We start from the raw sequence: 281,310 nt of genomic DNA, 5'->3' as shown, positions 1-281,310 counted from the left end.
TATCAATTTGACTTTTCTTAATCACAACACGCCATACACTGTTATGATATCTGTATTTCATTGTGTCATTTTATCATTATTATTCATTTATTTATTATTATTATTTGTAATAAAAATAAGGATATTTATGTTAAACCATGTTATTTTTATCAAAATGCAGACATTACATTTTCACAGATGATTGTACATAGGTAATACATGAACAATAACGTCTTTGTAAACTAAACAAAACCTGCGAAACCGTACTTTAAAGGTGTAATACCACTTAGCCACCTTGTGTTAACCTGTGTTTAAGCTTTAGTAACCATGTTACATGTTATTTTCTGAAGTGAACTCCTGTAAACATAAATATCTCAAATCGAAACTACAGACACAAAAATTTCAAAAGGTCAAAGAAGTATACTCATCGAAAGAAAAAACAAAATGATCCCTTACATAAAAAAGCAAATTGGAATAATGGAATGACAAATCGTCTTTGGACTTTTGGCCGTTTGTGCTTCCGTCGTTCATTCCATTCACGGGGCTAATAATTCAAGGTAAGGTATAAAAAAAAAAGACTCACCTAAGAAATACAACTGGTGGTACAGGATCTGCCTACCTTTCAGATCACCTGAGAACATACCATGTTTTGGTTGGGTTTGTGTGGCCAAGTCATAAGTTTTCTTAGTTTTGTTTTATAATCTGTTTGGTCGTTTTTCGGTTTTTTGTTTTTTTTGCCATGACATATGATTTGACTTCCGAGTTAACTATTCCTCTGGTGTCCTTTTTCAAGAGGAAAAGAATATGGGTGATGAAGATAAGTGTTAATATTTCATGAGCAAGGATTTTACCCCTCCCATTTTTTCCCAAGTTCAACTTGTTCCTTTTTAATATATCCTCTTTTCTGTTCCATTTTTTTGCTATTAAGAATAGAAATTACAGATCTTAAGGAGGGAGGCGAATAAAATGAAGAAGGTTAAATAAACCAAATTATGACAATGTTAGTGCTTCCAAAACTGCACAAAACACCTTACAAATATAGATTTATTTCGTCTTCAAGTCATTGTTCCACTACTAATTTATCTAATCTACTTACTTGTTCACTTGGTACAATCAAAAACCTGGTAATAAATTGTTCAAATAAGGCCTTTGAAAATAGTAGAACTTATACTTTTGGAGTGTTAATATATGTTAGAAGTACTTGATAAATTATATGCTTATTTATTGGTGATTTCGATCCTCGATTTCATTCAGATGTCCTGTTCGTTGATCTTAAAATTTTCCTTAGCTGGTACATTAATAATTAAGTTCCATAACAGTTTTCAATTTCTTTTTATCTATTGTTCTATATTGACTATCCATCTTGCAATAGTGTGCTTTGAATCTGTAATGGTTGTTCTTTCTATTTCCTTATATATTTTACATTTATGTAAATCTTTATGGCACGAAAATAACAAAGATTCAAATTCCCATGGGAATCTAATTAGGGAGTAATAAACAATTCGAAAGACCTGCTTAAAGTTTGTTCTTTTGGCACGAAACTGCACATTTGGTTAAAAAAAAAATTCTTTCCCATTCTCAAATTTCCATCATCTGAAGATAAAATGTGTATTTCACTGACTCTGCTAGCTGATGAGGCCTTCCTAATGTACCTGACTAATTGTGTTTTAAGTCAAAACATTTTAATCAACAGAATCAGTAGGTAAGAAAGTTTGTTAGTCAGAATGGATTGATATCAAATGTTCACTTTACCAAAGACGACAGTTCAGAATCTTTCAAAACCTCCATTATATTATTATGAGTCATAAAAGAGAAGCGAAAGATACCAGAGGAACATTCAAACTCATAGATCGGAAATAAAATGGCAAGGCCATGGCTAAAAAGAAAGAAAAAAAACCAAGACACAATGGCTGTTGCAAACAACTCTTTGTGGTCCACATCTGCTAAAATATATCATTCACCGCAATAAGGTTGGTGATACAATTCGTCATTCTTACAGGACTTGGAGGTACATCTGCTGACATATTTACCTTCCTGGATTTTAAACTGCATTAATCAACAAATCCTTTTTTTTAAACCATCAAGTGCTCCATAAGGTTCTTATTTACATAACTTAATGTATACCTATTTGCTTGTTGATGTGGCTTTTCAAAGTTGTATTCTCTGTAACAAATAAATAATTTTACTTTCTGTCTAGTTATTTGATGAGATCATGGTATTGCGTTTGATTCCACAAAAGTGGTTTGCTTCAGGTGCTTTAACCCCCTATTTTCTTCGGAGATGCATGCATAAATTGACAAATATGACAGTTGCTAAACATTGGAGCCTTTGGTTCATACAAACTAACGTTTTATTTTTGTCAGTTTTATGGCTTCCTCTTTTGGAATTTTCCTTGAAATTCGGAACTTGCCTTTATAGTTTCTTTTATAATAATGGCAAAATTTTAGCCATATTTCTAAATTATGACATATTTTCTTTTAATTTTAATAATCTCCTGATCCTCACTTGGCTTTGCTTCGAATCATCTGTGATAATTATCCTCTGATCTGATGGTTCCTGTAAAGGCGTTTCTCGTCATTTAATAGAGTTAAATGAATAAATAAAGTCGAAGTCTAATTATTTGGCATCCACAGCTGAATTGGGTGTATGTGTAAATTTGCCATGGTTATATAAAGTAAGTGCATGAAGCCATCAGATTGTAGAAGTTTTGCTATTAACACTTCTTGTGTTTGGAAACCTTCCTATAGCATTTTTCACCTTGAAATGACGTTAAACTACTTATTGAGTTATCGGATTAAGTTTGCAGATTCGTTGCAGTCCTCCATATTTATTCAAAAGTTTGAAACTGCTGTAACACCGCAATAGAAACAGGCTAAATAAAATCCAATGTTATAAATCGTGTTTCTATGTATGAATAACTGACTCGTTATTACCATATCTGTGATTGCACGTTTCCTTCATTTTTAATAGAGCATGAGTTCAACCCGTAGCTTCTTGTAAAGTGTCTCATATCCTTTGATCTTGTTGTTGTGAACGCGCCTATAACTTGGGACGTAAATCAACAGTTTGTTCAAAATTTTCTGAACTTAGTTATGTACTCGTATGGAGCAGAATTCATTCAGAACCTTCTAAATGACAAAACGAAAAAGCACCTTAAGTTGCGAACATTCTTTACTTTTACTTTTAGATATATTGATGATGTCCTATCACTGAATAACCAATATTCAAGCCATTACTTGCATCTCATATATCCCAGTGAACTTGAAATCAAGGATACTACTGATACAAGAAGGACTGCTTTAAACATTGATCACTTACTCAATATTTACACAGATGGGCGACTTCACACTATTAAGGTGGTATGGGTGTCTTCCTCCGTCTTCCTCCATCTTGGATTGTAAAAAACAGAGAACCAGAGGCCCATATTTTTTATCAAGCTAGCACAATTTGATACAGGAATGCAGATAGTTCATGTGAACTTTCATTTAAAAGAACCAACTTATAAGAATATAACTTATCAATATCAACATTTTTGCAAATGTTGATTATTTTGGGGTTTTAAACAAAATTAAGTGAATATGCATTTTAAGGGGAGGTAACTCTAAAACAGTGCATTTTCTGACGGATTCTTCATGGAATTTTCATATTTTATATTTTAGCTGGAAAAAACGTACGGTGACCCTATCTTTTCTTTTGATATTCTCAAAGCATTGTCTGAAAGCTATATTTTCCTCAAGTATTTAACAATTCTATCATTTTGTTTAGTTTCTAATTACAAAACGGTGCTTTTTCCTGAATATTCCATACAAAATGTGTCATTTTGTCACGTCCTGTAGATTGAGAAAATTCGCGGTGACCTATCATTTTTATTATATTTTTCAACATATATCAATAGATACTACATTTTGGCAAATTATGAACAAATTCTATCATTTTTATTTTAGACCCCATACCACCTTAAGCTGTTTTTGTGTACTGTCCGCAATTAATTTTAGTTTTTCGTTGTTATTCTGTAGTAAGTATGCACTTTAGTATTATTTATTTACGTATTTCTTTGTCTTGGGTGTTCTTGCATTTATTTGTACTCTAATGTTGGCATTTTCACGGTATATTTAACATAGCCATAAAGCGGGAGGTTTTGGCTACCCACACATCCAGTTTCAACCCACAATTTTTCTTAAAATGTCCTTTAACAAGTCAGGAATTTGGCAGTTCTTATCTAATAGTCCTTTTCTATGTATGACTTCCGAGTTAACTATTCCTCTGGTGTCCTTTTTCAAGAGGAAAAGAATATGGGTGATGAAGATAAGTGTTAATATTTCATGAGCAAGGATTTTACCCCTCCCAATGTGTTTCCCTTCGTTTTAGTTTGTACCCGGATTTCTTTTCTCTCAGTCGAATTACTAGTATGACTTTTGAACAGCAGTATACTATTGTTTCCTTTATTTATGTTTTACTTCATATAAGCTGTGTGCTTGCTTTAAATACCTGCAAACGTTTTTAGGTCGATACTTTATGTTTTTGTCTTTTGCAAAATTTGTCTGATAATACGGTATATATTTTCCAATTTTCGAAGGCTGTACGATGGCCTACAGTCAGTTGAGAGGACCGTGAGGTGACCTTTACTATGACAGTCCCATTTGTGAAGACCGTACGGTGACCTAAACGCATTACACATTTTTGCTAAGGGGCCAGATGAAGCCCGCCTTTCGGGATCGGGATTTCCCCGCTGTGATGAAGATCCAATGGTGGCTGTTTTTGACCTTTGGTTGGGTAGTTGTCTCATTTACACATTTCCCGTTTCCATTCTCAATTTTATGTGGGTATGTCGTACAATTAAATGTAATCTTTTACATCCTAGTCTTATGGGGAGCGTTGTCAAATCGGCAATACACCCTACAGCAAGCTATAAAGGGTCCCCAAAACGACTACTGTAAAATCATGCAAATAGGAAAACCAAGGAGGTTATAAAAATTAGATAATATATAACCTCCTTGGGAAAACCAACGGTCTATAAATCCATATAAAAAAACGAGAAACACATATGAACCACATCAACAAACGACAACTACTGAACATCAGATTTCTGACTTAGGACAGATTCAAACAAATGCAGCTGGTTTTAAATGTTTAAATTGACTACAGTAAAATGAAATAAAAAGGATGAAAACACCAAAGGTGCTTTTAAAACTCATATATCGAAGCTAAAGTGATGACGCCATGGTTAACAACCAACAACGACGAAAAGACAAACAAGTCCTCAAACAATGCATATATAATTAAATAAAGAGTATGCAACTTGAACCCAATTAAAACAGAGGATAATCTCATGAGCTCCAGAAGGATAAACATATGCATATGATCCACTAGTGGTCCCATCATGTTGATCAGGATAGTACAAATTCGGTGTAATCGAATAAAACTATCATTTGCTACTTTTATGTAAATTTAATATATCATTGTTCATCCTGAGGTCTTGATCTTGGATAGAAAGTAGAACGATTGTATTTGCTACTGACAATAAAATTTCATCTTTTTGTATACCATGTATATATACAGAATATTTTTTGTACACTATACAAACTTGATTATAAACGTTTTTCATTTGTGAATCACAAATGAGTATGATGATGATAAATCGACGTCTGGTGTAAAATAAAAGTGCTGGTATTTATGATGCATTTGATTTTAGTGTTTTGTTTGAAGCAATATGTGACCAGCCACGACATATCCAGGCTTATGGAGGTAAAACGTCATTGTGAGAAAATCGCCGTTAACTATATGTGACTAGCCATTTCCAGGCTTAGTTGGGTACATTGTCTAAAATTTGATTTTTGTATATTTATCTAAAATATTCCGAAACAAAACTCTCTGTCATGTTATTATGACATATTTGTTGTAATATCAATGAAACGAGTCATTTCGAATACCGGTATGAAAATGAGACTGTTCCATGACGACTTTTATTTATTGAAGCCACTAATTTATAAAACACAAAATTATTGTATTTATCGGCTTTTAGTGATGTTGAATAGCGTATTTGAATAAAATTTCAAAGACTTAAATTTACTGCAATGCAAACAATTCTTAGCTCTATTTTAGAACATATAATTTAAACTTGTTGAAATGAAGTTAGTTTGAAATTTGTCAAAGTAAGCTTTAAGAATTCCTTTTTTTTTTAATTTAGATTTATTATGCATGTCTCTATACATAGTGAGCGACGCGTAACAGTTTATAAGTAGGTGTTCTCATATATTAATTTGATACGGTGCATTTATTCTGGATATATTTCAGACTTCATTTATGAAAGAAACACTTTAGAGCAGAGCAGTATTTGTTTGTTTGTAGCTCTATTTTAGAACATTTAATTTAAACTTGTTGAAATGAAGTTAGTTTAAAATTTATCAAAGTAAGCTTTAAGAATTCCTTTTTTTAATTTAGATTTATTATGCATGTCTCTATACATAGTAAGCGACGCGTAACAGTTTATAAGTAGGTGTTCTCTTATATGCATTTGATACGGTGCATTTATTATGGATATATTTCAGACTTCATTTATGAAAGGAAATCTATAAAGCAGAAATTTGATTTTTTTTGTATCAATTTAAAATGTAGATTCAAATATTTTTCACTTCACACGATAAAGTAAAACTTCTTCAAAACTTATATATGATGTATAGTTCGGCGTCCGCAAACAAGAAGCCAACGAAAGTGTTTATCTTTTCTTCACACATACGTATTTCATTGAATCTCGATATTTATCATGTTTATAATTTTTCTAACAATGACGTTCTACCTCCATAAGCCTGCAAATGTCATGGCGGGTCACATATACATAATAATATTAATGATTTTACAAAGTTTAAGCAAAAATAAATTAATAATAATTTCAATCGCTTTAAGTCTTTTGTTATGACTGCCAATAAAAATGTAACACACAAATTTATAAAGCTCGATTAATTCACAATTTAAACAATTTAATGCTTTATTTTATTTATTAAATTCTTATCCGTGAGTCATCATTTCGATATCACAAAACTTACAAACAAATTAAAAGTTAAAAACAGTAAAGCAGTGTTCCGTTTCGTGATTTTATACGTCCACTGTATCGTCTACAGACATGTATTCATTCTCACCTGGCGATTTTACACGGTATTTCACAAAACGCTTGATTTTTTCTCTATTTAAAAACACACAAACAGAGATTGCTAACACAATCAATACTAATAGTGTAACCAAAACTCCTATCACAATATGTTCAGTTGGTGAACTATCATTTACTGAAAAACATTTAAATTCGTTAGATTGAACTGAAACAATAGTCCTATTCAGTAGATTTCCGTTGTGACATTTCAGTTCGTTTTTACTTGCTACACTAACATTCGTGCGTAATAACCAATTTCTGAATTCTAGTAAGCCACAATCACAGTCGAATTCATTTCCATTGAAATTGACAGTCAGCATGGTCTGGTTAGAATGTTTTCCGCTTTGTATAAAGTCAAGGGAATATAACAATCCATTGTGACTATGATAATCGTCAATAGTTATGATACTATTCCAAGATAAATCAATGTACTCCAGGCGAGGGAGGCAAGTTTTATGATACAACGTTATCTTGGGTAGGAAGTTGTAAGAAAGGTCCAGTCGTTTTAATGCCGGAAAAGCACATACAACGTTTGCTGAATTTTTATCGAATATTGAAAATTCATTATGATCTAAAGATAGTTCTTCTAGTGCTTGAAGACTATTATTTGAGAAAACAGTTTGGAGATCAGCTATGTTTATAAAGTCACTATTGTCTAAGAATGCATGCGACATGTCAATTTTCTTTATCTTCGTCATATTTTGAAAAATATTCACTTCAATTGTTGACACATTCCAATGATTATGAGAAAGCGCCAACTCCTCCAAATTTGGTACACAGTCAGAAAACGGCTGAGTGATTCGAGTTATTCCATTTCTTGTAAGGTCAAGCTTAATCAAGGAATCAAAACGTTTGTCTCCAACACACAAGTTTCTTATATCTAACTCTGGAATATCTCCTTTTGTGATATAAACTTGTTCTAGATCTGCTGTAATCGATTGATGAAATTTTTCACTGTTAAGGTCATTTGTAGTAAAATTATGGCACGTAAGAATTTTGGCCGTGCATATACATTTCTCATGACACAAATCCACCGCTTGAAAACTGCATGATAAGGTAATAACAAATATCAAAATTCCATACATTTTGTTGAATAAATGGAGTCTCTACAAGTTGTGCATTCGGAAACAAACATAAACATGCATCATCACTTAAAATCTCAGCCGTACACATACCACTACGCAGGTAGCTGAGTACATTGTATGTACACTTACCGTGTTCAACAGCACACCTAAAATAGTTTTACTGAAATGTAAGGTGAACTAAAAATATTGATCGTTATGTAACGACTCATGCGTTAAATATATATCCGTAAACATAGTGTTGTATGGTTTGTTCACGTTTCCCGTGGGCATTTGGAAAGTAAGAAATCTGCAGAATATCAAAACTAATCAATGCAAGAGTGAAAGGAAAAATGGATTTGTTGGACTAAAATCAATAATAGTGCATCAGAACAATGTCACTTCAAATACTGTAAATTATGGTAATTGGCAAAGCAACGACAAGTGCATATTAAAAAATAAAATTACCTCATAAAAGATCATAGAACGGTTTAACAAATGTGCGTGTTTCTTAAATTTATAAATCGGCGTAAAATATTACTTTTGTTCCTTTTATTAAATAATTGCAATACAAATATTTTTATCTTGTTTATATGATAATGAATTTTTTATCCTTTCATGTTCTTATCTACTATCTTTATTACAGAGAGTGACGTCTGTACATCAAACACCATTTCAATAATAAGGGCCCTGTTAACTAGTCAACAGATACCATATATAGTAATCACTCAGCGGACCCAGAAATTTTCATAAGTGGGGGCCCACTGACTGACCTAAAAGGGGGCCCGCATCAGTCACGCTTCAGTGATTCCCTATATAAGCAACCAAATTTTTTTTCCTAAAAAGGGGGACCGGGCCCCCTGACCCCCCCCCCCCCTAAATCCGCCTATGTGTTTTGTGTTATTAATAAAACAAAATATGATTAAAAAAAAATCACGGGTTTTTTTTATAATATAAAAAATCAGTAAACGATATAAACTGTCTTTTTCTGTGGGAATTTCAGCAACCAAAAAATGACACGTACGTTTTTAATTGACTCTGAAAGGATAATTGGAGGGGCGGGGAATTTACCGCACAAACTTTTGAAAAAAAATATTTACCGCATGATAAACTTTTGAAAAAAATATCGCATAGTCGGCTACGAAAAGCTCTGAAATGACCAACTAAAACAAGAAATCTAATAGATCCTAATAGAGCCTAATTCAAGTACAAAATAATAAACGAAAATACAAATTTTATTATCAATAAAAGCAATATTCAGAGATCTAATCACACCTCTAATAATCACATGAATTGCTGTGTATGCAACAGTCACTATGCATATCACAGCAATGTGCCGGACTTTGTGTTAACTGTCTTGGACCAAATAGTCGGCAAATAATTACAAACTGTGTTCAGTCTATAGAAGGTGCGATACGATAAAAACTTTTCTTATATCAATGAGCGATATTGTCTTATATCAACGAGTTGCATTGTGGGAAATTTCAGACGAATTTTAGCATTTGTACGAAGAAAGGCAGATTTCTCGGTATAAACTAATGACTCTTTTCTTAAAACAGGGTATCTTTTAACACGACATACGTCTGGTGTATTATTTCATGAGTTATTTTATGTAATAACAAGCAAGGTGTATTTAAGCGAGAAAATTGAATTATTGAATAAATGAAACATAAATGCACGATTTATCATTTGTAAATGTACACATTCTATAAATATCATGTAGCAAATTCAATGGAATGCAATTGAGATGAATTCAATTGTTTGCTACGCCAAAATCACCTATAAGTCAACGATACTGCTATATTTTAAAATATCAATGCGATATTTGTCTTATATCAAAGCGTTGATTTTTTAATATCAAAAATTTATGAATGCGATACTTTTCTAATATAACTGCTATAGTTTTCTAATATAAAATGAATACGATGACACGTCACAATGCATGTCAAGAAAACTGCAAACATAAGTCACAAACTTTGATCATGACCGGTTTAATGTTTTAGGATCAATATCACTAAAATTTCGTAACTGTAACAAAATTAACGCTTACATGAACTTAACATTTCAAAAATGATTCTTGATCCTATTGATATTTGAAAGTGTTAATAATCTGTTCAGTCTATTGTTTTCAATCACATCGTTTAACCGGCTTACTAACATGTTTAACCCCCGCAACATTACTATACCGCACGCGACGAGTTGCGGAGGGTATAATGTTTTTGACCCGTCCGTCCGTCCGTCCGTCAGTCCTGTTTCTTGTCATCGCAACTCCTCTCAAACCACACAACAGAATTTCACGAAACCTTTTCTGATGATAAGGACATACTATGTAGTTGTGCATATCGACTGGAAATTGCGATTCAATTTATTTTCTAGGAGTTACGCCCCTTTGAACTTATTTGCTTCAATGTACTTCTGCAACAGTTTGTCATCTCAACTCCTCTGAAACCACACAACAGAATTTCATGAAATTTTGTAGATAATAAGGACATGCTATTTAGATGTGCATATTGGCAGAAAATTAATTTTTCTTATACGATTTTTTTTTCTTGCACTTATTTAATTTCTCCAATGATAGTGTGGGGACGTGGGGTATGTGAGCGTGCTCACTAAGGTTCTTTAAGTTATGTATGTGCCTGTCCGAAGTCAGGAGCCTGTTGTCGTTTGTTTATGTGTAACATATTTGTTTTTCGTTAATTGTTTTGTTGTTGTTTAAATAAGGCCGTTAGTTTTTCTCGTTTGAATTGTTTTACATTGTCTTATCGGGCATTTTATAGCTGACTATGCGGTATGGGCTTTGCTCATTGTTGAAGGCCATACGGTGACCTATAGTTGTTAATGTCTGTGTTATTTTGGTCACTTGTGTACAGTTGTCTTTTTGGCAATCATACCACATCTTATTTTTTATAATTCTATTTGAAGTTATGATCCAATGGCGGAATTTAAATGCGGTTGCCAATACGTCTACATACTATTAGATTATAATATACTGGTCACACTGCTATAGCCTATCCACCTTGGTAATATCGAAACATGGAAAAAGATATTGAGAAGGAAAACAGTTCTTTTTTGGATATCAAAGACTTTTCCCGTTGGTAAATCGATATCTCTATGAACATAATCAGCTCGCCGCGTGGACGCTCTTTTAAATCGCGATGACCGTGAGGGTATTCCGATGTATTGTTGCCACAGATATTTGACTTCCGTTTTTGTCTAGTAACCGATCGTAAAAATACGTGTACTTTTCTTAATGCAAAAAAAAATCCGTACCACTTGTTATAAATTCATTTCTTCAATGAGTACTAAAACAAATGTTTATAACACAAATAAATAAGATGTAAAAATCTTTTGACGTAATAAATGTGTATATATCTTTTCTATATTCATACATTTACTAGATCGTTCAGTTGGAGGACTGGAAAGCAGTTATTTATAAAGGGAAATTTTAAACATTTATAGATATGAGAAGATGGTGCATGAGTTCGAGTGAGACAACTTTCCATGAAAGTAATTATTTGTTTAGGGTAAACCATTATAGATCAAAGTAGGTCCTTAAATACGGAGACATGGCCCACAGCAAACACCACGTTATATAGGAACAAAACATTACTAGTGTTAAACCAATCAAACAGGAAAACCAACGGTCTAATTTGTAAAAAAAAAGGAGATTCAAAAGTACAGGTCAGATTTTGTCGAATCAATCTGAACGAGGACAGTATGATTCATCTTTGTCACAAGTTAGTTTCATTGTTATCCAATGAAAGTCTTCCATACGTGCGTTGCGAGCATATCGGATATATATTATTTCGGTGCGTTCATTATGAAATTTTCCAAATGTTATCTATGTGAACAATCATTTTGATAGTTAGCTATTTGATTACGGCATTGTTTATTAAACTCTTTTTGATTAGTTTTGCTTCCAAAACTTATTGAGAAATTTGTAAGACGTTACCAAAAACAATTTGAATTTAAGCAATGCTCTTAAAACTGCTAATTTACATACAATACTACTAAGAAGTAAAATCACAAAAAATACTGAACTCCGATCCGAGGAAAATTCAAAACAGAAAGTACCTTATTAAATGGTAAAATCAAATGATAAAACACACCAAACGAATAAATAAAAACTGTCATATTTCTGATTCATTACTGGCATTTTCATGTTTTGAAAATGGTGGATTGAACCTGGTTTTATAGCGCTTAACCTCTCATGTGTATGACAGTCCAATCACATTCTGTCATATTTACAACTATGCGTGAACAAAACAGGCATAATAGGTAAAGCAGTCAAATTATGGGTACAACAGTCAAATATTTATACTAATCGGTACTAATATTGATATAACAAAAACACCGCTATGATATTTGAAAAATATCGCATTGATATTTTAAAAGCATCACATTGTTTATCTATGTATATAAGAAAAACACAGCACTTCAAATTTTACACGGACATAAACTTTAGCTTCTAACTAACTTCTGAATGTATATTTAGACTCAATTGTTATTTATATTTGAACAATAAGTTTTAAAGTTAGTATTTTCTTAATTTTTCGTTGCCGAAAACAACATTTTCCGCATGGAATGTCTGCATATTTACAGTTTGATATTAGACAATATCGCTCATTGATATAAGTTTTTATCGATACGCTTCTTCCATAGACTGGTGTTGTTCAAAACGAACCAAATAAAAGTTGAAACAATTTTGAACTGTGGAAACCCGTGGAAATTCATATTTCACAGGTCTTTCGTCATATCATATTGATATAGGTTGTTTTTTCAGGGGTGGGGTGGGGTGGGGTGGGTCAAATCATAAACTGAAATACTTTTGAAAAATAAGTTTCATAAGTTAAATCGTTCTGAAACAGTACATTTTTTCTCCTCCGAGATGAATTGAATTACTTGTGAAGCTATATACCTGCATTATTTACAACTCCCACTACCAGTTTCAGAGGGCGTATGATATCTCTCTTTGATTTTAAAATATGAAAAATATATTTCACACAAGATCTTGAGAAAATCGCCTTGCTACGTTTAGTTCGCTTTTAAAGCTTTTTAAAACCTGGATCTGACACTGAATGAAAAAAATGGAAATAATTAAAAATTAAGGACAGAGAATAATAGCTTGAAAATATAGCAGATATGAGGTACATTCTACCAAGTTATACTTATTCTATATACCTTTTAAACACATCACTAGTCTAATGAAAAAGTTAAAGGTTCAATCTGAAATCAGATACAAAACTTAAAAATCGAATTGCCCAAAGTCACTTGTTTACAGAGTTTGGATATTTGTTTTCATCTTTCTGCACTGAATAATTATTCAATTTTCAGTTTTCTATTTGTAAACTGAATACTGAACATTACTAAACTTGTTTTACCTTGTTTTTTCAACAATACATCCACTTTGCTAGAATTTGCGTATATTTTAAAAGATACTTCATGAAAAAATGTCCATCGACAAATATTACATATGAATAAACTATCACTTCCTTGTAATTGTTGGTGAAGCAGTTTTTGTTTTCTTCATACAGGGTATGACCCAAGACCTCCTGTATACTTACTCATTGTCAAGAAGATTGTGGTATCACAGAATCAGCTAATGGACCACAGAAAACATTCGGTGGCTTCTGTTAATTTTTTGTTTTTTTATTAAAATAGAATATTTTCATTTTAAATTATCAGTAAAATCAACCTTACATTCGGTGCATTTGGAGGGGAAAATGTTTTTTTTTTTAATCATGAACAAAACACCAGAAAGCAGCGCTCGATTCTCTCAGTCTCACGTCAAGTTGCACCGATTGTTAGATTGAATTTACGTCATTTCTCTCCTCTTAATTTGCCGACTGCCATCATTTCGTTCGGCAGAGAAGGCAATCTGTCGAAAAAATTTACACATCGTAGTCAAACATCGGTAATATGAAAATAAGCAAATATGATATTCTGCAAGCAAAAAATAATGGACTGATCATGTTTTACTATAGGACCGCAAACACTTAAACAAAGTCATTATAAGCACGTTTTTCTAGTTGGAACAAACGAATAAATTTTACCTTTGATTATCATACTGATAATAGTCCCAGATATTTCTATGAACTTCAGATGTCTTCATATGGTCCAACTACAACATTGTATGGACAAAGGAAGATAACTCCAATTTTAAATATTATTTGTACAATGCCATGTTGCTATTTTCAGAGCATTACAAGTACGTAAGATAAGACATAAATTTAGTGACTTGTAAGAAGACAAGACGAAAAGAATGTTAAGTTAAATGAACTGGTTTTTTTTATCTCAAAAGTAGTGTTAAAGTGTGGAAAATTGATAACAATCAAGCCATTCCTAATTTGTTTTCGAATGCATGAATGAAATGTTTATAAAATAATATACCGCTAGGCAAGTACAATGAAATAAAATGCTGCAGGGTGCAGCTTGATCGTAACAACCGTAGAGGGTGGACAATGAACAGTTGGGTAAAAGTTTGGACACAACATTCAATACAAATAAGGTGTGGTAAGAGTGACAAGGAGACAATTCAAAAAGTATTACAACTTAAGAAAAGGCATATCAAATAACCCCAAGAATTCATATTTTTTGTAAAAATGTGTTGACCAATTTTAAAGTGCACACTTAGATTCTTCATATCAAAGAACCCCAATAAAATCATTCAAAGTTTAATTTGGGCCATTTGGACCTCAATGTGGAGGATCCAGGATGGTTTAAGAATCTAATAAATGTTTTAAACTTTATCTCTATCTTCAGACTGTATTTAATGTTAACTGGAAGAAAAACTAAGTTCATTTTATATGTAATATATGGGAAAATAAGATTTTTTTACAACTAACTTCCATCTAGATACTAGCTCTTGATCAGAAATGAGCTTCTGTTCGAGTTTTGTGAAAAATCCAGGATGTTAAGGAAAGTTAAAAAAAAAATTTTTTTAAACTAAAATGAATAGTTGTGAACATGCAGTTCAGTGAAGACGACTATGACGACACAATGTATGATTGCTATGTCTTGCAGCAAAAGTCACAGACTCGACAAAAAGTATAACTTTCCCAATTCATTATCAGTTAGGACAATAACCCTGAAACTAAATCCCAACCTTCTGCTTTTGGAATGGAGCATGGTTCCATACGTATTCATTTAATACCTCATATCCAACTATAGCAGTCATCACGTGACTTTTGTGACGTCACACATCACCCGTATCAAGCCCAAGTAAATTGTATAGAAATGCATAGGGGCTATCTGGAATCGATGAAATACATTACTTTAAGTTCATGATACTAAAAGTGTGGGTCTTTGTAGTAATTCCTCATATATTTAGAAATATAAATATTCCTTTTGGAATAGTTTAAATTTTGATCTTCTCCCTTCCAAATGCTTTTGAAAAATTGTCTTGTTGCCTCGATAGTTCACACTGTTAAATCATACAACTACGATAAATATTGGATTTTCTGTCGTCTTTAACCTTAAATTGATATTTAAACAAAACAGATGGAATAATTGTGGGTCTTTGTGCTTATTATAATATTCATAAATATTTGAAATATCGTATATAGAATAGTTTAATTTTCTATTATGTCCCTTCCAAATTGATTTGAAAATAAGCTATTTTCAGAAAATCTGCTATTATTTTTCAAGATGGCGACCAAATTGACAGCGTGGGGCGACATGGTAAAAATATTATTTGTACGATTTTAACTATGAAAATTAAATTACTGTTGGATGCTCGCGTTTTCATTCATTGTCTTACCTTAAAGCAGCATGTAATCGAACATTGGTTCCTTTTTATCAAGCTTAAACATGCTGTTGTTATTTTTATAAAATTTTGAAAAATGGCGAACAAATAATTTTCAAACGTAGAGGATGTTCGACACTTATTTTGTTAATGCACATAATTCAATTTATTTTCTCTGTTTATATTGCAATTAAATATGACACGTTATTGCCGGTAACTATAAGAATAGCCATAGCAAGATTGAGGAGATATTAATTAAGCCATAACATCAACGTGATCAAAGAAAACAAACATGGCACCTAATTTACGATGTAAGTTTTGACAATACCCATGTAGATGCATGTTTTGACAATACCTATGCCGGTTAGTGTTGTCCGATTATCAATGAAATGTTTTGCAATATTATTTTATGTTCATAAACGAAGACATCGAATGGATATAAACCGAGGTGAACTAAATATATTTTTCAATTTTCTTTAAATAATTCATCAGGTTACCAGTATAAAAATCCTAATTGAACCAGTCACATGCAGAGTTATCGAACGTGATTATGACTGTCATAGTTGCATATGATACTCTAGTTATGGTGTGGAAACAAAACAATCCTTGATTTTTAGATCAAAGGCACAGGGACTTGTTTCTATCCATAGGAAGGTCGACTATCCATATAAATAGAAGCTGGATAGTCGACCATCCTATGGATAGAAACAAGTGCCTGTGATCAAAGGGCCTAGTGAGCTTTTCTCATCACTAGGCGCCCTCGCCCGCTGTCGGCAGCGGTCGTCGTCCGTTGTCATTTACTTTTACAAAAATCTTTTCCTCTGAAACTTCTGGGCCAAATTTAACCAAACTTGGCCACAATTATCATTGAGGTATATCGTTTAAATAATGTGTCCGATGACCCGGCGAACCAACCAAAATGGCCGCCATGTCTAAAAATAGAACATAGGGGTAAAATTTAGATTTTGGCTTATACCTCTGAAATCAAAGTATTTGAAATCTGATATGGGGGTAAATTTGTGTATCAAATCAAAAACTATCTGCCCTGAAATTTTCAGATGAATCAGACAACTGGGTGTTTTTTGCTGCCACTGAATTGGTAATTTTAAGGAAATTTTGCTGTTTGTGGTCATTATGTTGAATATTATTATAGATAGAGATAAATTGTAAACAGCAATAATGTTCAGCAAAGAAAGATCTACAAATAAGTCAACATGACCAAAATGGTAAGTTAACCCCTTAAGGAGTTGTTGTTCTTTATAGTCATTTTTTAACAATGTTTCCTATTTTTTGTAATCTCTTTACAAAAATCTTCTCCTCTGAAACTACTGGGCCAAATTTAACCAAACTTGGCCACAATCATCATTTGGATATCTAGTTTAAAAATGTGTGTGCTGACCAGGCCAACCAACCAAGATGGCCTTCATGGTTAAACATAGAACATAGGGGTAAGGTAGATTTTGCCTTATAACTCTGAAACCAAAGCATTTAGTGCAAATCTGACAGAAAACATTTGTTTAATAAAGTCAACATCTATCTGCCCTGAAACTTTCAGAAGAATCGGACAACTGGTTGTTGGGTTGTTGCCCCTAAATTGGTAGCTTTTAATGAAATTTTGCAGATTTTGGTTATTATCTTGAATATTATTATAGATAGAGATAAACTGTAAACATCAATAGCGTTCAGCAAAGTAAAATCTACAAATAAGTCAGCATGACCAAAATGGTCAGTTGACCCTTCAGGAGTTATTGCCCTTCATAGTCAATTTTTAAGAGTTTTAATAAATATTGTAAATTTCAAAAAAATATATTCCTCTGTAACTAATGGGCCAAGTTCATTAAAGATACAGATAATTGTAAGTAGCAAAATTTTTCAGTTAAGTGAGATCTACATCACCAAAACACAATTTTGTCATGAATCTATCCGTGTCCATTGTTTAATATGCACATAGACCATGGTGAGCCACACAGTTAAGAGCCTCTAGTTTCAATTACTAAGAAGATATGGGCCATATCCCTTTAAATCAATTCCGACCTTCCTTTAGGGTATTGAACACCTTGGTATCATTTTTAAGGAGATCCATACAGTGATAAACCTGTATTTGTCCTCAATCAAGAAAAAGGATAGTTTTTTTATCCAGAATTCCTAAACAGTTGACAATAACCCCAAAAATCAATCACAACCTTCCTTTTTTGTAAATAATATGGAAACTTATGGTACATTTTCATAGAGATTCATACCCTTATACTCAAGTAATGTCTCCAGCTGACAAAGAGGACCACAACATCATACCATAATATGACCACAAACTTTAAAGGTTGTACAAAAATATCACAATTTGATATCAACAAATAAGTTACCTATACCGGGTATGTATTTTGTTTTCATTTGAGAACGAAGTGTTGGATGATATAATAGGACTTCCAGATAATTAAAAGTGTGGTATAGACCTACTAACTTTGACTTGATTTGTTGAGACAAGATGCAAGATTTCCAATGCAAAAATTACCTGCTTACTAAGATTATGAATTTTATACTTTTTTTCCATTTTAGCTGACTATAAGCAATGTGCCTGTCTGAAGTCAGCCTGTAATTCAGTTGTTGTAGGTTCATGTTGGTCATATTCATTTTTTGTAAATTATTTTATTATAAATTAGGTCATTTGTTTTTCTCATTTGAACTGTTTCATATATACTTACATAATTTACAAAATGTGTGTAGCTCTAGATCTTTGAGTGTGTTAGTCTAGAAATTTAACCATAAATTACCAGTATATATACCAATCCAACTTATCAATGTGTAGTTAATAATGTTAAATGTCTTAACATAAAAAATAAACTGATGATGTGAAGAAAAAAACTTTATTCGTAAAATATAAAATATAAACTGGAAGAAATATTTATAAGCATGCATAAATATGAAACAATAACATTGTTTTTCTTTTTAACAATCATTTTTCTATTTAAACAATGATTTAATCACATTACTTTGTTGTCAATCTTAACATATCATGTATAATGCATAAGGCAGTTTTCAAAGAGATGTAACACTTAAACAAAATGTACTATAATTGACTATGTGATTATTCAGGGAAAATACTAAGATAGAATCATCCCCCCTCCCCCTTCTAAATCTTACAGAATTAACATTTTATTTCGTTGTGATTTCTGGCTATTTTCTCTTATTTTGCTAGAAGTTTTCACAAAAAGGAAAAAAGGAAATCATGTGCCCTCTTCCATTAATTCTGACAGAAAATCGTTGCTAAGCATAGTAAAGAATAAGTCTTGAATTTCCAATAGTATGTTTTCATAATTATGGAATCAACTTGGAGCTCAATATTATTTTTTTTTAGAACACAACCATAATTTTTTATCATATCATGATTCTAGTACAGATGACTCAAAATAAAAGATACTGTTATGGAATGTAAATTTCTATGATAAATGTAAACTATTTTATTATTTTCATGGTGGTCAATATTCTGTTTTGGTCAAAAATACTAAAATAAAATGCTGATTTATAGACAAATTTAAAGGCACAACCTATTTGAACAACCAATAACAATTAGAGAATGTTTAAAGGCACAACCTGGCTAAAAAACTTTTAACAATATATACATGTATATATACACATTACTATCTAAAATGAGCTATAAAAATATCTTGGGAATAAACATCATAAACTAAATATAATTATAACAATACACATGTATATAAATGGAATAAATGGAAAAATTCAAATTCAAATTTTACAAATAAAATCACTGAAAGAAAAATTAATTATTTCAAATGCCACTATAAATATTACGAAAGCAAATTTACAAATCCAACATTGTTTGGTTGATGTTTAGAGGAATTGTATATAACGCAAGTTTATATATATATAGAGTTTTATTAGATATATATCATGTATATCTCCGTGAGAGAGCAACTCAATAGCGCACATAAATTAACCAAGACATCTTCTTAAGATATTCACAACTGTATAAAAACAAAACCATGAAACCTTTGAATTAATCCAAATTACAAACATTACAAAGTAAAACGTCAGAAAAAAAAATTTGGACCAGCACAGTCATAATAAGATTTTGATTATATAATGACTTCAATAAGATGACTTACATGACTTACATTGTAAGTGGTCCCCCCTCACACTTTATGATTTATTGTCCTGTGGTACTTGACAGAAAACAATCTCACCGGCAACCTTACTGTATCTCCTAATTTTCATTTTGTCAAAATAAAAAAAGACAAATAATTCAATTATATAAATATATCTATGGAATTATAACAAAACGCAACTACATATTAATGTACCTGTACTCTACTGTGATATACATTAGCATTATGGTGTATGTAGTACTAGTCTTGACTTAAGCACCATTCTGAAAGACATGTAGATTGAACCAGCAGATTCAAATTAAATGTTACAACCATGACATCAGAATTATTTTTCAACTGGAATGAAAAATTTACATGGAATTTATATTACATCTAACAGGTACTTTTACTTAGATGCCTCATGAGATAATTTGTGATAGTATTCATGAAATTAATCTCACTTTTAAATGTGTGTATTCGTAAATGAAAAATCAAACAACTCTACTCCCTTTTACAAAGGAAAAAAATATCTTTTTAATGTGTTTGGGCTATAGGCTTACATATGTATGTATAAAAAGGAGTGAAAAGCCTCAGAAATTGCACTTCTTAATTGTCACATTTAATCATTTCATAAAGGTTAACATTGTGTTATTAAAAAGTTAAGGCAAAGGTGACTTATCTGCTTAAAATAATTATAAGAACACTTACAATGACTTATTGTTAAATGAACCACAATTAAAAAAGAAAGATAATGGGGGAAAAACAGTTGAGCTTCAAAACTACAAGCTAGTACATTGTATAATGTCTCTGTACTTTATAAATCAAATACTCTGAATAGACTAAAATGTACATATATCATGTATATGATGAATGACAATAAAATGCAACAAAAAAATAATTTGATAAGTCAAATATTAATAATCTGCCGATTTTCTTCCCAACAAGATGATTTTATCTACCTGTGTACATGCTGATCCCCATCCCTTTAAGATAATTTATTCACAGGGAGCAATTAATTTAGACTAAGAGCGTGTGAAAAGGCCCTCAAACATTTCCAATATAATACAAATAATCAAATTGTCCTCTTTTGCAAAATTTGTCTTTTACCACGTGCACATGGCAACACGGTGGCAAATTCATTAACTTTATAAATTTTGATATTTTGTTGTATCATAGTTTTATGAAATTGTTTGCAATTGATATCTCTATGAAGAGAGGGTGATCTCTTGCCCCTTAAGTAATCTACCAATGATAACATACTGATGTAGCAGAAGGGACCAAAAGTATATACTAGTAATCATACAATGCTGTTACATTTTTGTGTCATTCACATATTATATATGATATTATTGAATACAATTTAAAATATATTGAACATGTACTTGTCATTGGCTGAAAGTTTCAGATCATTATAAATGGAATATATTATATAAAATCATTTAGTTAATCAGATCAACAATAAACCTTCTTACAAAAAATCCATATACATCATATACATGTGAAAATCATAATGTATACATGTATTATATATCTAAAAATTGAAGAAAACCCCAAATACATGTCAATATACATGTATGTATGGCACACTTAATCTCTTCAGTATGTTCATGTACATAAAACAAACTTGTAATGAAGTTTTTGAAATTACATCATGTAAAAAAACTAAAATTTCTTGTACAACAGTAATAGGTAAATCAGCTGCTAAACATTTCAAATCTCACATGTATATATACAATTATGTAGTTATATAAACAAAGTTTATACTATAAATGTATTAAAAAATTATTTAACCTACACTATACAGGTACCATTATCATGATCAGGTGATTATATTATACAAAATGTATCACTGTGATCAAATTTCTGATAAAAATAAGATTTCAATCTCCATTTAAACTACCAACACAATGACAGTGTTTTAAAAGTGCACTGGAGCGTATGAAATATTCACATTTGGAGAAAATTATATTTATTTACCCAAACTTAGTTCAGATCTGACAGATCAAACAAATTTATCTAAAGAGGTCAACCTTGCTTGTACATTACACATGAACATGTTATAAAAGATCTAAAAATAAAAATATTCTGTTGAAGTCGATGTACAATGTACTGTACATGATGTAACTTATTATGTTTTATCAATGTACAAATAATACATGTAATAAGCATACACGTATGCAAAAAATGCTGCTTTTTTAAATAAGTCAATGTAAGTTCATGAATAAAGTGAATATATACATGTACAACAATGGGTTACTATCAAATTACATTTGTCTGGCCTTTAACAATTGGGTTAATATTTGTTAAGTTGTAAATCATTTTGTTTTGTAAATTGACAAATCTTATTACATTTTCAAAAATAAAAAACATATGTTGTTAAATCTAACCTTGGCTGGCATATATATATACAATGTACACTATGAACCTCAGCAACCTCAGTGTCACTTTAACCAGGTTGATTCAAATTCTAAATACTGAGTAAATCAATCTGCACTTGTTAACCACAGAGCCAAACATAATCATTACAGTGGCGGATCCAGCCATTTAAAAAAAGGGGGCCCAACCCAGTACAAAGGGGGTTCCAACTATATGTTCATATTCAAATGCATTGATCAGCCAAAAAAAAGGGGGGTTCCAGGTTTTTAGAAACAAAATTTCTCCCAAAAAACAAACCGGGTTAATTTGAACTCAAAAGTTAAAGTCAAATCTTTGGCTATGGCATGTATGGCATTATCATTCACTTAAAAAAAATATCAACATGTACAATTATAAATAATATGTATTCTTCCTCCTTGTACTGGAATTGAAAAGACTCTGGTGACGAAGTGTGGAATATTCCAGTACTGTGGCGCTATGTACATGCAAATGGAGATTGAAAACTGTGTAAAATGTACATTTATTACAATTTCTCATTGTACATGTTGTACATGCAGGATATTCACTAGAAATATATATACTAGTAAATATTCAGTATACAAAATGTACATTATAGTAAATCTATAACTGTACAATTAACTAAGGTACATGTACTGTCTGTGTATAAATTGTAAATTGATTACATGTATGTATTTGTGGCATAAAAACTAAAGTATTAACATGTACATGATGTATTTGTGTACATAACATAAACTCATAGTACATGACTACAGCACATGTACATAACATGTACAATGTATTAAATGTAAACCTTTCTAACAATTTAGCAAAAAAGGGTACATGTACATTGTAGGTCATACTTAACAGGTTTCAGGAAAAAATAACCTACATTTATATTTTATAATTTTGTAAATAATGTAGTTTTTTAAACTTCCATGTCTGTTGCATTTTCATTATTCACTGATGAATAATTACCTAACAAATGGCTCTTGGCCATAGATGGTCTCTTCAATGAGGTTACAAAATGTTTAATTGTATCTCTCTTGATGTAAGCAATTACACTCAGGAATATAGCAAGCAAGACGAACATTGTGACCAAAACGCCAACAGCTGCATTACTAGTAGATCTGTTACCGCTGTCCCCAGACAAACACGCAAATTCAGCTGACGGCACTGATACTATGGATCTGTTAAAGTGCAAACCGTCATGACATATCAGGCTGTTTTTCTTAAAAACATGGACTTCTGTTCTCTTTAGCCAGTCATGGAAATCTTGCATCTGGCAATTACAGTCAAATTCATTTCCAAAGAAATTGACAGAAAGATTTGATGCTTTCTGAATTTGATCTAGTGAAAAAAGAAGCCCATTATGATTAGAATATGCTTCGAATGTACTTATACTATTATAAGATAAATCAAGGTATTCCAGATGTGTCAAACATCTTTTATGATAAAAGGTCAAGCTCGGAATTATGTTGTGAGCAAGATTTAATCTCTTCAGCGATGTAAATGTACACATTGTATTAGCAGTATCTGCATCATAAACCGATAATTTATTGTTGTCAAGTGCTAATACTTCAAGTTTGGTAAATGGACTTTCCAAGAACACAAGCCGAAGATGTTTGATATGAACTTGACTGTCAATCTCGTCATGCAAAGCATCACTTAAATTCAACTTTTTCAAATTTTGGACATTTGTAAATGTCCTTGTGTGCACTGTAGAAACATTCCACTGATTATTTGCAAGGTTCAATTCTTCCAAATTTTTCATACAGTGGAGTGTTTGTCCATTTATTTTCTTTATCCCATTGTTTTGTAAATCTAACTTTTTCAAAGCATCCAGATGATAACTAGAATCGTCAGCACATGATCCAACAAGATTTCTTGGCAATTCGGGAATGTCTCCATCTGTTATATGAATTTTTTCAAGTTCAGTTGTAATAGAGTTTGCAAATTCATCACTCTCAATATCATCTTGATTAAAACCTTTACAAGTGAGAATTTTTGGGTTACAAATGCATTTTTGGTGACATTTCTCGCAATTTGTTTGCTGTACAATAAGACATAAAATAACGACAATAACACTTGCTTTCATGACTCACTTTCGGGCGTGTAAACTTTCATAAACTTTTCAAAGTTTTTTTTGAGTACGCAATAAAGTTTATTTCCTTGAATAACACTTACTTGTCACAATATTTACGGGTAAAATTCTATAAAAAAATCTTTTTACAACAGTCACTCGTTTAAAATTTCTTTTGTTGTTTATGTCACCTTTCAATCACCTGTCTAGACCGGTGTAGACCGAAATAAAAATCCAATTAAGATACCGCCCGGTAAATTCACCCTTCTATTATAAAAAAAAGGTTGTTCGGTATCTCACATTCTATGTCTGTTTTAAAGAAGTTTCGCTTTTTTTGTGCATTTACCATGCTTACCAATCTGTTTCAAATCTTATCGGTCTCCTGTAATCTATACAAATGTCCCCCTTTTTCTTATTTTTTTTCAAAGAATTTAAAATTTCAATATTATAAGTGTGGATATAGCATTTAGAAACTAATACGACGCAAATAAACATCATACAAATGAATTTGAAGTCCTCCTTAAAAGATTTTATAGAACTGTGAGAGCCATCAGTATTATGAAAACCCCTATGGACATTTTAATGCATGTGTTGGCAGCCGGTATGATCTTTAATGTTATATGAGATATATTTAATTTTATATAAGATATCTCATAAAGTTTATATGATATCTTATATACTTTATAAGATATTTTCTAAAGTTTATAAGATATCATAAATAAAGTATTTGAGATATCTTATAAACAATTTTTTATATAAGATATCTTATATAGTTTATAAGATATCATCTTATATAGTATATATATAGTTTATAGATATCTTATATAGTTTATAAGATATCTCATATAGTTTATAAGATATCTTATATAGTTCATAAGATATCTTATAAAGTTTATCAGATATCTTGAAGTAAGAATAAATAGCAAATCGGCTTGCCATAGATGTGTATGCCGACTGAAATAGTTGAGGAAAAGAAAGGACATCTAATAAGAACTTGTTACAGCAGAGTATGGCAAGCCGTTTTGCTATTTATTCTTATTTGAAGATATATCATAAACTTTATAAGATATCTTATATAGTTTATAAGATATCTTATATAGTTTATAAGATATCTTATATAGTTTACAAGATATCTCATATAGTTTATAAGATATCTTATATAGTTTATAAGATATCTTATATAGTTTATAAGATATCTTATATAGTTTATAAGATATCTCATATAATTTATCAGATATCTTATATAATTGTCTTTAAAAGATATTTCATAAACTATATAAGATATCTTATAAACTATATAAGATATCTTATAAACTTTATAAGATATCTTATAAATTATATAAGATATCTTATGTAAAATTTGATTATAAGATATCTTATGTAAAATTTGATTATAAGATATCTCATATACTTTAGGAGATATCTTATAAAGGATATAAGATATCTTATAAACTATATAAGATATCACATATAAACTTTAGGAGATATCTTATATAATATATGAGATACCTTATTAAAATGAAATTATATAAGATATCTTATATCTTTTAGGAGATATCTTATATAGTATACGAGATATCTTATATAGTTTATAAGATATCTCCTAAAGTTTATAAGATATCTCATAAAGTTTATAAGATATCTTATAAACTATATAAGATATTTTATAAATTATATAAGATATCTTATATAAAATTTGTTTATAAGATATCTCATATACTTTATAAGATATCCCATATACTTTATAAGATATCTTATAAACTTTAGGAGATATCTTATAAAGTATATAAGCTATCTTATAAAGTATATAAGCTATCTTATAAAGTATATAAGCTATCTTATAAAGTATATAAGATATCTTATTAACTATATAAGATATCTTATAAACTTTAGGAGATATCTTATATAATATATGAGATATCTTATAAAAATGAAATTATATAAGATATCTTATATATTAAAGGAGATATCTTATATATATCTATAATACTAAAATTACGAGGTCCAATTTGTCAGCCGTCATCACGTAAAAACGATGAATCAAAGAATTCAACTTTATATAAAACTAATATAGTACAATAGGGTTGATTGAAAATTACACCACCCCGGGCCCATTTGTTTCCCACGTAATTAATTTTGCCGATAATTAAGAAGTTCCGAATCGAATCCGACACCGATACCAATAGTATATTCACCTGTTACCTATTACCTTATCTGTTCGTTCCGCATCTGACAGGCGCACCACCAAACTGTGTATTTAGAATTTTGCTGTATACTGTTGAGTAAATAATACTCCATTCCAGGCCCTTTTGTTTTCCAAATTATTAATATTACCAATAATTGATAGGTTCCAGGTCGACGGGTTCAAACATAAAGATTTTGAAAGCAGAGAAAACTGTGCATCTTATAATCGGCATGACTTTATCAGATGACAATACCAATACTAAAATAAGGCTTGCGCATAGTTATATACTTTAATGCAGTCACGGACCCGGGATATCACGGGTGTGTTCTAGTATTATATAAGATATCTTATATATAATAGGAGATATCTTGAAATTCGAATAAATAGTAAAACGGCTTGCCATAGAAGAGACACATACATGTAATAATCTCAGATCCGGACATCCTGGCATTTACATTTTCAGGGGGTGATGCCAACACGAATCCTCTAAATTTTTCATCTATTTGAAGGTGATTACTGATTATTTATACTGCCGATTATTTTTTAACTAGCGGTTATTGTATGTTAAAAGTCAAAATGGAGATACAATATAGTGTCTTTAACAATATTAAAAGAGTAAAATTACTATATTCAACTGGTAACTATAAATATCAATTAAATTAATTCAGTTGCATTAAAGTCTATGGAAAATCTAGGGGATTCTACTCCGCATCTGTTCTGTTCTGTTCTGTACAGGTATTCACCTCCGTTTAATCGGAGCACTCCACTTATCGGATGAGCAATTTAATTTACACACCGAGATTGCGGATATCTTTATATTTACATTAAAATATGTACGACTAAAAGAAATATTTTAAAAGTCTTAAAATATTACGACGATAATAAGTTAAAAATATTATGTACACATCACAATTGCGGTAATAAGAATCAACACGATATCACGGTAAAAATGTATGCAGCTAATGTTCACCACTTGTATCACAATAAAAATGTACACAGCACAAGTTGCACATACTATATCACGATAAGAAATGTACACATAACTATTGCGGCAATAGCGTTCACCACTATATTATGATAAAAATGTTATTTACAGCTTATTTAATAAAACTATAAGTGCCCTGCCAAGGCTATCATTAAAAAGTATAAATCACGCACTTCTTGATAGACTGATACAAGTTAGCTTGGCATCCCATGCAGACTGTACAGACTATATTGGATATTGCTCTTGATTTGAAGATATTATAGAGTGTACTAGTTAGCTTGGCATCCCATGCAGACAGTGCACACCATATATTTACGATTTCGATGTTATATTACTTGAAAACTTTAATAGTTAAAATCTAGAACATTTTAGTAAGACTTATTTGCTATTTCAGTATTTAAATATATACTTTAGATTTATAAAAGTTAAAATCTAAAATAATTAGAACCTTCATACATTTCTTTTACTTGATGTCACATAAAAGTTTTGTTCGCTTTATATGTAACTGGTAGCAAAGATCTTGTGTTTGCCTTTCTATATCCAGTAGCTTGTCCATTGGCTGATTATTCAGTATATTTGTCTTAGAACAGTCCAGTATAATTTCTATCAGTATTTCATCATTACTGACGTCGATTGTACCACCCCCTTCTATCTCTCTTAGCTTGTTGACTAGCTTCGCCATGCATTTTTGTCGTACATCACCGAGCCTAGTACATTCCAGGAGAAAATGTTCAAGGGTTTCATCATTGCCCTTACATAGCTTACAGTCAGGCAGTACTATATTTTTACTGAATTTTGCTTTTATACTTTGAAGCATGTAGGTACCAGTTACTAGCTTACATTTCAATTCCGCTTTTTTGATGTCATATTGATTATTTCGAACACATTTCCAAATGTTATGCGGATTATTTACCGGATTATTTTGCAACGATAAATGTTTGAGTGTTGGTTTTGTATTACATTCTTCTGTCCAAATTGAAGACCAGTAATCATTTATGGCTTTTTGAAGTTGTTTTTTCCAAATATATTTTGATGGAGGATTTTTCATAATTTCTTCTGCTGTTGGGAGTTGATATTTTTGTAAAATTTTGCTTATACGACAGATGAAGGAATTGTCAAATTCTGTGCTGATTTCTAGTTCCCATTCTAGGAGTTGATGTTCTATTGAGCCATCTAGGCGAGAAATTGAAAGAAATAAGGCTAGCATGTTTTTGTCCAGTACCGATTCAATGGGTTCAGCTCCTATTAATATATATACTGCTGCAGATGCTGTCCTATCTGGTAGACATTGAAATTGTTTGAACATTTTCCTCTGTAACTTTTCTAGTTCAGATACATCCTTTTTCATGCATATTTGTACTTCGAGTCTATAAAGATAACGGGGGACAACATATGTTTTCCAGATCTTTTTGAGTACCAGCGGTGACATTCCTGTTCTGGCATGTAGGCCAGAACCTAGCAAGGCATATATAGTTTGCCGGCCAGTTTTTAGCCTTTCGTCCAAGTTGACTTTGCCATTTGTTGCCCTGGTGATACCTAGATGCTTCAGCTTTTCTACTCTTTTTATTTCTTTTCCATTGAAGCTGTATTAATGCGTTTGTTGCTTTAATCCTTTAGATACGCACATTATCTCTGATTTGTCTGGATTAATTTTAACCATTTCTCTTTTAGTGTGGAAGTCTATAATATTGAGCATTGCCTGTAAATCTGACCGCTCACCCAGTAAGGCAATATCGTCCGCACATGTAGGAGAGCCTACTTGTATGTTGCCTATTTTTGAGCCTAGATTACTACTGGATATTGCATTGAGAATGGTATTATTGTATCGCTTGTATAGCAGAGATGATAATTTTGCTCCTTGACGAACCCCTTGCATGATATTAATACTTTCTGATGTTTCATTATTCCACTTGATTTTGAGAGACAGATCTTGATAGATGTTCCGTAGTAGGATCCACATATCTCCCTCAATTCCATCATGATAAAGCTTATTTAACATGATCTCATGACTCAGGGTGTCAAATGCCTTTTCTGCATCCAGTGCAACAAGTTCTAATAATATTTGAAGAAGACGATATATTAGAATAGTTTCAGTTGTAATAAAAGCTGCAAAGATATGGCGCACGGAAAGGGTCAAAAGTAAAAAGAGCAGCATAAGCTATATTTTATAGCTGATGCTGCTTTGTAGCATAAGCTATATTTTGTAGCATAAGCTATATTTAATAGCTTATGCTGCTTTGTAGCATAAGCTATACTTGACGTACCAAAAGGGTCAATATATATTTATCTGGTTATGCTGCATTTTAATCGCATATGCTATATAACAAACACTGACTATGCTATATTTTCAAATTGTAGCATATGCTGTACTATTTCAAACACATCAATAAAGGGTCAAAACTCGAAAGTAGCATAGGCTGTATAATTTATATTGATCGGACTGTTTATCTCACTGTTGGAAGGCGTGTTTAACGAATCTAGTGAATTGTCAGCACTTAGGTTTCCGCCCTTTTTTTTATCAATACTTCGATCTAGAAATATAACACGTTCATTTGAAAATAAAAACACAACTTTTTAAATGATCAAGTCGGAGTTTATTCTGAGACTACTATAACACATGTTATAGTAGTCTCAGGTTTATTGAACAAACAAAAATATTTTTTTTTATTACATTTTATTATGATATACTACATATGTTTTGCATGTATATTAGTGGATTTTATAAAACTGACTTCTGGTAATTTTAAAACAAGGTGATTGGAAACGTGGCACACATGAACAATTATTTTCTTATATCATCTCTGTCTCAGGTGATGTATTAATCATGTACCCAGCAGAGCCTTCTCGCTAACAAATATTCACATGAACGTCCTTGCCGCGGTAATAACGTACCTTCAGTATCACTTAGTAAATGTTCAGATCAATAAGTCTACGTATAGTATTGAATGCTTCTTGTAAATAATTTCATAGAGTTGCACATGTATTAGTATTTTCTGCGCTTCTTACAAAATGTCCTTCGGTCAACCCTATGAATTTAAAAAAAGAAATATTCAATTCTTGAATTAAATTTTCAAGGCCTGATAGGATTCTAATAAAATTATCAAGACATTGTCCAAATAATCCTTTCAAACTTTTGGCTAAGGCCGAGACACGAACAGATATGCCAGTTACACAAAAAGTACGTACATGTATGCAGCAGGAAAATTTGATGTAGCTTTAAAGTGGGACTCAGTTCATAATTTTATGAATCATTTTTTAAAAGTTTTTATAAATATTCACTGGCTATAGTACTGCTCTTAATAAGCTACCGGTATAAATAAGAACATTTTGGGGACTAGTCTTCAGCTGCCGACGCCGAGTTCTTAATTTGAACAAAAAATATAAAAAAAGAGTCTTAATGGGATATTCCTTAATTCTAGAAAAAAAAATGCAACAAGGAAACTTAATTTCTATGTTGAAATGATACCAAAATCTACGTTCTTTCATACATAATTCTATAGTTTTTGGAAATATTCAGAGCTCTGTGTAACATCCAAAGACAAACAAAGAACGCACACACAAAAAAAAAAACAGAACAGAAGGCACTTATTCCTTGAAAATCGACACAAGCAATAAAACAGAATTTCAGCTTTAGAGCGAGAACAAGAGTCATAATTTTATATTACACAATTTTGAAGTTTTTAGCCGGACAGAATCTAGAAACATTGGGAACAAATAATACATCTCATAAGTGAAAAAGTTCGTGTATGTTTTGTTATAATAAAACACCCATGCAACCACGCATCTCATATTGCAATTTCACTTTAAAAGTAGTTAGATTGTTTATTTAATTTATTATGGTCACTTGTGTTTCTAATTTTACGTATTGCTTTTCCTTTAATAAATTCTCTGAATACATGCTGTGAGTGACAGCTATATCTGTGCAGAAACAGATAAAAATTGGTTTCTTTAAATGTATTTCAAGGTCAAGCATGCCATGTGTTGTAAATCGCTGACCTTTGATTACATCAACATCTAAGAACGACATTTTATCAATTGAGATTTCATAGGTGGATATAAATAAGGGATTATAATTATTTGCTAGACGAAACGAATATATAATTTCATCTTGGGTTGTAGATCTGATTAACTTTCATTACTTTGCTACTGCAAAAATGTTAACAAAACAACTACGCAAAAATTACTCCAAATACAGTACTTATCTGTACTTCTACAAGGAGGGTTAACATTTAAGATCATTTAAAAAGAGAGGCAAACGGTACTTAAGGAACAATCAAATTCAAAAGTCGAAAACAAACCGATAAAGCTATGATGAAAAACTAAAAACGACGAGAAGACAAACAGCTGAGCAGCCAACATATCACAGCATAAAAAACAATAAACTCAGCAACACGAAAACTGGAATGATCTCAGATACACCTGAAGGAATTGAGATCCTGCATTTTGGACACCAAGGATTTTATTTTAGAATATGAAAGTAATTGTGCAATCACAATCATTTTTAGAAAGCCAGTAACAGTTTGTTTATATGAACATCAAGATTATTTTTTCATTCGTTTAATGGGTTATTTTCTTTTTGAGAGTCCGTATTTTCATTAGGTCCAGACTTATTTGTAGGAAAAAATGTTAATGTTTTAACACAGGGAGAAAATTTCGCACCCTAGGCGGGCTACATCTGTCCCTTTAAAGAAAATGTGTACTAATTCATTGAAGAGGCCCCTGACTTGGGAAAGGCACAAATATGCAGCGGGGTCAAATGTTTACCAAAATTTTCTTTCACACGATCTTTTTGACGAAAACAAAAAAATGAGACGAAAGTCAAATGATTTTTATTTGATCTCTTGATGGATATATGTCAACACAAAAGTTATCACTCCAAGGGATTGAAATTTCAAATTTTGATCAAATTTTGAGGAAATGTGTGACACCTTTACACCATTTTTTTTTAGCAAAACATGTAGGTTGATGCCACGAAGACGTCAAAAATACATTCTAGCTTTAACCTTTTAACTTCTGGATATCAAATCTTTACAATATACTGATTACACACATAATATATAACACAAACAGTAGGCTTAACTTGTAAGAAAGGAAAGAAAAGGGGCTGGTTAAATGTTACGTATTTTTTCCCCTAACTAGTACCAATCTAGGGACAAATCTCATTCGATGATGTCATTTTCAAGAAAAGAGCAACGAAAACTACCACAACATATCAGCTTTCTAGTCATTTTTGAGGACGTTTTAATAAACAGTTGGGGTCTTCTTTGTTGAACTCCTGCAAGTCTTTCATTTTGCCCATACAGCCGTGTCAACCTCTATCTCACCACCTACAATGTAGATTCATTGGCGCACGTTGCTGTCGACGACTTGTTGTTCGTCTTCTACGCTCTCTTCAATGTCCATCACATCTATTAACCTGTCATTCTAGAGGACTAACTACCTTGCCTACAAATCCAACTGCTTCGTTTCGATGTAGATATCTTTTTTTTTCAGCAATTAAAGCTGTATAATAATCATATTTGATGATTTTAACTCCGCCATTATATTGGTTGCTAGGCAACAGAATAAACGAGCTAGACCCAAAATTCAACTATTTTCAGAAGGTCTATGGTATAGACTTACAACATGACAAATTAAATGAAATTTGGGGGTGGGGCCAAAAATGGCCCTTATAGCCCCTAGTCCTTTATCTGATATTCTGTATCCAAATACTAATTGTTTAACTGATATCTTATTTTTAAAATTGAGTTGTGCAAGAAGATGTAGATATCTTAAATATGACAGACCTGGCTTCTGTAAACTACTGAATCTAACCAAATGAATTAAAAAGAGAATGTGTCCATGGGACACAAATAATGCCCCGCTAGCATATGATATAGACGTTACGCGCGATGTTCGTACATGTAAGCGTAACATAACGTAGCGAATATTTCGTAACGTTCAAACCAAAACTTCGACTGAAACGTTGGTTTTAAGCATGTGCGACATTCTTGTAAGACTCCTATAAAACGACGGTGCTTTTTGATTACTTATCGAATATTGATGTACTTTAGATTTTTGAAAAATTAAGAAAAATAACATTTTCAAAAATAATAAAATTCGACCATTATAAGAGCTCAGATAAGCAAACAATTGACAGGCGACTGTTGGAATGACTAATTTTGAGAGCTTTGTTTGGGAGACTTTTAAGCAGCATCCTGTTTATTTCTTTCAAATAGTTATCCATGCAATTTACACATTAACAATCTGTTTGAAATATTACAATCTACCATTGCAAACTTTCCACAGGTGCTATCCAGCACTTTGTTTTATCTGTCAATGCATTTGAATGAAGACATGTACACACCAATTCAATTTGTTAATACACATTTCCAGTCTAGCTTTCAATACATTTGTAACGACCTTTAACCCCACCAGAGACATGTGTATATATGTCTCTGACCCAAATGACAATTTGCGTCTGTGTCCATACTTGTTACCTATGTAAATAAATGTAAACACGCCAAGTTTACTTTATAATAAACATATATTTAAATTCTTTCGAAAGACAACGTTCACATCCGTGTTAGAGTTGCCTTTCATTAGATGTTGGTTGTAAAAAAAACCAAAAAAAACCCGGGTGATATATAGAGACGAAACCGGGTGATTGGAAATAAACAACAATGACGAAACCGGTGTATTTTAATTTGACATGACCCATTTCTTTCGTTCCATACACAGAAATACAAGTATTGAGATGCTCACAATGACCAGTTTTGCATTATCCGTGTCAGTATCTATCTTCCCGTACCTTTCATTCCGTACAATGTGAATAATTTAACGAGAAATTAAACAATTTCGAGGCAAGGTTCACTCAATTCGTCATTTTGACATGCATTTTTACTTATTTCTTCGTTAATATAGAACAGTTGTAGAAAATATTGCATATCACAATAGTAAATAGTTGTATATGTATATATATTCTTCGATATCATAAAAAAAATAATAAAATAAGGAGATACCTAGCTTTCTTCTGTCTATTAATGTTCCGTCATTGTGCCGGATGTTAGATACCATCGAGTCCGAACAAATTTTGCCGGTGTGGTTTAGACACAGTGTATTCTTCATGAAATTTTACTTTCCGTTCGGTATAATTTAACAATCTTTTTTTTTTCATAAATAGGACAAACACTTTTGTTTACGTTTATGGTTCCAATATAAAAAAAAACCTTTTCGAGAACCCCCCGGAAAATGTCGGAAATATATTTTACACTGTTCGCCAGACTCAGTTGAAATGTAGAAGTAGGTGTACTCAAATAGTTAAAACTTTGTTATCTATTTTTTCAACAGCAACACACAAAAAATGATAAACAAATTCCAAGTTAATTGTTTTTCTTTTATGCAATTATTAAAATAGAGATCTTGGGAATCATTCAGTATGGACGGGTTTTTCTTCGCAGTGTCGATAGTTATCCCTTAATAGCATGGGTGGGACTGGTATGCTCTCAACATGAGATTTAACCTCTGTTCCGAGACTGGTACTACTTTCATGAAATTGTAATATTTAATGCATTGACGACGCAGTAGTCGATACAGCAATTTTCAAACTGGGGTTCCAACCCAAGATAAAACGGGGGCGACCATATGTCCCTATTCAAAACCAATGATCGGTAAGAAAAGGGGTGTTCCGGACCAGCCCGTAATCTCTCACTGCGACGTTGTTCATCTTACACAAAGTTTATACGCAAATATATGCAACTGATTGTTAGGGATAAAAAATGCAAAAGTGTAGCAGGCAAGAAGAAATTGTTAAAAAAAATCACAATCTGATTAAGCCGGCAAGGCAACAGTTGCGGATACAAACTTGTAATCGTGCATAACAAAAACGACATCAATATTACTATTTTAAATGAAACATTTTGTACAATATCCTCTGAACAATATGTTTGTTGGTCTTCGTAAACTAACCATTGCATTAAATGTACCCTGTTTCGCGGGGAAAGTCAATTACTCCTGGCTGCACCTTTGGTCAAATATTTAGCTTTGTGCGGTCCTGGTGGTAAATCCAGCAAAGTGCTTCAGACACATGAAATTGTAAGGTGTTGTTTAAATCTCTTTTTTAAATTTTTTTAGAAGACACCATTTGCTATTTTGTATATGTATTGTTGGTTTGTTTTTGTATTTTGAGATGACCCTTTGTTTTTGTCACCAGTAATCGCAAGTCTGAAGTGTAATCCTAGGTATAGACCTAGTTTCCGCAAATGTCTATTTGGCCCTGATGCATGTTTACATTTTTTGTTGATAATGAATTTGACAATATAATTATAAAAAAAAGTGTGGTATGATTGCCAGTGAGACAACTCTCCAAAATAGACAAAAATGACACAGAAATTAACAACTATGGGTCACCGTAAGCATCTTACTATGCCATAACATTTTTTATGGCAGTGACAATATACAGCTACATTCAGTTTGATGAATCGATGCACTGTGCTACCATCTTGTTGTTCTAATTCACAATTCTTTCCTCCTTTACAACAGCTATGAGAGAACTGAGGAATGTTGAAAATCAGTTTACCAATTATCATGGTCAATTTGTATCAATTTAAAACTGTCTGAACATCGGAAGATATTGTTTATCCTTAACAGGTGAATCTTGTCACCATAAATCCTTCGAAAATGCTGACAAATACTAACATTAAATATCGATCACGAATTCTTTGGCCCATTACAAAAAAATGTGTCTCCTTCACGTTATATACTATTAAAAATACCAAATTTCTAAATATTTTTATAAAACGTAGTGTTCTTTTGTAGTGCAATATTTTTTCGATACAATTTGACATTGAATCTAGCTGAGTATTTGCATAATATTGAACTGTCAAAATTATGTAAACTTGTTGTCTGTCCAAAAAGTGAAAACAATACCTTTTCCGTCGGATTTCCTATGATTAGTTTTGAAAAATTTCAAAAGTCTCTAGAATTTCAACTTAACAATGTTAGAGCTAGATTTGATAATTAACTTCCTCCCCGGCCGGGGATGTATAATGTATATCAAGTCTGAAATAAAGACTGGCAAAACTTTTTGGGACATATTAGCAAATCGATATCATAATTTTGCGAAAAAATATACAATGGACAATATACATCCTATTTTTGCGAAATAAGAAAACACGTAGCTCAAATTACGGAAATTGCGTCGTGTTCTAGCTTCTATTATTTGTTTATATTGTAAGGATACAAAGTGAATGTGTTCAACTTGTTTTTTTTTCAATTACTTTTATTTATATCATAGTAATACATGACTTCGAACAGTTTAATATTTAATCGTTTCTTAGAAATTCTTATATACATGTACTCGAATAGAATAAGCGCCTACTGTACTAAACCTTAAAACGAACGCGCATTTCGCTGATCTGTGCTATAATACAGACATGTAAACATTTTTCTGATGATGAATTCAGTATAAAATGAACAGTACATCAATCTCATTATTATTGTATTTTTTATCATACAATAGACAATTCATAACTAGTGGACGTTCAAATGCATTGTTTTTCGTACCCGTATCTTTATCTTGGTTGTTTGCCTGAAATTTAATCTCGTTCATCCAGCTTTAAATCTTATACCAAAAAAAAAAAGAAAAGATTAAAAGTGCCACTTCAATATAAATGTCGAACTATTTTTATGGTTTTACTACTTTCAAATAAATTTAGGAATCGATTGCCAAAAAAACAAACTAAAAAAAAATGATGAGAATTTCATTATGACAAAATAAGTAATAAGTCGTGTATTGTGATGTCCACACTTGAATGAAATAAGCTTCTTTATTTTTCAATCCATCCCAAAATATCTTCTTGTACAACAGTTTGACCTCCGAAACCATGTCTCAGATTTTCCCTATAGCATTTCATTCTCTCATAAACCTTCAATGAAGATGTCAACCTCAGTTTATATATAGAGATCACTAAATTTAATTTGGTTATAACGTACATTTGTTCTATTGATGCTTTTTGGATCTGAGACTATATGTTGAAGATAACTGTTCAAGGAACAACATGTGTAAGATCAGGCATATAGGGGCACACTTCTAGTAATGTAGCTAATTTCATTTAGAATTGCATCTTAATGTTAAAAATTAATGTGTCAAAATTGAATAAATAAGAACTGTCCTCCTTGTACCCCATTTAATTCAATATCATTCACACATAAACCATGTGGATACTTCAGGATTGGCCTTTCATCATAAATCAGTTAGGTTTTGACCAATAAGAAAGAATTTTGTTTCAGCAATATACAAATAAAACGCACACACCTACGCATCAAAAGACATCTGGTGGGAGATGTTATATCATGACTGACCTTGCTGTAAGTCACGATTGCCGAGTACTGACATTTTCAAACCTCCGCTTATAATGACAAACAGTTACAATGAATAATACCATCTGGATAATATCAAAAGTTTAATTACACATTGCATTTACAATATGGATTTTATACCTTTTAGTACATAAAATAATAATTATGCATGTGTACATTAAAAATGATCAGTTGGTCAGTTTAGATTACATTCATGGGGGATTTCTAGAAATATAATTTTATACAATGACAATATGGGGTTTTACTCCAAGTATATTTTCATTTTTTTTTTGCAGTTTGAAAATGAAATATTTAATTCTTTCAATAAGAATCCATATCAGTTACGTACAGTATCCTGAAAGAAATTCTAGTATAAACCTCAGCAACATTAATTGTTCACAGAAGTAACAAAAACTGATGAGAATTAAATTATGATAAAATGTAGTTGCCTTTGCAATGTGCTACCTTAAATTTCATGTAAATATTCTGAATTTATCATTAACTCTCTGAACTCGACCATCAATAAATTAAATCATAATGCTCTTTAACTTTAACACACCCTTAACAAAATGTGGTTCTGTGTGTGTTGGCTTTATCATAATTTATGAAAAGTCTTCAAAGTTGAAGAGTGATTGACAGTAAATATATAATAGAATCATTTGTGATTGACAGTTACCCCACCTTATACCCATATGGCACAATACAGCTTATGCTACATTTACTTTTGACCCTTTAGGGACTGTTATAACTTAAATGTAAATAATGTACATGTTTCAATAATTATAGCATAATCTGTATTTCCTTTTGACCCTTATGGTACGTCAACTGGACGCTTAAGCTGCATATGCTGTTTATTACAGCATAGGCCGCATTTAATATAGCATATGCTGTATTAATTATAGCATATGCTGTATAAATTACAGCATATGCTACATATTATAGCCTAAGCGACATTAATTACAGCATAGGGTACATAAATTATAGCTTAAGCTGTAGTTTATATAGCATATGCTGTATTTATTGTAGCATATGCGAAATAATTTACTTTTGACCCTTTCCGTACGCCATACAAAGAGGCTTGATGCGCCCTCTGTAAACCCTCTCTGTAATGGATTTTGTGATGGTAGTAGCTCATATTCTAGCCTTCCTTTAACGATTGATTCAAAGATTTTAGAAAAGATACTTGTTACAACAATTCCCCTGTAATTTCCAGGTACGGTTTTATCCTTCTTCTTTTTAAGAACAGGTGTTAATAAACCATTTTTTAGATTTTTTGGAACATCCAAATCGGAGAAAATATCATTGATTATGCTTGCGATTTCTTCTGATAATTCATCTACAGCATATTTGTAATGTTCAGAACATATACCATTTTCGTCTGATGTTTTGCCAGTGCTAAGGTTCTTAATTGCACTTTTAACTTCTTCAGGTGTTGCTTGTTTAATTTTTTTTTTTGGAATGTTGATTTTCAAAAATGATGTCATTTTGCAATTTAGCCAAGTGGAAGCGTTCCAGGTCAAAGATATTTTTGTCATGATTTGGTGTTCCGAGTTTTTCGAAATGTATTGTCCATGCTTTTAGAATACTTTCTCCTTCAAATTTCTCATTTCCAATGTAAAGAACGTCAGTATTTGATGAATGATTAGATCGTTGTTGCTTTATTAATTTATGGAATGTTTTGCTGTCTTTTTCTGAAGCTTGCATGATTTCATTTATGAACTTTTCCTTCTTTGATGCATGTGCCTGTCTCTGTAGTTGTCTCAGATGACGTTTTTTGTTTTTGAGATCCAGCTTTTCTTGATCTGCATCCTGATTTTTGTTGGTTTTATCTATCCAGTTCCTATGTGCAGACTTTGCTTCTTTAGATGCTTGGCTAATTTTGCTATTCCATATGCCTTTCCCAACAGATTTTAGTTTTTTCAGCTTCCTGTAGCTCGGAATAGATTTTGTACCAGCTTTATGAAGTGTTAATTCCAATTTTGGTATACGTGATTCTACGGTACCCGAGAATTTCTTTTCTCCAGATGTATTGTCTAGACTACTTTCAATAGTTGACTTGTAGAGGCTTTTGTCGCATTTTCTCCAGTTTGGCCTTGTATATATTTTGACAGGTCGTAGAGAACATCTTTTAACCTTTAGAGCCATATTTGCAGTGACTAGAGTATGATCAGAGGTATTTGTAGGATGCCTCATAGCTATTTTCACATTTGGATTTGATTGCTGTATAATTCTTTCATCAAACAAGAAATAGTCAATTTGTGAGGTATATTTGCCATTGTGATGAAAAAAGGTTGGCTTTATTGGATAACCATCTGGTATATGGAGATTGTTTATGTTTTTGAATTCTCCAAAGACGGTGTCCCGTTTCCTATTGTCACGATGTAAAGACGCATTCATATCACCACATAAAATTATCTGGTATGTTTCTCTATACTTATCCATAATTTCGGAGATTTGATCTAGTGTATCTTTATATTCAATGTCCCCACTACTCTGTGCGGATGGCATATAGGTATTAATTAAGCATGTTGCAATTGGACTGCTGTTTATTGTTATCACTTGAATACGAGAATTCCCATCCGGCATTATATTAACTGTGTTGTTTACATAGTATTTACCTACCAAAACGTAGGAACCAATCATATCATATATTACAAAAAAGTCTGGTGCTGTACGTCCCATTGGTTGCTTGAATCATGTGATATAGCTACTGCTGCAGAGCATCTTTGTCGGCCATTGTTACTTCACCAAGGGGTCACAACAATTCTATAGTTGATTTTATTTAATTATTAGAATATTTTTAGCAGGATTATGAGTAATTTAGTGAAAGTAAGTTAGCTTGCCAACTGAATGCAGCAAAAAGTGCTTTAACAGTGTGTCTTGCGGGTTTTCAACTCCATAACATCGACCCTCCCCCTTTAAAAAAAACATCGAGGCCCAACCGAAGATGTGCGTACACTACTCGAGCTAGTCATACCTATTACAAAAGTAATTACTAATTATTAACCTTTGGAGGTTTCATATATACCCAGGTTTAATAAGGTCCCACGCTCCGCACGTGCATTCATATATGAGAAACTAAAGTTACAAAAAAGTCGTTCTGGGCATAAACGAAAGCATACACTGCATGACTGGATAACTTTAATCTTAGTCTTGAGTTGTGTATTTGACAAGAACTTGGGAACACTTCATTAAAAAAAAAAAACAATGGAAATTTTTTACAAATTAGGATTGGGGGGGGGGGGGGGGGATTACTGAAAAAAGGAGAATAACATAGATTCGGTAAGAGCTAAAAATTAATGAGCTTTCACAGTACAAGATGAATAATCTGCTACAACATATGCAGTAAACAATTGTTGAAAATGTTTAAACATATTAAACTGAATATGATTTTTCAATTTGCAAAGAAATCCAGAATTTATCCTTCTAGCTAGTCCAGATTAAAAAATTCTTTCATACATTGGCAAAATATAACTTGACAACTTGTTACACTGACCGCTAACTTCACAAACTATTGGTTCAAACATCTTCAGGATTGTTATTCTGCAGAATAGTCTAGAAATAACTAATGTTCTGTAAGTACCAATTCTCGATACATTAGAATGGTTTAATGGTTGTATTTATTTACATGTATAAACAAGGCCATTGCCGCCAATGTGTGTTTTTTTAGACCCAACTTTAATATCATATATGTTTTACGCAAGCATGACAGGTGACAAAAAGTTTGTTTTTTTTAGTTTGTAAATAATTTATAAAAAAACATTTTTTTATTATTAGGCCAAAAAATATATATATTATGTCTGTTAAGGTTACATGCTTTAAAAAAATTTAGGGTAGGTAAGTCGGTATTTCCATATTATTTTATATTTTCATTTTATTTTTTGTGACATGATTTTGAGTGTGTTGTTTTGTCTTGTCGTGGTTCGAGTTGATCCTGGGCCGAGTTATCCCGTAATTTTGTAAATTTGGATTATTTCCCTTTGTTATTGGATGTAAAAAAATTAGAGGAAAATGTTTACTTGGCAAGGCAGGGAAATACCTCCTAAGCAGTTGTCACACACAAATGCTTTTAAAAGAAATAAATAGATATAGATAGGTGTAAGAAGATATGGTATGAGTGCCAATGAGACAACTTTCCATCAAAGTCACAATTTGTAAAGGTAAACAATTACAGATCAAAGGTAAAGGTTTCGACACAGAGACCTGGCTAACACTGAACAGCAAGCTATAAAGACATTCAAACTTGGAAACCTAATTATAAAAAAACAGAATCACTACTAAACCACATCAACAAACGACAACCAACCAACTAACATCAGGTTCCTGATTTGGAAAATAGAGTTTAAAAAAACATGACACGACCCTCCACTTCTCCCTATGGTGTATATAAAAAAAAAGATGTGTTATGATTGCCATAAATGAGACACCTTCCACAAGAGACATAGAAATTAACAACTATAGGTTCTTGTATGGCTTTCAACAATGAGCAAGCCCATACCGTATATTCAGCTATAAAAGGATCAGAAATGACAAATGTAAAACAATTTAAACGAGAAAACAAACAGTCTAATTTATGTTTAAAAAAATGTTGAATGAAAAGAAAATATGTAACCCATTAACAAACGACAACCACTGAATTACCGGCTCCTGCCTTGGTACTGGCACATACATAGTTACATACATAACATACATTTTGTCTCTATTTTTGGCTTTTATTCTGAAGTGCGGTTATCCTCTCGAAGTTATTGTCTTATATTTTATTAAACTAATACACAATGCTTACACATCTATGTTCGGCATCACATATGTACTAAATACTACTATCGACATATTGTCATTTTTTTTAAAGTTTACATATTTTTACTGAAATTTTCTGAAGAAAATTTTAATGTCAATGAATGTTATGTTTATACTAAATTTCCAATGGGGTCCTGCCTAAATTCTAGTAATTCCTAACCCTTTGCTTAGGAGAAACAATTAACTGTGGTTTTCAAAGTTTTCTTAAAGTTTCATCAAGATCTAATGGGTTCTTTCTTGAATTCCTATCAGTTGAACAATAAAATGATGTACAGGTGCGTGTGCAGAGGAACATTTTCTGTATTTCATCTAAAAAAACTTGTGCTTCTGTTTGATTAATTTTAATTTTATCTAAAGATCAGTTACTTGCATGTGTCCATGTATAATCAGTAATCAATTAAACCCAAGTGCTTTCTAAAAATATTATGAGTCACACCTTACTAAGGCTTCATTCTAGTTCTTTATTTAGTAGATAGTGAAAAATGTCAGCAGCTTGGCTATGATAAGTTATTATGTGGCATATAACAAATGCTTATTACCTTTTGGGGCGTAAGCTGAAATTATACACAGTAACATGTAGTAAGAAAATTTTCATTTTTAAATTTATTATTTGTTTATTTGATAGGAAACTTTTGGAGTACGCTCAACCAGACCAGAATTAGCATGTCCATCATCTTCAGTTTTGCAACAGTTGGAAGACAGAGGTAATTCATGAATAACATAAATTGTAGAAATATATGTCATGTATGTGCAGTATTTTTAATTGTTTTTTTTTTTATATTGATAGCATTACTATATATTTATTAAACTTGAAACAAAAAGATAAACAATACATTTTCTGAGTAAAATCAGCACAAAAACTTAGCTAACTGACATGTCAATGTTCTACATGATATAAGGTTAACAAACATATCATCTTTCATTTATTTAAAATGGTTTTATTATTGCAAAAATCTTTACATTTTTAAATGAAATTCATGTTGCTTCTAGGTAAAAAATCTATTGTTAAAATGAATAAGTAAACCGTATAAATCAAAATTCATTGTAGAATGGAAAGTCAGCTTAAAGAAGAATCTAGAAATTGCCTCAAGAGCTGTGTATCTAGAAGGAAAATGTTCTGAATCTTTGGCCGCTGCTGACTTCACTTCACCAGAAACACCGTTTTTATTTCAGTTAGAGAAAACCATGTTAGATCTGTCATCACCCTCCCTTACTGATGGAGAGTTTTACTGCTCCTTCTTTAAGCTTGATGATGTTTACTACTGTAGATTTTTTGAAAGTGGAGTTCTTCAGGGATATTTCTTATCTGAGGGTATGCTTCATTATTGTTCATATCTACATGTACCATGTAAATTCATACACAGTGATCTACACAATCATGACAATTGTCCTTAGTTTTTTCCCATTGAGTTTTTTTTACTTTTTTCCATTGTTTTCATATTTGTAATATGTCTATGTTATAACATAATTTGAGTAAGGTGTGCAATTAATCTAAAAAAAATAAGGAATTAAACATTCCTTAAAGTATAAACTATTTTATATCATATGATTAATCATGGTTCTTAGCCATACAACTCATGATTATCATGTTTTTCAGGTATTTATATTTTTGAAGGAAACTCATTTATATCAGTTCTAGAGCAGTTTTCACTATCAACATTATACAATTAAATGCCTCTAAAAATGTTAACACATCATGCAGTTTTATAACAGGTCCTGTTAACATACCATGATTGTGAATAAGGAAATCTAGAAAAAAAAGTTAATGGTGAATAAAACTTTATATGAATATCTTTTTTTTTTTACAAATTCTGCATAGTGTTAAGATAAATTTGTCGAATCAGTAATATTTAGCATTATTTCAATTTGTGAAAAAATATATTTATTCATTGTTGTAACATTTACAGAAATAAGTTTCTTATTTTTTGTCACTAGGAATGTCTCAGCTTAAGAATTATTTTGAGGAACATCGTTTGGATATGACAAAACTGGTTTGGTTGCAAGTTTCCACTCAAGATGATATAAAGCAGTACCACAGAAGATACACCCTTAAGTTAGAAAGAAAAAGAAGTCATCATTCTTTAAGCAAGTTTACTATTTTAAAATATACACTGAATAAAGACAACTGCATTGGTCATAATTCCATGTTCAGCCTCAAATTGATAAGCTTCATAGATGGTACCAAACTATGGAGAAAGATGAAACATAGAAGACAATTTATGATAAATAAAAAAATAAAGCCATAAGCAAGTAAAACATAAACAGACATACATAATTATATATGAACAGCATATAAAAAACTTCGAGCTTTTTATAATACAAATGATATGATTTATAAGCTGCTTCCAATAATTTATTTTTTCTATTTTTAAAGAGGATTGTGATTTAAGTTATTAAGAATATTCTGCATATGCATGCTCCAATTTGAATTTTGTAAAATGGGAGCTTCAGCAGTTTAGTGATTTAATGTGATAATTATCCTGTCAACATTGAGGTTGTAAGTTTGAACCCAGCAAGGTATGTTCAACCTGGACCTACATGTTAAAGCTAATTAGGGCGAGTCAACAACAGCAATCAATCGTCTGATAAGAGATATTTCTCTAGTGTATTTTTTCTAGATAATATTCTCATTCAAAAACACTATTCTGTCCTCAACAGCAGTTACACCGTAATTTTATAATGCTAGTTTCAAAGAATGAGATTATTGTTTATTATTGTAGGTAATCCTGGTTCAGATACTGGAAGACGATACGTCAACCTTCTTGAAAGAAATAAAACCAGTATTCTTAATTCCCACAGAAAGTTGATGGCAAAGGCGCAAACCTCAACAGAATCCTGCCAGTTACTAGGAACAGTGGTAAATGTTATCAAACATGACTCGCACAAAGAAAACAATACTCAAAAAGCCAGGTATAATTGAGATCTTCAGAATTGAAACTTGTATCAATTAATGTTCTTAGTTTTTCTCTAAGGAATACTTGTTAAAATTAGATATAAATTTATCTTTTTATTCAGTTTGCAATTTTCAACTATGTATTTATTTATTTTATTGCAGGAGTAATTGAAGAAAAATATTATTGGTTTAAAAGTTTAGTGTGTAAATGAAAAAAAAATAAATGACACTTTGAATCTATATACATGATATACTTACCATACTTTTGTTATGCCCCTGCTTTAGGGTGAAAGAAGCATTGTGTGTTACCTTTTACAGTCCATCCATCCATCCCAATTTTTATTTCTGCTCTCTCTAACTTAAGTTTTACTCATCCAATTCTTGTGATACTCATACACAATGATAAGAACCACAGCATGCAGACAATAGCAAAATATGAGAAGGTGTATTTTTGTCCTCAAACATTCTATTTTACTAATTATGTAATTTAAGCTGTTTTTTCTCCTATTGTGGAATAGCTTTTAACATTGTTTATTAATATGTTTAATTGTTCTGAAAAATATAATGCAAGTTTAAGAAAAATGAACATCAAAAATTGAAAAAGAAATGTAAATACATTTTTAGCTCACCTGGCCCGAAGGGTTGCTGCCCCTGAATTGGTAATTTTAAGGAAATTTTGCTGTTTTTGGTTATTATCTTGAATATTATTATAGATAGAGATAAACTGTAAACAGCAATAATGTACAGCAAAGTAAGACCTAAAAAAAAGTCAACATGACCAAAATGGTCAATTGACCCCTAAGGAGTTATTGCCCTTTATATAGTCATTTTTTTTTAACAGTTTTCAAAAAATTTGTAAAATTTTACTAACATTTTCCACTGTAACTACTGGGTCAAGTTCATTATAGATAGAGATAATTGTAAGCAGCAAGAATGTTCAGTAAAGTAAGATCTACAAACACATCACCATCACCAAACCACAATTTTGTCTTGAATCCATCTGTGTCCTTTGTTTAGTATTCACATAGACCAAGGTGAGCGACACAGGCTCTTTAGAGCCTCTAGTTGTTTATCAGATAAGAAAAAAATATATAATGTATTTGTTTTTGATATATATATATGCTATTAAAGGAGAATCTTTGAGACCAGTTTAACATGTTAAAAAAAAGATACTTTACAGTTATATTATTTCATATATTAAATATTATATCTGTAAAATATTATATTTTCAGTTGTCTGAAATTTTAACCTAAAACATATCTACCGTAATATGATTGAAACTAAATATTTCTTTTGTAGATTTCTCGAAGCCTCAGGAGTCTTTCATCCTATTCTCCATATATGGGAAAATACCATACATAACTACCGTTCTAAAGGAGTCCCTGTTGAGAATCCAGAATTTAAATTTATTTTTGATCCACCATCCAGCTCAAAATACACATTATATGACCAGTGCAAAATTATTTCCTGCCTACCAAATGACCACTATTGGAATGAGGGAACCCATGCTCATGTTGGCTATGGTAGAATGTTATCTATCCGCGATTCCACTGAGAAATATAAGCCTGCTTCTCTTCGTAATCTAATACTTTACCATCACAGAGAATCCAACTACTCTGCTATTTTTAGATTAGTTGACAAATTTCGTAACCCAGAGTCTTCCCCAGCAAATTCACGCCAGAACATCAATGACGACAACATCAACATTGGGGAAAATATGCAAAATTCTACTCAGAGACAAGTAAGACCTAAACGCAAAGCTTTAAATGAAGAGGATATTTTAAGAAACCTTCGAACTGTTAATCCTCTCTTTACAACACACAACAGGGCTTCAGACAATTCCTTGTATGAAAAGTATAAAACAGCACAAACTGAAACTGGAGGTTTATTTTGGCGTGTTCACGAATCAGATATCGATGTCCTCTGTTTGAATGACGTCAACATGACCACTGGATGTTTAATGGAGTCATCTTTTGTTCACATGACAAGGAGAAATGTTGGGAATGTCAACGTATACCATTGCACATGTACACTCTTTGCAACTTTATTACAGCTCGCAACATTAGATGAACAGCCTGACACAGAAATAGATTCTATTAACATCAAATGCTGCCATATAAGGTATTTCAAAGAAATTATTGAACCTGATTATCCCATCTACTTCAGCACAGAAGTTTTTACATCACCAACAAAATCTCAGAAAAGTATAATGTTATCTTTGGCTGCTTTACAAAAGCCTGTAATTTTACTTCTGTCTTCTCTTCGAACAAAAAAATTTTCAGTTGTACCAAACAGTAGTCAAGATTGTAAGTTTGTGAATGTTTCCAGAAACCGTGTATCATGCCAGTCCGGTGAATGTAGTGCCATTTACAGTTTTTCTACTCGTAAAGTCATATACTTGTGCGAAACAAGTAATGTTTGTCCTCATCTGCAGGCAATGAAAGACCACAAAAATTTATGGATGAATGGTAATGATATTGAAGAAGACATTGAAGATGAAGATGAGGAAGCATTTATTGATAATGAGGAAGATGAGAATGATTTGGAGGATACTTTTCAACCAGAAACTACTCAAACAAAGAGGGTAAGTTAAAAACTACAATCATTAAACCAAAGCAGATATCTAATTAATAGACAAGAATAACACCGTTCACTCAAACTTTTAATCAAATTGAATTTGCCAACGTTGGAAATAACATGCAATTACCAACTAAATGCCTACAACACAAACATTTCCTTGATGGACCAAAAATCGTTTTTAAATTAACATAAATACAATAACTGATACAATTGCCCATAAAGTATGATTTTACCTAACTAAAAAGTTTAATCTAAAAAAATATGGAAGAAACAATTCACGTCATGATGTCAGTTTTTTCATATAGTACTACATACTTTATTTTGTCTGTTATGTTATATTTATTAAATATGTTCACATTTTGTTTTTAGACAAATTTTTTTAATCCGGCAACAGGACTTTGGGATTTCCCAAGTTTGAGTGAGCACAGACCCAAGGAGGAAGATGATCCAGCCTTACAACGAGCAATTATAAAAAGATTAGCTGTATTTGATGGTGCAGAAGGAGTTGTTCGAGACACTAAAGGGTATTTGACCGGAAACAATCCACTTGTACTCTTTCCTCCTGTATTAGAAGACGGATGTCTTTGTGGGGTAATTTTTTTCTCTATTAATTTCTACTACAAAATTCTGCCCTGAATGGCACAAATTCTATAAGTGCAAAATATAACAAAATTGGAAAACAAAGAATGATGGGTTTTCATCCATGACAAAAAAAAAACAGTACACATCAAAGAAACTCAAAAAAGCAAAGAAACAGTGCTATTATTGCTGTTCTTTATCTGAAAGGACCAGTGAGGCCTTCAACACAAACAAACAAAAAATAAAAAAAATAAAATCACCTCAATGCAAGTTGAAGATGGCCCCTAGCACTGGCTTGAAAGGAATTCTTTAAAAAAATGATTAGTTGTAACACAACTTAATCAGTCCTGGTCAAAAAAGGACATACTGGAAGGTAGTACATATTTAAAACAAAATAGTTTCTACAGAGAAGGGTAAAACTTATGTAGAATAAGTTTATGTAATTAAGGTATCAGATGAAAGGTGAAGGATTGGTGATCCTTGTAGAACATACAATTTACTGATAATTTTGAATGATACAAAAATATATGAATGAGTTCTAAAATTAAGGGCATGTATAGCCTGTTTCTCAAATATAAAGTGCCTGGTTTGGTGTATCCGAAATTCTGATATCCAGTGCAGTATGCCTGATTTGTAATTGTTATAAAGACAGACTAGATGTACACTATTGTTTAAGAGTATCTTAACTATCTCAGCTTCTATGGCAAAATATTTACATGTTATTTAGATTTTAGAATGAAATATCTCGCCAAATTATTTAAAAGGTAATGAGTTGCATTGTAAAAATTAGTAAATAACAGTTATTAGATTGAACCTTTGCCAGTTTTAAATAAAAAAATCTAAAATGTCAGATTGCATGGATATCTCAACATTTTATATTTTTTTATTTTTCTGCTTAGTGTTTTCATGTCTAATAAAATGCTTTTAATTAAAGGCCGGCTACTCTGATGATGACCATCCAAATGGGGTATTGACCGAGGTGAAGTACAGGACAGTGGTGTTTTTGACAAACGGACCAGCTAGATTTGAAGTGAGAATGTTTTACTAAGTCTTGAGCCATTTTGAATTTAAGAACTATGTGTGCTTTCATTTATTTTTAATTATAAACCAGTTTAATGAAATTAAAAAGACTTTAAATTTTTTTAGATACTACAATTTTCAATGTAATTTTTATAATTTGCCTATTTAATTGTTTTTCTTAATATCATTCATATCATTGATGAGACAAACAATTACTAGTGCAGATCCAGTGAGGTTATTCATTTCTCAATTTTTAAATTCCAGTGTGGGCCCTATACAAAGTAATTAAAAATTGTTTATTTTTTTTAAAGTGTTATATAAATGAATGTGTAGTGTTCAGTCCTACAAAAGTTTATTTAAAAAAAAAAGTTTATCCAACAAAAGGCTCCTGCCAATCGATTCCAAGAAATATTTTATATGACCCTTACCTGTATAAATTAAATACTATTTCTTTTATGCAATTATTAGTATGAACATAGTTAAATCAAAAGTTATGATACTTTATTTTAAACAGTATATTTCCTATTCAACTGATGTAGAAATAATATACAGATACTTGAATTCCGTGATGAATCAGAAACAGATAAAATCTATATTTTGGCTTAAAGTATTTAATAGAAAAATGCAATTTGCTTTTCCTTCTTTTTTTAGGTATTTGGTAGGAATTGCTTGGCAGCAAATGCAGAGTGCCAAGTTCAATATGGTGGATCTTCAGACAGCCTCCATTTTCTTTCAAAGGAAACTGCTGCAGGAGATGAGATTGGCTGGGATTTTGTAGATCATGCATTGAACACTCATGTCACTTTCAGTGCATATTGCAAAATCATGAGCAAAAAATACAGGAGAAATTTTCTTAATTCAGCTAAATTTATGTCCCCTCAAACATTCATTGCTTGGTGGTTTTCATGGAGTAGTAAATTCAAGACTGATTTCAGAAATCCTTGTTCTATCTGCAAATACAACCCAAAATTCTTAGCATGTGATGGCACTAAAATTGGTATTAGCTTTAAAAATGCAGATACAGATCCAATAGAAAAACCAACTTCAACAGAAAAAATTGACCCATGTCACAGAAGAAATGATCGTTGTTTCTTGAATTTCAATAGCGAAGAACAACCGGATGCTATAATAAGAAAATGCAGAGATCACCTTGCATACACATCAAAAAAAGCACTTGGACAATTAAATCAGACATTAGAATTTGAAGAAGAACTCATTAGAAATACACTCCTTATTGAAACAGTTTCTGGTCAGTGTTCAAACATCATGCGCAAATTTGTATGTAATGAGTATCCTGAGTCTGTACAGAAGAAATTAGCAGTTATATTCAAGTTTTTGTCAACAAATCATTCTTTGTCATCATTGATTCCTTTTCGCTACACAGATCTTTTGGATTCTATTTTGTTGGAATTGAGAACATCTACACAAAACCACAGAATAAATTTGATATCTGATTTTTCTCCAGAAATTCGTGATACTTTATATGCTGCTTTACCTTATGAACAGTCATTTTCTGATGTTATTTCTTTATTTCAGTATCTTGTCCTAAGAATCCAACGTATAAGAGAAAAGAATAAAGATCCAGCTCCTGCTGTCCGTCAGCCGTCTACGTACAATCCTGAAAGATATGGTGCAGCTTACTACTTTACACCCAGTGGAGAGAAGCTTAGAGACATTCCAATTTATACCATGAATGAAAATGCACATTCAAAGAATTATGATGACCCACCTACTAGGTCTGATGAGCAGTGTAATAAGATATACCCCGAGGTCTCCAGACGTGGTACTACATACTTATTTCTTTGGTTTGACCCTAAGCACTATGGTCATTGTTATGGTTTTCATATCATTCCAGGATCTGAAGGGAGGAAAGACCCTTTCTCTTCTGCCTATTCATACTTAGAACATGCTCCAGAAGAGGTATTTTATGATTTTTCATGTCAGTTTGAGGAGTACTGTCTGAACAGGGAACCTGGTTTCTGGGAGAATACCCGATTTTGGCACGATTTATTTCATGGCTACAGTCACAAATGTCCTTTCTGCTACAAATCCCAAAGAATTTGTCCATTGCAGGGCTTGAACACGGAAATATGCGAGCAGTTCAACTCATTCATTCAGAAAATCAAATATTCTGCCAGATCTATGTCATTGGGAAAATTTTGCTTTTACCTTCAATACATGATTCATCAGTGGTGTGAAATGAAACGCTCGTCATTTGAACAGAGATGTGATATAGCAGCTGCATATTTAGCCTGAATTGACAACAACAAAACAATATTAGATACACCTAATCTGGTCATTTATACAAGTTAGTTTTTTCTTTGAATTCCGACAATATAAAAATAATGAGAATTGGTATGATTGCCAATGAAAAAGCTATCAACCAAAGTCCAAGAGCTGTGCATGTTAGCAATTATATTCCACCATATGGCCTTCAACAATAAAGAAGAAAAAAAAATAAAGTACATTCTATGGTGTGAACAAAAAATATATGGTACAGTATGTGCATTTTCATTCATGGCATATTGGTTTGTAAGCAGTGAGGATAAACAAAAGGTTAAGTAGAAAAGTATATTGTCATAACAAAGAATTATTTTCAAATAAATATGAGAGAAAAAAAAAAATGGGGATGATTCTTCAAATATAATGTGACAAAGATCTGTATTGATTTTGAGAACAGTTTGTTAAATAAATGTCATTTTTTTTTTCAATATGATGCTTCCAAATAAATTCTGAATTTCAATTTTTTTCTGACAGAAATTTGAATACAGAGCAGTATGTGGTAACAGTCAATAAGGGACACCTAACAATCCCCCAAAAACTGAGAGAAAAAATAAAGTATGCTTAATCTCTTCATGATTGCATCATGGTTAACGAAGAAAATTGTTCTTGGTTTGATCTAAACCTGTGTTTTGATGTGAATTAAATAATTTCCATTTTAAATGTATACTGGCTCTGTTGTTTGTTTGTTCTTTTTCAGGTCAGAAGAACCAGAGAACTATCAATGAATTCTTAAAGGTATATAAATTGAACTATTCATCAAAGTCTTTTCAAATGTGTACAGATTTAGAGTATATAACTATAAATAGAAAGGCAAGAACTATTTATGAATGCTGTATTGTGAATGGCTTTCATCTATCTTGGACTTGTCAAGACCATCATGTCTTAACATTGATTTTATAGATTAAAGATGTACAAACTGTATACAAAATTACCTTTCAACATGAAATCCTTATTTAAGATATCTGTACTTTCCTAGAATATACATGGTTTACGTACCTGTACTCTAATTTATGAATGAACTTTTACACTAATTACCTGTTTAGTTGTACATCTATTTAATGATATATAGTATACCCTATAAGCTCAAATCTATTATAAGGCACAAATGAATACAATATATAAAGTGTTGCAGATAGCCCAGCAAGCATAGTGGACAACAGAATTTATTAGATAATTACATCCATGTGTCCTAATATATATATATATATAACCATATGAAAAAAGCAAAAACCACAATTACTCCTGATGACAAAAACCAAAAAATATACTATTAGGTACAACTTATCTAGAAAAAGTAAACCTTGTACTAGCAAGAGCTATAATATGATTGACATGAATGTAAACTGAATAACTGAATAAATCGATCATAAACGACCTTGCCTGTCAGGTACAACCAAACAAACCCAATAGTGGAATAAACTGGAAACATGGATCCGACCTCATGCATAAAGTCATCTGACAAGACATACTTAGACGTGTATTGTTTTTGAAAAATATATAAATGCATACATGTACCAAAAGTATATTCATAATATGAATGGAACTTGAATGTTGCCCTGCAGCGGATTAGAAAGTGATCATCTATTGGAAAAAATTTCCCACTATAAAGTTAGTCACATGTGCTATACCTAGTGACGTTAACTTATAAAACTACTACGCTAGTACGGTATATACAATTATATCTCCCTATACTACGAAATGTGAGAAATTTATACTAATAAAGGCATAAATTTAAAAAAAAAAAAAAAAAAAAAGGAGTTGCATAGCTATTTTGACTGCTTCTAAACAAAAATATATCAATCAATGTGTACATTCATTTAATGAAAACATCTTATTTAAAAAAAAGTTGTGCTCATAAATTCAGTAAATTGTTGAATGTTTTCTTAATGTTTTGTTTGTTTATTCTTTTATCAGGATGTGGTCAAGAAGATGAAAGAAGCTGTTGTCTGTCAAGGAGATATTATGTTTTTAAATTAACTGACAATTTCATTGTTGTTATTGTCATTAATTGGCACAAATGACTTGCAGTTCTATTTATTATTACTTGTTCATATACTATGTTGTAAATAAGAACAATTTTAATTATCATTTTTGAGTCTGCAAATTTAATGTATCAGACTCATGACTGTAATCGTACATTTCTATGATCTGAAATGAATTATTTTTTTGATGAATTTGTACTTTATCATCCTCTGAAAGATTTAGATTATTTGTATAAAAAAAAAGTTATAAACCAGTTACCATTGCCAGGTATCCGCTTCCAGGAATACGAATTGGCTGTACTATCAAGCTGCAAAGTGTTATTAAATATCTATGTTTGAGGTTTATGCCTAATTTAAAAAAAAAGGAAATGTGGTATGATTGCCAATGTACGGAGCCGTATTCTTAGATGGCCTCTATATTGGAATTTTATTACAGATTGATTTGGAGTTCAAGTGGTTGTGAGCGTGCAATCCTTCCCTTAACCTGACAACATTTGACTTTGATGTTACAACTAAATAGCAGTTGAACATTGTATGACCCCTTGTATTGGCATAAAACCCAGAAAACAACTTACAAATGAAAAAAGAGTAGCAATGTAGGAGGAAGACAAAGGCACTGAAAACTAGTTCAAAACAGAAAACACGTACCGATGATATTTTTCATAAAGCATTTATAAATAGACGTCACCTGGGTTTTTGGCAGTTAAATAACATTGTCCTCTTTCATTATTCACACTAGCGGCATGATGAGCCCAGTACAGTTTTTTTTTATAACAGCATATTTATATAAATGTTGTTTTCTTATTTTATTTAAAAGAAAATACAATAAAAAGAACCAAGGTATGGAATTTTCTTGATGTGCAGTAACATTTGTAAGCCTATAAATTGATGTATACATATTTCATACTCCAATAAACTTTATTTATGCTTATCGTTTTTATTGTATCTTTGGCAGTATAACTGTCTAATAGTGTTGCCAATTAAGAATGAGATTTGGTATGAGACAAAAAGGTGTGGTAGTTTGGTCAGTAAATATTATTTACCAGTCTCGCATATTTTAAAACAAACAATAAACCAGAGCAGTCAAAGGTTGATGTCAAGTAATAGGTAAATGGAAGAAAAGAAGATAAATAGTTCTACTGAGGTACATGTAAAAAGTATGTTCACAAGATTTTTCAACGGACTCGAAAGATGTGGGACAGAATTCAAAATGATTTGAAGAACACTGGTGATGGTTGTACTAAACAAACTGCTTCTGTGCATTACACGATATATTTACATATTGCATATATATATATATCTATTTACTGATGATGTTTTCCCTTTGAGCGCTTCATAGACATCAAATGAAAAGTAAATCAACTGATGACTGATTCAACTTTTTTTCTTTTAAAATGCTGTTTGCAGGTGTAAATTGTGTATGATGGCCAAGAAAGTACTTGAATTCAGACGTTTTAATTGCTATATGAGATACAGTTATTCAATTGGTATAAACCCTACATATATAACGTTCAAATACCATTGAGACCCAGTTATTCGATGTGTATCCATAAAACCCGTTATACATCAATGAGACACCAAAATGCAATGGGTATAAACCCTAAATAACGTACATTTACCAATGAGACACATTTATTCTATAGGTATAAACCCTATATAACGGTCATACACCAATGAGTCACAGTTATTCGATGGGTATAAACCCTATATATCGTTCATATACCAATGAGACAGATCTATTCTATAGGTATAAACCCTATATAACGGTCATACACCAATGAGACACAGTTATTCGATGGGTATAAACCGTATATAACGGTCATACACCAATGAGACACAGTTATTCGATGATAATAAACCCTTTAAATCTTTCATCCATGAATGAGACGCATTTATTCGATGGGTATCGACCCTATTAATCATTCAGACACCAATGAGACACAGTTATTCGATGGGTATAAACCCTATATAACGATCATACACCAATGAGACACATTTATTATATAGGTATAAAACCTATATATATTGTTCATATATCAACGAGACACATTTATTCAATGGGTATAAACCCTGTATATCTTGCATACACCAATGAGACACAGTTATTCGATGATAATAAACCCTTTAAATCTTTCATCCATGAATGAGACGCATTTATTCGATGGGTATCGACCCTATTAATCATTCAGACACCAATGAGACACAGTTATTCGATGGGTATAAACCCTATATAACGATCATACACCAATGAGACACATTTATTATATAGGTATAAAACCTATATATATTGTTCATATATCAACGAGACACATTTATTCAATGGGTATAAACCCTGTATATCTTGCATACACCAATGAGACACAGTTATTCGATGATAATAAACCCTTTAAATCTTTCATCCATGAATGAGACGCATTTATTCGATGGGTATCGACCCTATAAATCATTCAGACACCAATGAGACACAGTTATTCGATGGGTATAAACCCTATAAAACGATCATACACCAATGAGACACATTTATTATATAGGTATAAAACCTATATATATTGTTCATATACCAGCGAGACACATTTATTCAATGGGTATAAACCCTGTATATCTTGCATACACCAATGAGACACATCTATTCGATGGGTATTAACCCTATATAACGGTCATACACCAATGAGTCACAGTTATTCGATGGGTATAAACCCTTTATACCAATAAGAAACAGTTATCCGAAGGGTATAAACCCTTTAAAACTTTCATACATGAATGAGACACATTTATTCGATGGGTATCAACCCTATATATTGTTCATACACCAATGAGACACAGTTATTCGATGGATATATACCCTAAATAACGTACATTTACCAATGAGACACATTTATTCGATGGGTATAAACCCTATAAAACGATCATACACCAATGAGACACATTTATTATATAGGTATAAAACCTATATATATTGTTCATATACCAGCGAGACACATTTATTCAATGGGTATAAACCCTGTATATCTTGCATACACCAATGAGACACATCTATTCGATGGGTATTAACCCTATATAACGGTCATACACCAATGAGTCACAGTTATTCGATGGGTATAAACCCTTTATACCAATAAGAAACAGTTATCCGAAGGGTATAAACCCTTTAAAACTTTCATACATGAATGAGACACATTTATTCGATGGGTATCAACCCTATATATTGTTCATACACCAATGAGACACAGTTATTCGATGGATATATACCCTAAATAACGTACATTTACCAATGAGACACATTTATTCGATGGGTATATACCCTATAAAACGTTTATACATCAATGAGACACTTATTCAATGGGTATAAAACCCTATATATAACGTACAAAAACCAATGAGACACAGTTATTCGACGGGTATAAACCTATATAACGTACATAAACCAATGAGACACATTTATTTGATGTGTTTATACCCTATCAAACTTTCATACACCAATGAGACTGTTATTCGATGGGTATAAACCCTATATATAACGTACAAAAACCAATGAGACAGTTATTCGATGGGTATAAACCCTACATAACGTACATACACCAATGAAACACATTTATTTGATGTGTTTATACCCTATCAAACTTTCATACACCAATGAGACTGTTATTCGATGGGTATAAACCCTATAAAACTTTCATACATCAAAGAGACAGTTATTCAATGGGTATATACCCTAAGCAACGTCCATTCACCAATGATACACATTTATTCGATGTGTTTGAACCCTACAAAACTTTCATACACCAATAAGACAGTTTTTCGATGGGTGTATATCCTATAAAACGATTATTCATCAATGAGACATGGTCATTTGATGGATATGTTCCATATAAAACGTTAATACACCAATAAGACATCAACGACCCAGACCTACCATGCACTCCACCACATACATAGCCCGCAAGAATAGAATCCTAAGAGGCAATGTAAGCAGACATCTTGGCAGAACGGTCTGATAATCTGTACTAGCCACAACATGGCAGTCAGAGTATGATGAAAGCCAAATGACACAGACCCAAATCTGTAAATAGGTATATCAGTCCGCAATATCCAGAGAGGATAGCTGGACATTAAAACACACATACCATCAAGACAGTTATTATATAGGTATAAACCCTATATACCAATCAGACACAGTTATTCATTGGGTATAAAGCCTATACAAGGTTGATATACCAATGAGACACAGATATTCGATGGGTATAAACCCAATATAACATTCATACAACAATGAGACAACCTTTTCTCCACTATTTCTTCGTCTGTGGAATCCTTTCAGATTTTACCCCAACACTGTTTTGTATATATGAAGGGTGATGGCATATTTTTTGTTTTGAAAGGGAAGCAACTCCTTACTTTCCCCATAAGGTAACGAACCCTATATTTTTTAGGACAACCTATATCAAATATACCTAGTTTTATGTACCGGTAGTCTATAGGGGTAAGATAAAATGTTCATACACCAGTGAGACAGAGTTATTTGATTGGTATAAACTCTATACATCGTTTAAACACCAATGAGTTACAGATACAGTAATTTTTTTAGCCCTTTATAGCTGGTTGCCAAGGCTCCATGTTGAAGGCCATACCTTGACCTATAATGGTTTACTTTTATAAATTGTTATTTAGATGGAAAGTGGTCTCATTGGCATTTATACCACATCTTCCTAAATCTATTAAAAGGGTATAAACAATTCATAGGAATAAAAAAGAGAAAACATTTTAAGCTTATGACAAAGTTCAACCTTACAATGACAGCAAACATCCTTGTTTAAAGCTTCAATTTAAATGCACATATACCATGACTATGTCTTGTAACGGAAGTTTTCATATACTAAAATCTATATAATTGAATATGAATGAATAAGTTTATTTGGAAAAATAAATTTACATGCCATTGCAATCAAAACATATATTACATATATGACACAATAATAAATAGCAGAAAACAACATGAATGATACAATGTTAAGTAATAATTTGACATCTTGTTTTCCATGCTGAATTAAGATAATTACATAATTTCATAGTCAAGTGTTTTAACAATTATATTTTCAATTATAATATAATGAAAACATAAGTCATATATGTTATCAATTATTGAGTTCCAAACAAGTTTTTTTGTGATAAATTAGAGCATCATTTTTAGCTATTAAGGATTAATATTTTAATTTTATAGCCAAGAGTTTTAACAATTATATTTTCAATAATAATATAATGAAAAAATATATCAAAGATATGTTATCAATTACTGAGTTCAAAAAAAGTTTTGTGAGATAAATATGAACATCATTTTTAGGATTAATATTTGCAAATAAACTAGAGGCTCTATGTAGGACACAGATGAATTCATGACAAAATTGTGTTTTGGTGATGTGTTTATAGATCTTACTTTACTGAACATTTTTGCTGCTGACTATATCTATAATGAACTTGTCCCAGGAGTTAACTCATTTTGTAATAATTGACAAAATTGATGAAAATTGTTAAAAATTGACAATAAAGGGAAATACAAAAAAGTCATAGGATCAAAATGGTCAATTACCCCCTTAAGGAGTTATTGCCCTTTATTGTCAATTTTTAACAATTTTCATAAATTTTGTCAAGGGGACAATTGACCATTTTGGTCATGTTGACTTTTTTGTAGATCTTACTTTGCTGAACATTATTGCTGTTTACAGTTTATCTCTATCTATAATAATATTCAAGATAATAACCAAAAACGGAAAAATTTCCTTAAAATTACCAATTCAGGGGCAGCAACCCAACAAAGGGTTGTCTGCTTCATCTGAAAATTTCTTAGCAGATAGATCTTAATCTGATAAACAATTTTACCCCTTTTCAGATTTGCTCTACATGCTTTGGTTTCAGAAATACAAGTTAAAATCTACATTTTACCCCTATGTTCTATCTTTAGCAGTGGCGGCCATCCGTTTGGTTTGTCCTGTCACCAGACACATTTTTGAAACTAGATAACCCAATGATGGTTGTGCCTAAGTTTGGTTAAATTTTGCCCAGTAGTTTTAGAGGGAAAGATTTTTATTAAAGTTAATGACGACAGACTACAAGTGATGAGAAAAGCTCAATTGGCCCTTTAGGCCAGGTGAGCTAAAAAGTTGATATAAGAGATTATATGTCATAAATTTTTTTTAAATATATGGGTTGCCACTTTAAATATAGATTTAGTCAACAGGTTTTGCAACAAATATCTACAGATAAACGTTTTTTGAAGAAGAAAAAAATGAAAATGGATGTCACAATGATATGCAGTGATCAACATGGAATGATATAAAGTTGTCAACATGAGATGATTGACAGTGGTCAGCTGGTTTATGTCTCGTGAGAACCAGTTCAGCCATAAGCTTGTTTACTTCTTCTTTTTAACATAGAACTTGTATATAAACCTAAAATTAATAAGAACAAAATGTTAAATCATTTGAATCAGTTTGAAAACTTTTTCACTATAATTCAATCTATATACCAATTTCACATTTCAACATGTATTCCTCTTGATCTTCATGAATGATACTAGAAGTTTACAGGTCAACAGAATTTTCTTATATTGAAATTTCATCTGAAATCAGTACTCTGTGGACCATGACAATGCCCTTTTAAGGTGGTACATAACACAACAGGGAGATAACTCTGTTAAATCTGCTGAATGTTTAAATCACTTTTTATTGTTGTTAAATATTAAGCTTTTGAATGATCAAATTTTATGTGTGTCAAACTGCTGTAAATCTATTGAGTTTTTTCCAATAAATTGTGTGGTTCACGTTTTTTTTAAATTTTTATATTTTGGTCAAAGGTTCAAAGTAAACATTTTGTCAAAATTTAAAGAAAATCAAACAAGCCAAATCAATTTTAGCCAAGGGCTTTGGTACCACCTTAATATAATATTTCATCACCAGTAGAACTGTAAAACAAAAAGTGTGGCATACTGTTCAAAGAAGAAATCATGTTTTGGCTATTTACAACAAAAACAAAAAACGTAATATTTGTATAACTTGTGTTTCTTCTCATTTTAGTGTTCATTTGTAGTGATCTGAGTCAGCATTATTTAATATATGTTTGTTCTTTCACTTACATCGAAATCCATATCCAGGTCTTTAACCTGCAAATTTGTGTAGTATTCAATGCTGAAATAAAAAAAAATATTATAAGTATGCAATATTAAATAAATTGAAGCTACCACAATGCAAAATACTGTTCCAATAGTCTAAGACTTATCTCTAAATGGTGTACATAAAAATAAACTTACATTCATCAAAAATATAGAAAAAACTTATAGAAATATTTTGGTAAAATTTCCATAGAAATGAAGTACTTAGAAATATTTTGGTAAAATTTCCATAGAAATGAAGTACTAAGTATTGAAAATTTTATATTTGGGTAAATTAGACTGGATAAAGGGAGAGTTTTTTAACGAGAGCTAGGTAGTTTTAATCTTTTCTGTTAAAACTCTCCTTTTTGCAGGCAATCACATCAACATGGTAAATCATCCTGCAAGCTAAAGGTTGCTGCAGTGACACCCATGCATTTATCATGAACCAACTGTTCACAAATGGTACATTCCACCTAGCCTGGGGTTATAACCTTGTGATTGCTGTCCATAAAACAGCATAACTGAAGGCCAAAATAGCGCACAATCCGCAATACTGATTCCATAAGGTCCCAATGAGCAGACATCTGGAACCTCATTGTAGATAGAGTTGACTATGTTTGTACCTGTTATTTGTACAATAGTTAGCTGATTGCAGGATGAAGTGAGGCCTACACCTTTTATATCTTACATATGTCTTGGCTTGGTAGGCATCAAAACCAAGTGTAAAGATGATAGTCTAGCTGAGAATGTTAATGGTGGCACGATCAGCTGCTGTACTGCTGGTATTTTTTGCAGTGCTGTTGTATTGGACATGAAAACAATGGGAAACAACAATGGGAAACAGCTGAAACAAAAATAACAAAGCTATAGTTAATATACATAGGTAGCAAAATTAAAAACAGAATACTTGGTCTACTATTTCATGCATTGATCATCAAAAAAAGTTGACCAGTAATCATATACAGAACAGAACTATAACTATTTGCTTTAAGGAAATATGTGCATTTTTTATTCATTATTTTGTACATAAATCAAGCTGTAAGTTTTCTTGTTTGAATGGTTTTAGATTTGTTATTTTGGAGCTTTTATAGCCCATTATGCAATATGGACTGTACTTAATGTTGAAGATTGGGCTGGGACCTGTAGTTGTTAAATAATGTGTGTTAAATAAATGTGTAATTTTGTCTTTTGTGGAGTGTAATCTCATTGGAAATCATACTACATTTCCTCATTTTCATATTAATATAATTTTTAAACATTTAAATCATAAAAATTATTTTGAGAAACTTTATACTTACTTCGGGTCCCTGTATGGATATTGAATAGTCGAGACCAGCTCTTTTCTGCATCCATACTCTACTTCCTCTGCTGTTGAGGCTGTAATCACCTGCTGCAGGGTAGATTTAACCCACAGGTCAGTTTTCTCTTTGAATTCTTCTACAATCTTAAGAGAAATATTACAATAATACCATTAGAATAAATATACCTTTCTATAGGCAAAAAAAAGAATTAACATTGCCAAGCATAGATAACCCCTTAATGGTAACCTGTGATTTACATAATTTTTTTATGCATATCCTTTTGGTTTACATTTGTATACTTATGTGCTACTCTTTTATCATACTACATTATAGTGAAATTGATTGAAACACCAGATTGTGATCATATGAATGGTTTGTGAATTGCAATTATAAATATTTTTAAATAAACAGGTCTTAATTATCCTGTCTTAAAGTCTTAAATCTAATAGTTATGTATGTTTTGTGTATTTATTTATGATATATTGTATTTGCATATATATTATATTTGTACTGATGAGCATCATTTGCTCAAAGTAAAAAAGAATTGAAAATTGAATAATCAATCTAAATTTTGTTTTGACAATCAATTAAAAAAGTTTCTTTCATTTAAATAAAGAGTAATAATAATGGTGCTTTATACCTTGATTAAAGTACAACTCAATCTAAAATTTGTAATCATTTATCTTCCATGCAATTACTTTGTACACAAAAAGAGTCAACAATGAATCTTTTGAAGGGAAAGGAAAAATAAAAAAAATATATATTGTATTCTTACATATTTTGGAAATGATACCATATTATCCACCATTTCAACACTTCAGCCAGCTTCAGTACCACAGCCGTATCTTCATTTCTATAGAGGATAATGGACACTGCATTATAAATGCAACTTTCATTTGCTGTGAACTGGTAAGCTGTTCATTCCCCTATGGAAAGTGGTATACAGTCTTTTTACCTAAAAAAACCCAAAAAAAAACATCTCTAATATTACCCGATTTCCAAAGAATATTAACTATAAACAAAGTAAAATAAACAAGGATGTAGTTCTAATCTTAATGCATGATTTAATGTAGGCTATAAAAAAATTATTTTAAAATCTGCAGTTACATGTATGTTATCAACTCAAATTATATGCCTACTAGATGAAGGGATGGATGCACAGACGAACAAATGAACAGACAGATGAACGAACAGACGGATGGAAGGACGCACAGACCAGAAAACATAATGCCCCTCTACTATCGTAGGTGGGACATAAAAACATTTCAGACATGTTTCCTTTAATATATTTGTAATTTATGATGTCATCCTGAACATGCATGAATTTTTTCAATCAATCAATCATTTTGTTTTGTGTTAATGGTATTTTTTTTGCATGTACCCAACATTTATGTTTTAACTGGCCAATTTACAGCTTCTTTTTTCTGTACAGTGAACTTAACTTAAAGATGAAGGCCATGACAGTAGCCTCTATGTGTTTTTTGTTTAAAATAAACTTCAAATGTGCATTCTAAAATATTCAATGTTATTTTTTACCTCTTCCATGAAAATTGAGTGTATATTTTCTCTTTTCTTTTATTTTATAAAATATCCTTCAATCTTAAAATGTTTTCAGTGCATCTACTTTTATATAAAAAGAACACACATATTTGGTAATAAAAACAAAAACATAATAAAAAATTTGTAAGGGTTCCGCGGAACCCAGTGTCTAGCCTACTTTTGCTGTAAATTGCAAGCTCAACAAAATTGAGGGAAAAAATCAATAAAAATATTCCGATTGATACTATCTTTTGATTGTAAGAAGCTTCTGTCCAAGTTTGGTAAAAATCCAGGATAGTTTATGAATCTAATAAATGTTTTAAAAACTTTAACTGCAGACTGGATGTAATGTTAACTGGAAGAAAAACTAAGTCCATTTATAAGTAAAATACAGATACACAGCAGGGCTTCCAAAACGGTCATATATTCCGGTCATTTGTATAATGTCCGGTAAAAGACCGGCTGGGAAAAGCATGAAACGGTCATATACTTTTTAGTTTTCAAGGCTTTTTCGGTCCATTTTAATATAATTCACGATCTTTTTGACCCAACATATTGCCTTTAACAGCCATACATTTCCGGTCATAAAAGTGACATGTTGATTAATTACTATCAAAACAACCCTTACTTCAATACTTTCTAATTTTAATCACGGCTAATTAGTTGTTGGACAGCTGAAAACTACCTGTTCAGGTGACAGGTAAACTAATTTTAGTACCAGACATCGTATAAATTAATCTGTCCATTCACAATTACTTTCGTACATTTCAGCGGTTTGTATCTAATTGATTTAGTCCAAAAGATCAAATTTATAATAAATTCATTTAAAAACTTGATTTCTTGAAACATTTAAAAAGGTTTTACATGAAAAAATCGTCAGAACTACGTTGTATGAACAAGAACACGTGTGCGCATGTGCAGAGGTGGGAAATTCAATTATGCATCCTACATTTCTTCAAAATTCTAAAACTATCATTGATACCTGTACCTAATGTTCATTTCAAGTATTTTGTTGAAGAAATAACGTGGAAAGAGCTTCTTTGCTCAGTCGTGCTATGAAACGTACACGGATTTTACGTATCCGTTTATGGTCCATGTTTTACCATTGTCAAGTCAACATCCGGTTTTGAAAAATGTGACTTTAAAAACGAAAATAAAGTTCTTGACAACGTCATTATGCACAATTAAAGAGTCTAATGCAGATATGAGCACGCTGATGTGCACACTTTGAATGATGCAATGCCAATTTTAACAGTTTATGTCAGAACATCAAATTCATATCAAAGTAAAGTTTAATAACGTTTTTAATCTAATGTCAATCATTGAGATGGCCATCTGATTACCATAATTGCCTTTTGTGACTTAGTCTTGGGGATTAAAATTCGGATCAGATATAAAATGTCCGGCTGGCTCAGAAAAATTTTGGAAGCCCTGATACACAGGTACAAAATATTAACAAAATTTCCTTCTAGATACTAGCTTTTGATCATAAACAAGCTTCTGTCCAAGTTTGGTACAAATAAAATTAAAAATAGTATAAGAAAGTTATCAAAATTTTTAAAAATTTAACCACAGAGTGAATGTGTTGCTGGCAGAAAATCTAAGTCAATTTAAAGTAGAATACGGAAAAAATGGATTTATCGTTTTACAAAATTTACTTTTGGATACTATCTTATGATCATAAACAAGCTTCTGTCCAAGTTTGGTACAAACCAAGGATAGTTTAAGAAAGTTATTAAAATTTAAAAAACTTTAACCACAGAGTGAATGTAATGTTTTCCCGCAGAAAAACTAAGTCCATTTATAAGTAAAATACGGAAAAAATGGAATTTCATTTTCACAAAATTTACTTCTGGATACTATCTTATGATCATAAACAAGCTTCTGTCCAAGTTTGGTAGAAATCCAGTTTGGTTTAAGAAAGTTATTAAAATTTCAAAAACTTTAACCACAGAGTGAATATTTGTGGACGCCGCCGCCGACAACGACGACGGAATGTAGGATCGCTTAGTCTCGCTTTTTCGACTAAAGTCGAAGGCTCGACAAAAATAATACTTAATATCTCCTGTTGCTGTAACAGTTAAAGACTTCTTTAAAAATAATTTGACAGTTCATTAGATTTTCTGTATCATGTTGTTAACCAAGCTTTAAACAATTAGGTATGCTCTGAGTAGTTATCAATTATTAAATAAACTTATTCTAAAAGGATAAAAATTTAACACTTAAGGAGGCTCGCGGGTACAAAAATTTATACGTGAAAAGGATATACATTATAATTTCTTATTATTGTCATTTGATGAACTTTGGTCAACCACATTCAAAATTGTATGTGAGCAAATCAGTATGTTTTAACACGTCGTGTGTCATATAGCGTAACAACAATTCAGATCAAAATTTTAAATTGGTGTTTGGTACCGACTACTTACATTTAAGATGACATTAGGGAACCAATCTGTTTAGAAATACTCCTTTATTGTGATACAATATATACCTTCTGAATAAACATTCGGCTATATGATGAGGTAACAGCTTCACAACATCATCTTAGGGTATTACCAAATTCCCTTCAAGATCACGATCTATCCTTCCATCTAACTGTAAACCCCAAAAATAAAAAAAATTAATTAAAGTATGACCAGGTTAACTTTAAAGATAATCAAGGGGTCGTCATCACGAAATTTCTATGAAATTGGGTTTGAATTATTAAACTATGATCTCATCTGAAATATTCAATAAAACCGATCATGTTTCGCTAAGAAATGTAACGACTGTACTTGGTTAGGAGAAAAAATAAAATTTTATTTTTTACACTATTAGTTATAACTTTATGATATGGTACAAAATTTAATAAAAATAAATTGATAAGGTTTGGCCCCAGATGACTTTTAAAATATCTATTTCATTGAAAAAGCTCCAAATAATCTCCCTTTGATGCAAAAATGCATTTTTTGGCAATAAAACTGAAATATCTTTTTTTTAACTCATCGGTGACCTATATTTTTTATTATTGTTTTCAAATAAGCTGTACACAAACCAAATAATTTAAAAATTTAAGAGATTTATGTAATTAAGTTCTTTTTTTATTTCGATATTACCTCTATTTCTCCTATTAGTACAACAGAAAAAAAGGACAAATCCAGTGTAATTCATTGGTTGTCTTCTGATATCATATTTGTATATTGTTTTGTACAGGAATTTTATGTTTATCATTTGTCATTTCAGGGACTTTCATGGCTGGATAAGGGTATGGATGTTGCTCATTGTTGGATATAGAAAAGTGAACTATAGTTGTTAACTACTATATCATTTGGTCTCTTTTAAATATATACAATGAATAACTTTAATTATTTGTGAAAAAATAAAAGTTCCTTAACCTAAACAGACATAAAAAACAACCTGTATTGAATTATCTTCATATCGAACATGTGTTTACCCCTCTGGTTCTTGCCCTTTCTCCTGTCCTGTCTTGAAAAATTATGCCCCCTTGTTCTTTATCGGTCTCCTGCATTTCCTTGTCCCCTTCTCATATTTTCTAAGGCTCTATTGGATCATGGTTGACAGTTTCTACACATTCTTCTTCAGTACCATTTATATACTAAAAGATATTCAATAGCAATTTGCATTACGACTGATTGATGTGACTACAAAAGTTGATGGTGTAAAAGATGAGTAAAATAATGAGTATTATTTGTAACACTGTCTATCAAAAGATTATGCCCATGGAATAGACCAATTCTGAAAGAACAATTAAACCCAAAGAGCCTGTATCTTAAAAAGAAATATGTAAATATCATAAATATAGGCAAAACTTTACAAAGGATTAAATACCAAAGGGAAAAGATATGGGTCATTATGCTGATGTTTTCTAGGCCAAAGGCTTTCAATCCTAGAATGTATATAAACTGCAACCAAGTGCAAAAAATGTCATGAAAACAGGCAAGCCAATAAGCTGCATCATATCCTCCTTTATCAAGGTTAAATAGAAAGTTATTACATCCTATCAGTAAGTCATGTAAGTTATAATGGTAAACCATTAAAAATGTGCTATCTAAAAATGTTTACAAGTTACAAGGATATAACAATGAAAACCATACATTATTAATATTAAAAAAAGGAAAATACATAAAAATAAATTGTGTCATACTAGATAGAGAAGTGATTGGTTTAGCTGATTTGGATATCAGCGATCTCATGATGCCAACATGCAAATCATAGACGTTAGTTTCCAGCACAGAAGAGTATGGTATTGATACAATATTATTGTCTGCAGCCTGATCTGGAGTTTTGTCTGCCTCTGAAAAACAAGCACTGTATCAGTATCATAAAAATATGGTTTAACAGCTCTAATTACAATATGCCACTTGGTTTTCCCTTCAACTAAAAAGACTCAACTCACCAAACATTAATATTAATGCATCTATTTGCGGATAGTTGTCTCATTGGCAATCATACCACATCTTCTTTTTTATATATTCTGTAGGTTTACCATTAAACTGAATGCCAAAAATTATATCTTTGTACGTCTTTGTCACATGCTAATTTTGAACAAACATAAACTTCATCAGTACTGAACCTGAATAAAATAGAAAAACATATATATCTATTCAATATATCAACATTTGCTGTTTAAATCTATCTCAGTTTAATAAGTTAAAACTCGAAAAGCAAAGAAACTCTTAAGTACAAATGTATTTAAATGTAAAATTTAAATAAAGAAAGTTGAATTTATAAATAACACAGGTCTACTGAAATTATTACATTTAAAAATTGACCATATATATGTCTATTTCATTTATCATATTTTAACTCTAAAATAGATCTTTCTAACAAGTGGATGTTTGTTTGTTTTTAATGAGATTTTTGCAGAGAAAGTCTCAATAATCTATCAATATTTTATCAGGGTTGATTACTTTTACTATGGTTAATAAGTCCATTTAATGTAATAATACATGTAGTAATATTTGTTTAAGACATGGCATGATAAAAATTTATCAGAGAAAAATTGTCTCAAATATATGATTACAGATACATACCAGTTGATACAACATGCACAATGGCATTATTAACAACAGCCATACAAATAATAGCATATCCTGGATGTTTATCTTTGAAATTCGCCACCTAAAAGTATAATATGCTAAATTTAAGTAATCAAGAGTGATACTAAGGAAAATTATATAAGAAAAAAACACTTTTTACATTTATAAAAAACAAGAATGTGTCCCCAGTACACGGATGCCCCTGGGCACTATCATTTACTATGTTCAGCGGACCGTGAAAATGGGGGATAATCTCTTACTTGGCATTAAAATTAGAAAGATCATATTAAATGGAACATGTATACTAAGTTTCAAGTTGATTGGACTTTAGCTTCATTAAAAACTACCTCTACCAAAAACTTTAACCTGAACCTAACTGGGACAGATAGACGAATGGACAAAAGAACGAACAGACGGATGCACAGACCAGAAAACATAATGCCCATAAATGGGGCATAAAAATAATATTTGAATAACTGTAAAATACCTGTAATAAGTTATTTTGAATTTTGAAAGCACTTAAAATAAATTTAAACAGTGATCAATATTCCATATAAAATACACTATGAATATACTACATGTACTAAGTAGCATAATGTAGGATAACTAGAGACAACTTTAATTTTTTAAATATATAATCTCTAATTCAACAGATTTTTCTCTCTCTCATAAAGTATATACATGTACTATAAACATCACCATGATTTATCTGCTACTCATGTGATCTTTTATATTGATACTGTTTATCTATTACATGTATTTCCATTTTATGAAAAATAATATGTAAATAAATATGCACAAATTAAAGTTTTCACACATATAGGACTAAAACATTTTAATTGGCTTGACCGACTATGTAAAGTTACTAAATTTAAGTCAAAATAGAATCTTAAAGAACTAAATACACAAAACATTATAGTTTTCTTTTCAACACTTGGGAAATTGACATCTCTGAAATCTTTACAGAATTAGAAAAATGATGCAGCTTGTATTATTATTTTCAGACTGGAATAAAAGTAAAATGATATTATAACATGTAAAGCATGTTAAATATATATGAATACATATATAACATACCGGTATATATATATATATGGACTGGACCTCGACTAAGACTAAACTAAGAAAATTGTGTGTACGCTTACTATGTAAACTTTATAGACTTGATGAGAATCGTCTCCTAAGTAAGATTTTGGAGATGGTCATCCAGAAGAAGAAAAGGTTGGACTTTGAGGTGAATAAAATTGTGGACAAGGTGGATAGTAATATTGTTGTACAGGCAAGGTTGGGCGGTAAATACCACCCCTGGTATTTACCAGTGGTATTTACCGGTATTTATTTGTTTAGGACATTGGCGTTTCTGTGAACAATGCAATGCAAGTGGTCCATGAAAAACTCATCAACTTGGCCAACGTAGAATGGCGAAATGAACTTTTAAATGATAAAGGGAACCAAGTTAATGGAAACAAACTTCGTACCTATCGACTTTATAAGGACAATGTTAATGTTGAAACATTATACCAGAATAAACATTCCAAAATATCAGAGACGATGCATGGCAGTGTTTCGCGCTGGCTCGTTGCCGCTAGCCCTGGAGACCGGGCGTTACTCCAGGCCGCCTACTCCGCTAGACTTTGTAGATACTGTGAACTAGATGAAATAGAAACAGAAAAAAAAATTCTAATGACATGTCCATTATATTCAGATTTGAGATATGACTTTTTACTTGAATGCGTTGAATATATTGAAAATTTTAACAGTATGAATTTAAATGATCAATATGTTAATAGCATGACTGCGAAGAAATACAGCAATATTTTTTTACGAGTTTGCATAAATTCTTTTTACGTCGAAAACTTTTCACTTTTAACTAGTGTTAAAACAAGATTAAGGTTAACCTGATTTTTTTCTTCTTTAATTTTAAGTTATAACTTTATACTGAAGTATTTTTATTTAATGGATTGCAATTTAATTAACTGTGATAGATCTAGTAACATTATTTTACTTTATTTTTATTCATTACTTTTTAATCGCCAAGTTTATTTTGTTTTTACTTAACAGATAACGTATTTGTAAATTAGTGTCAATACAGATTTTTATAAGAATTTAGTGTAAATATAGAGTTTTAAAAGTGTCTCATAAGTCAATTTTATGGGTGGGTATTGATTGAATGTTTTATGTGATGATATGTATATTGTGTACTTCATTATGACAATCAATATGTGACACTATAAAATTTTTTTTTTTATCTTATCTATATATCAAACAGGTACATATCATAAATTGAAGTGTAATGTATCATAATTATAGTATCCTTCGTAAGAATTATTGTTAGCTATCATTCAAATAATTGATATAATTTTTTATTTTTAAAGAACTACAGTCTACTACATGTTTTACATCATTATTTTTTTTACTGTAAAACAATTCCTTTACCAATTACCAATTTGATTCTGTAACTACACACTTTTTAAACAAATAACTTCCCTTGGTCAATCGTAATCTGGTATTTGACCACTCAGCTTAAGTTGAAAGTGATATATTAGCGTTTTAACAAATTTTTATTGAAAAATAACTTGCTATCAAAAGTGTTTAGCTTAACACAAAGTAAAATGTTTTCAAATGATTAGAAAAACTTAATGGTTACTCACAAAATGCACAGATATGTTTGCTTTTTCTACTAGATCTCCATTGTCATTAAACATTAATATCCTCCTAAGGGAGGCAACCAAAAAAGTAGTCTCTCCTTACAGGAATTGGAAAACAGACTAATGGTTCATGGTCTTGTTTCTTTGTGGTATAAGAGTCTATGAAGTGTTATTTACAGATTTATAGGTCCATGGTCTCATGTGTAATATGTATTAATGAGACCATAGCATGTTATTTACTGTCTATTTGGTCCTTAGTCTCATGTTTCTTTGTGGTTTAAAAGTCCAAGATATGTTTAGGTCCATGGTCTCACGTGTAATATGCATTAATGAGACCATGTCATGCCATTTACAGTTTTGTTTGGTCCAGGATCTTATGTTTATTTGTGGTTTAAATGATATGCTTATGACAGATATATAGCATGTACATGAATAGGTCCTTGGTCTCATGTGTAATATGCATAAAATGAGACCATGGCATGTTTTTGAGTCTAATTGATCCAGGGTCTATCTTTATTGTGGTATAAGAGTCCATGATGTGTTAATAACATGAATTATGTCTACGGTCTCATGTGTTAATAGATGTGTTAATTATAAGTCCATGGTCTCATGGGTTATATGTATAAAAGAGATCATGGTGTGTCTAATTGATCCATGGTCTTCTGTTTCATTGTAGTTTGAGCCCATGATGTGTTGATAATAGCTACATAGGTCTTCTGTTTTATTATGGTCCATGATGTGTTAATAACATACATTGTATGTATAGGGCCTTGGTGACATGTGTAATGTGTATAAAAGAAACCATGACATGACAATTCATTGATGACTAAGTTTGTATCCGTATGTAATTACCTTACTAGGAAATAAGTTTCTCAGAATTTAATTATAAATTAAAGTGTAACAATGCAGCCAAGAATTTTATTTAATTTATATAAATTGGCAAGTATTCTGTATTTAATTTTAATGGATATACATAAATTTTAATATATATAAAATATATATATCTCGTTCATTAATGTATCATATACATATCATACATGAAAATAGGGCGAACGAACGGACTATCACATGCTTTTATTTTGACTAAGTTACGCTATCAGCATCCCCCTTTTTAAGAAGTACAAAATAAGAAGTAAAACAGTAATTATTAGTTCATCACAAATAACTCCAGTACTGCTGTATTGTAACAAAAATATAGAATTACTTTAAAAGTTAAAAAGTAATAAAAACTTTTAATATTTTCTGTAAAGAAATATCGTATCGTAATTCGGAATTTACAATCAAATTGAAACATCTGCGTTTCCGGTTTCTATTCAGACTCGCAAGATGCATGTTGCATAGCATGGATTTGCTAGATAAAGTCATTAAAAACCTTTTCATTTGACAATGTTTGCTTAACAAATCTTTTAAACCTTTTACATAACCTGGCCTTTTTACCTGTACTTCTCGTTTTGTCGTTGCTGCAAACCAGCCATACCGGTAATGGGTTCATGACTTCTGAATTTGACAGTGTTCGTGAAAAATAAGCTCCACATGATTTTTAACAATAACCAAAAATAGCAAGAAAACTACATGGAGACCTTCATGATAGATATTGGTCATTCTCGACTAAGGTAAAGGGAGGGGGCATGAGGGCTTGGCCTTTGAAGGGTTACAAACGCGATTATTGAAAATATATATACATGTACTTCTATATCTAGTATTTATAATGAAAATTCAAATAAATATAATTTAAATAAGCAATGAATTAGCATGTTCACCTATCCTTATGTGGAGGGATGAAATAATTTCGATCCCGCTACACTGTACGGCGTAGATACGGTTTATGATTGTGAAAGTTCCTCCATCGTTCAATTTTCATCCATGGACATTGATGGAGATCCCTGTATCAGGGCGAAGAAACTCAGTGTGAATGTACCAAGGGCGAACATGTAATCAGGGCGAACAATCCCGATACCTGGTTGGATACCCCTCCCCCATAATATTTCATTAAATTTAGTTCCACATAGTCTGTACTCAGAGTCAGAGTATTTTTTGGCATGTAAATAAAGCCATATTTGTCCGTTTGTTATGATGAACCTTAAATTTGAAGACATTTGAAGGAGTATAATGACATCATGTAAGTCACCTAATTTCTAAGATATTATTAGTGAAACAGATAATGACAAGAATATTCTTTCGGTAGCCATCAAAATGATTTGACGATTTTCGACCAGGACGACAGGAGTCGGTCCACCGGAGGCTGGATCCTTCGATGCACCGCAACTTCATTTAATTTCAAGTGTTATTTGACAAAAAAGACTATGTTTTACATGAATGTGTAAAGAGAAGTATTACCAATACCAGACAGATAGGTTGTATTACATGCATTAACCTACAAAATAGCTTTTGTTGTTCTCTGTTACCGCCATCGGGTCGCCATAGTACACTTTCTATGCCTTCACATAGGAGATCAATGCTTCATACAGAGGCTTCTCGTCATACATTTATAAGACACACCCCCAACGAATCAAACCAACGCTTATAAAGTAGATAATAATCTGATTGGTTCCAACGTTTTGGAACATGAACACCCTCTTAGATCTTTCTGCCACAGAATTGCCGCATCACCTCTCAACATTGTTTACATAACTTCTTCTTCTTCTTCTTTTCTGTATCTTCCTCCTGCTAATGAGGAGCACATCCAAACGGATTATAAGAATTAAATGGCTTATTTACACGGGCACAAATATCAATATAGAATGTGAGGCTTATGTTACACGGCACAATATAATCCATTTTAAAAGTATTCCATGAAACGTTATTTTAAAACTTCTATCATAAGTTTTAAATGTTAATATATACAGATTAAAAATTTCAGACTGAAATCTTTAAAAGTTAAAAAGGTATCATATCAATGGTTTTGTAATCAGCATAACACAGCAAGACAAGGCCACTATATTTGTTACTGTTATTCTAGCAAGCAAGCCAAGCCATACAGATTAAGCCATTCAATAATGCTATAGTTAAGCATGCTAAAGTCCAAGCACACAGATGATATATAAACGATAGCTATTGATTAGTCACTATGGTTAATACTGAGTATATACATGTTCACTGTTGTTAATCTATGTTCATTGCGTTCAGACGCTTCACATGCATATCATAGCACATTTTGCGAGATGTTGATTCTATATTGTTCATAAGTTCTACATCATAAGGTAGATATTCTCCGGTGAGTTTCCTACAGTCTGTTATCAACTGGCATATATAATGTCTCTATCACGGAACTTGCTATTCCACTGGGATCTTCCAATTTTGTTCACTATCTCTTGCTTGATAGTTCCATAGTGTTTTCTGCGGATACCTTCAAGAACAGGACATCTTGTAATAAAATGAATAAGGTTTTCTTCTTCAATCCTGCAAATGGGGCAGATTGAGTCAGCATTTTCTATTTGAAATTTTGCCTTGTTAGCTTGAAGCATGTAAGTTCCAGTAAGAATTCTTGCCTTAATTATTGCCCTTTTTGTTTCTCCTGGTAGATTCAGAGCTGTATTCCACACTGCATGAGTTTCTCCAATATTTATAGAGTTAATATCCAAACGATGAAGAGTTGATTTTTGAGAGATTTCTTTTTTTATCCATTCTTGCCAAAATTTTATGATTGCAGATCTTGTTGTATGTTTCCAGTTAATTTTAGTTGGTATGTTTTCCAAAAGTTCTTCTATAGTAGGCAGATTATATTTGTTTAGAATAGAGTCAGTTCTTTCTAAAAAAGTTCCTTGATTTACTTGTAGACGGTATTGTCGTATTAAAATTTCTTTTAGGTTTTGATTTTCTGATGTAAGAATGGAATGAAGAAGACTCAATTGACGTTTGTGAAGCTCAGCTTCAAGTGGAAGGGCACCAAGTAATGCAAAAATTGCCACTGAGGCTGTTCTGACAGGCAGAGATTGAATGTTTCTCAGGAATGTTGAATGGAAGTCGCTGAGTGCTTTTAATTGCCTTGCATTTAGTGGAAGGACCTCTAAACTGTAAAGGAGACGAGGCAATATATATATTCTGTATATATTGTAGGACACACGTGGGTTCAGACCATTGGTTCCATGAACGCCTGTTTTCATCAGCGAATAAGATGTTCTTCGTGCCAGACTTATCCTTTCATCAACATTTAACATATTCTCATTTTTGGAAGATCTTGTTAATCCAAGATGAGTAGCTTTCTCTGATGTTGTTATTTCCATGTTCCCTAATTCCCATGCTGACAGTGTCTCTTTTCCACTTTTGGAAGAGGATTGATTTTGTTTTAATAAAACACTCTTCGTCGGATGTATTGTATATTGATGATCCTTGGAATAGCTGTTAACAGTGTTTAGCATAACCTGCATATCCTCATCTGAGTTTGATAGCAAAAGTATGTCATCAGCACAAGTTGGACAACCAGAATAATTAGTTCCTAGATGTAGTCCAACATAAAATTTTGACTCCTCCAGTTGTATTAATAAATCTTCAATATATGCCTTATAAAAATGAGTTGACAGGATACCTCCTTGACGGACTCCTTGCCTTATGGGAAAACTGGTACTGTATTTTCCTTTCCAGTTTATTCTTGATGTTAAATCATGATACATCTCATAAATTGTTTCCCAGATGTCGAGTGGTATGTCCCTTTGAAATAATTTGTCTAGGAGAATGTCGTGGTTTACTACATCAAATGCCTTTTTAGTATCAAGAGTTGCCAAATATAAAATTTCTTTCATCTGTTTAGAGTTCATTTGTGCTTCCGAAATTAGTAGAGCTGCCATAGACGGAGATAATCCTTGCGAAAAGCCAAATTGTTGAGATGATCGATTATCAAGTTTGTTAATAATTTTATTCAGTAATGCATGTTCAAATGTTTTTCCTAAAATTGAGGAGACGGTTATTCCTCTATAGCTGTCTAATAGGCTGCTGTCTTTTCCTTTTTTGCATACTGGGGTAATAATTCCTGTTTTGAATTGTTCGGGAGTTCTCCTTTCTTTAATTATTTTGTTGAAGACAAATTTTAATATCGGAGTAATTTCAGAGCCTGCTAATTTGAGATGTTCTGAGAATAAGCCATATTCATCTCCTGCTTTACCACTATTAAGATTTTTGATGGCAGCTAGAATATCGTCTTCGCTAAAGTCAATGCTATTGACCTTGTTGTTTTGGGCAAGTTCTTTGATGATGTTACAGCGAAGCTGACATGTTTTGAGATATTCATTGTCATATTCATTAGAGATTTGAGGTGTAGATAATTGTTCATAATATTTCGCCAAAACTTCTTTCTGTTCGACTGGACAGCTTATTTCCTTATTTTCATGCTGAATCAATGGTGTATTTAAATTTTCCCTGCCCATATTTCTATTTATAAGTTTAAAAAATGTTTTATTTGAAGGTTGTTGTTCTAGTTGATGATAAAATTTTTCTTTTTCAATAGCTCTTTCTTTGCGGAGAATTTTCCTCGCATTATATTTTGCTTCCTTACGTTCAATGTATGATTTGTCAGTTCCAGTTGGACGACCCTTTACAACCCAAATTCTGTGTTTTTGTTTGCTTAAATTTAGTAGCACACAAATGCTTATCATTGATTGGTCAGTTACATGTTGTGATGTCACTGCAGATTTGAGATATAATAAGAATTGAACAAGGTCGCGATCAGGGCCAGTCTCCGACAAGACAGAAATATGTCCCAAGTACTGTGCACCTCAAATGAAGTTGATGATTTTTTTATTTTTTTTCGTCAGTGGCGGATCCAGAACTTTTCTTAAGGGGGGCCCGCTGACTGACCTAAAAGAGGGGGGGCACTCCAGTCATGCTTCAATGATTCCCTATAATCAACCAAATTTTTCCAACGAAAGGGGCCCGGCCCCCTCCCCCAGGCCCCCCTGGATCCGCCTTTGTTTGTGTACATCATCTCGAGATAAGAGAAATTGTTTAAGTTCCACCTCACTATCCAAAACAATTTATGCATTTCATTCCTAGCCAGAAATATGGCTTCTAAGTCGTAAAATGTGCACTTTGGCATATCAATAAGAATATTGTCCCTTGGTGCCTCTTGCAGTTAAGTCACTTTTAATAGTACTGACTTCATACGAAGGTTTTATATATACTCTTATATATATACGAATATATTATCGAAGGATTATGATCGACTGAAGCTGTTGTTTCTTATTGGTGTTTGTAAAATGTATACTGTATTGTTTATTACTAGTATATTTGTAAAAATAATATTATAACGATATTATATTATGCTCCTTGTGAGACCATTTGATGGAAATAACATCTTCTTCTTCTTCATATAAAAAAGAATATGTGGTATGATTGCTCATGAGAGAAACTCTTCACAAAAGACCAAAATGACACAGATATTTTACAACTGTAGACCACCGTACGCGTACAGCCTTTGGCAATGAGCATATCCGATACCACAGAGTCAGCTATAAAATTGCCCCGAAATGACGAATTTAAAACAATCCAAACGAGAAAACTAACGGCCTAATGTGTGTACAAAAAAATGAACAAAAAACAAATATGTAACACACCAACAAACGACATGTATTCAGCGACATCTTTTTATGTCTCTTTTAAAAGCATTTTATGACATTTTTCACAGCATCGGACACATTCAAACATACCTTTTCTGTAAAAAAAAAAAAAGCAATGTCAGGGACACTTTTATGGCTCACACTATACAGTAACTCTAGAAATGCAAACCAAGGCCTAGACATAAAATGTAGTATAACGTAAACGTGATCAATATTTTAATTAGATTGCGTTAATTAAACCCAAAAAAGAAAAAAAAACAATGAGAAAAACCCATACCTTCCTATGGTGGTCGGGTGCGTTCATCCTTCGCCTTTTTTGCATCAAGTTTCGCGTTTTCTCCTTTCACTTTCACGCGAAATCGAGAAATCGAGAAATCGATAAAAAGGGAACATAGAGATACCGAGAAATCAAGCAAGCAAGACCGAAAAAAGGCGAATACGCGAAACGGGAAATGATACTAATAGTCGCATTTATCATTTCGTATAACACGTGGTCGTTGAAGATTCCGTTACCTTTTTACTCCTTGTGTTGAACCTTGATGATGGCTTGAAGACAGTGATATTTGGTAGTATATTTACTTCATTATACTGGTGATTGTCTTTGTTTTTACGAAATGTAATTGCATGTGCAAGGTTAACAAAAAATTACAACCGTAAGCAGTAAAACCTTGCCGACAGAGGACATTTTTAACCGTAAAGCGCATTGGGAGGACATTTTAGCGCAAAAATCAGACGTGTTAGCGCTATAGTATAATCCATTATAGCGCAATATTTTAAAGCCATTTTAGCGAAAAATGAAAATTATGAATGCTCATTTTATCGCAATATTTTTAACCCATTTTATAATTTTCAGTTATTGTAATTTATACTTTCTGCATTTATAGGTTTAATAACAACGGTATAGGTTAATAAATAATTAATAAAATAATTGATAAAAAAAAATAATGGAACCAAAACAGCACAGTATAAAAAATATCAGGTCCATAAAAATAAAGCACTAAAAGTCCAAAAGGTTAAATCAAATGTTTAAAGTCAGTTCTAGCCCGGAATGTATATCCTAGAGAAGGATGGGATCTGGACAAACCCACTGTAAACTACTGTTCATAAAATTACAGTAGGAACGGCTGTCTCTTTATCTTGTGCATATTCGTCTATACTTAGTAATTTTATATATTTTTTATGTTATTGTGTGCAATTTGATGATAGTATAAAAAAAAACCACGTAAATAGCTAAAAAATTGCTCTTTATTATGGCATTGAATGACTTTGGATCATTATTTGTTTGCTTAGGTTGAAACCAGTATCTTCATTTACATAGTAATCGGTTAGATGCTCTGCAAATTCGACACATCTCGTATCTGCTGTCGCAACGGACATGAACTCGTCTACATAACAATCAGATACATCTTATTCATAGTACACGCATTTTAGAAATGATGTACCGCCGAATAAACTTTTCAGACATTTGCCTTTATCTGGTTCATTCTCTTTGTCAATGATTCAGCACTGCAACTTTTTGAATAATAAGTAAGGCGGTCAGTTTTCACTAAAACAAAAGATTCCAAACGATTTTAAAACTCGTCACAAGATGTAAAATAATTATCTTTCATTGTTTTTTTACTCCGACGAAGCTAGGCACCTTATATTTTATTGTATTTTTACATCTACGAAGCTAGGCTACTTATATTTTATTGTATTTTTACATCTACGAAGCAAGGTTACTTATATTTTATTGTATTTTTACATCTACGAAGCTAGGCTACTTTTATTTTACTGTATGTTAATGTTTACTCCTACGAAGCTAGGCTACTTATATTTTACTGTATGTTTACTCCTACGAAGCTAGGCTACTTATATTTTACTGTATGTTTACTCCTACGAAGCTAGGCTACTTATATGTTATTGTATTTTTACATTTACGAAGCAAGGCTACTTATATTTTATTGTATTTTTACATCTACGAAGCTAGGCTACTTTTATTTTACTGTATGTTTACTCCTACGAAGCTAGGCTACTTATATTTTACTGTATGTTTACTCCTACGAAGCTAGGCTACTTATATTTTACTGTATTTTTACTCCTACAAAGCTAGGCTACACTAGGCTACTTATATTTTACTGTATGCATGTTTACTCCTACGAAGCTAGGCTACACTAGGCTACTTATATTATACTGTATGTTTACTCCTACGAAGCTAGGCTACTTATATTATACTGTATGTTTACTCCTACGAAGCTAGGCTACTTATATTTTACTGTACACCAAACATCAGAATAAAGAATATTTATTTTTCCAATCAAGCTCAAGCGCCCTTGATCACTATTACACATAAAACAATACATCATGATTTTTATCACAAAATTATCATCCATTTAAAAAAGATGGTATTATCTTCACTCTGAGACTACTATAACACTGTGTAATTATAGTAGTCTCAGCTTCACTCTATAAAAATCACATACATTTCCCGGCAGCCCGGGACCAGAACCATAAAATACACCAATGTAATACAAAATACCCCTGGAAAATACCAAATTACTTGGTAAATACTAATTAATGGTAATCCTAGATAAATCAATAATTAATCGTCCATGTACAAAAAATATTTAATTTATATTCAGTAAAAAGAAAATGTGTCTCTGCTGAAATATATTTTGATATACATCTAAACATTATATAATAATTCGACCAGTTTTTTGTGTTTTTGGAGCGAACGGATCTGATACTGGTTATGTAACGGTTTATTTCTTCCTCTGTGATATTTTATCCTGAGGATAATTTGTCTCGGTAATTTTTTTCCAGGCATGGTATTTCACAGGTAGAATTTTTCCAGAGGAGTGAAAATCTATCTGTGTTATGCGGATAGTATGTACCGATTTATATTTGCCGTATCATATTTCACAGAACCTTGTGAAATATAGTCCCATTAACTAGTATGTTAGTTACTCACAATCAATATATACCTGACTTTAATTATAAAATGTTTCACAAAGGTAAAACAAATTTGCATAATTTATCAAAGGGAGGTAATCATGAGCAATTTATATTTTAAAGATATTACAATGTAATATAATAAATTCTTGAATCTATTTCATAGTGAAATTTTTCCTTGAGTCATATTTTTTATATATTCATTTATATAACAAGATGACTTACAACATGAATTTTTAATAAGACAGAAAAAAATTCACAGGTAAATACTATTCAGCTGTTAAAATTGCTCTAGTTCCATTATATTGTTATGCTGTAATTTATCTGATTTCCATATAATCAACAACAACATCTTTAACCCAGATTATTTTAAAAATAGTTAAAAATATTATCATAATCAAATTCTTCCATTACTGTTAACAGTAGTAATGCAACTATATTTCTATCTTTACGTTTTAATTTATATTTGTACTGAGATCTGACAACAACTCACTAGTAGAGAGCCGTGGTGAAGTGGCTACCAACACAAAGGTTCCTGGTTCGATTCCCGTTTGGGATGAAAATTTCAGGAACTCAATTTTCGGCTCTCCCTTGACACCATTTGCGAGTATGGTCTTGAGGAAACGATGATAGTCCGTCGGAAGGGGACGATAAATGGCTGACCCGTGTTAAGAGAGAGCCATATCTCTTGCACGTTAAAGACACCCTTGTAGATATCGAAAAAGAGTAGGCTAATGCCGCTACAAGGCAGCACTCGCACCCGCAAAGTGGAAAGGGATTAATATAAGTTGCAACAATATCTTTATTCTCATAACCATTGCAGATACATAGGTACAGAGAGAGTGCAAAATATGTACATGAATGTGCATCTATTTACAAAAACATATATAAAATACAGTGGTTTCAAAATAATATACATTTTAGCCAGGAGGACCCACATGTTTGTTTATACACTTTATAAGCTTACATAATCTTTTTAACTCTGACTTTTTGTTTACTTTGCTCATCAGTTTTCTAAATTTTAGTGTATTAACACGAGCCAAATAATATTTATCAAGGTATAATTTTCTGCTGTCGTTAAAAAATGGACATTCTAGCAGATAATGTAATTCGTCCCCAATACTACCAATATTACAAAGATGACATTTTCTATCATTTCTATTAACATTATTCCACCTCCCTGTCTCTATTTGGAGTCTGTGGTTTGTGGTTCTATATCTACATAAAATAATACTTTCGTGCATATCCAAGATATCAAAATATTTTTCAAAATTCAATTCTAACTTAATAATTCTATAATTTACTGCTTTTGTAGACTCTTGTAATTGTGTATTCCACAACTGTTTATAATGGTCTTGTAATCGCAACTTAAGTGCATTTTTTAACCATATATCATTACCAAAACATTGAGAAATCCAAATATTTGAAAAACCACATTCATCCAAAATATTTTTAACTTTACTCACAAAAAATGTACATACATTATTAACAGTAAATAGTGTTTTTAATAGTCTATATGCGATAGAAGATAGCTTAGTCTCTTTAGCAGATAATAACTTACACCAATATGACACTATTTTTATTTTAATATCAATGTCCAAAGGATATCTACCAAGTTCACCGTATACCATATAGTTAGGTGTGGAATTTTTCAGTTTCAAAAGAAGTTTACAGAATTTCAGATGGATTCTTTCTATAATTTCAACATTACCATGCCCCCAAATTTCACATCCATACAAAAGTATGGGTTTCACAACTTTATCAAAAAGATCTAAGTGACATTGAATAGAAAGATTATGCATGCGGCCTGCTTTCAACACATTAAACATAGCTTTTGTTGCTTTTTCTGCTAAGTGTTTCTGTGCTATTTTAGTATTACCAGTTCTAGATAATAATATGCCCAAATAGTTAAATTCTTTAACAATTTCAATGTCCGTGCCGTCTATATCAAAATGCAGTTTTGATGGCATTCTGCCTCTAGAAAAAATCATCACTTTAGTTTTCGTAACGTTAACTTTAAGCTTCCAAACATTACAGTATTCACTGAAAGAATCCAGCTGTTTCTGTAAATCATCAGCACTTTCTGCCAATAGTACTGTGTCGTCCGCATAAAGGATTACAAACAGTTTTAGATAAATTTGAAGCTTGGACTCCATTTCCTCAGAAATACTCTCAAGCCCCTCCAGGCTTTTGTCTTCCAAAAAGTGTTCTAGGTCGTTCAAATATAATGCAAATAATATAGGGGATAAGTTTTCACCTTGGCGGACACCTTTGTTACACATAAAATAGTCTGACACATTATTGTTATATACAATATTTGATTTAATATTTTCATATAAATGTATAATTACATTATACATTTTCCCATTTATATGTTGGGTAAGCAACTTAAACCAGAGTCCATCACGCCAAATGGTATCAAAAGCTCTTTCGAAATCTATAAAGGCTGCAAATAACTTCTTTTTCTTTTGTTTCAAGATATCAAAAAAAGCCGACAAAGTAAATAAGTTGTCAGTCGTACTGTATCCAGATCTAAAACCACATTGACTTTCATTCAAAACATCAATTTTTTCGACAAATGTCTTAATTCTTTCATTCAAAAGTGCAGTGAATAATTTACTCATACAGCTTAGAATAGTAATAGGTCTAAAATTTTTGGGATTAAGTCTATCTCCCTTGTTTTTGTATACTGGTTTAATATTGCCAATCAACCATTTGCTAGGTATAATACCTGTGTCAAATATCATGTTAAACACTTTTTCATAAAATGGTAAAAGAACATCAACAATAGATTTTATATATTCATTTATAACCCTATCTTCACCACATGCTTTATTATTTTTCATTTTTCTAATACATAATATTATTTCATCCCTTGTAATAGGGAGATTTATATCATTATTATTTGACCCATGTTGATCTGGGTCAATACCCGGTAAATCTGTGGTCGCTGTGTCAACATCAACAGCATCTAGACCTTTAAAAAAATCGAATAAAGACTCTATAGGTATATCAGGTTGTTGTTTTCTTTTCCCTTGGTTTAATAATTTCCAGAATTCTCCTGGATTTTTCGATTTTAAATTGTTCATATCACTCATCATTTTCTTTCTATGTAAATTGATTTTTTTATCTAAAATTTTTTTATATTTTTTTTCCGTAAGTCGTAAGTTCTGTTTTTGTTGAACAGATGATTTTGATGAAATATTTCTCTTTAGTTTTCTATAATTTTGCCTAGCAAATCTGCACTCCTCATCAAACCAGGGTTTATCTACTGGTTTTATTTTTTTTCGTATCTTTGGTTTGAAAATACCAAACGTATTTCTGGCAGAATCAAGCATAATTTTACAAACATCATCAAAAATCGTATCAACCTTCAATTGGTCAATATTATCACTTGAAATTTGATCTAGACTTTCAAAAATCATGTCTTTTCTTTCTTGAGACAAATTATTTTTAAAATCATTTTGTAAATCCCAATTCCACTTTTTAATTTTTTCATCTTTTTCATTTGTGTTTTGTGAAATATTTCCAGAATCAGAATGTTCTTGATACGTGTTCTTAAAGGAAACTGTTATAGGACTGTGTACATCAGAAAATAATCCAGAAAAATCGTGCAGAAAAAAGTTGCACACAAATCTCAACAGATGTACAGATGTGATCACATAATCTACAACGCTAGCATTTCGACAGGTAAAATTTCCCGAGTTACCTCCCATTCGCCCATTTAAAATAAAAAGTGAGTTTTCCCGACAAAACTCTAATAAAAGATTTCCATATCTGTTTTTCGCCTTATCTAAACTTTGTCTTAATAAAGGAATATTAAGTTCATCTAAAACTACATAATCGTTCTCAATAAACCCAAAAATTTCAGTTTGACTCTCTTTATCAAAACTTGTTTCCCAATCCACTCTAAACAAATATGTTTAAACTAAACTAACAACTCACTTTTACATGTATTTCACTTATCTTATTTATTAATCATGATATTGTTTCACAATTACAATCTTTGAAATTATTTCTCACGGGTTTTCTTTCTTATGTTTAATGATAAGTTTCTTTTTAAAAGAACGATATTTACTTGATTTTTTTCAGGATTTTTTTTCAATGATAATTGTGAAATAATTCCCATTATAGTACATTTTTTTATGCAAAATAGGTTTAATTCAAATACACTATTATTATTTAATAGTATTTGTAAAGGATAAGTTTTTTTCTAATAACTATTCAATAAGTTAACTACCCAGATAGAATTTCACGGCAAAGGAAAAATATCCCAGGGAAATATTTTCTTCCGGATAAAAAAATAACAACAACTTCTGTGACATTTTTTCCTCCGGATTAAATTTCACCCGGATATAATTTTGCTTTACAGTTACACTGAAAATGCAATATATATAACCAAAGATCTCAGGTATTAAAAAATGACCGCCCAGTCTAATTTTCCAGACATAAATTATATATTCACCTATCCAGTGTAATATAAGTTTGTAAACTGCAACAACACATCCTTGACATATAAATGTTATATATCATGATTACTAAGACGATCTTTAAACACAATATACTCAAAATAAGATATAAATAGCAGATTCCAACAAAAATATTTGGTGTGATATTATTGTCCAATCAAAACTCAACTTATATTATCATCCGACATTTTGATAATTTACACTTTTTGACCATTTGTATACAGTTGTAAGTAAATTTAAGAAAGAAAGAAAATAGGAAAAAAGGATTTCATTGCGGGTAGAAAAATAAGCTGCTATATATGTTAACATGTAATAAATACGCGTAATAAGAAAATGTACCGAAGAATATTGGTTCTTCAGCAATGGAGGTCATAATCCTCCATTTTTGTATATTTTGTCCTCCCTAAAGAAGACTTCTTTGAGCTGACGAAAAGTACACCGAGTGATTTCACGATAACATTTGTTTACTGAAATCTTAAAATTCATCAATTGAATATATTGTCAAGGAGAATGTTGAATGTCGACAACAGTATGGCCTATGGCTATACACTTGTGGAAATGCAAGACCTTTGCTTTGGCTTCCTGAACAAAAGGCATATTAAAACATGATTAAAAATAACACTTATAGTCTGTATATAGTTATAAGAATTTCTGATAATATCAATAAAATATTCAATCTATAAGGGCTAAAATATATAACACAAATATACACCTTAATATTGCTATTTGTACCCCATTGCTTGGTATCACACAGGTTCCCGTAAAATTTTGACGTCATAAAACAAAATATCTGACGCCACAATGGAAAATTCATTGTTGTATGCGTCAAAAGTTCAAGCAGCCGGGTCAGCCGGGATTAGCGACAAGATGTATGCCTACCCATGCTACTTACAATAAAGTAAAGTTTGCATCAATATTATTGTGATTCTGATTAGGACAATTAAGGTTATTTCTATGTCTGATGTGAATAAGGGTAGAATGTTTCTGTAGGCTCTTCAATGAACTGCCCTAAATTTTTTTTGTAAACAAGCAAACGACTGGCAATGTAATTTTTCAGAGGGAGGAGTTTTGAACAGTGAGCATGAACGGTTGTCGTATTTAGGTCAAATATGTCAATTACGAATTGCAACATGTTACAGTCAAAATAAATTAATTAGTAACAACATGTTCATCATTTAAGAGGTTGGAAGCGTTTTAAGGTGGTATGGGTGTCTTTCGCCATATTGGATTGTAAAAAACAGAGAATCTAAGGTCCATATCTTCTATCAAATTAGCAAAATTTGATGCAAGAATGCAGATATTTCATGTGTTTTTACATTTAAAAGATCCAATTTATAAGAATATAACTTATAAATATAAATATATGTACAAGTGTAGATTATTTTTGGTTGTTTTTAGATATTTTGAAATTGTCATTTTAAGGGGAGGTTACTCTAAAACAGTGCATTTTCTGTTGGATTGTTCATGGAATTTTCCTACTTTGTATTTTAGCCGGAAAAAACGCACGGTGACCCTATCTTTTCTTTTGATATTATCAAAGCATTGTTTGAAAGTTATATGTTCCTAATTTATTTTACAATTCTATCATTTCGTTTAGTTTCTATTCACAAAATGGTGTTTTTTCCTGTATAATCCATACAAAATGTGTCATTTTGTCACGACCCGTAGCTTGATAAAATGCACGGTGACCTATCATTTTTATAATATTTTTTAACATGTATCAATAGATACTACATTTTGGCAAAGTATGAACAAATTCTATCATTTTTATTTTAGACTCCCATACCACCTTAAGTTGATATATAATAAATGCATGATGCTAATTTGATAAATTTCATAATTCTGCAGTAGCCAATATACACATGTGCAAGTGCAAACAAAGTTTATTGAATTTAGAGCATGGGTTATTCATAAAGCAAATGAAGAACGTCATGAACGTCATATTAGAATGGAAAATTAGTTATCAAGGCTATTTATTAAGTTACTGCAAAAGTATCAAGAATTCTCAAGGGACCCCTAAAAATAAAAATATTTATGATTTACTTAACAAATATCAGAGGCGGATTTAGGGGGGGAGGGGGGCAGGGGGCCCAGGCCCCCCTTTTTGAGAAAAAAATTGGTTATCACTAAAGCGTGACTGGAGCGGGCCCCCTCTTAGGTCAGTCAGTGGGCCCCCACTTATGAAAATTCCTGGATCCGCCACTGCATATCAAACATATGTTACTACAATTAACATGATTAAGAACATTTTAGAAACAAAGAGCATACATACAACCCATGAAAGTGTCTGTAACATGTGTAATAACACTTGCATGTTATTTTCCTCTGCCCTATACATTTATTCCTTCATCTGATTTATATTCTTGTTGAAAAAGAATCATTTAAGAGATACATGTACATATATATATTATTTTTTATTATTGCTTTCACAATTTTTTTGTTCTCATCTTACATGCATGATCATGTACAATGTACATATTATATACATTGTACATGATCATGCATGTAAGATGAGAACAAAAAAAATGTGAAAGCAAATTTACAGATCTAACATTGCTAGGCTGATGTTTAGACAACTTTACAAATGTACACAGCCATATATCACCATATAAAAAAGAAGATGTGGTATGATTGCCAAGGAGACAACTATCCACAAAAGACCAAAATGACACAGACATTAACAATTACAGGTCACTGTACAGCCTTCAACAATGAGCAAAGCCCATACCACATAGTCAGCTATAAAAGGCCCAGATAAGACGATGTAAAACATTTCTAACGAGAAAACAAATGGCCTCATTTATGTAAAAAAATGAACTAAAAACAAATATGTAACACATAAAAAAAACGACAACCACTGAATTACAGGCTCCTGACTTGGGACAGGCACATACATAAATAATGTAGCGGGGTTAAACATGTTAGCGGGATCCCAACCCTCCCCTAACCTGGGACAGTGGTATAACAGTACAACACTGCTGGTGATCCGATGGATCAATCTGTTGTAGAGTTGTCACTGGTTCAGACATACTTGTAAATATAATTATTTCTGTGACTGTATTTTGCATTAATTTGTAGGATCCTTTACAATAGATATTTCAGCTGATCTGTAACAATACCATCTTCATGCCTTATTTATCATGTACTGTATTACGATGCTAGATTAAAACTGACAAGGGAAAGGTAATTAACACCCGGCCAACAAAAGCTTTATTTTTTGTGAAGCCAAGGTGGTCGTGTGGTCTAACCCGCCAGTTATAGTGCAGACAATTTGCCGTATTTGGTGTCATGATATCTCAGTACCATAATTTCGAATCCATGCGAGGGAAGAACAAAAAATTTGAGAAAGCAAATTTACAGATCTAACATTGTTATAAAAATAATTTTTTTACTGTAAGTTTTGAACAAAAACTGTAGATGAAAATTATCATTAATACATACACGTACATATGTATTATACTCTTTTTAAGGGATAACAAAACAGATGCAAGATGCCACCAAAAACACCAAGGCGTGCAACAGCTAATCGGAGGCAACCATCTAAATCGGAGGACAACCCTGAACAATATGGAATGGAATCTAGAACCAGAAATTCTGGAAGAAAAATATCTGGTAACTTATCTACTAAGGACTGTGATGATAACGAACAAAATATCACTGATCAGCTACCAAAGAGTGGCATTAAAAGGAAGACTGTGGAAACTTTAAAGGAAGAAAATGATAGGAAGAGTATAAAAATGGAATGCCCAGAGAAAGAAGAGAATGATTTCACACCTCGTAGGAGTTCACGTGGTGTTATACCTAATAGGAAGTTTAAGGACATGGAAGTGGACTTCACACCGGGTAGAAAACAAAGTAAGAACTACAAGAACATTGTTAGCATTATTAAAGCAATACAAAGCACTTATAATCAGGCCTTTATTTAGCCCCTTGGGCAAAAGTATCTAATGGGTCAATCCTTAAGTTATATAATGTATACTAAAAAAAAACAATGAATTCAGAAACTGGGGATTTTCGTAGAATATTTAGGATGAATCCAGATTTAACAAAAACTTTTTCAAACAAACATGTCATATATGGATTTTCTGTAAATAAAATTATGTCACATAAATTTCATGGTGTGATATTTTTATACGACTACAAAAATTAAAATATTTTTGGTCGTATATATATTGGTATAACGTCAGCGTCGTCCCAAGACGGATAATTCCAGTTAACAACTTTAGTATAAGTAAATAGAAATCAATAAAATTGTAACACAAGATTTACAAACACTAGTATAAAGGAAGGATGGGATTGATTTTGGGGGTTTTGGTCTCAAAAGTTCAGGAATGGGGGCCTAAAGGGTCCAAAATTAAACTTTGTCATCAAAAATTGAATTATTGGGGTTCTTTAAAATACCAAATCCAACCATGTATTTAGATTCTTATTTTTTGGTCCTGTTTTCAAATTGGTCTACATTAAGGTCCAAAGGGTCCAAAATTAAACTTAGTTTTATTTTAACAAAAATTGAATTCTTGTATTTCTTTGATATGCTGAATCTGAACATGTACTAAGATTTTTGATATTTTGGCCTCGTTTTCAAGTTGATCTAAAGGGACTTTTCAAAATTGAACTTTATTTGATTTCCTCAAAAATTGAATTCTTGGGGTTATTTGGTATTCTGAATCTTCCCATGTATTTAGATTTTGGATATTGGACCATAAAATGTAAATGTCTAATTTAAAATGTTTAAGTTCTTAGACCACATTCATTCTGTGTCAGAAACCTATGCTGTGTCAACTATGTAATTACAATTCCAATTCAGAGCTGTATCAAGCTTCAATGTTGTGTCCATACTTCCCCAACTGTTTCGACATGGTTTGACCTCTTCAATAGTTATATCAAGCTGCGCCCTTCAGAGCATTTTATTAGGTTATGAAATTGTCTGTTTGGAGCTCTTTGTCAGGGAAAGAAAGTAATTCAAGTTGGTCTTGCACATTGGTTGACGTTACAAATTAAACATACATGTACATATTGATCATGCTCCATTTCATCTCTACTCAAATTTACTTTTTAGATTTAAAAACAGAAAAGGCAGAAGAACAGAAAAAAGACACAAGAAAAGTGCAAGCTAAAACAAAAAAGTATGTATTATTCATGTTGTAGGTTGTACATACAGGTTGTATGGAACAAGAACATGAACTTTATTTATAACTTAAGACTTTAAGTTTAAACTGGTAACCTTTGCTATACAGGTTATTGTGTTCTTAACTTTTACATCACACAGTCTGAAGTAATACTTGAATTAGTAAGTTCTATTTACTGGTACAGGTAAATAAAAATAAGTAGATGTGGTTTGAGTGTCCAATGAGACAACTCTCCATCCAAGTCACAGTGTGTAAAAAGTAAACCATTATAGTGTGTATGGCTTTTAAGGTAGATATCCCTTAACGTAGTCATTTCCCCTCCCCTCTTATGATATACATCTGTTAAGTAAGAAAGAAGGTTATTTATTGAAGGACCATCTCATTTAATTTAACTCAGAAGATTCATTTTTGAGATAAAAAGTTGAACTTTATTAACAAGTGAGAAAACAAGAAAAATATTTTTACTTTGTACCAGAACTTTTAAAAGAATTGCTGATTATGTGAAAAAATACTTGTGTTTAGTGTTATAGTAATTTTTTGGAGAACCATAAGGGGAGACAATTCAAAACTTGGAAAGAAACTCTGACAAATTTAATTAATCAATTAAATAGGACTTACATCTTTAAGTTATATGCAGATATATGCTTTTTGATATGATATCCAATATTATCATGGTCATTCCAATTTTTAGATTTATTTACCTTTACTTCAGTGAGAAAATATAAACTTTGAGAGCAAAAAATTAAGATATATATATATATAGCTATTTTATCCCTACTGCAAGCTGCAAGGGGTGTTTTAAGGATAAAAGTATGCAAGCTGCAATGGGTGTTTTAATGATTAGTATATATGCAAGCTTAAGGGTTGTGTGGTGAACTCAGGTGCTCTGGAAGGGTAAGAATGAAATAATGAGACTAACTGTTGATTTTGTTTTTAGACCTACACCTACCACAAGTAGAGACAAAAGCACAGCTGATGTGAAACCAAAAAAGGAGCCAGTAATAGCCTCTGCTGTATCTATAGAAGAAATTAAAGATGATGCAATAGTTGAAGATGACAGTGCACATGATTATAATAAAATTATAGTCGCTAACACAGGAGATACTCAGAGAGGTAGATATTATGATAATATATTGGATTTTTTTGGCAGCTTCAAATAATTTTGCCATATTTGCTGACAAAATCCAATGAAAGTCTGGAATAGGGAATATTTATGGTTGAATTTATGTCATCTATTAAATACAGTTATACTATAGTATATGTATAAACTATGGGGAGAAAAAAACAAGACGATAAATGTATCCACATAAGAAAAACATCAGATCATACTTATAAATATGGAGAAAGAAGAAGTTGTGGTAAGGGCCCTGTTTGGCCTCCCAATTTATATTGAGCTCTTACTTATAATAGAAGTCAATAAGCATAGCACCCATAGTGCCCCTTTGATTATTTATGATTAGTTAGATGCAGTAGATTTTGCTCTATTTTATACTACAAGACTTACAATCTAAACCAGTGAAGTACAAACATGTTTGCATAAAAGAGGACCTTCATATTCTTATTAAACAGTTCTCAAATAAAAACTTATCTTACAAGTTATTATCATATTATCAACTCTGGTTAATTCTTCTATGACCGCAAATATAAAAAAGAAGATGTGGTCTTATTGCCAATGAGACAACTCTTCACTAGAGACTAAATGACACAGAAATTAACAACTTAAGGTCACCATACAGCCTTTAATAATGAGCAAAGCCAATACCACATAGCCAGCTTTAAAAGACCCTAAAATGACAGTTGTAAAACAATTCAAATAAGAAAACTAACAGCCTAATTTCTCGTTACATTGAAGACCTGTTGGTGACCTTTCGCTGTTGTTTTTTCTATGGTTGGGTTGTTGTCTCTTTGATACATTCCCCATTTACATTCTCAATTTTAATTAGTGTACAGAAAAATGAATGAAAAACAAATATGCATCACATCAACAAATGACAACCACTGAATTACAGGCTCCTGACTTGAGACAGACACATAAATGTATACAGAATGTGGCAGGGTTAAACATGTTAGCAAATCCAACCCTCACCCTAACCTGGGACAATGGTTAAACAGAACATACTATACAATTCAGTTGAAGAAGACTCAACTCATCAGATGGATACAAATAAAAATACATAGATTTAAAAAATTGCAGAGATTTTTGCCTGTGATTTAACATTTATTGTATACATTAAGGTATTCATTTCAGATGAAGAGATCAAGGATTTTCCAAGTATCAAGATTGTAAAGTTTAATTCTGAAAATAAAATAGAAATCTCAGATTTCAACCCTAGCATTAGTAGTAACTCTTTAGAAAATTTAAACAATGATGAAGACCAACAAGATTTTTCAATTATTCGAGAAGAGGACCTTGAAAAAATAACATCAGAGCTCCTTGAACTTGCTCAAAATGCTGAACAAGAACACCATGATCTACAACAGATATTCAAAGATTCTGAGCATGTGAGTCAGCCAGGTTTCACAGTAACTGAAATGAAGATCATTGAGGTTCAGCCAGAAATTGAAAAGAAGACAGTAGTAACAAATAATCAAAGTGTTCTCCTGTCAAATTCTGTTTACAATGTACAGACTAACAAAGAAATTAGAAATTTGAACTCTGACGCTTTGTCGAAAATTAATTCTGTACAAAGGTTTGAATGCAACTCCTTTTCTATGTCTCAACCTGTTGAATGTTTTGAAAAACCAATGGAGACACACGTCATGGTTGAAAATATAATGCAAAAACAGTTCGATACAACAATTTCAGAACCAATTGAAGAAAAAGATAATCATAGCCATGTTGAAGTTGATAGAGAGAATGATATGGCTGAAATAGTAGAAAACAGAGAAGTGGAAAACCCTTGTGATGAAAATTCCAAATTGCCAGAAGATCAATCTGATGCAGACGGTGAAATTCATTTAGCTGTGAAGAATGCCTTATTGGAGATGACGGATAAGTCAGCTGAAAGTGAAGAGAATGAAATAAGTGAGACCAGTCAGGAGGAATCAGCAAAGAGCGAACCATCAGAATCTGTTTCCTCCTCAGGAACCCAGACAGCAAGAGAAGTCATCAAGTTACCTGCTCTCAATCCCAAGTCTCGTCTGGGACCAGTCAAACCCATCACAGAAGAAGGTGAGCAGCCGCTGAAAATTGACGAGTCGGGGAATCCAGTGAAAACTACAAACCCAACAAAACAAGAATTCATTATTGTTCATGTACCCGATGGACAACAGATAAAGAGGACTTCTGTCAGGGTGGCTAAACCAGAGGTATATTATCATGATTACATACATTTGATATTGTTACCTGACTAAATCTTGTGAATGATTTATTTTAAAGCTACTGTTGTGAGTAGAAAAATAATTGCTGCAAATTTGTCAATCAAGATATTTTCTTATAACAAAGATTAGGAAATCATGAAAATTAATCACAGGAAGTCAGCTAGAAAGGGCTGATGATATAATAGGTAAAAAAATAACATGATTTAATTATTTTAAACTACTCAAGTAACATGTACTTAAATAAATTTTGTTAAAAAAATCAAATTGAAAGCTTTACTTAAAATTTCTATAGCATACTTTAATGTTTGTTCTTAGTAATATTTTAGGTTTTTAATTTTACTTAAAATCAGCATTCTTTCATTTATTCATGTTATTTTTGAAAATCTGAAAGGTTAAGTACATATTCTGAAAACAAATTTTATCCAAAAAGGAGTTTCTTCTTCCTAAAAATAAATTGTTTTAAAGCTTGAGTGTTATCTATACCATCTATATATACTAAATATAAAAATATAAGATATATAGAAACAGGAGTTTCTATTAATATGAGACAATATTACAAACCACACCATACAATAACAACCGACTGCTCTTAGAAAATACAGATCCCAGGTCCACACTTCACTTACAAAGATCTGAAAAGACTCCATTATGTGTTGAGGGGCCAGGATGGCCATGTGGTATAAGTTGTCCAACAACTGCATCACTAGCCACTCAGTGAGTTGGAATCCTGCACAGGCAGGTGCACTTAACTACGATCCTAATTGTCTAGGATTGTCAGTTTTCTTCCCAAAGGTTAATTGTTTTCTCCAGGACTCTGGCTTTCTCCATTAATAAAAACTGATCCCCACAAAATAGACAATAGTGTTGAAAGGGATGTTAAACTGCAACCAAACAATCAATCAATCCATTATGTTCTGTTCTTATAATCGTAATCAACTATTCAAATTTCTGCCCCAATATATATCTTCTAAGTAACGTTTCAAATTCATTGTTAAAAATCTGGAGTATCCTGAAAAGATCCTCTGAAAACAGAAGTAAAACTTGGCATTGTCAGATTCTTGAACATGTTGAATGAGAAGTATTCATACATGTGGTATATATGATGTACTTCCAGTGCTTTTGATTACTTACCAGTATATTCTTTTATCTGTCCTTTATAAACTTTCAGGATTGTATTCCCTTCAATCTGGACGATGACGGACAATACCGTTGTGGTGTATGTGACTATCAAACAAATAAAAAGGTCAATGTGCTTAAACATAGGAGGAAACATGTTGGTAGGTATAGTTTTGAAATGTCCATTATTTATGTTGTTAAGTTGCTGTTTTATTGATGTATACTCCACATAGTTCTCTTTTTATTCCTTTAAAGAAGGAAGAGTGTAAACTCTGAACAACACTTGGGACAAAAACTAAATGTTATTTTCACATGGTCTATCCATCCAATTGCCTTGTAATGTTTTTTAATAAACAAAATCCTTATTTGGATGTTATTTATCCTAGGAATATATAAAGATAAGAGATGTGGTATGAATGCCAGTTAGCCAACTCTCCTCCAGAGGTCAAATAATGTAGAAGTTAACAACCAGAGGTCACCATACAGCCTTCTACAGTGAGCCAACCCCATAGTGCACAGTAAAATGACCGTTATAAAACAATTCAAACAAAAGGGGAATTGCCTGATTTATGTACAAAACAAGCTGAAGAAACGTTACTAAAACAAACATGTTGTCTGCTCTCTGAGATGCTTATTGTGCTTGTTAGTGATGGCAACCACAAAGAACTTTAGTTTAAGAAGAGGGGATACAACAACCTGTAGTATGGTATTCCTGAGCCCCAGTCTTAATGTTTAAATTATTAGAAATAACAGATTTGCAGGAAATTGAATTAAATCCAGTATGATAATATAATTATGTTTTAGTTTTAAATTTTCATTACTTATATAGTGTTTAAAACTTGCATGAACCTGTTGTACAGTGAATGATTAATATAATATACACACTTGGAACAATAGATGAAAATTTTGTATTTTTAACTCTTGGTTTTTTTTCTAATCCCACAGATGACAAACCCCACTGTTGTCCCTACTGTAAGTACAGGACTTCTACTAGTAGTAACCTGAAGAGACACATCAGTATTCACCAGGACATTAGAAGTTTTAGATGTCATTTGTGTAACGCCACCTTCAGACAGAAAATACATTTGGAGAGACACATACGTTACAGACATGAGGTAAAGTATTCCTGTTGGTAGTTTATATCAAATATCTGCCATTTCTATTACGGGCTCGAAAATCAGAGCTAATCAATTCGCCATTTTATCAAATGTTCAATCACAATCCAAATTCAGGGCTGTTTTAAGGTTAAAAGTGTCCATACTTGCTCAACTCTTCAGGGTTCCACCTATGCAGGAAAATCTGGTTTGCTGTTACTCTGACAGCCTCTTGTTATTAAATTTGTAGCAAAGTAATATCTTAGATGACTTTTAACATGCATTCCTATCAACTATTTTGACAGAAATCATAACAGATTCTATTGTATGCCTAACTACTGTCTTCCCCTATCTGAAAACTTAAACCCAATTATAAAGAGAAACGTTTACATATATATTAGTTAACATTTGTAAAAAGATGTGGTATAAGTGCAAATGAGACAACTCTCTATCAAAGTCACAATTCGTAGAAGTAAACCATTATAGGTCAAAGTTAGGTACGGTATATTTCATTCAAAATGTAATGAGATTGTGAACAAAAGATAATCAGACTAGATGTGTCAAAAGTTACGAATGGCCCAGTCCCAAAAAGTTGAAAAATCTGCAATTTCAATTTAAACACATGTGGACACAAACATGATGGTAGTCTCACAAATCAAAAATCAGCTCAAAATCTGGAGGGGAATAGAGGAAAAATCTGTATAACTGTGATTTTCTATAATTTATCAAAGTCCAAAGCCCATAATTTCAGAGAAAATAAGCAGAGCGGAACGAAACTTAAGCTTGACCTATAACTCATCATGGTTAACTCACATACCAAATATCAGCCAAATATCTGAAGGCATCTAGATAAAAAGTCTGTATAACTATGATTTTCAACAATTTCTCAAAGTTCGAAGCCCGTAATTTTGGCAAAAATTAGTGGAGCACAACGATACTTAAAATTGATCTGTAACTCATCATGGTTAACTCACGTACCAAAAATCATACCAATATCTGAAAGTCTTTAGTAAAAAAGTCTGTATAACTGTGATTTTCAACAATTTCTCAAAGTCCAAAGTTTGTTGTGGAATGACAGAATGACGGAAAGATGGAATTTCGGATAAGGGTAAAACTATATGGCACCTACAACTTCGTTGCAGGGCCATAAAAACAACTTCTACACCTTGATATTTCAAACTCTAATATGACATTATATTTTGTAAAAAGTATGTATTTTTTATTTTTTTTAACTACTCCTTTTCATGGATTTTTGTGGGTAAAATTGAACCACAAATTATGTATTCAACAACTTGAAACACATACAAATTTTCTTGAGGATTGTATGCAGAGCTTGATTAAACGAAATCAGTATCGAAGCAAATTCATTTATAACCACGTAGATAAGGTAAATGAAACTACATGTACTGCCATTTATTGGTCACCTGTCATATCAGATCAGATTTTCTTTATATAAAGGTTTGACTGTTCATACAAAATTGCTGTCAAAGATTTTTTTGTGTTTTAATTTTATTAAATTTGTTTTTTATTTTTTGGTTTACAGGAAAAGAGAGTGAAGTGTCCTTTGTGTGATTATGTTTGTGCCAATGAAAACCCAGACCTCAAAGTACATATGAAGAGACGTCATCTCCCACAAGATGGCGAGGACGGCTCGTACCAAGCCTTTAAATGTGAGGAGTGTGGTATGGTAACATTAAACAAGAAAGATTTTAAACAACATATGAAATTTCACCGATCGGGACCTGAGCTCAAGCTTTTCTGTGATTTCTGTAGTTTTGTAACAGACTGTGAAAGTCGTCTTAGACGTCACAGTTACATTCACTCTAAAGAAAGACCATACAAATGTGGCATGTGTGACTATCGGGGCTCGCAAAAAGAACATGTGATCAGACACATGAGATCTCAGCACAATATAGAAATAGAAAGAAAGAATCGTAAAGGTGATGATGATGAGGATGATTCCCTGTCTGGTTCAATAGATTCAAGGGATGAGCCTCAGGAAATGAAAATAGTTGCGACGGAACAAAAAACAGAGAAGCACGACTATTCTAGTCAAGAGAAAATATTTGCCTGTAACCATTGCTCAATGAAATTTTCTAAATTGTTAAATTTGTACAAACATTTACATGCTCAACACAAAGAAATTCTGCCTGAACCGACTGGTAATGAATTTCTTTGTGTTGTTTGTGATTTTAAGACTACGACAAAGAAAAATTTACTGGTGCATATGAGAAAGCACAATCAAATTGATCAGATTCCCCCTTCACATGTGTACTCATGTGTACTGTGTAATTACATTAACCCAAAACGTAGAAACTTGTTTCAACATATGAAAAAGAAACACGGAATTGAAATTGTAATGAAAGATGATGGGTCTACTAGTTGTTTTGTCACAGACGGAAACATTGTCTCGTCTAAATGTGATGAAGCTGTACAAAACATTCTAACTATCGGAGATATGGTAACAACAGAAACAGAGGAACAAGAATTACAGATCGTTACAGAAGATTTAGATAAAGATGGAATGCAAGTTCAAAATGTTATTAGTTTTGATGACCTTGCTTATGCTGTTTCACATCCACAACCTCATAATCGTAATCTAATTGTGGTTGAACCGAATACTCCTCTCGTTCAAGAGCATGAGGCTGCAGAGGCAATAGAAGGACTCCAGGCATTGGCCGAACAACCTGGAATTGTAAGTAACCAGGAAGTCATGACAGAACAGCAGCTAATCACAGCCGATGTGGTGGAAAATATCAAAACTGAAAATGAAACTGAGGTTGTTACCGTGGAAACTAATGATGATCAGAATGATAATGTGGAGAAAACAGAGGGTGAAGATGGAATACAACTGTCTGCTGATGAAGTGATGCATCTCTCAGCTGGAGACTATGTAGAAATAAATGGAGAAATGTATAAAGTGGAAATAAGAGAAGATCCAGGAACTAATACAGAAACTGTTACTGACACATCATGATTTAAAAATATTTTTGAGAAAATTTTAAAATGCTTCAAAATGATCATAGATGTAAATTCCAAATCAATTGTTATTTTACCATTCCATTATACAGAGATTTAGTTTCCATTTCACACCTCAAGTTTTATATAATGATATAATTTGGATTACACTAATGCTTAACTTCAACTTATCATTAAAATCAATACACTTTGAACAATTACCTTATACACATGTCTTCTTTTAACATTATATAAGGAACAAGAATATATGAAAAACTTGTAATATTCCCCTAATTTTGATAATAGACAAATTTATGAATTGATTTGATAAATTGATAGTATTATTTAATTTCATTTTGAATTTTTTATGCCGGTTTCATAAAAGGAATATCAGTAGAAAATAATAACACAGACTCTATTACCAACATTTACTGCATTAGTGTTTTAACGGCTTCGAATTCTACATGACTTGAAATAAACTTTTTTAGAGAACTAACCTCTAAGGGCTGAAATGTTCAACCTGTCAATATACTTTTTTGTCTTTCAAAAATTGTTCACTGTTTCAGTATTTAGAAAAAGAATCAATCAAATTGGTTTATCACACTAATAGACACATATTGGGCTATTTATTTAAAACATATAGATATTCAATGACAAATGAATAATGCCATTTGAACAGATCTTGATGAATTTAAAAGTTCCAATGCATTTTTTTTTATTATATAAGGGAGATAATTCATTGATCTTTTCATTGAAAAAAAAATGGCATTCATGCTATTATTAGATATTTTTTAAAATACATTTTAAACTGATGGATTATATTCTTATGCAGAAAAAAATCCAGTTGCAATTCACCTTTAAAAATTTTCATTCTCATTTGAAAGTGCAGGGCAATTATTTATAAAACAATATTTCAGTGATAAGTTGCAATTTAGGACCATATTGGGCCTTGCATCTGAAATTATAATGAATTAATTTACATTGTTACAGATTGAATAAAATATTACATACTATATGTTACAAGTTGTGAACTATTTTTTTTACATGTGTTGCCTTATTCCACTTGAGTAATAGAAAGCATTATTGTTGAGTTATCTTGAGAAAAATGTTGACATTGTTATCCTAATTTTATTCTTGAATAAATATGTAAATTCACATAATATTTTATTGATTAAACATATCAGTTGGTTAAAGAGAGACATAACAAGCCAATAGAATCTTTTGCTAGTGTTAGATATAAGAAGATTAATATGAGTGCCAATGAGACAATTATTTCATCCAAGATACAATTTAAAAAGTAAACCATTATAGGTCAAAGTACGGCCTTCAACTCAGAGCCTTGGCTCACACTAAACAGTAAGCTATAAAGAGCCCCCAAAAATGACATGTGAAAACCATTCACACAGGAAAACCAAGAGTCTAATCTATCTAAAAAAATAAACACAAGAAACATTCATGAACCACATCAACAAACATCAGGACATGTGCAAACAATTGTAGCAAACCTAGTACTAGTGGAAATAAAGAATTTTCTTTTGGTGGCTGAATTTTATGTACTTTGCCAAATTTTTATGGAGTTATTTTAACCATCTTGTGTGTTTTCTTTCTCTCTTGACTCACTTCATTTATTTATACAAATCTTGGCAGAACAGATATATATTTGGAAGGTCTTTGATAAACAATGCTCTTTTAGATTTGGATGAAAACATGAATCAAACATGACTGGCTCATTCTTCAAATTAGATTGACCAATTAAAAAACCCTGAACTACAAGGTCAATTGTGTTGAAACTGTTTTATGTTTATTGATTGTTGGTAACTAACACAACTTATATCACTATTGACCATATTATGGAAGTCAGTGAAGCCAGACTGTCCGAAAAAAAATCTAACAACCTTTAGTAGGAAAACTATCAATCCTTGTCAGTTAGTTGAATGTGTCTGTCAATGTTAACAGGCTAATGAAACAGTAGATGCAATTCTGAGATCACTCAGCCTTCAAGGCCTCATTTTGGATTGATGATTAAAAGACCATTTGCTTTAGAAAAAATCTTCTTCAATGAAATAAGCTCACAGGAAAGGATTTTATCTTTTAAAGTCCACTTTATTTTGGGAATCTTGAAATTATTGAGAAAAATCAAACTTGCATCCTTTGGTGCCACATTTTGAACAATTAAAACAAGAATGCACATGCTGAAATATCTCACTTTTTTTTTTTACTAACCATTGATATCAGGTTGATAGTCTTAAATATAAAGCTTTATTATAACTTCCCATCCATTTACCATGATCCAAGAAAATGAGGTAAAGGTCAGATAAACCAAACTTGAAATACATGTACACCTTACAGTCATGATATGCTTTAAAAATAATTGATCTATTGCACATCAAAGAAACAAACTAAACCAGGAAAACTTAACACAGATAAATTATGACAATGAGGCCAAGGTCAGATGAACGCTGCCAGACAGAAATATACACCATGCAATCATTACATGTATTGAATAATAGTTGACCTGTTACGTATAGCAATGTATAGCATCTAAGAAACAAACTTTATCAGAAAAACTTAGATTGACCAAAGAACCATGAAAATAAGGATGATGATTGTCACACAGATAACTTAAACAACTTACAATCATCCCATACACCCAATATAATTGATCTATTGCTAAAATTATTAGAAAAACAGATTAAAAACCAAACATTTAACATTCATCAACGAACCATAAAAATGAGGTCACATTAAATTAAACATACCAGATTGACATGTACATCAGTGGCGGATCCAGAGGGGGGGTTCCGGGGGTCCGCACCCCCCCTTTATTTTGGCCGATCAATGCATTTGAATCGGGACATATGTTTGCACCCCCCTGCACCCCCCCTTTGCCCTGGGCTAGCACCCCCCCTTTCGAAAATACCTGCATCCGCCACTGTACATAGTAAAATATTTTCATACACCAAATACAGTAAACCTATTGCATACAGTATTTAAACAAGAGACCAAAACACAAAAACTTAACTATAACCAATGAATCATGAAAAAATGAGGTCAAGGTCAGATGACACCTGCTAGATGAACATGTACACCTTACAATCATTCTATACACCAAATATAGAAGATATATTGCAATCAGTATCAGGAAAACCTAACCAGGAAAACTTAACCTTGTTCACTGATCCATGAAGACCTTGCAAGGTAGGCATATACCAAATATAGTTATCCTATAACTTATAAGAGAAAATTTAAGAATAACTTTTTTTTCAAGTTGTCACTGAACCATGAAAATGAGGTCAAGGACAATGGACATATGACAGACAGAAACTTCATAACGTAAGGCACCTATATACAAAGTATGAAGGATCCAGATGTCGATTTCACAAAAAAACTAAGATTGGTAAGTTATGAACAAATCAGTATAATTACGATAGTCATAAGTTTTTTGGTGAAAAAGACTACAGGTCTTTACCTTCTGAAATATTATAAGCTTTAAGAAGCTGGTGAATGCTAATACCACCACCGGACAGACATGTTCATGTACACCTTAAAATTATTACACCAATATGGAACTAGAAAAACAGACTTTACATAAATGAACCATGAAAATCTGTTCAAGGCCAGAAGATTCCTGCCAGACAACTTGTTCACATTACAATTTATAGGAACAGACCAAAAATTAAAAACCCTAAACATTGTACACATTACAACCATTTCATACACCAAATATAGTTATAAGACTTATTCCTTTTAGAAACTGAAAATCGGCCCAAAATACAAAAAAATAATATTAACCAATGAATCATACAATGGGGTCAAGGTCAGATGATACCTACTAGACAGACATGTACACCTTGAAATCATCTCATACACCAGATATAGTGGACTTTTGCACAGTTGTTGTGCATAATATGTTGATGTGCATCTTTAGGTTTTCTAGTAGAAATTTCATTTTCCTGATAAATTAAAATTTTTCTGCAATTTTCTGTGTGGATTCCTTCTCTTGTTGAACTAAAATGTCACTCTTTTCTGGTAGGAATGCAATGCAACATTCCTACTGTATTCCATGAAAAATATATTAAACAGGTGACTGAGCCACTGAGGGTGTAGGGCCAATTTAACTTCATGTAAATGAGATGTGCAAGTGCTTATACAACTGCATATCATTAAACTGTTCATTTTTTTACATAAATAAGGTCGTTAGTTTTCTCGTTTGAATTGTTTTACATTGTCTTATCAGGGCCTATTATAGCTGACTATGCGGTATGGGCTTTGCTCATTGTTGAAGACCTTATGGTGACCTATAGTTTTTAATGTCTGTGTCATTTTCATGGTCTTTTGTGGATAGTTGTCTCATTGGCAATCACACCACATCTTCTTTTTTATAGTATCCCAAACACTGAAACTTAATCAACTGTTTTCCATAGACCATGGCGTAGGTTGGGGGGACTTGTGATGTTCTTTTTGTTGTGAATTGGCATACTAGGATTGAAGTTGGCTTAAAACTATTTGTTAATAAAACCTTAATGATCTTTATAAACTACACAGAATCCTCTCCACATTGTATATCTTCCATGTGCTAACCATAAGAGTTGACCTGGACTGCAGGATTAAATTGAAAGAATTAAAATCTCCATAATGATGAACTTGTAAGTCATATTTGTATTTTGTTTATTGTTTTTTTTTACAGAAAACAATTTAACAATTGGATTTTAGAGGCCTTTGTATAGCTGACTATGCATTAAGGGTTTTGCTTATTTTTGAAGGCCATATGGTCACTTATAGCTTTTAATTTCTAGGTCATTTGGTCTCTGGTGGATCATTGGCAATCACCTGTTTTGGTTGTACAGAATATTTAAGTCCGTAATAAATGGGGAATTGTCTATGGGACCCAGATGATGCCCCTCGTTGCATATAATTTTGAAAAAGGACAATACTCAAGAACGGTAAAAGTGATACCAAATTCATACTCGATCTAAATTTTGTGGCACTTGTGATAAGCAATTGTGTATACGTTTCATAACATTTTTTTAAGCAGAATCAAATTAGATAGATTGATTGATTGATGTTTATTCCTACTTTCAACACTATTGTGCTATTTTGAGGCAGTCAGTGTTGGTTCAGTGACTTAAGTTTGAGAATGGAAACATTTGGAAAGGGGAATAACTCTAGAACAGTAAAATAAATGCCACCAAAAAATTATTATTTCAAAAGTCCCTCAAACTTGATCTGTGTTTTATAGTAATAAGCATTATGTATAAGTTTCATTTGAGGCAAACTGAAGTTAGAGAACAGTTACAAATTTTATGACCTATGGATGAACAGATGAGCAAGGGTAAATTTAAATGCCCCCAATACTAGGGTGGGGCATAAAAGTCCATTATTTCAAGAGCAACAATTTGAATTTTCCACACTATTTTTTTGTTGATATGATAAGGGTTCAAGATCAGTGGAGGGCCAAATCAGTAAATCTCTATAGACAAAGAATAACAGCTGCTGATGAACCAAATACAGACATGTTTTTTTAAGAATACACAATATAAATAAGATATTTTATGCTAAACAAATTGATTTTATTGATTTGAATGACTCCCGGAGGTTCCAGTTTCACTCTTATTAGTAACAATAATTTCTGGTCTATCATCATCAAAATGACATGTTTTTAATACAGCACGACACTGCCAATAATGCAACTGGCTACTAAGGGCTAGAACATCATTTTTTGCTGTATTGCATTGTGTTTCTTTGTGTTTTAGAGTCTTTGGCAGAGTTATCAAACACATTTTCGTTTGTGATTCAACTGACTTAAGATTTCTCAATTTTTGTATATCAGTAGTCTTTTTCTTTTCATAAAGTATTTTTGTTGTTTCAAAAAGTTCCTGTGCCCTAGATTCTGCAATTTTTCTAACTGTTTTTAATTTTTTGCTTAATTTTTCAATTAAAGCATTTTTCCTGTTCATTCTCTGATATAAGCGTTTCTTTTTAATGATTGCTATACGCTGCCTCTTTTTCAGTTTTTCATTTAGGCTTAACAAGTTATTTATCTCATCCTTAAGCCCCTCAATTTCTATCTTAACTTTACTTTTCGTCTCAGTTTTCTTTCTAGGTAGTATGAATAAATCATTTTCAAAGGCTTCAAATTCTGCAGACTTACTGGTATTATATTTTAGTCTTCTACATTTCTCAAAAACTTTTTTTGCTTTCGTCTGAAGACTACTTGGATTCACAGTTGATTTTTCAATGCATATGTTTAAAACTGAACACACACAATGGTGTAAAATTTTCGTGACTCCTTCCATACCTTTACATTCTTTATAAAGTTTACAAATAAATTTGTTAGTGAGTTCTTCCCCTTTACATGGATTTTCTGGGAATTCCTCAGTATTCTCGGGTGAATCTATCTGTGTTTCATTTTGATGATCAACTATGCTAATGGGGTTTTCTTCTTCAATTGGAATGTTTGGCAAAGCCTTTTCATTGGTAGCTGAAGGCATTTCTGTGCCAACTTGTTCATAATCATATTTATAATTATCACCAGTTAATGTTACTCGAAATACTGGTATTGGAACTAAATTAATTTCATTGCTTTCTGTAGTCTGCAGGGTTTTAGCTGATAATATATTCTTAAATTTGCTTTCTGTAGTCTGCAGGGTTTTAGCTGATAATATATTCTTAAATTTGCTTTCTGTAGTCTGCAGGGTTTTAGCTGATAATATATTCTTAAATTTGCTTTCTGTAGTCTGCAGGGTTTTAGCTAATACTATATTCTTTAAGTTGCTTTCTGTAGTCTGTGGGGTCTTAGTCGGTAGTATATTCTTTAAGTTGCTTTCTGTAGTCTGTAGGGTCTTAGACAGTTCTGTAGTCTGCAGAGTCTTACCCGGTAATTTATTCTTGAGGTTAATACTTTCTTCAAAGCATTTTTGGTATCCTGAATGAGTTTCAGTCAATGTTCTCTTTTTCATGTTTATATTTGGAAAATCATTCCTTGGTTCAGATAAATTTGATGACAACATTTTAGAGTCAGACATTTTAAGAATGTCTTCAATTGGAACAGCTGTATAAATTTTCATTTTTTCAGAATCATCGGTTTGTCCGGAAGCACAAGATTTTATATCATCAATACATGACATATCCTGGGTTTTTTCACAATCAAACTTAATCTGATTTAAATGATTTGGTTCCACATGATTTTCCAATTCATAAAAATCTTTGAAATCTTCCTCTTCATCACTTGTTGTTGTTTCATTTAAAACAGTCTGACATCCCTGTTCTATCATGGCATTACTTATTTCATTTTGTTTACCACTGTTTTTCAGTTTTTCATTAAGGCTTAAAAAAATATTTATGTCATCCTTAAGCCCCTCAATTTCTATCTTGACTTTATTTTTTGTCTCAGTTTTCTTTCTAGGTAGTATGAATAAATCATTTTCAAATGCTTCAAATTCTGCAGACCTACTGGTATTATTTTTTAGTCTTCTACATTTCTCAAAAACTTTTTTTGCTTTCATCTGAAGACTAATTGGGTTCACAGTTGATTTTTCAATGCATATGTTTAAAAGTGAACACACACAATGGTGTAAAATTTTCACTGATCCTTCCCTTCCTTTACATTCTTTATAAAGTTTACAAATAAATTTGTTAGTGAGTTCTTCCCCTTTACATGGATTTTCTGGGAATTCCTCAGTATCCTCCAGTGAATCTATCTGTGTTTCATTTTGATGATCAACTATGCTCATGAGGTTTTCTTCTTCGATTGAAATGTCTGGCAAAGCCTTTTCATTGGTAGCTGGAGGCATTTCTGTGCCAAATTGTTCATAATCATATTTATAATTATCACTTTTAGTTATACTATTGTATGCATTTACAAGAGTTGTTGAATACTCATAATCATGTTTGAGATTTGTCCAATCATCGGGGTTTGGTTCCATTAAAATGATTCCAGAGTTCAATTTTGGCCAGCAAATTTCAGCAGAATCTAAGACAATCTTTTCATCATTAATATACTCAATTTTTATTGCCTGCTGGGTCAAATCTTCATCATTAATATACTCAATTTTTATTGGCTGCTGGTTCAAATCTTCATCATTAATATACTCAATTTTTATTGGCTGCTGGGTCAACTCTTCATCATTAACATACTCAAGTTCTATTGGCTGCTGGGTCAAATCTTCATCTGAGCAACTTTGATTTTCTTCTGATATTTCCATTTTTTCTCCTCCATCATCAGACGCATTAGAATAGTTCATTTTCTGATCTTCAAAAGAAAACTGTGTTTTATTATTTTCCTCTTTCCCTTCCTCCATTAACACTGAATTGGCAGTGCTCCTTATATCACTTTCCATTAGGTAACCAGATGTTCTCTCGTCTTCCCCTTCATCATCAGTGGGTAAGTCTGCATACATTGTCTGAATTCCTCTCTCTTGTACAACAGAATAACCGAAATTATTTTCTGAAGAAGTTATCTCCCTTGTCTGACTTCTTCTATACCTCAGCCATGGATAATGCAGTATCTGAGTTTCCTCTTCCTCTAATAAAGACAACCCTCTTTCTTCAGACTTCTGATTTACAAGATATGGCAACAGGGACCTCTGTTTTCCAGAACTATTTGACTTTTCACCTAATGTACATGCTTCATTATTCTCTGCTGTATGAGTTGTTAATTGTTTTTCAACTTCATCCGTTGTCTGGCACATACAGATACCAACATCTTGACATGTAGGACTCTTCCATTTAATTTGATATGGCACAAATGTGTTAGTGCTAGACAATTTAGTTAAATCAAAGGAATCAGGCATATTTGTCTGTTTATTGGTATTTGCTAGTCCACAACTGCACTGTTTCTTCTTTTTAAAACGAGTATTGTATGGCTTTTTTGTTTGTTCAGCCTCTTCAGAGATGTTTGAAATTGATGGTGGATTGTCATTTTTGTTGTTGACATTCTCTTCATCATACCTTTTAGTGTAATTATGACATTCTGAAATAGCTTCCACACTGGCTTTGTCTATAGTTCCTTCAGGATGTTTAGTCCTTCTGACATTAAATTTTCCTATCTGTACATCGACAACAACAGATACAATAGTGTCCAGACATCGTCGGATAATCTGTTGGTCCTCTGATGATAGTTTATCCATTGCATTATTTATCTTTCTTTCCTGTAAAATAAAATTTATAATCAGTCAATGTACATGTATTTAGTCACATGATAGTCATACGAAACAGACCAAAATTTGAAATGACAGATGACTTCTAAATATGAACTTGAAGCTGTGAGGAAATAATTATTAAAGTACAATTACTCTTATAATCAGTCATATATTATTCAATTTACATTAGCATATTTCAGAACCTTTTCATAAAGTTTGCTGATTATTCTAGCTGTTTACAGTCTCAAAAATTTTCCTTTACAGATCTAGAGATCTTAGATCATCTTTGCTAGTAGCCATGATCACTTGTCAATGCTTGTTAAAGTAGTAAATGTTGAATAACAATTGCTACATGCTGATTGTGCAACAAGCACCCCTTAAAACATACAAAAATATTAAGTGACAAATCAACTGTTCTTAATCAACTAATATAAGTTCCAGCTGTGTATGTTTCTTGCATAAATGTTGGAATGTCAACATTTATTTTTGTTTTCCTGCTTCACCAAGTTTGTAGACTTTAGACACTACCATAGATTTCCCCTCCACACTGAAGAGAGTTCATTGGTTGAAAATAATGTATTAGGAATGAGTTGACTTTAATTAACTAATAAATAACGCACAATTTTTATTGCAATTGTTAGCTCAATCTGCCAAAGGTGGAAACTGGAGAGGTAGGAGTGGTAGGAGTAGATCATAATCGGAAATCCTTGGCTAGTGAAGATGGAAATATGATATGAGTGCCAATTTCAGAGACAGCTTTCCATCCATTGAAGTGCATGTAACCATCCACTCTGATTCATCCTTTTAAACAACTTTTGGAGCATTGCTGTATACATTGCACCTAGACCAAATTATCTGTCATTCAAAAGCTTTTTTTTTATATGGGTCTTTTTGGTCTACTGTATATCTAGCTAGTCCAAATAATTATGACATCTGGCAAGGCAGAGCTAGGCTATTTTATTTTTTTGTGGGACACCTAACCAATTATTTTTTAATCAAAAAGCAGTACAAAAACGGCATTATTATTTAGAGTCTATACCTGAAGTGTTTAACTGTTTAACCGTTATTTAGGCGTATCAATGGATCATTTGATAAAAAGCATTTGTTTATATACTTGTCTTGAGAGGGGCAGAGACATATACACACATGTTTATATGTCTCTGAGAGGGGTTATATCAAAGATTTTCTCAGCTTATTTTATTTTGCACACGTTTGTTTTAAACCTTCTGCAAAGACGAAAAGTTGTGCATCAGAATCAAAACTAAAACTGGATAACATTGCAACTAGCTGTAGACTTTTAACTTTTTTTCCAGAATGTTATCCGTGTACAACATGTTTGTCTATTTGTTAGGATGAAGGTTGATTATTCTTAAGTGTTTTACACTTATAATTCGTTGATAACATACCAAACTAATTACAGGGCAGCCATCTCAGCAGTTGTTGTCAGTGCAGAACGAGAAACCTCAGAGGATTAATTGTGTGAGGGGAGAGAAACGTCTTATCTATTGTCGACACGTAAATAACTCCTGGAAAGAGCACCTCCTATGATTCAATATTTATTCTAATATTGGAAACTAAAGGCCACAAAACTCACATTTGATGATTCAAATTGTGGGGATATTAAAACTCTTTTTAATGTTCACCCAAACTTGATCAGACTAGTCCTTCAACTGTAATCTTTTTTTGTATTTCCTGACTATACTTATATCAGAGACATATATACATGTATATGTCTCTGCTTATATGTATAGTAAGCTCCACATTGCTAGATAATACAAAAATATTAATGGCAACTTTAAAACGTTAATAATGTTATACAGAAAATCCCTTTTTTTTCAAAAGAAAAACATTGATAAATAAAATTTTAATTTGCTAACCAGCCCCTTTCAAAGAGACGTATAATACATAATGTCATTACTATGAGGATATGAGTATTGACACCTGGACTCCTTCCTAATTGACATGACATTTTCTTGCCCCAGCTAACTACAAACTCAACCGACATCAATTTTATAATGTATTGCATCAACCTCACCTGCTTCTGAGTATTCTAGCTTTACAATAAAACTGTGAGGTCCTAGTTTTAGGTTTTTGAGTCAGTTGAATATGTCTCTGTTGAATATAAATCCTTTTCATCAGTTGAGAGAGTATCTATATTTTTATATTCTAGTGTATGAAGAGTTACTTTTCTACTGTAGGTCTAAAATCAAAGTAAATTTTCACATACACTGCATGATTATTTAAGTGCTATTAATTATGCCCCACCCTATGTTAATATTCTTCAAATTTGAATTTCTACATGTTTTATAATTTTGTTTCCGCTGTCATGATTAATATAGTATTTTGAACCCCACGGAAAATTGAACCACCCTATTGATTTATTCATATTATTTACAGGGGTGGATCCAGCCATTTTTAAAAGGGGGGATTCCAACTACATGTCCCCATTCAAATGCATTGATCGTCCAAAAAAAAAAGGGGGGAGGTTCCAACCCCCAGAACCCCCCCTCTGGATCCGCGCCTGATTTATTTGGTACATTACATAATGGTTTAAGTTGTTTTAAAACGCAGTGATAAATTGAAATCCCAGTTCAGCGGGGGACATTGTCTTTTATATCAAAAATAGAATTTGATTTCATCCTTTGGGTGAGTTGCAGTTGTGTACAGGATGTTTTATTTAATGCTCTGATAATTTTCTGATAAAAAAACCCAACTCTAATTTAAATATTACTTCAACAATAACATGCTTCAGATTTTTAGAACAGATGCTACATTGATGCACCTTGTACACTTTGTCCTTTTATCGACAAGTATGGGAGATTTCAGTTGTTATTCTGCTGTTAACATGTTGTTATGTACTATTATATTATTCATTTATGTATCATGGGAGGTGTCTGTTGTTATTCTGCTGTTAACATGTTGTAATGTACTATTATAATATTCATTTATTTATTTCTCTGTGCTGAGTGTTTTTGGCTTTATTTGTACTGCATTCTTTTGACATAGTGACTAGTTTTGTCATTTAAGGGGTATTTGTAACATTGCTGTATAAGTAAGAGGTTTGGTGGGAGGTTTGGCTAGCCATAAAACCAGGATTAGCCCACTATATTTTCCTAAAATGTCATGTACCAAGTCAGGAGTATAGTAGTTGATATCTACAGTCTGTTTCTATGTATATTGGTGTTCACGTTTTTTGTAATTTAGTGTTTCTGTTGTTTTCCTCTTACAGATGATGTGTTTCCCTTGGTTTTTCGTTTGTTAATACCTGGATTTGTTTATGCTTAATCGAGTTATAACTTCTGAACAGTGGTTATTATACTGTTGTCTTTCTTCATCCATCAATGTGTAACTTGAATATTTGAGTATCTATTTCAGAAATCAATAGAAAGGATGTATTGAAGGTTGTGATCAATGCACTGTTTTTTTTTGTTTTTTGCATAGCTTTTTTTGTGATTCAAGAATAATGAAATTAAAATATCATAGAAATATTTTGTAAACTATTTGTAATTATTTGTAACTACCTTCTTCTACTGGTTATCTATGCATAGGGTCTTTAATCCTCATGCATGCTCTGTGATGTACAAAGAGGTTGGCTTTTTTAATGAAGTTAAAAAAAATACAACAACATCGAATTACCTGAAGTTTTTATTCCAGTTCTAAGGTGGTATTGCAACAAGTAATAATCATTAACAGAAACAGCATAACATTTTAATTATCATATATAGGTATACATACATGTATAACTATGGATCTCATAGAAATACCACTATAAACTAAAATCCTTTGTTAAACTTTTGTACCAATCAGTAATAAAAATCTTTGAAGGCAAAGTGGTTTAATGTGCTTTAAATTTAAAAGAGAAAGCTTTTGAAGTTGCCAGGCAGTATAAAGAAGGCATTATAGGAGTCTGATTTCTATAAGACAAGTTTTGAAACTCTTCTGGTACTTTAAACAATTTTCATAGGCCAAAACATTTTTGCAAATTTTTGCAAAAACAGCAGAGCGGGAGGAAACTAGATTTGTAACAATTCTGACAGTGTTTAGAAAAACAATGTGTATAATGGTTTAATGCAGATTGAGGGAATGAAGAACAAAGGTAAAAAGAAATGGCCTTGACAACTTTTTCTTCCAAAATACTGAATACAATTACAGAGAGCATAAAATGTTTCATACTGTTAAAAAATGTTTTAAAAAAATCTTTCCTAGGCAAAGCCATCCAAGTTTTACCAGCTAATAATAATCACACAGTCTGAACAGCAAAATCAATGAATCATACCTGCCAACTGTCACTATTTACAGGGGATTTCCCCCATGGAGGCTCCCAAATTGAAATTTTGAAAGAGCAATTGTGTGCACAATTTTAGACAAAACAATTAATTTTACAATGACTTTCAGCTTATGAAAGTATGGAGAAGCCAACAAACAACATTAAAATGTATTTGAATACCCCCTTGAAGGTTTTTAGGACTATGACAGCCATCTTGCACGCAAAACCCTGATGGGCATTTTGAAAAGTTGGCAGGTATGAATAATTACATAAATACTGAGTTACTGATGGAAAGCAAATTTTGATTAAAAGTCCTTTACAAGGTTTTGAGAGACCATCCTTAACCCTTAAAATATAATTTCAATGCAACAACATTTGTTTTCTCTCTCTGTAACTAGTCATATTAATTATCCCCTCCCCCCCAAAAATAACAATGACATATTATATAAGTGCATCTTCTACACAGTGTTGTCTGAAGCAGATACAAATATATCTACATATTTACATATGTACAAAAAAACCTACAAATACACTGGAAGATCAATTAACTTATACATCGCCATATACAAATCAAAATCCCAACAATTTATACATTATCACCTTTTTAAGACTAGAACAAAGTATTCACAAGAAAAATATTTATACAGTGGAACCTCTCTTAACAAAACCTCTTTAGTGTCAGTAGATTTAGTCTAGATTAATAGGTGTTGTGTTTATCTAAATTACACTAACTAAGCAATATTCATCTTTATGTCCTAATACAAGTTGTCTCATTGGCACTCATACCACATCGTCCTATATCTATTTCAGTTTAGACAAGGTCTATTTTTATGATGAAGTTTGATAAAGACAGGTTTCACTGTATCTGACTGGCAGTTATATAAGTCAGTTACAATCACATTAGTGTTCATGATTGATAATTATATTTTACATCTTTATACTATCAATCCCTCAAATATGTAACTATGAAATAAACTCAAAACAAAACAAGAATGTAAAACACAATAAAAACAATCAATAATGTTTGTGACTGTGCACATCATGCTACTACTGTGAATCTGAAATTCTGCAATTTCGGAACTTGTGACATCAAGAAAAATAAACACTTAAAAGTGAAGGAATATCAAGACCATAAGTTTTTTTTATATTAAACAAGACATTCACAAACAGAAATTGCTCTTATAACTGCTATATCACACTCCAAAATGATTGAAAAATAAAACCAAATATTTCCTAGGAAATTTTTTGTTTGATTAAATTTTGCTGCTCATTTGTATCACAGGTGTTGTCTGACAATCCAATGAAATGAAAGGTGTTTGCTGATAAAACCAATGAAATGAGAGGATGAAGCAATGAAATGAGGTGTTTTCTGATGAACTAATGAAATGAGAGGATGAACTAATGAAATGATGTGTTTTCTGATGAACCAATGAAATGATGTGTTTTCTAATAAACCAATCAATGAGAGGATGAATTAATGGGACGAGAGGTGTTTCCTGATGAACCAATGAAATGAGGGAATAACTTAGTCTGTTAAATCAAATGTATTCATGAGAAAGTGATAACTAAAATATGTAAAAAATAAAATAAAACTGACTTCGTTTTAATAACAAACATAATATACATAGTAAAATAGCACACTGCCATTAAAACAACAAACAAACTATATGACTTACACAGTGCTAAATATTGGCCTTGAATGAACCATATCTAAGCATCACATCTTTAGACTACATTTCAACAATAAGAAAGACTAACTTGTATCCTTTTATCTAACCAACAGAAAATTCTTAAAGGCTGCAGACTGCCAAACAATAGTTGCATTTATTTCTTTATTCTCATTACTTTTGTGACAAAAAAAAATCCAGGTGTTTTTAAAATTCATTAAAATGGAACAGCCCTGACATGTGAAACACGTTCACTTAAATTACAAGTTTTATTTGATGCTACAACTACAAAATTTATAAACAATCTGGTTGGATTTCATTAGTTGCAAGGACATATACATGTAGCCTCTGTCTGCACTCATGGATACGTTCTATAATCACACTGACATATCACATACAATATCACAGTTTAACAAATGCAGAAAGCATGTACTTGTCATATTTAGTACCATTTACAAACTACATGTATTTACAAAATTTACATTTTTCACAATTATAATATCTTGGTCAAAAGAAATACATGTAACATAAAAAATATTATTTTAATGATTTGTTTAAGAACTTATACTTGAGTCATTGTACTTCTATTTAGGTGCTGTGGATTCAGAAATTATTGTGTGCATTTATTATTGCAATTTTATCATTTAAGGTGGTACCTAACACTACAGGGAGATAACTCTGTAAAATCAGCAGAACGTTTAAATGACGTTGTGTTCTTAAGGGAATATTAAGCTTTTCAATGATCAAAATGAGTGTTTGTCAAACTGCTATATAACCAGTGTAATTTTTCTGATTAAACGGTTGGTTCGATTTTTTTGATTTTTTTATATTTTTGTCAAAGGGTCAAAGTAAATACTTTGTCAAAATTTTAAGAAAATTAAACGAGCCAAATTAATTTTAGTTCAGGTGTTAGGTACCACCTTAAGGTGAAAATGTGATTTTAATTTTAGCAATAGTGAGAAAAGTCCTGTTTTATTCATAAATAAAAGTCAAAATGGGAGGAAATTATTGCGATTATAACCCAATTGAATTTTTCACAATAATAAAAACATTGCAATAATTTCTGAATTTACACTTCAAAGATTTCACTGATAATAACTATCATGGAATTTATAATCACACAGACTATGGAATGTGAATGGATATTTCTATTTTTCTGAACAACACACATGTATAGTTTTCTAAATAACATATTAACGCTTTTGTCTATTCATATTGGATTAAAATATTATAAATATTTTGGCATTTTACACAGTTCTTTTGGTCTTAATTTTATAAACCAAAATAGTTTGCAATGTGGTTTACTACAAACAAAAAATATGAACAATCTTCAAATATGTGTCTTTATAACAAATGTTAAAATACACTACAAAACACAAAACACACAAAATTATATTCTTAAATGGCACATCACTCAAAACACAGCTATGTTGACAATTTTAGGAAACTCAGTCTGAAAATAATGGATCTGTGCTCTCCATAACTGTATGTAACTGTTCATCATAAAGATTTCTGGCATAATTTATCTGCTGGGAAGCCTAAAACATAAACAATGTATGAATGAATTAGTACCAAGTTATAAGTGATAGATTATCACCTTCTAAATCATTATTGATTTATAGGCCCTTGAAAAGGAATTTTGACCAGACAATTTGTTTCATCCCAGAATTATAACTTTTAAAAGGTATCAACTTAACAAATTTTCATCTAAATTATCTAAGCTAAGATCACACAAGCTTTTTCTGATGATTTTCCAAAACTGACAGGAAAAAACACTTGGTTATTAGTATTTCTTTTTTAAAGGTATCCAAACTTTATACAGACATTATCGGGGCTCTGTGGAAAAGTGGTCTAAGTATTTTTCTATTGTAATCACTAGCCAGTCAACCCCACTAGTGTGGTTACACTTAACTCTTATCTTAAGTGACCATTGGTAGATCCGGATGGGGGGGTCGGAACCCCACTTTTTTTGGCCAAACAATGCATTTGAATAGGGACATAAAGTTGGAAACCCCCTTTGTCCTGCTTTTTAAAATGGCTGGATCCGCCCCTGACTGACTATGATTCTCAGTTTTCCTATTGCGGGTCATGGTTTTCTCCTGGCACTCAGGCTCCCTCCACCAACTAAAACTTGTGCAAAGTAATAGACCAGAAGCAGAGCTTAAAAGTGGCATTATAAACACTTAAATTTTTATTACAGACACTATCAACCATCATGACAAAATTAATTAACATTACCGGTATGTATAATGGTACTTACCCTTTGTGCCACATATTGTTTATCACACAGAACTTGTATAGATCTTTCTTTGTTTGACAAAACCAGTTCAATGTAATGTCTATTTTCTGTAAGAAAAAAAGCTTACTGTTAGACCTTTAACTTACAAGATAGTCAAATATATAGATGTAAAACTAAAGGTAGATTATATTTAGTAAGAAGCACGTTCCTTATTCTATCTTGTTTCTGATTTTTTTTTTGCTGATTTATACTTTTTACTGTGCAATTAGGGAAAAAAAACCCAGAAAAAAAACAATTGAGATTATGAAAATAGGAACCTTTTCCTACTTTTGATTAAAAATAATATGGTAATCTTTTGTACAACTTACTGGACTGAACTGTATGGCAGTGTTTAAGTTTACTGTAAGGTGCCTGGAAGATAATGTTATCCTCTGAAGCTGATCCTGGACGTAGGAAGTACACTTGGTGATTAGTAATTAAGGCCAGACAGCCATCATCTTTACCAGATCTTAACTGTTCCATAGCTATAAATCTGAAATAAATAACATCATATGTTAAAAGTACAACAAAATAAATATAATAAGGTTGCATCTCAATTCAAATGAAAAGGTAATGTTTTCTTGACTAGAGATAAATCCAGAAATTATTGAATGCATTTATAATTGCAATTTTTTAATTTAAGACTGAAATGAAAATTAAATTTTTGCGGTACATTTGTACTGATAAAAATCCTGTTTAATTCTTACAAAAAATTTCCAAAACGCAAGATAAAATTATAGCCATAATAACCCTGTTGCATTTTTGCAATAGTTTCAGAATTTTCAGAAGAATATATTTTTTGATATTTCTCTTTAAAACCCACATTTGCTCATAAATTTTCTGATTAATATATGATTAACACAGTATGTTTTCATTGTTTATAATACATACATGTCATTGACCTTCTTCTTAGCTAACTTATATAGAAGTCTCTGTTGATCAGCTTGTCGTTTGGAATATGAAGGTAACAGTCCACCTGGACCATGACAACATCTGGTTTCTCTAACTTTAGCAGGACAGTATTTACTCTGACTGGTATCCTTTATAGCATTTGCTGCCCCTGAAGCCAGGTCTAATACGCCAGTAGCTATTTTTGGTATAGCACCTGCAAATCCTGCTGCTGCCCCAGTGATGGCCCCCTGTAAAATTATTGTTTACATGAGCATAAATTGATTGGATCATGAATAAAAAAATTCAAAAAACTTGCTGGAAAATACAAAATGTAAGAAATTAATACATGAGCAAGGCTGTGAGGTGTTGGATATAACCTATACTTGCCTTATAAACTAGTTCAGCTTACAAAATTGGATATTTAGAGGTTATCTATTTGACTAATTATAAAGAAGAGGACATACTGTACATCAAGTACTGTTAATTTAAAATTATTGCATGCATTTATTATTGCAATAATTTTAATTTGTAATTTTAGACTAAAATGCGATTTTAATTTTCGTGATATTTAGAATAATCCTGTCTAATTCATATAATTTTTTAAAAAAAATATTGAGATTATAACCATGTCCCATTTTTCACAATAGTAAAAACATCGCAATAATTTCTGAATTTACAGTATTGTTCTGAATTCTTGTACAATAATCTTACCCCTATCCCCTCTTCTTGAGCCCCTCTGAAAGTCTGTTTTGGTATACTTGCTATTCCACCAACTATACCATAACCAAATCCCCATATTCCAGCCATCAGTTGTCCCCCTCTACTGGTAGCACCATAACTTTTGATCTGTTCCCTTTGCTCATTGTGACTTTTGTCAAAGTTTAATACACCTATGTTATTTGATAAAGTTCCTGTAACCTGTAAGGAAAATAAAATCATTAATATTTTCCATGTCAAAAAACACCAACTTTGTTTGGTGTGCAATATTATATATTAAAATGCTGTATATTAGTATTTGAGCTGCTTTAGATTTTTCTGACAGCATAGGACTATTGTCACTTACATAAGCACTAGTATTTATCATACATTTTTCCTACAAGCTTAAAGTTTTTATTTCAATCAAAAACAAGAATGTGTCCTAAGTACACCGATGCCCCACTTGCACTATCATTTTCCATGTTCAATGGACCGTGAAATAGGGTAAAAAATCTAATTTGGCATTAAAATTAGAAAGATCATACCATATAGGGAACATGTGTACTAAATTTCAAGTTGTTTGGTCTTCAACTTCATCAAAAACTACCTTGACCAAAAACTTTAACCTGCAACTCACACTTTCATTTTCTATGTTCAGTGGACTGTGAAATTAGGGTCAAAGGTCTAGTTTGGCTTTAAAATTAAAAAGATCATATCATAAGCAACAAATGTACTATGTTTCAAGTTGATTGGACTTCAGCTTCATCAAAAACTACCTTGACCAAAAACTTAAACCTGAAGTGGGGGGAACGGACTCACGGACGGACGAACGAACAAAGGAACGGAGGCAAAGACCAGAAAACATAATGCCACTCTACTATCGTAGGTGGGGCATAAAAATCAGAAAATGTCCTCAAAATCAACCAACAAACATGCAACCAAAAGATGAAAAGAAGCTGACTTATGCACATTATATCAACAATTTAATTGTTGTAGCAATACAATGTACTAACCTTGGCAGCTGTATTAGACACACCATGTGTAACATTTTTCACTAATCCACCCAGATTACCATCCTTAATCAGTCCAGATATACCCTCTGCTACATCATTGAACAGACCAAGGGGATTTCCTAGAAAATCTACTGATCCCAATAACTTAGCTGCCTGGCTCTTTAATTCCTGTAATTAAATAATAGCTTTGTATTCATGTACTTACAAAGTTCACAGACAGGGTGTCAAGTATATCATCAAATTAACAAACAACATTTCACCTCAATAAGCAGACATTATTTCACTACACTAATTAACTCTATAGCTCATCTATTTTAGATAGGTCATTATACCAAATGTTAAGAGTTATCAAAGGTACCAGGATTACAATTTAAGAGACATTCTTAGATTGTGTGCATAAAATATTGGAAGCATGGCTTTGTCTTTCATTTCTTTGAAAACTGTCAATGTGTGGTAGAAGTCATTAATGAGGGAACTGTATAGGTTTGAAGTCTACAGTACTTACCCCAGTATAATGTTGAATAAATTCTCTTGTCAGGAAAGCAGACGTCTCAAAAGGATGATGTCTAACAAACGGATCTATATAAAACAATACATACATGTTTTATTAATAAAACAAAAGTTAACTGATGTTGTTTAAGATGTATTTATATGCATGACTGCAGAAAAAATGTTGTTGCACACCAGATGAAATCAGAAAGTTGGCTCAACTTGTCCACTGATTTTTTTACTTCCATTCTAGTATTGCTATACTGAAGGGCCAGCAAAGACAACTAGAGGCTCTAAAGAGCCTGTGTCGCTCACCTTGGTCTATGTGCATATTAAACAAAGGACACAAATGGATTCATGACAAAATTGTATTTTGGTAATGGTGATGTGTTTGAAGTTCTTACTTTACTGAACGATTTTGCTTCTTACAATTATATCTATCATGAACTTTGCCCATTAGTAACAGAGAACTATATTTGGTAAAAATTTACATAAATTTACCAAATTAATGAAAATTGTTAAAAATTGACTATAAAGGGCAATAACTCCTTAAGGGGTCAATTCACCATTTAGGTCATGTTGACTTATTTGTAGATCTTACTTTGCTGAACATTATTGCTGTTTACAGTTTATCGCTATCTATAATAGTATTCAAGATAACCAAAAACGGCAAAATTTCTTTAAAAATTACCAATTGGAGGGCAGCAACCCAACAACCAGTTGTCCAATTCATCTGAAAAATTCAGGGCAGATAGATATTGACTTGATTAACTATTTAACTTCTTGTCAGATTTGCTCTAGATGCTTTGGTTTCATAGTTATAAGCAAAAAACTGCATTTTACCCCTATGTTCTATTTTTAGCCGTGGCTGGCCATCTTGGTTGAAATGCCAGGTCAGCGGACACATTTTTCAAACTAGATACCCCAAAGATGATTGTGGCCTAGTAGTTTCAGTGGAGATTTTGTAAAAGATTACTTAGATTTATGAAAAATGGTTAAAGATTGACTATAAAGGGCAATAACTCCTAAAGGGGTCAACTGACCATTTTGGTCATGCTGACTTATTTGTAGATCTTACTTTGCTGAACATTATTGCTGTTTACAATTTATCTCTATCTATAATAATATTCAAGATAATAACCAAAAACAGCAAAATTTCCTCAAAATTACCAATTCAGGGGCAGCAACCCAACAACCGATTGACCGATTCATCTGAAAATTTCAGGGCAGATAGTTCTTGACCTGATAAACATTTTTATCCCATGTCAGATTTCCTCAAAATGCTTTGGTTTTTGAGTTATAAGCCAAAAACTGCATTTTACCCCTATGTTCTATTTTTAGCGGTGGCGGCCATCTTGGTTGGTTGACCAGGTCACGCCACACATTTTTTAAACTAGATGCCCCAAAGATGATTGTGGGCAAGTTTGGATTAATTTGGCCAAGTAGTTTCAGAGGAGAAGATTTTTGTAAAAGATTACTTTAATTTACAAAAAATGGTTAAAAATTGACTATAAAGGGCAATAACTCCGAAACGGGTCAACTGACCATTTTGGTCATGTTGACTTATTTGTAGATCTTACTTTGCTGAACATTATTGCTGTTTACAGTTTATCTCTATCTATAATAATATTCAAGATAATAACCAAAAACAGCAAAATTTCCTCAAAATTACCAATTCAGGGGCAGCAACCTAACAACCGATTGACCGATTCATCTGAAAATTTTAGGGCAGATAGATCTTGACCTGATAAACATTTTTATCCCATGTCAGATTTCCTCAAAATGCTTTGGTTTTTGAGTTATAAGCCAAAAACTGCATTTTACCCCTTTGTTCTATTTTTAGCCGTGGCGGCCATCTTGGTTGGTTGACCAGGTCACGCCACACATTTTTTAAACTAGATACCCCAAAGATGATTGTGGGCAAGTTTGGATTAATTTGGCCAAGTAGTTTCAGAGGAGAAGATTTTTGTAAAAGATTACTTTAATTAACGAAAAATGGTTAATAATTGACTATAAAGGGCAACAACTCCTAAACGGGTCAACTGACCATTTTGGTCATGTTGACTTATTTGTAGATCTTACTTTGCTGAACATTAATGCTGTTTACAGTTTATCTCTAACTATAATAATATTCAAGATAATAACCAAAAACAGCAAAATTTCTTCAAAATTACCAATTCAGGGGCAGCAACCCAACAACCAATTGACCGATTCATCTGAAAATTTCAGGGCAGATAGATCTTGACCTGATACACATTTTTACCCCATGTCAGATTTGCTCTAAATGCTTTGGTTTTTGAGTTATAAGCCAAAAACTGCATTTTACCCCTATGTTCTATTTTTAGCCGTGGCGGCCATCTTGGTTGGTTGACCGGGTCACGCCACACATTTTTTAAACTAGATACCCCAATGATGATTGTGGCCAAGTTTGGTTTGATTTGGCCCAGTAGTTTCAGAGGAGAAGATTTTTGTAAAAGTTAACGACGACGGACGACGACGACGACGGACGACGGACGACGACGGACGACGACGGACGACGGACGACGGACGCCAAGTGATGAGAAAAGCTCACTTGGCCCTTCGGGCCAGGTGAGCTAAAAAGCTTTAGTAAATTATAGCAAATAAAAATGATGGTAATAAGGGCACTTCATTGGTCTTTTTTATGTTTATAAATATTATGCTTTTAAATAGTCAAATTAAAGATATCAAATCATTGCATGCTATCTAAACCTAGTGATAATACCTAATTCCACTTTAGCATCTTCAAAGCTTGCTAGTATTCCTGTAGTTATTGTAGTTCTGATAGCCCTTAGCTCTGGTGTCAGTTTACTAGTACACATACTCAGTATGGCACGATTCATATTAATCTTCAAGGTACCAAAGTAATAACGCTTAGCTTTGATTGATGTAACAGCTGCTATTGCCCTACAAAAAATAAACAAGGAATTCTAGGAGATTTGTTCATTCATGGTAAAGTTTTTCATTGATTTTCTAAACACATCCCCATTAAACACTCAATTTCATTATTCTTGTGATTTATTTGGGCAATGTCTGAATCCATAATCATTTATTTTCAAATGAGTTTTTTCAATATGCTTCATATATATAGCACTTTGAACTGAACAGTTTTTCATCACTTAGAAACCTATAGTTACAGAAAGGTTAATAGTATGTGCTTATATCATACGTTTAAGTTGTTTAATAAACATTTTTTTTATACTTTACTTCAAATATCAATGAAAACTCTTTGTGTAGTTAAGACTTTTTATGCTTTTTTTTATTGGCTATCAAGTTTTGACCTTGGACTCTTATTAGCTATCAAGTTTTGACCTTGGACTCTTATTAGCTATCAAGTTTTGACCTTGGACTCTTATTAGCTATCAAGTTTTGACCTTGGACTCTTATTAGCTATCAAGTTTTGACCTTGGACTTTTATTAGCTATCAAGTTTTGACCTTGGACTCTTATTAGCTATTAAGTATGACCTTGGACTTTTATTAGCTATCAAGTTTTGACCTTGGACTCTTATTAGCTATCAAGTTCTGACCTTGGACTATTATGTGCTATAAAGTTCAGACCTTGGACTCTTATTAGCAATCAAGATCAATCAAGTTCTGACATTGGACTTTTATATGCTACAAAGTTCTGACCCTGAACTTTTATAAGCTATCAATTTCTGACCCTGAAATTTTATAAGCTATCAAATTCTAACCTTGGACTCTTATAAGTTATCAAGTTCTGACCTTAAGGGGGGGGGTCCAAACGACTTACTGTTTAGTATCATAATCAGTCTCATCAAGACTCTCATCTGAAACATCATCTTGACCAAAGCCAGCAAACTGAACCAGTTTCCATAGTAACCTCTCTTCTATGTCAATCTTCATCTTTTTCATTGATATGATTAAATGCTTAAAACAAATGGAAATGAATAGTTTCATCAATAACAAAAGTTAAAATATCTAAATTCACATTTTTTGGGGAATTAGGAATTCGTTTGATTATATATGGTGGATAGAAATGTGACTATGAACATTGAAAATTTATTTTCTTCTTATAATTTTGGTCTTTCTGCATGAAAGGCTTAATTTTCAATTTTCTAAATTAATTCAAGCTTTATACTTTACAGGAAAACAAATTAATTATTTTTAGATTTGAAAACACATTTCCAATTTTTTTTTCATTTTCAATATTTTCTGTGTCTATTCACGTCTCACATGTCTCAACTGTCTTTTCAAATTTTATGGAAAAGCCTTTTTTTTTTTTAAATATGCACAGTAAAAAGAAATCAAGGGTAATGGTGTATTCTTTAATTTTTCAGTATAGTTTTAAACTGTTTTTTATATTTACCTTGTAAATTTCAGAGTTCCACTTGGTATTGGGTATTTTATGAGCCACTATGTGTAAGGCTGGAGTGTTGTCAGGTACTTCTTTCTTTGAACCACGAGATACAAACAACATAACGGGTCTCTGTGCATCTAACAACTGATTGTCTACCTGCAATAAAAACATTCAAATAAATGATAAACATATATTACATATGCTGTAGCAATCTACCTTTTTCATTAGATTTTGAATCTGAAGCTTTGTTTCAATTTTCAAATATATTGACGCTATGTTTCTTTTATAGGAAAATATTAAAAAACTTCCTAAATTTAGATCTGGATATAAACTTTGATAGTGAGTGTATTCTTCAACAGCATGAGGAAGTAATGAAATATTATCTATATTCTGATAGCAAATTCCATAAAATCTTGAAAATCAAATCAGAGGCACATTATGATATCAAAAGCATAATAATGATGGATGGCTGTCTAATGTCCAGGGGCAAATTAAATGCATATTCAGGATGAGAACATGGCATACCCGTAGCCAGGGAGGGGTTCGGGAACTCCCCTTGAAAACTAATAAGCACTGTTAAAGTCAACGTTCTGTTCGAATTGTGACTGTTAAAGTCCAGTTTGTGAGTCCAAATACCCCCCTTGGAAATTCCTGGCTACAGGCCTGCATGGTAATGCAACTTTAAGCCTGCTTTGTAATAGAACAGCATGTGATGCCAAATTTTCAAAAAGGTATATACATGTAGGCTTCTGCAATGTTCTAAGGTTATAACAAGTGAAACTGCAAGCTACTGCTCACTGATGATACCCCCTCCGCAAGTGGATAATATTAATAGTGTAAAAATATGCAAGTGTTCGGTAAACAGGAAGTTGTCGAGTGATGAATCTGAAAACGCATCACACGGTATAGCTGACTTATATAAATCCTGAAACCGAATTTCAGAAATCCTTGTATTGTAGTTCCTGAGAAAAATGTGACGAAAATTTTCAACTTGGCTATCATGTGTAAAATCATACAAGTGTTCGGTAAACAGGAAGTTGTCAAGTGATTAATCTGAAAACGCATCACACAGTATAGCTGACTTAGATAAACCCTGAAACCAAATTTCTGAAATCCTTGTATTGTAGTTCCTGAGAAAAATGTCACGAAAATTTTCAACTTGGCTATCATGTGTAAATTCATACAAGTGTTCGGTAAACAGGAAGTTGTCAAGTGATCAATCTGAAAACGCATCACACGGTTTAGCTGACTTATATAAACCCTGAAACCAAATTTCAGAAATCCTTGTATTGTAGTTCCTGAGAAAAATGTGACGAAAATTTTCAACTTGGCTATCATGTGTAAAATCATACAAGTGTTCGGTAAACAGGAAGTTGTCAAGTGATCAATCTGAAAACGCATCACACGGTATAGCTGACTTAGATAAACCCTGAAACCAAATTTCAGAAATCCTTGTATTGTAGTTCCTGAGAAAAATGTGATGAAAATTTCATGGGACGGACTGACTGACAAACAGATGGACGGACGGACGGACAGACAGAGGTAAAACAGTATACCCCCCCTTTTTTAAAGCGGGGGTATAACCCTTTTTTAAAGCGGGAGTATAAAAAAGAAGTAACCAATGAATAATAACAATGATTTCACAAAGGATTGTTAGCATAAATACCTGAATATTAGCCACACTGATATCAACATTAGTTTTCTCTGGATCAGATATATAATCCATTGTGATGTTACTCAGTGTTATATACACCAACTCTTCTGGTAATCTGTTTATTAACGAGATTCCTAATCCACCCTTCAGACTCATGGACAGCTGAAAATATATGATGTAAAAACATAATATACAATTTACAAGAGTGCACACACTGAAATGTATCGCCTTCATTACTTATCATTGATATTATGTTGATAGTCCTAGATATAAAGCTTTATTAAAACTTTCAAATAAACTTTACATTAACCAAGATAGCTAAACAAAGACCAATGAACCATGAAAATGAGGTCAAGGTCAGATGAACCATGCCAGGCAGACATGTACAGCTTACAATGCTTCCATGCAACAAATATAGTTGACCTATTACTTCTAGTTTAAGAAAAATAGACCAAAACACAAAAACTAAATAACACTGTGCAATCAACCGTGAAATTGAGGTCATGGTCAAATAAAACCTGCGGGACTGACATGTAGATCATAATATATTTCCATACACCAAATATAGTTGACCTTTGGCATATAATATTAGATAAAAAGACCAAAACTTAAAAACTTAACTTTGACCACTGAACCATGAAAATAAGGTCAAGGTCAGATGACATCTGCCCACTAGACATGTACACCTTACAATCATTCCATACAACTAATATAGTAGACCTATTGCATAAAGTATGAGAAAAACAGACCAAAACACAAAAACTTAACTATAACCACTGAACCATGAAAATGAGGTCAAGGTCAGATGACACCTGCCAGTTGGACATGTACACCTTACAGTCCTTCCATACACCAAATATACTAGCCCTATTGCTAATAGTATCTGAGATATGGACTTGACCACCAAAACTTAACCTTGTTCACTGATCCATGAAATGAGGTCGAGGTCAAGTGAAAACTGTCTGACAGGCATGAGGACCTTGCAAGGTACCATACCTGTCAACTCACCCGTTTTTTGCGGGTGACACCCGTTATTTTCACCTCTCACCCGGGAGTTTTTCTTTACCCGGCGGGTCCCGGGAATTTCTAACATTACCCGTTTCACCCGGATTTCTGACCGGAATTGTTTCCGGTATTTAGAAGTAATACGACCTTCAGTTTTATCGGTCTTTTTCAATGTAACCAAAAGTCAAAATGTAGGACTTGTTTACCTGAGCTACGTAACGATATTTTCAACAAGCTACAAGATGAGTTCAGTGACTATCAGTTGACCCCATTAGATGAACTTCCACTCTGCACTTCCCCTGAAACTGACATTGGTACATTTTGGGGAGAAATGTCCAAGTTGCATGACATTTTTCTTAACAAGCCAAGATTTTTTGTTTTGTCAAAACTTGCTAAAACATTACTGGTTTTGCCAAACAGCAATGCAGACAGTGAGAGGGCATTTTCTTTAGTAAAGAAAATAGCTACATAGTTTAGGGCTGATCTTAATAAAGATACACTGTGTGCTCTTCTTTCTTGTAAAATGAATACACATTTGCATTGCTATGAACTGAAACCAAGTGCAGTTCTTTTAAAGAATGCCAAGTCTGCTACTATGGAATATACATATAACAATAGTCTGAAATAAACTTGTATACATGTTCTAACTGTTTCATATACATATTGACTATATAAATTATATGTAAACATATTTTTGTTCTTCAATTGAGCCCGCAAAATGTCGTACGCGTTATGACCTGAGATTTTTTTTCTCAATGCAGGTCATGACCTGACTTTTCATTTTCAGAGGTTGACAGGTATGAGGTACACACATACCAAATATAATTATCCTATTACTTGTAATAAGAGAGAATTCAACATTACAAAAATTCTGAACTTTTTTTTCAAGTGGTCACTGAACCATGAAAATGAGGTCAAGAACATTGGACATGTGACTGACGGAAACTTCGTAACATGAGGCATCTATATACAAAGTATGAAGCCTCCAGGTCTTTCACCTTCTAAAATATAAACCTTTTAAAAAGTTAGCTAATGCCGCCACCCCGGCCATAGCCACCTCCAGATCACTATCCCTATGTTGAGCTTTCTGCAACAAAAGTTGCAGGCTCGACAATATACTGAAGAGAATTCAGATTTAATGGCACAAAAATTATAAAATTCAAGTTATTCTATAAAGGCTTTTCAATTTTAATGAGTTTTTTATAATGATACTAAAAATGTCATCTGTATCTTTGACATCCCAAATTTTACTGTGTGAACTTTGTTCAGTGTCCTATATTGATGTAAAATTGTAACATGTAAAATAGGAATGCATGAAAGATTATATTGCCATTTTTGATTTAAGAATTGAATGCTTTTTTTTGTAAATTTATTGGGGTGTAAAAGCGTTGACCGAAGTACATATTGTATGAAGCGCAGAAGCGCTTCATACTAAAAATGTGTGCACGGTCAACGCTTTTACAACCCTTTAAAGTTACAAAAAGAAGCATTCAATACTTATAATTACAATTTTTAGCTGTGATCATGAAAATACTAATTTTATAGTTTTTGTATTTTATTCACCTGTGCACCTTATTGTGGGACCACATATTATCATGAATGAAAAGTTTTATTGAGTGATGCAATTGCTTACAGAATAACACATGATGTGCAGTTAGCCAATACAAATAAAGTTTTATAATGAAACATACATCTAATGTAATTATAAGTAAATGTAAAATCTTAACTGATATATCAAGATTTAAATTTTTCTCTGCAATTAACATAACATTTCCTTTTCAGGCAATCTTGCCAACGCTTATTGTTGTATGTTGTTAGAGAGTGAAATAACCACGTTTATTTCACATGTGTCCATGTGAAATTATCAGTTTTTATTAAACTGGGAAATCAATGTAATTCATTGAAACCAATGTAATAAAAGGAGTAAACCATATATATTTATAAGCTTAATAGACTATACCTGTAATATAGTCCTTTCCTGTGGACCACTATCGCTTTCTTTAGATCTTATAGATTTCTCTTCATAAATCTGCCAGCCACTATCCTCTTTTACAATGGGTTTTCGATGCTGAAGCAAGATTAATTAAATAAAAAGTCTGATGTCTGTAAGATACACCATTGATTGTACTCTGGTGTTATATTCCTTATTTTAACATCTTACTTTTTATCTATCATAATATTTCATTATTCAATGTAAGTAATATCAACTGCTTAATTGTTTCTAATCAGGTTAATTTTTAAACAACTTTATTATATGTATATATAGAGAAACCTACTTTAAAATATGAAGGTATATTCTGACTGAATACTTTATAAAAATAGTACATTGCATGAAATCAGCTATACTTGCTTCATATGATAAAAATTCACCAAAATTTACACAACTGAATTCAGATTCCAGACTATCCAAAATTCAGGGAATTATCCCAATGAGAGGTATTAACCTGAATATTCAAATTTATTGTGATACTTAAACACCTTAAAACAGACATTTAAATGAGTTGAAATGGTAATCATTACTAATGAAGCCCTTATTTACTAACTAAACAATAAAGTAGCAAAATAAAAACGCTTATGACAATAAAAGAGGAACATACAAATCTCTTGCAATAAAAATCCCTTATGGAAATTTTGAAAAGATGGCAGGTATGTGCATAAGCCAAAGCCCTGTGTTGAAGACCTATAAAACCTATAATGGTTTACTTTTCAAATTGTTACTTGGATGGAGAGTTGTCTCATTAGCATTCATACCACTTCTTCTTATATCTGCTTAAGCATTTAAAATTTTGGTAAAATGAAACATAAACTAATGCTCAGATACCATTAACACTTCTTATTTTTAAATATTTCAAAAAATCAAATAAGAAACTTTTCATGAGTAAAATGTATTGCAATGATAAAAAATGTTATAATATTTGAATACACTATGAACTCAAAAATCTTAAATTTAACTAGAAATACTATCTTTACTTATGCACCAACCTCATTCTGAATGTCAGCTATTTCTAGGACTCTGATTGGTCCATCCATCAGGACATGTACAGACAGACATCCAGATCCAGGTCTAAGTTTCTGTCTTGATATCAACATGTGATTCCCAATAACATTCCCTGGTTTGGATGGTCCTGGGCCTGATATAGCTATAGCTCCTGAATTTAATCATACACATGTTTTATATTTACACATTCTAACATGGAGTCCTTCAAACGCTTTTACACACCCGTGGTAAAATATGAATATATTTCATGGGCTGTTCCCATTGTACCCCCACGTCATATGTTTTTTAATGAATGAACAATGAACGTCAGAATATAAGCAATTTACGGGAAAATACACGCTTGTGAAACGGAAAATCATCACAAGGAAACGTTAACAAATGATGCTAAAATAAGTTATATTAGCCGTTTTTGTATACATATGAGACATATAAGTACAATAATAATTAGATTAATCTAAAATTATCTAAATATGTTATTATAAATAGTTTAAGCATCATCATTTATTCAGTTTGCTCCGTTATTTTACGTCAATTTAATAGTGCGTTTATATATTGGAACGGCAAATAATGCCATCACATAGAGCGCTTCGATCCAAAATAATTGCCGTATTTGTCCTATTAGAATCGAAATAATTCATGGGGGCTTGAATATATCTAGATTTTACCACGGGTTGTCCCTTTATGCCGATATTTTACCCCTTGCTATCGCTCAGGGTAAAATATTTGTCATAAAGGGCCAACCCGTGGTAAAATCACGATATATTCAAGCCCCCATGAATTATTTCTTAACTATAGCTCCTGAATTTAATCATACACATGTTTTATATTTACACATTATAGCTCCTGAATTTAATCATACACATGTTTTATATTTACACATTATAGCTCCTGAATTTAATCATACACATGTTTTATATTTACACATTATAGCTCCTGAATTTAATGATACACATGTTTTATATTTACAGATTATAGCTCATGAATTTAATCATACACATGTTTTATAATTACACATTTTTTAATAAGCATTGGACACAGTTATAATGACAATGAATGCACTATGTAGCGGGAAATTTTTTTTTGCTTATAGGTTGCATTTCTGTAAATATTGACAATGCAATTTCCCATAGGAACTCCTTTTACGGCTCAAACTGTAGCACTTTTACTATGAAGTTTTGAAAAAAATCTTATCCTAGAATTGAAAGTTCATTTGCACCACATTTTTTTTCAAAGATCAAAATATATGGCTATGCGGCATATATTCAACATTTGTATGCCTTGAACTTCTCAGAGTTTAAACTAACACTAATTTTTTTAACTACCCCTACCTCAAATGAAAGGTTACCACAGATCTCAATGTTAACAATACGCACATGTAAAAGTACTGGTAACATTCTCAAGTTATGTCTCTGTGAGATGGAACACAGAGAGCATAACTGGGAACCAGTATGTAAACAAAATTAATTTTCTATGAATATTCAAGATCTCCCCAAAAGAGGCGTGTTTTGAGAAACAGCTGTATTTACAAAGTGCAACCTATATAGGGAATCACTGAAGCGTGACTGGAGCAGTCTCCCCCTTTAGGTCAGTCAGTGGGCCCCCCTTACAGAAAGATCTTGATCCACCACTGCACTCATACAACATCTTCTTATATCTAGATGTATGTTTAATATGTTAATTACCTTCCTGTAGTATTCCACCTAGAGCTTGAACACATAAAATACCAGAGGCACAGCACAATCTTCCATCCTAGAATATGTAAAAGTATTTTTGTTATTGACTTTCAATTTTATTACAAATATGACAAATCTAAAATGACATTTAGTACATATAGCTCTGGTTTTGACATTGCTCTCTTTAATTGATTGATAATAGCAGCGGATATTAATGCATGACAATTTCATCAGACCAATTATTTTATTTCCTATAACTGTGAGAAACAGCAGTTGAATCCATCATTTCTGGTGTTTTATTTTGGAAACTATAAGCTTTATGTTAACAAAGAACAAGAATGTGTCCATAGTACACAGATGCCCAATCCGCACTATATTTTTTTAAGTTCAGTGGACTGTGAAAATGGGGTAAAATCTCTAATTTAGCATTAAAATTAGAAAGATCATATCATAGGGAACATGTGTATCAAGTTTCAAGTTGATTGGACTTGAACTTCATTAAAAACTACCTCAACCAAAAAACCTGAAGTGGCATAGACAAACCGATGAAAAAACGAAACGGACGCAGTAACCAACAGACCAGAAAACATAATGCCCATAAATGGGGCATAAAAAGTTCAAATCCTTCATGATTCTGAATTAAATAAGTTTACAATTTCATCAAGACAAGTAACAAACAATAATTGACTGACCTTAGTAAATTCCCATTTCTGTGTAGACGTTCTCCTCCCATCAGGTTTCCTAAGTGTCAGTGGAGCACATTTCCCTGGTTGTGGTGCTATAACATTGGTATCTAGAACTAAACTGTTCCCTGATGAAGATTTCCGAGGATCTCTAGGAACACCAGATCCTTCATGTTCTAACATCCCTGTACCAGTCATTCTCCACAACTGGGATCTATTGCCTATGGCCTAGGGTTGAAGAAATAAAAATCAAATATGAAAATGCAATTTTGTTAGCATTTCTATAGTGTAAAACTTGAAATATCTGAATCTTGATCTATAATTTGATTTTTCCCCCAATATTTTCATATATTTGGTCTTCAGAAAATGGTGGGCTTCTTCAATTTTTCCATCTGGAAGTTCAAGTTGCCCTATGTTTTTGTTTAATCATATATTCACACCTGCCAACATTTCAAAATGCCCATGGGGGTTTTGAGAGCAAGATGGCTGTCTTACTCTTAAAAAAACTTCAAGGGTGCTGCAAATACATTTTAATGATGTTTTTTGGCTTCTTCATACTTTTATAAGCCTAAAGTCATTGTAAAATTAATTCTTTTGTTTAAATTGTGGACAAAATTGCTCTTTCAAAATTTCAATTTGGTAGACTCCATGGGGGAAATCCCCCACAAATAGTGACAGTTGGCAGGTATGTATATTTTCTCTTATTTTCAATTTATTTTCTTAATGTTTTCATTCTTGCTCAGCATTATATTAATCCCAATATAGATAGCAATGTTCAATACTTGTTACCTCCCATTTGTTATCATTTCCACCTCTTTTGTTGATCATTTTAACAATCTTCAACTGTTTACTCACCTTTTTCCTGAATACTATATTATGGTCTTGAACAACTTCTAACACCAAATCAGAGTACATATCATCTGAACCACTACAAAATAATAATTTAAACAATTTGATATCTAATCTTTGTCCATTTTTCATTATGAATCAGATTTATGTGCATCCCAGACGTCCAATAAACTTCATGAAATCTTGAAAATTAGTTTTAAAAGCAAACTTGAAAATCCTGCAAAAGTTGACCCATGCACAAATTCAATATGGTTAAAATTTTCATTTGACCTTTAGAATGTTAGCAATTTTTATTTAAGTGAATTCCAATTCACGTTCCTTAACTTCAGATATCATTGTTCATCCAACAGTGATGCTTTTATTTTTTTATTTGCTTCTTTACAACAGAGAAATCTGATTCACAGTATTTACAACATTTATAAAGAATTTCAATAATTATATCAGAAATACAAATAAACAAACCTTCCAAATGTTGAAGTAGCCTCTAAATAAATAAAGTTTTCATAACAGAGTTGTTCCCCTTCCTCTAACTTGTCCAGATTGTAAGTGACTTTAGATCCTCCCTGTACATATAATGTCATTAACGGTTGCTCGATTGGTTCATCCCAGGTGTAGGGTACTGAAAAACAATCAACACAGTAATATAAAAGTATCATACAGCTAGTTCAATTTCGGTCACAGACTATTGCTAGCTAACAGTAGTAAAAAAAAAGTTTCTCCCAACTTGGTGGTTTGAAAGTTAAATATCTGATTGTGTATGCTATCATTCAGATCACAGTTGAACAGTTCCTCAGTTTGTATACTTTGAAATAATATTTCTCCCCATTATGTTTAATTGTCATTATTCCTTTATCTTTCAGAATATTTCAGACTTCAACAACTTCAATACATGGTACCAAGGAAAGGCACATAGAAAATGGGGGTAACTGTCTGAAGAGACAATATCAAATTTCACAGAACAACCCATATTTGAGATTTAAAATGCGTATCGTACCTTTGGTCACATATATTTGTGGTTTCAGCGACAAGACTTTTCAATCAATACCGTTAGTTAATAAATTCTTTTTAAACAAACAAATGTTTTAAGTTTCTTACATCATAATAACTTACCTGAACATTTGGGTTTGATTGCAGCTTTTTGGAATGGTTGAGATAAGCCACTCTGGTTATAGTAAACTGATACCTGTAGTAAAATGATAAGATTGGTTGTTTTATTTAAAATGCATGTTTTCTTCAAAGAGAAAACTGCTCTTGATTTTTTTTTTAAATAAAATTATTTTAACATTTGGATACACATTGTTTCTTATCAATACCTTTGTCGCTTAAAAATTCAAAAAATGCCTTTCAAGTTTCTCTGTGAAAAAAATTGATTACTTTTTAATTACCTGTGCTCAAGAAAGTTAAACATTAATAAATTTACAAACAAAGTATGAACATTTTTGTATTGATTGTTTTCCCTTACCCATAAGTTATACTCTTATGACTTAGATACATATTTACCTCAGAATGATTGTCAATCCTAAAAGGGGGAGGAAACTCTTCAGCATCAACAAATATTATGTGAAAAGTTGGACCTTCCAAAACTATTTCTACTTTCAACAGGTTGGAATTTCCAAGTTTGTCCCTAAAATATAATCACAAACTTGAAAAAAGTGGCATTCCATCATAACTAAATAATTATATACAGTCACATGTAACCTATTATCTCTGCTGCATCTATTACTATGACAATTTTACACTTTTTAATGAATAGGTAAAATTCAAAGAATTAACATTGTATTTTAGTGTAAAATGACAAAATGGCAATGATCTGGATTTACAGTAAATTCATTAACATTAACTAATAACTGCTACTTAAATTTGTGGATAAAGTCATCCACGAAAATTGATTTCCCACGATTTAAAGTACTTTCACAGTATTTGGTCTTTAGGAAATGGTGGGCTTCTTTAATTTCTCCATCAAGTATACAGGTCAATATAAAAGTTTTCTTTTAAATCACTTACACTTTCTTCACCATAAACATTTAACAACAAGTAAAACCTGATTTGTACAATATGTCTTCATATGGCTTATCCTAAACCTTACCTCATGTTAACATGGAATGAGCTGACTCTATCAATAAGAAATCCCCCTGACCACATACATTCAGGTCTGTTAATCATTCTGCTAAACCTTACCTCATGTTAACATGGAATGAGCTGACTCTATCAATAAGAAATCCCCCTGACCACATACATTCAGGTCTGTTAATCATTCGGACACACAGAAGCTGATCGAAGTCCAGTCTGGGAAAGTGGAAAGGCATTTTACCACCTGGTAAGGCAGTGAGGTAAGTCTCTAATCTTCCTGTGATCTGTAAAACAACAAATTTTGTAGCATTAACATCTACAGATGAACAGAAAAGCATACAATGAGCAATACAACAGCAATTACACAATTAAAAGTGTCCAATTAGTTATAAATAACCTGTTAGTTTGCTAAATAAGAACAATGGCACCTACTTTAGCATTTGTTGGGAAAAAGGAAAATCTAGAGTGCTAGCATAAGGCAGCTTTACTGCTTAAAACCCCAATTTAGCTTCTACAATGAACCAAGACTTGACAATATGTTTGTGTCAAAACAAAAACAAAACCTTATAAAAAACACAAGAAACAGTTGTCTAGACTTCATATACTTGTCAGCTGAACATATACTTGGTACAAGTGAGCCCCATTCTATAGATATTGTTGACCTATCATATCATCACTGAAACATATATGTATACAGCAATAGGAAAAAGTATCATGATAGTACAATTACCCAATTTTCAAAACTGACAATTAATTTTCATTCATATCCCAGATTTATAATTAGAAAACAAACTTTCTATACAATCTTTTTTCTTTCTTTTTTTGCCATGCTTAGAACTGAAAGTTACCCACCTCCTCCATTGCAATGTGTCTCTGTGCTATAGCTAGCTTGTGACTAGACTGATTGTCAATCTCAAATCTTGGAGCAAAGTTAACAATGTTTGTATCTTTATATCTGCCCTTGCCTTGTTGTACTGCTATTCCTATGTTATACACCCTGAAATAAAATACCATGTAAATACTGTTACAACCAAAACTTTTCCTTTTATCTTTCTTTGAAAAACTAAACTTTAAAACTTATTCTTTCTCTTTTTTTTCTACAATATATGATTCTTTTATTTACATTATTAGAGAGTATGAAACTAAATCTACTGGTGAGTTTCTAAAATCTAATTCTATTTAAGGCAAGCAATTAGATGGACGAAATTTTCTAGATTTTCTAGATCCTAATAACTATTTTACTTATATATCTTTTATGAAAATTTTAATAACTTCAACATGCAAAAAGGAGTTTTTAGTTATTGAAATAGAATTAACACCCAATAGCATTCAACTAAATGAAACTGATAAATGATAGTCATGCTATTTCAAAAGATTTTCAATTTGATGATGTACACTGTATTGGAAGGGAACATTCAAGTGGAAATGTTCAAGGATTTCATTTTGTTAACCATGCTGACTAAAGGTTGGAAAGGTTGATGCAACAGTAAGCCACTGATTTGTAAGGTCTATATATAGAAAGTGAAAATAAACCATCACCACCTCATTTCTATACTTTTGTAACCTTTGACCTTTGTAGCAACCAATGACTTACTGTCTTTTCGAGACAGATAAATGTAACTTCATTTTGGCCTCATTCTGAAGTTCTACTAACCAATCAGGCTTATTTCTCTCTTTTCTTACAACATTAAGTTTTCTCATGCCAACTCCACTTTCTAAAGAAAACCTGCTACACCTAAAAATAGAAAAATAGCCTTTTACACATGAAATGAAATTCAAACAATGGTACAGATATTGATTTTTCAAAGTATATGTGGTATGGCTATACCGTATGGGCTTTGCTCATTGTTAAAGAACGTACAGTGACCTATAGTTATTCATTTCTGTGTCATTTGATCTCTTGTGGAGAGTTGTCTCATTGGCATTCATTCCACATCTTCTTTTTTTATAGTCTCACAGCTTGTCAGCATTATAGATAAGTACCCGTTACTGTATTATGTTAGTGCTGGCATATCGTCTCATTGACATCTTTAGGTACTCAAACACTGTACACATGGCACAATATTCAGACCCCACTTCATGTCATATTTCTGTTTTCTAGTTATTCTTCTTCTTTTAAATTCATAAATACAAACTTACCAAAGAGGTAGAGAATCAGGACCATGAACTGATTTTCCTATCCTCATTGTACACCTGAAACAAAGATATAGAAGTGAAAATCTACAAATATCTTTCTAATAACAAATGATATTCAAAAGTTTGGTCTAATTGCTATCTTATTCAACTTCTACATTTTATTGAAGTTATGCTTTCTGCAAATTATGTTTGTAATTTGAGTACACTTAAATGCTAGAATTCTTTCCATATAATAGAGAAAAACATTTTATTTGTATATAACAAGTCATTCTTAAAAATCCTCTCATCTTTATGCACATACCAGAACAATTAAACAAGACCCAATTATTTTCACAAAAAGTATTTCAATATAGATTTTCATAAGGTCTAAACATTTTATGTACAAAAGAAGCCATTGCAATAAGTTAACTTACAAGTCTGCTGAATCTCTATCTGTAAAACTAAACAACAATGGTGTCACACTTCTGGCCAACTCATGTTCCTCAAACTGTCCGGCTGCCTCTTTATCAGTCTGACCAAATACCAGTGGTAAACCTGATTTGTTAATCAGCCAAAACTGTGAAAGTACTGATATCTGAAATGTATACACAAAACATGTCAATCTGACCAAATACCAGGGGTAAACCAGACTTGTTAATTAGCCAAAACTGTGATAGAACTGATATCTGAAATATATACACTAAACATGTCAGGCCGACTCATAAATGTATCAAAGTATCGTTTCAGTTTTTGGTATTTTTCAAATAATTCTGGTGGTCTCTTTAAAAAGGCACACTTCATCACACTTTTTTTAAAAACATTTTTTGAAAATACCACAAAAATTGCTGGTTGAAACTTACATTAACACTGCCACCTTTCATTGAATTAATTTTGATCATCAAGTGTAGCTTCCTTCCCAACCGATCATACAGCCTCAGTTTGACATTATTCCTGTTAGAATCAGGTGGTATCAGTAATTCCTGACACGTCTCAAAGTTTTCTAGATGTATACCAAGATTCATGTCCTTCTGTGGATCAGCCTGCAAATACAAAACTCACTATATATCTAATTACATTAGATGTATGTTTCATTATAATACTTTATTTTGATTGGCTAACTGCACATCACGTTATTCCTTAAGCAATTGCATCACTCAATAAAACTTATCATTCATGATAACATGTGGTCCCACAATAAAGTGCACAGGTGAATTTACATTAAAAAAAGTCATAAAATTCGTGGTTTCATGATCATACCTGAAAAATGTAATCATAAGTATTGAATGCTTCTTTTTGTAACTTCAAAGGGTTGTAAAAGCGTTGACCTTGCACACATTTTTAGAATGAAGCGCGGAATAGCATAAAGCGCTTCCACACTTCATACAAAATGTACTTCGGTCAACGCTTTTACACCCCAATGATGTTACAAAAAGATGCATTCAATTCTTAAATGAAGTGTAAATAGAAACAAATGTATCTACAAGTATGACCTGTATACTGCTACTGCTTTGTAATAATGTGTTACTTTAAATTCAGAATTTAATGTGTTACTTTAAATTCAGAATTTAATGTGTGCATTCTTTACTGAAAATTTATTACAATTTAATGAAATCAAATAATTTCCTGTAAATGTTGCAAAATAATTTTACGAGCTAAAATCATGAAAATCAAACTTCATTTAGTCACAAGATTTCATAAAAGCATTTTCAAGTTATTGCAAAGTATACCTTTTCACTACATAAAGGTTTACAAATCAACAATGATAAAAGCTAAAATTTTGAAAGTGGACTTTAACTTTTGTTCACTACATAAAACAACATATTTAAACTTGAAAAGAATTGGTCAAAGCATTTTCAAGCTAGTGCATAGAACCTATTTGTTAACTCTGCATATATTATTTTTAATACATAAATGTATATCCATATACTTACTGCATGAAGGTGTGCCTTCTTTCCTGGTTTGATGACACCACTGATGACTGTGTCTTTGAGGTAATATCTGAGGTCTATAGGGAGGAGGTTGTGTATGATTACGGGAGGTAGAATGGTAATGGTGTGGGCAGGGAGGATCGGTATATCCTCTCTTGTCAATATCTGTTCAGGATAGTTCTGTCGCTGTACAGAGGAACAAAACCTGAAAAAAATGTACAAGGAATTCTAAATTAGTAAATTAAACCAACAGATTCAACTTTTAAATTAAAAAAAAAATCTTACTTTCAACCATCAAAGTAATTTTGAAAAAAAAAAAATCCATGAAGAAGATCAAAATGGCAAAAAATTTCAACATCTTTGATATATAAATTATGTGAAAAGATTTTTATAATTTGTAGAGAGCAACTGTTTAATACAACAGAGAGTAGCCTAACAAAATTTGGTATAACACAAACAAAATTGAAATTACTTAATCTGAACAACAAACTAGGTCATTAAGGACAAAACAATCTTAAAATTTATAACGTGCATCATGATATAAAAGTTCTACAAAATAGTTTACCTGAAAACTCCTGAATTATCTGGTGTCTCACATTGCTTTATTTTCTCTTTTGTGTCTCCTGCTAAAGCAACATGTTGCCATTGGATTGGTTGGTTGCAGAATTTAACAGGCCAATCAGAAGGTTTCATATACAATGTAGCACATATAAAAGGCAGAGGTACTGGTATTGTTTCTTTTGGTTTCACAGGTAATATTTCAAATTTTCCTGTAAAGAAATATTAATATTGAAGCTATCAGAGTGCATACCATGTTACTGTTAAATTGATTGCTTTGTAGCTAATTTTGAGGAACACCGTGGAATAATTTGCCATCCATGCAATCAATCCCATTCTTAATCATTTTTTTTTATTACAGTTTTATATTATAACTATAGATGTAAATGTATCAGATATTTGTCATTTGTGTTTGTCTCTTCGTGACATAGCATAAGCACGATAGCTATAGGTATGTTTTTGTTATAAACAAAAATGTGTCCTCAGTACATGAATGCCCCACTCGCACTATCATTTTCTATGTTCAGTGGACTGTGAAATTCGGGTAAAATCTCTAATTTGGCATTAAAATTAGAAAGATCATATCATAAGGAACATGTTTACCAAGTTTGAAGTCAATTGGACTTCAACTTCATCAAAAACTACCTTGACCAAAAACTTTTACCTGAAGCGGGACAGACAGACGGACGGACAAACAGACAAACAGATGAACGGAAGCACAGACCAGAAAACATAATGCCCCTCTACTATCGTAGGTGGGGCATAAAAATAAATGAAAGGTAAAGCATTTTTGTTAATTTTTAAAAATATATGAAAAGGTTACATGAACACAAGATCTTCAATTTTACCACAGAATCTCATACCATCTATCCCATTGCCAGCCATCATCCTAACATCTACAGTAGATTCTATCTTGTTATGTATAGTAAGGGCAGAACGGATGGTGATCACCTTCCTGGCACTTCCCTCCTGTCTCACATCAAATACAACTCTGGCTAACAGTTGTTTGGCTGGGTCATGCCATGATCCATAGGCAAACTGAAACAAACAGAATTACTAACTACAATATGTTGCTTTCAAAGCAAAAAATATAATTTCGGTTTTAGATGTCATTAGCATCATTTCTTCAGTCTTCAAGATAAACTTTTGTATCCACAAGCATGAAGCTCAATTTTCTAATTTTTTAATGTATTCTGGTAGCTTATATAGAAGATTTTACAAGCTTGAAAGCAATTTTTAAAGAATGCGATTGTAGACTTGTGTTTAAGTGTGAAGACTGTTTCTTTAAACAAATATCATAAATTCAATCAGTAAAACCCATTACAAATAAAACTAACAAAATTGTCGGCATTTTCTCAAATGCACAACTTATAACATACAATTAAAACCTGACAACCAATCATACGTTAACATTTTAAAAAGTATTTGCAAAATATTTTGTTTTATGCTAATAAAAATAATACAATAGAAAAGTTCAGACCTCTAAACACATGCATTATCCATTTAATGCCTAAGTTATCACAAGGTAGTGGTGTTCATATTCAAATTCATTTCACAAAACATTTTCTCTTTTTGAAAACTACTTAAAATTTGCATGTTGAACATTAAACATTTATCTCGTTCATTAATACTTCTGACCAAAACAAAAACTTACTGAATTGAGACCTGTGGCTGATTTCTTGTCTGGTTCTGCCTCCCTGAAGTATACTCCCACTTTGTCTACAGATACAGCTGACATACGATTCCATCCATCTATCTTTACAACTATCTGATTCACATGCAGATCATGGGTTTTCTGAAAATAAAAAAAATAGATACTTGTTTCATGTTTTGTTATCGCTGTTTGTCTAAGTCGTTTTTCTTTTGACAATTCTGCTATCTCTTTTTTTATTGAACTGTCAGGTTTTTATTGTCTACTTGATCACTCCTATCTTTATTTTTATAGGATAAGCTCAAACATGTATTGCTGAGGATTCATTTATTTTTGTTGGTACCAATTTTCATGGATAGAGGAAAATTGCATTTTTGAGAATATTTGATTTTGTGGTTTTGCTAAAGTCTGCTATATAAAATTTGTCATTTGTCGAAATTTTAGATTCACCTGTACCCATGAAAATTGGAATCAAACAAATGATATTGAATTCACAATAAGCAATAGTATTATGTTGGGGTGTTGTCTCATTGGCACTCATACCAAATCTTCTAATTTTGATTAATTGGTAAAACAAATTTCCTATTAAATAACGTTACATCCTTTGAAAATATGCAATGACCTGTTAAACATAAATGCTAGCATCTTAGCAATGTCAAGTACAGAAAGGATGTATGACAATAATAGCAGGTGGACAACTTTAACATACTAGCACTATCAACTAATTTAATGAACATAACACCAGTACGCAAAACAAATCAATATACAGCAACAATGGACAACTACTGAATTACAGGCTCTTTGGGTGGGACAGACACATAAGTGAATAATTGTATGCTCTATGTAGTTTCATAAATAGAGCGTCAATTAAATAAAGCAAGCAAAGCTCTAGCTCTTGGCTTTCAAAATAGTTATATTTTTCTGCCATAAACTGTCTTTGTCCCAAGTTTTATTGCTGTCAAATTGAAATTTGCTCTTTTGGTCACTGTAATTGAATGTTAATATTATATGATTTAAATACACTTTTGTTTTCTATTGTTGAAGACATTTAATTTTCTCCTCATATAAAAGCAATGGTACTTATATACATAAAAATAATGAAATGTTGTATGACCTCTGTATTTAGAAGAGGATCAGTTTGGATGTTTGTTGTTCCAGAAAACAAACGTCCCATTGCACTAAGCCTTCTGCTTAATAAATATTTTACTTACATGGAATGCAATGCACTGCAAGTATTTATAAACCAAAGCATGGTAAAATTCTAACAAGTGAAAGTGCGAGCTACTGCTCACTGATGATACCCCCGCCGCAAGTGGATAATATTAATAGTGTAAAAATATGCAAGTGTTCGGTAAACAGGAAGTTGTGGATTGATGAATCTGAAAACGCATTACACAGTATAGCTGACTTATATAAATCCTGAAATCAAATTTCAGAAATCCTTGTATTGTAGTTCCTGAGAAAAATGTGACAAAAAAATATTCATGGGACGGATGGACTGACGGAAGGACAGGCAGAGGTAAAACAGTACCCCCCCCCCCCTTTTTTAAAGCAGGGGTATAAAAACTCATTATCAAAATTGAGTGAAAATATTTGTACTTGAATACATCTAAGTTTTATAAGAGAAGTAAAATTTAACATCTAATTGTAGTTTAATATATAGTCATCTTCCACATACAAATGTACATGTACCAATAAATATTGTAACATTTTATCATACTATCTTAATATTGTTAATATGTCCAAATAATAGTCAGTAAACTAATGATACTTATTTCAAACTGCATGCTACATGTTACTGGAATATAAGTTTTATAAGTATGCTTAAGACCGTAGTTAGAAAACAAGTCAGGATTAATGCATAAAAGATAAGTATAAAAGGCTTGGAAACTACAGGACTACTCATTTTAAGTCTTACCTTATGCCTGATTTTCTGAGGTCTGTTAAATTCAAATGACACCTGTTGACCTGGTTGAACTTTCTTCCAATCAGAAGCCTGTATATATCCTCTATCCATCATTTCATCTCGTTTTTCTATCTCATGTTTAATTCTGAAATAAATTATATCTTATAGTTTACCATTAACAATAACAATCTAGAATTCTAACCTTAACAGAAACAGAAGCTCTAGACCAATTCCAAGGTTGATTTTATATATAAAGTATGCTGGTTAAGCTGAGGGCAATTGGTGTAAACCATGTCATTAAACAATTGACTCTAACTTTGACATAACAACATAACCATGGTCAGTCTTCACGATCAACTTTTGAATTTACAGGCCCAAGGCTATAGTCCACATGAGAGCTGTTGTGTAGTGGTTAGTGCATCGGACTAATAACACAAAGGTTCCTGGTTCGATTCCTGTTCGGGATGAGAATTTCAGGAACTCAATTTTCGGCTCTCCCTTGACACCATTTGCGAGTATGGTCTTGAGGAAACGATGATAGTCCTCGGAATGGACGATAAATGGCTGACCCGTGTTAAGAGAGAGCCATATCTCTTGCACGTTAAAGACACCCTTGTAGATTTCGAAAAAGAGTAGGCTAATGCCGCTACAAGGCAGCACTCGCACCCGCAAAGTGGAAAGGGATTAACATAAGTTGTAAAACTTGTTTCCCAATCCACTATAAATAAATATGTTTAAACTAAACTATAGTCCACATGTAGAGTTGATTTTTATAGGCTAAACAGCATTTTTACAAGCCTAGGCTGGTTGAGCTTGGAGACTGCATAGTGACATCCAAAATGTTATGAAAAATGCATGAATGTTGAAGTCTTCAATACCCATTTATCATACAGGCTTTAATTAGATATAGGAAGATGTGTGAGTGCCAATGAGACAACTCTCCATCCAAAAAAACAATTTAAAAAAAAGTTTAAGTTGATTTTCTAAAATTATGAATTATCAAATCCACATTTGAATGCAGTTATATCAAATTATGTAAAATATATTATATCAATGTTGTATGCTGACCTTGATGGGTGTGTTGTGACCTTGAGATACCACAAAGGACATCCTGTTTGATTGTCAAGGACAAATGGAACAAATGGTGTCCGTCTTCTCTGGTTACAGATGACACTGTCACTACTAGAATTTGTTGGGTCCTGTTGACCACTGTTTGCTGCACTATAATATACAAAAATATAATTTCAAGGTCATAACTATCTGGTATTACTTGTTAAACTTTAAATTCTGTTGTTTTTATATGAAGGGGAGTAGTCTGATGATGAAGATGTGCATAGTCATAATGAAATAGATTATCAAAAATATTTTTTTATTGAAAACAGAATAGAACTTTTAGATTTGTTGAATTCTGATGACATATGGTGAATTACTTACGGTACTTGTCTATAGTAGTCTTCAGTCCATTTATCTTTTGTTTTGTTATACAAGTCCAAGAAAGTCCTTGTTATACTGATGTTCAATACATCAGGAGCTGAAATACATATATCATTCACTTTGGTCATATAACGAAAAGTCAAAAATAGTAAAGAACATATTTTCAAATTTGAACTACATTTCTACAAGAATTTTTCAACAAATCATTTATTCAATTTATATAGCAAATATCTTACACAAAATCTTTTCAAAAGTTTGCGGAAAAAATTTAATGTTTTTGAATATATCCCAGAGGAACCAGTAATGACGCACCTAAGGTTGTGTTTGTCTCTGTATTTAATCAATCATTTAAAAGAAGTAGAAAAACGGAATGGAATAAAAGATTGATTACTTGTTAATATATTTCAATCATTAAACAGTATATATTTGAAATATTAAAAGCAATAAAAATCATGTTTGCTAAGATTACAAACGGACTGTCAAAAAATGTTGGGTACCAGTAATGACGCACTGTAAACAAACCAGTAAAAAACACTTGCTCGTACCTGATAATGGAAAAATTGCTTCAATCTGGATTCTTTAAAGTTAACCCTGTTCAACAAATTCTATTTTATTTACAACTTTTGAAATTTTCATACACTTTAATGATCATGGGGCAAATAGAACAAAATTTTTTAATCATTTTTTTTCTTTTTAATTTTATTATAAAATTGTATAAAATTTATGAAACTGATATATATATTCCGTATATTTGAAAATAAAAAGTAAATGATTCATAAAACAACAATGACAATATTACATATATCAATGTTTACCTCATAAACTGAATGAAAAAAAATGATAAACCATAGAAAATTATATAAGCGACAACCATTTGTTCTACTGTGATTCCCGCTTAAATGTAAAACCATGTCACATGACAGTCATGTGATTTCAAAAACACAAAATTGGGAAGAATATGGTTACATATTTTTATTAGCCAAAGTGGATGTAGGACTGATAATCATCCAGGGAAGAGTAGAATGTTTTTGGCCTTAATAAAATGGCGGAATTTGTATCATCTTTAATATTTCAAGTAATAATAATATTTCTGGGCAGAGTTTAAGGCATCTTTGTTGTAGTCAGATGACCTTCACCAACATGTTATGTACGGTAAATGTTGATGACGTCACAGGTTTTGTTTAGAAATATAAAACCGAAAACTAAATCGGTGCGTCATTTCTGGTCTGCGTCAAAACAGGTACCAAGACGATATGGTTTTAATCAATCATACTTTTTGGATATTCATCAAATCTAAATATTTATTTGATATCCATGCTGCTTTTAATAAATAATATTTCCATAATTCACTTCAAATATCTTTAATTTTTTGTATCTGAGCATGTTGTTCAGTGGTACTCGTTTGTTGATGTGGTTCATAGGTTCTCATTTCTAGTTTTTTCATAAAGATCCACTGTTTGTTTTCCTATTTGAATGGTTATACACTAGTCATTTTAGGGCTTTATAGCTTGTGTGAGCCAAGACTCTATGTTGAAGGCGGTACTTTGACCTATAACGGTTTACTTTTTACAAATTGTTACTTGGATGGAGAGTTGTCTCATTGGTATTTAAACCATCTCTTCTTATATCAAATTACCATTTATCTGTAGATCTTTCTTGATATCTCCTTTTAATTCATACTGTCTCCACTCAGTACTGCATCTAAAATTTTATAGAAAGATTTGTTCAGTACCTATTTCATCAAAGGTATTTAAAATTTGAAACTAAATGACAAAACAAATAAATAGGGAAAGTGTTTCTCTGAAACAGATGTGGCTCTGCTTGCATATCATATAAAGTCATAATAAGGATATAACTGAATTGACGCTTCCCAAATTTTTACTCAATCTGAGTTTTGTGGCAATAGGTTTTGTATATATACCTACCTCCACTTGGTTCTTTAAATGGTTCCCAGCCAGAGAGTTCCCTTTTGTTATAGTCCCCCATGCGACTGAATGTTCTAAGACTTTATATACCTACCTCCAATGTTCTATAAATGGTTCCCAGCCAGAGAGTTCCCTTTTGTTATAGTCCCCCATCCGACTGAATGTTCTAAGACTATATATACCTACCTCCAAGGTTCTATAAATGGTTCCCAGCCAGACAGTTCCCTGTTGTAATAGTCCCCCATCAGACTGAATCTGGCCTGTCCCTCCATCACATTCTGTAGCTTTTGATTGACATTAATGTTATTAAATGATAGTTCGGCCAGTGGTACATCAGAGTCCTTACAATCATCAATAAAACACAGACATACACATGATGCCTTCAGCTGAAATACAAAGTGACTGAATGAAGAAACACAGACATACACATGATGCCTTCAGCTGAAATAAAGAGTGACTGAATGAAGTAGTACAGGACATACAAACAGATGCAACTCTATATTTAATGTATAACTCACAGCTTGGTTTTAAACTACTGGAATTCTTAAAAACTCATTCAACATTTAAAAGCTGTTGACTAAAAACTTCTTGGAGAAATAACAGTAAAATCTTCAAGAGTTCAAATCAATAATAATAGTTATACACATGAACCTTCTTTCTTTTGAACAACATGTATATTGTTGTTTAGTGGTTGTTTGTTGATGTGGTTTATAAGTGTTTCTAATTTTTTTGTTTTATGGGGGGATTTTCCTGTTTGATTGGTTTTACACTATTCAATTTTGGGGGTCTTTATACCTTGCTGTTTGGTGTGAGTCAAGGCTCTGTGTTGAAGGCTGTACTTTGAGCTATAATTGTTTACTTTTACAAATTTTAACTTTGATGGAGAATTGTCTCATTGACACTCATACAACATCTTCTTATATCTATATATTACAAGATTTTTTTTTGCTATAGGCAATCCTGATAAAGGCAAATCAAGAAAAGTGCTTCAGATGCATCAAATTTATTTTTAAGAGTAATTTATGTTTTGTACAAGTCAATTTAACAAAAGAAACATGGAAAATAACAGTATTAATTGTTTTCTCCATAATATTAGATTACCTCAATACTTGTAAGTTTCAGTCCTCCTTCTTTCTTCTCCACAGGTAGTGGTTTACCATGTGCAGTCAACCATAACGCAGCCTCTGTTAAATCACCATTACATTCATCTAAAGATTTCTCACATTCTTCTTCAGCAAATCCCAAGTCCTTTAGACACTTCATTTTATTTGCTGTAGAAAGAGAAACTATGTATATTCTATATTCATATGTTGGATTGAGCATTTCTATAAATCTATGTTCAAAAGCATACTTTAAATTTTAATATGATAAAATGTCCATCAATATATACAATTGAATGTCATTATTTCATATTTGTCTCCTCAGACAACAATCTTTACTGTGCTATGCAAGAGAAATTGGACTTTCAGACTAGCAATGTGCAAACCTTTTCTTTAGTGCCTTGTAATTTTATTCATTCGAACTACTGAACAATTATTGAAAGTTTTTAGCTTATTACAGAGGAATTGTCAGGTAAGTAAGGTTCAGTAATTCAAGAACATAAACATAAGTACAGGATTCAGTTTCACCAAAAAACTTAAGACTAATATTTATTGTATGTTTACTAAATATTTCATGACTTACGATCAATCTTAATCATAAGTTTTTTTGTGAACTGATTCCAGATCTTTAGTTCACTCTTTGCTTACAAAGATCTGAAAACCCTCCTGTCTACTTTCTGTTCTTATCAAATTTACTTTAGCCAATGAGATTCCTGCCATCCAATGTTTGAAGGTATGTATAATTACCACAAAAACCAGAGGATCATAAAAGGTATTTGAAACAGAAAGTACAAAGTTGCGTTTAGATATCTTATTAGCAAAAAGATTCTTGTTTAAATATTTTGAGAGAGAATGTTACTTACATGGGTATTTGCTTGGTACTGTTTGAGATTCTCTATTTTTAGCTTTTAATGCTTGATCTGGAAGTGAATTAAGGATTGCCAGGAACATCTTCATGTCAAGGTATGATAGCCTGATATTCATGGTATTAAATGACACCTGAAATATACATGATATATAATTAACAATACAATATATTATTGTTATGCATTTTAATTCATCAAGGATGTTTGCCTGTGTCCCACCAGTGTATGTCACAGAAAATAATTAAATGGTTCACAAATTACTCTGAATGCTTTCCTGCTATAAAGATGTTACTTTTAGCATTTGGCCTGTTCAAATTTTCAGCATCTTACGAGTGTTATTATGGAAAATTCTGTATAATGTATTTTTGTAATTACTTTTGTCTTCATTATTCACTGCATGATATTAACATTTTCCAGAAATAATTCATGGTTTAGGCAAAAGATGAAAAATTTAGCAAAACATAATATGCTTAATCATTATGATAGCCTACCTCTAGTAATAGATTCCTCTGTCTTATTTCTGAGGCCTCCAGCAGACCAGTGGACCCAGATTTATTGAGGTCTGGTAAAGGATTGGCATTTAAGTCTATATTAATCATCAAAGGGTCTATGATTGACAGAGCAGTCTCCTCCTCGGAGAGCAAACTACATGAAAACACCTCAATACTTTGTAAACTACATGATAACAGCTTCTCCTGAGATGAGGGTCTGTATGTTAAAACTGCTGTACTCTGTAAATATACATATTGCAAATATAAAGATATTTGAAGAGTTTTATATAAAAAAAACAGACTTTTTTCACTTCTATAAGAATGCTATTTATGAGAAAACCAGGTTTCAAGTTACATCGATCTATAGCATTGATCTATGCAATTGTAAGAAATGTATAGCCATTACAAGTGAGTATCAAAGAATAGTTCTTAAGTGGTACATAGCATTACAGATATAACTCTGTATATTTTTTTTTAATGAAAATTAAACAAGCCAAATTAATATTAGTTAAGGTGTTTCTTACCACCTTAAGTTGATTGTATGGACTATCTTAACACACCAAGTTGCACATTCTTTTGTTATTTATTTATTTAATACAACTTTAGAATGGAAAGTGCAAAATCATTGACTGAGTGCTAAAAAATTTACACTAATCCAATGGATCCAGCCATTTCAAAGTTTGTTATAAATCCTTTATAACACTGAACTGAAATCTGAGAATTGTCTATTGATTTAGAGCTAGCACATATTATATAGAATCTTGTTACCCTATCTATCAAATATAATACAAGAATATAAGTATTTTTACTTTAATATATGATCATTTCCCCTGTAAACCAATTTTAACCCCATTACAAATTATCATTTTTCTCTGTTTTTATTAAACCATGATTGAGACTACCCTTAACACTACCATATGGTCATATGAGTTATTCCCTTATGATCTATCAATACTATACCTTTAGAATAACAGCATTAGTATCCCATGTTGTACTGTCTTCAACCACAACAAACTGTGTGTCAGATACATTCAACTTTAGTTCAAAGGGTACCTCTACCTACAATTATAGAAAAATTTCCAACAACTATAAACAAGTACACCTTTTGCTAGATTATTAATTTGGAAAATTAATTGATTATTCAATACAAAAATTATAAATAAAACAATTGCTGCTTTTTCATGAAAGCATTTTGTAACATAATGACAAAAGAAACCAGCTCCTCTTACGTATTAGAAGATAATGTCAATCATTATTCTCATGTTTGTAACCTTTAGGAATGCATAGGATTTTATATTATAAGATACATTTATACCAATCAAATCACAGTTACCAAATATGTCATATCCTCATGACTTCCATGTTTAACATTAATTCGAAATTTTTACAATAATATATTTATATTTTTTTTATTCTGACAGTTGTATTAAGCAATTCAGCATTCAGCAAAGAAATTTGTTTTAACAAAATGAACCTGAATCCCACCTAGCACAAGAGTACATTTTTGGTTTTAGACTAACCTGTTCCACTATTGGACCTCTCTTGGTCATGACACCACTAGACATTGTGACGGGACTACAAGTTCCAGATCCTGGTTTTGGAGACAGTGGTATGTCATCAGTGCCACTTTCATCTTCTAATGCACCATTTTCCTCTTCTACAATGTTAATTAATTGAATAACTCAAAATAAACCATGATGGAACATGCTTCAATTAGATAACCAAAGCTGGTGTTTTGCATATCAGTTTTAGTCTTATTTGAAATATGTATATTCCTAAATTATAGTATGACAGCATGCCTTTTTAGACAACAGCCTTCAACAGTATTTGATTTTTATTCTGACAAAATCCAATTCTATTTTTTTATTTAATATCAGTTTTTATAGAAAGGTGTTTATCTTATTCCAAATTTGATACAACCATTTCACAAGTAATTTGTTCAAGGATTACTTTAGACAGAACTTGGAGACTAGAAAGAAAAATAATTGCAATTACCTTCTGAAAATGGATCCTCTGGTTTTGCAGCAAGAAATTCCTGGACTGTGAGCAGCCAATCAAATATACACATTAATTTCATGTTATTGAGTAGTATAGAGAACTGGTTTGAATCCTTTGTTGATCTGAAGTGGAGCTCTAGCTGGAAGGATCCATAGTCTGATGACTGGTTTCTTTTATTCTTAACTGGTCCTGGCTGTAAAATCTTCTCAAATACATTGGGTCTTACATTTACTGGAGCATCTTTGAAAGAATAATAATTTCATATTATATAGGATGATAAACTTTCAGTTACCATTATAATGTTAAAATTGTTTTTAATTCCAATTAAATTCTACCATTATCTAATCAATGATTAAGAATGACAAAAAGAATCATGTCTCTCATAAATTTCAAATTCCCAACATCAGAACTATGACAATGGTAGATAAAAAATACCAAAACTCAACAAGAAAATTTAATCAGCAAATTGTGATAACCTTCCAAACACCTCATTAAATTTTATTGTATCTTGGTGTGGTGGCATGTTAGCCTCACATACACATACCACCTCCGGGTGTGGGAGTTTCTCGCTACATTGAAGACCCAGTGGTGGCCTTCTGCTGTTGTCTACTCTATGGTCAGGTTGTTGTCGCTTTGACAAATTCCCCATTTCCATTCTCATTTTATAAGTATTGAAACTGGGGTTGGGGATAGGAAAAGTTATTTTGTTTTTGGACATGATGTATGCAAATTTACTCAAAGAATGTTGGCTGAAGGGGTGATTTTAGGAGTCCTTCCATCCCAATCAATTTTTATGGAATCACTCAGAAGCAAATCTATAATTTGTCTACCTCTGTATCTAGTATCACTGGCTACAATCTCATGAGACACAAGATCAACATCTTTTGATTGGTTGGAGAAACTATCAAATCTGAATGTAGATGATATAAAATCTAATTTAGCCAGAGAGCATTCTGGATAATCTGGTCCCTGGTCGTGTGACAGAACCAGTTCTATTGTAACATTGTTTAGATCTATTGCCATGCCAATATTCTGCCAAACAGTTCCACTCAGCACAGTCTGAAATGATAAGGAATATTGTTTAATTAAATAGAAAAGATTATATCAAAAACATCATTCTTATAATACTTATTTAAAGTATGCTTTAAGTATAATAATAGATTATGGTCAAAAATTTAATATAAAAAAATCTAATGTTTTCTGTATTGAAAAAACTATATGCACTTATTTATGCTCTTGTATTATTTTAATTTTAGTTTCTTGTGTACAATTTGGAAATTAGTATGGCGTTCATTATCACTGAACTAGTATATATTTGTTTAGGGGCCAGCTGAAGGACGCCTCCGGGTGTGGGAATTTCTCGCTACATTGAAGACCTGTTGGTGACCTTCTGCTGTTGTTTTTTTCTTTGGTCGGATTGTTGTCTCTTTGACACATTCCCCATTTCCATTCTCAATTTTAAATTCATTAATCAAATACTCAAAAGGTAAAAACAAATCACAATTTGAAGTAATGGGTACAAGTTATACTTACATTTATTTCTGGGTTAATAAGATGTGACATGAGAGGTTTTTGGAACTCTGGTAACCTTTCTCCCAGATTATGATCCAGTATCCCTTTGATTAACTTGTACTGGTTCATATCAATAGTTATATGCATGGCAGACAATGCTCCATTGATCCTAAAGTCAGGAACAGCATGACTGATATCATTCTCTAGGTTTCTTTCTATCTGTAACTTCAACATACCCTTCTCTTTCAACGATTTTCCTCCCTACAAAAGTAAAACTATGGTTAGTACTTCATTATTGAATGCACATTACACCACTGTTGCAGGTTGGGGAAGGGTTGGTGCCTTCATAAAAGTTAAACCCCACTACATTCTGTTGGTGCCTGACCCAAATCAGGAGCCTGTAATTCAGTGGTTGTCTTTTGTTGCTGTGTAACCTATTTGTTTTTCGCTCATCATTTTGTACATAAATTAGGCTGTTACTTTTCTCTTTTTCTTCTTGGTAATTGCTGAAGGCCTATAGTTGTTAATTTCTGTGTCGTTGGCAATCATACCACATCTTCTTATTTCTATATTTTCTTATATTTTAGAACAATTTGAGAAGTATGTTAAAAGTATTCTATAACATTTTCAAATTTCAATGAAAAAAAAATAAATCCAGAAGCTCAAACTTATTTATCTTTTACTGTTACAAAAATTTAACTTAAATTTACTTTATAACTGTGACAGCATTCTAACAATGAAATCTATGTATTACCTGTTGCTGCAATACACAATCTTTAAACACCAAATCTGTATGACTTGACTTGACAAATGATCTGTTATATGTTTGTTTATCTACCCTCTCTGCAGAGTATAAGTCCATGTCTGATAGTACTACTGACATAACGTCCAACAGACAAATATAATCTGGTCCTTCAGATGAAACAGATCCATCAGAATTCACCTTAAGGAGATTATCAAAACCAAAGTTAGGTCTGAAGTTTGTTTCCTGTGAAGAATCACTATCAGTTTTACGGACATTTCGTTTCTGATCTGATGACCCTGATGAACTTGAATCTAAAAGGAAGTTTGGATCTACACTAGTGCCCTCTGGTGTTCTTGGCTCTAGTGTAGGGTCATAAACCTCTGTTTCACTTATTTCATAACCATCCTCATCATAACGGTCATCTTTTTCCAGATTGCCATAGATACTAGAGGTCATAGGATCTTCACTAACACCAGGAGGTAGTAGTTCATTATATGTACTTTGGGTCATCATGTTTAATGACCCAATTGATACGTCGGAAGAACATTTAGATAACAAAGAATCATTAGATAAATTTCGTTTAACAGAAACAGATTCCGGTATCACAGGTCTATAAATAGCTGATAGAGTACCATCAGTTCCATCATGTCTGAAGACATTTTTCAAGGTCAGATTTCCAAGGTCAACAACAAGAACATCATAAGACTGAGAACTGTGAGGTATTACAATAATTGGAGACTTTAGTTCTATGTCCAACATAATCCTAGAGCCTCTAGATGCTTTGTCTGCAACCTGAAATTATAATTGAAGATCATTAACAGCTTCTCTTCAAAACATCAATAGTTTAAATAATTATTTATACAACTTTAAAAAATACTTGTAAGTTTTTTAGATTAAATGTGAGTTTGTTTGAATAAATATAAGGAGATACTTCTTTTTTTAGCCAGTATGAGGAGGACGTTGATTGAGAGGAACTGGATTACAGAAGTTTGAATGTAGTCAGTATGAAGAAGACAGTTTTACTGAATATTTTACCCAATTGACCATCAACTCATTCTATAAAACAGAAACAGAGTAATTTGTAACGACAGACAATGTGGTTGCAAAATACCAGCACTCAGTGATTTCAAATTTCTTAGTTAAAATCAATTATAAATAATAATCTACTTTACAATTCCAGCTTGCTTCAACATATCTGCCAAAAAATGAAATTTGTCATTTTTTTTTATCAATAATTAAGTTCCAATTCTTTTTAAAAAAGAACAAATTGAATATCCAATACTGCCTAAAATATCATGTTTCAATAGGAAGAGTAGGAATCTATTCACTGAAATACATACCTTCATGCCTGCAGAAGCAGCCCTCATCCTGCCCAGTACATCTTGAAGTTGTAAAAAGTGTTGAAGGAAAGCAACAAACTCTGATTGAAATCTATTGGTGTGTACATATCTAACAGAGGACATTTTTAATTTCACTTTTATATCACAATCTCTCTGTAGCCCTGGATCTGGAAGACCATATCTGTAAAGAATCAATGCATTTAGTGCACCTCTAAGAAGGTACATTTTTTGTATTCAAATTGTAAACTTCCATTTTTTTAAATTTAATTTTACTTTTGATCATATAGTTATTCATCATATTGTTTTCTTCTGGAAACCAGATTTTTGTATTGTCAACTATTTCGAGAAAAAAATAATAAAATTTCTTTCATCTTTCATTCTGACATTAATTTTGAATTATCATTCTTACATATCATGAATTGTTAATACATAACTTACTTGAATATATCAAAGACTAAAGCCTGATTTCCTTCAGTAATAAACCTTTCCCTGTACAATTTACCATGGGGAGACTGGTCAGTCAAAGAAATACTGCCCAACTGTCCCTTGACATCTAAGTTACCATCCCTGGTTTCAATATTGGAGGAGAATTTAGAAATCTTAGCTCTGGATAGCTCATATTCTGGTTTGTTTAAAATCAACGAGAAACTCTTCACTTTTAATTTGACAACAGAGTTCACATTTGTCTCTTCAGGTTCTGAAATTTAAATATAAAGTAAATTTGACAATAGCTAAAATTTCTATGCTTGCACTGGTCTTTTGTAAAGAATAGGCATGTTCGCTTTGACAAATTTTCCATTCATGTGAAAAGTCAAACACCTTCTCAAGTTTTTATTTTTACTTTTCTTCTCATTTGACAGATTGTGCAACATTTTTTTCCCATTCTACAAAAGCTGAATACTTTCAAGCACTTTCTAATTGGATAAAGATTTTATAGGAATATGTAAAATTTATTGATTTGATTGATGAAACCTAGTGGAAATCAGTTCATGTGATTTTTAAATGACAGTATGTAATGCAAATCTTTCCACACTTTTTCAATAAAATTTTCTTTTCCAATACAAACTTAATACTTACTTGGAAAATCTTTCTGTATTACTGGGGAGTCTTTAGTAGGTTCAATATCTTCGTCATGTATTTTAGCCCCTAGTCCCAGAAAGTCCAGCAACACAACCCAGGTCTGTAGGTTAACATTAGCCTCCAGAGAATTGAAGTCTACGTCTATTATTCTGTTTGTCTGCAGAAAAAAACAATTAATTCACATATGAACCATTTCTTAATAACTATAAACTTTAATTAGCGAGAGAACTATCAATTTAACATTTGAAAATTATTTTGTGAACAGACACCAGGTAATGTGAATAAAATAAAACACACAATACATTAGAAATCTAAAGTACATGTATATCTTTGATACAAATATTCCTGGGAGAATTTATCTATGAATAGCACACTCCCACTAACTTACCTTGTTGTATTTGGTGTCAGACATATTCTTGAGAGAATTTATCAATGAATAGCACACTACCACTAACTTACCTTGTTGTATTTGGTGACATATTCATGAGAGAATTTATCTACTAATACCACACTTATATGTACAAGATCATCTTCTTTACATTTCTCTATAGATCCTCGTCTGGAGTGTCTTAATGATGGTGGTGGTGTACTAGGGTAAGATTTTCTGAGCAGAAAAAAAGAGAAAATATTTGAATAAGTATTTTATAGCAACAGCATAAGTCTAAGAAGTATCTTACCATACATACTATAAATTTCATGTACTCATGCAAAGGAAAGTCATACATATTTGTATGCTTCTTTCACTAAATGAACCCTGTTTTGGTTGGACTGATCTTCAGATTATATTGTAGGAATATTTTTCATCATCAAACACCTTCCGATTAAAACAAACTTTCTTTAAAATAAACTTTTTCAGCAATTTGAATACCTTTTTTTTTTTTTAGTAAATTGGGAAAACAAGTATTTATCTAGATCAATTTTCTTTTAAAAGTTTTAAACTTTAATTGATTTGAATTTTTTAAATGGCAATTTAATTTATTTTTGCATTCTAATTAACTTTTCAAAATTTCAAAGTTGTTGGTTGATATCTTTTTGTACTGCTCATTAAAAAAAACCTCCCCCCTATAGCAAGGACTCAAGACTCTCTCATGTTATTTCCAAAAAGTGTTGCTTTAAACAATTTTTATAAGTTTGAGGTTTATAATAAGATTAACAACTAAATACTATGACATACTTCTCAGATTTTGGCACCCCAGTCCTCCGTAATCCCCTGGTTTGTTTCCATTGCGTCTCAAAATCTCCAATATTTAAATCTTTGTGAAAACTGGATGGTAGCGAATGAGGCATGACAGGAACTGGTGTTATAATACAACTATCAGGACAGGATTGAGATAGGAACAGTTTAGGTTCTGGCTGTTTATTATCTTCCACTTGTCGTGATATCATCAGATACCTATGTTCTGAATTTTCATTTTCTAATAAGTCTTCCATTATCAAAGATTTCAACTGAACTTCAATCTCTGTTGAGTATGAATTTTCCTTTTTCATGTTGAGTGTAAAATCTTGTAAATTCAAATTAACAAGTCCTTTGTAACCCTCGTCAAACTCTCCTTTCATTTCGACATTAAGAATTGGCACTTTAAAATTAACTTTAATCACAGAATCTTCCTTCTTCTTTTCTTTTTCTGAAGGTTTAAACCCAACTTTTTGTGACTTTAATTGCTCAGTTTGAGATTTTTTAGTTTGATCAGTGGCTATATTTAACTTCCCATGAATATTTTCATTATATGTTAAATTGTCAGTGGTTTGTAATATTTGTTCATAAACAGATTTACATAATTCAACATTTAGTGGCGTAGATATGCAGGCAGTGACATCAATAATACTTAAAATATCTTTGGTTTTAGGTTTCCGCAATTCACCATTAAAACACCAATTTTCTGTCTCATCAACATTTATAATCATTGGATCTGGCTGCACATGCTCAAGCAGGATTTCAATAGTTGTATTGTGAACAATCGGCAGCCCATAATCACTGTTTCTATAAATAGAAGTATCAAATAATGTATCTGCATTAACATAAGCTGGAAATTGTTCCATGTGTTTGTCAGTGTTAAGTGAATACAGATTTACATCTTTAGCCTCAACAAACATACGCACTGTGGAAGCAGGTGACATTTCAGCCTCATCCAAGTCCTGACTTAAGGAATCAAAGTTTTTAACAGAAATGTGACCTAAATGAGCCACTAGAACGTCAGAACTTGTGGCTGATCTTGGAAAAACTATCACAGGAATTTCTAACTGAGCATTTAACAAGATATGTGAACCTTTTTGACATTCAGCTATTTCATCATCACTATTTATAGAAAGATTTGATTTAGTGAAATCCAGACCTGTTGTGCTACCAAGCATGGATATGTCTGATTTCTTAGTCATTATACCTTTGGCCACTTCAGAAGCTGCCGTTTTGATTGATGCTGCTACTTTCGTCATAAAATCGGTAAATTCTGAAACACATTGTGTGACCTCATTTAAAAGTCTAGGAGAATGTATATAACACATTGACGCCATTTGTACATTAACAGAGGTCAATTTTTGTCCTGAGTTATCAGACACCTGACTAGTGTCAAGTGTAAAGTCCTGAATTGTCGACGATGGCTGAACGCCTTTTATAAAACTAAACTGCAAAGCTTTACTGCTGGTTTCAAACATAGATTCATGAGCAGTTTTATACATAACACTCTGTTGTACAGAATCTGAATGAGAGTTTAAGATATCCTCACTTCCCACACTGAATATATGGTAATGTTTATCAGCATCTGGGGTGACATCTATAACATGGAAACCACCAAGTGATCCAGTCACATCTAACTCATTCCCTGTAATTACACAAACAAAGTATTGACATCTTATGAGAAGAATGGTTTCAAAATAGTATTTTACATTAAGGTAAAAACCTACCTGACAATAATTAAACAATAATTCAGTGGTTGTTGTTAGTAGTGGTATATCATGTTTGTTTTTCGTCTATTGTTATGAAAATAAATCAGGCCATTTACTCTTTGCAAAAATTGCCACTTTCCTTACCTGTCATTTTAAACATAGCTTTTCTATAGGAGCCTGCAAATTTGCAGATGACATTGAAAATACTGCCACTTTCCTTGCCCATCCTTAGAAATAAAGATTACCTATTACCGGTTATTGGTCAGATCACATTGCAAATGTTGCCCTTTTCCTTGTATGTGGTTTTACACATTGCTTACCTATAGTAGCTTATAATTGGCCAGCTGACATTGTTAATGTTGCCCTTTTCAATGCCGGTCTTTTTAAATATAGTTTATCTACAGTAGCCTGCAATTAAACATATCACATTGTAAATGTTGCCCTTTTCCTTGTCCCTCCTTTTAAATATAACTTACCTACAGTGGCCTGTAATTGAGCGGACGACATTGTAAAGGTAGCCACTTTCCTTGCATGTTTACATCCCTTTATACTTTCTAATCTCATTAATAAAATGTTCAGTTTATGGAAATCAGCTGTTACATCAAGTTTGGAAGTTGTCTCCTGAAAAATAAACAATACATACAGTCAACATTTGGTAAACTGATTTGTAAATAAATGAAGAATGTGTCTGAGGCCACAAATGCCCCTACTCAAACTCTGCAATTTTAAAGTTGAAAAGGGGCATAACTCTATAGAGGTAAATGACTCAGTGCCCAATGTGTACCAGTTTTATAAAATTTAGATGAAGAAAACTTAAATTAGAATCAGAATTAAAACAGGAAAGATGGAAGAACAGAAAAATGGACAGACGGTAAAGGATAATACTTATAATGTCCCCTTCGCCAAAGACTAAAAGTATTACCATTGCCTTTGAACTATATTTTTTCTGTATGAATATTGAAACATAATGATGAACTCTTATATTAATGATATATTTTTGCTAAAATAAAATGAAATTATGAAAAAATCGAGAGATCCACAATGCTAAATTATCTCAGAATATTGTGGTTATTTAACATTGATTACATAGGAGTTGCAGACTTCTATTTTAAGATAACAATATGTTCTTAACAACATGTTACAGAAATTATATTGAAATCTATGAAGATTTGCAGTTGAGAAATGCAGAAAAGGTTGCAACCCAAAATGATAACTGGTACCTTATTAATGAAGATGTAAAGAAACTGCATTATCTATTATTGTTTTCCTGAATATTTCTATAAATATTAAAGGAAAATATGTAACATTACCTGAGAACCTTTTTCCATGAAAGTTCTTTTAATGAAAGTTGTGACGCAAAGGCAGGCTGAAATTTTAGTTAGATCCCTGAGGACTTCTGGCGTAAAGAAACTGCATTATCTATTATTGTTTTCCTGAATATTTCTAAAAATATTAAAGGAAAATAAGTAACATTACCTGAGAACCTTTTTCCATGAAAGTTCTATTTAATGAAAGTTGTGACGCATAGGCAGGCTGAAATTTTAGGTTAGATCCCTGAGGACTTCTGGCTTCATCTACTGAAGGTGAAATCTGCTTCACAAAACTAATCAGTTCTACCATGGTCTCTTGGTTTGCTACAAACACAGAAAAAACATTTGTTAACATATAGATTCTAACAACTTCTTCATGAAGATGATTATTTTATTTTGTATGCATAAATTCTCCTTACTTTTGTATTTACAGCTGAAGAGGGTACATATATATTCAGTATGAAGTAAGTTCCTTTGTACATTCATTATCACCTAAAAAGTTATCTAACAAATACTGGTGTTATTTTTCAAATTTATTTAATACCAGGCAAGCTATTTATTAGATTTCTTTGCAATTTATTGTGTGCAAATGTTTTATACTACTCAGCATCAGTGGTTTAAATGCCTTGATCAAGTGTTGTTGCCATCTAGCAAAAAAAGAATTCCGCTCATATGAGTGTGGGAGGCCATTTTGAGGGTGCAGTAAGGTGATAGAGGTTTTCCTCTGCGATGAAGTCATGCATATGACTTTTCTTTAATTTGTCATGTACTTGTCATGTACTTGTAGGGATTTTGTGTCACTAATGAATACACAACATCCCTACTTTACTTCTACATAATTACCTCTTACCTATAATATCTAAGTTACTGAATTGAAGATTAGCTATCTTCACATCAGTACCATTTTTATTAGATGGTGAGTTGGCATCAATAATTTCTAGATCCAGTCTGATAATAGCCTCCACATCAAGTGTACCAGAGGAATGGTGAGATTTGGTGGTGTGTATTGTGGAAGACTTGTCTACAAAAACAAATAAGAAAAAAATGATAAGTCATACTTCAAATAGTAAAATGTTGTACTCTGCACTTATCGTTTGATGTTGTCTAACTTGTTTAAGCCATGAAGCAATAAAATTCACAAATACATCATAGAGAAAGAAAATAGAGAGAGGCTTAATTGAGGATCATTTGAATGCATCTCAGAATTTCAAAAAAAATACAGCTTTAAGAAATAGATCAAAGTTACAATTATCTAAAATAAAACTTTTGTAGTTAAACTAGTATAGAAATAACAGAAAACATCAAAACTATAATTACTTAAAATAAAACTTTTGTAGTTCAACTTATAAAAGAAATAACAGAAAATTCCATCACTGCAATGTTATACCATGTAATAACAAGTCAATACTTTAGTTTGCCTACCTCCTGTGACAAATGATTTGAAAGCTTTACTGATGGCTTCCTGTACAGATTGTAGACTTGTTGTAGCTGTGGGTAGGGTCATCTCTGCTGGAGATCTAGGCGACTGTGGTGATGTGGGTGACATTGGAGAAGCAGGATCAGATCCCATTATACTGCCACTTTTACTATCCAGTCTACAAAATAATCAAAAGTCATTTATTTTTTTTATTTTGCAAAATTTCCTATGAATCATGTTTTAATAACTTGAACCGAAATCATATTCCCTTGTATGCCAATTGTATGTACTTAAATAAAAAATATGCTGTTTTTCCTTTCATTAGAAATATTTATTCTGATTAAAATATAAGTTACTATAAGAAATTAACAAATATCATACCTTTATTTCATAATTCAATTGTTTAATCATCACTGAAGACCTTATTTTAGCTTATAATTGTATTGTTGGTGAACTCTTATTGTTCATTTGCTGACATAAACATATCCTTTAAGAAAAATTAACATGAAAACATAAAAAAAAAAGTAAATGAATCTACTGTAAAATTGCTTTTCATAATTGTGTTTCAGTGCAAAACGTCTGGTAAAAAATATGAATTTGTAAGAATTTCAACCATAACAAAGCTAAAATGCTTGACAATAATTAATTTGTGAAATAGATTTTGCCGAATGACACAACTGTAACAAGTAAAATATACAATATCTATACTATGGAACATTAGTTATAATTGATTTCATTTTACCTGACACCTCTATGTGATGCAATCAACAACTCAAAGTCATGACCGTAAGTCTGTAATGCATCCACAACCAGTAAACTGTGGACAGTAAGACCTACTGCAGTGTCATAGGGACGTTTGATCATGTTAGCTTTTACTTTAGTCACTTGAAGTTCAGCTATAGGTCTTCCTACAATGTCCATATTTAATAAATATTTAATCTTTTAAATCTTTAAGTATCATGGGAAGAGATTACAGCTGGCCCAACTTGTTGGCGTCTACAATAAGCATCTTTTGATAACTATTACCTATCAATGGATTTTCTACTTTTAAAAAAATCTTTGCAATATGTCGGGCAAAATTAAATAAACAAATAACTAGTTCTAAAATATGTATTTTTCATCAAGAGTCTAAGACAATTTCTCAGCAATGACATTAGGTTTACAATTTTTCAACTGATATGGCTTAATAACTTATTTGTTACAATAATAAGCTATAGATTAATGTTCAACTTCTTTTATCATCAAAATGAAATAAATAGAAATCTATATACCTCTACTTTGTATTTCTAATGAAACAGTATTGATTGAAAATTGTGCAATCATCAGTCTGGAAAATTCATCCATTTCTCGAGATTTTTCTTCTTTCTTCGACCTACAATGAAACAATTATCAATTTCATCATTTTAACTAAAGTCATTTGTTTTTCATATTGTTGGCATGACACTAACTGAACAGACTTATTTGACAAACCAAATTACCCACCATCATCATATAATTATATCTTGCATTAGTGATTTAATTCATAATCAGAGTGTTTTGGGTTAAATTTTATTTTATTTTTTAAAAGTAATTTATCTTTTTTTGTGTCAATAAATTTCGAAGAAGTGTCTTGTTATAAATAATATATTAAAAAACTCCAACCGTAATTCATTAGTAAAAAAAACCCAGCAGATTTCCATTGCACAAAAAAAAATGGTTGCAAGTAGACTGAACTTTTTTATTATCAATATTTGACATTATAATTTGTTTTGTTATTATATTTTTTAAAAGGGTAGATAACTCACCCTTTCCCTGAATCTGGGTTCTGCTTAGTTTGTGTTCTATCTGAATCCATCGTGTCACTAAATGAACCACTGGCTGACTGTGACAAGTCAACATTACTGTATGACGGCTGCATTATAATGTTAACACAGTTCCTTAATGCTGAAACCTGAAAGAATAAACACAATTAATGAAAGGGTGCAGTAAAAATGGACAATTTCATGCTGGAATCATTTCATTGTTTCAAAAATTTCCAATAGGGATTCATGTCAGTTGATTATGTGATTAAAATTTTTGAACAAAAAAAAAAATGTCTTTCAATAATTTGATCCAATTAGTTTTTATTAATGCTTTCATTTTCATTTTCATAACGAATGGGATTTGTGATGTATGCATTATATTATGGTATGTTGTAACATTATTATAAAAAATTCTCTTTTCAATATATCTATTTCCTACATGAGTTCACCTGTATAATTAGCACAAATGAAAAATATATTCAGTGGTTGTCATTTGTTGATGTGGTTTATAACTGTTTCTTGTTTTTTATATAGATTAGACTGTTCGTATTCCGGTTTGAATGGTTTAATATAGTCATTATTTGGGGGCCTTTATAACTTGCTGTTCAGTGTGATTCGTGATGGAGACCGTAATTTGACCTTCAATGGTTTACTTTTACGAATTGTTACTTAGATGGAGAGTTGTCTTGTTAGAACTCATACCACATCTTCTTATATCCAATTATTGTGGTAACAAATGAAAAATTATCTATGGCGCATCTGAAAGATATTTTTAAGTGCAAATGAAAAGCCAATTATTAGTAAGTGAAGCACCAAAACTAAATTGTACCTTATGTTCATTGATATGGAAGTTAAGACAAGGTAGTGTAGCAGTCATGGTTGTACTAGGATACTGTGGATCTGTTGTATATACCAGTCTCCTGAAACACAAAATATGCTAATTTTCAAAACAATATCCCCTATAGTGTTTCTGATAACTTAATGTGATAAGTTTTACTGTCCAGTATATTTTTGTGATTCCTGTTTTCTTTTTATGTATTTTAAGAAGAAATACCAGTTTGAAAAAATACATTTAAATTTTGTCGAAGTGTATTTAAAGTATATCAAGCACTTTCATGTATATAGAATAGTATTTCTTGAGTTTTGTATTAATGAAAGAAAACATCATTCATTTGATCTGGAAACAAGAATGTGTTCTTAGAACATGGATGCTCCACTCGCACTATCATTTTCTCTATGTTTAGTGTATCATAGGGAACATGTGTACTAAGTTTCAAACTGATTGGACTTTGACCTAAAGCAGGGCAAACAGACGGACAAATGGAGGAAGGGAAGAATGGAAGATGGGATGCACAGATCAGAAAACATAATGCCCCTCTACTATTGCAGGTAGGGCATAAAAAGACGTACTAATATATGGATTTAGAACTCTAAAAATTGAAAAAAAGGTAGGGATATTTCTGTAATTCATCACTAAGGGGGGGAAATGGATATATTCTTCTATTTATTATCATGTCTGATCTTACAATTGATTTGGTAAAATAATTGCTTTTTAAGTCAGTAGGGGACTAACTATTAACAGTTCCTTTCATATGAGATATTTAAAAAAAGGCATAGTACCCCATTATTTTTCTACATTTCATTGTTGATTCATCTTTATCCAAACCCTCATCATACACATGTTTTATAATGTGCACGATACTTACTTTTCAAATTGTAGGCTGATTGTGAATTTATCTATAACATGAAGATGTGAAGATCCTCTGTTTCTGGCAAGCTTCCAATTATCTCTGGCACGGCCAACCATTACTTGCAAATCTGACAGTTCCAATGTATACCTGAAAATGTTAATGTAATAGTAATATTTGTTTCTGATGAGTTGTCAAAGTTATCTCCAGGTAAAACCATAAAGTAATAAACTAATAATTCTTCTCTATGTTGACATCCCTAGTTTTTTTTTTATATAAAATGATCAATTTTGGATCATTTAGTATCTGTAAATTCAGAAATTCTTAAAGAGGTTATCACTGAATGGTAAAGATTGTTCTAATCTAACAGTTGGTAGTAAAAGTGAATATACATTGTATGTTGTATAAAACAATGATTTAAGTTGATTCAACTTCTATTCTGGACAAAGAAAGATAACTCCAATTGAAAACTGTTGCTATTGCGCAATATTGTACAATAAGATAGTTCTTGCTATTGCGCAATACTGTGCAATTGAAAATATTTGCTAATGCACAATACTGTATAATTGAAGATTTCTTGCTATTGCACAATACTGTACAATTGAAGATTTCTTGTTATTGCTGAATACTGTGCAATTGAAAATTTCTTAACATAATAGTTTTGGATCCTGATTTGGACCAACTTGAAAACTGGGCCCATAATCAAAAATCTAAGTGTTTAGATTTTGCATATCAAGTAAGCCCAAGAATTCATTTTTTTTGTTAAAATCAAACTCAGTTTAATATTGGACCCTTTGGACTTTAATGAAGACCAATTTGAAAATGGGACCAAAATTTAAGAATCTACATACACAGTTAGATTCGGTATATCAAAGAACCCCAATTATTCATTTTTTTATGAAATCAAACAAAGTTTACTTTTAGACTCTTTGGGCCTCTTATTCCTAAACTGTTGTAACCAAAACTCCCAAAATCAATCCAAACCTTTCTTTTGTGGTCATAAACCTTGTGTCAAAATTTCATACATTTCTATTCACTTTAACAAAAGTTATAGTGGGTGGGGTGACCCTAGGGACTTCCCCGATATTTCATTTGATGAGTTATTTAGTCTCATACATAAATGTATATGGTCAAGGGGTTGGGATCTCATCCGTTTTAAACTTATCAAACAGGAGGAGGTAGAGTGGCCCAATGGACTCCACCTTTAGATCATAAGATTTGCTTACATTCAGGTATCATATATATAGTTGCACTCTTTGTGCCTGTCCCAAATCAGGAGTCTGTAATTCAGTGGTTGTCGTTTGTTTATGTGTTACATATTTGTTTTTAGTTATTTATTTTGTATAAATAAGGCTATTAGTTTTCTCGTTTTACATTGTTTTACATTACCACATCTTTTTTTTATATAAGAAACTTCCAGCTATTTTAACTGACTAATTAAAATTGAGAAGAAAAAAATTCCCCTTGAAATTGCAGTAATATGTTTAACTTTAAAAGCATCTAACATGGATTGCCAAAATTTACCACTGATAAAGAAAATTTATACTGTTACCAGGAACATATATATTGTTATATAAACTGTTCCCAGCTGTCACATGTACATTTTGACATTAAAATTTGTGTACAAAATATGTTCTGCTTTTCCTTTCTTTTACATATATCTTTTGGTCTTTAAGTCTAGTGTTCATATTTATTTACCATGCATAGATGTATTTTGTCACCTGTCTGGATATTTTTTTAGATGACAGCCAAAACCCGTGATTGTCCTGATCCGCTTCCGGAATCAGATCCGATATTGTAATAGTTTCTCGCGGCAGCCATTTTTTTCAATGTTGTTTGACAGATAGTGAGATACGATTGTACTGGGATTTACACATTGTTTTTCGGCGATTTTCTGTATAAAGCTAGCAGTTAATCAAATTGAACATCGCTGTCATGAATAGTAATGATGAAAATAAGTTGAGATCGTTTATTGGGCTTTGGTAAAAATGTTAGGAAAGTTATTTTTTTTAATTTTCTTTCAAGGTCCATCGGGCATGTCGGGCGTAGCTAGTAACCGAGTAGAAAGTCCGACTGCAAAAGTGGAAGGTCCCAGACCTCGGACCACCGCTAATTTTAACCCCTGCGTCCAAATTGAAAGATACGAAAATTTTGTCTTCTAATTCGAAATTGCTGCCATCAGTGTGATCAGTTGAACTTATTCTAATAACTAATGACGTAGTTGACTACGTATTGACGACAAACAATATTCCTACGACTTTTGCAATTTGGGAAATCTAAACTACTTGTCTTTAGAGATTTTCGGCGATTAAAAATTTCATACATTTGTTCTTTGACATCTTAGCCAAAAGCTCAGGGGATAATAAAATACATTAGAATTCCTAATGTGCTCTACTTCCTATGCGCAACTTCAAAACTTTTGGGAAAATCGACGATCATTTAATTTTTTTCTGGTCATATTTTTTGTAATCCAGAATGAAAAGTATGAAAAAACTGTCCAATAAGTTATAAATAACATAATATCCAGCAAGATAATAACAATGGCACCTATTTCAGCATTTATTGGATAGAACACAAATCCAGGGTGCTCGCATAAGGCAGCTTAACTGCCTAAAAATAGTCATATTACATTGACTCAATAATATCTGAACTCACAGTATTCATAAAATATAATAATATTTGTTTGATTTATCTCATTTAAAAAAATAAACAACACAAAACAAAGACTGCTATTAACTTTTTTTGGTTTAAATTCTTAAAAAAAAACCTGTTAAATACCACCTTACCTATCGTACAGCTTATCATAAATTTCAGCTTCTGTCAGATGGGTCAGGCTTGGTGTTTCTTCTGCCTCCTCGGCACTAGGGGGTGTAGTAGGAGGGGTCTGAAATTCTTCTGTAATGAATAACTTATAGATTTAGCATAATAACTGTTGTGTAAAAAGTAGTTGGTAGTTGACCACTCCAGTTGTTAGGCACTTACTGCATCTAATGAACATGTTGAATGAACACGTCAAATTGCTAATAATTGTAAACAAAAACTTTTTCTTTTTTCAAAAACTTTCTTTTGTTTGAACTGGTCAAGACAAAATATGTCGGTTTTATAACCGTTGCATAAGATATGGGTGAGAGGATAAGACATTATTGCTTTTTAATATCCGTAATTCTAAAAATGTTACCTTTTTTGGCTTGAGAACACAATCCTTTCAAAAGAATTTGAAAAGATTTTTAAGGGAAAAGAAATGTTAATCTGCCAAAAAAAATATGAACAAAAGGGATCAACGACTCCATTACATCAGCATGGCAACAATAAAGTGATCATTTCAATTTCAAGATGATCATTTGAATTTGAACAAACCTTCATCAGTGACTTCCGAATCTTGTCTCTGTTTAAAGTTTTTGTTGTACATATGTAAGTGTCCCAAGTCTAGGACAACCATCCTGGCAGCATTGTCAACAAAGTTTTCTGGGATCATTATCTGTGGGGCAGATATATCTAGATCTACCATCCATTTCTTTGTCTTAATCTGAAATGAAAAAAGACATAATTATCAAATCAATTGCATTTGATAGTTGAGTGGAGACAATGCTAAATTAACTTAACCAAAATATTACGTTACTTAGTGCTAATTTTCCATGTGAATATTTTTTCCCTCATATATTTATCTTCATCTTTTCAAAAACAAAAATATTCAAATTAGTGGGATTACATCATAGAATTTTATATACTAGATAAAATATTATACCATTGATAATCAAAATAGAAATTCTTGATATTTTTTAAAATAAAAATTACTTTTCTATTTGTTTTTGTATTCCCTAAACTCAAAATATATTTTTAATTAAGTAACAGTCAGACACTTCTTTAAATTAATGAATTCCTTAATAAATTTCAAATATCTAAAAGTCCTACTGTTCACTATTTAATAATGATAGGATATATATCAGACTGACAATAAAGATTCATAATTAGGTTTCTTTTATTCTTTCTGACTCCAATTGAAATTAAAACAATAAACCACATGAATTATTGAAAAACTTACAGACTCATCCCCAGCTAGTATCTGGTCTAATGTGTTCCTTAATTCAGCTTTTGTCTGCTCCTTAAATACCTCATATCTACGTCTGGCTTCAGCTGGAATGAATTACAGACTCAAGTAAATATTTTTGTAGAAAGGAAACTGCTCTTCATTTTCAGAATTTCTATTAATGAAATATCTATTACATAATCAACTTAACCAGATATGTTTGAGCACTAAGATACAATAAATAAAGAATACCTGTTAATTGTAATTTGGAGACCTTTGCCATGGCTTTATTTCTGCTGGAGAAAAAATCTCTGACTCGTCTGACAGTGGCTGGATTGTAAACTAAATCCAACGGTCTTGTGTTGATAGATAACCTGTAGAATAACATTTTAATATTGCATGATTTATTTGTATTAATATCATGAAGATCATCATTTCACCAGCTAAATTTAAAAGAAATTCTTAAACTAAGTCAACTTACTTTCTGCAGTACTAATTTTAAAACCGATCAAACCTTGCAAAGGATATTTTGCTATGCTGTCAGACGTCAAACAAATGTTACAATAGTGTTGAGCAATTTCAGGTAGGCTATATAAATATTTTCATCAATTTCTCTGTCAGCACATAGATTATTGCTTTTCATTTTGTAATTGTGTTTTTCATTTAACAATGTTTTAGGTGTATTAGTAATATAGTCCTATATTATGGTAAATCAATCATTTTACTCAATAACTTTAGTAAAAATATCCATCCTGTAAATTTTTTAATCTCCTGCAAGCCCTTGTAAATACTTACTTATAACTAGCATCTGTACTGGTAGGGTTCTTCTCATACATTAGTTCAAACAACTTCTCCTCTTTCAGTGCTTTGAAGAAGCTGTCTGTAGACTTCGAGTTTTGTGGTGGGTCTTTAGTGATATCTGTTGACAGACCAGCTGACTTAGATCCCCTTGGTGATGTCAGACCACTACCACTGAATGATCCAGAGAGTGATAACTTCCGCTCCTGGAAAAGCAAATCAACTTTTGTCATTATTGAAATTTATCATTGATGACAAAAGAGAAAAGTCATTAAAAGACTATACATGATGATGTTTTTTTTAGAATTTGCTGGAGATGTTTTGGGTGTGACCGAGAAAATGTTCACTTAAATTGCTTAAGGTGGTACCTAACACTACAGGGAGATAACTCTGTAATATCAGCTAAATGTTTTAATTACATTGCATTGTGAAGGCAATGTAAAGCTTCTCCATGATCAAAATTAGTGTTTGTCAAACTGCTATATAACCAGTGTATTTTTTCTGATAAAACGCTTGGTTTTATTTTTTTGAATTTTTTATATTTTTGTAAAAGGGTCAAAGTAAATACTTTGTCAAAATTTTATGAAAATTAAACCAGCCAAATTAATTTTAGGGAAAGTGTTGGGTACCACCTTAAGTCTGAATAAAGAAGAAAGTTGATGTAAGTGTGTGGAAATTTACAGAGAAAATGTGAAATGAAATTTGGATTGACCACATCAATAATTTCAATCACACAAAATTATCAAAGCATGATTGAACATTCATAAGACATATCAAAATCTCTACATCTCTACACCTGGAAAATGGCCTCACAGTAAATACAAAACACAGCACTTACCCTGGTCTGTGGTGCCACAAGACAAGGAAAAGAAGAATTCTCTGTAAATTTATCTCTTAGATACAAACTTCCAAGGCTGAGGCCATACTTCATAGCACTGGACCGTGGTCTGGATTCAAACATCATATTAATGTGGGAACATTCTAATTCTACCATGGTCACATTCCCCGGATGTTCTATAAAAATATGGATAGAAAATCCATCATAATAATAACTATAGTGGTATTACAATATTGATTCACATCTATTACTTAAGAATAAGAATTTTATTAGTTTGAAATCCAAACAATCATATAAATAGAACCATTTTCTAAATTTATACAATGTTGAAAATTTTTTGTACTTTGCAAGCCGGTAAATTCTTTAAAAAAAAAAATTATCTTGCAAGCAGGTAAATTCTTGTATTTTGCAATCAGGTGCATTCTTGTAAAAATTTCAGCCAACATCAGGCATGACTTTATTAAATTGAACACTAGAACAACATACAATAAAATTTAGTATGCGCTTCAATTTCATTCCATTATACATACCATTTAAGGAAGGACTGGATGAAAGTTTGGGACACAGTAATTTGAAGGATCCAGAATTCAGTGTAAAATGCATCAAAGCAAAAACCATATCTTTCTTCAGAAATGATGTATTCTCTGAAGTCTCTTGTATGACTTCCATTATTTCATGTTCTGAAAAGAGAAAAATAAGTTTGTATTTCAACTTGAATTAGATATAAATTTGTTGTTAAATCTTTTTTTCTTTTTCTTTTTCTCTCAAGTTAGATGTGATATAATGTAATGTTGATTCATTAATAATCATAGGATACCATTTTTTTATTATAATTTGAGGACAAATATAAATGATATATACAGATCAATTAAAATATTTAGTGAAGTTCACATTTCTTAAAACTTGTATAGGCAATTCAAATCAACTAAATATTCATGAAAAATACAAGTTTTCCTCAATTCACAATAATTGGTATACAGGAAAATAAATAATTTCACAAAATATAATGAAAATAAATCATTGAGTACACCTAAAAGTTGGATATTAAAACTTTTATTAATCATCTGGTGTAAACAATAATATCAATATGTATTCCTTAATTTTTTTTTACTAGAATTTACCCATCTCTTCCTCCTCCTCTTTTTTAATGACTTTAGACGGTGGTGGCTCCCCTACATCTTTAGCTAGATTTGTGGCCGATGATGAAGGGGTGGGAGGTTGACTGCCACCACCACCCCATCCTCCCCATCCAGGGAACCAACTCTGTAGATATCCTTTTTGTTGTGGCTCTGTCTGGACCTTTTCAATAACTTGGGGTGCCTGAAAATATTCATTTACCTATTCAGTTGTTGTATAGCACATTAAACTATTCATAAGTTTACCATTTTTATTAGATCATTTCAAAATGAATGTCAACAAAAAATACCAAAAAGGTCAACAATGAAAATTGTTAGGTATTGCACTTAAAGTCACACAATAAAGGTTGAGCTTGTTTTATAGCAGACTATTTTTGAAACTCATATAGCAACCTATGATTTCTTAAATCCTCTATAGCATTTGAACTCTGATGAATAGTTGCCTCATTAGCACTCATAAACACCAATTTATTTTTATATTGAGAAATTTCAATTTGAAATAGAACTGTCAAGTTGAAAGGAATTACATTTAAGCCATACTAAATGACTGATATTGAAATAATATTATTGTGACTATAAATTAACCTTAAACAATGCTCCTTTTTCTTTAACTTGTCTGTAAGCCAAATCTCTGATGATTCTCAATTCTTCAAAATTGAATTCTTCTTCAATTCTGTTTTTATCAGCCTAAAATATGGAGATAAAATGTATTAGACATTGAAAAAGCTGTTATAAAAGTTTGTTTTCATGTGTTACAATTCACAAAACAATTCTTTAATCCCATATTGAGATTTATAAACCATGCAATCTTTATCAGAATCTAGTTACATAACTCTGTATTAAATAGAATTGCACATGAAGAAGTGATTCTCTGATTCATCTACAAATACCTCAGGTCTTTTATCCCTACCAACATGGAACAATAACATAGATGCCAACTCCCTTTTGACACAATCAGTAACAAACTATCAAATTTTCCGTATTTTTTTTAAGTTTTCAGTATGCATTCATAAACTTGCATTTACCAATAAAAGTAACTGACGAGTGGTTGCAAAATGATGTGCACTAAAATATGTCGTTCAACATTTTGTCTGTAGTATGTATTCCATTCATTAATTGTTCAGATGTACATTTTTTTTTTGTCAAGGAGAAGTAGAACTAGAGGCTCTAAAGAGCCTGTGTCGCTCACCTTGGTCTATGTGAATATTAAACAAAGTAAGCAGATTGAAAATTGACTACAAAGGTCAATAACTCCTACAGGGGTCAATTGACCATTTCCTTCATGTTGACTTATTTGTAGATCTTACTTTGCTGAAAATTATTGCTGTTTATAGTTTACCTATATCTATAATAATATTCAATATAATAACCAAAAACAGCAAAATGTCCTTAAAATTACCAATTCAGGGGCCGCAACCCAAAAACAGGTTGTCCAATTCATCTGAAAATTTCAGGGCAGATAGATCTTGACCTGATTAACAATTTTACTTCATGTCAGATTTTCTCTAAATTATTTGGTTTTTGAGTTATAAGCCAAAAACTGCATTTTACCCCTATGTTCTATTTTTAGCCGTGGTGGCCATCTTGGTTTGATGGCCAGGTCACCGGACACATTTTTTAAACAAGAAACCCCAAAGATGATTGTGGCCAAGTTTGGATCAATTTGGCACAGCAGTTTCAGAGAAGAAGATTTTAGTAAAAGATATATAAAATTTACGAAAAATGGTTAAAAATTGACTTTAAAGGGCAATAACTCCTAAAGAGGTCAACTGAACATTTTGGTCATGTTGACTTATTTGTAAATCTGACCTTGCTGAACATTATTGCTGTTTACAGTTTACCTATATCTATAATAATATTCAATATAATAACCAAAAACAGCAAAATTTCCTTAAAATTACCAATTCAGGGGCCGCAACCCAAAAACAGGTTGTCCAATTCATCTGAAAATTTCAGGGCAGATAGATCTTGACCTGATTAACAATTTTACTTCATGTCAGATTTGCTCTAAATGCTTTGGTTTTTGAGTTATAAGCCAAAAATTGCATTTTACCCCTATGTTCTATTTATAGCCATGGCGGTCATCTTGGTTAGTTGGCGGGGTCACCGGACACAATTTTTAAACTAAATACCCCAATGATGATTGTGGCCAAGTTTCAAATAATTTGGCCCAGTAGTTTCAGAGGAGAAGATTTTTCTAAAAGATAACTAAGATTTACGAAAAATGGTTAAAAATTGACTATAAAGGGCAATAACTCCTAAAGTGGTCAACTGATCAATTTGGTCATGTTGACTTATTTGTAGATCTTACTTTGCTGAACATTATTGCTTTTTACAGTTTATCTCTATCTAAAATAATATTAAAGATATTAACCAAAAACAACAAAATTTCCTTAAAATTACCAATTCAGGGGCAGCAACCTAACAACGGAATGTCAGATTCATCTGAAAATTTCAGAGCAGATAGATCTTAACCTGATTAACATTATTACCCCATGTCAGATTTGCCCTAAATGCTTTGGTTTTTGAGTTATAAGCCAAAAACTGCATTTTACCCCTATGTTCTATTTATAGCCATGGCGGCCATCTTGGTTAGTTGGCAGGGTCACCGGACACAATTTTTAAACTAGATACCCCAATGATGATTGTGGCCAAGTTTGGTTAAATTTGGCCTAGTAGTTTCAGGAGAAGATTTTTGTAAAAGTTAACGCAGGACGACGACGACGGACGACGCCGGACGCCGGACGCCAAGTGATGAGAAAAGCTCACTTGGCCCTTTGGGCCAGGTGAGCTAAAAAGGGGGAAAGCTACTTCATAAAATGTAAGTTTGCCTCTTCAGAAGTCAGTTAGTTCCCAACAATAGGTTGATAACTCCAGAGAAACCGGAAGCATTATATTGGCGTTTTTTAAATACCGGACCAGGACAGAAAAGTAATGATAAAAATCTGCGTTTAAAAAAATTGAACGGTGATGATTGGGAATCCGTAACTATCCTACAAAGTTGATACATACTTAACAAATACATGAGTGTGTCTCAACAAACAAACAGACAGACATACTGATCCTTAATAAAACAGATTGCTTTAAAAAATAAATAACAGAGGCCTGACTTACTGTCATCTTGGGGTTCAGTTGTTCTCCAATAAGACAGATAGTATATGCTTTGTAATATAAGAGAATATCATGGACTCTACGTGCAGCAAACTTCCAGGTTCTATGTTCATTCTTTTCCTTAATTCTACTTTGATGAACTGATATAGCATACTTCCACCATTTTCTTGGACTGAAATTACAACAGAATTTAAAAGTAACCTTCAAAGATAGATTGTACTTTGCTGGATGGGTTTCTTGCCCAATTTTGTCAATAGATACAACTTTTATACAAGTTGGAGGTTTTAAACCAGGTTTAACCTACTATTTTCTTTGGAAAATGCCTGTAACAAGTAAGAAATATGGCAATTGTTTTCCACTTGTTAACTTTTGACTTTGTCAGTTTTAATTGACCGTGCCTATTTAAATTTGTCTTCGAGTTTGTTATTTTTGTTATATTTCTGTTATATATATATATAAGGTGCTTTTTTATTAGACTTCCTTGAATTCATTTTGTATATCAGTTATAAGGGCCAAGTTTGATTGGCCTCAAATGTCTATAAAATGGAAAAAAGGTGACTGAATTGTTTTATACAATAACTGTCTTTTTTTCTTATAACTGACTATAAGTTTCTTCTTTTTATACAGCTTTAACTTTTACACATCTGCTCTTCAAACCTGTAAAATTTCAGTCATAATATTCTCACTACACAGTTCTTAATTATCTTAGAAAACAATATTACAACTATAAAGTATAAAACAAGGAATTTCAAGGATGGGAGGTCCTTCTATAGTCAAAACATTTAAGTTTCCTCCTGGAAATTACAGGCAGATCATTGGTTTGAATCTCTTGATTCTATATCATCAAATCCCATATAGAAATAACAAGATGTCGTATGAGTGCCGATGAGACAACTCTCCATTCAAATCACAATTTGTAATAGTAAAACCATTATAGGTCAAAGTATGGTCTTCAATATAGAGCCTTGGCTTACATCTAACAGCAAACAATAAAGGGCCCCTAAAATGACTAGTGTAAAACCATTCAAACAGGAAATCCAATGGTCTAATCTATATAAATTACCTACCTTTTCATTATAGCCTGTGTAGGACATGACTGTTTACACTTCCTCCTTTTATCATGTCTCTCTATCTCCTTCAACCACTGTCATTGTACCCCTAAGCCTCTCTTGATTCTATATTTATCTACTTACCTATTCATTATAGCCTGTGTAGGACAGGACTGTTTACACTTTCTCCTTTTATCATGTCTCTCTATCTCCTTAAGCCATTGTATAATACACCTGTATTGTTCCTCACTTAGACAGAAATTGATATCATCTAAATTCATATTCAAATCAATCCTAGGCATATTAGCTGATCTCAGAGGTAGAGCTGATGTATTCCTTTTAAGTTTAGTTTGTGCACTGATAGGAGCCAAGATGAATTCATGGTCCTAAAGAAAAATATGAATTGTAATTAATGACATTCAAATAAGAAACACTGTTAAATTTTCTTTAGAACTATCATTAACATTTTATTGCAAAAATAAAAGTTTTCCACAGAGTTATTTCCTCTTAGTAAAGGTATTTAAACTTTAGTCAGTTCTATTGTCCAATAGAATAAATACAATGCCATTGTTCTCTGCGTAGTTTATTCACTTGGACATTTAAATTACTTCTAAGAGAGCTCTATCACACATTTAACTTGAGTAAAAAAACTATCTTGACCAAAATACATCTATATTATTACTCTCCGAACTGCATGTAATGTATTATTATGCCATTTTAATAATACATTTTCAATCTGTTCAATGTAAACACTAATTCAAACATTAAAACTGTCAAAAATGTTGATTAAACAAAATTGGTATGAACTTTTCCTCATCATCACCCTACTATAAGCAAGTTTTGCATTTTTGAATCAAAGACTAAAGGTACAATGAGGCTCCATAAGTTTTGACCTGATCACTTTCCTTTTGTAAATTTTGTCATTTTTCAAAGTTCATGTTTAATTTTCAATTTGGAGTACAGATGACAATACACCTTATCGCTATTTAGTCCATTCCTGGAAAAACAGTCATTTATACAACTTCCTGTTTAGGTAACGCGGGCCGAAAATGGAGGTCATCTGCAGTGAGCTGAGGAAGGAAAAACTTTAAAAAGTGATCATCAAGAAACTTTGATATAGTATGATCCACTTTTTTCGAAATTAAAATTGAAGTAAAAAAATATTCTGTTGAAAGTATTTACGGTAGTTTAAACAGGTCTCATTAAAAAGTATCATGCATGGTGAATTGTTTAAACAGGGTCCCAGATAGCTTCGACTGGATGTAAAAGTTGTGTAATTTTAGAACTTATCCAGAATGGAATAAATAGCGATTAGGTGTATTCTTAAACAATTCTGCAAGATTAATATCATATCATAACCAGTGGCAAAATATTACTTAAAACATTATTTTACCTGGAAAAGATTGGATTTCTTGGAAACAAACATCTCTCTTTCTAAAGCATCCTGAAAACAAACCAAACTTAATTCAAGTTGTACTGAAATCTACTATCTTATATTACTAGAGGGTATATTCAACAAAAATGTGACTTTCATTTGGATTTAAACAACACTTTCTTTTCAATTAATTTATTAGCAAAATTTATGTTTTATGAAGTGTTCAATTCAAAGTCATTTCAAAGAAGCATATGTTAAACACTGATCTACATCAAACAAAACAGAAAGCTCCCCAACATGGCGGCATGGGTGTCTAAGTACACAGAGAAGTTCTCCAGGTCAATACGTTTAATACACACTTACAGACAAATCTGACATAGACAAACTCCCCAACATGGTGGCATGGGTGTCTAAGTACACAGAGAAGTTCTCCAGGTCAATACGTTTAATACACACTTACAGACAAATCTGACATAGACAAACTTCCCAACATGGTGGCATGGGTGTCTAAGTACACGGAGAAGTTCTCCAGGTCAATACGTTTAATAAACACTTACAGACAAATCTGACATAGACAAACTCCCCAACATGGTGGCATGGGTGTCTAAATACACAGAGAAGTTCTCCAGGTCAATACGTTTAATAAACACTTACAGACAAATCTGACAAAGACAAACTCCCCAACATGGTGGCATGGGTGTCTAAGTACACGGAGAAGACCTCAAGGTCAATACGTTTAATACACACTTACAGACAACTCTGACATAGACAAACTCCCCAACATGGTGGCATGTGTGTCTAAGTACACAGAGAAGTTCTCCAGGTCAATACGTTTAATACACACTTACAGACAAATCTGACATAGACAAACTCCCCAACATGGTGGCATGGGTGTCTAAGTACACAGAGAAGTTCTCCAGGTCAATACGTTTAATACATACTTACAGACAAATCTGACATAGACAAACTCCCCAACATGGTGGCATGTGTGTCTAAGTACACAGAGAAGTTCTCAAGGTCAATACGTTTAATAAACACTTACAGACAAATCTGACATAGACAAACTCCCCAACATGGTGGCATGGGTGTCTAAGTACACAGAGAAGTTCTCAAGGTCAATACGTTTAATAAACACTAACAGACAAATCTGACATAGACAAACTCCCCAACATGGCGGCATGGGTGTCTAAGTACACAGAGAAGTTCTCCAGGTCAATACGTTTAATACACACTTACAGACAAATCTGACATAGACAAACTCCCCAACATGGTGGCATGGGTGTCTAAGTACACAGAGAAGTTCTCCAGGTCAATACGTTTAATACACACTTACAGACAAATCTGACATAGACAAACTTCCCAACATGGTGGCATGGGTGTCTAAGTACACGGAGAAGTTCTCCAGGTCAATACGTTTAATAAACACTTACAGACAAATCTGACATAGACAAACTTCCCAACATGGTGGCATGGGTGTCTAAATACGCAGAGAAGTTCTCCAGGTCAATACGTTTAATAAACACTTACAGACAAATCTGACATAGACAAACTCCCCAACATGGTGGCATGGGTGTCTAAGTACACAGAGAAGTTCTCCAGGTCAATACGTTTAATACACACTTACAGACAAATCTGACATAGACAAACTCCCCAACATGGTGGCATGGGTGTTTAAATACACGGAGAAGTTCTCCAGGTCAATACGTTTAATACACACTTACAGACAACTCTGACATAGACAAACTCCCCAACATGGTGGCATGTGTGTCTAAGTACACGGAGAAGTTCTCCAGGTCAAAATGTTTAATAAACACTTACAGACAAATCTGACATAGACAAACTCCCCAACATGGTGGCATGGGTGTCTAAGTACACAGAGAAGTTCTCAAGGTCAATACGTTTATGCATCATGTTAGTCTCATCATGACTCACAAATTTCACTTCCTGCAAATATAAAAGTGTTTCGTTCAAATTACATTGTTTATTATCCCAATAAAATTATGTTTTTTATTCTGCCATTCATAATGCAAGTTAAACATAGAACAAGTCCCTTTCATGTGGGTATCCAATTTGACATAATAGTCAGGTTTTTATTAAGATTACATGGCTTTAGTTAAGTATAGTTTTAAAATATATCTGAATTGCAAAAGTAGCTTTAGTTATGGTTATATGATTCCATTTTCTATGGGCATTTGTTATTTTAGAAAAATTATATTTAAATAGTAGATTTGACTTTCATTTACATGTTAAGTATTTAAGCTGTATAATTAACTACTTACCCACTTTCCATTGGTACTAACAGCTGACAGACTTTTGATAGCTATACCAAATGCAAATGGACAGGATGGTATTAGCTGGTCATCCTCGTATCTGATATGGACATCTTTTATCTTTAGCTGTCAAAGAAAGAAAAAAGAGAAATATAAGACAATTGATAAAATTGATGAATTAAAACTGAAAATAAAAGAATCAAAAGAAACTAGGCTTTGCTCATTGTTGAATGCTGTACGGGGACATATAGTTGTTATTTTCTGTGTCATTTGATCTATTGTGGAGAGATGTTTCATTTGCTATCATACCACATCTTCTTTTTTATATATATATTTGTAATTGCCAGCAATAACAGATTGTACCCTCGTCCCCCACCATTGCCAGGGTCACCTATAAATTTTGAATTGTACCTTTTACTGACTTAAGTCAAGCTTCTGGGTATGAAAACTCTTTATACATAACAATTTAGACGTAATGATTTGATTATTGGTTCATATTATTTGTCATTTCAGAAAACACAATTATTTCAATAAATGATATTAGGTTGATCCTTTCTGAGAGACAAACCTGTATATTTTCTAAGATGTTGCTGGCTATTGAGGTTCCATAGGAAAACCATGAGGATCCATATGCTTCATGTTTCTCTTGTTTCTGTATCTGTAAAAGAAAGTAATGGAATAAAACAAGAATGTGTAGTTTTTTTAATACATAGTCAGTGGGTGCCCGCTCGCACTATCATTTTCAAAGTTTAATGGACCCTGAAATCAGAAAGATCCTATCACAGGGAACAAGTGTACTCAGAAAGATCCTATCACAGGGAACAAGTGTACTTAGAAAGATCCTATCACAGGGAACAAGTGTACTCAGAAAGATCCTATCACAGGGAACAGGTGTACTCAGAAAGATCCTATCACAGAGAACAAGTGTACTAAGTTTAAAGTTGATTGGACTTCAAGTTCATCAAAAACTACATTGCCAAAAACCCTTTTTACATGTCTATTAAATATATCATATAATTAATGTTAAAAACTAAATTGCTACCTTCCATTCTTTTTCCAAAGCCTCCAGCATTGCAACTTTCTTTGTCTGTTCATCTTTCTTAGTTTTCTCTTCATCAAACTGTAAAAACAAAAATTATCATAAAGAAGAAAAAGAAAAAAAAGTACAGTAATCACCTTAACAAATATAACTTCTCAATCTTAAAGTTATATTTATGTAGTGTTCCAGCCTTTTATTAAAACATTTTTCTTTGTGCTTTGGTCAAAATGTTTAAAAAGGAGGGAATGAATTCCATGAAATGTATATTTGTAATACTTATATCATCAGCTTTTTATTTCTTTGATATTCATATGTTTTGTTTCATTAACTGTTTTGGGCAGTTCTTTACATAAAGGTAACTTGGAACAATTATTCAACCAATTAACTAATTCTTACCTGTGTTTGTCTGTATGGTCCTGCAACCAAGTATAACTTTTCTATGGAAATTACCCATGGTTCACTTCGTAGATATCTTATGGGGATTTGCAGTGTAATTTTACCAATAAAACCTGAAAGAAAATTTGTCAGTACTGTCAACACACCTATTATAATCTTATCATTTCTAGAAGTATATTGAACTATTAAAAAGTGTAAATCAAACTCAATAGTGGTCAGTTGTATTCTTACACCGACGAAATAGTCTGCTATTTTTTTTATCAGAACAATATTTTAAATTTTTTATTTGCATTCGAGGAACCAAAAAAGTTCATTTTTATATAATTTATTGGGGTGAAAACTCTGCCTTTAACTCATTCCAACATAATTCAAAATGTTTCAGATTGAATCTGCAAATGTTTACAGTCAATAATAATCTTCTTCAAAACAAGTTCAATTAGTTAAAAACCTTTATTGTTATAACAGAGCAATTTAAAAGCCTGTAACATAGCAATATGTACAATTATACATATTTACCTGACTTTACTTGCAGTGGTAAGTCTAAGTACTTTAAGGCATCTTTCTTCAGAGGTAAATTTTCTAACTCAACTGCACCTACAAAACAAACTTAATCAATGTGTATAACATAAATGACACATGTATGAAAAGAAGGGTCTCAGCACAAATATTTTGGAACTGCCTACAAAATAATTTATGATGCATTTTTTCGATTTTTTTGGTAACATTTAGTTGGAGGCTACTGCAGTCTCTAAGCTTAAACACTAGCAATATGTGTAGCATTCCTTGGACAACCAAATTCATGTACACATGGGGTATTCAAGAAGATTTGAGACTAAAGCAATTAAAATAGAAATTAATAGACTGAAATATATGTGTTCCTTACCTTGTAACAAAGCAATAGATAACTGTGCTGTGTTCAGATTCTCTACATATTCACCAATGTATGTATTTAGCACCCAAGCTGCAAGGCCTTCTAACATCTTTTCTATCTAATCCTGAAAACAAAGTGGAACAACATTACATTGTAACCATTATAGTAATTTAGATATAAAATAGTGTGTTGACAATCAATTAAGTGATGACAAACAGACAAATGAGTGCAATAAAAAAAACATCCCTATCTGTAACTTAATAGGGTATTGATGTGGACAACTAAATTAGTAAATTAATGGCCAAAAAGTACAGAATAGAGAAAGTAAATGTCTAAAAATTAATGAATAGCAAATAATGGTGTTTTAAAATATAAAGAATATATAACACAATTAATTATACATGTAGTAAAAAAAATAAAGAATAGAGTAAAATACCCCAAATTTTTTAATGATTCTTTCCCAATCCACTGATCCTTTGAACGTGTCTTTATATTGATAGTAAATTTGAATTATTCATTTCATTACAAAACTTGGCTTATCTTACACTTCATTACACAAATATAACTTCAATGATAAATCCTCCCTTGAAGAATTTTTCATGTTGCTATCAAATCTTTTAGCACCAATACACAAAATGTATATAAATTCCACAGCTAATAACTTCTTTTTATACCTTTAATGGCTAAAAATATCTATTTATACAAGTTTAAGTAAGTGATAAAAAAAATTGGAAAGAAATCTACATGTAACAGCTGGCCAAATGTTATCAATAAATAAACAGATTTTTACTACTACAAATTGTTTACATAGACAAATTAGAGTCAAAAATTGATCTGTTTATCCTTTCATACAAAATTTTCTGTGGACATTTTAAATATACAAAGTAAATCATAGAATCATTACTTGAATGGAAATAAAAGGACCAGATGCTATTAGGTCATAAATAAGCTAAAATTACAGAGCCAACAATAATGTTTTAAATTATATACATGTAATCACCTTCAATACCTTGACATCTAATTACATGTAACATAATTAATGTTGAAATAACATAGACAGAACCAAAAGTTGACGGTTATAATTAATGATTATAATAGGAAATTCTTCACTTTCTAGTGAAAACAACTAGAAGATATAACATGTATACATTGTAAGAGCAATAATTACTTATTTAGTAAAAATATGCCATTATAACTTTTTCTGGATCAACATCAATATCAACCTCTGGACAAAACTAGAGGCTCCAAAGAGCCTGTGTCGCTCACCTTGGTCTATGTGAATATTAAACAAAGGACGCATTTGAATTCATGACAAGATTGTGTTTTGGTGATGGTGATGTGTTTGAACATCTTACTTTACTGAACATTTTTGCTGCTTACAATCATTCTATCTATATTGAACTTGGCCTAAGAGTTTCAGTCGAAAATGTTAGTTAAAATTTACAAATTTAATGAAAATTGTTAAAAATTGACTATAAAGGGCAATAACTCCTTGTGGGGTCAATTGACCATTTAGGTCATGTTGACTTATTTTAAGGTCTTACTTTGCTGTACATTGTTGCTCTTTACAGTTTATCTCTATCTATAATAATATTCAAGATAATAACAAAACTAGAGGCTCTAAAGAGCCTGTGTCGCTCACCTTGGTCTATGTGCATATTAAACAAAGGACACAAATGGATTCATGACAAAATTGTATTTTGGTGATGGTGAAGTGTTTGAAGTTCTTACTTTACTGAACGTTCTTGCTTCTTACAATTATATCTATAATGAACCTTGCCCATTAGTAATAGAGAAAAATATTTGGTAAAAAATATTTTTACCTGAATTAATGAAAATTGTTAAAAATTGACTATAAAGGGCAATAACTCCTTAAGGGGTCAATTGACCATTTAGGTCATGTGACTTATTTGTAGATCTTACTTTGCTGAACATTATTGCTGTTTACAGTTTATCTCTATCTATAATAGTATTCAAGATAATAACCAAAAACGGCAAAATTTCTTTAAAAATTACCAATTGGAGGGCAGCAAGCCAACAACCGATTGTCCAATTCATCTGAAAATTTCAGGGCAGATAGATATTGACCTGATAAACATTTTTATCCCATGTCAAATTTCCTCAAAATGCTTTGGTTTTTGAGTTATAAGCCAAAAACTGCATTTTACCCCTATGTTCTATTTTTAGCCGTGGCGGCCATCTTGGTTGATTGACCGGGTCAAGCCACACATTTTTTAAACTAGATACCCCAAAGATGATTGTGGCCAAGTTTGGATTAATTTGGCTCAGTAGTTTCAGAGGAGAAGATTTTTGTAAAAGATTACTTAGATTTATGAAAAATGGTTAAAAATTGACTATAAAGGGCAATAACTCCTAAAGAGGTCAACTGACCATTTCGGTCATGTTGACTTATTTGTAAATCTAACTTTGCTGAACATTATTACTGTTTACAGTTTATCTCTATTTATAATAATATTCAAGATAATAACCAAAAACAGCAAAATTTCCTCAAAATTACCAATTCAGGGGCAGCAACCCAACAACAGGTTAACCGATTCATCTGAAAATTTCCGAGCAGATAGATCTTGACCTGATAAACATTTTTACCCCATGTCAGATTTCCTCTAAATGCTTTGGTTTTTGAGTTATAAGCCAAAAACTGCATTTTACCCCTATGTTCTATTTTTAGCCGTGGCGGCCATCTTGGTTGGATGACCGGGTCACGCCACACATTTTTTAAACTAGATACCCCAATGATGATTGTGGCCAAGTTTGGTTTGATTTGGCCCAGTAGTTTCAGAGGAGAAGATTTTTGTAAAAGCTAACGCCGGACGACGCCGGACGCCAAGTGATGAGAAAAGCTCACTTGGCCCTTTGGGCCAGGTGAGCTAAAAAGGCAAAATTTCCTTAAAATGACTAATTCAGGGGCAGCAATCTAACAGCACTTTGTCAGATCCATCTGAAAATTTCATGGCAGATAGATCTTGACCTGATAAACAATTTTAGTCCCTGTTAGATTTGCTCTAAATGAATTGGTTTTTGAGTTATAAGCCAAAAACTGAATTTTTCCCCATATGTTCTATTTTTAGCCATGGCGGCCATCTAGGTTGGTTGGCTGGATCATGCCACACAGTTTTTAAACTAGATACCCCTATGATGATTGAGGCCAAGTTTGTTTAAATTTGGCCTGATAGTTTCAGAAAAGAAGATTTTTGTAAAAGATTACCAAGATTTACGAAAAATGGTTAAAAATTGACTTTAAAGAGCAATAACTCCTAAAGGGGTCAACTGACCATTTTGGTTATGGTGACTTATTTGTAGATCTTGCTTTGCTGAACATTATTGCTGTTTACAGTTTATCTCTATCTATAATAATATTCAAGATAATAACAAAAAACAGCAAAATTTCCCTAAAATTACAAATTCAGGGGCAGCAACCCAACAACGGGTTATCCTATTCATCTGAAAATTTCAGGGCAGTTAGATCTTCACCTGATGAACATTTTTAACCCACGTCAGATTTGCTCTAAATGGTTTGGTTTTTGAGTTATAAGCCAAAAACTGCATTTTACCCCTATGTTCTATTTTAAGTAACGGTGGCCATGTTTTTTGACGGATCAAAAATCTAAGCACACACTTTGTGCAGGATAATCTAAGGAACAATCATGCTAAGTTTTATCCATATCCATTCAGTAGTTTCAGAGGAGAAGATTTTTTAAAGTTAGCAAATATGATGAACAAATTGTGAAAAATTGCCATTAAAGGACAATAACCCTTTAAGGGGTCAATTGACAATTTTGGTCATATTGACTTATTTGTAGATCTTACTTTGCTGATCATTTTTGCTTATTACAGTTTATCTTTATCTATAATAATATTCAAGATAATGACCAAAAACTGCAAAATTTCCTTAAAATAACCAATTAAGTGGCAGCAACCCAACAATGGTTTGTTTGATTCATCTGAAAATTTCAGGGCTGATAGATCTTGACCTAATTAACATTTTAACCCCTTGTCAGATTTGCTCTAAATGCTTTCGTTTTTGAGATATAAGCCAAAAACTGCATTAGACCCCTATGTTCTATTTTAAGTAACGGCGGTCATGTTTTTCGACGGATCAAAAATCGAAGCGCACACTTTGTGCAGGATACTCTAAGGAACAATCATGCTAAGTTTCATTCAAAGCCATTCAGTAGTTTCAGAGGAGAAGATGTTTGAAAAATTGTTAACGACGACAGACGACGACGACGGACGCCAAGTGATAAGAAAAGCTCACATGGCCTTTTAGGCCAGGTGAGCTAATAATAACGACCCCTCTGATTATTCATGAACAATTATTTTTTTAACATATCTATTCTAATGTATAAACAACATGTGTATGCCTTTTTGTTGTTGAGAAAATACATGAACATTGTACCAAACAAGATATTTGTTACGATTGTTGATGTTCAGTTCAATCTAAACAGAGTGAGACTACACAATATAAAATCTGTTAAAATTGAATCATCAAAGTGTATAAAAAAAAATCTTAGATGCAGTCATTGATATAAATGTTTTTCATACTTATGTTGCTAAGGCCACACCAATTTAATTTCTTGTTCTATGGATTTTTGGACTCCCAAATTTGGGGCGAGCGAGCGATTTGAAAATTTAAATAAAAAAATATTTATTTTGCAAATTCTTGAGGCCAAGCTTGAAACATAAAGGCGAGCGATTATAATTTTTTTTGTAAACATAAAAAAGTAGGTTTTGACAATATTAAAACTTAATTTATCACTTGTACTTTGACATTTCTTTAATTTCTGAAGTATTTTTTCCCTGTTCACCAAGAAATAATTAAATCTGGTCTATGTATGTGTGACTGACAATGAGACAATTCTCCATCTAAGTCATATTCAGTTTGGGGGCAACCCCTTAATGTTATAAATATCCCTTTTTTCATGTTTTATGAGTGATCAATATAAGTTTTAACATATTTGTTTGTACAAAAGGGCTCATATTTTCTCAAAGAACTATACATCTATCTCTTATTAAATGGTCAAAACATGTCCAAGAATTTTGTAATATTCCTGGACTTCAACCATGTTAACACATTTACTTTAACAATTTAATATTATTCAAAATAAGTGGACCCCTCTTTTAGAAAAAGTTGTTTAACATATGATGTAACTCTCCTCTTTTCGAGTACAAAATTCTAAGTTTTCAAAGGTTTTGAATAAAAGAACTATACAAATCCTTGATTTTCAAACATTCTCACAGATATTTAAGAAGTGTGGTGGTGTGCTTTTATGTTTAAATCGTTATATACATTTTGTACAGGTTAGACTGTGATTTTAAAAACAAATGTTGATATATTTTTATAATATTTACTAAAAAAACGGTGCAGGAAATGGACATGATTAAATTTCCGGAAGCGGGAAGCAAGAATATATTTTTTTTAAATCTGTTTTGAGAAAAATAAATGTAGGCGGGTCTGTCGAACAAGGAATCAAATTGGTGTGGCCTAAGGACAAATTGTCTGTTTTTATTCTCTGTTATGAATCAATGTCTCAATCGTGTGTGACCTATCCTTGTTTCACAACAGATAAGGTTGTTAGATATAGGAAGATGTGGTATGAGTACAATGAGACAACCAGATGGAGACAACTCTCAATCCAAAGTAACTACATGTATTTATAAATGTAAACCATTAAAGGTCAAGGAACACCTTCAACACAGAGCAATGGCTCACACTGAACAGTGAGCTACATGTATAGAGGGTCACATTATGACAAAATGAATTTTGTTAAGTTATTTTATAATTCAAAACAAACTTCTGTCAAAACAATTAGTGAGGGTGGTAAAGGGTTATTTTCGTGCAATGTGTTTTGCCATTTTTATTTCACGTTCAGCTGTAAAATATTCGCTAAGCTAAGGATTTCATAATTGATCCTTTAAGGATCTGGGGAATTCTTTTTACGAATTTTTGGATTTTACAATTCTTAAAATTTGGGACCTCGGAGTTCATGTTTTTAAAGCCCTCAATTTTGGGATCAGGAACTCTCTGACCTCCTCCCCTATAAGAGACCAAATGACAGAGACTTACATGTATAGTAAATAGCAAAACCCATGTCTATTTCACAATTTTTAGTTTTATAAAACTTGTCAAGGTGTTGGTCATTTATATGGTGTAAAAGTTCACTAAAGGGGAAGCTTACCGTGTACATCAAGTTAGTACCAATACCCTATTTATCTGACAGATTGTGGAAATACTTTTTACAGAAATTTGACTGATGAAACTGAAAGAACAATCTCGACCTCCTGACTTTCAAAAAGTTTCATGACCTTACACTTTTTGTATATGATGAAAAACATACAGTTTTCTTTATATTTTTTTTTAAATATCATACCAACCCACTTTCTCAGATCGTAAACGTTTAGAAAACTTGTGGTATCACATTTTCTTCTACTTTTTATTTTCCTTTTCCCAATCCTATAAGCGTGTAATAGATGCTGATCTTATATTTTGTCTTGATCTTTAAAGTGTTTACAAACAATTATCTCCCCTTGATCAGTTTTGACCAGACGAAAAAATGGACAGATCTATTATTTCTTGCATTCAAAAAGTTGTTTTATATGAAACAAAAGCGGTATAAACTTTATTTAAACTCACCAAAGGTTTTTGTTCAATATCAATATTTGTTTTTAATCTTAAACATTAAATGACAATCTATCAAAAAAGTATGATATAAATAAAATACTTCCTCACACTCACCTGCACTGCAGTACTGGTAACAAATTGTTTGCAGTTTTCACCTATCAACCACTGTAAATGTGAATGCAAATTATGAAGTGGGTCCCATTGGGATCTAAGCGTGACGCTGGATTGCCGTGAAAACAGGAAATGAGTTCTAGCAGGACATGAGAAATTACCCCAAACTGAGAATTGCTTACGTATATAGTGTAAGCAAGATATGGGAATCAGATAAAACAGTTATTGGGATCCTGGATCCTAACCCCCCAATAAATCTTCTTATGAATTGCATTGCAATTAAAAGAATTAGGTAGTCTTAACTGCAACACGCCTACAGTTCTGTCCAGTCTGACCTATAGACCTTATCATTAATCCTAGCTGACCTGGCCGCTTGAACTTTTGACGCATACAACAATCACTTTTGCATTGTGGCGTCTGATATTTTGTTTTATGACGTCCAAATTTTATCGAAACCTGTGTCATGTGTGTGATAACCAGTAATATCGGACAAATAGCAATGAGGTGTATTGTAGGAACTATCTCAATACTATGTTGATGGGTTTCATGCTATTATCCAGAATGCATTTTGACATCACAATTCATAGGTGGATCCTTGGGGGCCTGGGCCCTCCCTTTCGTTGGAAAAATTTGGTTGATTTTATAGGGAATCACTGAAGCATCACTAGAGTGGGGGCCCCCACTTAGGTCAATCAGCAGGCCCCCCCTCTCCCCCCCCCCCCCCCCCCCCCCCCTTATGAAAAGTTCTGGATCCGCCACTGCAATTTTCATTAATTAGCATGCATAGTATGAATTGATATGACTACGAAAACATATCTCACCATACCTATACCATGTATACTAGAGTATAGTATAGTATATAGTATTTATTATTCATTTGTTCTTGTCATGAATATGCATGAAATATTTGTCACTGGACATTTAGAAATCAACTTCATGTTAACTCTGCACAGTGTATGATGCGCATTAAATGTAATATTCCCATTTATTATGTTTATAACAGGTAACTCTCTTAAAACTTTTAGAAAACTTTATTGTTGATTTTTTTTTTTAATTATCTCTTTGCAATATCTATATGACATGTATGATTGAACACTACTTTCTATTTTTTTTAACGGTTTCAAGTTTTGCTACATAGCAAAAAATTGGTTATCAAATTAGTGAAGACAGAGGTGTCAAAAATTTCTATTTTATAACAAATAAACCTTTCAGCCAATGCCAATTTTATGAAACTCAATGCAAACACAATGCTATTAACCACAACAAACAGACAGAGCCTGAAATTGGGCAGTGAGACATTCACTATATTCACATTTCTATAGAGATATAGAATTATAAAGTTATGCCCTCTTAAACTTGGAAAATTGCAAAGCTTACAGACAATTTCCTAATGCATGTAAAGCAAAACTTTGGTTGGCCTGCTTACTTTGTTTGTATAATTGTTTATACAAGCTTTGAAATTAAGATTGACATCTTTCAACAATATATACAGACATGGTTTAACTTGTATATTTAATATTTGAATGTAATTGGGTGTTATACTAATGATTGAACAATTTAAAAACAAAGCAAGCAAGCTAACTTAAGTCTTGCTTTACATGCTTTAGGAAATTAGCTGTAAGCATTTTTAAACTGTCATGTCCTCAGACACATTCTTTTATTTACATCTCAAATCAATAAGAACTTGTATCATATATCCTACAGATTAATCCTTGTATAGTTTCATTTAGAGTAGCTTAGATTTAATTTGATGTGATTGCTTTGTACTTGTTTTTTTTTTAAAGTTATTGTTTTTTTCCAGAGAATATATGTAGTTGGGTCTAACACCACAGAGACACAGTTTCGTGTACTGAAAATTGACAGAACTGAATCTAGAGATTTAGTTATTCATGATGATAAGGTATTTAACAGTTTAGTGTAGACACAATTTGTTCAGAAGAACAACTTAATCACTTTTGCAAACTTCATCAGATGGAGTACATATAATCACCATGAAATGAAATTGAAAACTTTTAATGTTTTTTTTTAATTATAACTCAAGAATATAGTCTTTAAACTAATCTTATTCACAATCATCTTTCAAAAAAACTACTGAGAAATTACTGAGAGAAGAAACCAACCTACCGAATGTCCACCACAAAATATACATACATGTCAGGAATGTGACTGTTTTGTAAAAATGTAAGTCTAACAGATTTCTGATGTATTCCTTATGAGGTTTTATCCTACCAACTCATAATGACATTTCTTATTTCATTTCAGGCTGTTTATACACAGATACAAATTCGTAATTTACTGACAATGATAAATCATGGAAATCAACCAAAAGATGTCAAATCTGATGCAGGACTCATTAAAACTATCTCAGCTTTTGGAATAGTTGGTAAGATTTAGAAATCACGTCACTTGCATTGACTGTCACTAGATAAGATTATTATGATTGATGATTTACCATACTGTACTTTACCACCATTTTTATTTGACCATTTTTGCAGGAGCTATGAGACTTTATACATCTTTTGGCCTGCATTGTGAAATATAAACTTCTGAAGCAATTAGTTCAAAAGCTTTCATATAAACTATTTAAATTGTTTGTCATTATATTTGTTTAATCATACTTTATCAAAAATTAGATTTGAAATTTTGAGCCAGATGTATGAAACTGACCATATTTGACTTGTGATACCATAATGACACCTTGTGAGCTGGTTTTGGTAAGTTGACTGTACAATGTACTGTACAAAGAAAATTGTAAAAGTTATAAGATAGATATTTGTAATTTTTTACAGGTTTTGTAAAATTTCTAGAAGGTTATTACATCATTGTTATAACTCAAAGAGCAAAGGTTGCAGTTATAGGACCACACGTGATATACAAAGTTATGAATACAGCTATGATACCTATACCTAATGATACTGTCAAATATACACATCCTGATGAATCAAGGTTGGTGTATAGGACCACATGTGATATACAAAGTTATGAATACAGCTATGATACCTATACCTAATGATACTGTCAAATATACACATCCTGATGAATCAAGGTTGGTGTGTAATTCAAACATTTTCTGCATTGGAGGGGGCATTAAGTTTTACCTTGACCGTCTGTAAGTCTGTACATATGTAGACCGTCTCTACGTCCCAAAATTGGTTTCTGTTCTCTAAAATTTGTTCTCTACAAATAGTATGAAACTTATACACAGTGCTTATCACCACAAAACACAGATCAAATCAGACATGTGGTGGTGTCACTTTTACCTTTCTAGAGTTATGTCCCTTTGCAAATGAAAATATTGCTCAATTTTTCGTTTCAGTTCTTTAACTTAAATTTGCCTTAAATTAATTGTTATGAAACGTTTACACAATGCTTATTACCACACAACTCAGATCAAGTACAAATTTGGGTAGCGTGATTTTCAATGTTCATGAGTTATGTCCCTTTATAATGTTATATACAAGTGGGGCCGGACCATCTGTGTCCTATGGACACATTCCCTAATTATGTAGTTCCTTCTTTTAGCCTTTGAGTTAACCATTACTCTGTGAAATAGCTTTAAAAAGTCAAAATGCCATAAATGTTAACACTAGTTCACTCTCACTGTACAGCCTTCAACAAGGAACAAAACATAATGTTTAGTCAACAAGAAAAGGCTTCAACATTTCAAAATGTTACAAAAATGTTACAAGAAAACCAATGACCAGATTTATGACAAAACAATGAAAGAAAACCTAATATAAAGGACAGCAATCTGTCAAAAGCCACTGGGTAACATCCTTGTTAGTTCGACATAATGATTATTTACTAGAACTTAGTTTCACTAAATTCAGTTGTAGATATTATCAATACCAAAAGAGAAATAAAAACAAGTATAAAATGAAAAGGAAAATTAGTTATTTTTGTTTGTATCGTTTTGAAATCTATTTCAAGAAAATAAATTGAAAGTATCAATGTTCAATGTTGATTCAAATTAAAAAGAGAGTAGGATTAAAAAGAATTAGAAGATATCATTAAAATCAACTTTGTTATAATTTTTTGATATTTTGGGGTATATTTTTTAGGTACAAGAAGTTATTTGAGAGTGTTGACCTGTCCAGCAATTTTTACTTCAGGTGAGTTTATTAATTTGGACACTGTGGAAAACTGTTAAACAATCAGCAGCCTGAGGGTTCTTGGAAAGAATGTACTTGTGTAAGTCTCAAGTCACCATTATAAAAGTTCTACCAGGCTTTTTTATTTTGATGATTACATTTTTTTTTATGAATATATTAAATGTTATTCAATGTTTGATTATATTTTCAGTTACAGCTATGATTTGACACATTCATTACAGTTTAATATGATGCCAGTGGATTATGTATCAAACAGTACTGGCTTAGGCCAATCAGGTAAGATATTTTTAGACTGCCTCTCTTTCTCTAAGATAAACATATTATTAGAAACAAGAATAAAGAAAAAATTTAAAACAACAACATTTAAGAAAATAATCAAAATAATGTTTTTGTTTTAAATTAAAAAAAAGGAATCTGCATTAAGTGTAAAAAAAATACATATATTGTTTAATGTTGTAGTATGTAGGATTATATATTAAAAAGGTCAGCGGGACTCACTTCTTTTAAACATTTTAAGATACAAAAATGTATGTAATAAACAAATGTAAGCTATATTTCTGTCAACTTGAGAAAAAAAAGCTTTGGGGTGGCAAACTCTTTATACATTCAAGCAACAGAATTACCAGTTCTCTCAATTCATTATGCTACATTATTTAAGAAATAATTTGTACTTTTGTTTGAATATTCAAGTATTTGACAACATCAATTAGTTTGTTTTTGAATATAATTTATATTTCAGAGGTGTATGGAATAAAGAACAGATATGCACAGAAATATTTATGGAATAAGTTTTTAATAAAACCTTGTAAACATATATTACATACAGACTGGTTTATACCTATGATACATGGATTTGTGGACCAAAAACGTATCCTTAAGTATTAATTGCCTACCAATATTCATGGTTTATAGATGGATTTTATAGTAAATCAGAAACTTCTCACAGTTCCAGAGTACCTGATTGCAGTCAAAACTTTTTGTGGGGTTTATTTTACTAACCTTCTGTTTTCAGTGTAGTGTTTCTTTGATTCCTCATGTCTTCTCAGTTTCACTTGACATTTGATCCAGTAAATGTGAAGTGATAATCAGATCAGACACTCTTTTACTCTATCATTTGACAAATAAATCTAAACATTTTAATCCTTGAAAAAAGTCTTGCATCAGTATTTTGTCACAATTAAGATGCTGTGAAAATGATTTTAGAAGAAGTCCTTTAAAGTATAACTCAATTATAATACACTCCTCCCAAGTTTTTGGCTGTTGCCTATAATTGCTTACATCCACTTCATTTTAACTTTTTGAAGATCATTGTCTCATTAGCAATCATACCACATCTCCTATTTTAATATAATAAAATTTTCTTAACAAATAACAGATTTATGTATATTTGGGAAAGCATTGTACATCACTCTGATTGCTAGAAGATCAATTCAGTTTGCTGGTACCAGATTTCTTAAAAGGGGTGCAAATTCTGAGGTATGTACTAATGTCATTTCAATTATTCAATAATACATTGACTCATACCATGTGAGCAGAAATATCTTGGTATTGAGGTATAGCCATTTTAAACTAGAAATCTTAAGTTTTCTTTTGAAGTAATTCCTAATGACTTCAAACAATGTATGAAAAGATTAATGAATAACTACCACTGACCATTAAAAAAAGGACCTAAACATAAACATTCCTTTGTGAAAGAATTACCAGAAGATCAAAGAGTTTATATTTTCCTGTTCACTACTGCTTGTTTAAAAATTTAGGTTTAGATATTTCGTATCCAAATAGATTTGGTGTCAGATGTAATTTATATTTCTTCAATTATTATACATATAAACTTTTCTAAATACTAAAGGGATATGTTGCAAATGAAGTGGAGACGGAACAGATTGTTCATGATGCCAGTATTACATTCCTTGACCGTACCAAGTTGACATCATTTGTACAGATGAGGGGCTCCGTACCATTGTTCTGGTCACAAGATGTTTCTACAATGGTACCTAAACCTGCTATTTCATGTATGTATTACACAAGATGTTTCTACAATGGTACTAAGCCTTATGAAATAACCTTTTATTAGCTCACCTGGCCCGAAGGGCCAAGTGAGCTTTTCTCATCACTTGGCGTCCGTCGTCTGTCGTCGTCCGTCGTCGTCGTCCGTCGTCGTCCGTCGTCGTCCTGCGTTAACTTTTACAAAAATCTTCTCCTCTGAAACTACTGGGCCAAATTTAACCAAACTTGGCCACAATCATCATTGAGGTATCTAGTTTGAAAATTGTGTCCGGTGACCTTGCCAACCAACCAAGATGGCCGCCATGGCTAAAAATAGAACATAGGGGTAAAATGCAGTTTTTGGCTTATAACTCAAAAACCAAAGCATTTGGAGCAAATCTGACACGGGGTAAAATTGTTTATCAGGTTAAGATCTATCTGCCTTGAAATTTTCAGATGAATCTGACATTCCGTTGTTAGGTTGCTGCCCCTGAATCAGTAATTTTAGAAAATTTTGCTGTTTTTGGTTATTATCTTATATATTATTATAGATAGAGAAAAACTGTAAACAGCAATAATGTTCAGCAAAGTAAGATCTACAAATAAGTCAACATGACCAAAATGGTCAGTTGACCACTGTAGGAGTTATTGCCCTTTATAGTCAATTTTTAACCATTTTACGTAAATCTTAGTTATCTTTTAGAAAAATCTTCTCCTCTGAAACTACTGGGCCAAATTAATTGAAACTTGGCCACAATCATCTTTGGGCTATCTAGTATAAAAATTGTGTCCGGTAACTTGGCCAACCAACCAAGATGGCCGCCATGGCTAAAAATAGAACATAGGGGTAAAATGCAGTTTTTGGCTTATAACTCAAAAACCAAAGCATTTAGAGCAAATCTGACATGGGGTAAAATTGTTTATCAGGTTAAGATCTATCTGCCTTGAAATTTTCAGATGAATCTGACATTCCGTTGTTAGGTTGCTGCCCCTGAATCAGTAATTTTAAGGAAATTTTGCTGTTTTTGGTTATTATCTTGAATATTATTATAGATAGAGAAAAACTGTAAACAGCAATAATGTTCAGCAAAGTAAGATCTACAAATAAGTCAACATTACCAAAATGGTCAGTTGACCACTGTAGGAGTTATTGCCCTTTATAGTCAATTTTTAACCATTTTACGTAAATCTTAGTAATCTTTTAGAAAAATCTTCTCCTCTGAAACTACTGGGCCAAATTAATTGAAACTTGGCCACAATCATCTTTGGGGTATCTAGTATAAAAATTGTGTCCGGTAACTTGGCCAACCAACCAAGATGGCGGCCATGGCTCAAAATAGAACATGGGAGTAAAATGCAGTTTTTGGCTTATAACCCAAAAAACAAAGCATTAAGAGCAAATCTGACAGAGTTGAAATTGTTGATCAGGTCAAGATCTATCTGCCCAGGAATTTTCAGATGAATTGGATCATCGGTTGTTAGGTTGCTGCCCCCTAAATTGGTAATTTGGAGGAAATTTTGCTGTTTTTTTGTTATTATCTTGAATATTATTATAGATAGAGATAAACTGTAAACAGCAATAATGTAAAGTAAAGTAAGAACTAAAAATGAGTCAACATGACCAAAATAGTCAATAGACCCCCTGAGGAGTTATTGCCCTTCATAGTCATTTTTTAACAATTTTCACAAAATTTGTAGATTTTCACTTACATTTTCCACAGAAACTACTGTTATAGATAGAGATAATTGTAAGCAGCAAAAATGTTTAGTAAAGTAAGATCTTCAAACACATCACCATCACCAAAACACAATTTTGTCATGAATTCATTTGTGTACAATGTTTAATATTAACATAGACCAAGGTGAGCGACACAGGCTCTTTAGAGCCTCTAGTTATGTTGGTTAAGTTATCAACTGTGATTATTTTGTCCCATGTATATTTTGTCTTACATGCTGTTCAAAAAAGCTACCGGTAGCTATACATAAATGTCAAAGTTTGTCTTATATGAAAAACAATGAGAAGTCATATTTTGCATTGATTAAATGGTTATTGGTATTTAATGTCACTTTAAAACTTGGCTATTGTCATGGTAATGGTTTTTTTTAGTGTAGGAAGCTGGAGTGCATGGAGATAACCTCTCACCTTAAAGATCCATGCTAGGCCTAGTCAATTAAAATCAGAATCAAATACAACTTGCCATGAGCACAGTTTTCATCATCATTGTTGTTAGACTTTGTATTGCTATATAAATGATTTTGTTTATTTTCAGTGGACCAAAAGGACCCCTATGCCAAAGTATCAGGACATCATTTTAATCAGTTGTTACACAGATATGGTTCTCCTATAATAATCTTAAATCTTGTTAAGGTAAGAAGGCAATTTTAAGGTAATTACATATTCATGTATAATCCTTGTTGAAGGCCATACAGTAACCTTTAGTTGATAACTTCTTTGTCACTTGGTTTCTAGTGGATAGTTGTCAAATTGGCAATCAGACCACATCTTCTTATTTTCATAATTTGTGGGTTTTTTTCGGTTGTCTGAATATCTACCGTTAAAAAAAATGTATATTTATAGATTCTTGTTGATCATCTCAGCGTAATAGATTTTCTCACTTGAGCCGATACAGCAAAAGTAAGAAAAGCAATTGAGTTTGTGATGACCAATGATTATCTGTTTATCGCTACTTTGACAATGTTTTTAATTTCATTGACAACAGAATTTGACAACGCCACGAGCCCCCTTAATTTCTAGCGATAATTTTTAAAAATTACTCTACTCTGCATCAAAGGAAAATTTCATAAAAATAGCGATAAATTTGTATACCGGAATATTTTATCTGTGAGGTTTGTCTCTATCAGATGCCTTACTGTGTAGTTATGATGATATTGCTCAAGATTTAAGGAACTTTCAATATTTGAAAAAGATATCATAAAGTATATTTCATTGAAGAACTTTTTTGACACACAATAAAATAGATTGAAACACTAAACAAGAATAATAATTGTTCATCAAGATGTATTATTTTTTTTAAATATTTCCTCCCTCAAAAATGAGCTGAGTACTGACATTTTTAAAATTTCTTGCAGAAAAGAGAGAAGAGACGACATGAGAGTATACTATCAGAAGAATACAAGGATGTAGTGGATTATTTAAACCAGTTTCTGCCGGAGGATCAATGCATGAGATATGTGGACTTTGATATGGCTTATTTTAGTAAAAGGTAATAGTATGATGATTTATGCTTTATATAAAAAAGAAGATGTGGTATGATTGCCAACGAGACAACTATCCACAAAAGACCAAAATGACACAAAAATAAACAACTATAGGTCACCGTACGGCCTTCAACAATGAGCAAAGCCCATACCGCATAGTCAGCTATAAAAGGCCCCGATAGGACAATGTAAAACAATTCAAGCGAGAAAACTAAAGGCCTTATTTATGTAAAAAAATGAACGAAAAACAAATATGTAACACATAAACAAACGACAACTACTGAATTACAGGCTCCTGACTTGGGACACATACATAAATAATGTGGCGGGTTAAACATGTTAGCGGGATCCCAACCCTCCCCCTAACCTGGGACAGTGGTATAACAGTACAACATAAGAACGAACTATAAAAATCAGTTGAAAAAGGCTTAACTCATCAGATAGACAAAAAATAAAAGTGGTTTAAAATTTAAAAAAATTAGCAAGTACTGGTAGTATTCTGACTAGACTATGGTAAAAACTGAAATTTTTAAAAGATTTGAAATAAAAAAAGAAGTCGACTAAAATTGTTTTATAGAGAGAAAAAATAATAATTGGATGTTCTAATTTTTTCTAGCAAGATTTCCACCTAATAAACAATGTGATGAATGTTTAAGATGTTATTTCATTCACTATTTCTGTTAACCCCTAAGGCACTACAAAATGACTTCTGTAAGCACACAATTGAATAAAGCTGTTAATAAAAATTCTATTTATAAAGTTGTACATTGAAAATGGTTTAAGATATCTGAAATTTATTTCAACTATTCTTACATGGATTGATTGACTTTTAACCTTTTCTCAAGTACCTGGTAAAAGTAATATTTAAAAATGCAGGATTCTTTTTACAATTCCTTTCTGAAGCACTATATAGAGTTACTTTGACAACAAAATATCTGTTTTAGGAAAAATATAGATGTTTTGTCAAGATTAGCAAAAATAGCTAGGCAGTGTGTAAAAAAGACTGGACTGTATATAAAGACGATGAAACCTGTGGAGGAAAAATACTGGGATCAAGAGGAGTAAGTTTTTGGGGAAAGACGGCTTCAAGCCGTCAATCCCCTATGGGGTTGACCAGAGTGACACTCCCTCACATCATTCATTTTGTTTTTATATATGTTATAGTGTGGAAAACCCCCAAACAAATCTTACTTAGATTGAAGAGAAGGAGACCCAGAAATGAATGGTTTGACTTTAAACACTTTTTTACACATTTCCCTTCTGTTTCACACGAAAGTATCGTATCTTGAACTCTCCTTTACACTATTTACGTTTATTTTACAATCCGGAAAAATCAGTATGACGAGATATTCTAAATATATCCAACCTACATTGTATTTTATAGTGACGTCATTCTTGGAAGAAGCAGGGATATCCTTCACCAGTTCACTGGTTATTTAAATCATTCTTAGAGATCGTGCACTAATTACAAATTTGTATTTGTTAAATCTAAACATAATATTGTTTACTGTAGATGATTTAAACATCAACATGCAATACTTTAATTTGTAGGTCAACAACTTTCAAAATAAACAGAGATCGTGGGGTTACATGAGACAGGGGAAAGAAACGATTTTATCACTTTTTTCGGGTCTCACCAATTAGAGACAACAAGCGTCAAGAAGCGACAAGAAGCGTCAAGAAGACAATTTAGCGACAAAAAAAAAATACTCTTCTTGTCACTTCTTGTCGCTAAAATTCTTTTTGTCTCTAATTAGTGAGACCACTTTTTCTGTAAAAATTCTGAGAATCTTCCTCCAATTCAGGAGCACATCAATTGATGAGTAATTATCCACTAAAATAAAAGTTAATGTATTTAAACACTTCAAATGTGACATTTCATTGGATTAGTAGTCTTCTATTAAAACTAAATTTGTGTGTACCTACATAATCATTGTAATGGTAAAAAAAAATAATAAAGATTTGCATTTTGTAGTTTAAACATATTTATTATTTACAAATATTTCAAAATTCAGATTTGGAAACAAGCTTCACACAGTTACATCACTCATATTGTTTTTTTTTTTATTATTACCTGTTTCCCTGTGATGAGATTGTAACTCGGAACTTTAACAATGGAAATTAAAACTGAATAGATTTTCAGTCCACACTTTCTAAAGAAAAAACTTAAAAATCCAAGAGTACTGTCACAAAAAAAGGAAAATGGCCCTAGCCTGCAGTTCATTGGTACACAATCAAGATTTCAAAAAATATTGTAGTTGTTTTGAAATGACAGAATTCAGTTGAGTTTTAGATAATTAGCTATCAACTTTAATCAAATGTTTAGATTTAGAAGATGCAGATCTCTTCCATTGGTCCAAATTGAATCCTAAACTAAGGAAATGAAATTACATAAACAACAATTGATTTCAATATTGTCAACCTTTCTACATGTTCTAGCTGTTCTCTTTTTCATTCTTCATATGAAAACTATCAAAAGATACCCCCCTTTCCAAAAATATAATTAAATAGAAACAAGGGCCGTCTTTCCCCTCAGAGCTATTCAGCTCTTTGATTATAAACAGTACAGAAAAATGTCTATCCTCTCTTCATTTAGATCTGTTATAAAACTAAATAAGATTGAGAATGGAAATAGGGAATGTGTCAAGGATACAACAACTCAACCAAAGTAAATACAACAGTCCGAGGCCAGCAATGGGTCTACTGTAGAAAGGCTTGTATAGTTCACACTGGTACATAGTCTGCGCCTCCTTCTCCCAACTAAATTTTAGGTAAATAACTTTTTTGTCACTGTTAGAAAAGGTCTAATGAAACTCCGGTAATTTCAAATTCTGTGCGATCGTTTGCGGTATTTTCTTGGGAAAACCTGTTTTCCATATCAAACAGAAACTGAAACTGCTTGTAAACGAAACTAAAACGCTTCGTTATTGTGAAAATACACCAAAACAGAATGAACATTAACCGATTCTCAGGGTCTCATGCATCACCTACAGGAATCCTTAGCTGGATATGGGGGCCATTATGTTTTTTGATCTCTGAGACTCTCTGTCAGTCTTATTTTGCCCCTGTATTAGGTGAAATTCCATCAAATTTTGAAATTATTTACTTTTTTTACAGATTGATAGGTTTCCATGGTTATAGAAATGACTATGGCTGCCTACAGACAGGTGTTGTAAGGACCAATTGTGTTGATTGTTTAGATAGAACCAATACAGCACAGTTTGCTATAGGGAAAGCTGCACTGGCCTATCAGTTGTGGGCACTTGGTGTTTTACCTAAGATGGACCTGGAGTTTGAAACAGATATCATAAGGTTAGAATAGCTTGAGAACTACTTTTAAAAGACCATGTAATACACATTCTTTGGTTCCCTCATACTAACCCCTTCAGTCGAATACTGTTTGCTGATTTCAATTTATTGCTGAAAAAAAAGTTATAATGTATACCCAGTATATTATCAAAATTTCTGCTTGCAAACTGTCGAAAGGCCAATAACTCTACATAGTTTGAAATTTTATTATTTTATTATCCAATCTTTCTCTTAAACAGTGTTAACTGACATAAATATGGCTGTCAGTATGAAACAAAACTGGTTTCTTTGTCAAATTTCAATGGGCAAATGTTACTTTGCTAGAATAATCTCTACAAAAAAAGATGATTAAATTAAAAGGATTTGTCACAATAAATTCTTCAAGAAAGATTATATCCCTTTTTTATTGACATTTAATAGATACTTAGTAACTGAAGTGGCACTTTTGCATATATCTATATCCTTTGCAGTATGTTGGAGGATTTATATGAAGCACAAGGAGATACAATAGCTTTACAATATGGAGGTTCACAACTAGTCCACAGAATAGAGGGATACAGGAAAATAAATCCATGGGCAGCTCAGTCTAAGGATATCTTATATACTGTGTCTAGATATTACAGTAATACATTCACAGGTCAGTTCATGGTCAACAAATAGCAATGAAAAATGACCAGTTAAAGGAAAATAAATGTTGTCAAATTCTTACTTTAAGCATTGATCAAGATCTGTATTTTATGATAATTCTAATATGATGTTGTTTCCTTGCTTTGTAAACAACAAAGTGAGAAAATTCTAGATATATTTATAGTTCTATACTTTTTAAAACACAGACTCAGAGATATACATTATAATTGATGTTACAGTATAAAACTACAAAACTTTTATTCTTATTCTGAATCTTAAAAAATGAATTAATGCATAATAGCTCTGAAAAATCTCCAAAATCAAAATAAAGTAAATTTAAGTGAAAATCCATTAATGCCTTTGTTGAAATTAAGTTATTTCAAAACATGATGCCATACAAATGAAAATAATGAGGCTAGAGTTTCATTTATAATTTTTTTCAACCGATCATTAAAAGACCTGAAAGCGAAACTTTTGAAGACATGCATATATGGTTATAACAGGATAGACGGATCCAGGCCCCCCCCCTTTCATGGAAAAAAATAATTGGTTGATTATACAGGGAATCACTGAAGCATGACTGGAGCCCCCCCCCCCTTTAGGCCAGTCAGAGGGCCCCCCTTAGGAAAAAGTCTGGATCCGCCACTGAACAGTTGGACGGTAGTACAGTTTTACTAAAAATAAATTTTAGACTAAAATGTTATAGATAAGTAATCCTAATACTGATAGTTTTAAAAGCTATATTTTCAATGTTATTAATAAAAAAGAATATCATTAAAAATACTTAAAGTACATGTACTGAGTTTCATTTAATTTTATGTTATATATTATAGATCTAGAAAAACAGCATGCCACCAATATATTCCTTGGAGTGTTTTTACCACGTGAAGGGAAGCCCAATATATGGGAATTACCTACTGATTATTACCTTCATAATAAAGATCTAGCTGGGGTTCAGAGAATGTTTAGGAAAAGGTATATATTTTGATATTTTTAACACTTGTTTTATGTTTAACTTTTAAAATTTACAGAACATATATCATTGATACATTGGAAATAGTTTTATGTCTTTAATCGCCTTTTTCAATTTTTTTTAACCAGTTACAGCAAAATACCTTGAGTGTGAAGACAAAGGTAATATATTTGGTTAGCTTGCTTGCTAGCTGAACTGTTTAGTCATTATTAGGTAAGGTATACTACCCTCCTTTCGAAGTAGTCTATTCCTACAGACAGATAAATTGGTTATCTGTCACACTAGTCTACTCTGAAAGGAGGTTAGTATACCTAACTTAATAATGAATTCATGGTTCAGCTAGCAAGCAAGCTAACCAAAAATATGTCCTTTACCTACATACTCATAGCATTTTGCTGTAATGTAATCAGCCAAATTGTTTGCAGAATGTTCATACCTTATTTATACTTCTGTAAATTAATTAATTTTTGATAGCATAAAAATAAAAGTAACAAACTGAAACACATTAGGCAGCAATTGCTTCAATAGCCATAAATACTTTAATTTTTTGATACTTATGGTATGCTTTATCCCTATCTTATGGAAATTTGAATTTGTATTTTTTGCATGAATAGCATCAATTAAATTTTACTTCAACTTGATATGACTAGCTAGTTATGTTTTTTGTTTTCAGTTACAGTCAGTGGTGGGATTTGCCTGTTTTCAGAAGTCTACCTCTCCCTTATGATCAAAGTAAGATTTGTTTAGTATGGGGATATGTTTGAAATGCTTTCATTTTATGGAGGTTTTGCAGAATTGGGTATGGTATGAATTATTGTCTCATAAATGTTCACACAGAACCTATTCTCAAAATTAAGGTACCAACCATTTCTAGGCGGTATCTAGCATGTTTTTGTTTTTCCAAAGAATTGTGACAATGAAAGATTATTTAGGTAAGGAAGACATTTATTTGTTTGTGATAGGACAACTATTATAATGTTTATGCACCACACTACCACCAATAGTAGGTTAGATAAGTACAGAAGCTGCAAAGTTATTGACTAGTCCAGGTAAAGGTTAAGCATTGTTAAATGGACTGCTAGATAAATTTAAACTTTTTAATTTTTCTCATTGTAGAGAAGAAATCTGAAGATGATAGCGCTGTAGAGAAATTCCATGACACTGATGAAAGAATAAACCAGTTCAATGATTACTACAGACCATTTGAGTTAACAGTACTAAAGAATCATTTTACCATGGTCATGGAGCATTCTGTTAGGTATACCATTACATGTATATACTGTAAATTCACAAATAATTGCATGCATTAAATAATTGCATGCCTTAAATTATTGCGATTTTGTCATTTTGGATTAAAATGCCATTTAAATTTTTGCGATATCCAGAAAAATCATGTTTGATTTATATAAAGATATTCAAAAATGCAAGTTTTAATATTTGTGATTATAAATAGTTGTATTTTTCGCAATAACAAAAACATCGCAATAATTTCTGAATTTACAGAATTCTACATATAGGTAAATTGTGCATTATATTAGCTTGATTAACTTAAAGACTGATTTAGCAATATTTTATTTCAAATTACCATAGCATCAGTAACAATTGGTAGTATATTTCGGATTACACAGTTTTTACTCAGTATATTTGACAATGAACAATACTAACACTGTGTGCTTATTGATATTTCTAACATGAAAATAAAATACATAATTTTATGCTGAATGACAATTATACGTTACTATTTCAGGAATTATAAGCCCAAGTCAACCAAAGATGACAGTCCATTCAGTTTAAGATTGACAGACAGAAAGTAAGCTATATATGGAGAAATAATTCCATGCTTTCATTATGTAGTATAATACTTTAGTAGTTTCATAAAGAAACAAGATTCAAAGCAAAACATAGTTCTAATTATATTACTGAAGCTTTGTTTGTTAATCTCTTAATTCATAATCATTATAGAATATATAGAAAAGTTAATTAACAAGCAGAATTTGTTAGAAAACGTTTATTTTTTAAAATAATTTCCCATGTACTGTGGAGTCATTTATTTTTGTGGATTGAGGGAAACTTGCACTTTCATGGATATTTGATTTCATGGTTTTGCCAATGTCTGCATACAAAACTAAAAATTTTGTTATTTGTTAAACATTTAAATTTATGGTTCACATATGCCCACAAAACCCACGAAAAATGGTATCCAACGAGAAATAGTGAATCCACAATACCTCATTTCAAAAACGAAAAATTTACTTCTGATTACAGCATAACTATTTCTTTAAATATTATTTTATAAAATCAACTTTTAACTTGAGACTTATTCTATTCATCATGCACACAATATACAGGAGGTAAACAACAGACAATGATTTTCCTTTGAATCAGAATATAATCAGGATTACAGTGGAGTTTGAGAAATAATCAATAAAATAAAATTACAAATAAAGGAATTTTCCCATTGCTTTATAATGAATATTAATATATAGTCATATGAAACGAGTGACTGGTGAAAAATAATTTTTATCTAATTCTTGAACCAATGCATGTATATATCAGCAACTAAGTCTTTTGTGCACGATTTTATTATTTTTTATGCAAAAATTTAAATCATCAAGTTTTTTCTGTGTCTGTTATGATGTGAAAATATAACAGCTAATCAATTGCCATATTTTGAAGCCAAAGTTAACAGATAGTCACCTTATAATAAACAATCAACAAAGAAGCAAATATATTGAACACGTGTATAACATGTACAATCAGATAATAGTTTATTTCGAGGACAGATCAATGAGTATTGCAATCACCTGCTTTTTACGAGAAGGGTCACAGTAAGGTCACTTGCATACAGAAAAAGCTCGACATACATATAGTGATCCAGCGGCGGCTACGGCGTTAGCTAACTTCTTAAAAGCTTTATATTTTAGAAGCTGGAAGACCTGGATGCTTCATACTTTGTATATAGATGCTTCATGTTACAAAGTTTCCGTCAGTCACATGTCCAATGTCCTTGAGCTCATTTTCATGGTTCAGTGACCACTTGAAAAAAAAGTTCAGATTTTTTGTAATGTTAAATTCTCTCTTATTATAACTGATAGGATAACTATATGTTGTATGTGCGTACCTTTCAAGGTCTTCATGCCTGTCAGACAGTTTTCACTTGACCTTGACCTCATTTCCTGGATCAGTGAACAAGGTTAAGTTTTGGTGGTAAAGTCCATATCTCAGATACTATAAGCAATAGGGCTAGTATATTCGGTGTATGGAAGGACTGTAAGGTGTACATGTCCAACTGGCAGGTGTCATCTAACCTTGACCTCATTTTGATGGTTCAATGGTTATAGTTAAGTTTCTGTGTTTTGGTCAGTTTTTCTTATACTTTATGCAATAGGTCTACTCTATTTGTTGTATGGAATAATTGTAAGATGTACATGTCTAGCGGGCAGTGTCATTTGACCTTGACCTCATTTTCATGGTTCAGTGGTTATAGTTTAGTTTTTGTGTTTTGGTCTGTTTTTCTTATACTCTATGCAATAGGTCTACTATATTTGTTGTATGGAATAATTGTAAGATGTACATGTCTAGCGGGCAGATGTCATTTGACCTTGACCTCATTTTCATGGTTCAGTGGTTATAGTTAAGTTTTTGAGTTTTTTGGTATTTTTATCTAATATTATATGCCAAAGGTCAACTATATTTGGTGTATGGAAATATTTTATGATCTATATGTCAGTCCCGCACGTTTTATTTGACCATGACCTTAATTTCAGGGTTTATTGCACAGTGTTAGGTTTTTGTGTTTTGGTCTATTTTTCTTAAACTATAAGTAATAGGTCAACTATATTTAATGTATGGAAGCACTGTTAGCTGTACATGTCTCCCTGGCATGGTTCATCTGACCTTGACCTCATTTGATGCTGTGTGTGTCTTTGTTTAGCTATCTTGGTTAATGTTAAGTTTATGTGACAGTTGTAATAAAGCTTTATACTTAAAACTATCAAAATAATATCAATGATTAGTAAAGAAGGCGAGACATTTCAGTGTGTGCACTCTTGTTTTTTAAAAGTGTAAAATTGTAAAATTATTTTGTTAGATTCTAACTTAACAAATACATGATCAAAATCAGAAGTTTATCAGGGTCACCTAAGAATTGGGATTAAAAGAAATGATGAAAATAATTCATCATTAATATTGTAGTGTTTGATTAGAGTATGTGAGGTAATATAATGTTTGCCTTACTACAGTACATTTAATAGAATTGAGAATGGAAACAGGCAATGTTTAAACAAAAACAAAAAACCAACCAAACCAAAGAGCCACCAATGGGTCTTCAACATGGCGGTTAATTCACACTTTATGACAATAACACTGACTTGATCAGAATGAGTTTTTTATGTCTTGCTGCAAAGTTGCAGTTAATAATGAAAGACTTTATAGGGATTACAAATTGGTGTTACCAGCATTTACTTTTTGTACAAGGTTTTTTTTAATGTCCGGAGGGTGGAATATCTAACTACTTTAATCCTTGTACACATGCCTTATTTTTCTAAGTTTCTATCTGTCATATGTCATTGACCTCATTTTCATGGTTCCAAGACATGTTAATATGGCCAGAATTGTTCGATTTTAGTATTCATTGTCTTTATGAATAAAGGATGATTTTTATGCCCCAAAATGGGGCATACAGTTTTTCGGTCTGTGCATCCGTTTGTAAGTCTGTCCTGCTTCAGGTTTAAGTTTTTGGTAAAGGTAATTTTTGATGAAGTTGAAGTCCAATCAACTTGTTGAAAATTAATACACATGTTCCCTATGGTATGACATTTCTTATTTTAATGCCAAATTCATTTTTTTGGTCCCAATTTCACGGTCACTGAACAATGTAAACATTAAAAAAATCTACATCATATAATGACATATTTTTACCAGATGAGCGATTCAGGCTCTTGGGAGCCTCTTGTATTATAATGTAAATGAATACTGTTTGTATTTATGCTTTATAAACTAACATTTTAATATTTAGTTTTTATGTCTTATAATACATGTACTTTATAGCAAAGGAAGAACTAAAAAACTCTTCAGGTTTGTTACACCAGAAAAGCTTTTGCTTGCTTGATGTTATAACTTTAAACCTTTATTAAATAAAACCTTCACTTTCCAAATGATGCAGATGCAAATGGTTCTCCATGTGAAATTTTGGTTTTGTATTTCATTACAGGGATCCATCAAGTGTGGCTTGAAAACTCTGTTGCACTTGATAAGGAAGTCCAGTCTGATGATTGCCAATGGTTGATTCAGATGCTTTCCTGGTCATGTCATTGGTTGATTCAGATAGGTTCCTGGGTCATGTCATTGGTTGATTCAGATGCGTTCCTTGGTGGTGTCATTGGTTGATTCAGATGCGTTCCTTTGATGGTGTCATTGGTTGATTCATATGTGTTCCTGGGTCATGTCATTGGTTGATTCAGATGGGATCCTGGGTCGTGTCATTGGTTGATTTAGATGGGTTCCTGGGTCTTGTCATTGGTTGATTCAGATGCGTTCCTGGGTTGTGTCATTGGTTAATCCAGATGGGTTCCTGGGTCATGTCATTGGTTGATTCAGATGCGTTCCTAGGCGGTGTCCTTGGTTGATTCAGATGTGTACCTGGGTTGTGTCATTGGTTGATTCAGATGTGTTCCTTGGTTGTGTCATTGGTTGATTCAGATGGGGGGGTTTCTGGGTCGTGTCATTGGTTGATTTAGATGGATTTTGGGTTGTGTTATTGGTTGATTCAGATGGGTTCATGGGTCGTGTCATTGGTTGATTCAGATGCGTTCCTTGGTTGTGTGATTGGTTGATTCAGATGGGTTTCTGGGTTGTGTCATTGGTTGATTCAGATGGGTTTTGGGGTTGTGTCATTGTTGATTCAGATGGGTTCCTGGGTCGTGTCATTGGGTGATTCAGATGGGTTCCTGGGTCATGTCATTGGTTGATTCAGATGGGTTCCTTGGTCATGCCAGTGGTTGATTCAGATGGGTTCATTGGTCGTGCCAGTGGTTGATTCAGATGGGTTCCTTGGTCGTGCCAGTGGTTGTTCAGATGGGTTCATTGGTCGTGCCAGTGGTTCATTCAGATGGGTTCCTGGGTCATGTCATTGGTTGATTCAGATGGGTTCCTTGGTCATGCCAGTGGTTGATTCAGATGGGTTCATTGGTCGTGCCAGTGGTTGATTCAGATGGGTTCCTTGGTCGTGCCAGTGGTTGTTCAGATGGGTTCATTGGTCGTGCCAGTGGTTCATTCAGATGGGTTCCTGGGTCATGTCATTGGTTGATTCAGATGGGTTCCTTGGTCATGCCAGTGGTTGATTCAGATGGGTTCATTGGTCGTGCCAGTGGTTGATTCAGATGGGTTCCTTGGTCGTGCCAGTGGTTGTTCAGATGGGTTCCTTGGTCGTGCCAGTGGTTCATTCAGATGGGTTCCTGGGTTGTGCCAGTGGTTATTTCAAAAGGGTTCCTTGGTCATGTCATTGATTGATTCAGAGGGTTTATTCTTCAAACAGTTGAATCAAATAACCATAATCATATATATTCTAGATTTATTTGGGGAGAGGATATTTTTTTTCATTTTATTTTATTTTATTTTTTTTCATATTATATGTTCTTATTATCTCAATGAATTTGGGAGAAAAAATGCATTTTGTTTGTCCTTTTGTCAATATTTTATTCAAATGTTCTGGTTAAGATTTGTGAACTGATAAATTCAGGATCTATTCAGCTATGAATCAAGATGATGACCCTTGTCAATTTATGCATGATTTTAAGTGACAAAATCAACACTCTTAAAATTAGATATTATTTACCTTCATTTTATGCATGAACAGCTTTGGGTAGTTTTTACCTTAAGGTTCAGATTGCAGCAACTATAAACCATAATCTGATGGTATTTTTATCCATATATGCATCATGGTTAGTGTTGAAGGTCCATGCAAAAATAAGATTTAATTTTTACCCAGAAACATTTATGAAATTATGTGTTAATGTCTTCAAAATAAAAAGCAATATAAGGCCAACTGGCACTGCTGTTACACAATTTACCTGATTTCAAATGGGCTTCTCAACACATAATCAAATGATAACCACTGAATTACAGGCTCCTTACTTGGGACAGGCACATACATACATACAGAATGTGATGGGGTTAAACATGTTAGTGGGATCCCAACTTTTCCCCTGACCTGGGACAGTGGTGTAACAGTAAAACATAAGAACAAACTATAAAAATCAGTTGAAAAAGGCTTAGCTCATCAGATGGATACAAATAGAAATACATCTAACAAAAAAGACTATTTGACCAATAGGAGTGGTTTGTACCTGTTCTTACAGAGAATGAACCTTACTGTGTCTGTACTAACTTAAATTTTATCTGCAAACTTTTACTTATACATGTATAAAAGTGAGTTTAAGTTTGAATTTGATCATGACATGATGTTATTTTTTAACAGAAATATGTCCCTTGGAATTTAGCAGCAGGAGGGTTCATTCATACAATGTATCTTATTTATAAACTTGTGCTGATGGGCTGCTGTATCAAATATGATAACACACATAATCTTTTTTCTTATATATATATATGGATAATATCTATCTGCACTTTATATATAATCACTGATACTTACTAAAGACATGTATATTGATACTTTTGTTCTTGTCCTGAACATGCATGAAATATTTGCCACTGGACGTCAAGCAATCAACAATCGATCAATCATTGTATTGATAATTTTTGTGTTGTCATCACAGCCTTACACGCTGACACATAATTTACACATTTATTTATTCATTTTAATTCTTTTTTTCTATTTACCACATAATTGATAGATATTTAGAATGAATAGACAAGTTTACTTTATTTTTCATTTCTTTAATACACCTGTAATGTGATTTTATTGGTGATGAAATGTTCCTTTGATTGGATATGAAATTTTAATATATTTCTATCTAACACTAAAAAATGAAAATAACCTTTTACAAACTAAGAGTCTTAAGGTGGTATGGGAGTCTAAAATAAAAATGATAGAATTTGTTCATTCTTTGCCAAAATGTAGTATCTATTGATATATGTTGAAAAATATTATAAAAATGATAGGTCACCGCACATTTTCTCGAGCTACAGGACGTGACAAAATGACACATTTTGTATGGATTATACAGGAAAAAACACCCTTTTGGGATTAGAAACTTAACAAAATGATAGAATGGTTAAATACTTAAGGAAAAGATAGCTTTCAGACAATGCTTTGAGAATATCAAAAGAAAAGATAGGGTCACCGCACGTTTTTCCCCGCTAAAATACAAAATAGGAAAATTCCATGTAGATTCTTTCAGAAAATGTACTGTTTTAGAGTTACTTCCCCTTAAAAAAGATTAAAACAACCAAAATTGATCAATATTTGCAAAAATATTAATATTTATAAGTTATATTCTAATAAATTGGTTCTTTTAAATGAAAATTCACATTAAAAATCTGCATTCCTGCATCAAATTTTGCCGACTTGATGGAAAATCTAGACCTTTGGTTCTCTGTTTTTAGCTCACCTGGCCTAAAAGGCCATGTGAGCTTTTCTCATCACTTGGCGTCCGTCGTCGTCGTCGTCGTCGTCGTCGTTAACAATTTTTCAAACATCTTCTCCTCTGAAACTACTGAATGGATTTGAACGAAACTTAATATGATTGTTCCTTAGTATATCCTGCACAAAATGTGCGCTTAGATTTTTGATCCGTCAAAAAACATGGCCGCCGTTACTTAAAATAGAACATAGGGGTCAAATGCAGTTTTTGGCTTATATCTCAAAAACGAAAGCATTTAGAGCAAATCTGACATGGGGTAAATATGTTCATTAGGTCAACATCTATCAGCCCTGAAATTTTCCGATGAATCAAACAAACCATTGTTGGGTTGCTGCCACTTAATTGGTAATTTAAAGGAAATTTTGCAGTTTTTGGTCATTATCTTGAATATTATTATAGATAAAGATAAGCTGTAAACAGCAAAAATGATCAGCAAAGTAAGATCTACAAATAAGTTAATATGACCAAAATTGTCAATTGACCCCTTAAGGGGTTATTGTCCTTTAATGACAATTTTTCACAATTTGTTCATCATATTTGCTAACTTTAAAAAATCTTCTCCTCTGAAACTACTGAATGGATTTGGTTAAAACTTAACATAATTGTTCCTTAGGTTATCCTGCACAAAGTGTGTGCTTTGATTTTAGATTCGTCAAAAAACATGGCCGCCGTTACTTAAAATAGAACATAGGGGTCAAATGCAGTTTTTGGCTTATATCTCAAAAACGAAAGTATTTAGAGCAAATCTGACATGGGTAAAAATGTTCATTTGGTCAATATCTATCAGCCCTGAAATTTTCAGATGAATCAAACAACCAATTGTTGGGTTGCTGCCACTTAATTGCTAATTTTAAGGAAATTTTGCAGTTTTTGGTCATTATCTTGAATATTATTATAGATAAAGATAAACTGTAAACACCAAAAATGATCAGCAAAAGTAAGATCTACAAATAAGTTAATATGACCAAAATTGTCAATTGACCCCTTAAGGGGTTATTGTCCTTTAATGACAATTTTTCACAATTTGTTCTTCATATTTGCTAACTTTAAAAAATCTTCTCCTCTAAAACTACTCAACTAAATTCAACCAAACTTCAACTGAATGATCAGTAGGGTGTATAAAATAAAGTTTGTGCTTTATTTTTTATTTCGTCAAAAAAAATAGAACACGGTAAAATGCAGTTTTGGGCTTATATCTCAAAAACTCCAGCATTTAGAGCAAATAAAACAAAAACGTTAAAGTATTTATTAGGTCAAGGTCTACCTGTCCTGAAATTTTCAGCCGAATTGGGTAACTGGTTTTTCAGGTATAATGCCCCTGAATTGATGATTTTAAAGAAATTTTGCAGTTTTTGGTTATTATCTTGAATACTATTATAGATACAGATAAACTGTTAATAGCAAAATGTTAAGCAAAGTAAGATCTACAAATAAGTCAATTTGACCAAAATTGTCAATTGACCCCTTAAGGAGTTATTGCCCTTTAAAGACTTTTTTCATAATTTGTTCATCATGTTGACTTACTTTAAAAAATCTTCTCCTTTGAAACTGCTGTATCAATTTCAGCCAAACTTAGGCTAATTGAGTTTCAGAGTATCCAGTATAAATTTTATATTTCAGTTCCTTGTATGTCATGAAACATAGCTCCTACGGCTAAAATAGAACATAGGAGAAAATGATTTTTTTTTTGCTTTTGAAGAAAATAGGACGATTCGAAGAACATTTAAATAAATTGAAAAGCCAAAATAATCATTGATGAGAGATTAAACCAAAAAAAATAAGGTTAGCGATTCAGGCTCTTGAGAGCCTCTTGTTTACAATCCAAGATGGAGGAAGACACCCATACTACCTTAAGCGCCAAATAACATAATCAGTTACACTTAAAAGCCATGGATATTTATATGTAATATATTGACCAAAAAATGGCAATAGCAAAAACTCATATATAAGATCATCTTTGCCTAAGGAAGTCAAAGAAGAATCTTACCTGTCTATAATGAGGATAGATATTTCCATATCAACATTCTTGTATATAGATATATGTGGTATAATTGCCAATGAGACAACTCTCAATCCAAGTCACAATTTGTAAAAGAAAAAACCATTATAGGTAAAGGTAGGCTATAAACACTGTATCATCAGTACATCGGATATAGGTACTAACCAAGCAGGCATGATAGATTTTGACCTTACACGGTAACGAAAATCTTTGTTTTGCTTTATCAATATTCAATGTACATTTCTCAACAAATTCCTGCTCCCAAATAATTTTTGCATCGACTTTTTCCTATTCATAAAACAACTTTAATATTCTAATAAGAACAATTAACTTGTACATGCGCAAATAGTTGTGAATGTCAACACCAACTTTTAATTTCATTACAGTTGTTGAGACATTTACATGTTTTATCTGAAAGAAACCTAATACAGGACTACCGGTAAAGTAATAGTTACCAATCATAAACCTACCTGTGATTACTCATTCCTTGGAACTTTTTGGGTAATAAACCAGTATGAAAATAAAGTTTTTGTGTACGGTGTTTAACAATTTAACTATGCACAGTACACAAGGATTTATGTGGTCAGCTAAACACCGTACACAACTCTTCTTTAGGGATAAAATATTGAAAAATAACAAATGTATGAAAGATTTTAATGCCAATTATTGAAACTGCTATACTTATTACACGCACACATTGACCTTTTATCAGAAAAAAGAGTTGCAATTAATATAGAATTATATTGGATGAGACGAGGACCACCTTCTTTGACAAGTATTTGCACATGCTTTTACTATGTTTTAGTTATCCCTATTGTTTTGGGAAAACAATGAGACATCTCTAATCATCAACCCAGGACCAAATCATTTCTTAAAACAGCAATTATGTTTAGATCATAGTACACATTGATATTATGTGAATAAAACAAAGATTTTTGTTACCGTGTAAGATCAAAAACGCTCACGCCTGTTTGGTTAGTACCTATATCCGCTGTACAATGATACAGGGTGATAAAGGGCCCTAAAAAATGACTAGTGTAAAATCATTCAAACTGGAAAAACCAACATTCTAATCTATTATACTTAGTTGTATTATATAACAGACAGCAAAGCATTTTTTATGATCCATAAAGAACATCTTTAATCAAACTTAATTTAGTTTGATGGATTTTCTTTTTTACAATACCAAACATACTTTCCATGAGCCGTATTTATTGTAGTAATTACTTATGACAGAATGAATAAATGATTTCAGGCATACTACGAATCCTAACCTCAGTGGGAAAGACTCCACGCTATCAACAGCATCAACTGGTTCTGACGGAAGCAGTAGTAGCTCAGAGGGTATGGATATGGAAGGAAATTTCTCATTATCAGATTCTGATGTACCTTCACAGAGTCGTTATGAAAAAAAGGTGTGAAAAATAGCAATACCTTTTTGGGGGGAATGTTGTCTAGAGTTTTATAAATTTTGTATCATAATAATTATAACGTATTGCACTTTTACCATAACAATTTAAAATTCTAACCCAAGATCCAAATGATTTCAAGCCTCATTTCAGCATGCTACACTGTGTGATGCATTTTTTCTCATCAGCTTCCTGATTATTACATACACATACATGTACATTCTCTTACATACTGGCCCTATATAACATTTTTGTCACATTTTTCTACAGAACTACAAAATGCTTTTGGTAGCTTGAATCATGCTACTGTTTACTGAATACATGTGACAGGGTATCATTTAAGTGAGCAATATAGTTCACAGAATGGATGCTGTTTCTTAATTGACACCTTTTATATCAGACCCAGTTATTATATTATGAAGTTATTCTGATTGATTTATTTTGCTTTTAATAGATTGAAAACTCTTCATCTAAGTGGACCATGGATCCAAGTTATGGATTAAATATTTGTCCCCCATCTAAACATGATGAGCTACACTATGCTAGGTAGGTTGTTATTATGTTTTTATGGTGAACACATTTTTTATCAGGATTTGAGTGACAAAGAGAGCCAATTATTGTTTCATCTACCACTTTTGTAGCAGAATGAGAAACAGGGAAGCAGACAAGACATTTTAGTGTATCCACTTTTGTTTAGATACAAATGTAAATCTGAATTTAATTTCAGAAGTTCTTTATATTTTGAATCATTCTTCCCAATGAAGATGAGAATCAACTATTTCTGATGAAATTTTTCATTTCCTTTTCATTGTTATTTTAAGACAAGTAAAACAAAGTTCATCTAGGTTCATAAGTCTTTATTACAGCAATTATAAAAACTCTATGATAATAATAATATTATACATATACAATGTAAGCATGTAATTAGATGGTGAAACAATTCTGCTACAAGTATATTATGTATAAGTTGTTCTCTATAATGAAGAGTTTACAGCAGCTAAAGTATATGATATTTTAAGCATTACCCCCCGCCGGGGCCCCCCGTATAAATAATTCATCATTACCATCAGGATATTATATGAAATGCAATAATCATTATGTATGATTGAAAATAACCATATTCCAAATGATTATACTTATAGAATAACTAATCGAAGAATTCAAATAGAGAAAAATATTCAACGAGTGACCGAACAACACATTAATTCATGACTGTATTACACTTAATATGACTGTATTACACTAAACTTAATACGACTGTATTACACTAAACTTAATATGACTGTATTACACTAAACTTAATACGACTGTATTACACTAAACTTAATACGACTGTATTACACTAAACTTAATATGACTGTATTACACTTAATATGACTGTATTACACTAAACTTAATATGACTGTATTACACTAAACTTAATACGACTGTATTACACTAAACTTAATACGACTGTATTACACTAAACTTAATATGACTGTATTACACTAAACTTAATATGACTGTATTACACTTAATATGACTGTATTACACTAAACTTAATATGACTGTATTACACTAAACTTAATATGACTGTATTACACTAAACTTAATATGACTGTATTACACTAAACTTAATATGACTGTATATCAATCATTAGAATAATGATAGTGTATCAATCTGTTTACCAATATCAAATTATGGTCTAACTTTTCCAATCATTTTTTCGTTTACTGTATGTTTGCCTAACAATGACTGAGCAGGACAGCATTTTTGTTTACTAATTATGTGGTTTAAATCATATAACTAAAAAATACACATATTCAATTGATATTTTATGCTTACTGTTTTAAATGGACTTTTTTTTAAATTCACTAATCAATAATTATTCCACGAAAAAAACTTTTTTTAGGTGTGTTGAAGCCTTGAGCTGTTTTCTGCTATTTGGTCTGGTTGTTGTCTCTTGGGCACATTCTCTGTTTCCATTCTTTATTTAATAGTTATAAATTGAAGTTCTTTTACTTTAGGTGTAATACCACCAAATCATGGTACGTCACATCCGGTTGCATACGAAAGTAGGTCTAAAAATATATTCCCTTGAATTTGACCGTTGTAGGTAATTAATCCTACATTTTATTGCAGTAAAATTATTTCTGTGTCATAAACATATGTCTTGGGTATTTCAAAACACCATTATTTTTTATTTCTGATTTCTATAGAAAATTTTGTAATCTTGAGGTTACATGGTGACTAAACCTTGTACACAGATAGAATAAGGGGAGAAATTTGATTGGTTAACTTCCAATGATGGTTATTTTCTTATATGCAATGAAATGTTATGTGAAACTTTTTCTATAGAACTGGACAGGATAAAACTTAACTCATGCCAAGTATTTCTTTATTTGAAACAAAGATAAATTCTGCACAATTTTTTGAAAAGTGCAAATTTAACAAAGACTAATAGGGGAAAATCAATGGTGGTATTACACCTAATATGGGAAGCTGTACATGCAGCTATGGCCTTGTGAGTAATCTCATGTGTTAAAATTTCTTGCTATTTAAGTGAAATAATACAAAAAATGAAATATTCTGAGTAGATTGAGTCTCCTAAACACATTTTATGAGAAAATTGTCTTGAAATAGGACTGTACCATGAATATTCAGATGACAGAACAAGCCATACTAAGTGCATATATTTATTTTTTGGGAGGGGGTTGACTTTTTCTCCTTATTTCTTATATTTTGCTATCATCCTAGGTAATACTTAAATAAATATATAGCTATAAGTAGATGAAATTATTTTTAATGTTGTAACGACAAGTTATTCACTAAAAGGGAAACCTTTTATGTCCCTCTTTGGAACGCGGCGTAAATTTAATTTTTACGTAAGGACTTATTGAAACCTCCTTGGAGACAGTAATCTTTTATATGGATTGTTCATTCTGCTAAAATGCTTCAATTACTCATTTCTCATAACATTTCTACCATAAATGAGTGAAAGTTACCCCAATATTTTTATTTATTGGCCTGAAAAGTTGAAATTTTGAGGAAATGAGAGGTATAAATTGACCCAAATAGACCTTATAAAGAAGACAAAAAGGTTTATTAGTGGTATTTTATCTTCCTAAAATCATGTTGTGTATCATTTTCAAGTGTTTGTAGGCAGATAAGATAGATATCTGATCATTTATTGGTCCATACTCTATTCTATCTTGATGCCGCTTGGTTTGGATTTGTCGAAGAAATTTTGCTCGAATCGCTGTAGATGTCGTCTTTCATTATACTAGATTTTTCTCAAACTATTGAACTGATTCTGACAAAACTTGACAGAAATGCTTGAAATAACCAGTATTACAAAGCGGAAAAGTCACATTCAGTTTATTGAACAAAAAGTTCTTCTAATATGGGAAGCTGTACATGCAGCTATGGCCTTGTGAGTAATCTCATGTGTTAAAATTTCTTGCTATTTAAGTGAAATAATACAAAAAATGAAATATTCTGAGTAGATTGAGTCTCCTAAACACATTTTATGAGAAAATTGTCTTGAAATAGGACTGTACCATGAATATTCAGATGACAGAACAAGCCATACTAAGTGCATATATTTATTTTTTGGGAGGGGGTTGACTTTTTCTCCTTATTTCTTATATTTTGCTATCATCCTAGGTAATACTTAAATAAATATATAGCTATAAGTAGATGAAATTATTTTTAATGTTGTAACGACAAGTTATTCACTAAAAGGGAAGCCTTTTATGTCCCTCTTTGGAACGCGGCGTAAATTTAATTTTTACGTAAGGACTTATTGAAACCTCCTTGGAGACAGTAATCTTTTATATGGATTGTTCATTCTGCTAAAATGCTTCAATTACTCATTTCTCATAACATTTCTACCATAAATGAGTGAAAGTTACCCCAATATTTTTATTTATTGGCCTGAAAAGTTGAAATTTTGAGGAAATGAGAGGTATAAATTGACCCAAATAGACCTTATAAGGAAGACAAAAAGGTTTATTAGTGGTATTTTATCTTCCTAAAATCATGTTGTGTATCATTTGCAAGTGTTTGTAGGCAGATAAGATAGATATTTGATCATTTATTGGTCCATACTATATTCTATCTTGATGCCGCTTGGTTTGGATTTGTCGAAGAAATTTTGCTCGAATCGCTGTAGATGTCGTCTTTCATTGTACTAGATTTTTCTCAAACTATTGAACTGATTCTGACAAAACTTGACAGAAATGCTTGAAATAACAAGTATTACAAAGCGGAAAAGTCACATTCAGTTTATTGAACAAAAAGTTCTTCTTTAGGTGTAATACCACTAAATCATGGTACGTCACATCCGGTTGCATACGAAAGTAGGTCTAAAAATATATTCCCTTGAATTTGACCGTTGTAGGTAATTAATCCTACATTTTATTGCAGTAAAACTATTTCTGTGTCATAAACATATGTCTTGGGTATTTCAAAACACCATTATTTTTTATTTCTGATTTCTATAGAAAATTTTGTAATCTTGAGGTTACATGGTGACTAAACCTTGTACACAGATAGAATAAGGGGAGAAATTTGATTGGTTAACTTCCAATGATGGTTATTTTCTTATATGCAATGAAATGTTATGTGAAACTTTTTCTATAGAACTGGACAGGATAAAACTTAACTCATGCCAAGTATTTCTTTATTTGAAACAAAGATAAATTCTGCACAATTTTTTGAAAAGTGCAAATTTAACAAAGACTAATAGGGGAAAATCAATGGTGGTATTACACCTATATAGGGTCAGATAACTGAATATTTGAAGGTTTATTTTTATTTTTATTTTTATATTTCAGATACCATCAAATAGGTGATCAATGCTGTCAGCCTGCTGGATATACAAAGAAAGATACTAGTCCTGTAGAAATGTAAGTACTGTCAGTCTTTCAGATTAATGCTCACACACATGTTTTAACCCATGCCATAATTTTTTATGGGTGTTGTTGTGTGTTGATGTCAGTCATATTTGTATTTTTGTAAATTGTTCTGTTATAAATGAGATTGTTAGTTTTCTCGATTGAATTGTTTCATATTTTTCATGTCTGGGCCTTTTATATCCATCCATACAGTATGGATTTATCTCATTGTTGAAGGCTGTACAGTTGCCTATCCTTATTTACATCCACTTCATTTGAACTTGGGTGGATAGTTGTCTCATTGGTAATCATACTATATTTCCTTAATATTTGTATCTTATGAGTTCATCTAGAGTGATGTTAAAACACTAAGGATCAATCATTCATATATTTACCATCAAAATTATACAGGTCAAAACTGTTGTATTTATAATAAGAAAAGGTGTTTTTAAAGGCTAAAATAATTGGAGGTCAATTTCAAAACACACCATTAAAAATTTGTTTAAACTGACAAGTTTCATCAAAAAGTCAATTGGTGTTTATTAGGCTGAAATACTTTATCTGACTGTAATTTATTTGCAATATTTGAATGTTTTAATTTTTACTCCCATTTAATTAAAGAATGGTCTATTTGTATTTGTACTTTCAGATTTCCAAAAAGTGTTTTTAAGTTTGGGAGTATTTATGGAGTAGAAATACCACCAGTGAATAAAGTTGATCAGGATATTTATAATAACTATGTAGCTGTTGCTAAAGAAGGGCCAAAAACCGTTTCTACCCAGGACAGTCAGATGTATGCTAGATATGTCAAAGCTGTGCATTGATTGGTTCGTTCGGATTAAACATGCTCAAGTTCATATTTATAGTTAGTATATGGAAGTCAGTTAAAGGAGAAAAAGATATAAAATGTTGCATTAAGAATAGTTGGACAAACACACACTACAGAACTTTTGTGTGACCATGAAGCATATATATACAATTTATGTTTGGTTTAATATTTGTGCAGACTGCAAATAAACGTTTGATTAATAATCTAGGGCAGTCAAATGAACATTTTATTTAGTACTTTGCGAGCCCACTGAACAGCATCTTGTTGTTACTATTAACTCATTCGTGATAGATAAATCCTTACTTTGACTTCAAATTTGAGGAATGTCTTTTTTATAATATCAGCTATTTACATCTGAAGAAGCTTTGATTGTATGCTAAAAATTAGACACAAAAATAACGTCTTTTTTAGGAGCATTTCATGATGTCAGTTTTTTATAGGTCCAGAAAAATTAAAAATAGTAGACAATTTCTCTTTAAAAAGCCTATTGTCATACTTAAATTTTATGAAGATAAAAAATTATTATCTACAGATTTCATATATTGTTTTTATTTTGTTAATATTATATACCATTATGATTGAGAATTATTAATATTTTGTTGTTATTGTTTTATGAAATGTGCAATATTTTTTTTAATTATATATTTTTCATAGTTTATAATAAAAAGTTTATATCTTATTGTTTGTTTTGACTGAAAACTTGTTTTCAGAAATGAAAATGCAAAAATATACACTATGAGGATTTGGGCATCAGATTGATGTCTCAAGTCTCCACATAGATATTGATGATGTACAGCGGCTGACTATAAGGCTTTAACAGATTTTAAATGACTAAAAGGTGTCAGCCCAATAATCTTATATCATTCTCTAAAATATCTGGAATTTTATACGTACGTCTGAGTCAGAGACAACTCTGCAACAGATGTATCCATCGGATCGCCATCAATGATGGTGATACATGGCTGTGTACATAATGTATATACAACTCGTCTAAACATCAACCCAACAATGTATATAATCCTAAAAGCAATTTCTATAACAGTTGAAGTTCAGTTTTAATTATATAGGAAATGACAATGATACATAAATTAACAAGAAAGCAGTTACTGCAGACAATGTCATATCCAGACCTTAGTTTACTGATTTAAAGATTATGTCTTGGTCAATATAAAATTTGGGAGCTGACATCAAGTGCCTGCATGTCTCCTGCTTATTGAACCAGGATGAAAATAAGGTTTAATTTTTATTATTACCAGGTTCTTGTGTGGCAAATATTTCAAGGAAAATTCAATACAAAAAAAACAATTTTCCAGCAATTTTTCCATAATGACCTACATTGCATGCCTATAAGTATCTGTAGATAATTTTATGTTTAAGTCATTTGATTTCATAACAACTGGTTGAATGGTTTTCAGGAGCCTGTAATTCAGTGGTTGTCGTTTGTTCATGTGTTACACATTTGTTTTTCGTTCATTTTTTTTACATAAATAAGGCCGTTAGTTTTCTCGTTTGAATTGTTTTACATTGTCTTATCGAGGTCTTTTATAGCTGACTATATGCTGTAAGGGCTTCGGTCATTGTTGAAGGCCATGCGGTGACCTATAATTGTTTATGTTTGTGTCATTTTGGTCTTTTGTGGATAGTTGTCTCATTGGCAATCATACCACATCTTCTTTTTTATATATTCAATCTGGAACAAAATATCTGAAATCTCCTTCATTAAGGTTAAAGTTCAGATAACAATATTAAAACAAGTGATATTTCTTATTTTAAATGTCAATTGGGACTAATAGAATAATTCAATGCACGTTATTAAATATGTAGATGTCATAGATGTATTTTATGAATCAAAAATATTTATTTGTGCATAATTTACTTATTACACTGTTCCCCCTTTAAATTTTATTTGAATATCAATTTCAGATACAAGCAAGATTGTTAAAAAAAGATGAATGACATTTACTTTGACATTTTCAGAGTTTTTAATTAAATTCTCGAACGTGGTTGTGTACTATTTATTTGTGGTATTAGTATACAGCTTTTGTTGAAATCATCCAAGTGTTTTAAATAACCGCATGTTTGCTTTATCAGTCAAGCTTTTTATCTTATTTACAAATGTAAACAAAAATGTCTGACGGTTTCAAGAAAATTTGGATTGAAATTAAACGATTATATCTACATGGTTTGTATATTTAGATTCTGCAGACTAATTGAAATAGTAAGGTAAAGAAGTGATTTTTTTGGATCACATGAACTTGGTGATCTCAAAACTGACATACCAATATTCATGATATTTTCATGATTGTTAAACATTACTTCCATAATAGTGTGAGTTCGTGGTCTAGTGGTTAAGACCGATGGCTACAGTGCTGAAGGTCCCGAGTTCGATTCTCACTCGGGGTGCTAAAATATCAGTACATTAGAAGGGTAATTTTCACCCTCTCACACACATCTCTGGTACCCAGACCGGAGTTTAAACTAGAATGGGTACGTTGGGGGCCTCGGTTGGTCAAAGTGTCCCTACTTTGACCTGGAGATCAATCTTCTGATATCTCTCTGGTTTGTCTGTTTCCACCGAGTGGCCCGGTGGTTCTCTCCGAGTACTTCGGCTTCCTCCACCACAATAACAGACTTCCCGGTGTCCTAGCACTCCCTTTGTGTTGAATTGGGTGGGGATTGTTTGTCCTTGTAAAAATAATTGTCGTATAAATATACGTTAGTGACACATCTCCATTAATCCCGTAGGGAGTGTACATGGATGCCACTGTACCCTCGCAGCTTTCGAGGGGTTCTTCGAATATCGGAGGCATTTACCAGTACATACATACATACAATAAAAAAAAAAAAAAATTATTTCCCCAAAAATATTACAAATTAAATGGAATAATGGGTGTATAACAATACTGTTAGACCTGATGATCTAATACATACTCCTTGTGAATGAGCAAGGTATTAAGGGAGGTACTGAATTATTGATAATTGTCATGAACACAAATTGGCCAAAGGTGGTATCGGGTCCATAAGTTTGTGCCCAATACACTTTTGCACTGAATCTGGGTTGGTTTGTCCCAAAACACCTTTACACCCATTCACTTTCGCACCCATAGTCCTATTGCTAACCCTTTTATTGGTTTTGTATTTAAAAATTTGTATTCGACTTTTGTTCAGGTGTTGCTATTACCTTTTTAGCTCACCTGGCCCGAAGGGCCAAGTGAGCTTTTCTCATCACTTGGACTACTGGGCCAAATTAAATCAAACTTGGCCACAATCATTATTGGGGTATCTAGTTTAAAAAATGTGTGGCGTGACCCGCCAAACCAACCAAGATGGCTGCCATGGCTAAAAATAGAACATAGGGGTAAAATGCAGTTTTTGGCTTATAACTCAAAAACCAAAGCATTTAGAGCAAATCTGACATGATGTTAAATTGTTTATCAGGTTAAGATCTATCTGCCCTGAAATTTTCAGATGAATCGGACAACCCGTTGTTGGGTTGCTGCCCCTGAATTGGTAATTTTAGGGAATTTTTGCTGTTTTTGGTTATTATCTTGAATATTATTATAGATAGAGATAAACTGTAAACAGCAAAAATGTTCAGCAAAGTAAGATCTACAAACAAGTCAAACTTGACCAAAATGGTCAATTGACCCTCTAAGGACATTGAAGGAGTTATAGCCCTTTTTAGTCAATTTTTTTAAATTTTCCTAAAATTTGTAAATTTCCACTTACATAATAATGTCTTCCACTGAAGCTATTGGACTTAGTTCATTATAGATAGAGATAATTGTAAGCAGCAAGAATGTTTAGAAAAGAAAGATCTACAAATACATCCCCATCACCAAAACACAATTTTGTCATAAATCCATCAGTCTCCTTTGTTAAATATTCACATAGACCAAGGTGAGCGACACAGGCTCTTTAGAGCCTCTAGTTTTTTAAAATTGTTTTAATTATAAAAGTGTGATTGTAACAACGCTTTTTAATATGAGGCAGGCATTACCTGTAAATGGGGACGAAGTCTGTATGAACTATGAATTATTTTTTTGTAATTCAAATATTTGTAAAAAAAAAAAGAAACGGAAATTATCCCCAACGTTTCCGATTTTGGTTCTGTTGTCAGGGATTTTAGTTGTGACTTTATTTAAGTTATGACGTCATATGCAATGTAAACAAAGAAACGCTTTCATCAGGTAACGTTTTTTTAAATCAAGGAATTATTAAAAATGAAATTGGTATTGCGCTCCTTCCTATTTTATACTAGACTGATAAATATATTTTACTCAAAGATTCATACAAACGAGACCGGAAAAAGGAAGTACATTGTAGATTTCTGCGCAGATGCGGGAATTCAAAATATGAAATAAAAAAAAATGAACGATTTTGAGTTCATTAGTACAATGAAAATTTCGCGAAAATTTTCCCTATTTTTTCCTAATTTTTTTTTATTGATTTTTCTACTGTTATTATGGACTTGTCCCCATATAAGTTGAATAAATCTTAATCATGTTTTGGTGAGTGTATTGCTTTAACAAAAAAAATATTGTTTCTAAAAATTGGGTACTTACATGTAGGGTGCGAACATGCAGGATGCAAACATGTATTGGACCCAAACAATACCTGTATGTACCCTACATGTTTGCACCTCACACGTTTGCCAACTTGGTCTGTCTTAAAGAAAGTTAGCTGCGAAAACGTAGCTCTATTGTCCTTTGAATTCAGCAAATATCAAAATCATCAAAAGGACCTTAAGAGCTAACCTACATTTTCACAGCTCAAAGAAAGTTTACATTTAATCAGCATGCACCAAAAATTTCTGTGAATGTCATTTGACAAGATTTTTATGTTGTTATTTGTAATGAAGGTACCCCCATTAAGCCCCTCCTTAAGGGATTTCAGGCATAAAGGTATTTTCCTTATGTCTGTCCTACATGCGTGATATATTGTACAGCTGTTTAATTCATGTAAATGTTTTCTTATTTCAACAGAAAATCAACCATTCCCAGAAAGTGTATGTCTGGTAGAAATAAATGAAAATGAGGGATCAGAAGAAGTTAACAGAAAGTTGAGGGAAACATTCCATATTGATGATGTAGATCTTGTACTTAAGGTACAGTTACATTTATATTTATTGAAACCTTTAACAACCAATATGTTTAAACCTTTATCTGTAAGAGAAAAAAATTATGCAGTATAAAAGAATCCTGTATTTCCAAGACTTAATTTTGAACAAAGATTAAATAAAATAAATTAAAATGATTACTTTTGCTGAATTCTTTGAACCAGTAATTGGCTATTACTCAAGAAAATGTTCTTCTAGTGTGTTAGAATCTTTTAGTCTCAACCAACATGACCAACATTTTATTCCTGCTCCTAATATAAGTCTAACATACAAGAATATCGTGAATCTACCTGTACTTTAAGTCTTTTGATTGCTGTTTGCTCAATATCCAGTAGCAAATACTTCATGCATACCTTTAAACCTTTAGATCAATCTATGTTGTATTAATATCAGTAGTTGTAAACAACCAGTTCTGTTTGGCTTACTCCCTTTCTATAATGACAGAATTCGAAGAGTGGCATATATAGCCAAAAAGAAACAGGTTGTTTACAAACCCTTTTTTGTTTCAAGAGATCAACAGGTATCAGTCACAAATGAGAGTCAACATCTTCCTAGGTTAATATCTTTAATTATAAGAATGACTGATACCTGAAATGTATATATACACAGTACATTAGTAAATAATTAATTACCTGTGTGTTGATAAATGGCTAGATAGATACATGTAGCTTTTTAAAATGTTATTTAAGATAACTATTTAATTTTCCACTTCAGTTGAGAAACCACAGAAAATCTTTAATTCCAATCAATAGTAATATCACGGCAAACTCTAAATCTGTGTAAGTATAACTTAATATAAAAAAAGAGGATGTGGTATGATTGCAATTGAGACAACTCTCCTCTAGAGACCAAAATAACACAGAAATTAACCAACTATACATGTAGGTCACCGTATGGCCTTCAAAAATGAGCAAAACCCATACTGCATAGTCAGCTATAAAAGGTCACAAAATGACAATGTAAAACAATTCATATGGAAAAACTAACAGCCTTATTAACATTGTATCTACTGTACTTTTAATGCTCCAGACTGTTAAATATTTACTGTGATTCCATGGATACTAAAATATTCACAGAATAAAGCAAATATGAATTTATAAATATATCAAAAGTTTTCTGTTAATAAATAAACATGATAAATAACTTCATGAATTCAAAGATATTTTGTATACCAGTAAAAATGAAATCATGAAGATCAGTTTGATAGCTTGGACATGACAAACTTATGTTTCTTCCGGCCAAATGCTGTCTATATCTATAGACTATTAGGACATTTCTTAATAACTGTATGGACCTCAGTTTTGCCACATTGTTCCACAATTATCATCTTCTTCCAAGGGTTACGATCCTCTCCCTCTGTATGTTTTATGTTTCATGAAGAAAAGATTGAGCTGTCTACACTAATAGACACAATAAACAATCATGACAATGTATATTTACAAATTACAATCATGACAATGAATATTTAAAAATTACAATCATGACAATGTATATTTACAAATTACAATCATGACAATGTATACAGTATTTACAAATGTAATAATAAGTCATTTAAAATATGGTTTCAACAAGAATAAATTAACACTTCAAAATTATTAAATTTTGGCAACAGATTTTTTTTTTAATTTTGACTTATTTATACATGTTTTGACATTATTTCTTTATTTTTGCAGACCTTACAAACTTGAGGTTGTCAGAAGATACCAAAATGGTAAGTTTTCACAGTTATCTCCCTTAGGTTAGAAACCAAAACAGTATTAAACCATATGGCTAATGGCAAAACTGATGATTAAAGTAATTGAAATCCAATATCATCATGGTTCTTTATATGATCATATGCTTACTGAATATTGTTACTTCCTGCATATCAGGTTACCAATGATCCTGAAATTTGAGGATTGAATTAGAGCAATAGGTTCATTTTTTTTACATAAATAAGGCCGTTAGTTTTCTCGTTTGAATTGTTTTACATGGTCTTATCAGGGCCTTTTATAGCTGACTATGCAGTATGGGCTTTGCTCATTGTTGAAGGCTGTTTGGTTACCTATAGTTGTTAATGTTTGTGTCATTTTGGACTTTTATGGATAGTTGTCTCATTGGCAATAATACCACATCTTTTATATTTGAATGGAAACATAAAGGTGGAACCCTTCGTCCCTTTTATCCTGAATTGGGAAACTTTATAAATAGCTGTATCTGCCCCTTGTAATTGTTGGTTATTGAGTTTTGATTCTTTGTTTATCTGAAAATGCATGCTAAATAGACATTTTCTTAATTGTGCATTAATATAACTCAGAGATCATTTCCTTTGTTTGCAGTTACTCCTAAACGAAGGACAACAGAATCGGTAGCACAAAAAGAAACAGTTAGTATCAAGAAAAAGTACATGGAACTTGTCAACAGAGTGAGTATTTTAACAGTAGGGATGTTCAATCTTCTTTTGAAAGAGGGGGGGGGGGGGGGGCTTGGTGGCAAAGAAGTCTAAGTAGTTCTACTATTGTAATCTCTGGCCTGTCAACACAGAGGTTGTGAGTTTGAACCTCGCCTGTGTGGGTGCACTCAACTCCATCTCAATTGACTAGGATTGTCAGTTTTCCTATCGAAGGTCAGTGGTTTTCTCCAGACACTCTGGCTTCCTCAAAAAATAAACTGGCAACCACAAAATAGCCCAAAAGTGGTGCCTAAAAGTGGCATTAAGGGCATACGATACAGTTACAGGGGAGGTAATGACGTTGCTAACGTAAAATGTTATTTTCGCGACGTCAAACTGTTACATATCGGGAAAAGATGCATTTTTCAACTGATTTTTATCATTCAAACTGATTTAATTTGAAAACAAGTTCATGGACCCCAATTTTTCAAAACAGCAATTTGTTTCATTTTGCAGGGAGATTATGTGACCCAAATTTGATAAAACTGTAAATAGCGGATTTTTTTTAATTTTGATAAACATGCAGCAAAAAATGACGTATTTTTCTCAATTCATGAACATTTGATAAATATGAGTTGTTTCTGAATAAAAAATAAAATACAGAAATTACCCTTAACAAAAAACAATTTGTGTTTATCTTTTACAACAAAAAAGTTATGTCTTTTTCGAAAAAGAAATTATGGTCACAAATTTGAATTTTGAGCACATATACAAAATTTCGACCTAATTTTACTCAAAAAGTAGCACATGAACGTCATGAAGGTATATTTTTTATTACATATTTGATTTAATCAGGTAATAATAGCCTATATGCAAATTTTCGTATCGTATGCCCTTAAAACACCAACAATCAATCAGTCAATCTTTTGAAAGATTAATCATTTCTAATTCACACTCTTACATTTTTTCCTCCAAGGGAATATATTTTTCTGTTCAAGGGTACTTTGTGTATAAGAAAATTATTCAAATAGTACATTTTGTATCTAATTTTACTGTTTTCTGCAATTCAGCCATATTAACTCAATTCTAGAAAATTCTGTTCTTTTTGTTTTTCTAAAACATATTAAAATATTTGAATTTTAAACTAACTCTTTCACTTTCAAGTAAAAGTTGATATTTGATGAAAGTTTATTTATCCTCTTTAAAGTAAGAGAATCTCTTTTAAAGAGTCTTTTATATTGATAGACAAATACATAACGGTAGTATTTATCTTATGACCAGGGAGTGTTGGAAGTTTCAATAATGATGTCTGAACATTATATACTGGCCACTTTTATATTGTCCAAATGAGAATTAGTATCTTTCCTTCTTTTTAAATGGGAGATAACTCTGTCTTCCTTGTATCAATGTTGTCATGGGAGATATTAGAAATTTGAATCAGTCATTGTAGACAGTATAGTTATGGTACATTGTGTATTATTCTTTCCAAACTACGATTTAATGATAATTTGTTTCATGCATGACTTAAATTGTGGTATTTAAAAAGTATAACAGTTAGTATCATGCACAAATGATTTAAATATTTTTTCATGAATCTATTCTGAATCTATCAAAAATACATCATTGAAAACAATATAAAGAAACCTTAGTTAAAATTATAAATCATTAGATATATAGGCTGAGGTTGATTGAAATAATCTGGATTGAAATTATTGTTAAAATTAATTCTCTTCTCTTTTATACATTTAATTTGTGTAAAATAACACTTATGATGAGGTCAAGTGTCAGTTCATTCAGTGGAAAGTAATAAGAAGAGGACATGGTTGGTTGGTTATATTTTTATTTTACACATATATATATAATTCAAGATTTCTTGATAAGAGGAAGGAGTGGGTGACATACTTTTCTCATCCAATAAGGATATCGATGTGCTCAAGTAAAGTACTTAAAATTTTCAAAAATACATATAATTTTTGTATTAAAACATCTACTTTGAGCTCTTAGATACTACATACATAAAAATGATATGACTTAAACATAAACTTGTAATCAATATATAGTAAGTAAGGTCTTGTGTAAGCTTCAAGGATTTACACTGGTGTTCAATGACTCATTTTATAATATTGTATATTTCAACCTGTTACTTTCCATTATTAAAACACTTAACTTCTTGTCCTATTCTTCTTACATGGAAATATATATTTTTAACTGTCATATGGGAATATATTTTTTTTATGACAATGAAACAAATGCACTACAATGTTCCTAAAAGTCCTGGTAAAAGTCAGGTATAAGTTGTATGACTCAATTATACATGTCTATGTTTACTTGCCAACAGCTGAACACATATATACAATATTAAACTCAATGCACTTTTACAAATTCAATTAAGTGAGCAGTTTGCATATGCATGTTTTATTGAATTTTGATTGAAGACCTAAGCTACCAGAGAATATCTGTGTAGCAAATTATATAACTACTTTTGGTGTTGAATTAATGAAACTTCTTAATTCAGACATTTAATGCAAGGACACTTTTATTGATTGTTGGATTGTAAAAATCCTATAAAACCAACACTGTATAAACAAGTTTACATTCCTCTATCGATTGTCCTTGGTTTCCAATTCTATTAATTGTTAGATGTGAGAAAAAGTTCATTCAATTGTCACTGTTAGATGCTTTTGAATAATTGTTAAACATACTGAAATAAGCTAAGAAAGATTACATATTGAATAATCAGACTATGAATTATTTCTTGAGATCATCTTGGTTTTTTTTAAATGATTAGAAGAAAACTTTCTTTGAAATTTTAAGTTTTCCCAACCGTTTGAGGGCTATATATATAGCCAGTCAAGGTTGTTAAAAACTTCCATCATCTTAAAATTTGAAAAACTGTTCTGACTAACAATTCATGATTTTAATAGATCAGACCAATATTAACTTCTTAATTAATCCAACCTAGGTACGATGCAAAAAGGTGGGGATATGCAAGTTATTGTAATGACTTGTCCATTTTGTATTTATATTTTTAATTACTTATTTTATAAGAATGGTGACCTTATAGAAAGTACTATCATCTTTGCTAACCCTGCCACACATTTATGATCTCTGTTGATTCATGGAGGTTATGCTGAAAGACTTTGATAAACTTTGGTCAGAAATCTTGGCATATTAGTAAAAAAAAATATTTGAATGCACCAAACTAAGTCTATTGATTAGTGTACGGGTAGTTTTAACCAATTAGTTCACATGCACTTGACCCCTTCATTAAATTCATTTAGATCTTTATGTGACTTGTCTGATAACTAGGACAATTTAATATCAAGTTTTGATCCTATTTGAAAATGCTTTCTAGTCAAATAAGTAAAGCGTTCAACCCACTTTAAAGAGATATACTTTACAATAATTATGGCTAAGCTATACTCCCCCAACAAAGTAATTATGACACAAAAAAACCTTCATTTTAAATACCCAATTTTGAAATCCATTGAATATGTTTGTGTTTGTATATACCTTTTTCAAACTTCACCTACTGTATTGTACAATTTTATGGTTTTAAATTACATTACAAAAGGCTCAGGTTATGGTTTTATGAAAGTTTAAATCCACTGTTAATGAATTATTTGATGTCACTCAATAACTAAACACCATAAGTGTACACATGGTTATGAACATGTATCTATTCCCTGCTTAATTTATTTTCCTTGTAGAAATTAGTACAATTATAGATAACACACAAAAGTTTAGATATGTATATATATATGAGTATGTATGATATGTATGCATGGCGGCCTTGAGATGTTTTCTGCTCTTTTGTCAGGTTGTTGTCTCTTTGACACATCTCCATATCTATTCTCAATGTTATCTCATTTACAAAGTTATTTGAGAAATACATAAAAGCCCAAGCTTGGAACTATTCAGACCTGGGTCTTGAAAAGGGATTTAGTTTAAACATATTTTATTTGCTGAATTAAAGCAAAATGGATTAGACACAAGTAAATCATACTTACCCGGTATGAAGTCTTCTCCATAATACAATATAAAGTTACAATAATAGTATAATATAATGGACATGCATATGAAACAAACAGTTTATACAATATAATACTAGCTTTCATAGGTGAACAAAGAGGAGACAAAGTAAAAATGGAAATAGAAAATTTGAAAAATCGTATACTTCTGTGACGATGACTTGTGGATTGATGACAACGATGAAGCCCTGTGTCAGCATTAATAACGCTCTATCAAGGCATAAGAAATCTGTTTGACCTTTTAATGTAATTTTGAACATGTTTGAAAATTTGAATATTTTGTTCGTTCGAAAGTTCCAAGTGTCCGCAAATTAATAGTTTTGTATCTAAAACAAAGTTTTCAGATAGCCAGTTAAGGTTATGGAATAAGTTTTTCCTACATTATGTGTATTTTGGGCAAACGAAGAAGTAATGGTAGACATCCTCAATATCGGACCCACAATGACAAGAAGGATCGTTTATAATATTAGCTCTAAATAGGTCATAGTTTAAGGATGAAGCGGAACATCGCAATTGCGTTAAGATAATATTTAATTTCCTTGGGCCGTACAAATAAAACGTTTCAAGTTTACATACTAGACTATCATTTTTTAATTCTTTCTTAAATTTAGAAATACTCACTGAGTCGACACTGCGAATTTTTAGATCAAGTTTATTCCATTCACATATAGTAGAGGGAATAAACGATTCAGTAGTAAGGGAAAGTCTACAAAATGGAACAATAATATCATGACCATTTCGCAACGGAAAAGGGATACAAGCTAAGCTCTGTCTAAAATAAAAGGTCTATTACATGTATAACAATAATATAAGGAGATTTGGGACAATACTACATGTTGATGATACAGCAACCTAACAGTATTTAAAAGTGAATTACAAAAAAAAAAAAATCCAGTGACTGAGGTGTTGTTAAAAAAGTTTAGAATAAAACAAGGGTCTTTATCATATCTCAATATTTAAATTGCACCTAATCTAGATAAGTTGTGAATAATTATATATAGATAAAAAAAATATTAAACTGTATAATAAAGAAAGATCTAAAACTTGGGAGTTGGAAGGGGGGGGGGGAGATGCACATGGTTAAATTATGAAGAGGAATTTCATATCCCATACCCATTATCCAGGGTTTATTACAAATTCTAAAAAATAAAATGTATTCAAAATATTAATGAATACTAGTATAGGAATTACTTTAGACATATTTCAAAACTGAAGACCTCCACAACCATTCTCAAAGGAGCTCATTATTCATTCTGACTAATGAATTTTATTCCATATATTTATGTGCATATGGATTGATATTTGCTCCTGCGTAATTCTGACCTTATGTGTATTTGTATTGGAATTAAAACATGGATAGTATCAGCTATTTGACTTCAATTCAACAAAACACAAAAAGTTTTATCATAACTGAAGTATAATTCAATGCATATAGTAATTAAATAGTTAAATTTGATACTGTGCCATATAAGTTATATATTCAAATTTAACATATCAAGGAATCAATATTTTAAAGTTCAGATCTTTTCCTTTTGTTTGCTAAATTACACAGTCTGAAAGACACATTCAAAATACCTTCAACAATTATATCATTAGGTTTTAAGCTTGACTGGGCTATATAATTTTGCAATGAGTGACCAGCACACTAATTTTGCTTTCTTAAGATTTCTAGGAATCATTTTTCATTTTTAGTTTTAGGTTTAATACTATTGCTTTTCTGTTTTTTAGCAGATGATTACTTTTTGTTATGGCATTATGTTTTCTGGTCTGTGCCTCCCTTCATCCTTTTGTTCATCTGTTTGTCCATTTGTCCGTACATCCGTCTGTCTGTTCGTTCGTCCGTCTGTTACACTTCAGGTTAAAGTTTTTGGTCAAGATAGTTTTTGATGAAGTTGAAGTCCAATCAACTTGAAACTTAGTATACATGTTCCCTTTGATAAGATCATTCTAATTTTAATGCCAAATTAGAAAATTTATTCCAATTTCATGGTCCAGTAAACATAGAAAATGAAAGTGCGAGTGGGCATCCATGTACTGTGGACACATTCTTGTTTTTCTCTAGATCTTTAATCATTAAAGAAGCCAATAAATTCCTTAAAATTGATTCACTTGGTATCAAAGGTCGTGGTGCATGTTAAAGTGCTATAAATCTGCTTATTTTCTTGGATTTTCTTTTTTGCATTTTAAGTCTGACTTCAGCAGACTTCACCACTGCCTTTCATTTCCACAATTTCCTTAATTTGTTGATGTAATATTATACAAACAGCAATTAATCAGATTAAAATGTCCAGGGGCAATGTCACTATTACATGTATTTTATCTAATTAGCAAAATATTGCTAAGATTTAGACATTATATACATTGTTTGTTCTAAACATTATTTTCAATGTTGTGAAAAGTAAATTAACCTTTTAATAATTATTAAGTGATTTTTTTGTGATTTTTTTTAATTTCTTTCTTTCTTTTTGTTATGTTTTATTTAAATAACTTCATTTCTGAGATGTCAAAATACCCCTTTATGTATTGGCAAGTTAATACGAACAAATTTCCTCTTCAATCAACAAATCTTCTGATTATGGAAGTATAATACCTCCATGTTCTGATCAAGCAATATATATATATGCCACATTAGCTCCTATAGAAACACTTTTGAGAATTTCTGTCAAAGTGATTAGACCAGAGGGATGCAGACTAAATGACAAAACATTAAAATTACTCATGATTATCAAATGCAACGCTTGAACTATGTTTATATGAATATTTTAAACATGTATGCATTATACATACATGTATAACTTTGGTAAAAAATTATTGTGATGAAATGTAATAATATTTTTTTACTGTAATGCCAAAATTCAAAAATAATTTTAAAGTTTTAAAGTCACATACATATTCTATATTGAATGAATACCCCCGTTCCATCATCTGTTTGTCTAAAAGTTTCGTTTATTCAAATTTTTAGTACCTTATACCCTCTTTCCTTCAAGAAACACCACAAATCAGCCCCCTCTGAAGTACCAACGACTTGTAATGGACCTAGCATTGATACGAATAAAAGTGATCAGATTAAAGAAACCCCGACTTACATATAAGAACAACCGACATTGGTTTTGTAAAACAATCAACACGTAAATTAACAAACGAAGAGAAATTTAATTTGATAAGAAATCATTTCCAACATGGAATAAACTATAACTTTCCTATAAAAAAAATATGCAGGAAAGAACAGACTGTTTCAGCTGAATTGGCTAAATCGCTATGATGGGCTAGTGTATTCACCTTCACAAGAAGGAGCTTACTGCATATACTGTGCTCTGTTTGGGGTTGATAGTTTGGGAACATTATCATGCAAACCACTAACAGATATGGCACATGCAAGTACAAGACTTAACGATCATTTCGGCCGTGATGAGAAATCACGTAAAAAAGTCATACTGAAGCTAGAGCAAAAGCTCAACTTTTTCTTGACAACATTGAGCAAACATTTGATATTCAAACATTTATTAATAAAGCAATGAATGAACGTATAAAAGCAAAAATAACTGTTTTGAAATCTATATGCAAGTGTATTTTGCTTTGTGGCAAGCAGAATCTTCCTATAAGGGGCCATAGGGATGATGCAAAACATATTTCGGACAGAAGTTTCAATTCCGGGAATTTTCAAGCACTGATTGATTTCCGTGTAGAGTCTGGGGACTCTGTTCTTAGAGACATGTTTACGTGCAACAATGGGCCAGGACCGACTAAATGGACTTGCACTGATGCACGTGCATTACAATTAAGAGTTAGAACTTGATGTTATAGTTGACATGTTTGCACGCAGGCATCCAAGAAAAATGAAATTGGAATCAATTTTATAAATAATGTGTAACTTTTGTCTTCTATAGTTGTAACTATTTTCATGATACCAATACAAAATTGAATTTCAATTTAAGATTTATCAAAAGGTGACCACCCCCTAATAAATTCCTGGATCCGCCCCTGATGTGTGTTGCAAAAACTTTTGTTATCAAATGTAAATTATTATTTCAGTTCAGGAAATTGGTTAACACTCCAAAAATTATAGACGTTTTATTGATAGTGGTTTTGGTGAGGATATTGAAGATAACAACAGTACTAGTAGACCTGAGTGACTCTTTTATTTTAAAGAAAAATGTCAATCAGCTTTGTATGAATTCTAGAAGTTAAATTATGGACACAAATTTAGTCTCAAGAATTCAGAGGAAGTTCTTTGGACCCAAGATTGACCTTATTTTTAAAAATCATAGCAAGGAGGGGAGAGGGTCAAAGGGTTTGGATGAACCCTCCCTCAGAACAAAATACTATCGAAGACTATTTAAGCTGAGATTCATATTGAAATTTAACTATCAAAATCAAAGATGACCCCAAATAACCCCCTGAAAGACATCCTGGCAACAGGCCTGCTCTCACAAAAAAATATGGATATGAAATTGTACATTACAATTTTTTGCCTTAGATATCACAGATATCAATAGAATAAAGATTGTGTACATTAATATAACTAGAATATGATTAATTGAAAGCATAAAGAGCTTCTCAATTATGTTGGTATTACAAATGATTTCCTTACAGAAAGTCTTTGAAGAACGAAGCTTTTCACTTTCATATAGCATGACGATCAGTTTTAATCAGCTTTTAACTTTTGAATTTTTAATATGGACATTTACAAGAGTCAATGTTCTTTGGATTAAAAAGTTCCAATACTTATATTTTTCAATGTCACAAACATTCTAACCTTGAAGATCTTATTACTAAAGAAAATTTAAACCTATTATCCACATACCATTATAAACCCGTTTATCCCCATTGAATATGATGGGCTTTTACGTCACTGTAATTTTTTAATAACTTTAAAGGTTTTATATTATATATGATCATGTCAGGATTACATAATTAAATACTTTTTTAAATTAAAAAAATAAAGCTTTGTTGGTCTTTACCATATAGTATTCATGACAATATGAAACACTTAATAGATGCACTTACAAATTTAATGTATTTATGGGTTTTATAGCACACATGGCTTTAATTATGCTAGGAGGGACCATAGCCATTATTTAAGCAGAAAATTCTGGATATTTTTTTTTTAAATGACATTCTTATTATACAAAGTAAGATGTTGTTCAATATTATTGGATACCTGCATTTGTATGCTAGTTCATAATTATACCCCCTCTTTAACTTAAGTGGGGGTATACTGTTTTACCTTTGTCCGTCCATTTGTCAGGTGGGGTACCGGTATACTGTTTAACTTCTGTCTGTCTGTCCAATGGATATTTTTCGTCACATCTTTCTCAAGAACTACATCATACAGATTTCTGAAATTTGGTTTTATGGTTCATTATAAGTCTGTTATACCATGTGATGCCTTTTCAGATTTATCACTGAACAGTGTTCTAGGTGGGTAGGGGTATAACAGTGAGCAGCAGCTTGTACTTTCAGTTGTCAGGGTTAAACATCTGAAAGATCCCTTCATAAATTATTAACCAATTATCTCAGACATGAAAAATCTCTTCCGTATTTAAACAGTTTTTTAACAGTACACCTATTTAAGTTTATTGACAATCAAATTCCATTCTTCTATTCCTGTGGGGGTATTGCTGGCTCTTTGTAGTCCATTTACTACTGTATCACTAGGCTGTTAATATTGAGGTTGTGAGTTTTAGGTCTGCATAGGACTCCAAACATATTTGAATAGGATTTTCAGTTTTCCAACCGAAAGTTGGTGGCTCTCTCTAGGCACTCTGGCTTCCTCCACAAATAAAATTGAATGCCTTGAAATACCTAAGTGCTAAAAGGAGGGTTAAACACCAACCAATCAATCAGTTCCTATTACATTGTACTAAACCCTACCAATGCTATGTTTGATATGGGTTGAGAAATGATATAAAGTCCTTAGTATGGAAAATGCCATGTGAAAAATGTATGAATATTCTGTCAGAGACAATTACTTTATTTATAAGCTGGTTGATGTTTTTCTGATCATATTGTCATGAAATGTTACAGCTTTGATTACAGTTTCTCATTTCAATAACGTAATTATATGTTGCTATACAAAGAAATCTTTTGCCATTAAAGTAGTGTGACAGTTAATCGATATAGGAAATTAAAACAGCTGATATTTCTCTATAGTAATCAAGGTACATTACTGTAGGCCATACAGTGGTAAATGAGTTCAAAAGAGCATGAAATAAAAGTATGTACAGGATTTATGATAAACTGGGGAATAATTTCATGTCTCCAACTGTGTTCATGACAACTGAATTAATTCAATAAATTAGTTTTAATACTGTAAATTCAGAAATTATTGTAAGGTTTATCAATGCAAATAATGCAATTTTCTGACTACTGCAATAATTTGTGTTTAAGTGTACGGATCTCTCTAAAATTGTACTACAAGGTTCCACACTACAATGGGAAGGCTGGGATTGAACTTTGTGGAAATTGCATCAAAAAGTTTGGGGGCTATTATTTTCTAAAAAAAATGAAAAGGGGTTTATATTTTTTTCTTCAAAATTTTAAAATTTTAAATATTTGAAGAGATTAAGAAGAAATCTTCAATTGCACTGTATTGGGCAATATATTTTAAGATCTTTTGCTAGACTTGCTCAATATATTGTAAAGATCTTTGACCACATTTATTTTGTGTCAGAAACCTTTTATTTAATATGCCTCAAATTTGGTCACAATCCAAATTTAGCCAATATAAAACTTGTATATTGTGTCTGAATTTGCCCCAGTTGTTCAGGGTTTGACCTCAGCTGTCCTATCAGGCTGCGCACAGCAAAGCATTTTATTATATGACAAAATAATGTGTATGAATTTAATTATTGAATTGACTAAAAGCATTTCAATAGATATGTACAAGACTCAATTGAAAACCAATTGAACAGAAAGTTTGTTACTCTTCCAGAATCTTGAAGAAAATGCTGATGAAGACATTTATATTTTGCAAACAGGAGTACAATATCTATGTTATTTTGGAGTATTGCCAATCTTTGACTGTCCTTGGGTTGTTTCCATAATAAGTATACAGTATGAACCTGTCAAGCCTATACAGGTGTAAACCAGTGTTTATTGTAATACCTTTGATTGACTTGGCTGAGCATCATTGATACCTTTTATTATCTATAACAACCTATTCATTAATCAATAAAACTGACCCATTCATATCTTTATCATGCTTAATCTTTCTGTAGGAGATTAGTATCAACATATGACTTATGAAATGTTTTTAAAGGTATATATTTTACAAAATTATTAAAATTTTGGTGGTGAACTGTTGAATTAAAGAAGACCATCAACACAACATTACAAGGGGTTTATTCTGGGATGGATCCAAGATATTTACTATTCAAAGGGGAAAAGGGGGAGGTAATTTGGAAAAATTAAATAGAAAGATGCTGGCGAGAAGTATGAGGTTAAACAAATTATACTATAAAAACATATAAATTGAGAAAAATATTTTAGCAATCAAGGGCAATTACTTTATTAGGTGTTAACTTGTTATTTATGTACATGTGAAGTAGAAGAGGTTTGAGAATCCTTGGTACCCCTATCATGCATTTCAATGCCTTCGGTTTATTTCTTGTAATGAATACAACTACAACTGCATTTTATATAGTATTACATCATGGAAAAAATTATGTAATGCATAAACGTACGATACCTAGGTATTGCTTAACCTATGAATTCATATGCCTCCCTGTTGATGGCAAGGCTTTTGATGGTTTACCATTGTCTGTTTGTCTATCTGTTTGTCTGCCAGTCAGTCTGTCTGTCTGTTTGTCGGCCAGTCAGTCTGTCTGTCTGTTTGTAGGCCAGCCAGTCTGTCCTGTCCATCTGTCTGTCCTATGATACAACTTTAATTTGCAACAGTTTCAATATGCATGAAAACTTAGATATAAGGTAGAAGCATTTTGCAGTCAGAACTGAATGATGGGAATACATCTTAGAGAGTTGTTTATCTTTTTCAAAGTTTTAAGCATTTGAGGATTCTATGTTCATCATACTTGTACAGAGTCCTGATTTAAAAACATGATCTACCATTCAAGAAGTATCAAAAAAGTAAAATAAATATATAAATCATTCATTAATTAAACTGTTTTGTCTTTTGTATGAATAATATAATGATGGCTCTAATCAAACTGTTAAAATCTGGATTCACATTTTCAGATTATTGTTTTGGGACATTTAACATTTCCATTTACCTGAAACCACTAATCTCATTTTAAGAAAATAATGTCTTCAAAATTTGGTTATTATAAGTATCTCATTTTGTATGATTTTTGGGAAAAGGAGTCAATCTTCAAAAAGAATTTATACAAAAGATGTGAAAATGATGTGATATAACTTCAATATCTTCTTCTTTCCTGTAATGATAAAGTAAGATCTTCCTCAGATGTAACTGCTTAGGAAATGCATAATTCTCAGACTCTTTTGTCACTGAAGAGATAACTTGTTATTGTTGACAATTTGATTATTTCCCTCTGGAGAGCTGAGGCTGAGGGTTAATGTCTTCACATTGATTAGTGTTGGCACATTGTCTGTTTTGATAATCAGTTAATACTATCAATTCTGCCAGTACACTAAGCAGTACACAGCTGAGGGAATTTGTCCTTGACTTGCTGCAGTAAATAGTTCTGTTCAGATGATTTACTGCAGTTGTTTAAATTGATGATGCCAAAATTATTTCTGGGTTGGATTTTTTTTTTAATTAGATAAATGCTGCATAAGAAAGTTCTTCCAACAGCTGATCTGCAATTTTTGCCTCAGTCTTTGCCTAATTATAACGACAATTTCACGAAATAGTTTTACAACACCTTATTGGAGTTATTGCCCTTTAATGACATTTGTTACACTCTTTTCCATTTTTCATTTTGCCTTATTTGATCAAGTTTTGATAGACAAATAGACACTTTAAAATTTTGCATCCATTGAGAACCTCGATCAAATCACTCTGATTGATTAATCTTGATAACTTATTAGGCTTTATGTGACCTTAAGAATATCTATGGAAGAATCAAATTTTAATTCAGCTTTTTAAATTGATAACAGTTTAAAACTTTCCCTTTAATACTGCAATATGGTTTGAGGGGGAAAATTTCTGCTGGTTAACTTAAATTTAACACAATATCCCATTGTTTTTTTTTTAATTAATGTTTACATTATATCCAAGTTTTGATAATTGTTTGCTCATTAATGATAAAAGGTTGCTTGATTTTATTGGGAATTTGATATATCTGTATTTGATTCGTAAAATTGATCTAAGCTATCGATATGTATATAAAAAAAGTAATCAGCTATCCTCCAATTAATCATTGGATTCTGTTCATCTCAGTTGTTTCTTCATCTGATGATGCCAATACAATATTTTATGGCAGACAGATATAAATACAATCAATAATACTAATATAAGCTGCAGATTGGAGTCTGAAATGTTTCTGGTTTTTTTTCCCTGTCATGAATAAAGCTATGGTAATTGGTAGTTAGGTTTACACTTGTACTATTATTGTTTGTTTTATTTGTGCACCAGAATTGAAAATATCAGAAAAGTTGTTACGTAAACCTACTTTATTTCAGGGATGCTTAATTTCACATTTAGCCCTTACTAGCCAATTTAGCACCGATTTAATTTTGTGATTTTGCTAATAAATTAGTTTACAATAGAGAATGGAAATGGGCTATGTGTTAAAAGAAACAACAACAGAAACCAAAATAAAAAAAAGCCTTAATGGCAATATATCCGCCTTCAACCAGCAAGAAAATCACCCAACCATAAATGGGGCTCCAGCCGAGCCATTAACACCAATGTGCACTTGTGCAACAAATTAGAGGCTACACTAAGCTTTAAAACATCCAAAGGAACCATTTTTTTTTTTTAAATCACAGACTAACAAAGACTAGTGGTTATATATATATATATTCTACCACTGCATTTTGTGCAATAAAATATTACTCCTCTTGAGACAAAACTTTAGGAGTATGATACTTCATGCTTTATCATTTAATGCCACCGTCACAGCAGAGGGAGCATTTAGTGTTACCATTCTCTGTATGTAGGTTACAAGAGCGCAATGTATTTTCGATAGGGTACCACTGGTGTTCCATAATTTTTTCTCAAAGACTACACAAACTAGGGAAAAAACGGTAGCAGTTCCTGTTACTAGATATGTCAGTGTTGCATTACAACCAAAAAAATATATAGCGTCATGCAGCTCAAATTGACTTAAAATCGTCTTTTTTTTTCTCGCCTAATGAAAAAGGCATATTTTGAATGGCTCCCACATGCAGAAATGGAAGATATTTTCTATACTTCTTCAAATGTGAATATCATTTTTGGCAAATTTTACAATGAATTGGATAAGCTTTGGATTAAATGTAATTCCAATCCTGTATTATCCAATCAGAAGCCGTATAGGATTCTATTTTGAGTACCATCTTGGGGTAAAAAACTTGCCGGTAAAATGTAACTTGCCGGTAATGGGTATGGAAATGAGGAATGTGTCAAAGAGACAATGACCTAACCAAAGAGCAGAAAACAGAAATCATACACAATTACTAAGATCATACCAGTAAAAACAATAAAGTAATACAGACTATTAAGGACAATACTCATTGAAATGCATTAGTTTAACCTTGTTTGTCACAGAAAACTGACCAAGTCAAGCAGTTCAAAATAATGGAAAATTACTGCATTTTAAACTATCTAGTGATTTTTTCCATTCTGAGAGAATATATCAGTGCAAAATAGATTAATTAAGCCATGATCCTTAAGCTATAATTGTAGCATTGAATAATTTATGAAAATTTCCCATGCCAATCAAAACTTATTATCAAATAACCATGTACACTAGATATGTAGTATTACGTGTAAGTTACAATTTACTATAAAAGAAAATTATTTTTGGTACATTTTTAACGTTTCTTTGTAACAATGCAAGTCGTTACCTAATTGTTTGCTATATTATTGTTCTGTTTCAATTACATACTCTCAAGTTGAAGACATCATTTTCTGTTATCATTCTTTATTCTATGCTGTATTTTCCATTTACATTTGCAAACAACTGGCATTTCTGACAGGAAAAGATTTGAAGATATAGAGTTAGTCCTTAAAGGTCATATTTTTTGGCATGTATTGTAAGGAAATAAGCCATGAGTAGCATAGGCTTAGTACACATGACCTTAGTTACTTGGAGTTAACCATGTTTAGAGCCTACCATATTACTGAAGACATATTTCCTAAATGTGTACTCCAGGAGGAGGGTTCTGGGGTTGGAACCCCCCCCCCCCCCCCCATTTTTTTTTTGTCGACGATCAATGCATTTGAATGGGGAGATATTGTTGAAACACCCTCTTTATCCTGGGTTAGAACTTAGGAACCCCTGTTTTGAAATTGGCTGGACCTGCCCCTTAAGTGTATAAATTTAAAAAATGTAGCATAATTGCCAGTCTGACCATTACCATCAGGAGATGAAATGACATAGATACAAGCAAACCATTATTGCTATGCTAATTGTGTTCGTTTCTAAATACAAGGTACTGAATAGTTTTCATGTTCAAAACAGCTTTCTCAGATTTTGTTAAGTTCCTTCCCAGCAATTTTGGCTCAAGTAACCTATGTAATTGCTTTTATTTTTAAATACTGCTTCACAAAAGTTGATCTAAAATTATCTTTGTGCAAGAAAATTAGGTAATTCTCTTATAATTTTAATTGTAACCAAAAACTGTATATTAAAAGTCATAGAAAGTTGACTATCTTTTGATGTCTTATTATTGTAACCTTTCTGAGTCCAGACACTTGTTAATGCTAATGATATCAATTTGGTTAATGATATATATAAGTCTCATTAAGTCATTATGTTGATGGGATGATGAACGGTTAATGTCTAAGGTCATAATTGTATTATTTATATACCACTCTCAATGACAATAGTAGGTGGTACATAATTAGTTATCAGGTATATACAGTAGGATCACATGTGATACCACACCGATTTCCTTCCTGCAGATCTCTATCAACTGTTCCTAATTTCTAACCAGACTGACAGTTTTACACAAACAATTTGATTAAACACTTATTTCCTTCCTAAAGATCTGTAGGATGTCTTCCTGATTCAACACAAAAAAGGATCAAACTCTGATTTTCTTCCTTTACAGTAGATATGTACCTGAATGTAGATCTTTATTATCAGTTTCAAAGAAGTAATCTCAGGCATAACTGGCTTGCAGCAGTCAAGTATGCATATCACATTGCTATTTGATCCTTTGAGGTTGACTCTTCCTTATCATTGTGAAGCAGAATTAACCAATTTTTATACAATCTGTTCCCTTTTCCTCACCAAACTGACCTTGAAAATACATTGTTTAAAATTCAAACTTCAAAGGTACTGTTATATATGCCAATGTAAGTGTTTCTGTATATTAAAAATGCAGATGTGGATTAAGGGAGGGGCCTGATCCCCCTTCTGTGGAAAAAAGTTTGGTTGATTATATAGGGAATCACTGAAGCATGATTAGAGCTGGCTCCCTCTTAAGCAGTCTGTGGAACCCCTCTTATGAAAATTTCTGGATCCACCATTGAAATGAACTGTTGGTATATTCATATCGTTGTAGTTAGGTGGTATTAAGTTGACATAGATCTTACTCAAATATAACTCTGTATATGTATGTCGTCTAAATTAACCTGTATTCTTGATATGGAACATGTACTAGTAATTAATCACTATTCAGAATAATGATATTATGATCTATATTTAGATAACATGCTTTAGGCTACAATTATTCAGCATCCTTTATATTTAATATTTCACTCTGAAACTTATATTCCTAAACAAATTGGGATGGCAGGGAACATTCAAAGAACATTTATCAAAAAAAGGGGGGGGGACAAAATAAGTAAAGTAAAGTCAAAGAAGAACCAACAGCACTATGATTTATGGAAAAGACAATCAGACAAGCAAGTCTACAAATGCTACATATAAAAATTGTAGATTGAAAATAAACTCAGCCCAAAACCATGCAATAAAAGCAGGTGCTGTTGGATAGTCAGAAGTTCCTGCTCCACCAATGACCCCTGTTGTTCAACTCCTGTTCAAATCTCTTGTTGAAACATATCCAGTGATCAGTTTCCCACATAAGAAGGTAATGTCTCTTTTCAAACTCAGAGGCAACTAACGAACTATGTTAAATAATATGTTAGATTGGCGGCACCCAGTTTTGGGGATTTTTTTATGAATGCTCATTTTAAGAATTTAGGTTTTATTTTAAAGACTGCAGTTATTTGCAAATACCTGTATTGATGTATAACATATGGATGCACTTAACCATTTGATTACAAATTACAGATACATAATGTTGTCTGAAGCATTGAAGCAAAGAAAGAAAAAAGATTTGGTGAATGTTAAATTGATATTTGCATTCTTTATTTTAGTAACATGATTGTGTATTGGGTAACATAATCCTTTTGTTTAGATTTAAGACTAATGTATAACTTTGACATACAGAGCTTTTATTCTAATTCATATGATCAGCAAAAGTCTGAAGATTACAAAACAGATACTTTAATTTACGTAATACATAATCTTGATAATTGATTTATCAACAAATGATGAATGTGTTGCACCTACATACACCATCAAAGAAAAAAAAATCATTGTATTCCTCTTTTTAGCTCACCTGGCCTAAAAGGCCTAATGAGCTTTTCTCATCACTTGGCGTCCGTCCTCGTCGACGTCGTCGTCGTTAACAATTTTTCAAACATCTTCTCCTCTGAAACTACTGAATGGATTTGAATGAAACTTATCATGATTGTTCCTTAGTATATCCTGCACTAAATGTGCGCTTCGATTTTTGATCCGTCAAAAAAAATGGCCGCCGTTACTTAAAATAGAACATAGGGGTCAAATGCAGTTTTTGGCTTATATCTCAAAAACGAAAGCATTTAGAGCAAATCTGACACGGGGTAAAAATGTTTATTAGGTCAAGATCTATCAGGCTTAAAATTTTCAGATGAATCAAACATCCAATTGTTGGGTTGCTGCCACTTAATTGTTAATTTTAAGGAAATTTTGCAGTTTTTGGTCATTATCTTGAATATTATTATAGATAAAGATAAACTGTAAACAGCAAAAAAGATCAGCAAAGTAAGATCTACAAATAAGTTAATATGACCAAAATTGTCAATTGACCCCTTAAGGGGTTATTGTCCTTTAATGACAATTTTTCACAATTTGTTCATCATATTTGCTAACTTTAAAAAATCTTCTCCTCTGAAACTACTGAATGGATTTGGTTAAAACTTAGCATGATTGTTCCTTAGATTATCCTGCACAAAGTGTGTGCTTTGATTGTTGATCCATCAAAAAACATGGCCGCCGTTACTTAAAATAGAACATAGGGGTCAAATGCAGTTTTTGGCTTATATCTCAAAAACGAAAGCATTTAGAGCAAATCTGACATGGGGTTAAAATATTTATTAGGTCAAGATCTATCAGCTCTAAAATTTTCAGATGAATCAAACATCCAATTGTTGGGTTGCTGCCACTTAATTGTTAATTTTAAGGAAATTTTGCAGTTTTTGGTCATTATCTTGAATATTATTATAGATAAAGATAAACTGTAAACAGCAAAAAAGATCAGCAAAGTAAGATCTACAAATAAGTTAATTATGACCAAAATTGTCAATTGACCCCTTAAGGGGTTATTGTCCTTTAATGACAATTTTTCACATTTTGTTCATTATATTTGCTAACTTTAAAAAATCTTCTCCTCTGAAACTACTGAATGGATTTGGTTAAAACTTAGCATGATTGTTCCTTAGATTATCCTGCACAAAGTGTGTGCTTTGATTTTTGATCCATCAAAAAACATGGCCGCCGTTACTTAAAATAGAACATAGGGGTCAAATGCAGTTTTTGGCTGATATCTCAAAAACGAAAGCATTAAGAGCAAATCTGACATGGAGTAAAAATGTTCATTAGGTCAAAATCTATAAGCCCTGAAATTTTCAGATGAATCAAACATCCAATTGTTGGGTTGCTGCCACTTTATTGGTAATTTTAAGGAAATTTTGCAGTTTTTGGTCATTATCTTGAATATTATTATAGATAAAGATAAACTGTAAACAGCAAAAATGATCAGCAAAGTAAGATCTACAAATAAGTCAATTTGACCAAAATTGTCAATTGACCTCTTTAGGAGTTATTGCCCTTTAAAGACTTTTTTCACAATTTGTTCATCATGTTGACTTACTTTAAAAAATCTTCTCTTTTGAAACTGCTGTATCAATTTCAGCCAAACTTAGGCTAAATGAGTTTCATAGTTTCAGAGTATCCAGTATAAATTTTATATTTCATTTCCTTGCATGTCAAGAAACATAGCTCCTATGGCTAAAATAGAACATAGGAGAAAATGATTTTTTTTTTGCTTTTGAAGAAAATAGGACGATTTAAAGAACATTTAAATAAATTGAAAAGCAAAAATAATCATTGATGAGAGATTAAACCAAAAAAATTCAGGTGAGCGATTCAGGCTCTTGAGAGCCTCTTGTTTTTCATGTTCAGGCTCTCAAATGCATTCTTTGTATAACTAGACTGGTATTCTTAAGTCCAATAGAATTACTGCAGCAATCCATAAAGTATTGTAAGGATCTCTACGTTTTATGGTTCTTTTATATTTGATAAGTGATGGGTTTGTTATATCCTGTCCTTAAAGTAACAATATGTTTCAAAAGTTATTAATGTAAATATTTATTTTCCCTCATGAGAAAATACTACTTATAAAAAGATTCATTTGTGAATGTTTTGAAAGAGGATTTAAACTTACCACTTAAGTAAATTTACTTATGTTATAAGGTTAACCTGTTGTTATATTGTCAATAGCTATGATAAAAAAATCTGTAATCAATGGGAATGTTAGCACTTAAAGACCAAACAGCCTATTCATTTCTACCAGTGATTTTTCCTTAACATTTTGTGTGAAGGTATTTTATGATTTGAGGAACAAAATATGATGAAAAAAATTGGGGGTCACCGACTTAGTTTTGTCACTTTAGCAACCTCAGTTTCCTGTTTTCCCGAATATTAACATAATATTTGCTTGTTATCTAAACTCTCAAAAAAATGCTTTATATCAAACCTACAAGAATAATTCTTGTTTCACGTTAAACAGTAGATTTGTATCTTTCAAATACAGGTTCAAGAGTTTAAGGCTCATATTGACTTGATCGTTAAAAATATGATTTATTTCATTCCCGCCAAAAATTAAACGTAAAACTGAAAAACTTTTCCAGTATTAAAAAATATCTACCAGTGATTTATTCATAAATATTTAAAGAAGGAAAGTGCCATATGTACTCTTCAAAATAAAGCAAAAAAAAGTGTATGTCACCGACCTTTCAAAAAAGTTATGAGTAATTTTCATGATTTTTTCTCGTTCGTTTTGAAGAAAAGAGTTGTCTTTCTTCAGAACATTGCATCTGACGTCATAGTACAAACTTTCCTTGCTGGCGCACTATTTGAAAAAAGAAATCGCAAATTGGACCTATGAAACCCACATTAAAATTTCCAAGAGTAACAACTACATGTATATTCGCCTACTTTATTGTCCAGTAATACTAGAGATTAAGCTTGTATCAGACAGTTTCAGATTTTTATGATGTTGCCGCACACAATATAAACCTTCAGAAACACCATCCGTCAGAATGGAAAATTGTTTGAAATAAGATCAAATAACCTTTCACGCCGCTTTTGTATTGAAAGTCTGTTTTTGTCCTTTGTTCCACATAAGCAGAATTATTGAAAAAAGAATAAAATGAAAGATTGCACTCGTTAACTTACAGAGTATTTGACTATACTAAACGGACAAACACTTATCATATACTATTATTTTTCCCGACTAAGATGAACGTTTAGAAATTATTGCATCAAGTTTGTGAATTCATTATTTTTGAATATTTAAGATATAAGGAAACTAAAGTTATAGGTATAATATATGAATGAAAGTTTGATTCTAAAACATTATACATCTATATATCTTAAAATACAATCCTTTTATTACTACCTCATGTGTTTTCAATAAACGAGACAGTAAATATTAACGGAGTGGCTATTTGTCCGGCTAGCCGGACGAATAGTGTCAGGGCTATATCCGGCCATTGCAATGCGCATGTCATTATGAGCGTTCGGAAGTGCGTGTAATATTATCTTCTGTGGCACCAGGGGGTCGCGTGTAATCCGACCACTGATTTTCATTTTAAGATCATGGCTGAATATCAATATTAATTTTGTGATAAATTTTGCAGTTTTGAGAATTTTATAATGGAATACGATAGAATGAACTTCAAAGAATGATATAATACTCGCTATATACAGCTGTATAAATGTTTGAAAAGATTTTCAAAGCAAGAGTAGTTTAGAAAGGCCTTTAGAATGGCATGGTGTCTAATTAAATTAAATTATTTATTTCGCAATTGAATCTTGCAATTAGATCTCGAAATTGGATATAGTGGGGTGTGGGTTGCCGGGGACGAGGTCACCAAAAGTGGGGGTGTTAGGTATAGAATTATAAAAAGTGGGGTAATGAAATATGAGGGACAACAAAGGTAAGATCTGGAAAAAAAGTCACCCGACCCCCTCATGAAAATTAAATAAAATCCCACCTTGAATTTCTGAATAAGATTTTTTTTTTTGGGGGGGGGGGGTGGTTTATAGAAAAATCTTCAACCTCTCACTCAAAATATGGATAACGTTATCGAAATACAAAAAGTTTTTGATTAAACAATTAATTTAGAAATAATTTCCCGTTGAAAACTACAGAGTAAGATTTCTCCAAAAGGATAAAATATGATAAATCTAAATTGCTCATTTTTGAAAAATTAAAACAAAGAAAAAGTTGTTGCCGGCATTGAAAATCGATTTTTTTTCAATCTTTCCGGTCACAGTTGTAGCTAAATGAAAGGGAGCGATTTTTTTAAAGATATTATTCTTGGAGCAATTGTTTTTGTCATAAGCTAAATTTACAACAATTTAGTTTTAAACACTGAAAATTATTATTTTAATTCACATTCGCTGAGTAGTATTTGGTTTATGAATATTTCTTGCCTTACAGCTAATTTCCTAATGCATGTAGAGTAAAACTTTGGTTGGCTTCCTTGCGTTGTTTGTATTAATATTTACTCAAGCTCTGAAATTAATATTGACATCTTTATATATAGGTATGTAAACTTGTATATACGTTATCAAAATATAATTATACAAAATATACAAACAAAGCAAGCAGGCAAAACCAAAATGCTGATCCACAGGCATTAGGAAATTAGCTGTAAACTGTAGTGAGATTAGACGATATGATTATCATTTCTCTTAAAGACATATAAGACCATAAGAGTTTGTCAAATAAACAGTATAAATAAATTTTAACTTCATTGCAAGATCGGACATTATTTTACAAGAATCATCCAGACATCAGTTACATGCACATGTTACCAGTAGGTCAAAACATTAGGGATAATTGATTATCGGCCTAACCTTGTGAATACTCAATTTTTAATTTTTTGAAAAATTGACACTTAAAAATTAACCAAGAACTTTAACCTGAAGCGGAACAGAAGGACGAACGAACGGACGCACAGACCATAAAACAAATTTCACCTAAGCTAACCGGCACAAACGAAAGACAAATATCTACGCAAGTGAAAAAGAAAAAAAATGAAATGCAGATCGACACAAATACATGTACGAGACAAAATCTACGCATGTGAAAGAATATAGATAAAATAAAATTTAGAACGGCGCAAATGCAAAAAGTCGAGATAAAAATTTATATATTTATTTTTTATTGGAACGAGGGTTAATGAGTTTATTCAAATATAGTGTAGTATCTTATGTGTTCATTTGTGTTAAATATCCACATGATATTAAAGTAGCACGACGCATAATATTTCCTCTTTTCTTGGGAGATGTAGCGTACCTACGTAGCGTACACCATGTTGGAGTCCGTGAAAAACGCGAAAAAGGACGTTACAATTTGACGTTTATTCATTGCTAGAAACAACGTCATAGAGCTTTTATGTCACTACCAAGTTGCGTTAGCTGATGCGCATAAACAATAGGCTGTTTGGTCTTTAAGTAATAAGTCTGCTGACCTTGTCCCTTGTTATAATATGTATCCTTATGTGTCCCTTGTGGCTTCAGAAATGTGTTTTAGTCTTCCTCCTAACCTTAGTCCCAAGTTTTTCAAACTGTTTGGTTCTGTTCCAATATAAGATTTTCAGGCTGACATTCACTAGAAAACATATGATTAGCCATGATACATTTATTTTCATGGGATCACTGTTATCAAGGAATGGTAGCCATTTTGAAGATACCGGTACTAAATTCTATGGATTGATGATTTTCCATCAGAGTAAATAAAACTTCATATTTCTTAGAGCATTTTTATTCAAGATTTGCTCATACTAATGAAATCTATGAAAATAAGTATTTTCTTTTGTATTTTAGATTCAGAAGCTAGAAGCTAGTTTGCCAGAGCTTGATAAGAAAAGACACAATAGAATAACAGTTGTAAGTTGTATTTTCCATAGTTCTATACAGTGGCGGATCCAGGAATTTTCATAAGTGGGGGCCCACTGACTAGCCTAAGAGGGGGCCCGCTCCAGTCACGCGTCAGTGATTCCCTATCTAAGCTACCAAATTTTTCCCAAAAAGGAGGGGCCCCGGCCCCCCCCCTAAATCCTCCTCTGCTATAGTATTATGTATATATGTAGTTGGTCATCTCAAGGTCCCTCCTGATTCCTCCAAGTTAAGGATTGTTTGTTACTTAAAATATTTTCATGAAATTTTCTAAAACTTTAAATAGAATTGCTTAAAGTAGTTCTCATTCAACTTCAGCATTCTTCATTCTTACCTTCCAGATTTACAAATCTATTTTCCAGAATTAATTTAATACATTTTGCAGAATTGATTTTACCATGTGGTGCTGTGATATTCTTTTTGAATACACATTCTACATCTATCAAAACACTTTACCTATCATATGATAAGTGAACTTTTCTTTGAATAATTGTTATTTTTAGTTTTTGTAATACTTGTATTTTTCAGGAAGGCTTAAGGCAAAACTCATAAATCAAAAGTAAAAAGTATAACAAGTAATGTTTATTATGTTGTAATAAACAGCTGATAATTACTTTCAATTCCTGCTTATTAATAATATTTTGCTTATTTGCACACTTTTGGTATTGTATATCTATGTTGGACTATGGACACATCAGCAGATTTTTACATACATGTTTCATCTGTTCACAGGAAGTAGAGAGTTTGGAGCAAAAACTGGACTTCCTGAGTAAAAGATTAAATGAAACAGATCAGGTCAAATGGAAGGGCATGTTTAAGAAGAATCCTTTATGGTGATATTATGTGTCTTGACAACTTAGTCTCTTGAAGAGACCATTCTAAAGAAGACTTTTATAAGGGAGAGAATCAGCTGCAGTTGGTCAAACTAGACATTGTAGTGTGTGAGAGTTTAAATAACTACTGTAAAGGAATTTAGCATTGATCCATATGTCAGAATTAAGACTTTAAATATTCACTCTGAGGTCAAATTTACTCAAAACAATCAGCACCAACCATTAGTTTAGCACCTAGCAGGTTATCTTAGTTTTATTTTATTTTGTTAGATATGTTAATTTATTCCTTTTCCTTTTCTCTCTGTAGAATATTATAACATATGTATTTTAGAGTAATTACAACAACCATTGAATCAGCTGATTAGGTTAATACAGAGGCAGATTTGGATGTGGCATAGCTCCCTTTTCCCTGATTTTGTTATATTAGGGAATTTCTGAAGCATGACTGGAGCATGTCCCCTCTTAGGCAGTCAGTGAGCCCCACTTATGAAAATTACTGGATCCGCCTCTGATACAGTTTAATTTATAAAATACTTATTTGGTTATCAGTGGGATTTTGGTTTATGAAGGACATTGGCAACAAGTATACATGTTTTTATCCCTCTAATACAATCTCTCAATGGCTATGTATTTGTGATATTTATGGTTTCAATAATTTATAAAATTAATCAATTAATCTCTGCATTTATCACTTCAGTTTCCCATTAAGCAATAGAGTATTGTCTAATAAATTGTTATAAAATTGATTCTTAATATCCTTAATAATTTTGTTGTCAAATTAATTTTGATAATACAGAAATAATTTGTTTTATAGACATAGAAATGATTAGCATGGTTACAGACAATGATGTTAATCATGCTATTCAGAACTCAGTCCGGATCCTTATATAATGTAAAGAGCATAGAATGTATTGTTAATGTTTTAGAGCGGCTTCCGAAAGACAGACAATATCTGTTAAGAAATTGACTTAATGCAAGTGCATGTATAACACTTTGATTGATTTGAAAATGTTCAGATATGAATAAAAGATGATTTTTTTGTCTCTTTTGTAGGTTTTTTTAACAACTCAATTTTTTTTTTTTTAAACAGTTACAGACTTTTCATAGCAATCTGAAATAGATTAACAAAAGTATTAATATTCCTTTGCATATGGTCAATTTCTATTCAATGCAGCTGGTATGATGTAGAATTGAAAATTTTGCCTGTTCTGTCAGCTAAAAGCACACACTTAGAGGAGAAACTAAATTACTAGACTTAATTGTATACATCTCTACTGTTTAAGAAATTAACATATTCTTTGATATAATCCTATCTTTAAATAGCAATTCCAACTTTTAAAAATTTGTCTGATTTATTAAAAATGACCTGATTTGTTATGGACCAAAAATAGTCACGTTAACAGAAAAACTAGTAACAGTGCATATATACACACAAAATTATTTTTAGATCTAGTCTATATTTATCATGTTGTGATATAGTTATACATTTATATCTGTTTATTTTGACAATGTTATAAATGTATTATACTTGTAATAAATATCTGTAACTCTTTAATCATTTGATATTCTGTCAGTCAGACTCTGGCTTTATACATCCTTGAAATTGAAAAATCAATTCAAAAGCTACAACAGATTCTAGAAATATATTATTTAAGGGTCTATAAAAAAGTACTAATAGTGAATGCAATTCAGCTTAATTGAAATTGTAAAAAAGACAGTTTTGGAAAAGTACTGTTTAAACCTTCCAAAAAGTACCCTAGTAAGTAGAAAATGTACATGTATTAATGACTAATAAGTATTAAGATAAAGGTTATTTGAAAGACGGGCAAAATAAGGTTAAATAAAAGACAGTTTAAGTGAATAAGACAACCTTGTATGCATGTAGGGATAAACAGGTAAACTTTTATCAACAAGGTTATGCAGGTATAAAGTCCAGGTGATATATAAAGTATATATGAACCTGTCATTCAATTTAAATTATAAAGGTAGGGTTGAATATGAAAAATTTTAAAACTGACAAAATTACCTTTAGCATGTTTAGCACCAAAGTCACTATAAGGTCAAACAAAAGTATTTATTTGGCAACTCTGTAACCTTTGTATGACATTAATTATAGAATTTATGAAGGGTTACTAGATCTTACTAATAGATGTACATGTTTGAAAGTTACCCTTAAGCCCATGAATAGGTTTCCTTCAACATCAAATATGTTCTCTTTGTTAATATAATAATAAGATGTTATAATAAAAGGATGTTGATCAAATGACCAAATGACAATGTCATATCACAGTAATCCCACAATGTAAGCATAGGCATGTCACTGTCACCCCCCTTTTATACTTAATTGTGAATGCATTGAAGCCTCAAAATAAACATAAAAGGAGCATGAAATGTTCTTCAACAGTAATGGATGTGCAAGCTTAACTCCAACTTTTTAAAATCATCCCCCTCCGAATTATGGAGCCTCAACCATGACTATAAGATGGACTTTTTACAAGTATCACTCCAAAAGTCTGCTTGTCAGTCCCCCTTGAAAACAAATAAGCACTGTTAAAGTCGATGTTCCGCTTGAATTGTAACTGTTGAAGTTGAGTATAATTTTATCGGACCCCCCCCTCCTTTTTCTCCTCCTGCAAATTCCTGGCTACAGGCCTGCAGCACCCTTTCAGTCATAGATCTACACCTTGCGCATTTCAATGACAAAATTTAAAAGTCCAAATGTGTGTTGATACAATGCTAAATATTTATGTATCAATTATATATCACAAGGACATATAGATCCCACCAGAGGTAGAAACCAGGTGAAAACCTGTTCAGGAGCATGTAATCCTTTATGAATCATATGTTGTGTCTGAATTTATCAAAGAAATTTTCTTGTCGTTGGGAAAACATATTTACATGTACTTACTACAAGTAAATGTTCAAGGGTAGTGTATGAATGGAAATAAGGTCATATTTTGACAATTTTTCCCTATCCATGATATGTAGTAAAAGTCTAGACCTGATCAGAGGAATGATATATTATCCTCCTGTTTATCAATAATGTCCATATACAGGAAAAGTCTAGACGGAATTAGTACAAGCTTCCCATTACATGTATTCTTAACAGCAATTAATGATGAAATGTCGGTACTGTTGGTTGGTTTTTTTTGGGTGCTTTCATGTTTAATAAAAAAGCACTGGGTTCCTTTAAACCAATCAATCACAATGAAAATCTTAGAAGGACAATTGTATGTAAATTCACTTCAATCAGCCTGTTTATGTTCTGTTCTGCTCTAAAAGAGATCTTCCTATATGAACCCATGACATCAAAACCCTGTGTAATATCATACAAAATCTCTCAGGCAAAGTTTTAAAGAATATAGCCATTAATTTAGAGTCCTTTTTCAATATCCTATATGGTCATATAGCTCTTCCCGTATTTCGGTACTAGAACGTTCCTAGTGAAGGTAAATACCAAATATGAGCATCGGACACATAAACTATACAGATCTTAATTTTTTTCAAAGGAGAGCAGTTACATTCGACATAAACACTTCGGGACATAGATGAACAATATACAGAGCAAGTTAACTTGCAAAACGCGAGACACAAGGGAATACTACGCAGCGGTTTTGTAACTATTTGAAAAAGCTTTATATGTCACACCTGGTATACAAATGGCTCATATATTACCTAGTTTCCGTCTGTCATACTTCATTTGTCCTTAACCTCATTTCCATGGTTTAGCAATTAACTGCTTGGGGGAAAAAAATCGTAGTCTAATCCGTTTTTCATATTCTACCATATGGTACATGACATGGTTGCAATGTGAACATATCCGACCTGCATGTTTCATCTGACCATGACGTCATTTTCATATGTGTTGGTTAATGTTAAGATTTTCTAGTTTTGTCTATTTCTCATATACTGCAAGCAAAAGACCACTTAATGTTGTGAATGTATTTGTTGTAAGGCGTACATTCCTATTTGACTTCGGTTTCATATGACCTTGACCTCATTTACATGGTTCATTGGTCAATGTCAGGTTCTCATGGTTTAATCCGATTATGAGATTCTATCAGCAAAACTTCAACTATATTTGGTGTACGAATGCTTGTTAGGTGCACATATATGTCTGAGAGAGTTCATCTGACCTTGACCTTATTTTCATGGTTCATTAGTAAATGTTTAAATGTTCGTGGTCATGTTTGTTTATCAAGTAACTATAATCAATATGTCAACTATATTTAGTGATTAAAAAAAGGGATGGTGTACATGTTACCTAAAAGGGTTCACCTGACCTTGACCTCATTCTTATGGTTTGTTGGTTAAAGTTAAATTTTCGTAATTTGACGGTTTCTCATGTTCTATGGTGCATGGTATGATTGTAAATGTTTATCTGACCCCACTTAAAATGATCGTTGATAATGTAAAGTTCATTTGATATACAGTATTAGCATATATATATATAGTGAAACATGTATACTTGTTCACGGACTTGCAACATAAATGCAATGTGTTTCAATCTAAATTTATATGTAGTTTATAACAAAGTTATTACACGAAGTGACTATTCTGTAGTTTCTTTATTCTGCAGATGCCTAAAGATAAGAAGTTATTACTATAGCAACATATCAGTACTTGAACCAAAAATAATATTCTTTATGTAAGAAGTACGCCTACGATGACAAATATCAAAACAGTATGTTTATTTTCATATTTTGACATCGTATTGAGGTTAACTGAATACTTCTGTGAACGCGCAGAATTGTCGTTTCCTTAATGTTCGATCTGTACGATAAGGTTAAATAATCACAAGTTACATGTATAGTCCGTATTTTTCTTTTCAAAGGTAACCAACTTATTTTCACCCTTATTGACCCAAACAGGGACACATCTTTAAAAAAAAAACCACTTCAACAACATTTTGTAGATCAAAATTGGTTCATAAATACTAAACGGAAACGTATGCTAAAAATACTGTTTCATTATCTTCAAACTGTACAGCAGCAACAGAAACATGTTTTTGTATTAAAACAAATATGTATTTTAGCAAATAGATTAACATGGTATAACCTATCGTTTAGGACTATTCTATATTGAAAATTGCATACCATTGGGCCATCAAAATATAGCATTATATAATAAATTACTCCCCACTCCCCGAAAAAAATGTCGCGAAAAGTTAATGCATGTTTTGTGTTTCTCTGGGAAGATGATACGTCAATAGTCTGTGTCTCAGTTAATACAAGTTGCACATTCAACATGTTAGTTGCCATGTTTAACTCATTGATTGTGAAAATTAACAGGATGTCATTCATATTTGATAACACGATCCAGGTAATTTTATTTACCTTTCATATTTTATGCAAAACTAATTAAACAGATGAAATAGAGCAACTTTGGCATAAATATTGAAACACATGGCTTACATCAGATTTACAAAGATGTAACCTAGCACTGCTGCTGAGGCTTGTCTCGCCAAACTTGGAATTCTCTGTCAGTTAGCATCAATGCTGAAGGTTGTTTACAAACACTTACACACTTTTCTCTGCGTGGTTTACAACAAAGTGGTTTCATGAATGAACCTAATTTTTGCAAATAAAAATACATTTTACAACACGAAATTGTTAAGAAGTGTTACGATTGGCGATCAGAAAGCTGTCTATAAGAAACGAAAGTACAAGCATGTAAACAACTACAAGATAACGAAATGGTCTTTAGCAATTAAGAAAGTCTCCCATCAGATTAATTGTGAAGACATCTTAGGCATATATTCTTGTGCAATACCAAACTATAAGCATCTACAGTCGGCGGGATTATAAGAGTTCATAAGTGGCTACCAATTTAACATATTAAATGCTTTATAAATGTGCATGTGAAATTCATTTGTGTTATAATTTTCTGCAATTAATTGGTAGTAAAGTTTAAACTTTTTAAAAATCTCAACAGTTAAAATATTCAATTTAAATATCTCCTCTAAATCAAGGGACGACATCAAAAGTTTAATGTAGGATAAAAAAAAAACTCAATTCACATATTTTTACATTGACACACCCAAGTTGCTTATCCTGCCTTCTCTTTTACTCAATGGACTCGATGAATTAACGTTGTACTTGAAAAATGAAACTGTATACTTTACTACAAACACTTTTCATATTGTTTGCCAAGTTTTAGATATTCTTCATAGAATAGTGATTTTTTTTCTGATTCCATTAACTTGAAGGAAAAAAAATAAATTCCGAAATTGTAAGTAAATTCATAACATGTAACACGCTTTGTTAAGAAAAAATGGAGATGGCCAATCATGGCACAGCGGATAATTAAATGAAGTTTATACAAACGATATAATTCATGAGGTTATGCTATTCTCGGTTGAAAAAACGAACGTAAATTATATATTGTAAATATTAAACCGTTGGTTTTCCCGTTTGAATGGTTTTACACTAGTAATTTTGGGGCCCTTTATAGCTTGTTGTTCAGTGTGAGCCAAGGCTCCGTATTGAAGGCCTTACATTGACCTATAGTGGTTTACTTTTATAAATTGTTATTTGGATGGAGAGTTGTCTTATTGACACTCACACCACATCTTCCTATATCTATGTAAATAGAAACAAACAATGTATGTATTCATTAAATCATTTAAATGTATTTATAAAAAGGTGAGTTTCATCTTGTACATACATTTAGTCATCCTTAATTTCTTGATAATTTTTTTTATCAGTTTATCATATACACGTTTCGTTTTGTATTTTATTTCAAATACGAATACATACTACATATACTTTAGCGGATTGTTTAACAATGTTATGCAACTCTATTGTTACAGTATAAATTTAAAAAATAAATATTCACCCATTCATAATCGAACACAGTACATTTATATGTAATAAAGAAGATGTGGTATGATTGCCAATGCCACAACTCTCCACAAGAGACCACAATGACACAGAAATTAACAACTAAAGGTCACCGTACGGCTTTCAATAATGAGCAAAGCCCATACCGCATAGTCAGCTATAAAAGGCCCCGAAATGACAATGTAAAAACAATTGAAACGGGAGTTGTTCCTTATAAACTACGACATTTCTCACAAGTATTATTATTGTATGCGAAAGAAATAATCTTCACTGAATTCATTCAGGTGCACAAATGATACGATTAGTTATTTTGTTTCTATCTTTGGGGAACAACTTCCTCCTTTTATGGTAGCTACTGTGTGTATGTTTTAGCATGAAAATAATAAAGGAGGAATGTCAGTGCAACCCATCATTAATTATTGTAAAGCAGGATCAGTATTATGAAATACTTTATAAGTGACTACGACATTGTAAGGATTATAACCTATCGTAGGTATGAAAGAAATTAAAAGTGGTTCATTTATTCATCCGTATAAAAGCGGCACATGTATTTTATTTTATCCTTATATTTCTCATCATGCCGGGTACAAGATAATTGAGTTGCTGCATGCATAAAGAACTTAGAATATCAGTATACTTTTTCGACCCCACTATTTGAAGTTAGCAAAACATTTATTTAAATCTTTTGGCCCTAAAAGGTTTATAAACTATACAAATCATTGTTTTTACGTTCGTAGTAACATAGTAAATTCCATTGTCGGTCACCTGTGTCAATTCACGTGCACACTGACTAGACTGACTACATTGCTGTTGTATTTAAATCTTTCGCCCAATGAAATGAGACGTTACAAGTTGTTTGTTTATGATACGCCAGACTGTTATCAATGAACTATCAAATGCTAAACTTCACTGCATATCACTGTAATCAAAGATCTTACTACCATGCTAAACTGATAACCTTTAAAAGTAACACACAATCCATAACTTTATATAAATCGTTTCTGAATTTACGAGCTCTGTAAACGACATGCACATAAAATTATGATAACTTTGTTTTGTCCCGTTAGCGACAAGATTTTTTTTACCGGTACGGCTAATTTTCTAAACCAAATATGTAACCATGTAAGAATTTAATAAAGGTTTAATTTATATTTGTGGTAACAAAATACATGACGCAATGATTTAATTCATTACAGACACGGGCATAGCAAAAGTGTTTGGAAATGTATACACAAAGAACGGGCCAAATTGAACACCATCATCCAAACAAGGAAAATGAACACAAAGAGACCGTACGAACTATCTCTGTTGCCGTATTTTTTTTTATAGAGAGAGCTTCCTGTGTGAAACTGAAATGTCCAAATCCAGGAAAGGACAAACATTGTTGTTCATATATCGAGATAAATTCACACTGAATAACCAGTTCGACAGGCATATTATTGAAACAAGTGTATTAGTTGTATGGAAGAATTGTTAGCTGTACCTGCCTGTCTGACATGGGTCATCTGACCTTGACCTCATTTTCATGATTCGTTGGTCAATGTTTAGTTTTCTTGGTTCATGTTGAATTTGTGTGACAGTTGTAATATTATATTTAGCTTTACATTTTAATTTAATAGGACTATCAACATACTATCAATGATTACTAAAGAAGGCGAGTAATTTCAGCGTGTGCACTCTTGTTTTCTCTATAAAAATGGTATTAGAACTTTGGTGGATAAATGTCTCGTAGGTAGTCATTCCACAAATTCTAATTTTCAAATACAGCCACTTCAATACCGTCTAATACTAGTATAGAACAGAATAACCACATGTTTATATCATATTCTCCAATGAAAAGATGCGCTTATTCCCTTATTGTCATTCTATTACTGTTACACAATTAAATAAAAATTAACTCATTCCCTTCTTACATCGCATTTTAAAGGAATCCGAGAAGCGCATAAAAGATCCCCTTTTCATGGAATGATATATATTATGATAAATGCATGGACTTTTTACAAACTTGTATCACTCCAAGCGGTAGTTTTGTAGGTGCCCCCTTTTTTCAAATCCTAGATCAGCAACTGAAATTAATCTGTTATTCAGATCTAAATCATGTGTTGCTAACTTGTAACTGTGGATGGCTTCTATTGCCAGATGTTTAAAACCATAGCTTATCCTTAACGGTGTTTATAACCTTTATGCTTCGGAGAATATCATTCATTACAGTCAGTACAATGACCTTAAATTTTGAGCCTCAAATAATTGTAAAACTAATCACCAATTTCTAGTTTATCCATACTTTAGAGGCAAACAAAAAAAATCTGCAAAAGTTGTAAAATTGTGAAATTAATAACTAGAAAACGTTTTTGTGTAATGTGACATTCAAAACGTGTACTCAGTGTGGTGTACACCTTGATTAAAATATTGACATATCAAAGGTCGACTAGAGTTCAGGTGAAACATGATGAAAAAATGTAAGTGTATTTCGAAATAATAAATTAGTTGAGGGTCTGCATGCAAACTCTTCAATTTTTTCAAGATAAGCTTTAACGCTCACGTAATCTCACTTTTATTAAAAGCTGTCGACGTTTGTAGTGCTGTGTTCGGTATATGAATACATTTCTTAAACGCCAACCATTTTGAATAATGCAAAAGCATACAATCCTATAATATATATTGATTTCGCCTATACCATAAATAATATGTAGACATGTATACAAAAGATCAATACCTATCACTTGTAATTGCAGATCTTTTAGAATTATTTAAAAGAATTATGATCTTTTGTATATACAAGCAAATAAATTTTCAATTAGTTAAAATCCATTTTTACACATATTGATATATATCGATATTTTTTTTTCAGTATACACCAAATCCATAAATTGTCGCATTTAAAATCATTCGATAGGTTTTTAAAATCCAAAAATCATTGCAATTGATAATTTAAAAATAATCCTCGGTTCGATTTGAATGGGCACGTCTCCAGTTCTCATATAAAAGGTAAACGTTACTAACGGCGTTTATATACACACGACCGTGTACACCACCGAAACGATCGAAATACTTGAGTAAAGCCAGCCAATCGGTGTCGCACGATCTGCACAGGAAATCCAGGGCAACTGCTATATATAATGTATAAAAATTATTGTAATCAGTTGGAACAGCAGAAACAACCTCAGCAAGAAAAAATGTCCGACCTCGCCGAATTGTGGAAGAAATTGAGTGGAGCCAAATATCCAGATGAATGCAAATCTCTACTTAAACAATGTTTAACACAGGAATTGTTTGATCAATTGAAGGATAAGAAAACTTCACTAAATGGAACTTTAGCAGACTGCATTCGTTCAGGTAAGACATTTTATCATTTCATTTTTTTCAATTAGTTCATTTTTCACTGAAAGTTAGCTAAGTTGCCATGATACATTATACATACGAAGGGACAAGTAGCATTATCGACCAATATTGTTCGATAGACTATTTAAATTTTGAAGGCTATTTAAAAACCGGCGAAAGTTATGTCAAACATGAAACAATGGGCCAGTCTTTCATCAGGAAAGAAAATTTACAAAAATGTCTATAAATGTTTAAAATTAACAACAAAAGAACAAGAGCATTTTAACTTTTGTATATATTCTTCATTACGATATATATTTTAATTATTATTACTTTATTGAGAGTTCTCACCTTGAGGGGCACATTCAAGGACATACTTTATTTTACCTATATTCATAATGCAAAACTCTCTTTCTCTATTTAGAAAATAATGTACACACAAATTGTTAGTTTTGAGAGGAAAAAGAGTGAATGTTTGTTTCTTCTTTTTTTTTAGGGGGGGGGGGGGGGGGAGAGGGGAGGGGAAGGTAGTTATTTTTGTTGGAACAATTACACAATAGTAAACTATGCCCCATCCAAAGGAGGCATAAAACCTTCGTTATTGTGAAAATTAAGACCGAGCGTTGCGAGTCAAAAATCTGTCTTTGATCTTGTGACTAAAAGAGATGTTTTGTAGTGTATAATCGAAGAGATGAACGACCTGTACGTCCCACCAGCATCCTTCATTGTCCTTTTAGATCTCGTGTATTTGACTTGATTATTTAATAATGTGGAAATAAAACAAATGTTGAAAAGGGTGGTGCTAAAGATGCAATGAAACGATTGACACGTGGAATGCAATTTTGTTTGCAAGAAACCTCGAAACGAAACCGCCGAATAACTTTTTTTTATTCCAAAACGACCATTTAATTTGTAAATATCACAGGTTTCAGAGGGATGTTTTCTACTTGATCTGCTGCACGAAGTAACCCCACTTATTTTTCACAAACTTTTTATGTGTTAGGGGAGGCAATCAAAGCAAGGAAATGATTTGATGTATACCATAACGTTTAGCCAATAAACATAGGCACATTTAAATATATATGTCTATATCATTTAAAACGAATACACAAATAGAAATGCCAAATAGCTTGCATCTAAAGCCAGAAAAAGATGACATCTTCTTCTCTAGACTCGTCCTGAACATGAATGGAATATTTGCCACTGGACGTCAAGCAATCATCAATGTATCAATCCTACATACATAAAGGTTTTATTAAAAAAAGATATATATTAAATCAGTGCTAGCTACATACATAATTATAAGTATTGATTGATTGTTGGTTGCTTAACGTCCAGTGGCAAATATTTCATACATGTTCAGGACAAGGCTAGATAGAAAGATGTCATCTTTTTCTGACTTTTGGTATGAGCTATTTGACATTTCTGTTTGTGTATTCGTTTACATTATATAAACATATATATTTATTGGCAAATTTTGTTCATGCATTTCAGAACGAGAATAATGTGAACTATACTGTTGATAGATGTCAATTATTGGAAACCTATGAATAACTAATCTATTTCATCAGACGAGTTTGCACCACTCTGAGAAACTTCTATTACTGTCCTGTTGTCAAATATACAACAATGCACGTGCATGAACACTTGCCTTAGTCAAAAACTTTAACCTCGTAACTTTCTGACTTCACAATAACACATTTACATTTTCAAAAAATTGTGAACAAACTATAATGAATGGGTCTTCTGATTTTTAGGGGCAACGGTGGCCGATGAGTTTAAGCAGACAAACAGCTATATCACTAGTCTGTTAACAATGGGGAGGGGGGGTTTGGGGGTCCAAACATCACTAGTCTGAACCCGACGTAAGGAACAGGTTCGCTCGACTTCGATCTTAAACTTTTATATAGACTTTGATTGAAATTTTCTGCCGAAATAGGCGATTCTCGCAAGTCATTCCGACTTCCCCCACAAATAAAAACTGACCGCCACGAAAAAGCACAACCGCGCTGAAGGTGGCTTTAAACAAGCATCAGTCAATTAATCAATCAATAAATTGGAAATTCATTAAATATTTCATGTATTTACAGGAGCCAAGAATTTGGACAGCGGGGTCGGACTGTATGCATGTGATCCAGAGGCATACACCACATTTAAACCATTGTTCGATGCCGTCATCAAGATGTACCACAAGGTTGACACCATTAACCATCCAAAACCCGACTTTGGAGACATCTCAAAACTTGACTTCGGAGATATCGACCCCAGCGGTGAAATGATCGTATCCACCAGAGTTCGTGTCGGCAGAAGTCACGATGGTTACTCATTCCCTCCATGCTCAAACAAAGAGGTAAGTTTTCATTTAAAGCTGTCAAAACCAAATGTGAGTAGATGGAATAAGTTTTCTTAACCTTGAGTTGTATTCCCAATGGCACCGATTGTGTTAATATAACCGGGCTGAGTTTAGGCTCGTATAACATCATTACGAAAGACTTGTGTTTTTTTTATTATATAAAATTCGCATGTTCGGCATTGAAAAAAACGAGGTACATAATCATGAAGCTAGAACGTGTAACTAAATGTCACAAAAAAATTATTCCTTTACTTTTTCTGTATTTCAATATCACTTCTTTACCCTTTAGGCAAGAATTGATATGTTGAAAAAGACTGAGGAAGCTTGTGCTACACTCCCAGGTGAGCTGGCCGGCAAAATGTACCGTCTAGAAGGCATGTCAAAGACCGACGAACAACAACTTATTGATGATCACTTTCTGTTTAAAAATGACGACAGGTAAGTTACTGAATTGTCATTTGATTTATAGCAGTCATTCGATTCATAAATAACCTATTGATTTAACTGCTGGTAAAAGCAGATTCTGTCTACGTTTCTGATTACCATGTAAATGATATGGATTGTGAAATCGTGCAGATCAGTGACCTAGTGTATGGACGTTCTGAAACCTGTCAATAGTGGATATACATTTGGGGCTTCGGAATTGGTACCCAATTTTAAGTGGATAATTTGATAACATGATTTACAAATATATTTGTTACCTTTTACAGCTTCGGTCTTGGGTTATGACAACAAGACAAGACAAGACAATATTTTATTTAAGTCTCACCTCTTCATTATATAAAACATACAAACAGTTGATAAAACAAAATCATAAGACATACAAGAGCCACTCTAAAAAGAGTTATGAGAGACTATCTAAAAAGTATATACAGTATTTACACTAAAATTAGCTATATAAAATACATTTTCTCTTAAATAAAATGTCAAAAAAATCTATTTGAATAATTTGTTTTCTATTCATTCATTCAATCGCAAATGGAAAAAAATACAACCAAACAAGCATTGATTGCATAATTAAGTTTTTTATGTAATGTTAATGAGTACTTAATGATGTAATTATGTTTCAGAATGTTGGGTGATGCTGGAGGCTATGCAGACTGGCCTATTGGTAGAGGTATCTTCCACAACCCCAAGAAAACATTCTTAGTGTGGGTTAACGAGGAGGACCATTTACGTTTCATTTCCATGCAGATGGGTGGTAACCTCGGTGAAGTTTACAAACGATTAGTCAGCGTAAGTGTTCATGCAGTCCTATATTTAGAAGTGTTAAAACCAGGGGATAAAATGACAAAATGATCCAAGTTAGTTTAAAACGTTAGTAGCCACATATTATTAAAAATTCATGATATGCAATAAGTATTCAGTTAACTTTCAAAAACATTCTTATTGAAATCTATTGACATTTCTTTTAAAAGAAGTAGTTTACATAATGTGCCAGTATATCTATAATGGGTGTCTGGGTGTTTATTTTTTTTGTCTCTCTAAAAAAATCAAATAATCAAATATGTATTGTTTTTCAGGGCATTCAAGAATTAGAAAAGAAGCTGACCTTTGCCAAGAAGGATGGTTATGGTTACTTGACCTTCTGTCCAACTAACTTAGGAACAACATGCAGAGCCAGTGTACACATTAGAATTCCAAAACTCTCAAAGTTACCAGAGTTTAAAGAATTCTGTGAAAAACTCAATCTCCAACCCAGAGGTAGGTTTGATAACTTAACGGATGATACATACCTATACTCAAATATGGAAGCCCACATTTATATTGATTGGTCTATCTTTTTCTGTTGCCATGGTTATCTTAATTTGACACTTCAGACGAAAAATTGATTCTTGTTTATTTTCAATACATGACAAGCTTGCACCAAAACATATCGAGATTATAAAATCTTTGTGTGGAAGATAAAAAAAAGTCTAACTTGATTTTACTGTTTTGAGACCACACTCAATTTCATTGATATATTAGCACACCACCTTGATCTTAGGTTTTGTTCCAAAATATAAAAGGTTTTGTTCCAAAATATAAAAAAAAACTGTCACTCATATCAAAACTAAGAAAGAACATTAATTAAGCAAAACAACTATCAAGAAACAAAAAAAAAAGATACCGAAATGGATTCATTATCCTTCATTTTTTGGTTGCATTTTTGTTGGATCATGAATTAATTATTTTTTTTTACTGCAGGTATCCACGGTGAACACACAGAAAGTGTAGGTGGTGTATTTGACATTTCCAACAAACGTCGTTTGGGTCTCACTGAATATGAAGCCATCCAGGAAATGAGAAAAGGAGTAGAAGAGATCATTAAGAAGGAGAAATCCTTGTAAAGAAAACGAACTTTAGTCCCTCCATACTGTTTTTCATCCATAGTGTGTTATTAATGGGCTAGTCATGAGTGATATAATGTTCCAATCTCAGAATCCCAGACATCGAAGAGGATTATTGGACCTTTTTCCTAACATAGATCTTGCTCCTTGTGGGCATTCTTATAGCAGCATTTTATATGTTCTTTGTCTAGACCCAAAATATTGTGTGATATTTTTCTATTATTATTTTTTTCACTTGTTAACAAGAATTATTTATTGTTGTTAAATGGAAACCGACCTACTGCAACAAAATGGTTCTGGTGCAACCATTTTTCAATTAAAAAAGAGAAAAATAAAAAAATATGAAAATGTATCTGTTTTTTCATGTCGTGGCCACAAAGGAGGAGTATTGCTTCAACTTGTCATTCAGTCCGTCTGTCCTATGAAATGATAAAGACCTGCATAACCATGTGAAGCATTTTCACATTCATCCTTCAATCAACTTCCTGTTTTACAGCATGTACTTTTATTTGCCAACACACAACGATTTTGTATTGCTTTTCCCTGCTTTATTCTCTAGAAACGGGAATCGGAGCGTCGTGAAAAAAGTAGCAGAAGATACCACTTCGGAAATAAAAAAGCTGAGATAAGATGGACAAAAAACCATGGCAAAAACGACTAAGAGACAAACAACATCATACAAAACACTACAAATAATGACTGAGTAAAGGGAAACTTACCAGAAGCTGGGGTTATATCAGGTTTCTCTTGAGGATGAGCAGATCATTCTCCACATGAAAACGTGTTGCTCATGGAAAGTACAGATTGGGTATATTTAGATGAGATAAGATAAATATATATGCGTATTGTTGCATTTACTTTTCTACATTGGCTAGAGTTATAGGGGGAGGGTTGAAATCTCATAAACCTGTTTAACACCGCCGCATTTTTGTGCCTGTCCCAAGTCAGGAGCCTCTGGCCTTTGTTAGTCCTGTATTATTTTTAATTTTAGTTTCTTGTGTATAATTTGGAGTTTATTATGGCGTTCATTATCACTGAACGAACTAGTATATATATTTATTTAGGGGCCAACTGAAGGACGCCTCCGGACGCGGGATTTCTCTCTGCATTGAAAAGGGGGGGGGGGGGTCATTGAAGACCTATTGGTGACCTTCTGTCCTATGGTCGGGTTGTTGTCTTTGACTCATTCCCCATTTCCATTCTCAATTTTATTCGATTCGGAATATGTCAAATAAACAACTGAAGTGCTAAGGGGCTTTTGATCAAAGATAAAAACATATACTTAAGATATAAACAGCCTGTAATACAAAGTTGAAACTCGCATACAGTATGCAATACAATTTTAGCAGCAAAAGAATGTATTAAATCATGTTTTAACTACATGTACTTAGAAAAATCAAATAAAGTTTGGAACTATATATATGCTTGAGATCTCGAAATTTTAGATAAATAAAAATTCGTGAAGGCATACATCAATACTCAAAGCAACATAAACACCAAAATCACAATATTTATCTGCGAGAGGAACAGCAAACCCCAAACCATTCCAGGCCTGAACAAGACTCATTTTAAAAGTTAAATCATTTTCAGTCTTGAAATGGTATGGTAGGCCGTTCCGAAATAATTTTTTTATCATAACGGATGGACTTTACCCATGGTATATCCAGAATATTTACATACCTGAAAAGATACTTAAATTTTTTAACACTGACCAAATTTTGAAAGCAAACAAGAGCTTTATTGTTCATAATCTTAAAGTTTCTAGAACCATTGTTCTTATCCATCTCATCTGCATGGAGGGCACGTTACCTTTATGTTAGAGCCTCGGAGGTCTTCTTTATTGCATACAATTTTTTTATACGACCGCAAAAAATGAAAATGTTTTGGTCGTATATTGGTATGACCTTGGCGTCGTCGTCGTCCGAAGGCATTTCACACCATAACTTTAGTATAAGTAAATAAAAATCTATGAAATTTAAAAACAAGTTTTATGACCAGAAAAGGAAGGTTGGGGTTAATTTGGGGAGTTTTGGTCCTAACAATTTAGGAATTGGGGACCAAAAATGGCCCAAATAAGCATTTTTCTTGGTTTTCGCACAATAACCTTAGTAGTTAGTATAAGATAATAGAAATCTATGAAATTTTAACATAGGTTTATGAGCACAAAAGGAAGGTTGGGATTGATTTTGGGAGTTTTGTTCCCAACTGTTTAGGAATTAGGGTCCAAAATTAAAGTTTGTTTGATTTCATCAAAAAATAAATTATTAGGGTTCTTTGATATGCCAAATCTAACCGTGTATTTAGATTCTAAATTTTTGGTCCTGTTTTTAAATTGGTCTACATTAAGGTCCACAGGGTCCAAAATTAAACTTCGTTTGATTTTAACAAAAAATGAATTCTTGTGGTCCTTTGATATGCTGAATCTTAGCATGCACTTATATTTTTGATTATGGGGGCCCAGTTTTCAAGTTGGTCCAAAATTAAACTTTGTCTGATTTCAACAAAAATTGAATATAATGGGGTTCTTAAATATGGTAATTCTAACCATGTATTTAGATTTTTGTCGAGCCTTCGACTTTAGTCCAAAAAGCGAGACTAAGCGATCCTACATTCCGTCGTCGTCGTCGGCGGCGTCCACAACTATTCACTCTATGGTTAAAGTTTTTGAAATTTTAATAACTTTCTTAAACTACATTGGATTTCTACCAAACTTGGATAGAAGCTTGGTTCTGATCATAAGATAGTATTCAGAAGTAAATTTTGTAAAAAAAATAAATCCATTTTTTCCATATTTTACTTTTAAATGGACTTAGTTTTTCTGCGGGGAAACATTACATTCACTCTGTGGTTAAAAGTTTTTAAAATTTTTATAACTTTCTTAAACTATCCTGGGTTTGTACCCCAAAATTGGACAGAAGCTTATTTATGATCATAAGATAGTATCCAGAAGTAAATTTGTAAAAAAAAAACTACTTTTTCCGTATTTTACATTTAAATGGACTGAGGTTTTCTTCCAGTTAAGGTAACACGATACCGAATGACGTTACGCCACGAGTAATCGTTCCTGACGTTATTGAATAACGTTCACATAATACATGCAAGTACAAGCCAATGCAGCAGGTTTTGCAATCACAAAGTGATAAAATAATAAATAAAAATAAATTTGTAACTATGTGACATTTTTAACGGTAACTTTTCTAGATGCAGACTGCCGAAAGTTTGATGCAATATATAACGGTTAACTTATTTGCTTTATCGTTTTCCGGCAATTCTTCTGCTCATTGTTAACCTTTAAAAATGTATACATTACTTTTAAATATTCTGTTTCTTTAACATTTAAGCATCTGTACGATTTATCTTTATATGTTCTTATGCATAATAGACTGACTTTTATCACTTTATTTTTTATTTTTGGTTTATTTTTTGCAATAAATACTTATTCATGATACGCTGTATCCCCATGAAATTTTGTTTTAAAGGTAGAAATCTAATCTGTAGAAACTTAGGATGATGTGTAAAAATCACGGGGAAATTGTCATCTATTAATTCGTGTTAAAATGGTCGTCAAAAACACCGCTCGGGCAAAATGGAAAAAGGAAATTTATCTGGATGAGAATACGAATAGAACTAGGCGAAAATACACAATACAAGCAGACTTTGAAACTCATACAGAAAATAGTTTGTTAGTATGGAATGTAAAGAAAGTGGTTTAACTTGGTTATTTTGCCGAATAAATTTCTCTGTGTTCCAAGTGAAAACAGTCTCTGAAATTCATTGGTCTGTACAGAGTAAATCCGATATAGTTTCTATGAAAATACCAAGAAAACAAAAATGGTCACCCCCATTTTTTATTACATATTCCGATGTAACTCGATTCAAAGAACACCTGTGCCAAAAAGTTTGGAAATCGGGAGATATGCCATTCGGTATCGTGTTACCTTAACATTACATACGTGTAAAGTCTGCAGTTGAAGTTTTTAAAGCATTTAGAATAATACACTATGCTGGATTTTTACCAAACTTGGACAGAAGCTTCTAACAATCAAAACATTGTATTAAGAGGAATATTTTTATGTTTTTTTTCCTCATTTTGTTGAGCCTGCGATTTACAGCAAAAGTAGGCGAGACACTGGGTTCCGCGGAACCCTTACAAATTTTTAGCTCACCTGGCCCAAAGGGCCAAGTGAGCTTTTCTCATCACTTGGCGTCCGGCGTCCGTCGTCGTCCGTCGTCGTCGTCCTGCGTCCGGCGTTAACTTTTACAAAAATCTTCTCCTCTGAAACTACTAGGCCAAATTTAACCAAACTTGGCCACAATCTTAATTGGGGTATCTAGTTTAAAAATTGTGTCCAGTGACCCCGCCAACTAACCAAGATGGCCGCCATGGCTATAAATAGAACATAGGGGTAAAATGCAGTTTTTGGCTTATAACTCAAAAACCAAAGCATTTAGGGCAAATCTGACATGGGGTATTATTGTTAATCAGGTTAAGATGTATCTGCCCTGAAATTTTCAGATGAATCTGACATTCCGTTGTTATGTTGCTGCCCCTGAATTGGTAATTTTAAGGAAATTTTGTTGTTTTTGGTTATTATCTTGAATATTATTTCAGATAGAGATAAACTGTAAAAAGCAATAATGTTCAGCAAAGTAAGATCTACAAATAAGGCAACATGACCAAAATGATCAGTTGACCACTTTAGGAGTTATTGCCCTTTATAGTCAATTTTTAACCATTTTTCGTAAATCTTAGTAATCTTTTAGAAAAATCTTCTCCTCTGAAACTACTGGGCCAAATTATTTGAAACTTGGCCACAATCATCATTGGGGTATCTAGTTTAAAAATTGTGTCCGGTGACCCCCCCCCCCCCCCCCCCCCAACTAACCAAGATGACCGCCATGGTTATAAATAGAACATAGGGGTAAAATGCAGTTTTTGGCTTATAACTCAAAAACCAAAGCATTTAGAGCAAATCTGACATTTGGTAAAATTGTTAATCAGGTGAAGATCTATCTGCCCTGAAATTTTCAGATGAATTGGACAACCTGTTTTTGGGTTGCGGCCCCTGAATTGGTAATTTTAAGGAAATTTTGCTGTTTTTGGTTATTATATTGAATATTATTATAGATGTAGGTAAACTGTAAACAGCAATAATGTTCAGCAAAGTAAGATCTACAAATAAGTCAACATGACCAAAATGGTCAGTTGACCTCTTTAGGAGTTATTGCCCTTTAAAGTCAATTTTTAACCATTTTTCGTAAATTTTATATATCTTTTACTAAAATCTTCTTCTCTGAAACTGCTGTGCCAATTTGATCCAAACTTGTCCACAATCATCTTTGGGGTTTCTTGTTTAAAAAATGTGTCCGGTGACCTGGCCATCAAACCAAGATGGCCGCCATGGCTAAAAATAGAACATAGGGGTAAAATGCAGTTTTTGGCTTATAACTCAAAAACAAATAATTTAGAGAAAATCTGACATGTAGGAAAATTGTTAATCAGGTCAAGATCTATCTGCCCTGAAATTTTCAGATGAATTGGACAACCTGTTTTTGGGTTGCGGCCCCTGAATTGGTAATTTTAAGGAAATTTTGCTGTTTTTGGTTATTATATTGAATATTATTATAGATATAGGTAAACTGTAAACAGCAATAATGTTCAGCAAAGTAAGATCTACAAATAAGTCAACATGAACGAAATGGTCAATTGACCCCTGTAGGAGTTATTGACCTTTGTAGTCAATTTTAAATCTGCTTCCTTTGTTTAATATTCACATAGACCAAGGTGAGCGACACACTAGTTAATATTTGGGCCCGGTTATCAAATTGGTCCACATTGAGGTCTAAAGACTCTAAAATTGAACATTACTTTATTACATCAAGAATTGAAATCTTGGGTTTCTATGATATGCTGAATCTAACCATGTATTTAGATTTCTGATGTTGGACCATAATAGGTAAATGTCAAATTTAAAAATTTTAAGTTTTTAAGTTAAAGTTTTTAGACCACATTCATTCTGTGTCAGAAACCTATGTTGAGTCAACTATTTTTAAATCACAATCCAAATCTAGAGCTGAATCCAGCTTAAATGTTGTGTCCATACTTGCCCCAACTGTTCAGGGTTCGACCTCTGTGGTCGTATAAAGCTGCGCCCTGCGGAGCATCTGGTTTAAATTTAAAATGACAGTTTTTCAAATCAAGTATGTTGTTTTGGGAGCATGTTTAAGTCCTTCGCATTTTTTTCTACAAATCCAGTATGTTTATTTGTGAGCATGTTTTAGTCTGACGCAAACGAGTTATGCAGCAATGTGCAAGTCTGTATTGCATACTGTACAGTTGCATTCTGCACAATCCCTTTTTGAAGTTAAAGAAACTTTCAGTGTCTGCCAAGCTTTAAATATGAAAACTATGCTTGATATACGTATTCAACATTTTACTATTAACAATAACCACAATAAACCTTTTTCTCGTATCAAACATAAACTAAAAGAACTAGCCAAGGAATTTGTTTTTGTCCCGGCCGATAAAGCTGCTAATAATATTATTATTGGTTGACGTAAATTTTACATTGAGGTTCTGAAAAAGGAAATCACCAATTCACCAACATTCCAACTGACTCCATTTTCAGAAAACGAAATCTGTAACAAACATAAACTTTTAGCCACCGCTTTACAAGCAGAGCCAAATACAATGAAAGTCTCAACTATGTATTGGCTTCCGAAGCTACACAAAACCTCTTACAAATATAGATTTATTTTGTCTTCAAGCCATTGTTCAACTACTAAATTGTCTATTCTTCTTACCAGCACACTTGGTACAATTAAAAACCTTATAATAAATTGTTCAAATAAGGCCTTCGAAAATAGTGGAATAAATTACTTTTGGAGTGTCAAGAACTCGTTGGAAGTACTTGATAAATTGCATGCTTATATTGGTGATTTTGAATCTGTTCAAAGTGTTGATTTTTCTACCCTGTATACCACATTGCCTCACATTCTCATTAAGAAAAAAATCAAACACCAAATTAAATGAGCATTCAAAAAATCAGAATGTGAATATATATGTTCAAACTCTTTTAGGTCATTTTTTAGTAGCAATAAACAAAAAAACTATGTTAATTGGACATGTATGCTTTGAAACTATATATGCCCTTGAATTTTTACTAGATAACATTTTTGTTCGCTTTGGGGATTCCGTATATCGTCAGATTATCGGAATTCCAATGGGGACTAACTGTGCACCACTTATTGCGGACCTGTTTTTGTATTGTTATGAGTTACAATTTATGACAAAAATAAGCAAAGACCCATCAAAACAACATCTGATAAACAAATTTAATAATACTTTTAGATATTTGGATGATATTTTGGCTCTCAATAATGAGGACTTCAGTATGTATATTAATGAAATTTATCCTGTTGAACTTACTTTAAATAAAGCTAATACTAACAATGACCACTGCCCTTTCCTCGATCTTGATATCTATATCACTAACAAAAAGCTGAATACTAAAATTTATGATAAAAGGGATGATTTTTCATTTCCTATATATCGTTAATTATCCGTTTTTAGATGTTGACGTTCCCTTGTCACCATCTTTAATACGGTGTTTATATATCTCAACTTGTACGATTCGCTCGTGTATGTAACAATGTTTTAGATTTTAACGAGAGAAATTTATGAATTACTGAAAAATTATTACACCAGGGTTTTCGATATCACAAACTAGTCAAAAAATTTACTAAATTTTATCATCGGTATAAAGACATCATTCGTAAATATAGCTCAACATGCAGACTTCTTATACGTTCAGGTATTTCACATCCAATTTTTTATGGACATATTCTTTATAAAGCACATAGGTGTCAGTATTCACCTCAGAAACTTACATAACATTTGAATAGACTTATTAAGAAGGGATATAATTACGATACTGTTGTCAAGTCATTTGATTGTATATTTTGGCGTTAATATTGACTCACTGATGAGGTCTTTGCGTTGGAACTAAAGACATTTATTCTAAAAAAACAGTTGTTGGCATGACACGGGTTATGTTCTTCTCATATATGTTATGATGGTATGATACTAAACCCCTAACGGGAAGGATTGTGCCTGATGTTCATATGATGAAATCATAATCTTTCAGTCAGTTTTATTGAAGTCTGGAGCTGGCATGTCAGTTAACTGCTAGTAGTCTGTTGTTATTTATGTATTATTGTCATTTTGTTTATTTTCTTTGGTTACATCTTCTGTCATCATACTCGGACTTCTCTTGAACTGAATTTTAATGTACGTATTGTTATGCGTTTACTTTTCTACATTGGTTAGAGGTATAGGGGGAGGTCTGAGATCTCACAAACATGTTTAACCCCGCCGCATTTTTGCGCCTGTCCCAAGTCAGGAGCCTCTGGCCTTTGTTAGTCTTGTATTATTTTAATTTTAGTTTCTTGTGTACACTTTGGAAATTAGTATGGCGTTCATTATCACTGAACTAATATATATTTGTTTAGGGGCCAGCTGAAGGACGCCTCCGGGTGCGGCCGGGAATTTCTCGCTACATTGAAGACCTGTTGGTGACCTTCTGCTGTTGTTTTTTTATTTGGTGGGGTTGTTGTCTCTTTGACACATTCCCCATTTCCATTCTCAATTTTATTTAACTCTTGCGATGTTGATATTTTTGTTGGAAGCATGTGAGGTTGTAATATGATTTCATTGTCGTTCATTTCTGAATTTATGTTCACCTCCGATTTCAATATCCAACAAGCATAGCTGAAAACAAGAATGTGTCCATAGTATCCACACTATCATTTTCTATGTTCAGTGGACCCTGGAAATGGGGTAAAATCTCTAATTAAAATTGGAAAGATAATATCATAGGGAACATGTGTACTAAGTTTCAAGTGGATTGGACTTCAACTTCATCAAAAACTACATCGACTCAAAACTTAAACCTGAAGCGGGACAGACGGACGGACATACGAACTAACGAACAGACGGACGAACGGACCCACAGAGCAGGAAACATAATGCCCATTTGCTATCGTAGGTGGGGCATAAAGAGTTAAAAAAAAATATGGTTCCGTGCGAGATATTTGCGACGTAGGATATTACAAGTCAAATTATACAGAACGTAACGTCAAAACGAATAAAAAGCATGATGTGGCATTATGACTAGACAAAAGTAGTCGCTGACTGTGACACGGCCCTGATACTTTCGACATATAGTCGAAAATGGGGTCAAAGACTATTTCAATGGTATATTTTTATTTGTGCTATTATAATTTAAAAATTTTACCCCTTTCAAAACTGTATTATATGATTTATCATTTTTGAAATACTGTTAAAACGGCGTTTTGTGACAATTTGACTAAGTCCTATAAGATCAGACATACGACTTCGAAGGCATTATTTACTTTTTCTATAAAACATTTCTGATTTTTTTTATACCATCAACAGAGACATATAGAGACATATAATACTTTTATATGTCTCTGCTATCAATGTGCCACCCCAGAATATCAGTATGAACTAGTTAATAATTTAACAAGAATGCGGAAATTGGAAAAGACAAAGTTATCTCTAGGGTTGTCTCCCATTTATGGCTAACAATAACTTTAGTTACGACCAACCGCTTACGGTCCGTGTAACACTTATCAATTCAAAGTTTTAAAAAGTTTTGAAATTTTAGATTTTTGGAATTTTGATCAAAGTTTTAAAATATCAAAATTTCAAATTGTGTTAAAGTTTTGAAATTTTGAAATTTTAACCAAATTATTAAAATATCAAAATTCTAAATATCGTTTATAAATTTGATAGTTTAGAAATTTGACCAAACTTTTAAAATACTAAACCTAACGCGCAATTTTGATTATTTCACTTTTTGAAAGTTTGATTTTTTAAATGTTTGCTTAAAATATCAAAATTGAAAAGGGGCAATAAGAGGGATACCTGAAAAAGGGAAACGAAATAAAAGCGGAACGAAACGAAACAATATGAATTAAAAACATACTGATACTTAAAATAATTAGTTTATGTATGAAATGAAACGGACAGTTGAAAGCGGTGAAAAATTGGATGACAAAATTAATATTTCTTAAAAGAAGATAATTCATTTAAAAACCAGACGTACGGCTCTGATATTGACCATTTTACCTGCTGGTTTTTCTAGCACCCATATTTTAGGAGAAACAGGAGTAACAGTAAAAACTGAACAACTCGCAGTAGGTCAAATAGTATGATTATGTTGAGCATGTATATACATTTTCTACTAAACTCTAAGCCATAAAAAGGCCCAATACACGATGTATTATCTCTTTTGATTTCATTTTTTTCTGTTTTGCTTTAAGACTTCTTACTTTCTGCAATCATGTTGGCTAAAGAATATATCATTTCATGTACAGAATGAAAGACCATCTTTAACGTTTTTATCTGTTCTTTGTAAGTTGTTTCCCCTTAATATTCAGCTTTAAGCGTTCCGTAAGGAGGACGACCAAAAAAGCGCTTCATGATACTGAATGCATGGTTTAAGGTTGTGCTAGTCCACAGTATGGAAGGTTTTTAATACAATCTTTTTTACGCTGAAATTAAGACGGTAATAGGATCCAATATCAGCAAATTGGAGCCGAGATACTGTTACAAGGTATCTACAAAAACTCATCATAGATGGATAGCGGAATATAAATTTTGCCGGTTTTTGCGCCAGACGCGTGTTTCGTTTACAAAAGACTTATCATTGACACTCGAACCAAATTAAGTTAAAAAGGCAAATAAAGTCAAATAAAATTGAAAAGGCCAAATAAAGTAAACTTTTAAATCCAACGTATAGCTCTGGTTTTGTAAAAGTTGAAACCTTTCATATCATATAAAAACGTATACCATAAACATTATTTTCACAAGCATTCATATTTATGTAATAATTACCGCTGTACTACATTAAGCACACAACTTGCATTCATGTTTATGTAATAGTTGCCGCTGTACTACATTAAGCACCCATCTATCCAGTTGTAGGTGTCGGCATTTTGAAAGTTGAAAATTGTGTTCAAAAGTTTTTATCAGCGATAAATGGTAATCGTCTGGGGAACCAATATTTAGATAGTCCCTGTGTTTTACTTGATACTACCACTAGGGGTTTCGATAATGGTACATTAAAATATTCTGATCCCTAATTTGATGATATAATATTCTGTGCCAGAAGAGGACAAAAGAAAAATTATCCATGCCTTTGAGTGTTAAATTTTTAACCAGAAAAGTTGATTAATGGCGATGAAAAACTTAATAAAATTGTTAGCGCTTCGACAAAACAACCTCACCCACTTTTAAAGTTACATGGTTGCTACCTTAAAGACAACGTTTGGACTGGTTATCATACACGTAGCTCCATTATAGGTTCTAAATCAACCACTGTTTTATTATAGTAAACAAAAGGAATAGATTTTTTTGTATTAAAGGATATTACTGTCCCGTATTTGCATTTTGTTATTTGGGTATTTATATTTGAAGTTATCGTACGACAATCGACTTTTAGCAAATAAAAGTTCAATGCACACCCAGTCAGAATGGGGCGACAGTGCGTAGCTCCCTATACGCCAACACGCACTTGCGTGCACATCGATTTGGCATGCAAAATAAAATTGCAAAATAAACTTTTATAAATTAAATGTTTAAAGGAAACACATTTTTAATTGATGAAATGTCATTAAATAACGGCATTAAAATAGAAGTTCTATTGGAGATCATGACAAAATCGGACAGTCGATGATTACTTGTATCTCATTACAAGATTTGAATTTGTTATACTCAGTCTAAGACATGTAATTTCGGAGCACATTTTACAGAGTACGGCTTATCTGTTTGGAATGAGATATACCAATCGGCATTAGATTTATCAGAACCCTTCGATATCGTTGAAAATATGACACGGCGATGTGTTGGACAGACTACCAGAGCCAATCACCCTGCAAACACGCCAAAACAGTATTGGAAAGTCTCGTTATAATTTGCGTTTATAGACCATATGGAGTCCCATATGATAATGGAACTGGAGAGTGTAGTCACGTCTGGTATTAACAGAAAATCGGTTCTTTGTGCCGTATCTGCTTCTTCGTGTTGTAGGAAATATAACAAACTAACAAATCTTAACATTGTCTGAGACATACGAAACTGACCTGGTATGTAGTTTTGACGAATTCAATTGGGAGGTCGCTCGATGGCGAATACGTACGTTGCATGGTTTATAACATCTCGCAAGTGCTACCGTGGAGATCTATCAGTGTACTAGTCTGTTGAAATCAAATGTACGATCAACAATGCACAACTTCAGGTTATCATCGCTAGCATTACTATATATTCATCGGCGTTTCAGTGTAAATATTGACAAAGTAATAGAGAAGTTCGTTTCTGTCTAGACCCGAAGAGCACTGAGATTGTTGACAATTTTGAGTAAATTCTGAATCAGAAAAATGTGTAGTTTATGTTTTCAATTAAACATGATTTACTTTATTCAGAAGCTTTATTAATAGTTTTACATTCATAAATTTTTAATAAGTCCTATCTACATGCAGCTCCTCTTTCAACTGTCCTATAACTGAAAACCGAAAAAAAAAAAAATCTGCGTAAAAGGGTCCCAAAATTTTGTAGTTGCTTGCACATTGATCCTTTCTGGCTACGCCCCTGGGGCCCGCGTGCAAAGAGAAGCCACACTGTCAGCTGCATGATGGATTTTTTCCATTTTTGGCCGTACACCAATGTCACTCTCGAAAAACCAGTACAATATTAAACGCAGAATTTGAAGTAAAGAATTCACATACGGAACGCTGAAACTGAAATTTGAAATTCAAGCAAAATAAGAACGAAACAATTAAAGAGGTGTTTGACCAAAGTGAAGTTAAAACATATTTAAATCCATCTATAAGGGCAACTTTGTCCTCGAAAGTTGAATCTTACGTTTCTTCGTAATTTGTATGTAAACAACCTATTTTAAATTATCGATTTTTTGTTGTTGCCAGTGACAAATATTTCATGAATGTTCTGGAAAAAATTAGCAATAAATGCAACAGGGAGAGGGTGTGCATAATGACGACATATAAAACCTTTCAATTAGTTTGATTGAGGTCTGGAGCTGGCGTATGACAGTAACTGCTAGCCTTATGTTTAGTAGTCCTTTGTTATTTTATTATCATTGTCATGCATGTTAATTAGTTTCTTAGTTTGTTTCCTATTCTGACATAGGACTTGTATTTCCTATTGAAGTGCGTTTTACTGTTCGTAGTACTGTGTGTTTTTCATTCTTTATTAGATAGAGGTATAGAGGAGGGTTATGATATCACGAAACATGTTAAACCCCGCCGCATTTGTGCGCCTGTCCCAATCCAGGAGCCTCTGTCCTTCTAAGTCTTGTATGATTTTGATTTTAGTTCATTGTTATGTTTCGGAGTTTAGTATTACGTCTATAATCGCTGAACCAGTATACTTTTTTGTCTAGGGGCCAGCTGAAATACGCCTAGCACAACTTTTATTGCGACGCTATATTTAAGTATTCCTTCCGTATCATTTCTTGGAACTGAAATACATCATAAAAGGCAATTTATTATCATCATGCAATCGATAAACAAGAAAGAAAAACGTTTTAAGTTGTATGCCAGCCCACCGAGGCGCTTTTTCTGGATCTACCTTTATCAGGAACGTCAAAAAGGCGAATAATACTATATGGTTACTGCGAGTTGGTCATTTTTCACTGATACTTCTAAATGTTGGGCACTGGGAACACAAAATAGCTTTGAATTATTTATCTCAAACGGTAACCTTATATAAGAGATTTAAATCAACGTAGTTGATTCCGGTTTAAATAGGTTTAATTATATTTTTTTTTTTATAGATACACAACCTTAAAATTTCAGGATACTGTTATCCCGTGTGATGTCTAATATGTTTCATAAAAAAAAAACGACTTCTTCTTTTCATTATTTATTTTGTTATTAAGAATGATTTGATATATTTCATGCTTTTTATTTATAACTAAGAATAGTTCTTATCAGAGCCGTGTTTACATCAGTGATTACAGGTACCCCTCTTGTCGCCCCTTTATATTTTTGATATTTTAAGCAAACATT

At 32.0% G+C, this 281,310-nt stretch overlaps 9 protein-coding genes across 20 annotated transcripts; 5 read left to right on the top strand and 4 right to left on the bottom strand.

Moving 5' to 3' along the window:
- Window positions 1-23,329: 23,329 nt before the first annotated feature.
- LOC134688067 (trophoblast glycoprotein-like) lies at window positions 23,330-24,499 on the bottom strand. The gene has a single exon (XM_063548535.1). It carries the CDS (start codon window positions 24,497-24,499, stop codon window positions 23,330-23,332), a length of 1,170 nt encoding a protein of 389 aa, XP_063404605.1.
- Window positions 24,500-40,654: 16,155 nt separating this feature from the next.
- LOC134688373 (uncharacterized) lies at window positions 40,655-61,904 on the top strand. Of its 3 annotated transcripts, none has more exons than XM_063549044.1 (11): window positions 40,655-40,821; window positions 43,415-43,493; window positions 43,838-44,101; window positions 44,725-44,874; window positions 45,510-45,699; window positions 46,982-48,266; window positions 48,632-48,853; window positions 49,776-49,871; window positions 50,513-52,169; window positions 52,842-52,879; window positions 61,642-61,904. In XM_063549044.1, the coding sequence occupies exons 1-9, from the start codon at window positions 40,804-40,806 to the stop codon at window positions 52,115-52,117; spliced, it is 3,909 nt and encodes a 1,302-aa protein (XP_063405114.1). In that variant the 5' UTR covers window positions 40,655-40,803; the 3' UTR covers window positions 52,118-52,169; window positions 52,842-52,879; window positions 61,642-61,904. The 3 variants fall into 3 exon arrangements, with proteins under 3 accessions (XP_063405114.1, XP_063405113.1, XP_063405112.1); XM_063549043.1 differs by lacking the exon at window positions 61,642-61,904 and adding an exon at window positions 54,059-54,314; XM_063549042.1 differs by lacking the exon at window positions 61,642-61,904 and adding an exon at window positions 54,059-54,314 and having other exon boundaries at window positions 50,513-52,879.
- LOC134688374 (uncharacterized) lies at window positions 59,504-74,335 on the bottom strand. 5 transcript variants are annotated; one of them, XM_063549048.1, is made up of 11 exons: window positions 74,176-74,330; window positions 69,144-69,231; window positions 68,597-68,683; window positions 68,255-68,404; window positions 67,544-67,705; window positions 66,602-66,705; window positions 63,347-63,526; window positions 62,569-62,714; window positions 61,959-62,114; window positions 61,253-61,304; window positions 59,504-60,569 (listed from the first exon to the last, which is right to left on the bottom strand). In XM_063549048.1, exons 7-11 carry the CDS (start codon window positions 63,377-63,379, stop codon window positions 60,546-60,548), a joined length of 411 nt encoding a protein of 136 aa, XP_063405118.1. In that variant the 5' UTR covers window positions 63,380-63,526; window positions 66,602-66,705; window positions 67,544-67,705; window positions 68,255-68,404; window positions 68,597-68,683; window positions 69,144-69,231; window positions 74,176-74,330; the 3' UTR covers window positions 59,504-60,545. The 5 variants fall into 5 exon arrangements, 4 of the variants coding, with proteins under 4 accessions (XP_063405118.1, XP_063405116.1, XP_063405115.1 ...); XR_010101803.1 differs by lacking the exon at window positions 68,597-68,683 and having other exon boundaries at window positions 61,894-62,114; window positions 74,176-74,335; XM_063549046.1 differs by lacking the exon at window positions 68,597-68,683 and having other exon boundaries at window positions 67,507-67,705.
- An 11,421-nt stretch (window positions 74,336-85,756) lies between these two features.
- LOC134688372 (zinc finger protein 407-like) lies at window positions 85,757-100,505 on the top strand. Of its 4 annotated transcripts, none has more exons than XM_063549037.1 (8): window positions 85,757-85,971; window positions 89,216-89,600; window positions 90,805-90,871; window positions 91,812-91,987; window positions 93,123-94,183; window positions 95,364-95,472; window positions 96,257-96,426; window positions 97,949-100,505. In XM_063549037.1, the coding sequence occupies exons 2-8, from the start codon at window positions 89,237-89,239 to the stop codon at window positions 99,380-99,382; spliced, it is 3,381 nt and encodes a 1,126-aa protein (XP_063405107.1). In that variant the 5' UTR covers window positions 85,757-85,971; window positions 89,216-89,236; the 3' UTR covers window positions 99,383-100,505. The 4 variants fall into 4 exon arrangements, with proteins under 4 accessions (XP_063405107.1, XP_063405111.1, XP_063405109.1 ...); XM_063549041.1 differs by lacking the exon at window positions 85,757-85,971 and adding an exon at window positions 86,004-86,022; XM_063549039.1 differs by lacking the exon at window positions 85,757-85,971 and adding an exon at window positions 86,104-86,178.
- Window positions 100,506-104,923: 4,418 nt separating this feature from the next.
- LOC134688371 (uncharacterized) lies at window positions 104,924-109,983 on the bottom strand. The gene is made up of 2 exons (XM_063549036.1): window positions 109,910-109,983; window positions 104,924-108,512 (listed from the first exon to the last, which is right to left on the bottom strand). Exon 2 carries the CDS (start codon window positions 108,489-108,491, stop codon window positions 104,934-104,936), a length of 3,558 nt encoding a protein of 1,185 aa, XP_063405106.1. The 5' UTR covers window positions 108,492-108,512; window positions 109,910-109,983; the 3' UTR covers window positions 104,924-104,933.
- A 3,940-nt stretch (window positions 109,984-113,923) lies between these two features.
- Window positions 113,924-188,208, bottom strand: LOC134688066 (intermembrane lipid transfer protein VPS13D-like). The gene is made up of 79 exons (XM_063548534.1): window positions 188,105-188,208; window positions 181,724-181,835; window positions 181,357-181,434; window positions 180,841-180,953; window positions 180,448-180,525; window positions 179,974-180,063; window positions 179,415-179,531; window positions 178,954-179,079; window positions 178,201-178,321; window positions 177,499-177,590; window positions 177,154-177,204; window positions 175,905-176,146; window positions 174,715-174,883; window positions 172,186-172,287; window positions 171,586-171,784; window positions 170,995-171,144; window positions 170,465-170,640; window positions 169,624-169,832; window positions 169,081-169,202; window positions 168,844-168,935; window positions 168,159-168,327; window positions 167,588-167,696; window positions 164,820-164,951; window positions 163,943-164,033; window positions 163,117-163,262; window positions 162,604-162,704; window positions 162,075-162,240; window positions 161,338-161,510; window positions 160,766-160,936; window positions 160,082-160,239; window positions 159,082-159,226; window positions 156,897-158,541; window positions 156,182-156,326; window positions 155,720-155,879; window positions 155,081-155,339; window positions 154,643-154,823; window positions 153,312-154,094; window positions 152,579-152,818; window positions 151,876-152,104; window positions 151,043-151,285; window positions 150,568-150,704; window positions 150,008-150,106; window positions 149,048-149,287; window positions 148,554-148,689; window positions 147,692-147,861; window positions 146,777-146,976; window positions 146,302-146,366; window positions 144,666-144,762; window positions 144,300-144,452; window positions 143,244-143,376; window positions 141,329-141,469; window positions 140,538-140,712; window positions 139,682-139,886; window positions 139,120-139,321; window positions 138,049-138,228; window positions 137,623-137,783; window positions 137,213-137,266; window positions 136,728-136,808; window positions 135,926-136,070; window positions 135,182-135,357; window positions 134,504-134,627; window positions 134,114-134,186; window positions 133,466-133,622; window positions 133,010-133,082; window positions 132,164-132,382; window positions 131,481-131,547; window positions 129,783-129,949; window positions 128,761-128,868; window positions 125,808-125,957; window positions 124,151-124,297; window positions 123,575-123,711; window positions 122,548-122,729; window positions 119,821-119,894; window positions 119,316-119,483; window positions 118,318-118,524; window positions 117,607-117,854; window positions 117,045-117,208; window positions 116,698-116,783; window positions 113,924-115,975 (listed from the first exon to the last, which is right to left on the bottom strand). Exons 2-79 carry the CDS (start codon window positions 181,818-181,820, stop codon window positions 115,886-115,888), a joined length of 13,461 nt encoding a protein of 4,486 aa, XP_063404604.1. The 5' UTR covers window positions 181,821-181,835; window positions 188,105-188,208; the 3' UTR covers window positions 113,924-115,885.
- Window positions 188,209-188,240: 32 nt separating this feature from the next.
- Window positions 188,241-220,840, top strand: LOC134688370 (polyphosphoinositide phosphatase-like). Of its 3 annotated transcripts, XM_063549033.1 has the most exons (23): window positions 188,241-188,340; window positions 190,264-190,362; window positions 190,725-190,845; window positions 191,252-191,408; window positions 192,524-192,574; window positions 192,765-192,850; window positions 193,314-193,442; window positions 193,950-194,050; window positions 194,424-194,586; window positions 196,831-196,928; window positions 197,651-197,784; window positions 198,724-198,840; window positions 200,897-201,091; window positions 201,559-201,725; window positions 202,549-202,690; window positions 203,362-203,420; window positions 203,805-203,946; window positions 204,436-204,498; window positions 207,738-207,764; window positions 214,546-214,705; window positions 215,154-215,245; window positions 219,518-219,589; window positions 220,227-220,840. In XM_063549033.1, the coding sequence occupies exons 1-23, from the start codon at window positions 188,284-188,286 to the stop codon at window positions 220,399-220,401; spliced, it is 2,607 nt and encodes an 868-aa protein (XP_063405103.1). In that variant the 5' UTR covers window positions 188,241-188,283; the 3' UTR covers window positions 220,402-220,840. The 3 variants fall into 3 exon arrangements, with proteins under 3 accessions (XP_063405103.1, XP_063405104.1, XP_063405105.1); XM_063549034.1 differs by lacking the exon at window positions 207,738-207,764 and having other exon boundaries at window positions 220,227-220,839; XM_063549035.1 differs by lacking the exons at window positions 188,241-188,340; window positions 190,264-190,362; window positions 190,725-190,845; window positions 191,252-191,408 and adding an exon at window positions 191,422-191,508.
- A 1,659-nt stretch (window positions 220,841-222,499) lies between these two features.
- On the top strand, window positions 222,500-253,902 carry LOC134688369 (uncharacterized). The gene is made up of 7 exons (XM_063549032.1): window positions 222,500-222,588; window positions 225,392-225,513; window positions 226,240-226,304; window positions 227,199-227,236; window positions 227,844-227,929; window positions 251,448-251,510; window positions 252,252-253,902. The coding sequence occupies exons 1-7, from the start codon at window positions 222,534-222,536 to the stop codon at window positions 252,354-252,356; spliced, it is 534 nt and encodes a 177-aa protein (XP_063405102.1). The 5' UTR covers window positions 222,500-222,533; the 3' UTR covers window positions 252,357-253,902.
- An 8,315-nt stretch (window positions 253,903-262,217) lies between these two features.
- Window positions 262,218-267,550, top strand: LOC134688368 (arginine kinase-like). Its single transcript, XM_063549030.1, has 6 exons — window positions 262,218-262,530; window positions 264,606-264,865; window positions 265,158-265,306; window positions 265,939-266,104; window positions 266,392-266,572; window positions 267,056-267,550. The coding sequence occupies exons 1-6, from the start codon at window positions 262,314-262,316 to the stop codon at window positions 267,196-267,198; spliced, it is 1,116 nt and encodes a 371-aa protein (XP_063405100.1). The 5' UTR covers window positions 262,218-262,313; the 3' UTR covers window positions 267,199-267,550.
- The last annotated feature ends 13,760 nt before the right edge of the window (window positions 267,551-281,310 follow it).

This window comes from Mytilus trossulus, chromosome 10, assembly GCF_036588685.1.
Source record: "Mytilus trossulus isolate FHL-02 chromosome 10, PNRI_Mtr1.1.1.hap1, whole genome shotgun sequence".
NCBI classification, from domain to species: Eukaryota; Metazoa; Mollusca; class Bivalvia; order Mytilida; family Mytilidae; genus Mytilus; species Mytilus trossulus.
The sequence above is the reverse complement of the archived record's forward strand: the minus strand, read 5'-3'. Positions and strand labels throughout refer to the sequence as shown.

What these genes read in the sequence shown, in the direction of transcription:
- LOC134688374 (XM_063549048.1), bottom strand. Translation starts at nt 63,379, where the DNA reads ATGGTGGATAATATGGTATCATTTCCAAAATAT. An exon ending in TGGTATCATTTCCAAAATAT is followed by an intron (nt 62,715 to 63,346) that starts GTAAGAATACAA and finishes ATTTCTCTTAAG; the next exon opens with ATTGTAGAAGAATTCAAAGA. An exon ending in ACCTGGATATGGATTTCGAT is followed by an intron (nt 60,570 to 61,252) that starts GTAAGTGAAAGA and finishes TATTAATTTTAG; the next exon opens with GTTTATATACAAGTTCTATG.
- LOC134688373 (XM_063549044.1), top strand. An exon ending in GCAACAGTTGGAAGACAGAG is followed by an intron (nt 43,494 to 43,837) that starts GTAATTCATGAA and finishes AATTCATTGTAG; the next exon opens with AATGGAAAGTCAGCTTAAAG. An exon ending in AAGAAGTCATCATTCTTTAA is followed by an intron (nt 44,875 to 45,509) that starts GCAAGTTTACTA and finishes TTATTATTGTAG; the next exon opens with GTAATCCTGGTTCAGATACT.
- LOC134688372 (XM_063549037.1), top strand. Translation starts at nt 89,237, where the DNA reads ATGCCACCAAAAACACCAAGGCGTGCAACAGCTAATCGGAGGCAACCA. An exon ending in GTGCAAGCTAAAACAAAAAA is followed by an intron (nt 90,872 to 91,811) that starts GTATGTATTATT and finishes TTTTGTTTTTAG; the next exon opens with ACCTACACCTACCACAAGTA. An exon ending in ACATACGTTACAGACATGAG is followed by an intron (nt 96,427 to 97,948) that starts GTAAAGTATTCC and finishes TTTGGTTTACAG; the next exon opens with GAAAAGAGAGTGAAGTGTCC.
- LOC134688066 (XM_063548534.1), bottom strand. Translation starts at nt 181,820, where the DNA reads ATGTTAGAAGGCCTTGCAGCTTGGGTGCTAAATACATACATTGGTGAA. An exon ending in CCATTTATAGAACCTTGGAG is followed by an intron (nt 146,367 to 146,776) that starts GTAGGTATATAT and finishes ATAAAATTTTAG; the next exon opens with ATGCAGTACTGAGTGGAGAC. An exon ending in CCTGATTCTCTACCTCTTTG is followed by an intron (nt 136,809 to 137,212) that starts GTAAGTTTGTAT and finishes TTCTATTTTTAG; the next exon opens with GTGTAGCAGGTTTTCTTTAG.
- LOC134688067 (XM_063548535.1), bottom strand. Translation starts at nt 24,499, where the DNA reads ATGAAAGCAAGTGTTATTGTCGTTATTTTATGTCTTATTGTACAGCAA.
- LOC134688369 (XM_063549032.1), top strand. Translation starts at nt 222,534, where the DNA reads ATGTCTGACGGTTTCAAGAAAATTTGGATTGAAATTAAACGATTATAT. An exon ending in TGTCAGAAGATACCAAAATG is followed by an intron (nt 227,237 to 227,843) that starts GTAAGTTTTCAC and finishes CTTTGTTTGCAG; the next exon opens with TTACTCCTAAACGAAGGACA. An exon ending in ACATGGAACTTGTCAACAGA is followed by an intron (nt 227,930 to 251,447) that starts GTGAGTATTTTA and finishes TTTGTATTTTAG; the next exon opens with ATTCAGAAGCTAGAAGCTAG.
- LOC134688371 (XM_063549036.1), bottom strand. Translation starts at nt 108,491, where the DNA reads ATGGATAAACTATCATCAGAGGACCAACAGATTATCCGACGATGTCTG.
- LOC134688368 (XM_063549030.1), top strand. Translation starts at nt 262,314, where the DNA reads ATGTATAAAAATTATTGTAATCAGTTGGAACAGCAGAAACAACCTCAG. An exon ending in AGCAGACTGCATTCGTTCAG is followed by an intron (nt 262,531 to 264,605) that starts GTAAGACATTTT and finishes ATGTATTTACAG; the next exon opens with GAGCCAAGAATTTGGACAGC. An exon ending in CTGTTTAAAAATGACGACAG is followed by an intron (nt 265,307 to 265,938) that starts GTAAGTTACTGA and finishes ATTATGTTTCAG; the next exon opens with AATGTTGGGTGATGCTGGAG.
- LOC134688370 (XM_063549033.1), top strand. Translation starts at nt 188,284, where the DNA reads ATGGACAGATCTATTATTTCTTGCATTCAAAAAGTTGTTTTATATGAA. An exon ending in CTCAGCTTTTGGAATAGTTG is followed by an intron (nt 190,846 to 191,251) that starts GTAAGATTTAGA and finishes AATTTTTTACAG; the next exon opens with GTTTTGTAAAATTTCTAGAA. An exon ending in ACCTCTCCCTTATGATCAAA is followed by an intron (nt 203,421 to 203,804) that starts GTAAGATTTGTT and finishes TTCTCATTGTAG; the next exon opens with AGAAGAAATCTGAAGATGAT.